This window comes from Phyllobates terribilis, unplaced genomic scaffold, assembly GCF_046119375.1.
Source record: "Phyllobates terribilis strain yellow unplaced genomic scaffold, ASM4611937v1 Scaffold_13__5_contigs__length_258822181, whole genome shotgun sequence".
In the NCBI taxonomy this organism is placed as follows: domain Eukaryota; kingdom Metazoa; phylum Chordata; class Amphibia; order Anura; family Dendrobatidae; genus Phyllobates; species Phyllobates terribilis.
The window spans coordinates 249,825,177-250,113,534 of record NW_027362773.1 but is presented as its reverse complement, the minus strand read 5'-3'; positions in this window follow the sequence as shown (position 1 = coordinate 250,113,534).

Sequence of the window (288,358 nt, the reverse complement as noted above, 5' to 3'; positions counted from 1 at the left end):
TTTTTCTGCATCTAGCTCTGAAAAAATATTTGGGCTTCTAGCAGTGTGTGGGACTGGGTCTATTAGTCCATCTATACTGACCTCCATCAGGTTGCAAATTAAAAATAATTTTTTTCTGCATCTAGCTCTGAAAAAATATTTGGGCTTCTAGCAGTGTGTGGGACTTGGTCTATTAGTCCATCTATACTGACCTCCATCAGGTTGCAAATTAAAAATAATTTTTTTCTTCATTTAGCTCTGAAAAAATATTTGGGCTTCTAGCAGTGTGTGGGACTTGTTCTATTAGTCCTTCTATACTGACCTCCAGCAGGTTGCAAATTGAATATAATTTTTTTCTGCATCTAGCTCTGAAAAAATAGTTGGGCTTCTAGCGGTGTGTGGGACTTGGTCTATTAGTCCATCTATACTGACCTCCATCAGGTTGCAAATTAAAAATAATTTTTTTCTGCATCTAGCTCTGAAAAAATATTTGGGCTTCTAGCAGTGTGTGGGACTTGGTCTATTAGTCCATCTATACTGACCTCCATCAGGTTGCAAATTAAAAATAATTTTTTTCTGCATCTAGCTCTGAAAAAATATTTGGGCTTCTAGCAGTGTGTGGGACTTGGTCTATTAGTCCATCTATACTGACCTTCATCAGGTTGCAAATTAAAAATAATTTTTTTCTTCATTTAGCTCTGAAAAAATATTTGGGCTTCTAGCAGTGTGTGGGACTTGTTCTATTAGTCCTTCTATACTGACCTCCAGCAGGTTGCAAATTGAATATAATTTTTTTCTGCATCTAGCTCTGAAAAAATAGTTGGGCTTCTAGCGGTGTGTGGGACTTGGTCTATTAGTCCATCTATACTGACCTCCATCAGGTTGCAAATTAAAAATAATTTTTTTCTGCATCTAGCTCTGAAAAAATATTTGGGCTTCTAGCAGTGTGTGGGACTTGGTCTATTAGTCCATCTATACTGACCTCCATCAGGTTGCAAATTAAAAATAATTTTTTTCTTCATTTAGCTCTGAAAAAATATTTGGGCTTCTAGCAGTGTGTGGGACTTGTTCTATTAGTCCTTCTATACTGACCTCCAGCAGGTTGCAAATTGAATATAATTTTTTTCTGCATCTAGCTCTGAAAAAATAGTTGGGCTTCTAGCGGTGTGTGGGACTTGGTCTATTAGTCCATCTATACTGACCTCCATCAGGTTGCAAATTCAAAATAATTTTTTTCTGCATCTAGCTCTGAAAAAATATTTGGGCTTCTAGCAGTGTGTGGGACTTGGTCTATTAGTCCATCTATACTGACCTCCATCAGGTTGCAAATTAAAAATAATTTTTATCTGCATCTACAGTACCTCTGAAAAAATATTTGGGCTTCTAGCAGTGTGTGGGACTATTTGTATTAGTCCATCTATACTGACCTCCATCAGGTTGCAAATTCAAAATATTTTTTTTCTGCATCTAGCTCTGAAAAAATATTTGGGCTTCTAGCAGTGTGTGGGACTTGGTCTATTAGTCCATCTATACTGACCTCCATCAGGTTGCAAATTAAAAATAATTTTTTTCTTCATTTAGCTCTGAAAAAATATTTGGGCTTCTAGCAGTGTGTGGGACTTGTTCTATTAGTCCTTCTATACTGACCTCCAGCAGGTTGCAAATTGAATATAATTTTTTTCTGCATCTAGCTCTGAAAAAATAGTTGGGCTTCTAGCGGTGTGTGGGACTTGGTCTATTAGTCCATCTATACTGACCTCTATCAGGTTGCAAATTCAAAATAATTTTTTTCTGCATCTAGCTCTGAAAAAATATTTGGGCTTCTAGCAGTGTGTGGGACTTGGTCTATTAGTCCATCTATACTGACCTCCATCAGGTTGCAAATTAAAAATAATTTTTATCTGCATCTACAGTACCTCTGAAAAAATATTTGGGCTTCTAGCAGTGTGTGGGACTATTTGTATTAGTCCATCTATACTGACCTCCATCAGGTTGCAAATTCAAAATAATTTTTTTCTGCATCTAGCTCTGAAAAAATATTTGGGCTTCTAGCAGTGTGTGGGACTTGGTCTATTAGTCCATCTATACTGACCTCCATCAGGTTGCAAATTAAAAATAATTTTTATCTGCATCTACAGTACCTCTGAAAAAATATTTGGGCTTCTAGCAGTGTGTGGGACTATTTGTATTAGTCCATCTATACTGACCTCCATCAGGTTGCAAATTCAAAATAATTTTTTTCTGCATCTAACCCAGCCAATAGTTTTGGCCTAATACCACAGTTTGGCCACTCAGCTCTGCTCGGTTCCCATCCATTGTTTTTTTGTGCAAACAACTCCAGAGTTGTGAATTAGTTAACCACCAAAATGAGTGGAAAAAGGCCTGCTGCTGGTGGAAAGGGGAATAGGCGTGTTGGGAAGGGGAAAAAAGGTTGTGTCCGTGGGGTAGGTGTTAAAGCAACAGTAACATCTGCAGAAGAAAGACCATCTTCCAGCCAAACTAAAATGTCTACTTCTTTTAGCGGACAATGTGATAAGATCCCTTTCTTACGGCCACGCCAATCGCTACAAATTCCAGATGAGGCACAAAAACAGCAGGTGCTTCAACGGATATCAAGTGCTCCTTTAAGTGGGCTCTCCTCCACATCAACTTCAACATCACAAATACTCCAGTCCTCAAAGGTGTCACCCAAATCGCACTTGCTTCCTCACAGCTCCCAAATCTCCAGCTGCCCGTCTGAGTATGAGGTAGAACAGATGGTTGAGTCTGCAGAGCTGTTTACTCATACTATAGCCTGGGAATCAGAGGTCGACTCCAGCGCTTCTGTGAATCCAGACGAGGAAATGATCTGCACTGATGCCCAGAATCTTTATGAGTGGGATCCAGGACCAGACGCAGAAGGTTCTGACCATAATGTAGACCCTCATTCCCAAACTGTAACTCCTGTTGGTGGAGACAATGAGGAAGACGATGATAAGACTCAAATACCTGATTGGAGTGACAACTTTAGTTTTTTGTCAGGGCAGGAACAGGTTGGCTCTGAGGACGACGGGTGTGATAACGCACAGGGTGATGATGATGAGGTCGGAGATCCCACTTACTGTCAACCCACAGTCAGCCAAGAGATGAGGTCAGCAGAGGAGGTGGAGGAAGATGCTAGTGACGACGAGGTCAGGTTGCGCCTTCCTGGACAGAGACGTAGTACTGGAAGCACGTCAACAACTGCATCCTCAAACACAACTCTGCCTCTCACCACAAGTCGTGGTGGCTCTTCAGGTCGCATGGGTGCTAAGCCTTGCATAGCCTGGGCATTTTTTCAGATCGATAAAGATGACCGAACTCGTGTTATCTGTAACATTTGTCAGCAAAAGCTAAGTAGAGGCCAAAAAATACATAGTTTGAGTACTTCATGCATGAACCGGCACATGGACATGAAGCATAAGTTGCAGTGGGAAGCTCAGTGTGCTACAATGCGGCCTAGCCGGCCGGGCCAATCACCGTCTGCCATATCTTGTGCATCCGCGGCCTCTTCATCCTCTGTGACTGGGGGGACAGCAGTCACACCTGTTTTGGGGCGCAGACCTGCCACCTCTTTACCCGCAACAGCCAGCGTGATTGGCAGGTCATCATTTTCTTTGGAGGTGGTAACACCAGCTGGTGTTGAGCGCTGTCCGACATCGATAGCACCACCTTTGGATCAAGGCAACCTAACATGTCCGCCTGCATCTTCCTCACAGACCGGCAGTTTGCCGGGGACACCCTTATCAACCCCGTCTAAGCACAATAGCCAGCCCTCGGTCCCTCAGATGTGGACAAGTAAAAGACCATTTCCTCCTAGCCATGAGAAAGCTAAGAGGTTGAATTTCACCATCTGCAAGCTCTTGGCTACAGAAATGCTGCCTTTCCGCCTGGTGGACACAGAGGATTTTCGAGACCTTATGTCCGTCGCAGTGCCCCAGTACCAGATGCCCAGTCGGCACTACTTCTCAAAGAAAGTATGGGCGGCACGGTGGCTCAGTGGTTAGCACTGCAGCCTTGCAGCGCTGTGGTCCTGGGTTCATATCCCACCAAGGACAACATCTGCAAGGAGTTTGTATGTTCTCCCTGTGTTTGCGTGGGTTTCCTCCGGGTTCTCCGGTTTCCTCCCACACTCCAAAGACATACTGATAGGGAATTTAGATTGTAAGCCCCGATGGGGACAGCGACGATAATGTATGTAAAGCGCTGCGGAATATGTTAGCGCTATATAAAAATAAAGATTATTATTATTATTATTATTATTATTAAAGGTGTGCCTGCGCTCCACCAGCATGTCGTACACAACATCACCGCTTCTTTGAGAAACTCTGTGTGTGACAGAGTGCATTTCACCACAGACACTTGGACGAGTAGGCATGGACAGGGGCGTTACATGTCGCTGACTGGGCACTGGGTAACTATGGTGACAGCAGGACAAGGGGCTGCTGTCCAAGTCTTGCCGTCCCCACGAGTTGTGCGTCAATCCTCTTTATGTCAAAGTTCCTCCACTGCTTCTGCCTCCTCAACCTCCTCTCGGTCTTCCACCTGCACCCAAAGCCTGTCTGGTCATGCCACAAGCTTTCTAACTGCGCAGAAGGGATCCTGCACACCTCCTTACTATGCTGGCAGTAGGGCTCAACGTCATCAGGCGGTTTTTACATTGAAATGTCTGGGAAATGTGAGTCACACAGCTGAGGAGTTGTGGTCAGCTCTGGAGAACCAATTTCATGAATGGTTGTCTCCACTGGACCTGAAATCAGGGAAGGCCGTGTGCGACAATGCTGCAAACCTGGGTGCGGCCCTTCGCCGGGGCAATGTCACACACGTGCCTTGTATGGCTCACGTGTTGAACCTGGTTGTCCAGCAATTTTTAGCCCACTATCCCAGACTAGATGGCCTTCTGCAGAGGGCACGGTCGCTGTGTGCTCACTTCCGCCGTTCGCATCCCGCAGCTCAGCGACTTACATCTCTACAGAAGTCGTTGGGCCTGCCACTTCACCGGCTAAAATGCGATGTGCCTACCCGGTGGAATTCAACTCTGCACATGTTGCAGCGACTGTGGCAGCACCGACAAGCCCTGGTGCAATACGTTCTGACGTATAGCCTGGGCCAACGAGATTCAGAGGTGGGGCAAATCACGCTGGAGGAGTGGTCTCAGATCAGGGACCTATGCACCCTTCTGCACAGTTTTGAAATGGCGACAAAGATGTTTAGTGCTGACGATGCCATTATCAGCATGACTATTCCGGTGATTTACATGCTGGAGCACATGTTAAACAGAATTCGGAGTCAGGTGGTGGCACAAGAGGAGGTGGAGGAAGTAGAGGAGGAGTTGTATGCGGAAGGGCTAACATCTGCAAGGTCCAGACGGTCGGCAGCACCAAGGCGGCAGGCATGTGAGGGTGGGGGAGATGGTTTTACCAGGGCGCATGGTAGCAGCCAAACTAGTGAGGAAGGTGCAGGAGCCCAGGAAGAAGTGGAGGACGAACTGATGGAAGACTCATCAGATGAGGGAGACCTTGATCACATTTCTGTTGTGCGAGGTTGGGAGGAGAGGACAGAGGAAGGAAGCATGATTGTTACCTCGCCACCAACACAACAGGGACTTGGTGCTCCTGGATGCGCAACACACATGAGTGCCTTCTTGCTGCACTACCTGCAACATGACCCTCGAATTGTGAGAATTAGAAATAATCCTGACTACTGGGTTGCCACACTGTTAGATCCCCGGTACAAAAGTAAATTTGCAGAAATTATTCCTGCCATAGAAAGGGATGCACGCATGCAGGAGTATCAGCAGAGACTGTTGCAGAATCTTACATGTGCTTTTCCACAAAATACCAGTGGTGCACGTAGTGAATCTCACAGTTCCAACTTGCCAACCGTGGGACCGTCAAGTGTTCAGCACTCAAACCGTAACAGAACCACAGTATTTGCTGGTAACATCAATTTTGCGGAATCATTTCACCACTTTTTTAGCCCATCCTTTGCAAGGCCACAGGAGACAAGAAGTCTGACACATAGTCAACGCCTAGAGACGATGGTACAGGAGTATCTCCAAGTAAACATTGAAGCCACGACTGTGTCACTGGACCCTTGCTCTTTTTGGGCTTCCAATCTGGATAAATGGCCGGAGCTAGCCACTTACGCCTTGGAGATCTTGTCATGCCCCGCAGCCAGCGTTCTGTCTGAACGTGTGTTCAGCGCTGCTGGTGGTGTGCTGACAGATAAGCGCACGCGGCTCTCCACTGATAATGTAGACAGACTCACGTTCATAAAGATGAACAAATCATGGATCCGAAACGACTTTTCTACCCCTGTGTCATCCTGGGGAGAGTAAAAGCTTGATGATTGGTTAAAATCACCCTACCAACCGTTTTAAGCTTTCAAATTACTAATCATGTTTATCTGTATCTTGACTGGAAAATAATTTGGGCTTTGTAGCAGTGTGCAGCACTGATCCTATTAGGCCATCTATACTAAAGCTTCACCAGATTTAAAATTAAAAATAATTTTTAGCTGCATCTAGCCCGGAAAATAATTTTGGGGCTCCGAGATGCGCAAGGCACATAAGTGCCTTCTTGCTGCACTACCTGCAGCATGACCCTCATATTGTCAGAATTCGAAGTAATCATGACTACTGGGTTGCCACACTCTTAGATCCCCCAAACTTTTCGATCAACCTTTTCATTTTAATAAAGACCAAAAAAATGGTCATTTTTGAAATTATAAGCATTAGCAGGTTGTTAGAAACTGAGATCAAACAGTTTTCAACTCAAAACTTTATTCTAGGTGATGTTACATTTTCACATAGGACCCCTTGTTCGAAAGGAGCTTCTGAACTCTCTCGTCCATTGAATTTGTCAGGTTTTGGATGGTTTCTGCTTCAATTGTTTTGCATGAGGACAGAATACCCTCCCAGAGCTGTTGCTTAGATGTGAACTGCCTCCCGCCATCATAGACACTCCTTTTAATGATGCTCCAAAGGTTCTGAATGGGGTAGAGGTCAGGGGAGCATGGGGGTCACACCATAAGTTTGTCCCCTTTTATGCCCATATCAGCCAGAGATGCAGATGTTTTATGTGCAGCATGAGATGGTGCATTATCATGCAGAAAAATGATCTTGCTGTGAAATACACGGTTCTTCTTCTTGAACCATGGCAGGAAGTGCTGTTTGAGAAAATCCACATACATTATGGAGTTCATCTTTAGCGCCTTCAGGGATCCTAAAGGGGCCGACAATCTCTCTCCCCATGATTCCAGCCCAAAACATTACTCCACCTCCTCCTTGTTGGCGCTGTAGCCGTGTTTGCGTGGGGTGTCCATCAACCAGCCATCCTCCACTCCATCCATCTGGACCATCGAGCGCTGCACAGCACTCATCCGTGAACAAAACAGTTTTGAAATCAGTCTTCATGTAATGTTTGGCCCACTGGAGCCGTTTCTGCTTGTGTGAAGTGGATAGAGGAGGTCGACAGGATGGTGCATGCACAGCTGCAAACCTCTGAAGGACCCTGCATCTTGTTGTTCGGGGGACGTTGGAGGCACAAGCAGCTTCAAAAACTTGTCTGCTGCTATGACAAGGCTTTTTTGCCGCTGCTCTTTCAACCTGACGTAATTGCCTGTAGGAAAGAGTCCTCAATTTGCCCTTATCAGCACGCACACGTGTGTACTGTGAATCAGCTACATACTTCTTGATTGCCAAGACACTTCATCCTGATCATCGCACAATGTTGATTGTAGTCATGCCTTGACCTAAACACTCCACAATTTGTTGCTTCTCAGCAGCCGACACATCCTTTTTCTTTCCCATTTTGGCAGAAAATGTAGGCTGCTTAATAATGTGAGAGAGCCTTCTTAAGTAGTCTTGCCTTTCATTGGACACACCTGCCAAACTAATTAGCACAGGTGTCTGCAATTGCTTACAGTGATATAAAGAGCCCTGACACACATCACCATCAATGAGTTTAACTGACAAACAAACAAATTCTTCCCTTATCACTCCTAAACACTTTTTGTATAATAATTTGGAACGCAGTGTACATGTGCTTTTCCACAAAACACCAGTGGTTCACGTAGTGAATCTTACAGTTCTAACTTGCCAACCGTGGTCTGTATGGAGTTGTTCAATAAAGGGCCCAAAATTAAGATAACATAGATGGGAGAGGTCTCTATGAATAGGAATTCCTAAGTATTTGATACCCTGTGAGGGCCAGGCAAAGGGAAAGTTGGACTGGATGGAATCCTATATGGATTTGGGGAGGGAGACATCGAGGGCCTCAGACTTCGCTGCATTGATTTTAAAATTTTACCATGTAACAAAGTGATCTATTTCAGCCATAACAGCATGGATGGATATATGTGATTGAGTGATATATACTAGGACATCATCAGCAAATAGAGAGCACTTGTACTCGGTGCCTCCCACCTCAATCCACCTAATATTGGAGTTATGGCGAATTGATGAGAGCAGGTGCTCCGTCACTAGGATGTATAAGAGAGGGGACAGAGGACATCACTGCCTTGTCCCATTGGTGATTGTGAAAGGTGATGAAAATGTTCTGACGCACCCCCTGGGCCTTGGGACACCCGGAGCCGGACCCTTTTTAGTGGATGCTGGTGGTTGTAGTCTTCGTGGCGGCGACCCAGTTCCGTGGCTCAGGGCGGTCAAACCAGTGGCGGAACTATTTATGTGGTTTTCATGTTTAAATGTCCGACTACGCCACCCGTGGATTGCGGTCAGAGTGAGCCGCCGCTACAGGGCAGACCACTGAGGCTGGTGTTGTGGGTGCAGCAGAGCGTAGCATAACTCCCCACGGGAGGAGTGTAGCCTCAGGGCAGTGTATGCGGAGGATGGGGGTGATGGTGCAGGGCAGCAGCAGTAACGACACGGAGTCAGTGATGCAGTTCAGGGCCTTTACTCACAGTTCTTATTATCCAGACCACGTCTGCAGGTAATGGCTGCCCACGTCGTACTGTGCTCACCAGGTGAGGGGCTCAGACAACTCCCAGATAACTTTGGAGCACTTCACAGGACCCCCTTTGTGTGTCCTTTGTCTGGCCTTTCTTACCAACACTTCTGTCCGGCTGCCTCGGGCCTCCTCTTGGTAAACTTGGCGCCAGTTTCCCTGACCCTATGTGGTGCCTTCCTAGCGGGTGTAGCGAGGGGCTGCGCCACATAAAATGTCAGAGCCTCCGGTTTCTAGCTGAGGGTCGTTTCCTGCCTCCACTAGTTCGGGGACCGGTCTCCCCCTTTGGCCTGACCCCTCCACGCAGGTGGATTCGGGCGTGCGGTGGCGACTCGCCCGTCCGCACCCCTGGGATCCCTTCATTCCTCGTTCCTGGAGCCTTCTCCGCTCCTCTTCCTTCCTTCTCCCTCTTCCAGGCCTGGGCCTCTGTTACTAGGCCCGCCTCCGGAGCAGAGCTCATGCAGAGCCCCTGCTCCCTGCCACTTCTGCTCAGACTTCTCTGCACTGAACTAAGATGGTGCCCACCTTTTATACTCCCTTCTCAATGCACCCAGGAACTGCTTCCTCCCTGCTCCTGCACTACAGGGTTCCCCTTCCTCAGTGTTCCCTCCCCCCACTCCAGCCAGGGACAGGGACTGTCGTGCCCATCTCAGGGGCATATTGGTCGCCCTGCCCCACGGCAATGTGGTGTAATGCATGCAGGTGTCGGGTCCTGATCCACACTCCATCCTTACCTGAGAGTGAGATATCACACCTCTGGGTGAGGTGCAATACGTCTGTAGCAACCGAGCCCTCAGGGTGCTACAGTTCCATTTATCTTCAGCCTAGGTGACGTATTGCGATACAGGGCCGTGATTTTGGCTCTAAAAGGGTCCCCTAGACCCCTACCCCAAGCTTTTTAAGAGAATCATATATGGCGTGCCAGGAGACTCTATGGAATGCTTTCTCAGCATCCAACGAGAGTATCTAATTACAAATTTTTAACTGCATCTAGCCCAGGAAATACTTTGTGCCTAGTAGCAGTGTCTGCTAGTGAGCGGATTATCCCGGCTGTTAAGCAAGCTGCACCACCTGTAGTTTAGACACTTAATTTTTTCAAAGGAAATGCTTCGGGACCATGGGATACTTAGTGAAGAGCATCAGGAGGCACCCCAAGGCATAGGGGCTGGGACTGGCAGTAGGATGCCTTGTGGTGGACAGCCGAGCTCGATCCTTATAAAAGCTTTTTAACTGCAGCAGCTTTAGTGGACGCTACTGGAGCTGGAATTACCGCGGCTGCTGGCATGAGACTTGCCCTCCAATAGATCCTTGTAAATGGATTTAAAGTGTATTCATTCAAATTAGAGAGACAATTTAAATTAAAAAGCTTAGAGCTGCCTCCACCACAGGGGGGCTCGCTCGACCCACCAGCGGACAGGCACCAGTATTGGGAGAGGGGGGCTGGCCGTCAGGGTTCACCGCGGCTCTGGCACAAACCCGGCGACACGGAGGTGGCACGGGCAGGAGCGGACTGGCCGTGTCGGCTTCTCACTTTTTGGATTTTAGAAGGGCATGACATGCCTATATGTGTGTCTCCCCCTCCTTTTACTCCTCCACCTCTTTTATTTTCGCATGACTATATGTACTTGTCACTTTTCCATGTGTTAGTTATGTCTTCTGAGCAGTTTGTCAGCTTTTGGACACCTTTGAAGGTGTTTTCTATGTGTTTCTATGTGTTTTTGTTTGCCTGCCATTGGTTTTAACGGTGTTCGAAGGTGTTCGACGAACAGTTCGACGAACAGTTCGGCGAACACACGGGTGTTCGACGAACCGAACCGAACTCGAACACTACGGGGGTGGCTCAACACTACTCATTTTATAGTTCTTATTGTGAATTAACCCTATTTTAATAAAACAAAGTATACAGTATAGTCACTTTATTAGGCTAGAAAAGAACAAACTTAGGCTACATTCACACTTGTGCTTTGACATTGGGTTTTCTGTTCCATTTTTAGAAACAGACCAACGAAATTAATGTAAAAAAACAGATTAATTACATAATTGATGCAAACAGAAGCCAATGAATCTCATTGATTATCACTAAGTCCTTCTGAGTTCCGTCATGTGTCTGTCTTTAGTACTTTTTTTAACACATAACGAAGCCCAGATGTTCCTCATAATTATCAATGGAGCTCCTCTGCTTTTGTTGCATCAGTTCCGCAACAGATTCATTTTTGGTCATTAACTCCGTTTGTTCCTAAAAGGAACAAGCGGAATGTCAAAATGCCAATCTGAACATGGATTTAGTTAAAGTCAAGTATACTGTAGATACTAGTGATGAGCGAGCATGCTCGTTACTCGAGATTTACGAGCATGCTCGGGTGTTTCCTGAGTATATTCAGCGCGCTCGGGTGTTATGTTTTAGTCACGCTTGTGTGCATGATTTGCTACTGTTTGACAGCTTAATACATGTGAGGAATGCCTGTTTCTTAGGCATTCCTCACATGTATTAAAGCTGTCAAACAGTCACAAATCATGAGCACTGAGTGATGAAAACATAACACCGAGCACCGCTGAAGATACTCGGCGAGCACCCGAGCATGCTCGCCAAAAGTGTTAACAGAACATACTCGCTCATTACTAGTTAACAGAACATACTTGATCATCACTAGTAGATACTAAAGTGAGTGTCTGCTTTGCTGTATAGTCTGAGACAGAGGCAGCAGAGGAGCAGGCGTTAATAAAAGCTATTTTGTAGTGCTGGATGCTTAGATAGGACAGGATGGTAACAATGTACACAAAAGTAAGGTCCTGTGTGCAACATCTCTGTCCGTTCCTGGTTTTTGGAGGAATTAACTACAATTAAATCCAGTTGTCTGTTCCCAAAAGGAACAAGCAAATTGTCAAAATGCTAGAATGAACATTTTTTGTTTTAACAGCCTTCAGCTCGATCTCGAGCCATGGAAACTTGATGGATGAACGATCTGTAGGAAGATTGATCTTGTGCAAGCCTAGATAGGTCCACCAGGGTCTTCTCCGACATTATCTTGATTGTCTCAAACCATTGGGTCGCTGGTCCTTTTCTTTGCCTTGTTCCTTCTATTCTCCTGACCATAATGTCCTTCTCCAGTGATTAGTCTTTTCATATGATGTGTCCTAATTAGGAAAGTTGTAGCTTAGTGATCTTTGCTTCGAGCAACTTGTCTGGCTTGACTTGCTCCAAAATTGATTTGTTCCAAAATTGAGTTTGAACATAGATTTAGTTAAATTGAAGAATAGATACCAAAGTGAATGTCTGCTTTGCTGTATAGTCTGAGACAGAAGCAGCAGAGGAGTAGGCTTTAATAAAAGCTTTTTTGTAGTGCTGGAGGCTTAGATAAGACAGGGCAGTAACACTACAAACACAGATAAGTCCCTGTGTACAACATTTCTGTTCGATCTTGGTTTTTGGAAAAAATGACTACAGTCCATTACTTCCTTTATGATAATGTAATAATGCATGACATTTCTTTGTTCAATTCATTTCAGCTACATAAGGCATACATACCTATACACAAAAAACAATATATTAATGGGTGCTTCTAATATGACCAATTCTAGTTTTTCAAAATGAAAAATAAGTACATGCAATAGAGATGAGCAGATCAGGCAAAAGTTAAATTTGCTATTTCTGGGAAATTCAATTTTCAGAGTAGTTATACTCCATAAATTTAATATACCTTATTATACTCTGGGGTCTCTCCAGACCCCAGAGCATAATAAATGTAAAAATTAAAAAAAAATTCCTATACCCACCTTTACCGTTCACCTCTCCTGCCCCTCTACTACTTACCGCTCCCGTCTAGTTTTCACCGAATGTTCTGAATTCTGCGGAAATGTGTGGAAGGTCATGCATCATGACATCATGACTTGCGCCGTTGCCTTCCATGCCATAGCCCGGCATGTAGCTCATCTCTAATGTGCAACATAGAAAAAAAAAAAAGAATGGAACACATCATTTATTTTCTTAGAATTAAATCTAATGAATGAAACAAAAATCAAATACTGTAAGACATAAGATATTTCCTTTAATTTAAGGAGCAGTACTTGAGGAAGTCTATTCATATTATCATGACTGGCACTCAAAACCAATACTAAGGACTTTCAGCTTGAAGACTATTTTTACATCCGGAAAAAAAATACACATGTGGAGAAGCTTAACTCCCTAAACAGGAAAGCAATTGACATTGAGATTGATTTATCACATCATTTCACCTTTAAACACCATTTAACAATTTACATGTAAAGTACCAAAAAGATGATTAACTTTACAAGTACTCTTATTCACAATTGCATTGAAAGTTTTGCTGTTTCCTGAACTTAGCGCTTCCACTCATCTCCTGCTGTATCAGTGTCTGTATATAGCTTGATCTGGAGTTTTACACCCCCACAAATGTATCCTTCAATCTAGAATCTCATATTTGAAATGATTTTTAGAAAAATACTAACAATTTTCTCCATGTGTATGCAAATTGCCTCTTCAGAGAAATAGGACTTGAACTCTATAGCGCCACCTACTGGAAGCAGCTATCCTACAAGTCACAATCAACCGTTTAACGAGTCATGCAATATGACTTAGGATAAAAGCCAAATCAGAATCTCAATTTGCATCAGGTTGGTTAGATTTTTGAAGTAGTTGATCTGAATGAGGAGTACAGACTGGAGGAGTTGGTGAATCGCAGAACAGCTCAGCTGGAAAGACTGGTTGGCACCAGATGTATGGTAAGGAAGAACTGAGAATGCTGGATCATAACAGCAGAGCTAGGTATGCTGAATGGAACCTTGGTCATGGAATGGTAGAGGTGATAAAGCTGACACCTTGGAAAAAGCATAGCTGAAAGTGCTGCTGGGTACTTTGGAATAGCAGAACTGAATATGTAGACTAGCATCTTGGAACAGAAAAGCCATGATTCAGACTGACAACTTGGGATAGCAAATCTGAGTATATGGAAAGGCACTTTGGAGCAGCAAAGTTTGTCACTTTAGGATAGATACAGCAGAACCCAGTGGTTAAGCAGACCTGGGCTTCACTTGAAATATGTTTATCAAGAGACACATTGATAGCTAAGTCCTGGAATGTGGTTATGGTGTGGACTCCAAAGTACCTGAATACTCAAAATTAAATGACCTATGTGTGTGCGCGAGGAATAACACTATTTCTGGCCATTGTATGTTTTGTGTGCTGCTTTTTCATGAGCTTCCTTCTGCATTCTCTTAATATCTCATAATTAGTGTTGAGCCACACCCGTAGTGTTCGAGTTCGGTTCGGTTCGCCGAACACCCGTGTGTTCGCCGAACTGTTCGTCGAACACCTTCGAACACCGTTAAAACCAATGGCAGGCAAACAAAAACACATAGAAACACATAGAAAACACCTTCAAAGGTGTCCAAAAGCTGACAAACTGCTCAGAAGACACAACTAACACATGGAAAAGTGACAAGTACATATAGTCATGCGAAAAGAAAAGAGGTGGAGGAGTAAAAGGAGGGGGAGACACAAATATTGGCATGTCATGCCCTTCTAAAATCCAAAAAGTGAGAAGCTGACACGTTCAGTCCGCTCCTGCCCGTGCCACCTCCGTGTCGCCGGGTTTGTGAAAGAGCCGCGGTGAACCCTGACGGCCAGCCCCCCTCTCCCAATACTGGTGCCTGTCCGCTGGTGGGTCGAGCGAGCCCCCCTGTGGTGGAGGCAGCTCTAAGCTTTTTAATTTAAATTGTCTCTCTAATTTGAATGAATACACTTTAAATCCATTTACAAGGATCTATTGGAGGGCAAGTCTCATGCCAGCAGCCGCGTAATTCCAGCTCCAGTAGCGTTCACTAAAGCTGCTGCAGTTAAAAAGCTTTTATAAGGATCGAGCTCGGCTGTCCACCGCAAGGCATCCTACTGCCAGTCCCAGCCCCTATGCCTTGGGGTGCCTCCTGATGCTCTTCACTGAGTATCCCGTGGTCCCGAAGCATTTCCTTTGAAAAAATTAAGTGTCCAAACTACAGGTGGTGTAGCTTGCTTAACAGCCGGGATAATCCGCTGACAAGCAGACACTGCTACTATGCACAAAGTATTTCCTGGGCTAGATGCAGTTAAAAATTTGTAATTAGATACTCTCGTTGGATGCTGAGAAAGCATTCCATAGAGTCTCCTGGCACGCCATATATGATTCTCTTAAAAAGCTTGGGGTAGGGGTCTAGGGGACCCTTTTATAGCCAAAATCACGGCCCTGTATCACAATACGTCACCTAGGCTGAAGATAAATGGAACTGTACCACCCTGAGGGCTCGGTTGCTACAGAGGTATTGCACCTCACCCAGAGGTGTGATATCTCACTCTCAGGTAAGGATGGAGTGTGGATCAGGACCCGACACCTGCATGCATTACACCACATTGCCGTGGGGCAGGGCGACCAATATGCCTCTGAGATGGGCACGACAGTCCCTGTCCCTGGCTGGAGTGGGGGGAGGGAACACTGAGGAAGGGGAACCCTGTAGTGCAGGAGCAGGGAGGAAGCAGTTCCTGGGTGCATTGAGAAGGGAGTATAAAAGGTGGCACCATCTTAGTTCAGTGCAGAGAAGTCTGAGCAGAAGTGGCAGGGAGCAGGGGCTCTGCATGAGCTCTGCTCCGGAGGCGGGCCTAGTAACAGAGGCCCAGGCCTGGAAGAGGGAGAAGGAAGGTAGAGGAGCGGAGAAGGCTCCAGGAACGAGGAATGAAGGGATCCCAGGGGTGCGGACGGGCGAGTCGCCACCGCACGCCCAAATCCACCTGCGTGGAGGGGTCAGGCCAAAGGGGGAGACCGGTCCCCGAAACTAGTGGAGGCAGGAAACGACCCTCAGCTAGAAACCGGAGGCTCTGACATTTTATGTGGCGCAGCCCCTCGCTACACCCGCTAGGAAGGCACCACATAGGGTCAGGGAAACTGGCGCCAAGTTTACCAAGAGGAGGCCCGAGGCAGCCGGACAGAAGGGTTGGTAAGAAAGGCCAGACAAAGGACACACAAAGGGGCTCCTGTGAAGCGCTCCAAAGTTATCTGGGAGTTGTCTGAGCCCCTCACCTGGTGAGCACAGTACGACGTGGGCAGCCGTTACCTGCAGACGTGGTCTGGATAATAAGAACTGTGAGTAAAGGCCCTGGACTGCATCACTGACTCCGTGTCGTTACTGTTGCTACCCTGCACCATCACCCCCATCCTCCGCATACACTGCCCTGAGGCTATACTCCTCCCGTGGGGAGTTATGCTACGCTCTGCTGCACCCACAACACCAGCCTCAGCGGTCTGCCCTGCAGCGGCGGTTCACTCTGACCGCAATCCACGGGTGGCGTAGTCGGACATTTAAACATCAAAACCACATAAATAGTTCCGCCACTGGTTTGACCACCCTGAGCCACGGAACCGGGTCGCCGCCACGAAGACTACAACCACCAGCATCCACCAAAAAGGGTCCGGCTCCGGGTGTCCCAAGGCCCAGGGGGTGCATCAGAACATTTTCATCACCTTTCACAATCACCAATGGGACAAGGCAGGGATGTCCTCTGTCCCCTCTCTTATACATCCTAGTGATGGAGCACCTGCTCTCATCAATTCGCCATAACCCCAATATTAGGTGGATTGAGGTAGGAGGCACCGAGTACAAGTGCTCTCTATTTGCTGATGATGTCCTAGTATATATCACTCAATCACATATATCCATCCATGCTGTTATGGCTGAAATAGATCACTTTGTTACATGGTCAAATTTTAAAATCAATGCAGCGAAGTCTGAGGCCCTCGATGTCTCCCTCCCCAAATCCATATAGGATTCCATCCAGTCCAACTTTCCCTTTGCCTGGCGCTCACAGGGTATCAAATACTTAGGAATTACTATTCATAGAGACCTCTCCCATCTATGTTATCTTAATTTTGGGCCCTTTATTGAACAACTCCATACAGACCACGGTTGGCAAGTTAGAACTGTAAGATTCACTACGTGAACCACTGGTGTTTTGTGGAAAAGCACATGTACACTGTGTTCCAAATTATTATGCAAAAAGTGTTTAGGAGTGATAAGGGAAGAATTTGTTTGTTTGTCAGTTAAACTCATTGATGGTGATTTGTGTCAGGGCTCTTTATATCACTGTAAGCAATTGCAGACACCTGTGCTAATTAGTTTGGCAGGTGTGTCCAATGAAAGGCAAGACTACTTAAGAAGGCTGTCTCACATTATTAAGCAGCCTACATTTTCTGCCAAAATGGGAAAGAAAAAGGATGTGTCGGCTGCTGAGAAGCAACAAATTGTGGAGTGTTTAGGTCAAGGCATGACTACAATCAACATTGTGCGATGATCAGGATGAAGTGTCTTGGCAATCAAGAAGTATGTAGCTGATTCACAGTACACACGTGTGCGTGCTGATAAGGGCAAATTGAGGACTCTTTCCTACAGGCAATTACGTCAGGTTAAAAGAGCAGCGGCAAAAAAGCCTTGTCATAGCAGCAGACAAGTTTTTGAAGCTGCTGGTGCCTCCAACGTCCCCCGAACAACAAGATGCAGGGTCCTTCAGAGGTTTGCATCTGTGCATACACCATCCTGTCGACCTCCTCTATCCACTTCAAACAAGCAGAAACGGCTCCAGTGGGCTAAACATTACATGAAGACTGATTTCAAAACTGTTTTGTTCACAGATGAGTGCCGTGCAGCGCTCGATGGTCCAGATGGATGGAGTGGAGGATGGCTGGTTGATGGACACCCCACGCAAACACGGCTACAGCGCCAACAAGGAGGAGGTGGAGTAATGTTTTGGGCTGGAATCATGGGGAGAGAGATTGTCGGCCCCTTTAGGATCCCTGAAGGCGCTAAAGATTAACTCCATAATGTATGTGGATTTTCTCAAACAGCACTTCCTGCCATGGTTCAAGAAGAAGAACTGTGTATTTCACAGCAAGATCATTTTTTTGCATGATAATGCACCATCTCATGCTGCACATAAAACATCTGCATCTCTGGCTGATATGGGCATAAAAGGGGACAAACTTATGGTGTGACCCCCATGCTCCCCTGACCTCTACCCCATTCAGAACCTCTGGAGCATCATCAAAAGGAGTGTCTATGATGGCGGGAGGCAGTTCACATCTAAGCAACACCTCTGGGAGGGTATTCTGTCCTCATGCAAAACAATTGAAGCAGAAACCATCCAAAACCTGACAAATTCAATGGACGAGAGAGTTCAGAAGCTCCTTTCGAACAAGGGGTCCTATGTGAAAATGTAACATCACCTAGAATAAAGTTTTGAGTTGAAAACTGTTTGATTTCAGTTTCTAATAACCTGCTAATGCTTATAATTTCAAAAATGACCATTTTTTTGGTCTTTATTAAAATGAAAAGGTTGATCGAAAAGTTTGGGGGATCTAAGAGTGTGGCAACCCAGTAGTCATGATTACTTCGAATTCTGACAATATGAGGGTCATGTTGCAGGTAGTGCAGCAAGAAGGCACTTATGTGTCTTGCGCATCTCGGAGCCCCAAAATTATTTTCCGGGCTAGATGCAGCTAAAAATTATTATTCATTTTAAATATGGTGGAGCTTAGTATAGATGGCCTAATAGGATCAGTGCTGCACACTGCTACAAAGCCCAAATTATTTTCCAGCCAAGATACAGATAAACATGATTAGTAATTTGAAAGCTTAAAACGGTTGGTAGGGTGATTTTAACCAATCATCAAGCTTTTACTCTCCCCAGGATGATACAGGGGTAGAAAAGTCGTTTCGGATCCATGATTTGTTCATCTTTATGAACGTGAGTCTGTCTACATTATCAGTGGAGAGCCGCGTGCGCTTATCTGTCAGCACACCACCAGCAGCGCTGAACACACGTTCAGACAGAACGCTGGCTGCGGGGCATGACAAGATCTCCAAGGCGTAAGTGGCTAGCTCCGGCCATTTATCCAGAATGGAAGCCCAAAAAGAGCAAGGGTCCAGTGACACAGTCATGGCTTCAATGTTTACTTGGAGATACTCCTGTACCATCGTCTCTAGGCGTTGACTATGTGTCAGACTTCTTGTCTCCTGTGGCCTTGCAAAGGATGGGCTAAAAAAGTGGTGAAATAATTCCGCAAAATTGATGTTACCAGCAGATACTGTGGTTCTGTTATGGTTTGAGTGCTGAACACTTGACGGTCCCACGGTTGGCAAGTTGGAACTGTGAGATTCACTACGTGCACCACTGGTGTTTTGTGGAAAAGCACATGAAAGATTCTGCAACAGTCTCTGCTGATACTCCTGCATGCGTGCATCCCTTTCTATGGCAGGAATAATTTCGGCAAATTTACTTTTGTACCGGGGATCTAACAGTGTGGCAACCCAGTAGTCAGGATTATTTCTAATTCTCACAATTCGAGGGTCATGTTGCAGGTAGTGCAGCAAGAAGGCACTCATGTGTGTTGCGCATCCAGGAGCACCAAGTCCCTGTTGTGTTGGTGGCGAGGTAACAATCATGCTTCCTTCCTCTGTCCTCTCCCCTCAACCTCGCACAACAGAAATGTGATCAAGGTCTCCCTCATCTGATGAGTCTTCCATCAGTTCGTCCTCCACTTCTTCCTGGGCTCCTGCACCTTCCTCACTAGTTTGGCTGCTACCATGCGCCCTGGTAAAACCATCTCCCCCACCCTCACATGCCTGCCGCCTTGGTGCTGCCGACCGTCTGGACCTTGCAGATGTTAGCCCTTCCGCATACAACTCCTCCTCCTCTACTTCCTCCACCTCCTCTTGTGCCACCACCTGACTCCGAATTCTGTTTAACATGTGCTCCAGCATATAAATCACCGGAATAGTCATGCTGATAATGGCATCGTCAGCACTAAACATCTTCGTCGCCATTTCAAAACTGTGCAGAAGGGTGCATAGGTCCCTGATCTGAGACCACTCCTCCAGCGTGATTTGCCCCACCTCTGGATCTCGTTGGCCCAGGCTATACGTCAGAACGTATTGCACCAGGGCTTGTCGGTGCTGCCACAGTCGCTGCAACATGTGCAGAGTTGAATTCCACCGGGTAGGCACATCGCATTTTAGCCGGTGAAGTGGCAGGCCCAACGACTTCTGTAGAGATGTAAGTCGCTGAGCTGCGGGATGCGAACGGCGGAAGTGAGCACACAGCGACCGTGCCCTCTGCAGAAGGCCATCTAGTCTGGGATAGTGGGCTAAAAATTGCTGGACAACCAGGTTCAACACGTGAGCCATACAAGGCACGCGTGTGACATTGCCCCGGCGAAGGGCCGCACCCAGGTTTGCAGCATTGTCGCACACGGCCTTCCCTGGTTTCAGGTCCAGTGGAGACAACCATTCATGAAATTGGTTCTCCAGAGCTGACCGCAACTCCTCAGCTGTGTGACTCACATTTCCCAGACATTTCAAAGTAAAAACCGCCTGATGACGTTGAGCCCTACTGCCAGCATAGTAAGGAGGTGTGCAGGATCCCTTCTGCGCAGTTAGAAAGCTTGTGGCATGACCAGACAGGCTTTGGGTGCAGGTGGAAGACCGAGAGGAGGTTGAGGAGGCAGAAGCAATGGAGGAACTTTGACATAAAGAGGATTGACGCACAACTCGTGGGGACGGCAAGACTTGGACAGCAGCCCCTTGTCCTGCTGTCACCATAGTTACCCAGTGCCCAGTCAGCGACATGTAACGCCCCTGTCCATGCCTACTCGTCCAAGTGTCTGTGGTGAAATGCATCCTGTCACACACAGAGTTTCTCAAAGAAGCGGTGATGTTGTGTGCGACATGCTGGTGGAGCGCAGGCACACCTTTCTTTGAGAAGTAGTGCCGACTGGGCATCTGGTACTGGGGCACTGCGACGAACATAAGGTCTCGAAAATCCTCTGTGTCCACCAGGCGGAAAGGCAGCATTTCTGTAGCCAAGAGCTTGCAGATGGTGAAATTCAACCTCTTAGCTTTCTCATGGCTAGGAGGAAATGGTCTTTTACTTGTCCACATCTGAGGGACCGAGGGCTGGCTATTGGGCTTAGACGGGGTTGATAAGGGTGTCCCCGGCAAACTGCCGGTCTGTGAGGAAGATGCAGGCGGACATGTTAGGTTGCCTTGATCCAAAGGTGGTGCTATCGATGTCGGACAGCGCTCAACACCAGCTGGTGTTACCACCTCCAAAGAAAATGATGACCTGCCAATCACGCTGGCTGTTGCGGGTAAAGAGGTGGCAAGTCTGCGCCCCAAAACAGGTGTGACTGCTGTCCCCCAGTCACAGAGGATGAAGAGGCCGCGGATGCACAAGATATGGCATACGGTGGTTGGCCCGGCCGGCTAGGCCGCATTGTAGCACACTGAGCTTCCCACTGCAACTTATGCTTCATGTCCATGTGCCGGTTCATGCATGAAGTACTCAAACTATGTATTTTTTGGCCTCTACTTAGCTTTTGCTGACAAATGTTACAGATAACACGAGTTGGGTCATCTTTATCGATCTGAAAAAATGCCCAGGCTATGCAAGGCTTAGCACCCATGCGACCTGAAGAGCCACCACGACTTGTGGTGAGAGGCAGAGTTGTGTTTGAGGATGCAGTTGTTGACGTGCTTCCAGTACTACGTCTCTGTCCAGGAAGGCGCAACCTGACCTCGTCGTCACTAGCATCTTCCTCCACCTCCTCTGCTGACCTCATCTCTTGGCTGACTGTGGGTTGACAGTAAGTGGGATCTCCAACCTCATCATCATCACCCTGTGCGTTATCACACCCGTCGTCCTCAGAGCCAACCTGTTCCTGCCCTGACAAAAAACTAAAGTTGTCGCTCCAATCAGGTATTTGAGTCTCATCATCGTCTTCCTCATTGTCTCCACCAACAGGAGTTACAGTTTGGGAATGAGGGTCTACATTATGGTCAGAACCTTCTGCGTCTGGTCCTGGATCCAACTCATAAAGATTCTGGGCATCAGTGCAGATCATTTCCTCGTCTGGATTCACAGAAGTGCTGGAGTCGACCTCTGATTCCCAGGCTATAGTATGAGTAAACAGCTCTGCAGACTCAACCATCTGTTCTACCTCATACTCAGACGGGCAGCTGGAGATTTGGGAGCTGTGAGGAAGCAAGTGCGATTGGGGTGACACCTTTGAGGACTGGAGTATTTGTGATGTTGAAGTTGATGTGGAGGAGAGCCCACTTAAAGGAGCACTTGATATCCGTTGAAGCACCTGCTGTTTTTGTGCCTCATCTGGAATTTGTAGCGATTGGCGTGGCCGTAAGAAAGGGATCTTATCACATTGTCCGCTAAAAGAAGTAGACATTTTAGTTTGGCTGGAAGATGGTCTTTCTTCTGCAGATGTTACTGTTGCTTTAACATCTACCCCATGGACACAACCTTTTTTCCCCTTCCCAACATGCCTATTCCCCTTTCCACCAGCTGCAGGCCTTTTTCCACTCATTTTGGTGGTTAACTAATTCACAACTCTGGAGTTGTTTGCACAAAAAAACAATGGATGGGAACCGAGCAGAGCTGAGTGGCCAAACTGTGGTATTAGGCCAAAACTATTGGCTGGGTTAGATGGAGAAAAAAATTATATTCGATTTGCAACCTGATGGAGGTCAGTATAGATGGACTAATAGAACAAGTCCCACACACAGCTAGAAGCCCAAATATTTTTTCAGAGGTAGATGCAGAAAAAAAATATATTCAGTTTGCAACCTGATGGAGGTCAGTATAGATGGACTAATAGAGAAAGTCCCACACACTGCTAGAAGGCGAAATATTTTTTCAGAGCTAGATGCAGACAAAAAATTATTTTGAATTTGCAACCTGATGGAGGTCAGTATAGGTGGACTAATAGAACAAGTCCCACACACTGCTAGAAGGCCAAATATTTTTTCAGAGCTAGATGCGGAAAAAAATTATATTCATTTTGCAACCTGATGGAGGTCAGTATAGATGGACTAATAGAACAAGTCCCACACACAGCTAGAAGCCCAAATATTTTTTCAGAGGTAGATGCAGAAAAAAATTATATTCAGTTTGCAACCTGATGGAGGTCTGTATAGATGGATTAATAGAACAAGTCCCACACACAGCTAGAAGCCCAATATTTTTTCAGAGGTGGATGCAGATAAAAATTATTTTTAATTTGCAACCTGATGGAGGTCAGTATAGATGGACTAATAGAGAAAGTCCCACACACTGCTAGAAGGCCAAATATTTTTTCAGAGCTAGATGCAGATAAAAATTATTTTTAATTTGCAACCTGATGGAGGTCAGTATAGATGGACTAATAGAGAAAGTCCCACACACTGCTAGAAGGCCAACTATTTTTTCAGAGCTAGATGCAGAAAAAAATTATATTCAGTTTGCAACCTGATGGAGGTCTGTATAGATGGATTAATAGAACAAGTCCCACACACAGCTAGAAGCCCAATATTTTTTCAGAGGTAGATGCAGAAAAAAAATATATTCAGTTTGCAACCTGATGGAGGTCTGTATAGATGGATTAATAGAACAAGTCCCACACACAGCTAGAAGCCCAATATTTTTTCAGAGGTAGATGCAGAAAAAAAATATATTCAGTTTGCAACCTGATGGAGGTCAGTATAGATGGATTAATAGAACAAGTCCCACACACAGCTAGAAGCCCAATATTTTTTCAGAGGTAGATGCAGAAAAAAAATATATTCAGTTTGCAACCTGATGGAGGTCAGTATAGATGGACTAATAGAGAAAGTCCCACACACTGCTAGAAGGCCAAATATTTTTTCAGAGCTAGATGCAGAAAAAAATTATATTCATTTTGCAACCTGATGGAGGTCAGTATAGATGGACTAATAGAACAAGTCCCACACACAGCTAGAAGCCCAAATATTTTTTCAGAGGTAGATGCAGATAAAAATTATTTTTAATTTGCAACCTGATGGAGGTCAGTATAGATGGCTAATAGAGAAATTCCCACACACTGCTAGAAGGCCAAATATTTTTTCAGATCTAGATGTAGATAAAAATTATTTTTAATTTGCAACCTGATGGAGGTCAGTATAGATGGACTAATAGAGAAAGTCCCACACACTGCTAGAAGGCCAAATATTTTTTCAGAGCTAGATGCAGAAAAAAATTATATTCAGTTTGCAACCTGATGGAGGTCAGTATAGATGGACTAATAGAACAAGTCCCACACACTGCTAGAAGCCCAAATATTTTTTCAGAGCTAGATGCAGAAAAAAATTATATTCAATTTGCAACCAGATGGAGGTCAGTATAGATGGACTAATAGAATGATGCTATGCCCAAAAGATTTTACTTCACTAGGTGCAGTAAAAAAATTGGTATTCTATACACAGGTGGTATATCTTGCAACACAGATAGGCTACTCCACTGACTAACACACTCTGCAATAGGCCAAAAAGGATTAGCTTTGCTAGATTCAGCCAAATGCTGTGAAAAAAACTTGCACAGCACTGGCACAGACCTGCCTGGCAAAAACTGATAGGAACTGATGTAACCTAGTCCTGAAAAGGACTGCAATTACAATTAGTCTTTACTCCCACAATCTATCTATTTAAGAGCACAGACCTGCCTGATAAAAGTCGTAGGAAATGCTGTAACCTAGTCCTTAAAAGGACTGCAATCACAACTATTCCCTACTCCCAAGCTATCTGTAGATTTGTGCGAAAATTGGCTTGAAATTAACAAGGTATAGCGCACACAGCAACAGCGGTGCTGTCTAACACGCAGCTGCAGCAGTGAGAAAATGGTGGCGACGGGGAAAATGGCTTGGTCTTATAGGGCAAGGACATGTGACATACACTGCCAATGACACATGCCCTTGCTTGTGTGAAAAACAGCAGTTCGCTCCTTGTGTGCGCTGCTGATAGGCTGACAGACTGCACCTCCCCACTGCAAATGCGGGAAAGAGAAAAAAAAATGGAGATCTTCATTATTCCTGCAGAGATCCATCCCCTGCCCCTCCCCCCACCCCGCTGTACACTCAAACTGCGTATTAACATTAATTTTCATCATTACTGAGAAAAAATCCAGTTATGATTTTGGTGCACGAACAGTTATCGAACATAACCTCGAACAGCCGAATTTTTCTCAAATCGTTCGTGTTCGCCGAACGGCTCGAACACCGCCCAAAACAGCTCGAATTTGAGATTGGCGAACAGTTCGAGTAGAACAACGCTCATTTCTACTCATAATTTGCAGTTGACACTGAGCTGATGAGAGGAGACTAGCTGCTATGATATCTCCCATACAGTGTACAGTACACAGAGAATGATTCCTAGTCTTCATTCCTTTTTTTTGCACACAGAGAGAAGCAATAGAATTGATTGAATATTATACAGCAGTACTGAGCTGTCTTGCTGTGAATCAAGCTCTGATAAGAGGAATAACACTTGTTAGAAAGCTCAGAATAATCTTTCTGTGTCTCCCTCTGTCTATTACCCCACTCCTCCTCCCCACACCATTTAGTATGAGAAGCTGTGTATACTGAAACCACAGTGAACTGGAAGTCTGTCTTGTCTGAGCAAGACAGAGTTGAGCTGTATTTCTCACAGTGAATGATAAGGTCAGAAGGCAGGGCCTAGGAGAAATGGCTGATATGTGGAGAAGGAAGAAGATTTATCACATAGTTTCTTATATATGCCTGTACTACAAACTTTATTGAAACTTTTATTGTACTTTTATTGAAAGTACAGTTCCCTATTAAGCATGAGACATCATAGGCACACACCAGGTCACCACAGTAACCTGAAAGTCACAGGAGCATACGGAACCAACTTCCAAGGAGGAGGAAGCAGCTCGGTGCTGGTGCCAGGAAAGGTGACCATTTCTGTGTAGCACATTTGTTTTGATGCTGGCCGGGTTGGCTGTAGGCAGGATTGTCAATGTAATGAACTACAGCTACCATGATACTTCTTTTTTTTCTCAGTTACTACCTAAATTACAGCTGCCTATATGTCCCTCTTCTACAAGGAGCAAAGGTCCAATTAGATGGGTCAGTTTTGGCTCATATACAGATAGGTGCTGATGGCTATATACAAGCCGATCAACTCTCATTTACCAGTTTATTCACACATGCTGAAAAAAAGTGCAGAGGGAAGAACAATAGTTAATGGACTAAAAAATTGCTCAATTAGTGATGATCGAGTATGTTTCTTTAACTCTTTCACGCTCGGGTGCTCGCCGAGTATTTTGGCATGCTCGGCATTTCTTTTGCTGTTGCAGCGCCAGCAAGTGGCATGGCTTTTAGACTGCTGTGACACATGCAGAGATTGTTTGTCGAACAGACAATCTCTGCATGTGTCACGGCTGTCTAACAGCCGTGACACTTGCAGGTGTGGCGACAGTAAAAAAAATGCCGAGCACGCCAAAATCCTCGGCGAGCACCCGAGCGTGCTCGTCGAAAGAGATAATGAAACATGCTCGATCATCACTATTAAAGATGTGATCCATTGACTAACCCCGGCACCCATACTTATACTTGGCCCTTATGATTTGTGACCTATGGGGTTGTACACTGAGCCACATATGTGCCTATTGAAGAGGTCACCACTGCGCTTAATAGCCCTTACACCCAAAGGGCTTCATTCACATATCCATGTGAAGTGTCAGTGTGCTGTCTGATTTTTCATCAGAGAACATAAACCCATTGAATATGTCCTATTCTGATCCTCAAAATCGGATTCGAATAGGAAATGCTTTGAGTTTCACGGATCTGTCATTTTAACGGATCTGTGAATGGATCCATTTAACTCAATGGGTCCTTGGGGTGTCCAATACAAATTTAGGAAGCATTCAGATATTTGACACGGATCCTTTCCATACCTGTTTGGTCAGGCTTAGCCCACACAGGTATGGAAAGGAAGTTAGGCAGATTTCAATTACATTGCCCAATTTATTGACTGGACATTGTTTTTAGGGGACTTCCAGCAATGTTATGTGGGCACTGTATGATTATATTATTTGGGTACTAATAATCATACAAACAATTAAAAATTAATAACGTGTCAACATATAGGACCGATCAACCTAGGGCCAGCCATGTCCATACTTACTTTGCATCCCTAGTATCTATTTAGCCGCTATACCAATGAATGAGACCTATTGCAAGCAATTCTCTCAACTGATTAATTACCCCTGATTCACTGTTGCAGGTCATAAGTGGTGATCTCTGAACAAATTAAAATAAATGTGATATTGTTTGGTATTCAAAAATGTTACAAATTACTATTTTGTACAAAACTACAAGACTCTACTATCTTACTTCCGAATAAAATTAATAAAACCTCCAAAGAGTTTTATAAAGAGATCTAAGACCACGAGAGAGTAAAATTAATAAAAGACAAAATATTCAGCCAACATGTTGAAATATAAAACTAGCTGAAGTTATTAAGTGTGACGCATCTTGACAGGAGCAATTAAAGTGAGATTAAAGGGAGAGATAAAGCCGGTGTTATGTGTGCTACTCAGGGCCTTTTTGTAATATAAAGATAGCATGAAAGAAGTAATCGCTTTTGCATATTGTGGTGCTAGGAAAAAAAAAACACCGCTCAGTTGAAATATGAAATATTGTCATTTTTTTTTTTAATTATGAGAACAATTCCAATTGGGATATAAGGGTTAAAAATCAAGCAGGTACTTCGAAAACTTGCTGATAAAGTACCAAGTGAGAAAGTACCAACATACTTAATGTGCACCTGTTTGTAAGCAAGTGACAGAAGTGGGCAAACGTTACAAAAGTTTTAGCCTGGTGACTTCCAGTCCAACCACACTACGGTCAAGGCTGCCAAAATCTTCAGCTGCCGAGCAACAGACCTTCAGCTTTATAAGAGAATGACGTGTCTCCTGGATACTATATAAATGTCTCATAATTGGACTGTTATGCTCGATGACTTTTGGCCGCCTGTCTGGGTGGTCTAAATTGTGCTCTTCCAACTGACCCAAGCTTTAAATACCCACACTTAGGAGAATTCAACGGCAAAAGCAACAAGTCTTCAGACAAATATTTGTAGATCCTGAAACCGTGAAAATATCATTCATCCATGATGCAGAGTCTATTGAAATAGTACTAAAATGTAGATTAGTAACATTATTCACAAAAAAAAAATATTCGGCTCACCTGATGGAAAAAAAAACCTTTGAATTCGCAAGATGTTCACGGAATCCCATGATTAAGAACCAAACATATTTCTAGGTTCCAGGATGTTTTGACTGATGTCCTGTTTTTAAACTTTTTTATCTTTTTAATGAATCAATAAAGCTCTTTTTTTACTTGGAAACTTTTGAGATTGACTGCTGGACAAGGTTGCAATTTTTTCAAATTAGTATCATAACAACGATGCAATAATGGGGTATTTCTGCCCCCTTTGGTAATAGAACATATACAATTTTGAATTAATCATATTAAACACTTGACGAGAGCCCCCGAACCTCATGTTTAGCCCGTCCAACTTGGACTTATTCAAAAATGAAAACTAAGGCTGGAAATTTGTGCTGCAGTTAGGACTAAGAGAAAACAGATTAATGTTAGATATCTAAGCTTCCTTACATCCTAACAGCACAATAATGGAGATGGAGGAGGGCCATGTTTTTCGGCAGAACATCAAAATTAATAACACGAGAGCCATTACTTTCGAGAAGCAAAACTTCCATCTAAATATATAGTCCAATCTCAAAGGTGCACAGCAATCGAATTCAGCATGATCAGACTTAAAGGTTCTGTCTACTTTTAGGAAAGTAGACCTAAAATTTTGGAATATACCTAAAATAATAAACTTAGAGTAATTATCCTTCCGTGTCCAACTATGATTCCCTGAGGCTGTTCTAGTCTCTGTGCTTTGGCCGCAGCAATGACACCATGTATACAGCCAGTATCAGACTGAAGAATATTGGGCCTATGAGGGGATTTGATTCTGAGGGCCCACCTTTCTCCCCCACTCAAGAGCCCCATAGCAGCTGCAAGGTTTGCACTATGAACTCTCCTGAAGGAGAAGCCAGGGCCCACCAGAGGGTTCTTCGATTCTCTGGTGGGCCAGTCCAACCCTGTATACAGCACATCTCACCACTCTAGCCAGTCACAGAGCTCAGTGCTCACGCGCTGAGCACAGTGGGCAATGCTGGAATCCTCCGCACATCCACCGGTCTCAGTGCTTGGTTAGAGTGGAGACGTGCACCCTTGATGTGATGTCACCGCTGCAGCCAAAACATCAAGACCGGAGCAGCGACGGGGACCCAGAGAGGTAAAGCACGTGTTGAGTTTTTAATTTTATGTATTTTACAAAATTTCTGGCCTAATTTCCTGAAAGTGGACAACCCCTTTAATTTAGTCCAAGAGGTAAACACTGGTCTAGAGGGGACTTTAGAAGAATTTGGTGGATCAGACATCTGAACAATGAAATTCCAATAGCATATTTAATCCACCTACCTAAATTAAGTCAGATGCATCTTTATTCTTTAGAGGAAACAGAATTAATAGATTCTCAACTATCCTGATTGCTTAACTCCGAACTTAATAAATCGAGACAACATGATAGATATAGTGAATGGAGATTAAATTTAGCATGAGAGGAAAATTCAGGACAGGTGTAAGGGAGATTAATATCTAATCCGGATTAGAAATTAGGGAACTTTTCGAGAGAAATTTGGCAGTAGTAAAAGCTAGAGCAAGTCAGGGAGGAATGTGATGTGCGGATCCAAAGCTTGGAATTCCCCTATAGACTTGGTTATTATTATAGCTATAAGGAAAGTAACAATTAAAGGGGCTATATAACCAAAAACCCCGATCTGCAGTCACTTGGGAGTCCAGATAAAAGAAGAGATACCAGTATATATATATTAATTAAAAGGTATATATTTTATGTCCAACAATATTAAAAAATAGGTAAAAAGACAGGGAACAACCTCAAACAGGAGTGACACATACTGTATATACATATAAGGGGAAAGGGTTTAACCCCATACTAGGCAACCGCACATAATAGTATAATAAGAGGTGTCATCGGTGTTGTATCTATACAAAATAAATCATCAGTTACATCTTCATCAGTACAGAAGATAGAAAAAAATGGAGGAAACCCCCTACCACCTAATACAAATATAACCCCAACTTAGTCTGCAGATTTCTAAATAAGGTGCAAATGCATAGTGCTATCAGTTTAGTAAATTAGGGTAAGACCAGAGACAGTGATAAGCTGTGAATCCCCAATATCAACCACCAACGCTTCTTCCTATACTATAAATTCTCTAACTGTCCCCATTATTACTAAACTGATAGCACTATGCATTTGCACTTTATTTAGAAATCTGAGGACTCAGTTGGGGTTATATTAGTATTGGGTGGTAGGGGGTTCCCTCCATTTTTTTTCTATCTTCTGTACTGATGAACGATGTAATTGATGATATGATATTTTGTATAGATACAACACCGTTGACAGCCCTTATCATACTATTACTAGCTATGGAACCCGTTCTATGCCCTGGTGGCGAGCATTTTTATTGGTATATGGTCTCCCATCTGGTATGTGCTGCCCCCTTCTTGGTATTTGTGCTGTCCCCCATCCTGTCTCCACCATCCTATCCTGGTATGCATGGCACCCCTCATCCCCAATCCATGTATGCATGGCACCCCTAATCTCCAATCCTGGTATGCATGGCACCCCTCATCCCCAATCTTGGTATGCATGGCACCCCTCATCCCAAATCCTGGTATGTGTGGCACCCCTCATCCCCAATCCTGGTATGCGTGGTACTCCTCATCCATATCCCAGTATGCGTGGTACTCCTTACCCCTATCCCGGTACGCGTGGCACCCCTCACCCCCAATCCCAGTATGTGTGGCACCCCTTACCCCCAATCCCGGTATGCGTGGCACCCCTCACCCCCAATCCCGGAATGCATGGCACCCCTCACCTCCAATCCCAGTATGCATGGCACCCCTCACCCTCAATCCCGGTATGCATGGCACCCCTCACCCCCAATCCCAGCATGCATGGCACCCCTCATCTCCAATCCCGTTATGCATGGCACCCCTCACCCTTATCCTGGTATGATTGGTAGCCCTCATCCTGGTATGCATGGTGCCCCGCATTCCTATCCTGGTATGTATGGTACCCCTATTCTGGTGTGCATGGTCCCCTCACCCCCAAATCCTGGTATGCATGGTCCCCTCACCCCCCAATCCTGATATGCATGGTCCCCTCACCCCCAATCCTGGTATATATGGTACCCCTCATCCTGGTATACATGGTCCCCTCACCCCACCCATCCTGGTATGTGTGGTACCCCTCACCCCCCAATCCTGGTATGCATGGTCCCCTCACCCCCCAATCCTGGTATGTGTGGTACCCCTCACCCCCCAATCCTGGTATGTATGGTACCCCTCACCCCCCAATCCTAGTATGCTTGGTCCCCTCACCCCCCAGTCCTGGTATGTGTGGCCCCCTTACCCCCAATCCTGGTATGTATGGTACCCCTCTCCCCCCAATACTGGTATGCATGGTCCCCTCACCCCCCAATCTTGGTATGCATGGTCCCCTCACCCCCCAATCCTGGTATGCATGGTCCCCTCACCCACCAATCCTGGTATACATGGTCCCCTCACCCCCCAATTCTGGTTTGTGTGGCCCCCTCAACCCTTTCACGCTGTACACACATACAAAAAAATAAACACTTATACTTACCTTTCTTCTGTGTGCTCCAGCACTGCTACATCCTGTTCTGCCGGAGGTCAGGGGAGGCGTGCGCTGTCCAGCGCCATTTTGCTGAAGACACACTACAAATTTGTCTTCAGTAAAATGGCGCCGGATAGCGCTATGCGCATGCACCGATCCGACGCCTCACTCCTGCCCCGGTCTCCGGCGAAGAGAGGCGCCACAGCAACGCTCCTCCCGGTCAGGTAAGTATCTAAGAATGGCGCCGGAGATCGCAGTATGCGTTCAGTGTCTACGCATACCGTGATATCCGGCGCCATACACTCCTCTTACCTGTAACGGCTGGATGCCTGCTTCTGTCTGGAGCCAGACTGCGCATCATGCATGCGCAGTCTATAAAGGCTTCAGACAGAGACACGCATCCCCAGTTATATTATAGATGTGCAGTGGCCTAGTATGGGGTTAAATCCTTTCCCCTTATCTGTATATATGTGTCCCTCCTGTTTGAGGTTGTTCCCTGTATTTTTAATTATTTTTTAATATTGTTGGAAATAAAATATATACCTTTTAATTAATCTATATACTGGTATCTCTTCTTTTATCTGGACTGCCAAGTGACTGCAGATCCGGGTTTTTGGTTATATAAGTATTTGAAGTGTCCAGTAATGGATTTCTATAGGACATATTGGTAATTAATTAAAGGGGTTATCCTGGTCAATTTTTTATTTTCCCTCTGGGATTAAGTCGTTTTTGGCATGTAGTTTCTAACTACCTGCCTATGCTGCACTGAGGCGATCTATCACAGACTCTCCAACCGGCAATTTTTCCACTTTTTGTGAAGTCACATCAGCAGAGCAATTCCTTCTCTTCTGCTCTGTCTATGGGATGTCACGGCCAACGTCATGTTGATTGACAGCCAGGTCAGCCTAATGGAGGGTCAACATGACGTCGGCATTAACTCCTAATCGACAGAGCAGAGAGGAAGAGAAGAGACTGCTCTGTCGATGTGATGCCACGAAAAGCAGGAGAAAAACTGGCAGGAGCGGTCTGTGACTGATCATCACAGGTGATCACTGCCAATAAGTGCTTAGCCCCATGGGGAAAAAAAGGTCATGGTAAACCTTTTTAACAGTCCTGATCTAGAAGTTCAGTGGAAAAGCATAAATCTCTTTAAAGTAAGGCAGAGTATGGAAAGTCTAATTCTAGCAAAGTGATTCAGACAACCTTACACCAAGAGCCTTAGACAAGAATCTACTCAAAAAAAGAGAACATGGCTAAAATTTGGACTTTTACATTTGATGTTCAAAAATCTCTTTATAAATCTTGCAGGACGTCGTTGGTACTGTTAATTTCTTGGTTGGCATTATCCACTCAATGAGTGCAATATAAAACTAATTTCCTGATTACTTTATTCAAGCTGTTTTGGAGGGTTCCTACCTGCACTGTGACATGGACCTCATTACTTCATCAGAGAGCCCTCTGGATTATAATAGAAGCTAATCAACTTTCAAGTTGTCAGGTTGATCATCTTTAGGACCTGGCAAGGTTGAGTGCCCTGAGACACTGGTTCTGTAGTGGGGGAAGTCTCCTTAAGAAAAAAAACACACTGGGAAAATCATGACCTCTTTGGCCAGAAAAGTATGATGGCTGTTACAGTGGTCTGGTGTTGCCTAAATTTCTTCAAAAACTTTGGCATCAAGGATACTTGAGGGAATTTATGGGCCTGCCTGGACCTTAATGGTATAGACAGGTCATCCACTGCCAAGAGATTGTCCTCCTGTTAAAGGTAAAAAAAAAAGTGTCACCTTGGCACTGAGCCTGTCTGCAATGAGATAGCTCTCTGGCATTTCACACACCCTGATGTTCTGCTTTGGTCCCCTAATTAAGAGACATGTTGGGAGGGGCTCAATGTCTTTTTATATAGTCAGGGGGCTTTAGTTAATTAGTGTTTAATTTCATGAATTCAAATTCCATCTGTCCTATTAGTACATGGAGCAGAAATACATACTCCTGCTCTACTCCCCTCTTATCTCCTCCTCCCACAACCGTATACAAGATTTCTCCCGTGCTTCCGCCCTACTCTGGAACTCTCTACCCCAACGTATCAGACTCTCGCCTACCGTGGAAACCTTCAAAAGGAACCTGAAGACCCACCTCTTCCGACAAGCCTACAACCTGCAGTAACCACCGCTCCACCATACCGCTGCACGACCAGCTCTACCCTCACCTACTGTATCCTCACCCATCCCTCGTAGATTGTGAGCCCTCGCGGGCAGGGTCCTCGCTCCGCCTGTACCAGTCGCTGTCACATTGTGTTCAAGATTATTGAAATTGTTCTTGTATTATACCCCCTTTTTCACATGTAAAGCGCCATGGAATAAATGGCGCTATAATAATAAATAATAATAATAATAATAATAATAATTATTGTGCTACTTGCAGGACGTAAGTCAAACAATCAAGTACAATATAACACAAAATTAGGACTAGACTATACCCATTGGATGTTTTGTTTTTGTATGATAGAGAATGGATAACTAGTACTACCCATTGAGATCAACTGTTCATACTTCCCAACTTTTTTGGATGGTCAATCAGGAACACATATGACAAAGAAGCAGGGTCGGAGCTCACCACACTTCATTGTCATATGAGTAGCTGAGAAGCTTGAGACTGGTGGGTGCTAGATCCTGCTGGTGTAAGAGTGCAAATCTCATTGGTGCAAAGAATAAAGTTAAAGGGTTATTTCCATAAAAGAAAATATTTTGCCAATGTATGGAATAAGGTATAATTTTCTGATCACTGGGGGTCTGACCACGGGGATCCGTAACCCAGTGATCCTGAGATCAGGGTGTTAGGCTCACCTGGTGAAGTGGATCTGTAGCGCCCCGAGGGTTCGGTCGCTACAGAGGTATTGCATCTCACCCAGGGGTGTGATATCTCACTTCCAGGTAAGGATGTGTAGCACCCTGAGGATTCGGCTGCTACAGGGGTATTGCACCTCAACCCAGAGGTGTGATATTCCACTCCCGGGTAAGGATGGAGTGTGGAACTGAGCTCGGTAGGCTGCATGCACTACACACATCCCATTTCCGAGGAACAGGCCGACGGTACTCCCACTTAGAAATGTGCAGGTACGACCGAGTCTGTTCCTGGCTGGAGTGGGAGGGGGGTGGTACATCCCAAGTAGTGTAGGGGCAGATAGGGGGAGCAGCCTGGGTAAAGATAGGAGCTCATTGGGTGCTGGTCACCTGAGCTCACACATAGAGGGTGTATATAAGGTGGGCACCATCAGAGATCAGGGTCAGTCAGTCAGTCTCTGCAGAGGAGTCAGTCTGTCAGAGCAGAGCAGAGGAAGAGGAGCAGAGCAGTCCCAGAGAGAGAGAGGAGAAAGAAGGAAAGACCCAGAGGGGGAAGCAGAAGAGAGGACTCTAAGACCCCAAATTCAAGCTACGGGTGAAGAGTCGGCATTAGGGTACCGGAACCCAAGCTGGTGGGGGCAAAAACACACCCCAGCCAGAGACCGGAGGCCGTGGGCAGCGTCTGCCACGGCCACCCACCACATCCACCACGAAGGCATACCACGTGGAGGGTCAGGGAACCCAAGGCCAAGGGTCACCCAACAGAAGGCCCGAGGGAGCTGGACCTGGGTGGATCACTAGTGGGGACGGCCAGAGAAAGGACAGAAGGAGAGCTCAGGGTCACGCTCCGGACTCGCTTGGGGGTTGGCTGGATCCAGGACCTGGTGGACGCAGCACGGCTCGGGAGGTCACTTGAAGCTGGAGTGACCGGAACATCAGCAGTGAGTAAATACCCTAAACTGCACAACCCGACTCTGTCTTCCTTTAACACCTATGCTGCACCACCACAACCCCCATCCTCTGCACCTGACCCCCTGAGGCTATACCCCACCCGTTGGGGGTTATACCATCACAAGCTGCACCTACACCATCAGCCTCAGCGGACCCTGCTGCAGCGGCGGCCATAGTGACCGCAACACAACGGGTGGCGTAGTCGACAATAAAGAACTTATAACATCTGTAGGACTGCCACATACAACTGAGTTTGACACCCTGGGCACGGACCGGGTCACAGCCACTCGGAAGACTACAACCCCCATCTGATCCGGCTCCGGATATTCCCACTAACGAATATGGCCCAGGGGGCGCGTCAGATGGAGTATGGCTCAGGACCCTAACACCCACATGCACTACACCACATTTCCGGGGGACAGGGCGACAATGCTCCCAGGTGTGAGCACAACTGTCCCTGGCTGGAGTGGGGGGAGGGAACATCTAGAAAGGGGGAACCTGGTAGTGTGTGGGTGGGGAGAGTATATCCCGGGTGCACTGTATAGAGGAGTATATATGGTGGGCACCATCTTAGAGAGAGGAGTAGAAAGTGGGAGAGAGCAGAGAGAGAAGGAGGTTGGGAACAGATGTTCTGCATGGGCTCTGCTCCGCAGGCAGGCCAATCTTAAGGCCTGAGCCTGGAGGGAGGAAACAGAAGGAGAAGGAAGGAAGAAGGATGGCGGAAGCTCTAAGAGAAGACTGAAGGGACCCCAGGGGTGCGAACCGGCCAGCTGCCACCGCACGCCCGCCACTACCAGAGTAGGGGGGTCAGGCCAAGAAAGGGAACCGGATCCCTCATCTAGTGGAGGAGAGCAACTACCCTCAGCTAGTAACTGGAGGCTGTGGCATTGTACATGCACGGATCCTCACTACACCAGTTAGGAAGGCACCACATAGGACCCAGGGGAATGGAACATACGTTTGCCGGCCAAGGCCCGAGGCAGCTGGACAGAAACGTGGTCACTTGTGGGGTACGACAGGCCAGAGAAAGGACACACGAAGGGGGTCCTGAAAAGTATTCCAAAGGTGCCTGGGAGTTGGCCGAGCCCCTCACCTGGTGAGCACAGCACGACGTGGGCAGCCATCATCTGCAGAAGTGGCTTGGAGTGTAAAACTGTGAGTAAAGACCCTGAACTGCACTGCATGGACTCTGAGTCCTTACTGCTGCTCCCGCGCACCATCACCCCCACCATCTGCACTCACTGCCCTGAGGCTATACTCCTCCTGTGGGGAGTTATACTACCCTCTGCTGCGCACACATCAGCCTCAGCGGTTTGCCCCGCAGCGGCGGTTCTCAGTGACCGCAATCCACGGGTGGCGTAGTCGGACATCTAAACGTTAAAACCCAAAGAAACAGATCCACCACTGGTTTGACCGCCCTGAGCCACGGGACCGGGTCGCCGCCACGGAGACTACAACCCCCAGCGTTACACAGAGACTCGGCTCCGGGTATTCCCCTACACACACGGCCCAGGGGGCGCGTCAGATCCTCTAAACCTTAGGTCCGGGTGGCACATAGACACCGATCATCAATGCAGCAAGCAGGAATACTTGTGGGGCGTGAGGACATGGCACACTCAGGAATCTCAGGGACAGCAGGAAGGGTCCAGTGGAACCTAACAGGGATGAAAGCAAGTTAAAGCACAGTATGCACAGAATGTAAAGCACACCAAACAAAGAAGTTTAGAGTCTCAATCCCAAGACACGGGTGTCTCTTAATGGGCGTTAAATAGGCCTAGGGAGATGATGTTATTGATCCACGTCAGGCGACTTGCAAAACCCGACGTGGAGCACAGAGGGCAGCGGACCCAGGGTGAGGTAGCCAAGCTCTAGATACCCAGAATAGATGTGTAACACAGGGCATTAGAAACCCGAAAACCCTGAGTACAGTGCTCAGCTAGTCCCAAAGACAATGAATGCAGCTGAGGATGCATTTAGGATGGGGCTGCAGAGTCCCATTCATAGTTGGGGGTCCAGCAGTCAGACCGCAGGTGATCAGCAAGTTACATCATATCCCATGGTTAAGGGATAACTTGATTTTTTGTAAACAACCTTTTAACATTATTCATAGCTGTGCATGGAACTTCAGGACTAGTCAGCACAACTGAGGCTAAGAATAACCCTACAGAAAATATCAATACCAGTTCTAGCATCAGATTTCCTACAGAATTTCACTATCATACCAGAGTGTAAAAAACTGCAGATAACTGTGTATAGGGAAATGAGGCTTAATGAATCACTCCCATCAAAGTTTTTATCCTCTTAATATTTGGCAGCCATCATATTATATAGCACTGTGTACTTACAATTGCTCATTTTGCCTTTCTACCCAGTAAATGCGTCTATTTTCCATTAGGTCTATGATATCACGTGTTTAAAAACTGACTAGCTGAATCCTTCTAAACTCTATGTAGAAACAGTAGAAACAGGAGGTCAATTTTCCCTGTATGACTCATAAGTCACTGCAAAAGTCCCTGGCAGGGGGGTAGGAGGAAGCAGCTGGGTCAGGAGTTGAAGAGGGGGATGATAAATGCAGGGACAAAAGTCTTCCTGTTTCTACAGAGAAAAGAGAAGAATTAGCTGAGTAGAAAGTCGAAAGGAGCAATTGTAAGTACACAATGTTATATAATATGAAGACTGCAATATAGTAAGAGGATAAAAACTTTGATGTGAGTGTTTCTTTAAGACCGAATGGATAACTTGTTGATGTGCGGTGACTTGTGATACCAGCTATGCGGATTCGTATGGTTTCCACCGTTTCTACTCAATGAGTTTTGATACCCGGCAGTTCCATATGCATTACACAAACATTTATGAGAGGCTCATGTGCAAGTGCACGCTCCCATGCTTTTTATGTGTTCCTCACGTACTCATCAGCACTTTATTTACTTTGTTAATTATTGAACATATCAATGCACAATTCCCCGGCCTCTGTACAACTTTCACTTGATCTTGGATATCAAAGCTGAGAATACAGATAAATACACTTCCATGTATATGCCCCTCTGTGAGTTATGATACCAAGATAATCATTTTGAAGGAAGAGACAATTCACAGTTTTGGGCTGCGCTAACCGAAATGATGATCCTTAATCCGACATATAAAAAATCCTTTTTTATTCCACAACACGTTTCCATGCCGGACTGGCGTCTTTCTCAAGTGTTAAAACCAGCTGACTCCTTTGTTTGCTGAGCCTTATACTGATTCGTCTTGGCTCCTTACGTTTTGGATGTGATGAAATGTGCTCTCCGCGAACCCCAAAAATTCAAATAGTAGATACTTTTTTCATGATTATTTAAAACCTTTGACTCTTGCTGTTGGTTCTGTAGAGTAGATACCAGAGATGATAGAATCTGCTAACATTCGAATTTGCCAAATTGTGGGGATTTTACAGGAAAATTGGATTTGCATCTAAGCTATTTGTTGTGAGTTGAATTTTCCTGATTATGCTGTGGGGTCTCTGCAGACACACAATGTGAAAAAAGAATTAATACCCACCTCACCGCTCACCTGTCCCAGCCCATTGTCTGGTTCCCAGCGCCTCTTCTTTTTGCCTTCGCCGGTCACGTGCATCTTTTCCAGCCTGCTTCTCTCTGGGCCAGGACTTCTGGCAATCCTTAATGGCAGCATTTAAATAGAATCTGTCAGCAGTTTTTTTTCTATGTAATCTGACAGCAGCATCATGCAGGAACCGAGACCCTAATTCCAGCAATGTATCACATAGTTCACTGGGTGCAGCAGTTGTGATAGAATGCCTGTTTTCTCTGCTGCAGATCTAGCAGTTCTCTGAATGCAGAGCCCTGTATAACCCATCCCACATCACTGATTGGCTGCTTTGTGTGGACACTGTACATTGTCAGAAAGATGCCAATCAGTGGTGGGGGTGTTGTTGTACAAGGAGGCATGAGACACCTAGTCCTCAACTGATAATCTCCTTCTGATAAAACACTGATTTTATTGAAATGGCAAGATAAAGCCCAGTAAGTGATAAATCACTGGAATTAGGGTCTCTATCCCTACATCATTCTGCTCTCAGATTACATAAAGAAAACCTGCTGACAAATTCCCTTTAATTGCAGTAATCGCATCATGTGATCATTCCAGCTCCCACAATAGCATGGTGTCACTGCCCCCTTAGTAATCCTTTTAATCGTTCAAAGAAATTCCAGAAATAATAAGACGATTCGGTCAATCAGACCTTCATCAGTCACCTGGAAGTGATTCTACTGCCTGCTGCAGCGCTAGGGAAATGTCTGTGGTGTCTACCGCAGCGCCACGTCTGAGTGGTGGACACCGCAGACATATCCCTAGCGCTGCAGCAGGCAGTAGAATCACTTCCAGGTGACTGATGAAGGTCTGATTGACTGAAGCGTCTTATTATTTCTGGAATTTCTTTGAAAGATTAAAAATTAATTTGTTTTTCTCGAAGATTACGAATGCCAAGTTTTTCTTTACTATTTATGGATTGGGGTCCTACTTGTGCAACGAAAGATACCCAGAAATGCAGTGTCTGTTCTCCGAACCTTAGTAATCCTGTGAAGCAAAGACACAATCTGGACTTCATAGGAGAGCAAGATTTTCACAACATACTGCAACAATGTCGATTCCATCTTGGTCCTCCTCTGAAGCTCAGCCATATGCTGAGCTTCATAGGAGGCAGTGATTTTCTCTATATAGTGAAATACTGTAGTATAATCAATCAAAGGCTCATTAGGTTCAAGTACCCAAAAGAAATTGAAAAATAAAAATTGAAACGCATGAACTATAGTTTTTTTATCACAGCACCTCTCCCAAAATATGCAATAAAAGCTATCAAAACATATAGTGCGTACCCCAAAATGGTATTAATAAATGTTAGCTTTTCATGCAAAAAGCAAGCCTTCTAACAGGTCCACTGCTAAAAAAAAATGCAAAAAAATTTTTACAAATCACAAACAATTCAAAATCTAAATTTTTTATTTTACTAAGTTCAGAATTTGCATTAGCTACTAAAATAATAGTAATAATAATGATAATAATAATAAATTACACATTTGGAATGACTCTAATCGTACTGACCTAAAGAATCACGCCGTCTCTGTCATTTTTGCTGCACGATGAACGTCATTAAAAAAAGCCAAAAAGTAATGTCGAAATTTCAGGGTTTTTTTTTCAAGTCTACCCCACTTGTTTTTTTTTCCCATTTTTAGCATAGTTGTCTAAAAGAATCAAAACTACATCTTATCCTGCAAAAAAAAAAAAAAAGTCACATGTTTATTATGGAGAAATAAATAATTATGGGTCTTATGGAAAAAAAAAAAGCGGCAATAAAAAGTATAAATGGCCACATCTCCAAAGGGTTACGAATTTATGAAGAAACATCAGAAATATTTGATCGAGCCAATCCATTCTAGTTCTTGAAGATGGATCCAACTGGTACATATATCAAGATAATGAGATGATGTCTTATCTTCAAAATAATCTGCCGTGATAATCATGCGAATGTTTACCTTCAGCCTGATTATATTTGATTGAGGGAGACAATTACATTGTTAAGTTGGTCCCTGCAGAGCTTTAAGTATCCTTTATAGCTCAAATGCACGAGACCAATTCATTATCTCTTCATTATACAGTCATTTATCTACAAGTGCTGCTGCATGGGACACAAATTAGCAGATTTTGGAAAACATTGTCGAACATGAATATTTGATAATTGGGCGCCATTAAGTAGATGCATGGATTTACTGAATTTTGGAGAAACTCTAAAGTGGACAGCAAATAAAACTGCAACGGCATCTTACAATTGACAAAATTGTTTTGTCAAAGATCAGTTACTAGGTATTGCTAAATTTATATTTCCATCCTAAAAACTTAACCCAAGTGCAGTTTTCTTTTTTTTTTAGAACTCTGCACTGCCCTGTATTCTTCCTGGAAATGTACAAATAATTTTACAACAGGGTGTTAGCCTTCTTTTTCTCAATAGGGTCTATTCTTAGACTACTCAGTCCAGCACCACAGCAGTTGAGACTGTGTAGAGATATACCCATTTGTCCAAGGGAATAGTCACTCCCTATAGTCAATCTAGTCATGAATAGAGATGAGCGTTGTTCTACTCGAACTGTTCGCCAATCTCAAATTCGAGCTGTTTTGGGCGGTGTTCGAGCCGTTCGGCGAACACGAACGATTTGAGAAAAATTCGGCTGTTCGAGGTTATGTTCGATAACTGTTCGTGCACCAAAATCATAACTGGATTTTTTCTCAGTAATGATGAAAATTAATGTTAATACGCAGTTTGAGTGTACAGCGGGGCGGGGGGAGGGGCAGGGGATGCATCTCTGCAGGAATAATGAAGATCTCCATTTTTTTTTCTCTTTCCCGCATTTACAGTGGGGAGGTGCAATCTGTCAGCCTATCAGCAGCGCACACACGGAGCGAAGTGCTTTTTTTCACACAAGCAAGGGCATGTGTCATTGGCAGTGTATGTCACATGTCCTTGCCCTATAAGACCCAGCCATTTTCCCCGTCGCCACCATTTTCTCACTGCTGCAGCTGCGTGTTAGACGGCACCGCTGTTGCTGTGTGCGCTATACCTTGTTAATTTCAAGCCAATTTTCGCACAAATCTACAGATAGCTTGGGAGTAGGGAATAGTTGTGATTGCAGTCCTTTTAAGGACTAGGTTACAGCATTTCCTACGACTTTTATCAGGCAGGTCTGTGCTCTTAAATAGATAGGTTGTGGGAGTAAAGACTAATTGTAATTGGAGTCCTTTTCAGGACTAGGTTACATCAGTTCCTATCAGTTTTTGCCAGGCAGGTCTGTGCCAGTGCTGTGCAAGTTTTTTTCACAGCATTTGGCTGAATCTAGCAAAGCTAATCCTTTTTGGCCTATTGCAGAGTGTGTTAGTCAGTGGAGTAGCCTATCTGTGTTGCAAGATATACCACCTGTGTATAGAATACCAATTTTTTTACTGCACCTAGTGAAGTAAAATCTTTTGGGCATAGCATCATTCTATTAGTCCACCTATACTGACCTCCATCAGGTTGCAAACTGAATATAATTTTTTTCTGCATCTAGCTCTGAAAAAATATTTGGCCTTCTAGCAGTGTGTGGGACTTTCTCTATTAGTCCATCTATACTGACCTCCATCAGGTTGCAAACTGAATATATTTTTTTCTGCATCTACCTCTGAAAAAATATTGGGTTTGTAGCTGTGTGTGGGACTTGTTCTATTAATCCATCTATACAGACCTCCATCAGGTTGCAAACTGAATATAATTTTTTTCTGCATCTACCTCTGAAAAAATATTTGGGCTTCTAGCTGTGTGTGGGACTTGTTCTATTAATCCATGTATACTGACCTCCATCAGGTTGCAAATTGAATATAATTTTTTTCTGCATCTAGCTCTGAAAAAATATTGGGCTTCTAACTGTGTGTGGGACTTGTTGTATTAGTCCATCTATACTGACCTCCATCAGGTTGCAAACTGAATATATTTTTTTCTGCATCTACCTCTGAAAAAATATTGGGCTTCTAGCTGTGTGTGGGACTTGTTCTATTAATCCATCTATACAGACATCCATCAGGTTGCAAATTGAATATAATTTTTTTCTGCATCTATCTCTGAAAAAATATTTGGGCTTCTAGCTGTGTGGGACTTGTTCTATTAGTCCATCTATACTGACCTCCATCAGGTTGCAAATTGAATATAATTTTTTTTTGCATCTAGCTCTGAAAAAATATTGGGCTTCTAGCTGTGTGTGGGACTTGTTGTATTAGTCCATCTATACTGACCTCCATCAGGTTGCAAACTGAATATATTTTTTCTGCATCTACCTCTGAAAAAATATTGGGCTTCTAGCTGTGTGTGGGACTTGTTCTATTAATCCATCTATACAGACCTCCATCAGGTTGCAAACTGAATATAATTTTTTTCTGCATCTAGCTCTGAAAAAATATTTGGCCTTCTAGCAGTGTGTGGGACTTTCTCTATTAGTCCATCTATACTGACCTCCATCACGTTGCAAATTAAAAATAATTTTTATCTGCATCTAGCTCTGAAAAAATATTTGGGCTTCTAGCTGTGTGTGGGACTTGTTCTATTACTCCATCTATACTGACCTCCATCAGGTTGCAAATTGAATATAATTTTTTTCTGCATCTAGCTCTGAAAAAATATTGGGCTTCTAGCTGTGTGTGGGACTTGTTGTATTAGTCCATCTATACTGACCTCCATCAGGTTGCAAACTGAATATATTTTTTTCTGCATCTACCTCTGAAAAAATATTGGGCTTCTAGCTGTGTGTGGGACTTGTTCTATTAATCCATCTATACAAACCTCCATCAGGTTTCAAACTGAATATAATTTTTTTCTGCATCTACCTCTGAAAAAATATTTGGGCTTCTAGCTGTGTGTGGGACTTGTTCTATTACTCCATCTATACTGACCTCCATCAGGTTGCAAATTGAATATAATTTTTTTCTGCATCTAGCTCTGAAAAAATATTGGGCTTCTAGCTGTGTGTGGGACTTGTTGTATTAGTCCATCTATACTGACCTCCATCAGGTTGCAAACTGAATATATTTTTTTCTGCATCTACCTCTGAAAAAATATTGGGCTTCTAGCTGTGTGTGGGACTTGTTCTATTAATCCATCTATACAGACCTCCATCAGGTTGCAAACTGAATATAATTTTTTTCTGCATCTAGCTCTGAAAAAATATTTGGCCTTCTAGCAGTGTGTGGGACTTTCTCTATTAGTCCATCTATACTGACTAGAGATGAGCGTTGTTCTACTCGAACTGTTCGCCAATATCAAATTCGAGCTGTTTTGGGCGGTGTTCGAGCCGGTCGGCGAACACGAACAATTTGAGAAAAATTCGGCTGTTCGAGGTTATGTTCGATAACTGTTCGTGCACCAAAATCATAACTGGATTTTTTCTCAGTAATGATGAAAATTAATGTTAATACGCAGTTTGAGTGTACAGCGGGGCGGGGGGAGGGGCAGGGGATGGATCTCTGCAGGAACAATGAAGATCTCCATTTTTTTTTCTCTTTCCCGCATTTGCAGTGGGGAGGTGCAATCTGTCAGCCTATCAGCAGCGCACACACGGAGCGAAGTGCTTTTTTTCACACAAGCAAGGGCATGTGTGATTGGCAGTGTATGTCACATGTCCTTGCCCTATAAGACCAAGCCATTTTCCCCGTCGCCACCATTTTCTCACTGCTGCAGCTGCGTGTTAGACGGCACCGCTGTTGCTGTGTGCGCTATACCTTGTTAATTTCAAGCCAATTTTCGCACAAATATACAGATAGCTTGGGAGTAGGGAATAGTTGTGATTGCAGTCCTTTTAAGGACTAGGTTACAGCATTTCCTACGACTTTTATCAAGCAGGTCTGTGCTCTTAAATAGATAGATTGTGGGAGTAAAGACTAATTGTAATTGGAGTCCTTTTCAGGACTAGGTTACATCAGTTCCTATCAGTTTTTGCCAGGCAGGTCTGTGCCAGTGCTGTGCAAGTTTTTTTCACAGCATTTGGCTGAATCTAGCAAAGCTAATCCTTTTTGGCCTATTGCAGAGTGTGTTAGTCAGTGGAGTAGCCTATCTGTGTTGCAAGATATACCACCTGTGTATAGAATACCAATTTTTTTACTGCACCTAGTGAAGTAAAATCTTTTGGGCATAGCATCATTCTATTAGTCCATCTATACTGACCTCCATCAGGTTGCAAACTGAATATAATTTTTTTCTGCATCTAGCTCTGAAAAAATATGTGGGCTTCTAGCAGTGTGTGGGACTGGGTCTATTAGTCCATCTATACTGACCTCCATCAGGTTGCAAATTAAAAATAATTTTTTTCTTCATTTATCTCTGAAAAAATATTTGGGCTTCTAGCAGCGTGTGGGACTTGTTATATTAGTCCATCTATACTGACCTCCATCAGGTTGCAAATTAAAAATAATTTTTTTCTGCATCTAGCTATGAAAAAATATTTGGGCTTCTAGCAGTGTGTGGGACTTGGTCTATTAGTCCATCTATACTGACCTCCATCAGGTTGCAAATTAAAAATAATTTTTTTCTGCATCTAGCTCTGAAAAAATATTTGGGCTTCTAGCAGTGTGTGGGACTTGGTCTATTAGTCCATCTATACTGACCTCCATTAGGTTGCAAATTGAATAAAAAAATTTTCTGCATCTAGCTCTGAAAAAATATTTGGGCTTCTAGCGGTGTGTGGGACTTGGTCTATTAGTCCATCTATACTGACCTCCATCAGGTTGCAAATTAAAAATAATTTTTTTCTGCATCTAGCTCTGAAAAAATATTTGGGCTTCTAGCAGTGTGTGGGACTTGGTCTATTAGTCCATCTATACTGACCTCCATCAGGTTGCAAATTAAAAATAATTTTTTTCTTCATTTAGCTCTGAAAAAATATTTGGGCTTCTAGCAGTGTGTGGGACTTGTTCTATTAGTCCTTCTATACTGACCTCCAGCAAGTTGCAAATTGAATATAATTTTTTTCTGCATCTAGCTCTGAAAAAATATTTGGGCTTCTAGCAGTGTGTGGGACTTGGTCTATTAGTCCATCTATACTGACCTGCATCAGGTTTCAAATTGAATAAAAAAAATTTCTGCATCTAGCTCTGAAAAAATATTTGGGCTTCTAGCTGTGTGTGGGACTTGTTCTATTAGTCCATCTATACTGACCTCCATCAGTTTGCAAATTGAATATAATTTTTTTCTGCATCTAACCCAGCCAATAGTTTTGGCATAATACCACAGTTTGGCCACTCAGCTCTGCTCGGTTCCCATCCATTGTTTTTTTGTGCAAACAACTCCAGAGTTGTGAATTAGTTAACCACCAAAATGAGCGGAAAAAGGCCTGCTGCTGGTGGAAAGGGGAATAGGCGTGTTGGGAAGGGGAAAAAAGGTTGTGTCCGTGGGGTAGGTGTTAAAGCAACAGTAACATCTGCAGAAGAAAGACCATCTTCCAGCCAAACGAAAATGTCTACTTCTTTTAGCGGACAATGTGATAAGATCCCTTTCTTACGGCCACGCCAATCGCTACAAATTCCAGATGAGGCACAAAAACAGCAGGTGCTTCAACGGATATCAAGTGCTCCTTTAAGTGGGCTCTCCTCCACATCAACTTCAACATCACAAATACTCCAGTCCTCAAAGGTGTCACCCCAAGTGCACTTGCTTCCTCACAGCTCCCAAATCTCCAGCTGCCCGTCTGAGTATGAGGTAGAACAGATGGTTGAGTCTGCAGAGCTGTTTACTCATACTATAGCCTGGGAATCAGAGGTCGACTCCAGCGCTTCTGTGAATCCAGACAAGGAAATTATCTGCACTGATGCCCAGAATCTTTATGAGTCGGATCCAGGACCAGATGCAGAAGGTTCTGACCATAATGTAGACCCTCATTCCCAAACTGTAACTCCTGTTGGTGGAGACAATGAGGAAGACGATGATGAGACTCAAATACCCGATTGGAGCGACAACTTTAGTTTTTTGTCAGGGCAGGAACAGGTTGGCTCTGAGGACGACGGGTGTGATAACGCACAGGGTGATGATGATGAGGTTGGAGATCCCACTTACTGTCAACCCTCAGTCAGCCAAGAGATGAGGTCAGCAGAGGAGGTGGAGGAAGATGCTAGTGACGACGAGGTCAGGTTGCGCCTTCCTGGACAGAGACGTAGTACTGGAAGCACGTCAACAATGGCATCCTCAAACACAACTCTGCCTCTCACCACAAGTCGTGGTGGCTCTTCAGGTCGCATGGGTGCTAAGCCTTGCATAGCCTGGGCATTTTTTCAGATCGATAAAGATGACCCAACTCGTGTTATCTGTAACATTTGTCAGCAAAAACTAAGTAGAGGCCAAAAAATACATAGTTTGAGTACTTCATGCATGAACCGGCACATGGACATGAAGCATAAGTTGCAGTGGGAAGCTCAGTGTGCTACAATGCGGCCTAGCCGGCCGGGCCAACCGCCGTCTGCCATATCTTGTGCATCCGCGGCCTCTTCATCCTCTGTGACTGGGGAGACAGCAGTCACACCTGTTTTGGGGCGCAGACCTGCCACCTCTTTACCCGCAACAGCCAGCGTGATTGGCAGGTCATCATTTTCTTTGGAGGTGGTAACACCAGCTGGTGTTGAGCGCTGTCCGACATCGATAGCACCACCTTTGGATCAAGGCAACCTAACATGTCCGCCTGCATCTTCCGCACAGACCGGCAGTTTGCCGGGGACACCCTTATCAACCCCGTCTAAGCACAATAGCCAGCCCTCGGTCCCTCAGATGTGGACAAGTAAAAGACCATTTCCTCCTAGCCATGAGAAAGCTAAGAGGTTGAATTTCACCATCTGCAAGCTCTTGGCTACAGAAATGCTGCCTTTCCGCCTGGTGGACACAGAGGATTTTCGAGACCTTATGTCCGTCGCAGTGCCCCAGTACCAGATGCCCAGTCGGCACTACTTCTCAAAGAAAGGTGTGCCTGCACTCCACCAGCATGTCGCACACAACATCACCGCTTCTTTGAGAAACTCTGTGTGTGACAGGGTGCATTTCACCACAGACACTTGGACGAGTAGGCATGGACAGGGGCGTTACATGTCGCTGACTGGGCACTGGGTAACTATGGTGACAGCAGGACAAGGGGCTGCTGTCCAAGTCTTGCCGTCCCCACGAGTTGTGCGTCAATCCTCTTTATGTCAAAGTTCCTCCACTGCTTCTGCCTCCTCAACCTCCTCTCGGTCTTCCACCTGCACCCAAAGCCTGTCTGGTCATGCCACAAGCTTTCTAACTGCGCAGAAGGGATCCTGCACACCTCCTTACTATGCTGGCAGTAGGGCTCAACGTCATCAGGCGGTTTTTACTTTGAAATGTCTGGGAAATGTGAGTCACACAGCTGAGGAGTTGTGGTCAGCTCTGGAGAACCAATTTCATGAATGGTTGTCTCCACTGGACCTGAAACCAGGGAAGGCCGTGTGCGACAATGCTGCAAACCTGGGTGCGGCCCTTCGCCGGGGCAATGTCACACACGTGCCTTGTATGGCTCACGTGTTGAACCTGGTTGTCCAGCAATTTTTAGCCCACTATCCCAGACTAGATGGCCTTATGCAGAGGGCACGGTCGCTGTGTGCTCACTTCCGCCGTTCGCATCCCGCAGCTCAGTGACTTACATCTCTACAGAAGTTGTTGGGCCTGCCACTTCACCGGCTAAAATGCGATGTGCCTACCCGGTGGAATTCAACTCTGCACATGTTGCAGCGACTGTGGCAGCATCGACAAGCCCTGGTGCAATACGTTCTGATGTATAGCCTGGGCCAACGAGATCCAGACGTGGGGCAAATCACGCTGGAGGAGTGGTCTCAGATCAGGGACCTATGCACCCTTCTGCACAGTTTTGAAATGGCGACGAAGATGTTTAGTGCTGACGATGCCATTATCAGCATGACTATTCCGGTGATTTACATGCTGGAGCACATGTTAAACAGAATTCGGAGTCAGGTGGTGGCACAAGAGGAGGTGGAGGAAGTAGAGGAGGAGGAGTTGTATGCGGAAGGGCTAACATCTGCAAGGTCCAGACGGTCGGCAGCACCAAGGCGGCAGGCATGTGAGGGTGGGGGAGATGGTTTTACCAGGGCGCATGGTAGCAGCCAAACTAGTGAGGAAGGTGCAGGAGCCCAGGAAGGAGTGGAGGACGAACTGATGGAAGACTCATCAGATGAGGGAGACCTTGATCACATTTCTGTTGTGCGAGGTTGGGGGGAGAGGACAGAGGAAGGAAGCATGATTGTTACCTCGCCACCAACACAACAGGGACTTGGTGCTCCTGGATGCGCAACACACATGAGTGCCTTCTTGCTGCACTACCTGCAACATGACCCTCGAATTGGGAGAATTAGAAATAATCCTGACTACTGGGGTGCCACACTGTTAGATCCCCGGTACAAAAGTAAATTTGCAGAAATGATTCCTGCCATAGAAAGGGATGCACGCATGCAGGAGTATCAGCAGAGACTGTTGCAGAATCTTACATGTGCTTTTCCACAAAACACCAGTGGTGCACGTAGTGAATCTCACAGTTCCAACTTGCCAACCGTAGGACCGTCAAGTGTTCAGCACTCAAACCATAACAGAACCACAGTATCTGCTGGTAACATCAATTTTGCGCAATCATTTCACCACTTTTTTAGCCCATCCTTTGCAAGGCCACAGGAGACAAGAAGTCTGACACATAGTCAACGCCTAGAGACGATGGTACAGGAGTATCTCCAAGTAAACATTGAAGCCATGACTGTGTCACTGGACCCTTGCTCTTTTTGGGCTTCCAATCTGGATAAATGGCCGGAGCTAGCCACTTATGCCTTGGAGATCTTGTCATGCCCCGCAGCCAGCATTCTGTCTGAACGTGTGTTCAGCGCTGCTGGTGGTGTGCTGACAGATAAGCGCACGCGGCTCTCCACTGATAATGCAGACAGACTCACGTTCATAAAGATGAACAAATCATGGATCCGAAACGACTTTTCTACCCCTGTGTCATCCTGGGGAGAGTAAAAGCTTGATGATTGGTTAAAATCACCCTACCAACCGTTTTAAGCTTTCAAATTACTAATCATGTTTATCTGTATCTTGGCTGGAAAATAATTTGGGCTTTGTAGCAGTGTGCAGCACTGATCCTATTAGGCCATCTATACTAAGCTCCACCAGATTTAAAATTAATAATAATTTTTAGCTGCATCTAGCCCGGAAAATAATTTTGGGGCTCCGAGATGCGCAAGACACATAAGTGCCTTCTTGCTGCACTACCTGCAACATGACCCTCATATTGTCAGAATTCAAAGTAATCATGACTACTGGGTTGCCACACTCTTAGATCCGCCAAACTTTTCGATCAACCTTTTCATTTTAATAAAGACCAAAAAAATGGTCATTTTTGAAATTATAAGCATTAGCAGGTTATTAGAAACTGAAATCAAACAGTTTTCAACTCAAAACTTTATTCTAGGTGATGTTACATTTTCACATAGGACTCCTTGTTCGAAAGGAGCTTCTGAACTCTCTCGTCCATTGAATTTGTCAGGTTTTGGATGGTTTCTGCTTCAATTGTTTTGCATGAGGACAGAATACCCTCCCAGAGCTGTTGCTTAGATGTGAACTGCCTCCCGCCATCATAGACACTCCTTTTGATGATGCTCCAGAGGTTCTGAATGGGGTAGAGGTCAGGGGAGCATGGGGGTCACACCATAAGTTTGTCCCCTTTTATGCCCATATCAGCCAGAGATGCAGATGTTTTATGTGCAGCATGAGATGGTGCATTATCATGCAAAAAAATGATCTTGCTGTGAAATACACGGTTCTTCTTCTTGAACCATGGCAGGAAGTGCTGTTTGAGAAAATCCACATACATTATGGAGTTCATCTTTAGCGCCTTCAGGGATCCTAAAGGGGCCGACAATCTCTCTCCCCATGATTCCAGCCCAAAACATTACTCCACCTCCTCCTTGTTGGCGCTGTAGCCGTGTTTGCGTGGGGTGTCCATCAACCAGCCATCCTCCACTCCATCCATCTGGACCATCGAGCGCTGCACGGCACTCATCCGTGAACAAAACAGTTTTGAAATCAGTCTTCATGTAATGTTTAGCCCACTGGAGCCATTTCTGCTTCTGTGAAGTGGATAGAGGAGGTCGACAGGATGGCGTATGCACAGCTGCAAACCTCTGAAGGACCCTGCATCTTGTTGTTCGGGGGACGTTGGAGGCACCAGCAGCTTCAAAAACTTGTCTGCTGCTATGACAAGGCTTTTTTGCCGCTGCTCTTTTAACCTGACGTAATTGCTTGTAGGAAAGAGTCCTCAATTTGCCCTTATCAGCACGCACACGTGTGTACTGTGAATCAGCTACATACTTCTTGATTGCCAAGACACTTCATCCTGATCATCGCACAATGTTGATTGTAGTCATGCCTTGACCTAAACACTCCACAATTTGTTGCTTCTCAGCAGCCGACACATCCTTTTTCTTTCCCATTTTGGCAGAAAATGTAGGCTGCTTAATAATGTGAGACAGCCTTCTTAAGTAGTCTTGCCTTTCATTGGACACACCTGCCAAACTAATTAGCACAGGTGTCTGCAATTGCTTACAGTGATATAAAGAGCCCTGACACACATCACCATCAATGAGTTTAACTGACAAACAAACAAATTCTTCCCTTATCACTCCTAAACACTTTTTGCATAATAATTTGGAACACAGTGTACATGTGCTTTTCCACAAAACACCAGTGGTTCACGTAGTGAATCTTACAGTTCTAACTTGCCAACCGTGGTCTGTATGGAGTTGTTCAATAAAGGGCCCAAAATTAAGATAATATAGATGGGAGAGGTCTCTATGAATAGGAATTCCTAAGTATTTGATACCCTGTGAGGGCCAGGCAAAGGGAAAGTTGGACTGGATGGAATCCTATATGGATTTGGGGAGGGAGACATCGAGGGCCTCAGACTTCGCTGCATTGATTTTAAAATTTGACCATGTAACAAAGTGATCTATTTCAGCCATAACAGCATGGATGGATATATGTGATTGAGTGATATATACTAGGACATCATCAGCAAATACAGAGCACTTGTACTCGGTGCCTCCTACCTCAATCCACCTAATATTGGGGTTATGGCGAATTGATGAGAGCAGGTGCTCCGTCACTAGGATGTATAAGAGAGGGGACAGAGAACATCCCTGCCTTGTCCCATTGGTGATTGTGAAAGGTGATGAAAATGTTCTGACGCGCCCCCTGGGCCTTGGGACACCCGGAGCCGGACCCTTTTTGGTGGATGCTGGTGGTTGTAGTCTCCGTGGCGGCGACCCGGTTCCGTGGCTCAGGGCGGTCAAACCAGTGGCGGAACTATTTATGTGGTTTTGATGTTTAAATGTCCGACTACGCCACCCGTGGATTGCGGTGAGAGTGAACCGCCGCTCCAGGGCAGACCGCTGAGGCTGGTGTTGTGGGTGCAGCAGAGCGTAGCATAACTCCCCACGGGAGGAGTATAGCCTCAGGGCAGTGTATGCGGAGGATGGGGGTGATGGTGCAGGGCAGCAGCAGTAACGACACGGAGTCAGTGATGCAGTCCAGGGCCTTTACTCACAGTTCTTATTATCCAGACCACGTCTGCAGGTAACGGCTGCCCACGTCGTACTGTGCTCACCAGGTGAGGGGCTCAGACAACTCCCAGATAACTTTGGAGCGCTTCACAGGACCCCCTTTGTGTGTCCTTTGTCTGGCCTTTCTTACCAACCCTTCTGTCCGGCTGCCTCGGGCCTCCTCTTGGTAAACTTGGCGCCAGTTTCCCTGACCCTATGTGGTGCCTTCCTAGCGGGTGTAGCGAGGGGCTGCGCCACATAAAATGTCACAGCCTCCGGTTTCTAGCTGAGGGTCGTTTCCTGCCTCCACTAGTTTCGGGGACCGGTCTCCCCCTTTGGCCTGACCCCTCCATGCAGGTGGATTCGGGCGTGCGGTGGCGACTCGCCCGTCCGCCGCCCCTGGGATCCCTTCATTCCTCGTTCCTGGAGCCTTCTCCGCTCCTCTTCCTTCCTTCTCCCTCTTCCAGGCCTGGGCCTCTGTTACTAGGCCCGCCTCCGGAGCAGAGCTCATGCAGAGCCCCTGCTCCCTGCCACTTCTGCTCAGACTTCTCTGCACTGAACTAAGATGGTGCCCACCTTTTATACTCCCTTCTCAATGCACCCATGAACTGCTTCCTCCCTGCTCCTGCACTACAGGGTTCCCCTTCCTCAGTGTTCCCTCCCCCCACTCCAGCCAGGGACAGGGACTGTCGTGCGCATCTCAGGGGCATATTGGTCGCCCTGCCCCACGGCAATGTGGTGTAATGCATGCAGGTGTCGGGTCCTGATCCACACTCCATCCTTACCTGAGAGTGAGATATCACACCTCTGGGTGAGGTGCAATACCTCTGTAGCAACCGAGCCCTCAGGGTAATACAGTTCCATTTATCTTCAGCCTAGGTGACGTATTGCGATACAGGGCCGTGATTTTGGCTATAAAAGGGTCCCCTAGACCCCTACCCCAAGCTTTTTAAGAGAATCATATATGGCGTGCCAGGAGACTCTATGGAATGCTTTCTCAGCATCCAACGAGAGTATCTAATTACAAATTTTTAACTGCATCTAGCCCAGGAAATACTTTGTGCCTAGTAGCAGTGTCTGCTAGTCAGCGGATTATCCCGGCTGTTAAGCAAGCTACACCACCTGTAGTTTTGACACTTAATTTTTTCAAAGGAAATGCTTCGGGACCACGGGATACTCAGTGAAGAGCATCAGGAGGCACCCCAAGGCATAGGGGCTGGGACTGGCAGTAGGATGCCTTGCGGTGGACAGCCGAGCTCGATCCTTATAAAAGCTTTTTAACTGCAGCAGCTTTAGTGGATGCTACTGGAGCTGGAATTACGCGGCTGCTGGCATGAGACTTGCCCTCCAATAGATCCTTGTAAATGGATTTAAAGTGTATTCATTCAAATTAGAGAGACAATTTAAATTAAAAAGCTTAGAGCTGCCTCCACCACAGGGGGGCTCGCTCGACCCATCAGCGGACAGGCACCAGTATTGGGAGAGGGGGGCTGGCCGTCAGGGTTCACCGCGGCTCTGGCACAAACCCGGCAACACGGAGGTGGCACGGGCAGGAGCGGACTGAACGTGTCGGCTTCTCACTTTTTGGATTTTAGAAGGGCATGACATGCCTATATCTGTGTCTCCCCCTCCTTTTACTCCTCCACCTCTTTTCTTTTCGCATGACTATATGTACTTGTCACTTTTCCATGTGTTAGTTGTGTCTTCAGAGCAGTTTGTCAGCTTTTGGACACCTTTGAAGGTGTTTTCTATGTGTTTCTATGTGTTTTTGTTTGCCTGCCATTGGTTTTAACGGTGTTCGAAGGTGTTCGACGAACAGTTCGACGAACAGTTCGGCGAACACACGGGTGTTTGACGAACCGAACCGAACTCGAACACTACGGGGGTGGCTCAACACTAGTCATGAATTTACAGGAGCGGAGACCTAGCCCAGGAGCTCAGGAGAAGCATCTCTGATAGAAATGGTTAGGGGCCCATCAAAGAAAGATACGCCTTGACATGGCTAGTGGGCACACACAAATTAGAGTACCTTCATTTATAAGTATAATCTGTATTGCAGTAATGCAGTTTAAATTTCGCATATTCAATGTATGCACATCACCGGGATCTCTTCTATAGAGTGTATGCACTTATAATCAGTGGGATCCTCTCGCTATTGCTCCTATGGAGGGGTAGCTCTTATGATCAGCGGGTACTTCTCTCTCCTGTAGAGTGTAAACTCTTGTAGCCATTGGGAACTTCTCTCTCCAGTACAGTGTAAGCTCTTATGGTCAGCGGGCACTTCTCTCTCCTGTAGACTAAACGCTCTTAAAGGGGTACTCCGGAGAGATAAAAAAAAAATTGTACCGTCCCTGCCCTCATAAATGATAAAGATGAGATGCCCAGTGCAGTTCTATTATCTTTATAACTCTTGTAATTCAGTGTGACAGCAGCTGCTCTTCACTGCCCCCCCTCCGGTCTGGGACATTATGTCATAGAGCACTGTGAAGATCCCCAATGTGACTAACAGCCAGCCTGAAAAGAGGAGGAGTGGCTACGTTCCCTGTTCTCTGCAGAGAAACAGCTATTATCAGGAGACCGACTGATAGTAACAGCATAGAGCTACACACTGATTTAACACTCCTGTCATGCCAGCCCGCTGATAATGTCTCCTTCACTGCAGTCTGAGGTGAGGGGGGTGTTGGGGGCGTGTCCTGCAATCCAGTTTCTAGTAGCAGCCAGCCCCCCAATAATGTCTCCTTCAATGCAGGGCTACTGGCAGGGAGCAGGCCATACCCCTGTCACGCCCCCTCACCTCGGACTGCAGTGAAGGAGATATTATCAGGGAGCTGGCTGCAACTAAAAGCCAGGAGCAGACCACAGCCCCCATGCTCCCTCATCTCGGACTGCAGACAAGGAGACATTATCAGGGGGCTGGCATGACAAGAGCATGAAATCAGTGTGCAGCTCCATGCTGTTACTATCAGCCAGTCTCCTGATAATAGCTGTTTCCCTGCAGATAACAGGGGGGCGTAGTAACATCCCCTCTTCTCAGGCTGGCTATTACTCACAGCGGGGAGCTTCACATTGCTGTGTGATGTAACCTCCCAGACAGGAGAGGGAGCAATGAGGAACAGCTGTTGTCACACTGAATTACAAGTGTTATAAAGGTAATAGAACTGCACTGGGCATCTCATCTTTATCGTTTATGAGGGCAAGAACAGTACAACATTTTTTTTTATCTCCCAGAGACACCTGTTAAGCTTAGTGGGGTCTTATCTCTCTCCTGTAAAGTGTAAGCTCTTAAGGCTAATGGGGTCTTCTCTCTCTCTTTTGTAGAGTCTAAGTTCTTATGATGAGTGGGGTCCTCCCTCTCTCCTGTAGAGTATAAGTTCTTAGGATCAGTGGGGTACTCTCTCTCTCTCCTGTAGAGTGTAAGTGTCAGGACTCAAACCCAGCTACTCCTGTGCACCAGGCAGAAGCTTTTCCACTTGAGCTATGCAGCTTTCTGGACAGTTTCTTGCTAATCGAGATACTAGTATCTATGTTATTCCTGAGTGGCTCCACGCTGTGTTGTTCCTAATTGGCTTAATCCTGTGATTTCCTAATTGAACACACTATATAAAGCTGACCTGGCACCTCCTTCCTTGCAAGATTATTGAGCTTCCAGCCTCTAGTCTGGCTCTCTCAACTGCTGCTGCTTCATACTATTCTGCTGTCTTCTGTGTACTGACCTCTGGCTTCTCTACTGACTATGCTACCTGCTAATCCTCCAATACTGTACTGACACTCCTGTGTACTGACCTTTGGCTTCTCTACTGACTGTGCAACCTGCTAATCCTCCAATACCATACTGACACTCCTGTGTACCGACCTCTGGCTTCCTTTGACTATGCTACCAGCCTCTGCTCCCCTAGTGGTTGCAATAGTAAAACCTCCAATCCAGTCCAGGCAGGCGGGCACGGCTGATAGTCAGGCTGGGGGGCACGGCTGATAGACAGGCTAGTGGGCACGACTGATAGACAGGCTGGCAGGTACTGGGACCTGAGGACTGAGGAGAGTATTAGCACACAAACAACAATCTTGCACAGGCACCTCCATTTTGGAGGTGGTGCTTAATATAGGAGTAGTCTTCCGGCCATTGGCTGGGAACTCTTTAGGATGGCGCGCGCGGACCCTTTAAGAAGGAGGAAGCGCGCGCCCTAAGTACAGTGCCCGGGAAGCTACGCGTGGTGTGCGCACCCCGGGCAGAAGCAGCAGGGGAGCTGGAGGACGTCAGACCGGGACCGCGGCAGTGAGGGGATTGGCATCTCTGCCCGGCAGGAGGCAGAGCCGCCAGCGCTACAGTACCCCCCCTTTACGTCCCCTCTTCTTTAGGCCCGCAAGAAATTTTTCTAGAAGACGAGGGGCATGAATGTTCTCCCTGGGCTCCCAAGACCTCTCCTCAGGACCGAACCCCTTCCAATCCACAAGAAAGAAAGTCTTTCCTCTTACCCTCTTGATGGCCAAAATGTTTTCTACCTCAAAGACGTCCTCAGTGGAGACTGGAGCTGAAGCGGTACCTGGATCGTCAGAGAAAGAATTAAGGACAACTGGTTTGAGGAGAGACACGTGGAAGGAATTGGGAATCCGTAAGGAGGCCAGGAGTTTCAGCTTGTATGCCACTGGATTTATTTGGCTCAGAATTTCGAAAGGACCGATGAACCGCGGGCCCAACTTGTAAGATGGTATCTTGAGACGGATATATTTGGAGGAAAGTTAGACCTTGTCTCCTGGACGAAATAGAGGCAGATCCAGACATCTTTTATCAGCATGCTTCTTCATCCGCTCAGAGGACTGAAGAAGCGCAGATCTAGTGTCTTCCCAAATCGCTGAAAATTCACTGACGAGAGACTCGGCAGCAGGATTGTCCAATGAAGAGGAGACGGGAAACGAAATCCGGGGTTGACGACTGAAAACCACAAAAAACGGAGACTTAGCAGAGGACTTACTCACATGATTATTATAAGAAAATTCGGCCCAAGGCAGGAGTTCCACCCAATTGCTATGGTGAGCGTTGGTAAAGTGCCGAAGAAAACTGGTAAGGATCTGATTGATACGTTCCACTTGACCATTGGACTAAGGATTATAGGCAGAGGAATGCACGTGGCTCTCCAGAAGCGAGAAGTGAACTGAACTCCTCAGTCCGAGACAATGTGGAGGGGTAAGCCGTGGAGCCAAAAGATGTGGCGGATGTAGTCCTTAGCCAGCACAGGTGCGGACGGAAGACCCGGCAGAGGGATGAAGTGAGCCATCCTGGAGAAGCGGTTGGAGACCACCCAAATGACAGTACACCCGGCCGATACAGGAAGATCCGTGATGAAATCCATTGCAATATGTTGCCACGGAGCGGAAGGCACGGGAAGAGGAAGAAGACGACCGGCTGGGAGGTGCCTAGGTATCTTGTTACGGGCGCAAGAGGAACAAGCCGCGACAAAATCCGCAATATCCTTGCGTAGGATGGGCCACCAATAATGTCAGGCAATGAGCAGAAGCGTCTTCCTCTGGCCGGCATGACCAGCCAGTTTGGACGAATGGCCCCAGAGTAAGACCCTCTTCCGATCCTGAGCCGCAACAAAGGTCTTTCCAGGAGGCAGATGAGACAGGTCAAACGGAGCCACAGTCATTATTCTGGAGGGGTTAATGATGTGTAGAGGCTCCTCCTCTTGGTTAGTAGACAGAAAAGAGCGGGATAGAGCATCGGCTTTAGTGTTCTTGTCTGCCGGGCGGTAATGGAGAGTGAAGCAGAATCGAGCAAAGAACAAAGACCATCTGGCCTGACACGGGTTTAGTCTTTCGGCGGTCTGCAAATACGCAAGGTTTTTATGGTCAGTGTAGATGACCACAGAGTGCAGAGCCCTCTCAAGCAAGTAGCGCCACTCCTCCAGCGTTAATTTGATGGCCAGCAGTTCACGATCTCCTATGGATTAATTGCGCTCGGACGAAGAGAAGAGTTTGGAGAAGAAGCGGCAGGTCACCATTTACCCGGACGAGGATTTCTGGGTGAGCACTGCTCCAGCACCGGAGGAGGAGGTATAAACCTCCAGGAAGTACTGCTTATTGCAATCAGGATGATGTAGCACTGGAGCGGGGAGAATGCTTGCTTAAGAGAGACAAAGGCATTCTCCTCCTTGGAAGTCCATTCCCTGGGATTTGCTCCTTTACGAGTGAGAGCAGAGATGGGAGCAGTCCAGGAGGAGAAATGAGGAATAAAGAGGCAGTAATAGTTAGTGAATCCCAGAAACCACTGTATAGCCTTCAACACCTCAGGTCGGGGCCTCTTTAAGACGGCAGACATCTTCTCGGGATCTATCCGCAGTCTGGTCTTAGAGATGATTTACCCCAGAAATGGTAGGGAGGTCTGCTCGAAGAGGCATTTCTCGTACTTAGCATACAGGTGATTCTTCCGCAGCCACAGTAGTACCTGACGAACATCGCTCCGGTGAGAGGGCAGATCAGGGGAAAACACCAAGATATCGTTCAGGTACACCACCACGAAGGAATACAGGAGATCTCGGAAGATGTCGTTTACTAACTCCTGGAAGACAGCTGGAGCATTACAGAGACCGAAGGGCATCACAGGGTACTCGTAGTGACCATCCCGAGTGTTAAATGCCATCTTCCACTCGTCTCCAGACCAGATTGTACGCCCCACGAAGATCTATCTTAGTGAAGATCTTCGCGCCTTTTAGGCAGTCAAACAGCTCCGAGATGAGAGGCAGGGGGAACTTATTTTTGATGGTAATCTGGTTTAGACCCCTATAGTCGACACAAGGATGAAGAGCGACGTCTTTCTTTATGACGAAGAAGAATCCGGCTCCAGCCGGAGAGGTTGATTTCTGGATAAATCCCCTGGCAAGATTCTGTTCAATGTATTCAGACATAGCACGGGTTTCGGCCAGAGACAAGGGGTAGATTCACCCGCGAGGAGGTGAAGCACCAGGCATTAGGTTGATGGGCCAATCATATGGCCTATGAGGTGATAGTGTCTCTGCCTCCTTTTTATCGAAGACATACGCATATGACCAGTAGGGTGCCGGCAGGCCAGGTAGGTTACCTGGAGTAGTCGGAGGTCGAGCAGGACGGGCCGGAACCAAACAGGACTTATGGCATTCCTGACCCCAACAGAGCTCCTCACTTAAGCTCCAATTCAGGATGGGCTCATGTCTCTGTAACCAAGGCAGGCCAAGCAAGAGGGGATGAGAGAGACCGGACAGCACATAAAAGGAGATCTTCTCCGAATGTAGCATTCCCACCAGAAGAGTTACAGGCTCAGTGACAAACAAGATGGTTTCAGAGAGAAGCTTTCCATCCACAGAGGAAACCGCTAAAGGATCAGCCAGACGTATGGTAGGAATCAGAAGACGCTCCACAATGGCCTGTTGAATGAGATTCTCTGCGGCTCCGGAATCCAGAAAGAAGAAGCGGGTCTCACCACTGGTAACTGAAATGAACAGAGTCAAGGGCGGAGAGGAAGAACTTTTGCCTAGGAAGACCTCTCCGAGCGGTCCTAGACACTGGAGTTTCCCGGTCTCACTGGACAGGAGTGGATCTGATGCTCTATACTGCCACAGTAGAAGCAACTCCCCTCGGCGCAGCGGGTCTCCTGGCGAGACTTGACCATCTTCACTTGGTCAATTTGCATAGCCTCCGGAGAAGACACCCGGGGGAATGCTGGTTGCGAGACTGGACTTTGGAAGGTAGGAGCGAGGAGCAGATGTCTTCTCTCAAGGGTCGTCTCCTTAGAAAGCTCCAGAAAGCGGATGTCAATCCTGGTAGCTAATGACACCAGGTCATCCAGGGAGGGAGGTATGTCACGACCGGCTAGCTCATCCTTCATCCGTCTGGAAATGCCCCCCCAAAAGGTGGATACCAGAGCCTCATTGTTCCAGGCAAGTTCAGACACGAGGGTTAGGAAACGCATGGCATTCTGTCCCACAGAGAGACTCCCTTGGCGGAGTCAGAGAAGAGCAGACGCAGTAGAAGATTTTCGTCCAGGCTCATCGAACACCTTCCTGAAATCCACGAGGAAGGCCTGGAGATCGGACACCAGAGGATCCCCCCTCTTTCACAGAGGGTTAAGCCACACCAACGCCTCTCCGGTGAGGTGAGACATGATGAATGCCACCTTGGCCCCGTCGGAGGTGAACTGGTGTGACACGAGTTCAAAGTGCAGCGTGCACTGATTTATGAAGCCCCGACATAGGGCAGAGTCACCACCAAAACGTGGAGGAGCAGAAAGCCAGGGTCCAAAGCCGGGTGTCACAGCACCACCGAGTTGCGGTGCCGTCGGAGCGGGTGTCGCTCTGTTAGAGGTGGACACAGTCGGGATGGACAGCGTGTCCAGGCGGGAGTTGACTGTCCGCAGGTAGGACAGGATAGTATCCTGTTGGGATCTCTGGCGAGAGACCTCTTGGTATGGGTCTGAGAGCGAAGGAGCCTGGGAGCCACCGGATTCCATGGCCTGTGCAAACTGTTACGGTGGAACTTCTGTGCTGTGAAGCAAAGATGGACCAGAGGGGCGTAACTAAGTGCCTACCCAGACTGACCCTGGCCACACGGCGGCTTAGTCGACTCCGTGAACCAAGGAGGGACCGGGAAGGTGAACCAGGTGCCACTCTGGGACCGACCTTGTGAGAGCAGGTGACTCCCACAGGACTGATGGCAGAAGCTGACAGGCACAGCAGATGAGCACAGCCGGTAGACAGACAGGTAATGCTGGTAGGCAAGCAGGCGGGCACGGCAGGTAGACAGGCTGGTGGGCACGGCTAATAGACAGGCTGGCGGGCACGGCTGATAGACAGGCAAGAGGGCACGGCTGATAGACAGGCAGGCGGGCACGGCTGATAGTCAGGCTGGGGGGCACGGCTGATAGACAGGCTGGCGGGCACTGGGACCTGAGGATTGAGGAGAGTGTTAGCACACAAACAACAATCTTGCACAGGCACCTCCATTTTGAAGGAGGTGCTTAATATAGGAGTAGTCCTCCGGCCACTGGCCGGGGACTCTTTAGGATGGTGTGCGTGGCCCCTTTAAGAGGGAGAAAGCGCGCGCCATAAGTACAGTGCCCGGGAAGCTACGCATGGTGCGAGCACCCCAGGCAGAAGCAGCAGGGGAGCTGGAGGACATCGGACCAGGGCCACGGCGGTGAGGGGATCGGTGTCTCTAGCCGGCAGGAGGCAGATGCGCCGACACTACAATCAGCGGGGTCCTTTCTCTCTCCTGTAGAGTGTAAGCTCTTATGGTCAGCAGAGTCCTTTCTCTCCAGTAGAGTGTAAGCTCTTATGGTCAGTGCGGTCCTTTCTCTCTCCTGTAGAGTGTAAGCTCTTATGGTCAGCAGCATCTTCTCCCTCTTACTCTCCTGTAAAGGGCAGGATCTTATGATCGTGGGGTCCTCTCTCCTGTAGAGTGTAAGTGCTTATTGTCAGCGGGGTCCTCTCTCTCTTGTGTAGAGTGTAAGCTCTTGTGGTCAGCAGGGTTCTCTTTCTCTACTCCCCCACTTGTATATTCCAAGCAATTAAAATCTTTCCAGTATTGAGATTTGCACAAATTCATTCATCGCTAATTAAACTGTTAGGGAAAATTTGGCGGAGCCGGCAAACTTGAATTTAAAAAGTTCCGTTCATCGCTATTTATCACCTATGCAGTGGATAGCTGATAACTTGATTTTACTGATTAACACCTTTAATTGTCTTAAATATATTTAGCGCTTTTATTACGAAGAACAGAAAGATAAAATATAACATTACAGACACATTATGATAAGATTCTTCTAGTATTTTTTGACAGATTTATTAACATTATGTTCTTTGCCTTATTATATTACATTGCGTAGTTAGGTGGTGAAATACCCTGCCCGTAACATTCATCTGGCTTCTATAGGGAATTTCACAGACCTGTTATCAGTGAACTGTCGCCAATTTGTATGACCGTATGAGCAAATCATTCAACTTCTGTCACGGGATAAGACAGAAAATGTCTCTACCCAGCCTATTGTCCACCATTCTGTCAGCAGGATAAAGAGTCGAGGCTCTTTGAGGATAATTCAGCTTCCTCTTGTTGTTGACAGAAATCACATTTACATATCCCTTCCTCGCACTGATAAAAGTGCCTGTGATTTATGGTTTGTGATAAACTGATACCTGGATTCCAGTTGATCGATGCTGTGTGATAGGAAGAACCTTCCATTTCAAGCACTAAAAGACCAAAATTGGGTTGTGATTAATGGAACTAAATGTTTGGGGTCAGACGCTCTTACAGTTTTCTGTCCCTGATTCAGCATCTAACTAGGGGGAGAGGTCACACCGGGGAGAATTAATCACAAAGTGTAAAAACCTAAGACAGTAGTACGCCATTGAAACAGCTTCTAATTTGATAGCTCGAGGCATCCGGGTTCGAAAAGCTGCTTCTCTTTTGGTAGTCCCATTAATATTTGAATCTGCTGTCAGGTGAGTGAGACAATAATCCATATTTCTTCCGTATGGGAAGAGAATATTGCATTTGAGTCTATCACATAGTGTTTTGTTACCCAACAGAGTGAAACATCTATGAAAAAGCAAATCGAAAAGCCATCAAAGAAAACTGATCTGCCCAATATTGTGTCAATCAAGTCTAAAGTCCCCAACACACATGAGAATGATATCGGCCAAACCTAGCGAGATCAACAGACTTGTAGACTAATGTGTATAGGGTCCCCGGCAGATCATTATTGGGATGATAAGGATCAAGCCTGACCAATTTTGGACTGCCGATCCTTTTGCTTTCATGGAGATAAGCCACTGGCAGAGATGTCTGACATTGGCTGTCCCATCGAGAATACAGGAGCTCTCAGCTGAATGAGTGCTCAATACAGTAGTAACTGAGATGGTAGGGGCCCCAAAGGTACTTAAAGGGGTTGCCCAGTCTTTAGCTACAAGTTTGCAATCACTGCACACTGTGAGGATTCTTTGGCACCAGGCATGAGTGGCAGTCATGTGACCATAAGTATGTGATATGCATACTCCCGGCCATTCTACGACCCTACTGTTTCCAGCCTCTCTCAATTCACTTGTATTGAATGAGGCTATGCCCATCCATCCAGTTGCAATGTGGCCGGGAGTATGCATATCGTCATCTTTGGGTAACATGACCACCACTTCCGGAGCCGGAGGATCTTCACAGTGTGCAGTGTGCGCACTGTGAAGATTCACAAGTCTACAGTCACATAAAGTGAATGCAGACTTGAAGCTTAAGACTGGAAAACATCTTTAACATGCCTTAAATTTCCAAGATGAAGTCTACACAACACACATATCATTCCTAGCTCATTAGAGATCCTCTTCCTGAAATTTACAACCATTTACACCATAAAACAGGGTGCAAGTACTGTGCTGGGGAGTCGATATGACAAAGTATTTTGGGTACACAATGATATATCAGGGGTGAGGCTAAAAATTATATTTTGATTTTGGGATCACAATGGGATGCTTATACATGGGGGCAATGCTCTGAATAGTAGGTACTGGGGGGGGGGGGGAGTATTAATTCTCAAGTTAGTAAAAATGGTCTCCTGCCATCTGCGATGTGTAATTCTGACTATGTTAGATAAAGTAACTTCTATTGTTTTTCCATATAGACATAATTGTCCAGAATTTTCAGAAAAGTCATTGGAAGCTCATTCGTTGCACCTGATTAACAGTAATAATTAGGAGAGGTGACAGCATCAGAAGAAGATCTAAAGTTTAGCTACCAACTTTCTTCAAATATCAAATCTGACAGCCGAACTAATATTCAGTCAGTGAACAGATACAGCTACAAGTGAGTAGTTACTGAACTAATAAACTGAATTATCAACCATAATTCCTTTGGTTGGCACATCAGCGAAAGTCAGTCTGAGTGTGAGGCAGTAAAAGACTTCTGTTCAGTCTATATTGATTGAGCTTGTGTCATCTGCCTACCATCTCACTCTGAGGCTATGTGCCCACGATGCAGAAATGCTGCATATTCTTTACGCTTCTCCCTGGCAGGAAAAACGCATGCGGATTTTACATGCGTTTTTCCTGCCAGGTAGAAGCGTTTGTCAAGCGTTTTTGCATGCACTTCTGCATGCGGGTTATCAAGCGCTTTTCCAAGCGATTTTAGCATCACTTGGAAAAGTACTTGACAACTTGGTCACACTATATAAATCCATGCAACCGACATGGATTTATATACTGTGACCAAGTAATAGTTAAAAAAAAAGAATAAGAATGGTGAAAAATAAAAAATAAAGATTATACTTACCTTCCGATGGCCCCCGGTCTCCTTCTCCGCTCCGTCCGGTCTCCCCGGTGTCTCGCGGTGGTGTGAAGGACCTGCGATGACGTCATTTAGTCATGTGACAGGTCACGTGACCGCCGACGTCGGCAGTCGCGTGACCTGTCACATAACTCAATGACGTCATGTCAGGTCCTCACACCACCGCGAGCTGCCCAACACACCACATGCATCGCTGAGGAGGCCGGGGGACATCGGAAGGTGAGTATAATCTTTATTTTTTATTTCAATTTTTTTTTTTTTACAGGTTCTATGGTACCCGGGTCTGGATGAGAGTCTCCTCTTCTCCAGACCCAGGTACCATTCGCACATTGAATCTCTTCATATCCGCGTGTGCACATGTAGTCATGCGGATATGAAGCAATTCAATGCAAGTCAATGGCGGCGATTACGCTGCGTGTCCACAAAATTAATGGACATGCTGTGTATTTTTCCGCAATGATAATCCGCAGCGAAAATTTCCGCAGCATGTGCACAGCACATGCAGATTATCATTGGGGATGATGGGGCGCGTATTACCAAGCATTTTTTAAGCGTTTTCGCTGCGGAAATTCCGCAGCAAAAACGCTTGAAAAACGCATAGTGGACACACAGCCTAAGGCTGTGTGCACACGTTGCATTTTTTCCGAGCAGATTTGTTACAAAAGTGGAAGTGATTCCTGATGCCAGCAAAGAGAATGAGAACCATGTTTTTGCATTGTTTTTGCTTAAAAAAAAAGCAGGGATGTTAATAAAAGGAAAAGGATGTAATGTCACCTTTTTATGAATATAGTTGAATATGTGTGTGTGTGTATATATATATATATATATGACCACCAGACAGGTCCTCGAGGGGAGATATGTATCATCGAGGTTGGTAACATCAGTGATGTAAGCCTGGAAAAGCAGGCTCCAGCACGTATAGTGCTGAGGGAGTTAATAGGGCATATGCAGGGCCTGGTTTACAAGCAGTCAAAGAGATGGGTGGGACTAGCTGCTCACATGTCTCCACCCCAGGGTGTGATACAAGGAAGTCCAGCTGTGTTATTGTGGTGGTGTGTTCAAGGCGAAAAGACCTTGCTTTTGTGGCTCAATCTGTGCTGGAGGCTGAGTGAAGGTCTGACATTTAAACGGGTGAGTCTGTGCTTTATATGGACTGGGTATTTTCCAGTTTTGATACTGTTATACCTTTTGTACCCAGAAGAGGCTGTTTTTGTTTGTTAAGCTGCATGGTTTATGGACATTTAATAAGCCACACATTTGCTTTGAACGATCAGACCCCTGTGTGTGCACCAGCATCTACCTGAGAGCTGATCCCTTACAATTGGTGCTAGAAGGGCAAGATTCCCAAGAAGCATGGGCACAAATCCCAAGGGGCATGTGTGACTGCCGTGGAGATACCTCATGTCTTGGGTAAAAACGACTGCAGGAGCCGAAACAGACAACATGGAGGAACTGATAAAGCAAATGATGCAGGCTAATCTTCAGCAGCAACAGTTATGGCAGCAGTAGCAGCAACAGCTGTAGCAGCAACACAGGTAGTAGATGGAACTTCTAGCCGGGGTGAACCTTTGCAGGGCAACTACCCGACCCCAAGTCAAGGTGATGATTTACACTTGTGGAACATGGTAAGGAGAGCCTTGCAAAAGATGACTCAAGGTGATGATGCCGAGGCGTTCCTGGTGGTTTTTGAAAGGTGGCAGAACAGGAGAAAGTGCAGTGGGTGGAGGTTCTGGCGCCATATATAACGGGAACCGCAGAAGGCCTATTATGACCTCTCTTTGCAGGATGCAAAAGAGTATGCCAATTTGAAAATGGAGATCCAGCCACGCTGATGACTGTCAGGGTACAATGGGTGCACCACTTGGCCTATCACGGTGACAAACCTCACCGGTCCCAAATGTTCATCTTATTACATCTGGTTCAAAAGTGGTTGCAACCAGAACCCTCCTCTCCAGTTCAGATAGTGGAGCGGGTCATCATGGACAGGTTCATACACTCCCTTCCGAGGCCAGTGCAGTCCTGGGTTGCCCCAGGAGATCTCCAGAACGCCAGTGACCTGGTGGGCCTGGTGGAAAGGTAACAGGCAGTCAAGCGTTCCTTGGGGAAGCTAGGGGTCTAAACATCTCCATACTCAGGTTCCAAAAGAAAAGGACACATCCTGGGTGCATCCAAGGACCCAGAAAGCATCTGAGTTGTTGGCGGACACCCTATCTAATAACATGATTTGTTGGAGGTGTATAACCCCAGGTCACGGGCCGCCCGTAGCCCCATGACTACTGAGCCGATGTACTGCAGCATTGGTCAGCGATGTTCATATTATGCATATCCTGCCTGCAGTGTTAACCCACAACCCAGTGAGGGATCGCAGGTATTTCCTGTATCAGTGAACGGAGTGCCAATGACTGGTCTGTTGGACTCAGGAAGTTTGGTAACCCTTGTGAGGGTCACACTTCTTCATCGGCTGATTCCTTTGAGGATGGTGGGCGTCCGCTTTATTCATGGAGACACTGAAGACTACCCTGTGGCCCGAGTGGTCATTGACACAAACTGACTCAGATGACAGCCAGGTCATCCTTAGAAAAAACTTAATGCAGCCCGAGTCTGACGAGTTTACCTTTTGTGTATTGGATGGCAATGAGAATGAGGCAGTATCCCCTGAGGCCAACATCCCTGAGCTAAGGGTGTCCGGGGAAAACTTTGAGACCGCTTAATTCAAGGACCTAACCCTTAAAGGAGCATTTTATAATGTAACTGTACTAAATGGGGCTACTCAAGAGCCAGAGGTCGTTACCCGATAGCCTTATTTTGCTATGACTAGGTAATTATTATATTGTGTCACTAAGCAGAGGGATAATCAAGCAGTTGTTGGTTCCAGTACCCTACAGACACAGGGTGTTAGAAATACTCATGTCATAAGTGGCCATTTGGGGTAGACAAAACCCAGAAATGGATCCTTCAGAGGTTCTTCTGGCCTTGCTGTCACCGAGAGATTGTGAATTATTATTGGTCCTGTCCCACCTGACAACTAAACTCCCTGGTCACTCCCTTCTGTAGACCCTCACTGCCACTACCCATCATTGAGATTCCGTTTGATTGCATAGAGATGGATTTAGAGGTTCCCATGATCAAGTCCGCCAGATGGACACCGGTATATCCTGGTTGTACTCAATTATGATACACAGTACCCAGAGGTGGTACCGTTAAGAATGTGCCATGGGGATGAAAGAAGCAAAGCACAGTATTTGGGCTATGCCGTAGGCAGGGACGAGATCAAACCCCAAGTGAATAAATTGGACGTAATCCAGAAGTGGCCACAACTGCTTCCAAAGAAGCAGAATGAGCAAATACCCTGCAGTAAATAAATAAATAGCAAAAGTACATGAAAATAATATACTGAAGGGTACATGGTCAACAAAATTTTAATTAAAAAAAACTCAAAAGCCATTACATCACAGTGACCTTATTCGGGATGGTCCTAACCTCTAATATTAGAGGTGGTGGGATGGTTTTTATGTTTTTTTTATCAAGATTATGTTAACCAAGTACCCTATATTATTTTCATGCACTATTGCTATTTATTTACTCTAAGGTATTTGCTTTTTTTGTTTTCATCTTACGTTTTGTCTGTTTATTGGCCAGTGTGAACATGCGCCTACAGACTGCATGCATACCAACTAATATTCCAGTTAATTTCTTTGTTTTTTGTCTCAAAGAAGCAGGTCAGAGCTTTCTGGGCATCGTCGTCTACTACTGCCAGTTAATCCCTAACTTCATCATGATAGCGGCACCTCTGACGGAACTTCTTAAGGGTATCGAAGTCAGCTATGGCTAAGTGGTTTCCAGAAGCTGAGATAGCGTTCCAGGAACTGGAGCTAGCCTTGTGTAAACAGCCAGTGTTGGTGTCTCCATACTTCTAGAGTGGACCAGCCGAAAGAATCAGAAAAAAGACCCCTAAAATATAACGTTTAATAATAAAGTTAAAAACAGATATATACTCTTATCAAAAACACATAAAAGAGTCTTTCCAGATAAATAGTCTTATGCATATATCTCACAAGAAGAAAAATCTTAATCAATTAGATAGGGATAGACAGGATATAATGTGTCCCCTGGCATTCTCCTGGTATCCCCTAAAGGAATCCCTGCCTGTCAGCGGAGGTTGGCATCCTTATTTGAAATGGTATGGCGCCTCCGCTCCACGGCTTCTGTCCCTTATATCCCTAGTGAGTCCCTATTTTAAGGTGCACAGAAAAGTAAGACTAGAAAGATTTAAAATAAGCAAAAATACACTTAATATATAATATTCAAGACAAATTTCTCATAGTTCTAGGCAAAGGGATAGAGTTATCTTACAACCATTTAAGGCTGACACACCACATCAATGTATAAAAGTATATTAAGATTGGCTTGTCATCAACCTCATCAACTGTGTGTTCCAAGACATCCCACAGAGGGATCCAATTATCTTATACCCATATAAAACTGATCTACCACACAAATGTATAAATGTTGTACTTAGCTTATCATAAGTTTCATAGCTTCATAAATCATATATCCCAAGAAATTCCGACGCGTTTCCCCCCAAGATACGGTAGCTGGGGTTCATCAGGGGATATGCCAGTATGCCATCAGTGCAGCATCGTCATATGGCCACCGAAACAGACAAGTGTGCATTCATTTTTGTGAGTCCCACTGTTTTATCAGCGTCTCACCTCATATCCGGTCTCACTACATCCTCCCCCGTGCCAAAGTGAGGCGTGGAGCGCACAGTGCGGTCTACAGCCCCAACTTCCGGTCTCGCTGTGTGGAGCACTAGATGCAGTTCACACTACCCAACTTCCAGTCACGTCGCGTCATATCCGGTATCACAGCAGGTGCTGGAACGCAAACCGCGGTCCACCAATCGGAGATGCTCATAGATGGAACGCAGGTGCGTCCCACAACATCTGCATCAAAATCCCATGTAGCGACCAAGCAGACAATTTTCTATCCCTGAGTTATTGACATCACTGCTCCTCAGAGTCACCGAGTCCTGGAAGTGGCTGGTTGCAAAGTGTAAGGAGCATCAGAAAAAGGCACCATAGTCTTTGTACGTCGGATTTGGTGGACTACGTCAGACATGAGTGGGAACTTTTTTTTTTTACTAAAGTGGTGAACGAGAGAAATTATCTTTGCTTTATATCTCTGTGTTCTCTGTATATGTTCTTTTTAGGTTTCCATTCACTGGACTACGTTGGATTCGGCGAACTACATTGGATTCAGTGGACTACGTTGGACCTGCGTGGGATTTATTTTTATTTTTAATAAAGTGGTGAACCAGGGACAGTGTCGGGGAATGTATATTTAAAATAAAGAATTTTTTGTGTGTGTGTGTTTTTTTTTTTCATTACTGGGTTAACATACCAGAGGACACCATTCAGAAGAGGTTAAAATATACTCTGTCCTCTGTTGAGTGTCAGATCACAACCAACTGCTCCTATACATCAAATCCACAAACAAATCACCCTCACAAACACTGAAGCAAACCGACCTCTTTAGATTGCCTCCATCCTTCAAATGGTCCAAGATGTCGGTCCCAAAATATACAAATGCCATCAACAGGCCAGAGATCAAGGATAAGCTCCAACGCTTTCATAATAATGTGTATGAACTTAACCAAGAAGGAGTACACCTAGCAGTAAGGGACCTTAACAACATACTCTTTGCCATGGCAGAAATGTCCGACCTGAAAAGATGCAGCAACAAAAGACAGAGTAAGCAAAATCCCAACAACTGGTTTGACAAGGAATGTAAAGCTAGGAAGGCCCTAAGAACGGCTTCATATAAAAAACACAGAAACCCAAACATCCCCACTCTGAGAGAAGCCTACCTCATCATACAACAAAATTACAAATCCATCCTCAAAAAGAAAAAGCAAAACCACATTTCCACTAAACTCCTCCAACTCCAAGATGCACTTGAAGACAACAGCTTTTGGGAACTATGAAACTACCTAGGATCCAACCGAAAAAGAAACAACCCCCACATCCAGAGCGGCAACATCTGGCTCCAGTACTTCAAGGACCTTTACAAAGACATCTCAAGTGAAGACCTGAACCCGGCACAAATAGAGCTTGTGAACAAACTGAAGTATATGGAGGAAAAATTCAAAGACTTTGAAAACCCTCTGGACACACCAATTACATTGCCAGAAATAACAGAAAGGATCACACTGATAAAAGGTAAAAAAGCCAGCGGCCTAGATGGGATCCTCCCAGAAATGTTGAAATACAGCCCGCCAGACATCCAGGCTGCGATAGTAAAACTACTGAATATTGTACTGCAGGCCCTCTACTTTCCCAAAAGCTGGAACCAAGGACTCATAACCCCGATATACAAAAATGGGGACAAGTAAGACCCAGAAAACTACCGGGGAATACTGTATGTGTCAGCAGCAACCTGGGGAAACTCTTCAACTGCGTACTGAACAAGAGGATCCTCACCTTCCTCACCCAACACAACAGGCTTTATGCCAAACCACCGCACCACCGACCACATCTACATCCTGCACAACATCATCAAGAACCACGTCCACAATACAAAGCATGGGAGGATCTATGTCTGCTTTGTGGACTTCAAGAAGGCATTCGACTCAGTGTGGCACCCAGGACTATTCCTAAAACTGCCGAGGAGTGGAATAGGAGGCAAAACATATGATGTAATCCGAAGCTCCTACACTGAGAACAGCTGCAGAATGAGGGTAAATGGAAGGAGGACAGCTTATTTCCAACAGAGCCGAGGAGTGCGACAGGGCTGCAGTCTCAGTCCAACGCTCTTCAACATTTACATCAATGAACTGGCGGTGGCTCTGGAGTCCTCCTCAGCACCAGGACTCAGCCTCCATGACACAGAGGTGAAATTTTTGCTGTATGCTGATGACCTTGTGCTGTTATCACCAACTGAGAAAGGCCTCCAGGATAATCTAAAAATCCTAGAGACCACATGGGCACTGCCAATCAACCGGAAGAAAACTAATATCATGGTGTTCCAGAAAAGAAAGCAGAAACCACCAGGCCATCCCCCCTTCATAATAGACAGCTGTCCACCCACAAATACACCTACCTGGGCCTAGAACTCAGCCAATCAGGGAGCTTTAAGCAAGCCATACAGTTGCTGTAAGACAAGGCGAGCAAAGCCTTCTATGCCATCAGAAGACGTCTGTACCATCTCAAGGCACCTGTAACAGTCTGGCTAAAAATCTTTGATATCATCATTGCCCCAATCCTTCAGTTTGGCAGTGAAGTCTGGGGTCCAGTCTCATACCCAAACTGGTCAAAGTGGGATGCTGGACCAACAGAAATATTCCACCTAGAGTTCTGCAACACCTCCTTCAAGTCCATTGGAGCACATCAAACAGCGCCTGCCAGGCAGATTCCCGCTACACCTTGTGATCCAGAAGAAAGCGCTATCATTCAAGGCTCATCTACAAAGTAGTAGTCCCAGCTCCTACCATTACACAGCCTTGCTACACCAGGAAGCAGTAGGAGAACGAAGCCCCCCAACACAAATCACCCCAAACCAGCCTGACCAAGCCACCAACCTGCATGGCCTGACAAAAGGGGATATCCGGAAGATGGTACACAAAGGCAAAGAGGAATATCTCAGCGTCTGGAGGAACGACATTACCAGATTACAGAACCTAACGATATACCAGAACCTACATAGTAAATACAAACTGGCCCCATATCTAGAGAAACTCACAAACCCCAAAGAACAACAGATCCTGAGCCGGTACAGACTAAGTGCCCACGGCCCACTCATCGAATCCGGGCGGCACTGACAAAACTACATGCGCCGAGAGCGCAGACTCTGCCAGCAGTGCCCCCAGGAAGCCGTGGAGGCCCACTTCTTGCTGAGGTGCCCCAAATACTCTACAGTGAGGGACACTCACTTCATGAGACTGTCCGCTCTCCTCCCAGACTTCACCTCCATGGAGGAGGAAGAGAAACTGCCTATACTACTGGGGGAAGAGGAAAGTTCAGCGGCCATAGCAGCGCAATATGTCAGTGCCTCCCACAGACTAGGAGGAGCCTGATATGTCATGGACCCAGATACTCCACCCTGAGTGTGTCCCTATCCCCATCCCCCCATTATTTTACCACTTGCTTTGGCAATGCTAACATGTACTTAGTCCTGCCAATAAAGCCCATTTGATTTGATTGGATTTGATTTGAATAGGGAGTTACACTGTAGCCACTTTACTGATACGTTCAAGACAAACTATAGAGATTAGAGTGTTTGAGGTGGGTAAAATTAGATTGTAAGCCTCATTGGTGACAGAGACAACCTCAGTACAACACTATGACATATGTTGGGACTATGTGATCAAGCGGAAATAAATGATTTTGTACTGAATTGGATGTTTCTTAATTCTCCATTTTTGTATAAAAAAAATCTGAATATTTCTTAAGAAAACACCTCTAAAGAACAATGATATGTAAATCAGTCATTTTTTTCCAGTGAGTAGTACTTTCATGCATTAAAATTTTGTTTTCATGCCTAATCCAGGCAGAAGTAACATATCCGACTAATCATAAATCCTAAGGATAAAACCGGCTCTTGTTCTACTTATAAAAAGAAAGAAATGATGTGTACCATTGCATCAGACACAGAGCCTTTATACTAAGAGTAAGGGGAAAGAATCAGCCGGAGTCCTTGGAGATTTCATTTATAATTCAGCAATATATTCAGAAATCATAAAGGTATCTTTAGCCCCTAATAAAACTGCAAAAGTTAATGTATGTAAAATAACTATTATGAAAAGCATTATCAATAATTGTAAGGATAATGTACATGCATAATGAATGAATGTGGCTCTGGGGTATTAGCTTACATCCTGGGCTGATTGAGTAAAGAGAACTTATGCATTTTAATGAAGGAAAAATTATCACAGAGCGAACATGCGAGCTGACGACCATCATGTTAAGATGTTAAATAGATTTATCTTACATCTAGGACACAAGGAGACTCGGGGCGGTGCGAGGCCGTCTAAAATATAATGTTTAAATGTGGACATGCCTCTGCTGGCGCCATGAAAAGATAATCTTCTAATGAATACATTAATCGCCTGTGTAATAGGTGGATGGCAGGGCACGAGCGGACCCCGCGCCACAGCACTCAGCTCTTCTATCAAATAGGGTTGGTATTTTTTAGTATTTAATATTTTATCCTTTTAATGTCACAAGAAATGGACTAGAAAATAAGGTCTAATTAAAAAAATGTTAATATTTAAAACACAGATTTAGGTCAGAAATCCATTTCCAGGTCACTCTATGTATGCAAATCTATTGTAATGGAAAAGAAAAGAGTCATGACAATTATTATTATTAATAATAACAGAATTATTATTAGTAGTAGTAGTATTTATTATTATTAGTAATTATTATTATTATATATTTTTATTTCAATTTTCTTTCAAAATATTTCCAAATAATAATAATAACATAATTATTATTATTAGTAGTAGTAGTAGTAGTATTTATTATTAGTAATTATTATTATTATTATTATTATTATATTTTTATTTCAATTTTCTTTTAAAATATTTCCAGCTAATAATAATAACAGAATTATTATTATTATTATTAGTAGTAGTAGTAGTAGTAGTAGTATTTATTATTATTAGTAATTGTTATTATTATTATTATATATTTTTATTTCCATTTTCTTTCAAATATTTCCAGCTAATAATAATAACAGAATTATTATTATTAGTAGTAGTAGTAGTATTTATTATTATTAGTAGTAATTATTATTATTATATATTTTTATTTCCACTTTCTTTCAAAATATTTCCAGATAATAACATTTTTATTATTTTTGTTATTGTATTATTAGTAGTATTTATTAATATTATATTATTTTTTTATTTCAATTTTATTTCAAAATATTTCCAGATAATACAATTTGTTATTATTATTATTGTTATTAGTAGTAGTGGTAGTAGTAATATTTATTATTACTACTATTTTTATTTCCATTTTATTTCAAAATATTTCCAGATGATAATAATAATAATAATAATTATTGTATTATTATTATTAGTAGTAGTAGTAGTAGTAATAGTTATTAATAATTATTATTATTATTATATTTTTATTTCCATTTCTTTCTAAATATTTCCAGATAATGCAATGTATTATTATTATTATTATTATTATTATTATTATATTTTTCCTTTCAATTTTCTTTCAAAATATTACCAGACAACACAATTTTATTATTATTATTATTATTATTACTATTACTGTTATTATTATCAATAATAATATATTTTTATTTCCATTTTTTTTCAAAATATTTTATAGATAATACAATTTTTCATTTTTACTAATATTTTTTCTGATATTTATTATTTAAAAAATGTTCTTCCAAACTAAAGAAACAAACCGTAAGACCTCATTTTTCACGCAAGAAAAAAAATGCACCGATTTCCATCAGTTTGCCAGATCAGATTTTCATCAGTGTTTGGACTGAGTGTCAGGTTTTAGCATCAGTTTTTCTCATACGCCGTAAAAAAATTGAGGTTTCTCAAACTTCTCTTAGCAAACAGTCAATGAAAAACGGACAGAACTAGGGTGCAACTAGAAGACAACTAGGTACAAGTTTTTCACAGACCCATAGTCTTGAATGTGTGGATGGGATCAAAATCGGAAAGAGATAGAGTCTTGTTTTGTTTTGTTTTTTATGGACACTCGGTCCGCAAAAATACCAGACATGTGAACAGCCCCATAGACCTTAATAGTTATCAGCTCTATCCCTGAAAAACACACATAGAATGAAGTACTTCAAACACGGACGTGTGAACGAAGCCAGTGCTCTGAATGTTGAGCTCTGTATAACCACCACCGATTGGTGGCTTTTTGCACAGTGTACACAGAAAGCTACCAATCAGTGGTGGGGGCGGAGTTGGACTACCCAGCATCAGGTTTACTAGTCCTCTAGTGATAATCTCCTGCTGATAAAAGTGATTTTATCAAAACTATGGCAAGCAGCCCAGTAAAGGACATATCACTGGAATCAGAGTCTTTGTACATGATTCTGCTCTCAGATTAGTTAATTAAAGGGGATTTAATGCTCTCAGATTAGGTAGCAAAAATGGTGCCAGATTACCATTAACAAGAGCACACTTGATGACACTTTATTGTGTTTCAATTCAGTACCCAAGCTTTAAAGGGAATCTGCCACCCCAAGGCAATAAAAAAACACTTATACAGGTATGAAGGGGACTTAACCCCTGTAAAATTATACATATCGTATAGATTTTGTGATTTATAGAAATATATATATTTTGTATACAAATAAGGGGGGGCTTCGGAGCACCCTTGGCATGACCAAGAGCTTAGTGTACCATTACGCCCTTTCAATTTGCATACTGAGTCATCATCATACATGCCAATTAGAAGGAGAAGGACCGGCACACTGGTCCTTTTGAAAGAATTGTGTGCTTGAGGAAGGGACTCGTGGTCCAATCTTATTGAGGCTGTGACTTCAGCACCACAAAAGAAAATGAGACTGTGAATCATACATGATATAAACATGTATCTAAGTGGATGGTTGGCAGCCCCCCTGCATTCTGCACCAGGTTCCCCCACATGGTGCCAGATTACCATTAACAAGAGCACACTTGATGACACTTTATTGTGTTTCAATTCAGTACCCAAGCTTTAAAGGGAATCTGCCACCCCAAGGCAATAAAAAAACACTTATACAGGTATGAAGGGGACTTAGCCCCTGTAAAATTATACATATCGTATAGATTTTGTGATTTATAGAAATATATATATTTTTTACACAAATAAGGGGGGCTTCGGAGCACCCTTGGCATGACCAAGAGCTTAGTGTACCATTACGCCCTTTCAATTTGCATACTGAGTCATCATCATACATGCCAATTAGAAGGAGAAGGACCGGCACACTAGTCCTTTTGAAAGAATTGTGTGCTTGAGGAAGGGACTCGTGGTCCAATCTTATTGAGGTTGTGACTTCAGCACCACAAAAGAAAATGAGACTGTGAATCATACATGATATAAACATGTATCTAAGTGGATGGTTGGCAGCCCCCCTGCATTCTGCACCAGGTGCCCCCACCATTACCACCTTATTTACACCCATGGTAAATATATGTCCCAATAGGAAATGCATGAAGAGTAAAGCACAAAACTAAGTTTATTGATATAAGTATAATATCATATATAATAAAAGTTCTCATTACCAGCCTGTTGTCCCCATCATGTGTCCTTACCAGCCTGTTGTCATCATCATGTGTCCTTACCAGCCTGTTGTCCTCATCATGTGTCCTCACCAGTCTGTTGTACTCATCATGTGTCTTTACCAGCCTGTTGTCCTCATCACGTGTCCTATATCCATCTTGAATATTCCTTCCTACAAAATTTCCAGAACTCATTCTCAGTTTCCCAGTGTCACAGGTGTAGCAAGTGTGACAGACAGTCACTCTAGATCTGGTTGTAGATGGTCACTGCGCTTGGCATTGCAGATGCCTTCTTGATCCTCTCATCTCTGTAGTGTAGTGATATTCTTCTTCCTTTAGGGCCCAGCAGCGACCTCCACCTTCTGCTGCTAATTGACACACCCTTGCTTGGTAGTTAAAAACTCTCAGTGTCTCCAGAGAGTCGCCGGTGATAGTTCTATGTTCCTCTGCCCATGCCTGAAGTACTAGTAGTTGGCTAGTTTCTTCTTGGATTTCACTTGGAGGACAGTTGGCCTTATCTCTTTGGTGTCTTCTCAAGCTAAGTGTATCCCCTTTGTTTATTTACCTTGTTGTCTTTAGTTACAGTGGGACCTGACTAGTGTTCACCCCATCCCCTCCCTACCTAGGGTATAGCTCTAGGGACATTCAGGGATTAGGTTTCCTGCTCGGCGATAGGTGCAGAACCTATATCGGGACGATAGGGTAGTCAGGATAATATTAGATCTACCTTAGGGTCTCCACTCCCCCTTTCCCTAGTTGTTGTGCTCCCTTCCCCCTCTTCCCGTTGTTGTACACTTGTTCCTTCCCTCACCTTGCATGACACCCAGTCTACAGATTTTAATTTATGCTTTTTATAATGGACGTACAATGTTATCATAAACGAAGACCTTGATCAATACAACATACATATAAAAGAGCAAACAATGGAGGAACCATTTACTTGGAAGAAGAACGTCTCCCGGTACATGACACACATTTCTTTACTTAATTCTTTCATACACCAGGTCAGTATCTTGTCAGCAAGGAACATTAATAAACAAAAAGTGGCCCAAACATTTTGATTAATAGGCTGTTGTATTAAGGTAGTTTTAGCAAAATTACTTCACCCTGAAGACACTTGTGAAGGCACGAAGATATAAGGACAAACACTCAGAACTGATTAGAGAGAAAGGGTGGATGAGACAGTTTGGATGGGGTCTAAAACAGCCGACAGTGAAGAATGGCTAAAACGCAGAAATTAATTATTGCGGAGGAACCCTTTTCCTTTTTTTTTTGCCTCTATGCTACGGGTGGACTTGTGTAAGGAAGGCCTCCCAGGTTCCTGCAATCTTTCATTGTCAGGAGACGCCAAAAGATTGATTCAATTAAGATTAGCAGCGTTAGGGACGTAGAAGCGGATTCGTTTAGATTAGAATTGTCTTACTGAGAATCTTTAAGAGCTTCTGACCCCTCCATGGTCGCCAATTTCCACGATGAGATTAGAAGGCGACATTGTGTTGCTCAACTCTGCAGGCACAATTTTTCTAAGGAATGTAATGTCCTATTCATGACAGGTTACAGGCAGAAGCCAGTTTGCTGTAATTATTTGTGTTATTCCCAAGGAATGAAGAGAGAATTTAAATATAAACTCTTCTTAACATAAATCCGAAGATATCAAGCTGCTTTCGTACAGCAACTCAGCTAGCGTCTGTGGACTGTTTTTTCCTAAAGTTTCAAAGGTCACACTAAAATTAACCTAAATACCCTGATTTAAGTTTTGTCAACTCGACTTAGTCAACCATATCCATTTTTCCTAAATTGTGTTTTTTTTATGTTTGTTATATTTTTGTGACCATTTTTTATAGTAATTTTTGCTGCTGCTCACTATGAGAAAAAAGTACTATATTTATACAAGCACAGAGCGAAATCTGCAGCAGGGTCCATGACTCAACTCTTTTCCGGCATCACGGCCCAGGTGTAGATACTATTTCTACACCCCTGATGGCGTCCACACAAGCTAAAAGACTTATATCTACAACTGAATGTTTGCATTTTTCTCTAAGTTACAGCAATGACAAAAGCTAGGAATAAATATTAAATAAAAAAAATAAAGGGAACACTCAAATAACACATCCTAGATCTGAATGGATGAAATTTTCTCATTGAATACTTTGCTCTGTACAAAGTTGAATGTGCTGAAAACAAAATCACACAAAAATCATCAATGGAAATCAAATTTATTAACTAATGGAGGCCTGGATTTGGAGTCACCCCCAAAATTAAAGTGGAAAAACACACTACAGGCTGATCCAACTTTCATGTAATGTCCTTAAAACAAGTCAAAATGAGGCTCAGAATTGTGTGTGGCCTCCACGTGCCTGTATGACCTCCCTACAACACCTGGGCATGCTCCTGATGAGGTTGCGGATGGTCTCCTGTGGGATCTCCTCCCAGACCTGGACTAAAGCATCCGCCAACTCCTGGACAGTCTGTGGTGCAACGTGACGTTGGTGGATGGAGCGAGACATGATGTCCCAGATGTGCTCAATCGGATTCAGGTCTGGGGAACGGGTGGGTCAGTCCATAGCTTCAATGCCTTCATCTTCCAGGAACTGCTGACGCACTCCAGCCACATGAAGCCTGGCATTGTCCTGCATTAGGAGGAACTCAGGGCCAACCGCACCAGAATATGGTCTCACAAGGGGTCTGAAGATCTCATCTCGGTACCTAATGGCAGTCAGGCTACCTCTGGCGAGCACATGGAGGGCTGTGCGGCCCTCCAAAGAAATGCCACCCCATACCATTACTGACCCACTGCCAAACCGGTCATGCTGAAGGATGTTGCAGGCAGCAGATCGCTCTCCACGGCGTCTCCAGACTCTGTCACGTCTGACACATGTGCTCAATGTGAACCTGCTTTCAGATGTGAAGACCACAGGGTGCCAGTGACGACTTTGCCAATCCTGGTGTTCTGTGGCAAATGCCAAGTGTCCTGCATGGTGTTTGGCTGTGAGCACAACCCCCATCTGTGGACGTCAGGCCCTCATACCACCCTCATGGAGTCGGTTTCTAACCATTTGTGCAGACACATGCACATTTGTGGCCAGCTAGGGGTCATTTTGCAGGGCTCTGGCAGTGCTCCTCCTGTTCCTCCTTGCACAAAGGCGGAGGTAGCAGTCCTGCAGCTGGGTTGTTGCCCTCCTACAGCCCCCTCCACGTCTCCTGGTGTACGGGCCTGTCTCCTGGTAGCGCCTTCCGCCTCTGGACACTACGCTGACAGACACAGCAAACCTTCTTGCCACAGCTCGCATTGATGTGCTATCCTGGTTGAGCTGCACTACCTTTACCTTTAACATGCTTGTCTATAATTTTCCTTCTAATCTCCTGAGACAACTCTTTCCTTTGCTTCCTCTGGTCCATGTTGAGTGTGGTAGACACCATGTCACCAAACATCACAGTGAGTATCTGTAGCCCTATATACAGGCCCCCTGACTGATTACAAGATTGTAGACACCTGTGATGCTAATTAGTGGACACAACTTGATTTAACATGTCCCTTTTCAGGGGTACCATGATTTCTGTCCAGGCCTATTTCATGAGTTTAATTTTTTTTTTAATTCTGTGGAAGCAGGGTTGAAAAGCAATGTCTGACTTTCATTTGTTCATTTTCATAGATATTTAATTTATTATTACTTTTGTCAGCTTCAAGTTATTTCTGTGACCATTGTGGGTTTTTCTTTCATTAAACGAGGGGTACCAACAATTTTGACCACATGTATATATGACTCGCCCCCTGGGCCGTGGGGCACTCGGAACCGGGCAATAGGGAGACGATGGCGGTAGTAGTGGCGACCCAGGCCCGTGGCTCAGGGTGGTCAGACCAGTGGCAGTCTTTTAGATGTTTTAGATAATGTCCGACTACGCCACCCGTGGATTGCGGTTATTAGGAACCGCCGCTGCAGGGCAGACTGCTGGGGCCGATGATGTATGCAGCTGGGATGGTGTGACTCCCCACGGGAAGAGTGCGGCCCCAGGGCAGTGTAGTGGATGGTGGGAGTGATGGTGGTGAGAGTCCCAGTACCGGTAGTGCCGGAGGAGCGAAAAAGCACACAGACAACGTACTGCAGTCCAGGGTCTTTACTCACGGTTAACATCCAAGTCACTTCAGCTGGCAATGACTGCCCGAGCCGTGCTGTGTCCACCAGGTGAGGGGTTCGGTCAACTCCCAGGCAGCTCAGAAGTATGGCTCAGGACCCCCTTCAATCCTTCCTCTGGCCTGCCTCACCAGTGACCCACTTTTGTCCAGCTGCCGCGGAACTGTGCGGGTAAACGTGGGCCCCGTTCCCCGCTGTCCTATATGGTGCCTTCCTAGCAGGTTTGATGAGGTGTCGCACCAATAAATGATCACGACGTCCGGTCTTTGGCTGAGGGTAGTTTCTCCTCCACCAACTTGGGATCCGGCACCCTTAATCTGCCTGACCCTTCACCCTGTATTCTCGTGGGTTCTTAAGGTCCCTTCTTCCTTCTTGTTCCTGAGCCCTTCTGTTTCTCTGTCTCTTCTTCTCCTTCTCTGTTCCTTTCTCGTGGAGCTGGGATGAGACTTAATCACAGCTCCCCTTCACCTCCTCCTCGGCATCTCACTAGGCCCTCCTGGAGTAGAGCTCCTACAGAGCCTCTACTCCCTGTCTTCTCCTCTCTGGACAGAACTTCTCTCAGAGCTAAGATGGTGCCCACCTTTTATACCTCCCTCTGACCATGAGCCCAGGTGACCAGCAACCAATGGGCTCCTTCCTACGCTCAGGAACCAACCCCTATCTGCCCCTACAGCACTGGGTATTCCACCCCCCTCCCCACTCCAGCCAGGGACATAGTCGGTCGTGCCTGCACTTCTGTCTAGTGGGAGCACCGTTGAGCTGTCCCTCGGAAATGGGGTGAGTGTGCTGTATGCAGCTAACTGAGCCCTGGTCCATACTTCATCCTTACCTAGGAGTGGAATACCACACCTCTGGCAGAGGTGCAATACCCCTGTAGCGGCCGAACCCTCGGGGCGCTACATATATATATATATATACATATATATATATATATGATATGTTGTATTATTAGCAGTATTTCATAGTATAGTAATCTTACATTAATATTGCATAGCAGCAAAATTCGTTTTTTATTATTTGATCATTTCATTTGTGGATTTTGTGATTTTCTTTATTTTTATTTATTTAACATATATTACAGTTATGTGAACATTTTAGGGTGGAATTACCTTAGCACTGTATGGAAGTGTACTTTAGACACTATGATGGTTTTGAACAATAAATAGCACGCTTGAATACTTTAAAACATACATGTCAAACTCTGGCCTATGGGCCAAATCTAGCCTGCAGGGTGGTTTTATTTGGCCCTCAACACCAGAACCACCACCCCCATGTGTGGCCATTATTCTGTATGGAGGACTATGGGGGACCATTATTCTGTATGGAGGACTATGTGGGGCCCATTATAATTTATGGAGGACTATGTGGGGCCCATTATAATTTATGGAGGACTATGTGGTGCCCATAATACTGTATGGAGGATTATGTGGGGTTATTATACTGTATGGAGCACTATGTTGGGCCCATTGTTCTGTATGGAGCACTATGTGGGGCCATTATTCTGCATGGAGGACTATGTGGGGCCCATTATACTGTATGGAGGACTATGTGGAGCCCATTATTCTGTATGGAGGACTATGTGGGGCCCATTATTCTGTATGGAGGACTATGTGGGGCCCATTATTCTGTATGGAGGACTATGTGGTGCCATTATTCTGTAAGGAGGACTATGCAGTGCCCATAATACTGTATGGAGGACTGTGTGGTGCCATAATACTGTATGGAGGACTATGTGGGGTCCATTATTCTGTATGGAGGACTATATGGGGTCCATTATTCTGTATGGAGGACAATGTGGGGCCCATTATTCTGTAATGAGGACTATGTGGAGACCATTATACTGTATGGAGGACTATGTGGGGCCCATTATTCTTTATGGAGGACTATGTGGTGCCCATTATACTGTATGGAGGACTATGTGGTGCCATTATTCTGTAAGGAGGACTATGTAGTGCCCATAATACTGTATGTAGGACTATGTGGTGCCATGATACTGTATGGAGGACTATGTGGGGTCCATTATTCTGTATGGAGGACTATGTGGGGTCCATTATTCTGTATGGAGGACAATGTGGGGCCCATTAAACTGTAAAGAGGACTATGTGGGGCCCATTATTCTGTATGGAGGACTATGTGGGGCCCATTATTCTGTATGGAGTACTATGTGGGGTCCATTATTCTGTATGGAGGACTATGTGGGGCCCATTATTCTCTATGGAGGACTATGTGGTGCCCATAATACAGTATGGAGGACTATGTGGTGAACATAATACTGCATAGAGGACTATGTGGGGCCATTATTCTGTATGGAGAACTATGTGGGGCTCATTATACTGTATGAAGGACTATGTGGGGCCCATTATACTGTATAGAGGACTATGTGGGGCCATTATTCTGTACGAAGGACTATGTGGGGTCCAGTATTCTGTATGGAGGATTATGTGGTTCCCATTATTCTGTATGGAGAACTATGTGGGGCCATTATTCTGTAAGGAGGACTATGTGGGGCCATTATACTGTGTGGAGGACTATGTGGTTCCCATAATACCGTATAGAGGACTATGTGGGACCCATAATACTGTATAGAGGACTATGTGGTGCCCATAATACTGTATAGAGGACTATGTGGGGCCCATAATACTGTATAGAGGACTATGTGGGGCCCATAATACTGTATAGAGGACTATGTGGGGCCCATAATACTATATGGAGGTTTATGTGGGCCCATAACACTGTATAGAGGACTATGTGGGCCATTATTCTGTATGGAGGACTATGTGGGACCCATTATACTGTATGGAGGTTTATGTGGGACCCATTATTCAGTATGAAGGACTATGTGGGGCTCATTATTCTGTATTGAGGACTATGTGGTTCCCATTATTTTGTATGGAGCACTATATGGGGTCATTATACTGTATGGAGGACTATGTGGGGCCTATTATTCTATATGGAGGACTATATGGGGCCTATTATTCTGTATGGAGGACTATGTGGTGCCCATTATACTATATGGAGGACTATGGGGGGGCCATTATTCTGTACGAAGGACTACATGGGGCTCATTATTCTGAACGGAGGACTATGTGGGGCCCATTATTTTGTATGGAGGACTATGTGGGGCCTATTATTCTGTATGGAGGACTATGTGGTTCCCATTATTCTGTATGGAGCACTATATGGGGCCATAATATTCTATGGAGGATTATGTGGGGCCATTATACTGTATGGAGGCATATGGGGGGACCATTATTCAGTATGGAGGACTAAATGGGACCGATTATTCTGTATGGAGGACTATATGGGGCCATTACACTCTATGTAGGATTATGTGAGGCCATTATACTGTATGGAGGCCTATGGGGGGCCATTATTCTGTATGGAGGACTATATGGGGCCATTACACTCTATGGAGGATTATGTGGGGCCATTATACAGTATAGAGGACTATGTGGTGCCCATTATTTTGTATGGAGAATTATGTGGGGCCCATTATTCTGTATGGAGAACTATGTGGGGCCCTTTATTCTGTACGTAGGACTACGTGGGGCCCATTATTCTGTATGGAGAACTATGTGGGGCCTATTAATTCTGTATGGAGGACTATGTGGGGCCATTATACTGTATGGAGGACTACGTGGGGCCTATTATTCTGTATGGAGGACTATGTAGGGCCATTATACTGTATGGAGGACTATGTGGGGCCGATTATTCTGTATAGAGGACAATGTGGTGCCCATTATTCTGTATGGAGAATTATGTGGGGCCCATTATTCTGTATGGAGAACTATGTGGGGCCCTTTATTCTGTACGTAGGACTACATGGGGCCCATTATTCTGTATGGAGGACTATGTGGGGCCTATTATTCTGTATGGAGGACTATGTGGTTCTCATTATTCTGTATGGAGCACTATATGGGGCCATAATATTCTATGGAGGATTATGTGCGGCCATTATACTGTATGGAGGACTATGGTGGGCCATTATTCAGTATGGAGGACTATATGGGGCCGATTATTCTGTATGGAGGACCATATGGGGCCATTATACACTATGGAGGATTATGTTGGGCCATTATACTGTATGGAGGACTATGTGGGGCCCATTATTCTGTAAGGAGGATTATGTGGGGCCCTTTGTTCTGTGTGGAGGACTATATTGGGCCCATTATTCTGTATGGAGGACTATGTGGGGCCCTTTATTCTGTAAGGAGGATTATGTGGGGCCCTTTGTTCTGTGTGGAGGACTATATTGGGCCCATTATTCTGTATGGAGGACTATGTGGGGCCCTTTGTTCTGTATGGAGGACTTTGTAGGACCCAATATACTGGTTGGCCCGCTACTTTGTCCAAGTTTTTCATTTTGCCCTCTATGTGCTTGTGTTTGACATCCCTATTTTAAAGCAATGTTTTTTTGGACTAATTAATAGGCTACTTTATTCAAAGGAAATTCTCTCCAGAATTTCCTTTGATTTTTGAGTATTTTGCACAGCATGTCCAGTCTCAAGCAGCCCCCATACATATTAGACTCTTGTCAGCTGAACCCACCATTATTGACAGATTCGGCTAATGGTCTAAAGCATATGGCATGTCGGCCGACTGATGGTCGGGAGAAATGTCGATCATGCATGCCTGATTTCGGATTGCCAATCGCATTGTTCTCCCAGAGAAGAGATGGCTGTTGTGTCAATTTGTGACTTTCTTATAGAGAACCCAGGAGCTAGTACTCCTATGTACGGGAGATTCGGGTAAGCTGGCTGTCGGCCAAAGCATCATTTGGCCGACACCCATCTAACGTGTATGGCCTAAACCAGGAAACGACGGGACATCTTCAGTTCTGGAAGGGTTTTTTCACAAAGCAGTTTTTGTCACCACAAGATAGGTAATAAACGTCTGCTTGCTAGAGGTCCCACTCGGGTCAATGTTCCCTATTAGTTATGGCTGCAATTCAATGGAGTGGCATAGTCGCATATACGCTCTTCATTCGTTGCATAGTTATCTGTCGAGAAAAGCTAATTACAGCACATTCAGTTGCAGGGAAAAATAGGGCTAAGGACCCCAATCTAGTGATCAGATATTTATCATCTTTTGATGGATGATAAATGACGTTTGTGAGAAAACCATTTTAAATAAGATTTTTCCCCAAAGAGTTACAGTTACGTAGGAATAGATAATAAATTCAAAAGCTTCACATTCTTGTCAAAAGATCTAAAAAGTTGAAAAATGTGTAAACCTACATGAGCTTACAAATGACTTACGACACAACCCTTTGGGGCAGTTAGGCCAGCAATATCTCTTAGGCAAGATACCGCAACCTTAAATCATCCACTACTTTGAAACTACGCTCATTCATTGCATATTAAGAATAAATGCTTTGAAAGTACATGGTTGAGCTACGTAACATATACAGAAGAGTAACATAATTTATATTGGACCTTCAGGTTAACCCTTGTGACGTTTAGTCAGTTTTCACCTTCCTCCAATGTATAACCATCCACAAAGGGAGACTACAGAATATACAGAGTATGTTGGCTAGGGTTTTCTGTGCAATGGGGATTAACTAGCATAAGCCTTTAGTAGTTATGGGTAGCCACCATCCTTGGAACCGCAGTGACCGCTTGGTAATAACAAGACTATAAAAATGGTAGAAAGTTGATCTGAGCGACAAGAGATGCAAAAATATATCCAGGACCATCTTCAACAACTCAACATAGTGCATTCTAAGTTACAGATAAACCACATAAAATTATTTATTTAGATCCCTATAAATGTGATATATTGCTAGATGTGGATCCCCTCTCACAAAGAAATATTAAAAAATACTACAGAAAAGCCTTTACATACTGTAGATATGAGTGGACCTTTTGAAATTCAAATTTGCCGGCTTCACTGAATTTTCCCGAAAGGTTTGATATGCAGCGAATACATTTTTTTCAAATGTCAATACTGGAAAGCTTGTAAATGCTCAGAAAATACATGTGTAGGAGAGGAGAAAGAGAGAATATCCTGCTGACAACAAGAGCTTACACTCTACAGAAGAGAGAGAAAGAGGATCCTGCTGACCATCAGAGCTTACACTCGACAGGAGAGAGAGAGAGGACCCCGCTGACCATAACAGCTTACACTTGACAGGAGAGAGAGAGGACCCCGCTGACCATAAGAGCTTACATTAGACAGGAGAGAGAGGACCCCGCTGACCATAAGAGCTTACACTCTACAGGAGAGAGAGAGGACCCTTCTGATCATAAGAGCTTACACTCTACAGAAGAGAGAGGACCCCACCTATAAGAGCTTACACTCTACAGGAGACGGAGCGAGGACCCCACTGACCATAAGAGCTTACACTCTACAGGAGACAGGGAGAGGACCCCACTAACCATAAGAGCTTACACTCTATAAGAGAGAGGACCCCAATGATCATAAGAGCTTACACTCTACAAGAGAGAGGATCTCACTGATCATAAGAGGTAACATACTACAAGAGAGATAAAGAGGACCGCACTGACCATAAGAGCTTACACTCCACAGGAGAGGGAGGACCCCACTGATCACAAGAGCTTACACTCTACAGGAGAAAGATACTTACCCAGTGACTCTGGAGATGGGAAACAATTCTGTCATTCAAACTGAGCTCCACTTGAAAACGCTGATCTGTGATGGCCTCAGTACTGACTACCACTATACAAGGTATGATAACCTGCTAGATGTCATAGCAGCAGGGCATTATGGGGAAGCCTGCTTGGTCACGCAAAAACATTACCCTGCTCGTGATGCTTCTGCAGTATGGGAAATGGTGAGGGGCAAGTTTTCTTTTGTGACCACTAATTGAATCTGAAAGTGTTTGTATTCACGTGAAACCACAAATTTCGGGAGATTTGGCTCAAACTCGATCTGCTCATCTTTACCTGTTCCCCAAAATGTGTTCCTAAACAAATCTGTCTATATGGATTTTCTTCACCCTGTGCTATCTTTTCCTTTTCCCTAGACACAAGTCTGAATAAAGAGCAATCAGTTTTCTGAGAACATAAGATTAGCATGTGTGACTTTAGGCTTACTTTAGCGGATTTCTGTCCATAACGAGCACCAATCGAAAGTACAGTTGGGTGCTTATCGCTGCTTTATGGTCTTTTACACGGGAGACGCAAACTGTAAGGGAAAAATGATTACTCAGTCTCCTTATGGTTTGCTAATTGTTGAGAGCACATCTGTTGTTTGCATGTCCGGCAGAGGACAATGATTTTTAGGCCACAGAAAAGAGATTGGACAATTATTAGCTCTTGCAAAGGGGCCTTAAATCTGTTTATAGTGAATTAACAATCACAAAAGAAATCAAGTTTTGGAAAAGAAGGACTAAATGAACTCAAAATGCACCTCACTCACAGTTAGGCCTTTTAAACCAGAAGGTATTCGGTAGATAAGTCAGCGGGGTCCTCTCTCTCCTGTAGAGTGTAAGCTCTTATGGTCAGCGGGGTCCTCTCTTTCTCAAGTAGAGTGTAAGCTCTTATGGTCAGTGGTATCCTCTCTCTCCTGTAGACTGTAAGCTCTTATGGCCAGTGGGATCCTCTGTCACTCTCTCTCTCACCAGTAGAGTGTAAGATCTTATGGCCAGTGGGTCCTCTCTCTCTCCTGTAGCGTGTAAGCTCTCATAGTTAGCGGGGTCCTCTCTTTTTCCTGTAAAGTGTAAGCTCTTATGGCCAATGGGGTCCTCCCTCTCCTGTAGAGTGTAAGCTCTTATGATCAGCGGGGTCCTCTCTCTCCTGTAGAGTGTAAACTCTTATGATCAGCGGGGTCCTCTCTCTACTGTAGAGTGTAAGCTCTTATGGTCAGTGGGATCCTCTCTCTCCTGTAGAGTGTAAGCTCTTATGATCAGCGTGGTCCTCTCTCTACTGTAGAGTGTAAGCTCTTATGGTCAGTGGGATCCTCTCTCTCCTGTAGAGTGTAAGCTCTTATGGTCAGCGGGGTCCTTTCTCTCTCCTGTAGAGTGTAAGCTCTTATAGTCAGCGGGGTCCTTTCTTTCTCCTATAGAGTGTAAGCTTTTATGGTCAGTGGGGTCCTCTCTCTCCTGTAGAGTTTAAGCTCTTATGGCCAGTGGGGTCCCCTCTCTCCTGTAGAGTGTAAGCTCTTGTGGTCAGTGGGTCCTCTCTCTTCTGTAGAGTGTAAGCTCTTATGGTCAGCAGGGTCCTCTCTCTCTTCTGTAGAGTGTAAGTGACGCGCCCCCTGGGCCTGTGTTGTGCAGGGGAACCCGGAACCGGGCCTGTTGTAGAATGCTGGGGGTTGTAGTCTCCGTGTGGCGGTGACCCGGTCCGTGCCCAGGGTGGTCAAACCAGTGGCAGTCTAAATGTTGTAATAAGTGTCCGACTACGCCACCCGTGGATTGCAGTCAGTGGGGACTGCCGCTGCGCTGCCGACCGCTGAGGCTGATGTTGGTTGCGCAGCTGAGTATGGGATAACTCCCCACGGGAGGAGTATTGCCTCAGGGCAGCTAATGTGAGAGATGATGGGAGTGATGGTCTGAGGGTCCCAGTGCTAATGGTGCAGGAGCGGCAAGGAATCACAGAGACGGGAGGTGCAGTTTAGGGTCTTTACTGATGGTACAAGGCAGACCCTCCCGGGAGTACTGGCTAGTATAAGGGGCCTGGTCAGTCTGCGAGCAAGCAGGAGTTCCCCTGGCCAGGTGGAGTTGTAGGCCTCCCCGTTTATCTGCACTCTTCCTGGCTACCTTGCTGTCAGCGGTTACAAGTAGCCCACGTCCCTGAGTATACCGTGTGGTGCTCACCCGTATGGCTGGTGACTTGGGGCCTTCTGTTAGCCTCCGCTCCTGGATGGCGGTGCTGGTCCCTTCTTTGTGACTGAGCCTCCGGGCTTCTATGGCCAGAGGACCTGGAATCCCCTGCCGGCTGGTTTCTGCTGCTGGGTGTATATCAGTCCCCACAGCCTCGGACTCCTGTGTCTGGTTTTAGTGCCTTCGTCCAGGACGAGCTCTGCTCAGCTCCAGCCCCTGGACCTCAGCTACTGCTCCTCCAGAGGTCCTGATCTCACTTTCCCTCTCCAGACTCTGACTCTGTCTCTGTCTGCAGCTTCACTCTGACTGCTCTAATCCCGCCCCAGACCCAGTTTATAAGGGCAGATTCCTCCCCTCCCAGGTCTGGGTGGGCCGTGTTGCATGTTTAGGGATCCTGACCAAAGAAACCTCCCACTTGCTCTCAGACATAATATCTCTATTACTGTGGCAACCAGACCCCTGGGGTGTCACATTCCCCCCTAGTAAATTTTAGTACTCCGGGACTAAACACATTTTTAAAGAAACATAAATACAAGGTGTAACAATAACAAGACAACATATTTACAAGAAGCTTTAGTCTGTAGAGTTCACGGCGTTTCCGTGACTGGGTGTCCATATCACCCAAGGTGAAGTTTATGAAAACAAAGGGGGTGTCCATGTCACCCAACAAGGCGAAGTCTTGGCACAGAATAGGGGACCTGTCCAAAGCAAACCCCTTGCGTTGTCCTTGGGCGTGGCTGCAAGGGTAGACTAACTACTTTGGGCTGCAAGGAGGCCACGCCAGACAGGTTTTCTCTTCCACGGCCGTCTTCACAAGAGGCACCAAGGTGCAACTATCTACAAAACTGTTCCGGTTATCCAGTGTCCATAACCTGTTAGTCCAAATAAATCTGCAGGGTAACTGAGAAACATAATTAGTAACAGGCAACAAACATAAACCATAAACATTTTTCAATAAACAGTCAACTTTACAGTGCACTGGTTTAGATTCTCCAGCGAGCGGGCATCTGACCTCTAGTGACTCTAGTGGACCTACGGAGCTCACTAACTGGTTCTGCACTACAGGGTGTAGGAGGTGTTATGGGCAAGCTGGGCAGCTTTCTGCGCACTCTTTGGCTCACTAGGGGCACAGCAGGCTCACTACTAGCAGAGGGTTGATCCTCCTGGACTGCTGGTGTGGACTCTTCTGCCTCTTGGGCCGGCTGCTCTTCCAGCTCTACCGGTTCCTCTGTAGGCACTTGCGGGGCTGGCTGGAGAAAGGTGAGGACGGGTACTACGACAGCGCCGTTTACTTGTGTCCAAGACCGGGGGAAGTCTCCAAGTAGGGTACTGATCATTTCTTCCCTTTCCTCTGCGGGTTGAGGGTTTTCTTGATCTTCTTCAGGGCTTTGCAGCTGCTCGGGACACTTCTTCAGGTGGTCTCTGGAGACTATGGCTGTGGTTTCTCCTCCATCCTTACTGATTACGCAGATTTTTGGGTTCTCATGGCTTGATGGCAGTACGGTGTACGGGTCCTTCTCCCACTGGTCGTCCAACTTGTGGAGCCGCCTCTTCCTCTTCAAGACCTGCCCTCCAGGTACCAGGGGAACAGCGGGAGCATACTGGTTATAAGCCTTCTCTTGCCTTTCTCTAGCTTGAGACAGACTTCGCTCGACGCTCTCCTGTACTTTCCGATACTGCTGCTGCCGTTCTGTATCCCAGTCTGCCTCTGGCGAGGTGTCCTCAGGCGTCAGGACTCCCATATCCAGGTCAATAGGCAGCTTACCAGGTCTTGCTCTCATTAGGTAAGCCGGGGTACAGTTGGTGGAACCTACAGGGATGTGGTTATACAGGTCCACCAGATCGGGCAGTTTCTCAGGCCACAGACTGCGTTCTTCCAGGGGCAATGTTTTTAGCAGATCTATCACCACCTGGTTCATCTTCTCGCAGAGTCCATTGGTTTGAGGGTGATAGGGCGTTGTTCTTATCTTCTTGCAGCCATACAGGTTGCAGAACTCCTGGAAGACCTCCGCTTCAAAGGCTGGTCCTTGGTCTGTCAACACTTGGTCCGGGTACCCGTGTGGACGGCAGAAGTGCTGCTGGAAGGCTCTAGCTGCTGTTTGAGCCGTTAAGTCCTTGACCGGGACCACCACCAGGAACCGGGAGTAATGATCTACGATTGTGAGGGCGTAGACATACCCAGATCTGCTTGGAGCCAGTTTCACATGGTCCAGGGCTACCAGTTCCAGTGGCTGTCTGGTGATGATGGGCTGCAGGGGAGTCTTCTGGCTGGCTCGGTCTTTTCTTCTCAGGTGGCACGGGCCACAGTCTCTGCATCACCTCTCGATGGCTCCTCTCATGCCTACCCAGTAGAACCGTTCACGCAACAAGAACTCCAGCTTCTTCCATCCAAAATGCCCTGCTCCGTTGTGGTATGCCTCCAGAACCATAGCCGCGTCTCGTCTTGGGACCACTACCTGCCAGGTCAACTCATGTGTTCGAGAGTTAACCATTCTCTGGCACAGCTTCTCCCTGTAGAGGAACAGCTTACTTTTCTCCTTCCACAGTTGCTTGGTCTCCTCCGGAGCATCTGGGTCAAGACGGGTATCGGCCTGGGTCAGCATTTCCTTCACCAAATGGACTGCGGGATCACTGTCTTGCGTCTCCGCCCAGTTGTAGTGGGGCAAGGGATTGAACGTCACGGAGCGCCTGTCCTTCACACGGTGGGAATACAGGGTAATCCCATGACGGTGGAACGCAGGGAGCTCAACTTCTTCCAGATCTTCTGGATCTTCCCCTACGTCCGGTAAGTTCGGCATTCTAGACAGGACATCCGCGTTGGCATTTGAGCGTCCTGCCCGGTATTTGATGGTGAATTCAAAGTTTGACAGGCGGGCCATCCATCTCTGTTCCAGGGCACCGAGCCTTGCAGTGTGCAGGTGTGTCAACGGGTTGTTATCCGTGTACACGGTGAATTTGGAGGAGGCAAGGTAATGCTTGAAACGTTCGGTCACTGCCCACACTACTGCCAGGAACTCCAGCTTGAATGAGCTATAATTTTCAGGGTTCCTCTCCGTGGGCCGTAGCTTTCGGCTGGCGTAAGCGATCACCCGTTCTTTTCCTTGCTGGATCTGGGACAGTACGGCTCCTAGCCCGATGTTGCTTGCGTCCGTGTGGAGGATAAAGGGCTGGCTGTAGTCTGGATATGCCAGGATTTCATCCCCCGTGAGGGCCATCTTCAGCTGGCAGAAGGACTCCTCTTCCAGCTTTTCCCACCTAAAGGGCGGCTTCTGGTTTTTGGCTTTCCGAGATTGACCTATTAGGAGGTCCTGCATAGGGGCTGCCATTTTGGTGAAACCGGGAATGAATCTTCGGTAGTAGCCTACCAACCCGAGGAACTGCCGCACTTCCTTTATGCTGGAGGGTCTTGGCCAGTCCTTAATTACGATGATCTTATCAGGGTCGGGAGCCACTCCGTCAGCACTCACCACGTGTCCCAGGTACTGACCTTTGGTTTCAGGAGGTGACACTTGGAGGGTTTCACCTTTAGGCCGTAGTTTGCCAGAGCTTCAAACACTTCTGCCAGGTGTTTCAGGTGGTCCTCGTAGGTCTTGGAATAGACGATGACATCGTCCAGGTATAACAGGACCGTCTCGAAGTTCCGGTGTCCCAGACAGCATTACATCAACCGTTGGAAGGTTCCTGGTGCGTTGCAGAGCCCGAACGGCATACAGTTAAATTCACTGAGACCCATCGGGGTGGTGAATGCGGTCTTCTCCCGGTCCGCCTCTGCTACAGGAACCTGCCAGTACCCGCTAGTGAGATCCAAAGTAGAGAAGAAGTTAGCAGATTTTAATGCAGCTAAGGACTCTTCTATCCTTGGTAATGGGTACGCATCTTTGTGTGTGATACGGTTGACCTTCCTGTAGTCTACACACATTCTCATGGTGTTGTCTTTCTTTTTCACTAAGACTAGTGGAGCTGCCCAGGGGCTACAGCTGTCCCTGATTACCCCAGCCTCCTTCATGTCTCTAAGCATCCCCTTGGCATGTTGGTAGTGTGCCGGGGGTACGGGTCGGTATCTCTCCTTTATGGGAGGATGGTCTCTCGTGGGGATGTGGTGTTCTACCCCCTTTACTCGCCCGAAGTCTAGCGGGTGTTTACTAAACACTCTCTCGTACTCTCGAACCACCCGATAGACTCCCTGTTTCTGATGTGAGGGAGTGGAGTCAGTACCCAAATGCAGTTGCTGACAACAGTCCTCCATTGGTTTCTTAGAGCCGTTACCTTCCTCTGGTTGAGATGGAGGCAAGGGTTCCACGGCCTGTACAGAATTCTGGTTTATGGTGAACAATTTGGCTAGCGTGGCATACCGGGGCAGGTGTACTTCTCTCTCCCCGATATTTATGATGCGAACGGGCACCCTCCCATGGCGTACATCGACCACCCCCCGTGCTGTCAAAATGGTGGGCCTACTGTCTGAGTAGACGGGTTCTACCATTGCTTGGTAGTCTCTACCTCTTAGACCAATAGCTGCCCGGCACCAAATCATCATCTCACTTTTTGGGGGCATGGCAATAGGGAACGGGTCACACATTCTCACGCTACCTATCTCACCACCAGATAGTTCCACCTGTTGCCGCTTCATCAGTGCCGGGATCTCTTTTTGGAGCACACGCTGCTGGCCGGAACTGGCGTTCTTGGCAACCTGCTGTAAAATGAGAATCACCTCTGCAAGACAATTTTCAATCACATTAGTTCCCAAGGTTATTCTAGGGTGACTCTCATGACGGTCTATGTCCACTATAATCAGTCCTTGTGCCGCCAGTTCGACTTTACCGATCTTAATGGTCACCTCTTTGAATCCCACCTGCGGCATGGGCTGACCATTGCTGGCGATGATACTCAGGTCGTCATCTGGGTAGCGGGTTATGTCCGAGTCATTCCAGTACTGTTTAAAGAGCACGTACGGGATGGTGGTCACCTGTGACCCAGTGTCTAGTAGGGCACTCATAGGAATGCCATCCAGTACCACAGGCAAGATTGGACGTCCCCCTACGTATTTATCATGCCAGTTGGATGGGCCTAATGGTCTTATGCCTGGGGGTTGGCCCTCTACCCCAGGTTGTGCCCGTTTAAATGACAGTACCTTGCCACATGTCCGGGTTGATTGCAGCGGCGGCAGATGGGTCGTCCGTCCTCGTTGTATCTGTCGCTGGGTCTTCCTCTGGCCGGTGGGGTCCTCCTCAGTCGGCGCCACGGGACGTCCTCCGGTCCGGATGCCAGCTGGATCTTTCCTGGAGAAGAGACCTGTAAAGACTGCACAGTTCTGGTTAGCGCGACAACGCTCTTAGTCAGCTCTTGGACCTGATGGTGCAGGTCTGTAGCCGGGTCACTGTTTAAAGCCTGCGCATCAGCTCCCACAGGCCCTGCAGACAAGGGCGCCGTCTCCTGGTGGTAAGTGATAGCAGGGCGCCTGTGGGTCACAGCGCCACCTGGTGCCGGTTCTCGGAGCACCCGGATGGCTCTGTCCTTGAACTGTGCAAAGTCCAGGTCAGGGTCCTGTAAGGCCATTGCCCGCAACTGGGTTCGGTGGGCATTGCAGAGTAGACCCTCAATAAATTGTTCAGTCAACAGCTTATCTTCGTTTCCCACGCTGTCAGGGTCTGCCTGCTTAATGGCTCTCAGGGCCTCTTGTAGGTTTAGAGCATAGTCTCTTATACTCTCATGTGCCCGTTGTTTGCACCCATAAAATCTTAGTTTTATTTCGGCTGAGGTGCGGGTGTCAAATGTGTCTTTCAGCCGGGTTAGTATATCTCTGACAGTCCTCTTCCTCCCAGGTGGCCAGGACTTTACCTCCCTTTGGGCTGCCCCGATTAATTGGGCCACCAGGATGCTCACTTTTTGCTCTTCTGGGAGGGGGTACACCTGGAAGAGGCTATCCAGTCTTTCTCTAAAGTCATTTAGAGTATGTGACTCCCCTGAGTACTGGGGTAGCCAGGTTGCCCCCGGGATATAGGGCATGGTGAATGGCATGACTGCTGCAGCAGTTGCGCTGGCGGTGGCTGTGGCAGTGGAGCTCCCCTCGGTATCCGGCATCCTCCTCCCCCCTAGTGGACCGTGGCCTACCTTGCGATGCTCTTCTTCCGTAGGCCGCGGCTCGGCAGTCGATCGTCGGGGTTGAGGACCTGGCGTCGCGCTCTGATGACGTCAGCGTCGCTCTTCCTCCCTTCCAGGACCTTGCGCAGCGTCAGAGCGTGGGGCGGAGCTTCGGATCTCGCGCGCTTTCGGCGTCCACGCCCCTCTTCTTCCCGTGCGGCTTCCCGAAGATGGCGTCCGAAGGCGGGAAGCAGCTGCGGATGGCGGGAAGAAGGCAGAAGACGGCGGAAAACGGTCCAAGATGGCGTCTGATGGCGGAAATCGGCTCCGGATGGCGGGAAACGACTCCTGACGGCGGGAAACTTCACCACAGGTAAGTATAAAAGTCTCTTTTTCAGGCACGCAGTACCCGGTGGTTGCGGGCACGAAATCCTGCCGGCTACGCCAAAGTTGACGCGCCCCCTGGGCCTGTGTTGTGCAGGGGAACCCGGAACCGGGCCTGTTGTAGAATGCTGGGGGTTGTAGTCTCCGTGTGGCGGTGACCCGGTCCGTGCCCAGGGTGGTCAAACCAGTGGCAGTCTAAATGTTGTAATAAGTGTCCGACTACGCCACCCGTGGATTGCGGTCAGTGGGGACCGACCGCTGAGGCTGATGTTGGTTGCGCAGCCGAGTATGGGATAACTCCCCACGGGAGGAGTATTGCCTCAGGGCAGCTAATGTGAGAGATGATGGGAGTGATGGTCTGAGGGTCCCAGTGCTAATGGTGCAGGAGCGGCAAGGAATCACAGAGACGGGAGGTGCAGTTTAGGGTCTTTACTGATGGTACAAGGCAGACCCTCCCGGGAGTACTGGCTAGTATAAGGGGCCTGGTCAGTCTGCGAGCAAGCAGGAGTTCCCCTGGCCAGGTGGAGTTGTAGGCCTCCCCGTTTATCTGCACTCTTCCTGGCTACCTTGCTGTCAGCGGTTACAAGTAGCCCACGTCCCTGAGTATACCGTGTGGTGCTCACCCGTATGGCTGGTGACTTGGGGCCTTCTGTTAGCCTCCGCTCCTGGATGGCGGTGCTGGTCCCTTCTTTGTGACTGAGCCTCCGGGCTTCTATGGCCAGAGGACCTGGAATCCCCTGCCGGCTGGTTTCTGCTGCTGGGTGTATATCAGTCCCCACAGCCTCGGACTCCTGTGTCTGGTTTTAGTGTCTTCGTCCAGGGCGAGCTCTGCTCAGCTCCAGCCCCTGGACCTCAGCTACTGCTCCTCCAGAGCTCCTGATCTCACTTTCCCTCTCCAGACTCTGACTCTGTCTCTGTCTGCAGCTTCACTCTGACTGCTCTAATCCCGCCCCAGACCCAGTTTATAAGGGCAGATTCCTCCCCTCCCAGGTCTGGGTGGGCCGTGTTGCATGTTTAGGGATCCTGACCAAAGAAACCTCCCACTTGCTCTCAGACATAATATCTCTATTACTGTGGCAACCAGACCCCTGGGGTGTCACATTAGCTCTTATGGTCAGCTGGGTCCTTTCTCCTGTAGAGTGTAAGCTCTTATGGTCAGCAGGTCCTCTCTCTTCTGTAGAGTGTAAGCTCTGATGGTCAACAGGGTCCTCGCTCTCCTGTATAGTGTAAGCTCTTATGGTCAACAGGGTCTTCTCTCTCTTTCTTCTGGGGAGTGTAAGCTCTTATGGTCAGTGGGGTCCTCTCTCTCCTGTAGAGTGTAAGCTCTTATGGTCAGTGGGATCTTCTCTCTCCTGTAGAGTGTAAGCTCTTATGGTCAGCAGGGTCCTCGCTCTCTTCTGTAGAGTGTAAGCTCTTATGGTCAGCAGGGTCCTCTTTCTCTTCTGTAGAGTGTAAGATCTTATGGTCAGCGGGGTTCTCTCTCCTGTAGAGTGTAAGCTCTTATGGTAAGCAGGGTCCTCTGTTTCCCGTAGAGTGTAAGCTCTTATGGTCAGTAAGGTCCTCTCTCTCCTGTAGAGTGTTAGCTTGTATGGTGAGCGGGGTCTTCTCTCTCCTGAAACGTGTAAGCTCTTATGGTCAGCAGGGTCCTCTCTCTCCTGTAGAGTGTAAGCTCTTATGATCAGCAGGGTCCTCTCTCTCTCCTTTAAAGTATAAGCTCTTATGATCAGCAGGGTCCTCTCTCTCCTGTAGAGTGTAAGCACTTATAGTCAGTAGGGTCCTCTCTCTTCTGTAGAGTGTAAGCTCTTATGGTCAGTGGGATCCTCTCTCTCTCCTTTATGGTCAGTGCGGTATTCTCTCTCCTGTAGAGTGTAAGCTCTTATGGACAGCCGGGTCCTCTCTCTGCTGTAGAGTGTAAGCTCTTATGATCAGCGATGTCCTCTCTCCTATAGATTGTAAGCTCTTATGGTCAGTGGGGTTCTCTTTTTCTCTCCTCTCCCCAGGTGTATTTTCTGAGCAATTACAAATTTTCCAGTATTGAAATTTGCAAAAAAATATATTTGCCACATATCAAACCCCTTGGCAAAATTCGCCGAAGCCGGCAAATCCATGTTTCAAAAGATCGGCTCATATGTAAGTACAGGACTTTTTGCAGTATTTTTTTTATCTCTTTGTGAAGAAGGGATTCACATCTAGCAATATATCACATTTATAGGGATCTACAGTTATATGAAACAGTTTGGGCACCCCTATTAATCTTAAGCTTAATGTTTTATAAAAATTGGTGTTTTTGCAACAGCTATTTCAGTTTGATATATGTAATAACTGTTGGACACAGTAATGTTTCTGCCTTGAAATGAGGTTTATTGTACTAACAGAAAATGTGCAATCTGCATTCAAACAAAATTTGACAGGTGCATAAGTATGGGCACCTCACCAGAAAAGTTACATTAATATTTAGTAGATCCTCCTTTTGCAAAAATAACAGCCTCTAGTCGCTTCCTGTAGCTTTTAATGATTTCCTGGATCCTGGATGAAGGTATTTTTGACCATTCCTCTTTACAAAACAATTCCAGTTCAGTTAAGTTTGATGGTCGCCGAGCATGGACAGCCCTCTTCAAATGATCCCACAGATGTTCAATGATATTCAGGTCTGGGGACTGGGATGGCCATTCCAGAACATTGTAATTGTTCCTCTGCATGAATGCCTGAGTAGATTTGGAGCGGTGTTTTGGATCATTGTCTTGCTGAAAGATCCATCCCCTGCGTAACTTCAACTTTGTCACTGATTCTTGAACATTATTGTCAAGAATCTGCTGATACTGAGTGGAATCCATGCGTCCCTCAACTTTAACAAGATTCCCAGTGCCGGCATTGGCCACACAGCCCCAAAGCATGATGGAACCTCCACCAAATTTTACTGTGGGTAGCAAGTGTTTTTCTTGGAATGCTGTGTTTTTTTACCGCCATGCATAATGCCTTTTTGTATGACCAAACAACTCAATCTTGGTTTCATCAGTCCACAGGACCTTCTTCCAAAAAGAAATTGGCTTCTCCAAATGTGCTTTTGCATACCTCAGCCGACTCTGTTTGTGGCGTGCTTGCAGAAACGGCTTCTTTCGCATCACTCTACAATACAGCTTCTCCTTGTGCAAAGTGCGTTGTATAGTTGACCGATGCACAGTGACACCATCTGCAGCAAGTTGATGCTGCAGCTCTCTGGAGGTGGTCTGAGGATTGTCCTTGACTGATCTCACCATTCTTCTTCTCTGCCTTTCTGATGTTTTTCTTGGCCTGCCATTTCTGGCCTTAACAAGAACTATCCCTATGTTCTTCCATTTCCTTACTATGTTCCTCACAGTGGAAACTGACAGGTTAAATCTCTGAGACAGCTTTTTGTTTCCTTCCCCTGAACAACTATGTTGAATAATCTTTGTTTTCAGATCATTTGACAGTTGTTTTGAGGAGCCCATGATGCCACTCTTCAGAGGAGATTCAAACAGGAGAACAACTTGCAAGTGGCCACTTTAAGTAGCTTTTCTCATGATTGCATACACCTGGCTATGAAGTTCAAAGCTCAATGAGGTTACAAAACCAAAAAAAGTGCTTTAGTAAGTCATTAAAAAGTAGGTAGGAGTATTTAAAACAAGAAAATGATAAGGGTGCCCATACTTATGCACCTGTCAAATTTTATTTGAATGCAGATTGCACATTTTCTGTTAGTACAATAAACCTCATTTCAAGGCAGAAACATTACTGTGTCCAACAGTTATTACATATATCAAACTGAAATAGCTGTTGCAAAAACACCAATTTTTATAAAACATTAAGCTTAAGATTAATAGGGGTGCCCAAACTTTTTCATATAACTGTAAATAAATAATTATTTTCAATTCTTTTTTGATAAACTGATGAAAATTATAGCTTCTTATGTTATATTTTGCTGACGCAACCAGCAAAAAAGCAAAAGCTATTGTTTTTTTCTCCATTAAAAGAGCAATTGAATTGGTTACTTGAAATCCCGACCTTCACAAAAGGTCCCGTAACTTCTGTCACTCACAAAACAAAAAGCTATTTATTTGTCTCTATAAGTGTACTTATATACTAAAAAGACATTCTTCACAGATCCTTGTAGCGTCCTTCATAACGTTTCAGCAGGGCCTTAATGCGTCCAGGCCCCCTGGGATGAATGATATTCAGAATAGCACTCCTTCTCATTGTTGCATTATGTCACATTACTGACGGCTCCATTGTCCCGGTGCTGAAAGCGGAGGCTTTTTACACACATCCAGTGATTTTCTCTGTACAGGGCCATCCTATTGATCCATTCACACAGCCCCTGCATCCCATAACACATTGCTATACAGCATCCTACACATTTACCACCGCTCGATTTGGTACCAAGAGCCTTACACCTGCAGCTTTAACAAACGGCGCAAAGGTTAAAAATTATTGTGAACCATTTAACGGGTGGACTCAAAGGTCACTCCATTGTGCCCAGGCTGCAGCATTATACAGATTGATAGTTTGTTACTGCTCTCTGTCCCATTCACTTGAGAAACTTTCTCCGCATGACCCTTTGGTGTCAAAACATCCTGACTGCCGGCCCTCTGTTGCCATTTCAAAAGGAGCTTAATTATTGGTCTTTGTTATTAAGTGCTCGTTGATTGGGTAATCTGGCCACATAATGTGTGATCATTAAGGGTCACAAAACTGTTATTCCAGGTTAAAAAGTGAATTGGCTCAGTAACCAGATACTTCAAGTTTTGCCTTTGAAGATTTCTTAGTTGTGTTGGTGGGGCGGTGGGAGGAGAGCTACTGAATTTCAGGAAAAATAAAAAGACATTTACCAGGTCTCATATGCTCGGTGCTTCCTTCTTTATCATTCCTAGTGGAAACATCGTAGATTTATTTACACCCACTGGACATATAGTGCAAAGACAATGGACAGATTATCAAAGGAGCTGAAAAGTCATATAACTTTTTTGATAATATAAGATTAAGAAGGTCCCGTATTTCTTTATTCAACGAGTTCAGTCTATCCAAAGCTTTCGTCATTACTTTTTTGAAACTTGATTTTATGGGATTTATGACATATAGTGCAAAGACATTAGACAGATTAGGAGGTCGAGCTGAAAAGTCATATAACTTTTTTGATAATATATTAAGAAGGTCCCGGATTTCTTTATTCAACAACTGGACGCATTTCAGTCTATCTAAAGCTTTCGTCATAACTTTTTTAAAACTTGATTTCATGGGATTTGTTACGAGTCTGGGTGGTGTAACCTCTGTGCTTCGGTGCAAGGAGGGACCAGAGTGGCGTGACTAAGTGCCTACTCGGCCCGACCAAGGTCACACGGCGGCTTAGTCGACTCCTTGAACAAGGGAGGAACCGGGCTGGTGGACCAGGTGCCACTCTGGGACCGACCTTGTGTGAGAGCAGGTGACTCCCACAGGTCAGGTGGCAGGAACTGACCAGTACAGCGGATGAGCATGGCAGGAAGGCTGACGGGTGGACCGGGTAGACAAGCAGGCTGGTTCAACAGATAGCCAGACGGGTGCTCCGGGTAGGTGAGCAGGCGGGCACAGCAGGTAACTGGCAGGTGCTCCGGGTAGACTGGCTGGCGGGCACGACAGGTAACAGGCAGGTGCTCCAGGTAGGCTGGCGGGTGGGCACGACAGGTAACAGGCAGGTGCTCCAGGTAGGCAGACTAGCGGGCACGGCAGGTTACAGACAGGTGCTCCAGGTAAGCAGGCTGGCGGGCACAACTGTAGACAGACTGGAGGACAGAACTGTTAGACAGGCTGGCGGGCTGGACTGATAGAAGACTGGCAGGCAGGACTGACAGGCAGCGGAACATGAGGGCTGGAGCAAGTGTTTAGCACACAGAACAACAACCTTGCACAGACACCTCCATTTTGGAGGAGGTGCCTTATATAGGGGAAGTCCTCCGGCCGGGGACTCTATAGGACGGCGCGCGCGGCCCCTTAAAGAGGGAGGGAGCGCGCGCCCTAAGCGCGGCGCGCACCACAGCAGCAGGGGAGCGGGAAGACGCCGGACCTGGACCGCGGCGGTGAGGGGAACGGCGTCTCTGCCCAGCAGGTGGCAAAGACACCGGTGGTACAGGATTTATGTTTTATTGTATTACAACATTTACTTATTGAATCTATTGATCCTCTGCACTCCATGTATTGTGAGCTCTAGGGCTCTTGTGTCTTTTTGGACCATGTCTTCATGTAGATTTTCTTAGCTCACAATATTTATTGTGGTCTTTTATAAACTAAGGATAATATTTAAAAGTATAAAGAAAGTTCCTTGAATACATGAAACTCATGAAATCCAACTAGAAGCAACATCTGCATGGAGTTCATATGTTCCTATTCCCTCTGATCCACTTTGGTGACTGGATGGTGACACGGTGCAACGATATGGCAGTCCAGTTTAGTTCCTGGAACGTTTGGTGCTGCTCAGTCAGGGAGCATTGCAGTTAATGCCTGGCTTTTTAGATTACTCCTTTCTTCTATTTAAACTCCTGATCCTCTGACTCCCACTGCCAGTTAAAGCTTATCTTCTCTGGTTCAGTTATGTGCTGTCAGCTCCAGGATAGCTTGTTGGTTGGTATTCCTGTTGTCTGATCGCAGTCATTTGCCTGACCATTCTTTTGCCTTCTTATTTGGCACCTTGGCTGCCCTCCTGGTTCTGACCCAGCTACCCAACCACGCCTGTCAACCTGCACTATTGGGAAGCAGCTGACTTTGGGGCCCCTGTCTGGGTCCAGATTCCTGTACAGAGTTTAAAGAGTGAAGTCCAGGGAAACCCTTGGGATTTAGTATACTGAGTGGCTTGTACTAAGTCTGTCTGTGGTAGCCATTTTTAGAGCTGTCAGGCAACCACTTACAGATTCTCGCAACACGTGAAGTCTAAGCAGGATGCTGATCACCCAGCCAATGAGTAAATGCTGATTCTTATAGTAAAAACATCTTTTGGTTTGCCCTAAAGATCCTAGTCTTGTGTAAACAAGACCTATGTTTCTGAGAACAACAGCGGCCTATGCGCACCGAACAATCTACTACGGTCTTCCTGCTATCGCATGACAAGTAGCTGACCGGCGATCAATTAGTGTCGCCATTCGTCTAGTGTAAATGGACCTTAAGTCTTTTTTCTTAGTTCTGAGGTAAGGTTAATAAAAAGAGGAACAACCTCTGGCCTGGCATCTTCTTCTTGTAAAATGCAAACAATCATTTAGTATTTCTTTAATATGTCATGAAATGTGTAAGCTCTTGAGAATGATCAGTGCTTTACAAAAATGATTTCACATGCAAGACTTAACTCCTCGGTTTTCTATAGTAGCTCAGCCAAGCATACTTAAATGCTGCGGGATAATGTGAACGTAATTAAAAAATATTCCAAAATGAAGCTGTCCTTTAATTTGGGAGCTAGATGGCACCACTAACCATCACCGAGAGCTTTACAAAACATCTCCCTAACAATTTTTCGCTTGCATCTCATTAGACTCAAGGCGAGTGGGTTGTTTATCTCGTTTACGCAGTGCCTCTGTTATCTTTGGTGTGAAATTTAGCTTGACAACAATTAATGCTTTCTAAGCAGGGCTCAGTATACAGAGGGTTTGTGTAATCTGCAGCAGGAAGCCAGGGTGGCTTCAAAGCCTTCTGTAATGCAGACAAAGATGTTATATTCTCTTGAGCCGAGCGGCAATGGAAGAGTTAAACCAGCTACCATCTTATCGAGACAGTAGCTAACAGCATATAAAATATTCATATATGGTTTGATCCGCTTAGTTTAGCACATTTCCTATAAGCTTTACAGTTTCAGACCTAATTTTACTCATGGTAGGTTAAGCTTAATGGCTAAAACCACCATCTGGGTAGAGCCTATTGTCTTGAAATATGCCACACATAAAATTGCAAAATTCATCTTGACGCCAAGTGGGGCTAAAGCTTCCAATTTTCATCAGTACTGTTTTTTTCTACTTGATGTATGATATTGTTTTTGCATTATTTTGGATAAAAAGAAAACCTAGTAGAGCAGTGGTGTCTGTATTTCATGCAAACGACACACAACTTCAAAATGAGGCCATATTAGGTCATACCTAAAACCAATCTGCCCAGATGGCCATACTCCCAATTTTCATGCCAATATTCTGCTTCCTTGCTCATTTGTAGACTACCCCACAATCATTTTAGAACTATTATATCAGATGTATTAGCATATCACCCTGTACTATCTTGGGATAACCTTTAATTGCACACTAACTACTGGTAACCTCTTTTTTAGAGCAGCACCACCAATAAAGTTGCTCGTTTAGGTCCCTGTCAAAGGTTTCTGTTTGAATACCCAAAACTATATCCAAACATGCCCATGATGGAGCAATTGACTTCAATGAGGCAAATGGAGTCCAAAATGAAAAATCTCATTTCCGGTACTGTCTGTCTTATAAGCGGACACCATAGAAGTCTATTTAATATTTTTATATGTTGGACTCTATTTGTCTCATTTCATTCAATAGATTCACAAAAAATGGTTTTAAGATGGAAGCTGCTGATGGAGTGTTGAACCCGGACAAAAATGTGGAATGAACCTGGCCTAAGGACCATAGGAAGCCCTGTTTGGAACACTCGTAGGTAATGATATACCGGCAAAGAATTGGATAGGTGGACACCTTAAGGGTTTGTTGTTGGTCGAAACCAGAAACAGAATGTCTCAAGACAGCCGTTTATATAGCAGGACAACTTTACTTGAAGATACAATACTTCTACATATGAAAGAGTCTGACTGTGGTGACTACCATCAACTTGGCTTTCTGCGAAAAACAGTTGACTGTTTTAGAGCTCTCTGTCTTCCTCCTGTACATATGCAACATTCTGGTCACTCCTTTTCTTTCGTTTCAGTTGGGCACCTGACCCAGCCACTCCATCACTCATAGGACGTAGTTTAAAGCTTAGTATGGTTAGGGAATTGCTCTAATTATGAGTCTCAATATTTGTCTTTTCCAGGAGTCTTTGTCTGTAACCGCAACACTAGCCCTAAAACTTTTCACATCAGAAAACTTCTCTTGATGCCCAACAGACGTTTGGCTCCACCAAATAACATTTACGTACCTATTCTGACTCTACTTAAAAGAACGTTGCAAGTTGGGGCAACCCCATGCCTCTGAGTTCTCATGACGGTCAACAGGGCTCTCTTCCAAAAAAAAGGGCATGAACAATAAAACCTACCTGTCTTCCCCTATTGCACCAGGGACTACCTTTTCTGACTGCCATTCCATACATAACATAGGTCAGTATAACACCAAGCTATCCCAAGTTAAAGCCACTATTCCCAACTACAACGAAAAGGAATAAATTATATAGTAATATTTCTGTTTTTGTTCATATCAACAAAATAAAATGAAACGAGATCTTGAAACAAGGACGTGATTTGACCTTATCAATATAAATCAAAGAATAGATAAAATCCCATAAAATATACACAATATTTAGTAATATGGGACATATCAGTATGCGTTTTTGGTTGCGTTTTTTTTGTATTTGTGACTATTTTTCCCCAAATTGAAGTAGCCTCTATTTATAGTGGGGGTGGGGTTTAGGGAATTTGTTGTCAGGTGACTTGTAATAATAAAACTGCAACAACAACAAAAAAGGTGATATGACATTAAAAAAATAAATAAAAACATTGAAAATTGGCAGAAAAAAAAAGTTAAAAAGCTGCCTTAAAAGTAGGTATGACGACATCCTAATAGTACTATTTCAATATGAAGAGTTGATAGACTATCGTAATAAGCGACACCTTTGCTAACGTTGGAAAATTGAGGGTAATGATGTTGAAGTAAGAAAAAAGAAAAGACTTGATGACCTTAGGTCTGAGACTACGACAGTCATGACTCTTCCGGTCATAGACAGTGCCTATGCTGTAACTAATACTTGTCTGTCCTCCTTATGAAATAATGAGATTACCAAACAGCAATGCAATATGTTATAGTAAGGTGAAAACATCTCCAGGTACAAGTAAAGGAATAAGTCTGGCATAGCCAGATTCCAGGCTCCAACGACTCCCCCTGAGGGACCCTCTATAATGAAGCATCCTGCATTGTGCTGTAATCAGCTTGCTCTACACGCTTAACTTCCTAACGAGAGCCGTGTTTATACAAGTGTATAAAACACATCTGTCCAGGCGCTGGGACCTCAGTGCTTGTGACCGATTCAGCGCCTGAAAGTTAAATTAATGGTAAAGAGTTTAATTGTGAGTAAACAATGCCACATTAATGAGCGTTAAGTACAGCAGTGGGGACTGGGAAGCGGCTGTTTGGGCACAGATGTGGTTTCTTTGGTGCATTTTTTTCCCCCGTCTTAATTATCCCATCTTGCTTTGTTTTTTTTAATAGTGGCATAGTAATCTATCAGCGGGCTCGCATTAACTCTTCCATAGCTGAACATGTGTTAAGTCACCTTCACTTGGCGGAAATACCAAATTAGCGCACTTATAATAATTTATAAGGAAAAAATATTTATATTTTTATATATTTTTTTATATTATAAATATATAAAAAGGTTATAAGGGGCAAAAGCACAATGCATAGAAAAGAGAGTTGATAGTCGATAAGAATTGGTTACTGTCCATAATGAAAATAATTATTTATTTAAAGAGGTTGTCCACTACTTTATCATTGATGACCTATCATTAGGATGTCTGATCGGTCGGGGTCTGCACTGGCACCCTCGCCGATCAGCTGTTCTCGGTGCCGGAACTGCTCAATTGCGGAGCTGCTCCGTCTTCTGATAGTGGCCGCGGTAGGGTACTACACATCCGCCTCTTATTCAAATCAATAAGAGGCGGATGTGCAGTACCCAGCCGCCAACACTGAGAACAGCTGATCAGTGGGGGTGCCAGGTGTCGGACCTCAACTGATTAGACATTGATGACCTATCCTAAGGTAGTGGACAACTTCTTTAAGCTTGAGAACCTTGTGCAGATATTTAGGCTTGTAATTTTTTATATTTTTCAGCTCAGCACTGATACTGATATCTTTATATTATGGCACAAAGTCATGTGTCACCCACCAAACAGCGCCGTCTAAGGACTCATGCACATGACCGTATTTTCCGTCCAAGTGTGATCCAATAAAACATCTGATCGTACTTGGATCAATGTTTGTCTAGGGGGCCATGCACATGTCTGATTTGTTCCTTGGACCCTGCCGGTCTGACAAAAAGAAAAAATCATTGCATGCCCGAGTTTGATCTAATATTTTTATTGCACTCAGCCGTACAAGCCAATGAGTCCATGGAAACCATCGGACTACACTCAGATGACATCTGTGTGCAGCTCAATTTCCAGAGAATGGAGAGGATCAAAAAAAATATTCTCAATCTTCTCCTCATCCGAGAGAATCGGATCACACTGTGATCACATTCTGATTGAACTCGGATCAGAGTCTGACGAGCATAATTGACCCGATCCTCTCGGTCATCTGCACCTGCCTTAAAAGTGAAAACTTCTATAAGGGAATATCTGCATCTTTTTCCATTTTTTTCAACCACTTGCTGTTCATATGAACAGGCTTTTGAGCTTCTTTTAAACACTCAGGATCTCAAAGACGCTGAGCAGTTAAAAAACGTAACATGAACATCCGTCTGGTGTTTTCCGCTAGGAAGATACTCACTACTTCTTCAGAGTTTTATTTTTGCTTAAAATAAATGATAGCGCCTTCTTCATTGTAGAATCGATTTTTTTTTTTAAAGTTTAGAAAACAACAGTAAAATTACACACAAAAGAAAAAACCTTGCAAAAGATCTCGGGAAATGACCAAAAACGCTAAATAATTATGTGTCAGATTTTCAAAACTCTACAAAAATGGAGAGTTTTCTGCTTTAAAAACAGTCATTTTTAATTGTCGCATAAAGACGTATTGTGAACAGACCCTAATATGGCATCCACTGAAGAGTGGCACAATTTTTTTTACAATTTGCATATAACTCTGACATTGAAAATCTCTATGTGAATACAGAAATATAGTATGGACCCTTAGTTTGCACAAGATAAAGGTTGTAATGAGCCTGTTTTTTTTTTTTTGTAGGTTAGAAATGAAAATCAACAAAGTAATATTTTTTAAAGAAACCTTAAGCCGTAAAGTAAAATCAATTCAATAAATTGCTAAAGTACCATATATATCAAAATAGAGTAAAAATATAAAAATAATTCAGAAAGATAAATATATCAAGATAAAACAAGAATAAAAAGCAACTAAATAAAATAATAAAACAATAAAAAATGTATTTAACTGTTCCTATGAAAGCTATGTAATAGAGGTTTCTCTAGGCTACTAAATGGCAACTCCATGTTGTCGTCCATCTTTCCCATCTCTGCTTTAAGTGCTGAATTGGTGGCTATATTGGCCGCTGTCTAACTTTTCCAAATTTGATAAATGTAAGAAACAAATAAATTAAATAGAAATTAGGTGAAAAATAACCTTTGCAATTTTTCTAAAACAATATTCAGTGAAGCTCTACTATCACTGATATGAGGACTAGATGCATTCCGATTATTGACCTGGGTGGTAAAGTCTCCCTTCAGATTGACATCTAATTTGTTTATTAAAGGGGTTCTCTAGGAATAAATAAACAACTAAAGAAAATGCTATTATGAATACATTTCTAAACACCTTTTATTAGCAAATCATACTTTTTCCCATTTGCTAGGGAGGTAACTAGAGATGAGCGTTTTTCGACTAGAACTGTTCGCCAATCTCAAATTCGAGCTGTTTTGGGCGGTGTTCGAGTTGTTCAACGAACACAAACGATTTGCAAAAAATTCGGCTGTTCAAGGTTATGTTCGATAACTGTTCTGCACCAAAAGCGTGTCCTGCATGTCTGGCGCTATTTAGAGCACCAATCATGCAGGGATTGTCTGCCACTCACTGTAATGCCACAGCCATGGTGGTTGTGGCATTACAGTGATTGCCCAAATCGATGGGAACAGTGCCAACAGTGAAACATGAAAAGCCGGCAATTCAGCAGCGGCATACACCTGTACCCGACAATTTAGAACCGAAAGAATAGAGAATCACACATAGATTAGATAGATAGAAACATGTCAGTCACATATATAAGAAGTACAGTGACAGTGTTGGTTACTGTACTTGTCATTTAGTGTAAAGGATTTATTTAAAAAAATATTAGTGTTTTCATGCACCGTCTCTTTAAAAAAGCCGGCCGGCAATTCAGCATCAGTACCCGACAATTTAGAATAGAAGGAATAGAGAATCACACATAGATTAGAAAGATAGAAACATGTCAGTCACATATATATGAAGTACAGTGACAGTGTTGATTACTGTACTTGTCATTTAGTGTTAAAATAAAGGATTTATTTAAAAAAAAATTGGCGTGGGGTTCCCCGTTATTTTAGGCTCTAGGGGAGGTTAAGCAGACAGCAGGGGCAGATGTTTGAAGCCTGGGAAGGGGGTAATACCCACGGAGCTTCCCAGGCTACTAATATCAGCCCCCAGCTGAATACCTAGTCTTTACTAGCTATTAAAAAGGGGGACCCCCCCAAAAAATGACGTGGGGTCCCCCCTATTTTAATAGCTAGCAAAGGCTAGGCAGACAGCTGGGGGCTGATATTAATAGCCCAGGAAGGGTGCCATGAATATTGGCCCCCTCCCAGGCTAGAAACACCAGCGGTCAGCCGCCCCAGAAATGGCGCATCCATAGGATGCGCCAATTCTGGCACTTAGCCTCGCTCTTCCCACTGCCCTGTAGCGGTGGCAGTGGGGTAATAGGGCTGGGGTTGATGTCAGCTTATAATGCCAGCTGACATCAAGCCCAGGTTAGTAATGGAGAGGCGTCTATAAGACACCCCCATTACTAACCCCATAGTCAAAGTTACAAAAAAACACAAACACCCAGAATAAAGTCCTTTAATTGAAATAAAGACACAATTCTTTATTGTTCTAAATTAAACTCTACTTACCATCACGCCCATTCCAGCTGAAGCCAATGTCTTCTGCAATAAAAATAAAATAATAAAGCAACATCATCCTTACCTTTCCATGGTTCCCACGACAGCTTCAGCTCTGCTACATCAAGATGACAGGCTGGACCGCAGCAGAATGCTGCCATCCAGCTTGCCTTGCCGCAGACACTGAGAAGCGCAGGCATGCTTGCGCTCCTCAGTGTCTCGCTGTGACGGCATCCAGATGAGCCGAGTTCATGTCCAATGAACTCGGCTCACCTCATGCACGTCACTGACAGCATGGGAAAATTCTCCTGCACTCAGCGCTTCAGCGTGAGAATTCTCCCACGCTGTCAGTGACGTGCATGAGGTGAGCTCATGTCCAATGAACTCAGCTCACTTCATGCACGTCACTGACAGCGTGGGAAAATTCTCCTGCACTCAGCGCTTCAGCGTGAGAATTTTCCCACGCTGTCAGTGACGTGCATGAGGTGAGCTGAGATCATTGGACATGAACTCACCTCATGCACGTCACTGACAGCGTGGGAAAATTCTCACGCTGAAGCGCTGAGTGCAGGAGAATTTTCCCACGCTGTCAGTGACGTGCATGAGGTGAGCCGAGTTCATTGGACATGAACTCGGCTCATCTGGATGCCGTCACAGCGAGACACTGAGGAGCGCAAGCATGCCTGCGCTTCTCAGTGTCTGCGGCAAGGCAAGCTGGATGGCAGCATTCTGCTGCGGTCCAGCCTGTCATCTCGATGTAGCAGAGCTGAAGCTGTCGTGGGAACCATGGAAAGGTAAGGATGATGTTGCTTTATTATTTTTCTTTTATTGCAGGAGATCGTTGGCTTCAGCTGGAATGGGCGTGATGGTAAGTATGGTTTAATTTAGAACAATAAAGAATTGTGTGTTTATTTCAAATAAAGGGCTTTATTCTGGGTGTTGTGTTTTTTTTAAATACTTTACTAGAAATTCATGGCAGTCATGTCTAATATTGGCGTGACTCCATGAATTTCGGGCTTAGGGCCAGCTGATAATGCCAAGCTGGCCCTAACCCCTTTATTACCCAGTGAGCCACCGCACTTGGGCCCTGGATGAGTTGGGTACAGCCCCAGGAGATGGCGCTTCTATGAACGCGCCATTTTCCGGGGTGGCTGCGGACTGCAATTTGCAGCGGGGGGGGGGGCAGAAAGCTTGGGCCTCCCTGCGCTGCGGATTCCAGCCCCCAGCTGCCTAGTTGTACCTCCTGGCTGGACACAAAAATAGGGCGATGCCCCACATATTTTTTTTTTTAATTATTTCATGAAATTCATGAAATAATTAAGAAAAAAAGGGCTTCCCTATATTGTTGTGTCCGGCCAGGTACAAAAAGGCAGCTGGTGGTTGGGGGCAGCCCGTTCCTGCCTGCTGTACCTGGCTGGACAGAAATATAGTGCGACGCCCCACGTCAATTTATTTTTAATTATTTCATGAATTTCCTGAAATAATTAAAAAAAATTGCCGTGGGGCTTCGCACTATATTTGTGTCCAGCCAGGTACAGCAGGCAGGAACGGGCTGCCCCAACCACCAGCTGCCTATTTGTACCTGGCCGGACACAACGATATAGGGAAGCCCTTTTTTTCTTAATTATTTCATGAATTTCATGAAATAATTAAAAAAAAAATACGTGGGGCTTCGCCCTATTTTTGTCTCCAGCCAGGTACAACTAGGCAGCTGGGGGCTGGAATCTGCAGCGCAGGGAGGCCCAAGCTTTCTGGGCCCCCCCGCTGCAAATTGCAGTCCGCTGCCACCCCGGAAAATGGCGCGTTCATAGAAGCGCCATCTTCTGGGGCTGTACCCAACTCATCCAGGGCCCTGGTGCGGTGGCTCACTGAGTAATAAAGGGGTTAGGGCCAGCTTGGTATTATCAGCTAGCCCTAAGCCCGAAATTCATGGGGTCACGCCAATATTAGACATGACCGCCATGAATTTCTAGCAAAGTATTTAAAAGATAACACAACACCCAGAATAAAGTCCTTTAATTGAAATAAACACACAATTCTTTATTGTTCTAAATTAAACCATACTTACCATCGCGCCCATTCCAGCTGAAGCCAACGATCTCCTGCAATAAAAGAAAAATAATAAAGCAACATCATCCTTACCTTTCCATGGTTCCCACGACAGCTTCAGCTCTGCTACATCGAGATGACAGGCTGGACCGCACCAGAACGCTGCCTTCCAGCCTGTCATCCCGCAGACACTGAGAAGCGCAGGCATGCTTGCGCTCCTCAGTGTCTCGCTGTGACGGCATCCAGATGAGCCGAGTTTATGTCCAATGAACTCGGCTCACCTCATGCACGTCACTGACAGCGTGGGAAAATTCTCCTGCACTCAGCGCTTCAGCGTGAGAATTCTCCCACGCTGTCAGTGATGTACATGAGGTGAGCTGAGTTCATTGGACATGAGCTCACCTCATGCACGTCACTGACAGCGTGGGAAAATTCTCACGCTGAAGCGCTGAGTGCAGGAGAATTTTCCCACGCTGTCAGTGACGTGCATGAGGTGAGCTGAGTTCATTGGACATGAACTCACCTCATGCACGTCACTGACAGTGTGGGAAAATTCTCATGCTGAAGCGCTGAGTGCAGGAGAATTTTCCCAAGCTGTCAGTGACGTGCATGAGGTGAGCTGAGTTCATTGTCGGCTCATCTGGATGCCGTCACAGCCTGACACTGAGGAGCGCAAGCAAGCCTGCGCTTCTCAGTGTCTGCGGAATGACAGGCTGGATGGCAGCGTTCTGCTGTGGTCCAGCCTGTCATCTCGATGTAGCAGAGCTGGAGCTGTCCTGGGAACCATCGAAAGGTAAGGATGAGGTTGCTTTATTATTTTTCTTTTATTGCAGGAGATCGTTGGCTTCAGCTGGAATGGGCGTGATGGTAAGTATGGTTTAATTTAGAACAATAAAGAATTGTGTCTTATTTCAATTAAAGGACTTTTTTCTGGGTGTTTCTGTGTTTTTTTTAACTTTGACTATGGAGTTAGTAATGGGGGTGTCTTATAGACGCCTCTCCATTACTAACCTGGGCTTGATGTCAGCTGGCATTATAAGCTGACATCAACCCCAGCCCTATTACCCGACTGCCACTGCTACAGGGCAGTGGGAAGAGCAAGGCTAAGTGCCAGAATTAGCGCATCCTATGGATGCGCCATTTCTGGGACGGCTGAAGGCTGGTGTTTCTAGCCTGGGAGGGGGCCAATATTCATGGCACCCTTCCTGGGCTATTAATATCAGCCCCCAGCTGTCTGCCTAGCCTTTGCTAGCTATTAAAATAGGGGGGACCCCACGTCATTTTTTGGGGGGGTCCCCCATTTTAATAGCTAGTAAAGGCTAGGTATTCAGCTGGGGGCTCATATTAGTAGCCTTGGGAGCTCCGTGGGTATTACCCCCTTCCCAGGCTTCAAACATCTGCCCCAGCCGTCTGCTTAACCTCCGCTAGAGACTAAAATTACGGGGAACCCCACGCCAATTTTTTTTTAAATAAATCCTTTATTTTAACACTAAATGACAAGTACAGTAACCAACACTGTCACTGTACTTAATATATATGTGACTGACATGTTTCTATCTATCTAATCTATGTGTGATGCTCTATTGTTTCTGTTATAAATTGTCGAGTACCGCTGCTGAATTGCCGGCCAGCTTTTTTAAAGAGACGGTGCATGAAAGCACTAATATTTTTTTTAATAAATCCTTTACACTAAATGACAAGTACAGTAACCAACACTGTCACTGTACTTCTTATATATGTGACTGACATGTTTCTATCTATCTAATCTATGTGTGATGCTCTATTCCTTCTTGTCTAAATTGTTGGGTACCGGTGTATGCCGCTGCTGAATTGCCGGCCGGCTTTTTTAAAGAGAGCATCTTCTGAGCAGTTTGTCAGCTTTTGGACACCTTTGAAGGTGTTTTCTATGTGTTTCTATGTGTTTTTGTTTGCCTGCCATTGGTTTTAACGGTGTTCGACGGTGTTCTAAGGTGTTCGACGAACAGTTCGACGAACAGTTCCTCGAACATCCCGGTGTTTGAGGAACCGAACTGAACCCGAACACTACGGGGGTGGCTCAACACTAGAGGTAACCACTATAGCACATTAAAATAGCCGCCATCTACTTACACTGACAGAAATGTGTCAGCAGGAAGCTCTTATTCCTCTATTCATATGTAGGAAGATGTGCTACCAGGAGACATTCCACTGCTTTCCATCCCTGAATGCTGAGTGACTGCTGTGACCTGAACAAAATATATATCATATACTGTTAATATATCTTTAGGGCAGAACAGCCTTTCAGCATTCAGAAAGACATGATGAGTAGAGATGAGTGTTGTTCGACTCGAACTGTTCGCCAATCTCAAATTCGAGCTGTTTTGGACGGTGTTCGAGCCGTTCGGCGAACACGAACGATTTGAAAAAAATCCGGCTGTTCGAGGTTATGTTCGATAACTGTTCGTGCACCAAAATCATAACTGCATTTTTTCACAGTAATGCTGATAATCAATGTTAATACGCAGTTTGAGTGTACAGCGGGGCGGGGGGAGGGGCAGGGGATGGATCTCTGCAGAAATAATGAAGATCTCCATTTTTTTTTCTCTTTCCCGCATTTACAGTGGGGAGGTGCAGACTGTCAGCCTATCAGCAGCGCACACACGGAGCAAACTGCTTTTTTTCACACAAGCAAGGGCATGTGTCATTGGCAGTGTATGTCACATGTCCTTGCCCTATAAGACCCAGCCATTTTCCCCGTCGCCACCATTTTCTCACTGCTGCAGCTGCGTGTTAGACGGCACCGCTGTTGCTGTGTGCGCTATACTTTCAGTGTTAATTTCAAGCCAATTTTCTCTGAAATCTACAGATAGCTTGGGAGTAGGGAATAGTTGTGATTGCAGTTCTTTTAAGGACTAGGTTACATCATTTCCTACGACTTTTATCAGGCAGGTCTGTGCTCTGAAATAGATAGGTTGGGAGTAGGGACTAATTGTAATTGCAGTCCTTTTGAGGACTATTTTACAGCATTTCCTAGGACTTTTTGCCAGGCAGGTCTGTGCCAGTGCTGTGCAAGTGTTTTTCACAGCATTTGGCTAAATCTAGCTAAGCAAATCCTTTTTGGCCTCTTGCAGTGTGTGTTAGTCAGTGGAGTAGCCTATCTGTGTTGCAAGATACACCACCTGTGTATAGAATACTATTTTTTTTACTGCACCTAGCCAAGTAAAACCTTTTGGGCATAGCATCATTCTATTAGGCCATCTATACTAAGCTCCACCAGCTTGCAAATTAGTAATAATTTTTATCTGCATCTAGCTCGGAAAATAATTTTGGGCTTGTAGCAGTGTGTGGGACTTATTCTTAGTCCATCTATACTAAGCTCCTCCAGCTTGCAAATTACAAATAACTTTTATCTGCATCTAGCTTGGAAAATAATTTTGGGCATAGTAGCAGTGTGTGGTACTCATTGTATTAGGCCATCTATACCAAGCTCCACCAGCTTTGAAATTAATAATAATTTTTAGCAGCATCTTGCCTGTAAAATAATTTTGGGCAAATTAGCAGTGTGTGGTACTCATTCTATTAGGCCATCTATACTAAGCTCCACCAGCTTTGAAATTAATAATAATTTTTACCTGCATCTTGCCTGGAAAATAATTTGGGGCATATTAGCAGTGTGTAGCACTTATTCTATTAGGCCATCTATACTAAGCTCCACCTGCTTTCAAATTACTAATAATTTTTAGCTGCATCTTGCCTGGAAAATAATTTTGGGCATAGTAGTAGTGTGTGGTACTCATTGTATTAGGCCATCTATACCAAGCTCCACCAGCTTTGAAATTAATAATAATTTTTAGCTGCATCTTGCCTGTAAAATTATTTTGGGCATAGTATCAGTGTGTGGTACTCATTGTATTAGGCCATCTATACCAAGCTCCACCAGCTTTGAAATTAATAATAATTTTTAGCAGCATCTTGCCTGTAAAATAATTTTGGGCAAATTAGCAGTGTGTGGTACTCATTCTATTAGGCCATCTATACTAAGCTCCACCAGTTTTGAAATCACTAATAATTTTTAGCTGCATCATGCCTGGAAAATAATTTTGGGAATAGTAGTAGTGTGTGGTACTCATTGTATTAGGCCATGTATACCAAGCTCCACCAGCTTTGAAATTAATTATAATTTTTAGCTGCATCTTGCCTGTAAAATAATTTTGGGCATATTAGCAGTGTGTGGTACTCATTCTATTAGGCCATCTATACTAAGCTCCACCAGCTTTCAAATTACTAATAATCTTTAGCTGCATCTTGTCTGGAAAATAATTTTGGGCATAGTAGCAGAGTGTGGTACTCATTGTATTAGGCCATCTATACCAAGCTCCACCAGCTTTGAAATTAATAATAATTTTTAGCTGCATCTTGCCTGGAAAATAATTTTGGGCATATTAGCAGTGTGTGGTACTCATTCTATTAGGCCATCTATACTAAGCTCCACCAGCTTTCAAATTACTAATAATTTTTGGCTGCATCTTGCCTGGAAAATAATTTTGGGCATAGTAGCAGTGTGTGGTACTCATTGTATTAGGCCATCTATACCAAGCTCCACCAGCTTTGAAATTAATAATAATTTTTAGCTGCATCTAGCCCGGAAAATAATTTTTCTTCCCAATAGTGGTAGCAATAGAAATATGGGTCGCGCGCCTGGCTAACAAAAATATACGCTTCATAACAAAAAACACCAGCCTAGCGCACTGCATTAATAAGATGGCATCATCGTCTCTCCCAGTGCTAGGCCTACTACGCCGGCTAGGATTCCTGTGCCTAAAGCACAATGTATGGGTCCGCGCTTGCCACGATTCTGAGGGGTCTAAAGCTGCTGCTAACGCTTTATCACAATTCAATTGGCATATTTTCACAGAGCTCCTCCCCAACACCCACCCATCGGGCAACAGTTGCCCACCCTCCCTATGGGATCTAGTGGCGAATAGTTGATGCCATCAATCAGAGCGTCAGTTGCCCCGTCGACGTGGCAAGCATACGGTAAGGCATGGGAAGAGTGGACACGACTAGTAGCAGGCAGACGGGTTGACCAATGTGAACAAGCCAGATTACAAGTCACCATAGAATTTCTCCACCAGTTAATGATGAGGGGCATATCAGGGGCGTCAGCGCAGCGGTGTCTGACCGGAGTAGCATTTCACTTCCAACTACTGAATTGGGGAGATGTGACAAAGAGATTCATCATCAGACAATCCATAAAAGGGTGGAAAAGGGGTCAGCCAAATCAGGAGTGTAGACGTCCCGTCCCGTGTCACTAAAACTGATTTCTCACATCATATCCCTAACACCATTAACATGACACTCACAATTTGAAGCAACACTACTGTCTACTGCATTTGCGATCGCCTTCTTCGGGGCGCTATGCATAAGCGAATTAGTCCCTCAATCCAAAATTACCACCAGTGGAGGCTTATTACACCAGGACGTAGTCATAGCCAATAATGCAATACATCTACACATACGCCAATCGAAAACTGTTCCAGCGGGCAGGGGCACTTGGGTACTTCTACAACCCACAAATGGTACGCTGAGTCGGGTAACAATAGTAAAAGCATATATAACCATCAGATCACAAAGTAATTTCTTCCTATCACACATTGATGGAATGCCATTATCAAGATACCAGTTCCAAGCTATATTTAATAAATGCATAACATCGGCAGGGAACCACCCCAAAGATTACGGGACACACTCATTCCGCATAGGCGCGCCCACGGAAGCAGCAAGAGCAGGACTGTCAGAAACGGAAGTTCAGAGGATAGGGAGATGGCGATCCACGTGTTTGGCAAGATACATAAGACCGGACTTGTTATCCTAATGTGGTTTGTTTCTTTTACAGGTGACGCTAAGCCAGCAGTGTGGGTGATAGGCCACTCGTATATATATTGGGCAGAAAAAAGGGTGAAAGTCCGCCCAGGCGGGAGGAAATTAGGGTTTTATAACACATATTTCAACTGGAGAGGTATTAGAGCCCTGCTATGGCCACAGGTACTAATGGAGGTAATCAAGGTAGGGAGAGAGGCAAGAGGTCCGGTCATCTTAGTTATACAGGCCAGGGGAAATGACCTAGGTCATCACAAGAGCGCATAACTAATGGAAATAATGAAACTAGACACTGAGCGCTTCAGAGAATTTTTCACAAAACTAACTATAGTATGGTCAGAGATTGCGCCGATAGCGGTATGGCAAGGTGGGCGAGACATCACGGCCATCGAACGGACAAGGCGGGTAATAAAAATTCGGATGGCAAAATTTAGAAGAGACAGAGGCGGTGTAGTAATACAACACCGACAACAGGAAGGAGATAAAGCAGGCCTCATACGGCCCGACGGTGTTCACTTAATGGATATTGGACTGGACATATTCCTGTCAGGACTCCAGGACGGAGTGGAACAAGCGTTGAGAGTGATGGATGGGGGTCAGAGTCCTGCATACGAGTATGCAGGATCCTCCGCGGCCTGGAAATAGAAAGGACATGTTGGAGAGTTACACTTGTTGGCCAACTTGCCGGTGTGGAGACCCAGGGCATGCTGCAACAAGCTGAATTATTTTAGAAATAAAATGCCTTTCTAATGGAATGAGTATAAAGAGTTAATAAAGCTGTGACCGATCCTCACCCATCCAGTTGTAAGAGTTACATTATTGTATTGTCAAGGAAAGGGGGGCGGTAGGGGGGCTGAGTGTCTGTGTTTGGTTGGAGGTCCCCACAGTCTGCCTAGACTAGATGCATTTAAAAATTCTTATTAGATACACAGGCGGTGCAGCTTGCTTCGCAGCTGGGCTACTACGCCAAAAGTATTGCCTAGGCTAGATGCAGTTAAAAATTCTACGCTGACTAGCAGACACTCAAGCTTTGGAGCAGACCTCTGAGTAAACAGCTCTTCAGACTCAACCATCTGTGTTACCCCAAGCCTTAGTGTATGTAGTTTCTTACAGTTAAAAGGGGGGGGGGGGCGACCCAACCCACCTGGAATTGACGGTGCCAACGTCACGTAAAACACAGCAAGGGGACTCTAAAAAGAGTCTCCATTTTTTCCAAAAATTGTGGCACAGACACCACTTATGTGCCATAATCTGCCCCAGAGTTGCTAAAAATGGTTGGTGAGGTGATTTTACCAAATCCTGAAGCTTTTAGTCTCCCCAGGATGACACAGGCGTAGAAAAGTCCTTCCGGATCCATGATTTGTTCATCTTTATGAACGTGAGTCTGTCTACATTCTCAGTGGACAGCCACGTGCGCTTATCTGTCAGCACACCACCAGCAGAGCTGAACACACTTTCAGAGAGAACGCTGGCTGCAGGGCATGACAAGATCTCCAAGGCATGAGTGGCGAGCTCCGGACATTTTTCCAGATTGGAATCCCAAAATGAGCAAGGGTCCAGTGACACAGTCATGGCTTCGATGTTCACTTGGAGATACTCCTGTACCATTCTCTCTAGGCGTTGACTATGTGTCAGAGTTCTTGTCTCCTGTGGCCTTGCAAAGGATGGTCTAAAAAAGTGGTGAAACGATTCCACAAAATTGCTGTTACCAGCAGATACTGTGTTACTGTTACGGTTTGAGTGATGAAGACTCGACAGTCCCACAGTTTGCAAGTTAGAACTGTGAGATTCACTACGTGCAACACTGGTGTTCTGTGGAAAAGCACATGTAAGATTCTGCAACAGCCTCTGCTGATACTCCTGCATGCGTGAATCCCTTTCTATGGCAGGAATTATTTCGGCAAATTTACTTTTGTACCGGGGATCTAAGAGTGTGGCAACCGAGTAGTCGGGATTACTTCGAATTCTGACAATCCAAGGATCATGTTGCAGGTAGTGCAGCAAGAAGGCACTCATGTGTCTTGCGCATCCAGGAGGACCAAGTCCTTGTTGTGTTGGTAGCGAGGTAAGAATCATGCTTCCTTCCTCTGCCCTCTCCCCACAACCTCACACAACAGAAATGTGATCAAGGTCTCCCTCATCTGATGAGTCTTACATACCCATCCCCCGTTCGTCCTCCACTTCTTCCTTGGCTCCTGCACCTTCCTCAACAGTTTGGCTGCTACCATGCGCCCTGGTTAATCCCTCTCCCCCACCCTCCCATGCCTGCCGCCTTGGTGCTGCTGACCGTCTGGACCTTAGAGATGTTATCCCTTCAGCATATGACTTCCCTTCCGCATACGACTCCTCCTCTACTTCCTCCACCTCCTCTTGTCCCACCACCTGACTCTGAATTCTGTTTAACGTGTGCTCCAGCATGTAAATCACCGGAACAGTCATGCTGATAATGGCATCGTCAGCACTACACATCTTCGTCGCCATTTCAAAACTGTGCAGAAGGGTGTGTGGCACCCCTGAGGGTTCAGTCGCCACAGAGGTACTGCATCTCACCCAGAGGTGTGGTATCTCACCCTCAGGTAAGGAAGGAGTATGGCTCGGGACCCTAACACCTGCATCCAACACATACCCGCAGTGGGGGTAGGGCGAGATTGCTCCTAAGGGAGAGCACAGTCCCAGGTCCCTAGCTGGCGGGAGGATCCTATGTAGTGGGTGTAGGTAGAGAAAGCAGCTTAGGGTAGCACATGACAGGGAGAGTATAAATAGGAAGCCATCTTAGAAAGAGCAAGCCAGTCAGAGGAGGAGAAGTGACAGGAGCAGAGGCTCTGAATGAGCTCTGCTACGGAGGCGGGCCTAGCCTGGGAGGCCCAGGACTGAAGGAGAGAAGAGAGGAGTGGGAGCAGGAAGGCTCCAGGAACCGAAGTGACCCAAGGGGTACGGGCCGTGCAGAAGGCCACCCGTACGCCCGCTGCTACCAGGAGGTAGAGGGGTCAGGCCAGATAAGGGGAACCGGTCCCTCAACTAGCGGAGAAACAGCAAGGCTCAACTAGAAACCGGAGGCTGCAGCATTTCATGTACTGCAGACCAAAGTCCACACCAGTCTCACTAAGAAGGTAGCCACATAGGACCCAGGGGACAGAACACATGTCGCCCGCCAAGGCCCGAGGATACCGGATAGAAGTGTCACTGGGTGTGAGGTGCAGCGAGAAGGCCAGAGAACGGACACACAGGAGGGGGTCCTGCTAAGTACTCCGGAGCTATCTGGGGGTGGACTGAGCCCCTCACTGAGTATGCACAGCACGACGGGGGAGATTGCTCTGGTACCTGTAATCTGGACTGCAACAACTGTAAGTAAAGATCTTGGGACTGCATCACACGGACTCTGTGTTCATTACTGACTCCCTGCACTACAACCACCATCATCCACCCACACTGCCCTGAAGCTACACTCTTCCTGTGGGGAGTAATAATACCATTGCTGCAAAACCACCAGCTTCAGAGGACTGTTCTGAAGTGGCGGCCCCTTTGGCCGCACTCCATAGGTGGCGTAGTTGGACATTATAAAACCCATATATACAAATTACCCTTGGATTGACCGCCCAGGGTCACGGACCGGGTCACCGCCACAGTGACTACAACCCCCAGCGTCTACCGGCCTGGCTCCGGGTACCCCACGGCCCAGGGGGCGTGTTAACTTCATAGGTCCCTGATCTGAGACCACTCTAGCAGCTTGATTTGCCCCACCTCTGGATCTCGTTCGCCCAGGCTATACGTCAGAACGTATTGCACCAGGGCTTGTCGGTGCTGCCACAGTCGCTGCAACATGTGCAGAGTTGAATTCCACCGCGTCGGCACATCGCATTTCAGCTGGTGAACTGGCAGGCCCAACGACTTCTGTAGAGATGTAAGTCGTTGAGCTGCGGGATGCGAACGGCGGAAGTGAGCACACAGCGACCGTGCCCTCTGCAGAAGGCCATCTAGTCCGGGATAGTGGGCTAAAAATTGCTGGACAACCAGGTTCAACACGTGAGCCATACAAGGCACGTGTGTGACATTGCCCCGGTGAAGGGCCGCACCCAGGTTTGCAGCATTGTCGCACACGGCCTTCCCTGGTTGCAGGTCCAGTGGAGACAACCATTCATGAAACTGGGTCTCCAGAGCTGACCACAACTCCTCAGCTGTGTGACTCACATTTCCCAGACATTTCAAAGTAAACACCGCCTGATGCCCTTGAGCCCTGCTGCCAGCATAGTAAGGAGGTGTGCAAGATTCCTTCTGTGCAGTTAGAAAGCGGGTGGCATTACCAGTCAGGCTTTGGGTGCAGGTGGAGGACCGAGAGGAGGTTGAGGAGGCAGAAGCAGTGGAGGAACTTCTAGATAAAGATTGATGTACAACTCGTGGGGACGGCAAGACTTGGACAGCAGCCCCTTGTCCTGCTGTCACCATAGTTACCCAGTGCCCAGTCAGCGACATGTAACGCCCCTGTCCTTGCCTACTCGTCCAAGTGTCTGTGGTGAAATGCACCCTGTCACACACAGAGTTTCTCAAAGAAGCGGTGATGTTGTGTAGCGCAGTCACACCTTTCTTTGAGAAGTAGTGCCGATTGGGCATCTGGTACTGGGGCACTGCAACGGACATAAGGTCTCGAAAATCCTCTGTGTCCACCAGGCGGAAAGGCTGCATTTCTGTAGCCAACAGCTTGCAGATGGTGAAATTCAACCTCAGCTTTGTCATGGCTAGGAGGAAATGGTCTTTTACTTGTCCACATCTGAGGGACCGAGGGCTGGCTGTTGTGCTTAGACGGGGTTGATAAGGGTGTCCCCGGCAAACTGCCAGTCTGTGAGGAAGATGCAGGTGGAAAAGTTAGGTTGCCTTGATCCAAAGGTGGTGCTCTCGATGTTGGAGAGCGCTCAACACCAGCTGGTGTTTCCACTTCCAAATGAAATGATGACCTACCAATCACACTGGCTGTTGCGGGTAAAGAGGTGGCAGGTCTGCGTCCAAAAACATGTGTGACTGCTGTCCCCCCAGTCACAGAGGATGAAGAGGCCGCGGATGCACAAGATGGGGCAGATGGTGGTTGGCCCAGCCCGCTAGGCAGCATTGTAGCACAGTGAGCTTCCCACTGCAACTTATGCTTCATATCCATGTGACGGTTCATGCATGAAGTACTCAAACTATGGATTTTTTGGCCTCTACTTAGCTTTTGGTGACAAATATTACAGATAACACGAATTGGGTCATCCTTATCGATCTGAAAAAATGCCCAGGCTATGCAAGGCTTAGAGCCCATGCGACCTGAAGAGCCACTACGACTTGTGGTCAGAGGCAGAGTTGTGGTTGAGGATGCAGTTGTTGACGTGATTCCAGTGCTCTGTCTCTGTCCAGGAAAGCGCAACCTAACATCGTCGTCAATAGCATCTGTGACGCCCAGCTACACTTGGTATCACAGATCCTAGAAGAGTGTATTGATGGACTCCTCCACAAGAGGCCCCCATAAACATTCACACATCTCTACCTTCCACCTCAGACCAGCAGAGGGAGCCCGTTAGGGATATAAATAGGGAAGGTGGAGCTAGGCAGTTCAGTTCCTCTGAAGAGCTCCTGCAGTAGAGAAGCCTAAGAGAGGTCAGTCTGCAGTGGAGCTCAGTCTAGTCTAGAGAACTCAGTTAATAGTTCAGCAGTGGAGCACGAGGCTCCTGCTAGCTAGATTCAGGGAGCCCAGTTAGAGCTTAAGGTGTGCCGACGCCATAAGATCGGTGAAGCGCGGCAAGCTGCCGTTAGTGTGTATAGCCTAGTGAGGGCCCGAGTAGGCCGAAGGCGAGTGGAGAGTTAGTACATAGGGGGCAGAGGAGGTTAACCAGCTCACCCCGAAGCATTTACCGGACACCGGATCCGATCTTACCGGGATCTCTATGACCCAGTAAGGCATAACCGGAATCCCTGGAGAACTACAAGTCCCAGGATCGCTAAGGTGCTGATACGTAACAGAGCCATGAGACGCTTAGGCCCCGCATACTGGGAGCGTGAACTCCAAGACAAGGCCCTACCACAAGGTCAGCCAGCGCAGGACAGAGACAAAGTTAGGCCTAGCTCCAGGCAGGTCAGAAACTTACTACGCAGAGGCAAGAAACAGGAGGCCTTACACCCGCTCATTGGGGAGGATCCTGATATGCACCCTTCACCCTACAGTGCTCCAGGATGTGCCTGAATTTCCACCAGTAAAAGGTACTGAAGTGACTACCGTGTCCGTTCACGTTCTTGCTCTGACCCAGCTGGGTCTCTCCTGTCCTGCATTCCCCCAGCATACGCTTTTCTGAGGCCTAGCTCCACCTGTGGGGAGCTATACCATCGAGCTGCCTTATCACCGGCCTCAGTGGACTGCTGCAGCGCTGGTGCTTCTCACCAGATACCACAGGTGGCGTCACGAACTCTTATAAAATTAACAATTATCCACCCTTTTAAAGAGTGACCCCAGGGTACAGGCCCGGGAGCCGACCACCGCGACATCCCCATGGCCAGGCAAAGGCCCGAGTACCGAGTCATCCCCATCCCCTGTGCTAGTCGCATCCTCCTCCACCTCCTCTGCTGACCTCATCGACTGGCTGACTGTGGGTTGACAGTAAGTGGGATCTCCAACCTCGTCATCATCACCCTGTGTGTTCTCACACCCGTCGTCCTCAGAGCCAACCTCTTCCTGCCCTGACCGAAAAGTCAAGTTGTCGCTCCAATCAGGTATTTAAGTCTCATCATCGTCTTCATCATTGTCTCCACCAACAGGAGTTACAGTTTGGGAACGAGGGTCTACATTATGCTCAGAACCTTCTTCATCTGGTCCTGGATCCGACTCATAAAGATTCTGGGCATCAGTGCAGATCATTTCCTCGTCTGGATTAACAGAAGCTCTGGAGCAGACCTCCGTTTCACAGGCTATAGTATGAGTAAACAGCTGTGCAGACTCAACCATCTGTGTTACCCCATACTCAGACGGGCAGCTGGAGACTTTGGAGCTGTGAGGAAGCAAGTGCGATTGGGGTGACACCTCTGAGGACTGGAGTATTTGTGATGTTGAAGTTGAGGTGGAGGAGAGCCCACTTGAAGAAGCACTTGATATCCGTTGAAGCACCTGCTGTTTTTGTGCCTCATCTGGAATTTGTAGCGATGGGCGTGTCCGTAAGAAAGGGATCGTATCACATTGTCCACGAAAAGAAGTAACCATCTTAGTTTGGCTGGAAGATGGTCTTTCTTCTGCAGATGTTACCCCCCCCCACCGCGGGGGGGCTCGACCCACCAGCGGACAGGCACCAGTATTGGGAGAGGGGGGCTGGCCGTCAGGGTCCACCGCGGCTCTGGCACAAACCCGGCGACACGTAGGTCGCACGGGCAGGAACGGACTGGCCGTGTCGGCTTGGCACTCCAGCGTAGTCCCTCTGCCCGCTCGCGCCCGTAACCTCAAAGGGATGCGCAAGCGGCTTTTATTCCCAGGGCTGTTCCCCGCCCAGCAGGAACGTGGGGGAGCTCAGGTCGGCCTTCCACTGTACTCCCTTACCTCCCTCGCCCACTTTCCTTCTTCTGTTCTCCATCTAACCCCTCGGCTCTGTGGTGTCCGCTTTCCCTCCAGCTCTCTCCTTCTCACAGGTGGACTACCGCGTGTATTCACACTGTGGCGAATCTTTTGGGCCCAGGCATAAGAAGTTGTCGAGGTAATGAATAATATGTGCCCCCTTAGAAACGTCCATTACAACCCATTCGAGGAAGCAACTCAAATAGTGATCAGGATCTGGACCACCCCATGGGCAAACAGCGATCTATATAGTATGCTCCTTCCCAGAAGCAGCCCAATATGAGGACACTATTCGGAGGCACAGGTAGTAAGTAACCGGAACGCCGCATCAATGTCTGTTTTGGCCATTAGGGTGACCCTTCCCAACTTCTTGATCCGCCTGATTGCCTTGTCAAAGGATGTACAGTATATACTACTGTACTTGGTTCCGCGTCGATGTTGTCGTTTACTGACCTGCCCCTTGGATATGACAAATGGTGGATTAGTCCGAATGTATTGGGTTCCGTTTTTGTCACAACTCACAACGGGGACTCCACTACGTCTTGTAAGGAAAGTGTTCTGAATGGAACCGCCATTCTACCTAAAGATATTTCTTTTTTTAATTTTCTTGTCACGACGTCTGGGTGTTGGTAGGCTGATTTTAGATTTTTACTCCAGCCTTTCTTGATTTTAGAAGGGCATGATATGCCTATATCTGTGTCTCCCCCTCCTTTTACTCCTCCACCTCTTTTCTCTTCGCATGACTATATGTACTTGTCGCTTTTCCATGTGTTAGTTGTGTCTTCTGAGCAGTTTTTCAGCTTTTGGACACCTTTGAAGTGTTTTCTATGTGTTTTCTATGTGTTTTTGATTGCCTGCCATTGGTTTTAACGGTGTTCGAAGGTGTTCGACGAACAGTTCGACGAACAGTTCGGCGAACATACGGGTGTTTGACGAACCGAACCGAACTCGAACACTACGGGGGTGGCTCAACACTAATGATGAGCAACAGTGTGTGCAGCTTCTTCTTACCTCAGTACCCCTGGTATCTCCAGTATTAGATCAGAAACACAGGGCGGACAGCAGTGTGAGCAGTTGTGCAGCCTCTTCTAACCTCAGCACCCCTGGTAACTCCAATATTAGATTAGAAATACAGGGTAGACAACAGAGTAAGCAGATTATTTTTACTTCAACCACCTAGTATCTCCAGTATTAGCTCAAATAGACAGTGTGGAGAGCAGTGTGAGCAGACTCTTCTTACCTCAGCACCCCTTGCAAATCCAGGATTAGATCAGATAGTCAGAGTAGACAGCAGTGTGAGCAGCCACTTCTTATTTTAGCACCTATTAGATCAGATTGACAGAGTAGACAGCAGTATGTGCAGTCTCTTCTTACCTCAGTACCCCTGGTATCTCCAGTATTAGATCAAATAGACAGGGTGGACAGCAATGTGAGCAGCCTCTTCTTACCTCTGCCCCGCTGATACCTCCAGCATTAGATCAAACAGACCGGGTGGACAGCAGTGTGAGAAGCCTCTTACCTCAGCACCCCTCGTATCTCTAGTATTAGATCAGATAGACAGGGTGGATAGCAGTGTGAGTGGCCTCTTCTTACCACAGCTCCCCTGGTATCACTAATATCAGATCAGATAGACAGGGTGGACAGCAGTGTGAGTGGCCTCTTCTTATCTAAGCACCCCTGGTATCTCTAGTATTAGATCAGATAGACAGGGTGGACAGCAGTGTGAGCAGACTCTTCTTACCCCAGCACCCCTGGTATATCTGTGTCACCCAGGGGGAATATAGGGGACTCAGTACCTGGGCCTTTTACCTTGTTTAGGATGTCACGGCAGTCAGCTCCTGGGCCCGTACTCTGGGTCTCTCTTTAAAAAGGGGTTTTAGTGTACAGTTTGTCTCGTGACGCCACCTGTGGTTTCCAGTAATGGTTACCGGCGCTGCTGCAGACCTCCGGGGGTGATGGGATGGCAGCTGGGATGTTCCCGCTCCCCACAGGCAGAGCGGGCCCCCGGGGCAGTGTAGGTGCAAATGGTGGTGATGCTGGGGCTTGTAGTGCAGGAGAGATGGCGCAGCAGGAGTAACTGACAGAGACAGGGGATTCACTTCAGTACCTTTACTGGTGCGGATGTCAGGTACGGTCCAGGGTACTCGGTAGGAAGGGTGCACTTCAGGACTTCTCCCCAGTGAGCGGGTATAAGGCCTCCTAGTCCATGTCTCCCTCTCTCTAAGCTCCTGGCCAGCCTGTAACTGGGCCTAGCTTCTGTATCGTGCTGTTCCTTCACCTGTCGCTTGGTAGTAGTACCTTTTTCTGGCAACCACTATCCCTGGACGCCGGGGCCTTCGTGGTTCCTAGTCCTGTCAAGGGTTTAGCTTTAGTCCTCCTGGTATGCCGGTGATCCCTACTGGGTATAAAGGACCCTGTACTCGCGGACCCGGTGTCCGGTTTGTGTCTTTGGGTGAGCCTATGATGCTCCTCTACCCCCTCAACTCCTCTCTCCTCTCCTCTTTGCCTCCGGCCACACTCGGGGCCCTCAATGCAGCAGCAGACGTGCTGCGTCTTCACTGCTCTCAGTGGCAGCACACTCTCTGAACAACTCACTCTGACTGAACTGCCTGGCTCCACCCTCCATATATATATATATATATCCCTAACGGGCTCCCTCTGGTGGTATGAGGTGGAAGGGTGGAGGTGTTTGTTTGTAACGAGGGCCTCTTGTGGACAAGTCCATCCATGCACCCTTTTGGGTCCTGTGGTACCTGTGAACAGCATGGTGCCACATTCCCCCCCTAGTACAATTCAGTACTCCTGGACTGAAGCATTTTATAACAGGTTACAACAATAACAATAATTAAGTTACAGTATGTCTCGTAACCAGGTGTACATTTCACCGAAGATGGTATAACATGAGTAATGTTATGCACACGCCCGGACTGACTGGCGTGTGCGGGTGTTGTGGTTCCACTGGACCATGGACCGGAGAGTGCCTGGAGGGGCGTGACTAAGTATCTGGCCGATCCGACCAAGGTGGCACGACGGCATACGACGCCAGTGCACCAGGGAGAAACCGGGCAGAGGGACCAGGTGCTACTCCAGGTCAAACTCCGGACACGGGGGTTGACCCACACTGGGATTACTGGAACAGGCAGGTTAGGCTGGCACAGACTGGTGGATGTAAGCAAACACGGCAGGTATGCAGATGGGTGGATACAGGCGAGTATGCAGGCAGGGAGGTACTGGCCGAAAGGACGGGCTGGAGCACAGAGAGGTTAAGACCCAGTACAGACTGGGTCACAGAACCGCAGATGCGGTAGACAACCACAGCAGAGAGGGAACGCCCGAAGCAGTGGGCAAGAACAGAGCAGGACGGGGCTGCAGGAGCAGCGAGCACAAGCAGGGCAGGACAGGACTGCCGGAGCAGCGGGCAGAAGCAGGGCAGGGCGGAAACCGCAGAAGCAGTAAGCAAGATAAGAGCAGAGCAGAAACCGCAAGAGCGGCAAGCTAAGCAGGAGCAGAGCGGACACCGCAGAGCGGTAAACAAGGCAGGAGCAGAGTAGAAACCGCAAGAGCGGCAAGCTAAGCAGGAGCAGAGCGGACACCGCAGAGCGGTAAACAAGGCAGGAGCAGAGCAGAAACCGCAAGAGCGGCAAGCTAAGCAGGAGCAGAGCGGACACCGCAGAGTGGTAAACAAGGCAAGAGCAGAGCAGAAACTGCAAGAGCGGCAAGCTAAGCAGGAGCAGAGCGGACACCGCAGAGCGGTAAACAAGGCAGGAGCAGAGCAGAAACCGCAAGAGCGGCAAGCTAAGCAGGAGCAGAGCGGACACCGCAGAGCGGTAAACAAGGCAGGAGCAGAGCAGAAACCGCAAGAGCGGCAAGCTAAGCAGGAGCAGAGCGGACACCGCAGAGCGGTAAACAAGGCAAGGGGATAGGACTCTGTTCACAAAGAACAGACGGAGAAGGAAAGGCAGAACCAGAAGCACGCACAGTACTTACATAGAAGGAGCGAGCGTACACTAAATTCACAACAGAGGTACAGAGACGACGAGAAGGAATTTAGGAGCGGGTTCAGACTCTGCAGAAAGACGCAGAAAACAGACATAGAGGGAAAAGGGAGACAAGGTTAAAGTAGAAACGAGGCACAGACAACAGGGAACAGAGGAACGGGAACAGAGACAGCAAGGCAGGAACACAAACAGGACTCTGTTCAGACGGGAACAGATACCGCAAGGCAGGAACACAAACAGGACTCTGTTCAGACGGGAACAGATACCGCAAGGCAGGGACACAAACAGGACTCTGTTCAGACGGGAACAGATACCGCAAGGCACAGACAGGCAGATCTAGGAATACGGCCCCTAGAAGGCGAAAGAACAGGCAAGAAGCGTGTTCACAAGAACAGACCACAGTTCAGACACAGAACTGGAAAACAGGCAGGAAAACAGGATAGGACCTGGCATGTCAGAGACAAAAAAAGCCAACTGACAAGAAACAATGCTCAGGCACCATCTTGAGGAAGAAGGTGGTATAAATACCCAAAGATGGACAGCAATAGGCTGAAGGTGCAACAGGGGCGTGTCCGCAGCAGGTACAAGAAACAGGAAGTTCAGCGGGCATCGCCCTATGCAGCCAAAGTGGAGCAGAGCAGAGCACAAGGAAAGAAGCCAGACCAGGAAGCTGGGCGGGAGATGAAGTTTGCGATCTTGCATGTTGAGAGATGGAACACCATGCAAGAACGCCGCCAGGTATGCTACAGTACCCCCCCCCCCCTTACGCCCCCTCTTCTTCAGGCCTGCAAGGATCTTCCGCAGGGAATTTGGGGGCCAATCCCTCTCTTCAAGGAGATTACTTCTATTGTCCACAGGAGGAGACAAAACTGGTCTCATAATCTGGATGGCTAGGATGCGACTTCCCATCCAGCCATCTTCAGCAACAGATGAAACGGGTGAAGTACCAGAAACAGCACACAAAAAAGTCTCTACATTTATTTTTAGGCAGCACCCCAAAAAGTTCAGGAGACAACTGGAGGTCCTCTGCCGGGTTGGAGGGGTGCAGAGACTCGGGGGTAGCCTCTGCTTCGGGGTACATCTTGTCAAGCTCACAGGATGAAATGGGCAAAGTATCAGGTACAAGGTGTAGAGAAGACACTGCCTCTTTGTTATGTGGTGGTACCCTGGAGGATTCAGGAAACAACTGGGGGTCCTCCGCCAGGTTGGAGGGATACCGAGACTCGAGGGTAACCTCTGCTTCGGAGTACACAAGGTCAGACTCACTGGAAGAAGCGGGCGAGGTATCAGGTACCGAGTAAAGGAGAGTCTCTGTCCATTCGCTATCAGGTAGCACCCCGGAGGGTTCAGGAGACGACTGGAGGTCCTCCGCCTGGTCGGAGGGGTGTAGAAACTCGGGGGTAACCTCTGCTTCGGAGTACACTAGGTCGGACTCACTGGAAGAAGCGGGCGAGGTATCTGGTACCGAGTAAAGGAGAGTCTCAGTCCATTCGCTATCAGGTAGCACCCCGAAGGGTTCAGGAGACGACTGGAGGTCCTCCACCTGGTCGGAGGGGTGTAGAGACTCGGGGGTAACCTCTGCTTCGGAGTACACTAGGTCGGACTCACTGGAAGAAGCGGGCGAGGTATCAGGTACAGAGAATAGGAGAGTCTCTGTCCTTTCACTACCAGGTAGCACCCCGATGGGTTCTGGAGACAACTGGAGGTCCTCCGCCTGGTCAGAGGGGTGTAGAGACTCGGGAGTAACTACCACTTTGAGGCACCCATTGTCAGGCCCACAGGACTGAGCGGACGAAGTATCGGGTACCGGGTGTAGGGAAGTCTCTCTCCAATTGTCATCGAGTGGTATCCCGGAGGATTCAGGAGGCAACAAGGGGTCCTCCGCCAGGTAGTAGAGGTGTACAGACTCGGAGGTAAACACAGCTTCGGAGCATCCTTGGACATGCACACTGGTTAAAGTGGGTGTAGAATCTGATGCCAGGTGCAGGAAGCTCTCCTGTGTGGACTCTGGATGGGTAACAGTCTCTTCTGGCTGGAGAACTGGTGCACCACCCACGCACATCACCCGCTGGGGCTTCTCCGGGATACAGGAAGATGAAGCTTCAGTAGGGACTTCAAGGTTGGGGTCAGGAGGTCTCAGGGAGGACAGACCCTGGCGTGACGGCTTGCCTCTGCGTCTAGCACGTCTGGACTGCCTCTTGAGGTTGGGAGCAGTATTCCGGAGAGTGTAGTCATCCTGAGTGGATTCAGGGCAAGCAACAGTCTTTTCGGGCAGGAGAACTTGTGCGCTACCTATGCACATTACCCGTCGGGGCTGCTCCGGGATACAGGGAAGTGAAGCTTCAGCAGGGGCTTCAGGGTTAGGATCATCGAAAGCCAAAAGGAAGGCCACCAGGAAGGCCTGTAGGTCAAGAACGATAGGATCCTGTGCTTCCCATAGGGGGTTGATCCATTCCAAGGCATCACCCGCTAGGTTGGACATTATAAATCCCACCTTAACCCGATCAGAAGAATAAGCATTAGCATAGAACCAGAACTGCAGCAAGCATTGCCACACAAACGCACGGCATTGTTTTGGATCCCCGTAGTACCGTGGTGGATCCGCGGGAGCAGGTGCAGATTCAGCAGGGACTCCAGAGTTGGGGTCATCGAAGACCATTAGGAAGGCCACCAGGAAGGCCTGCAGGTCAAGGACGATAGGATCCCAAGCTTCCCATAGGGGGGTGACCCACTTCAAGGCATCCCCCGCTAGGTAGTCAATTATAAATGCCACTTTAGACCAATCAGAAGGAAAAGAAAGAGGGTAGAACTTGAAGTGCAGCATGCATTGCTCCACAAATGCACGACTTTGTTTTGGATCCCCATAGTACTGGGGCGGATCCGCAGGAACGGGTGCAGAAAGCTCCATCTGGACGGGTGCGAAATTAGCCTGGAACTCAGCTAGAGAAAAAAAAAAAAATGTATTTATTTATTTTTAATGCACGTATTAGCTGGAAAACGTCTCAGAGAGCGAAGGCCGTGGGGCTCAACGGGAACCATGGCCTGAGCATGCTGTTATGCACACGCCCGGACTGACTGGCGTGTGCGGGTGTTGTGGTTCCACTGGACCATGGACCGGAGAGTGCCTGGAGGGGCATGACTAAGTATCTGGCCGATCCGACCAAGGTGGCACGATGGCATATGACGCCAGTGCACCAGGGAGAAACCGGGCAGAGGGACCAGGTGCTACTCCAGGTCAAACTCCGGACACGGGGGTTGACCCACACTGGGATTACTGGAACAGGCAGGTTAGGCTGGCACAGACTGGTGGATGTAAGCAAACACGGCAGGTATGCAGATGGGTGGATACAGGCGAGTATGCAGGCAGGGAGGTACTGGCCGAAAGGACGGGCTGGAGCACAGAGAGGTTAAGACCCAGTACAGACTGGGTCACAGAACCGCAGATGCGGTAGACAACCACAGCAGAGAGGGAACGCCCGAAGCGGTGGGCAAGAACAGAGCAGGACGGGGCTGCAGGAGCAGCGAGCACAAGCAGGGCAGGACAGGACTGCCGGAGCAGCGGGCAGAAGCAGGGCAGGACGGAAACCGCAGAAGCAGTAAGCAAGATAAGAGCAGAGCAGAAACCGCAAGAGCGGCAAGCTAAGCAGGAGCAGAGCGGACACCGCAGAGCGGTAAACAAGGCAGGAGCAGAGTAGAAACCGCAAGAGCGGCAAGCTAAGCAGGAGCAGAGTGGACACCGCAGAGCGGTAAACAAGGCAGGAGCAGAGCAGAAACCGCAAGAGCGGCAAGCCAAGCAGGAGCAGAGCGGACACCGCAGAGCGGTAAACAAGGCAGGAGCAGAGCAGAAACCGCAAGAGCGGCAAGCTAAGCAGGAGCAGAGCAGACACCGCAGAGCGGTAAACAAGGCAGGAGCAGAGCAGAAACCGCAAGAGCGGCAAGCTAAGCAGGAGCAGAGCGGACACCGCAGAGCGGTAAACAAGGCAGGAGCAGAGCAGAAACCGCAAGAGCGGCAAGCTAAGCAGGAGCAGAGCAGACACCGCAGAGCGGTAAACAAGGCAGGAGCAGAGCAGAAACCGCAAGAGCGGCAAGCTAAGCAGGAGCAGAGCGGACACCGCAGAGCGGTAAACAAGGCAGGAGCAGAGCAGAAACCGCAAGAGCGGCAAGCTAAGCAGGAGCAGAGCGGACACCGCAGAGCGGTAAACAAGGGAAGGGGATAGGACTCTGTTCACAAAGAACAGACGGAGAAGGAAAGGCAGAACCAGAAGCACGCACAGTACTTACATAGAAGGAGCGAGCGTACGCTAAATTCACAACAGAGGTACAGAGACGACGAGAAGGAATTTAGGAGCGGGTTCAGACTCTGCAGAAAGACGCAGAAAACAGACATAGAGGGAAAAGGGAGACAAGGTTAAAGTAGAAACGAGGCACAGACAACAGGGAACAGAGGAACGGGAACAGAGACAGCAAGGCAGGAACACAAACAGGACTCTGTTCAGACGGGAACAGATACCGCAAGGCAGGAACACAAACAGGACTCTGTTCAGATGGGAACAGATACCGCAAGGCAGGGACACAAACAGGACTCTGTTCAGACGGGAACAGATACCGCAAGGCACAGACAGGCAGATCTAGGAATACGGCCCCTAGAAGGCGAAAGAACAGGCAAGAAGCATGTTCACAAGAACAGACCACAGTTCAGACACAGAACTGGAAAACAGGCAGGAAAACAGGATAGGACCTGGCATGTCAGAGACAAAAAAAAGCCAACTGACAAGAAACAATGCTCAGGCACCATCTTGAGGAAGAAGGTGGTATAAATACCCAAAGATGGACAGCAATAGGCTGAATGTGCAACAGGGGCGTGTCCGCAGCAGGTACAAGAAACAGGAAGTTCAGCGGGCGTCGCCCTATGCAGCCAAAGTGGAGCAGAGCAGAGCACAAGGAAAGAAGCCAGACCAGGAAGCTGGGCGGGAGATGAAGTTTGCGATCTTGCATGATGAGAGATGGAACACCATGCAAGAACGCCGCCAGGTATGCTACAAGTAACATGAGGGACCCGCCTGAAAACCCTCAACGTAGGCCCTGGGCGTGGCTACAGGGCATAAGTGATCCAGGTGTTGGACCACGTCTTCGGCCACGCCAAACGGGTTTTTGTTCAGTGGTCAAATAAGGGGGCACTTTTGATGAGTGCAACTATTTACAAGGACAGTTTTTGGCTGCTCACAGTCCTCAGCCTACAAGTCTTTGTACCCTGACGGGTAACTACAGGCACACATTAATTTCAGTTTACACAATAAACAATAGGCAATACCCAACTGGGTAACTATTTATACTTTAGGCATTTTGTATTTAATCCTTAAATCTGGCAGGGATTTGGCCTTGTGTGCTGCGTGTGGACCTTCGTAGCACTGGGGTGATACTGGTGTCTGTGCATGCACTCTCTGCTAACCTATCAGGTGTACGTGCTGGTAGATTATAAAACTGCCTCAATCTCTCTCTGGGACTGGCAAGTGCACTGATTACTGGGCCTTCAGGCTCTGCTTCAACGGGTGATCTTCATCTGACTGGGGACTCTTCCTGTTCCTGAGCAGGTTCCTCTAGGGCGCTCACAGGTTCTTCATGTGGTTGATAGAAGTGTATTACTGGTATAATCACTGCTCCATCAAGTTGAGGCCAGTCCGCAGGGAAATCTCTTAGAACTGTGTGAAGCACATCTTCCTTGGGTTCTTCCGGTGCTATAAGAGGTACTTCTTCCTCCGTTGTCTTCAGTAGACCTGGGCACACTTTCAAGTGGTCTCTTGAGACTGTTGCGGTTGTCTTACCTCCATCCTTACTCATCAGGCAGGTTTTACTGTTGTCAAATCTGGAGTTTAGCACAGTGTAGGGCTTTCTTTCCACTGGTCATCGAGCTTGTGACCTCTTCTTTTCCGCTTTAGCACTATCTCTCCTGGTGCCAAGGGTTCTGCTGGTGTATATTTGTTATACTGCTCTTCCTGTCTTTCCCTTACCTTGTTTAGACTGTCTTCGACACAAGCCTGTACCTTCCTGTACTGCTCTTGCCGACTTGTGTCCCAATCTTCAGTGGACGTATCTGCAGCAGGTTCTACCACTCCGAGCTCCAGGTCCATGGGCAATTTTCCAGGTCTTGCTCTTATGAGGTACGCTGGAGTACAATTAGTAGAACTCACGGGTATGTGGTTAAACAGTTCCACTAGGTCAGGTAGCTTTTCTGGCCACTGGTTCCTTTCTTCCAAAGGTAGGGTTTTCAACAGGTCTATAACGATGTTGTTCATTTTCTCCCACATACCGTTGGTTTGCAGATGATATGGCGTAGTCCGGATCTTCTTGCATCCATACAGGTGGCAGAATTCCTTGAATAGCTCAGCTTCGAAAGCAGGGCCTTGATCTGTGAGCACCTTTTCCGGATATCCATGGGGTCTGCAGAAGTAGGCTTGGAACGTTCTTGCTGCAGTTTGTGCTGTCAGGTCCTTGACAGGGGCTACCACCAGGAACCGGGAATAGTGATCCCCCATGGTCAGGGCATAGGAGTAGCCTGATCTGCTGGGTGACAATTTGACGTGATCCAGAGCGACAATCTTCAGGGGTTGGGTTGTTTTGATGGACTGCAAGGGTGCTTTCAGGCTGCCGTAGTCTTTCCTTCTGAGGCTACAGGGTCCACAATTCCAGCACCACCTTTCTATGGAACTGCACATTACAACCCAATAGAACCGGTCCTTCAGCAGGGTTTCCAGTTTCTTCCAGCCAAAGTGACCTGCTTGGTTGTGGTAGGCCTCTAACACCATCTGGATATCTGTCCTTGGTACAACAATCTGCCACACCATTTCATGGGTCTTGGGGTTGACATACCTTCAGCACAGCTTCTCTCTGTAGATGAACAGCCGGCTTCTCTCATTCCACAGGTTTTTGGCTTGTGGGGGAGCATCCTTCTCCAGGTGAGAACATTCTTGGGTTATCAGTCTTTTGATGAGGCTGACAACTGGGTCACTGTCCTGGGTCTCCTTCCAGCTGTGATGAGGTAGAGGGTTTGGGGTCCTACCATGACATCTTCTGGAGGCGTGTTGCTCGTGGACCACTCCGCTTCTGTGGAAGGCAGGTAATTGAACTTCTTCTAGGTCATCCACTTCATCCTCGGTGTCTGATTGGTGGGACATCCTTGACAGGGCATCGGCATTGGTGTTCTTGTGACCTGTCAGGTACTTGATTGCGAACTGACAATTCGACAGTCTGGCCGCCTAACGCTGTTCCATGGCTCCCAACCTGGCTGTCTCCAGGTGTGTCAAGGGATTATTGTCGGTAAAGGCTGTGAATTTAGTTGAGGCTAGATAATGCTTGAATCTTTCGGTGATAGCCCAGACCAAGGCCAGGAACTCCAGCTTGAAGGAACTGTAATTCTCCGGGTTCCTCTCAGCAGGGCGAAGCTTCCTACTGGCATACGCAATTACCTTTTCTCTGCCATTTTGCTTCTGGGACAACACAGCTCCCAGTCCTTCGTTGCTGGCGTCGGTGCACAACAAGAAAGGCTGGCTGTAGTCAGGGTAAGCCAGGATTTCTTCACCATTGATGCAAAGGACTCAGTCTGCTCTTTGCCTTACTGGAATGGGGGACTTTTTCCTCTTTTGGACTGTCCTACCAGGAGATCTTATAGAGGTGCTACCTTTTTGGTATAGTCCTTTATGAACCTCCTGTAGTACCTGACCAGTCCCAGGAATTGCTGTACTTCTTTGATGTTTTTCGGTTCCGTCCCACTTCTGGGTGGCAGTGACCTTTTCCGGGTCTGGTGCTACTCCCTCTGAACTGACTACGTGTCCCAGGTACTGAACCTCCTGTTTGAGCAGGTGGCACTTGGAAGGTTTTAGTTTCATCCCATACTGGGACAATGCTGCAAATACCTCCGCCAGGTGCTTCAGATGGTCTTCATACGTCCTCGAGTACACGATAACGTCATCCAGGTACAGCAGCACTGTCTCAAAGTTCTGGTGTCCCAAGCAACACTCCCTCAACCTCTGGAACGTTCCGGGGGCGTTGCAGAGCCCAAATGGCATACTGTTAAATTCGCACAGTCCCATCGGGGTGGTGAAGGCTGTCTTCTCCCATTCTTCCTCAGCAACAGAGACTTGCCAGTACCCGCTAGTGAGATCCAATGTAGAGAAGTAATTGGCAGATTTTAGTGCAGCCAGGAATTCCTCTATACGGGGCAAAGGGTATGTATCTTTATGTGTTTTTCGATTAATTTGTCTATAATCTACACACATCCTCATGCTACCGTCCTTTTTCCTGACCAGCACCAGGGGAGCTGCCCAGGGGCTACAGCTATCCCTTATTACCTCTGCCTTTTTCATGTCATGCAACATTTCCTTGTCTTTTTGGTAATGTGCTGGTGGTATGGGTGTGTAACGCTCTTTAATGGGTGGATGGTTACCAGTGGGTATGTGGTGTTGTACCCCTTTAACCCTTCCAAAATCAAGTGGGTGTTTGCTAAACACTTGTTCATATTCCTGAACCACTCTGTAGACACCGTGTTTTGATGGACAGGAGTGGCGTCAGTTCCAACATGGAGCTGTTGACACCAATCCTCCAGCTGAGCTTCGGAGTCATTGTCCTCCACTGTATTTGGTGGGGTCAAGGATTCCACTGTGTGTATGGCATCAATATTCACAGTATACAGTCTGGCAACAGTGGCGTATCTTGGCAATTTGATTTCCTCCTCCCCACAATTTAAGAGACGTACAGGTACCCTCCCATTGCGTACATCAACTACCCCTCTAGCAGTTAGGAGTGTAGGTCTGTGCTCTGAGCTAATGGGCTCCACTACTGCCTGGTAGTTCTGTCCCTTGAGACCTATTGCTGCCCTACACCAAATCAGCATTTCACTCATGGGGGGAATCACAATGGGTATCGGGTCTGTTACCCGTACATTACCAATCTCACCACCTGTTAGTTTTACCTGTTGCTGGTACATGAGGGCTCAAATTTATTTCTGGAGCACCTTCCTCTGCCCTGGTTTGGCAGTGTCAGCCATCTGTTGGAGTAAGAACAACACTTCTCCCAAACAGTTACCAACCACATTTGTACCAAGTATCATATACAAGTCTGTATCACCAGTGTTAGACTCCACTACAATCAGCCCTTGGTCCTTTAGTTCCGCTCTCCCCACCTTCACTGTCACATCCTTAACCCCTACTAGGTTAAGAGGAAGGCCATTGGATGCATACACAGAGAGATTTGGGGCTGGCGGATGGAGTTCATCTAATGACCAGTACCTTTTGTAGAAGATGTCAGGTATGATGGGCAGGAAAAGGCCTTCCTCCTACAAACCGGTGGTACCAGCTTGATGGGCCTGGTTGATCTATTCCTGGGTGTAGGCCCTTGGCCCCAGGGTTTGCCCGTTTAAAGGACAGTTCCGCGTGGTGTGGCCTGCCTTGTGGCAATGGTAGCAGATGAAGTCTCCTGGAGGGCGACGTTAGTCGTTGGTCCTCCCACGGGGTGGAGTTGTCCTCCTACGGGGTGGCGTTGTCCTCCTTCTTTTCCTCATCCATGGGACATCCTCAGGACTGTCGGCGAGTAGGATCCTTCCTTCCGGCTCAGGCTCCGTCTGTAGCTGCAGGGTGCTCAGGACAGTGGCCAGGCTTTTACTTAGCTGACGCATTTCAGAGTGCAGGCTGTCCAGCTCGATAGGTGGCACTGTTTGCATTTTTGTTTCAGCCGTTAATGAAGGAGCAGTGGGTGCTGCGGGCACTGGGGTGGCCCTGCCCTGGTAACGCTGGATAGCAGTATCTGATGGTTCCAGGGGCTGAAGACCCTTAATAGCCATGTCCTTCAGGGCGTCAAAGGTGGCATTTGGATGATCTAAGGCCCACCACCGTACAGTTCTGCTCTCCTCCTGGGACCTCAAACCCCAGATGAACTGTTCTGTCAGCATTTTGTCCTCACCATGTATGCTGGCTGGACTAACCTGTTTCAGGGCCCGCAGGGCTTCCTGTAAGCGCCAGACATAGTCCCGGATACTGTCCTCAGGTTTCTGGGTACAGTGGTAGAACTTCATCCGGAGATTTGTCTCAGTGCGGTTTTCAAACACAGTTTGCAGTCTCTTAAAGATAATCGATACTGATTCCTGGTCTGCGGCTGGCCAGGTTTCAACTTCCCGCTCTGCGGCACCAGTCAATTGTCCCAGCACAACAGCGGCTCTCTGCTTACCAGTCATTGAGTTCATATCCAGTACACCGCATATCTTCCTTTTGAATCCAGACAGGGTGTCTGGTTTGCCGTCATACTGGGGAAGCCATTTTGCTCCAGGGATATACGGCAGGGCCATGGGTATCAATGAAGTCACGACCCCTGCTGGTGGGGCGGCCGCTCCGGCCTGAGCAGTGCCGGGCGCAAGTTGAGTATCAGGACCGTTAACCGGTGCTCTGGCGTTTTGCTGGTCGTCAGCCATGGTTGCGCCCCCCTAGTAAACCGTAGCCTACCTACCTCCTGTTTCTTTTTCGGGTAGGCCGCAGCTCCACAGACGACGGTCTCCTTCCAGGACCTGACGCTTCCTGGTGCTGCATCAGAGCGCGAGTCAGGGCTTGAGCTTCACGCACTTCTATCAGTCACGCCTCTCCGATTCCCGCGGTTACGCTCCTCTTCTTCCCGCGCGGTGACGCGGTAATGGCGGCGATGTTCACCACAGTAAAAACACAGTTCAATTACGGCACACTGTGCCCGGTGGCAACGGGCACGAAATCCTGTTCGTGACTCCAGGAAAGAGAGTTGTGTCACCCAGGGGGAATATAGGGGACTCGGTACCCGGGCCTTTTACCTTGTTTAGGAGGTCACGGCAGTCGGCTCCCGGGCCCGTACTCTGGGTCTCTCTTTAAAAAGGGTTTTAGTGTACAGTTTGTCTCGTGACGCCACCTGTGGTTTCGGGTAATGGTTACCGGCGCTGCTGCAGACCTCCAGGGGTGATGGGATGGCAGCTGGGATGTTCCTGCTCCCCACAGGCAGAGCGGGCCCCCGGGGCAGAGTAGGTGCAAATGGTGGTGATGCTGGGGCTTGTAGTGCAGGAGAGATGGCGCAGCAGGAGTAACTGACAGAGACAGGGGATTCACTTCAGTACCTTTACTGGTGCGGATATCAGGTACGGTCCAGGGTACTCGGTAGGAAGGGTGAACTTCAGGATTTCTCCCCAGTGAGGGGGTATAAGGCCTCCTGGTCCGTGTCTCCCTCTCTCTAAGCTCCTGGCCAGCCTGCAACTGGGCCTAGCTTCTGTGTCGTGCTGTTCCTTCACCTGTCGCTTGGTAGTAGGACCTTTTTCTGGCAACCACTATCCCTGGACGCCGGGGCCTTCGTGGTTCCTAGTCCTGTCAAGGGTTTAGCTTCAGGTCGACCAGGGACTTGTAGTCCTCCTGGTATGCCGGTGATCCCTACTGGGTATAAAGGACCCTGTAGGCGGGGACCCGGTGTCCGGTTCGTGTCTTTGGGTGAGCCTATGATGCTCCTCTGCCCCCTCAACTCCTCTCTCCTCTCCTCTTTGCCTTCGGCCACACTCGGGGCCCTCAATACAGCAGCAGACGTGGTGCGTCTTCACTGCTCTCAGTGGCAGCACACTTTCTGAACAACTCACTCTGACTGAACGGCCTGGCTCCACCCTCCATATATATATATCCCTAACGGGCTCCCTCTGGTGGTATGAGGTGGAAGGGTGGAGGTGTTTGTGACGCGCCCCCTGGGCCATATTCTTTAGGGGGAATATCCGGAGCCGGATCAGATGGGAGTTGTAGTCTTCCGAGTGGCTGTGACCCGGTCCGTGCCCAGGGTGTCAAACTCAGTTGTATGTGGCAGTCCTACAGATGTTATTAAGTTCTTTATTGTCGACTACGCCACCCGTTGTATTGCGGTCACTATGGCCGCCGCTGCAGCAGGGTCCGCTGAGGCTGATGGTGTAGGTGCAGCTTTTGATGGTGTAACCCCCAACGGGTGGGGTATAGCCTCAGGGGGTCAGGTGCAGAGGATGGGGGTTGTGGTGGTGCAGCATAGATGTTAAAGGAAGACAGAGTCGGGTTGTGCAGTTTAGGGTATTTACTCACTGCTGATGTTCCGGTCACTCCAGCTTCAAGTGACCACCCGAGCCGTGCTGCGTCCACCAGGTCCTGGATCCAGCCAACCCCCAAGCGAGTCCGGAGCGTGACCCTGAGCTCTCCTTCTGTCCTTTCTCTGGCCTTCCCCACTAGTGATCCACCCAGGTCCAGCTCCCTCGGGCCTTCTGTTGGGAGACCCTTGGCCTTGGGTTCCCTGACCCTCCACGTGGTGTGCCTTCGGGGTGGATGTGGTGGGTGGCCGTGGCAGACGCTGCCCACGGCCTCCGGTCTCTGGCTAGGGTGTGTTTTTGCCCCCACCAGCTTGGGTTCCGGTACCCTGATGCCAACTCTTCACCCGCTGATGGACTTTAGGTTCTCAGAGTTCCTTTTCTGTTTCCCCCTCTGGGTCTTTCTGGCTTTCTCCTCTCTCTCTCTCTCTGGGACTGCTCTGCTCCTCTTCCTACTCTGACTTCTCTGCAAAGACTCACAGACTGACTGACTGTGGCTGACTGACTGACCCTGATCTTAGATGGTGCCCACCTTATATACTCCCTCTATGTGTGAGCTCAGGTGACCAGCACCCAATGAGCTCCTATCTTTACCCAGGCTGCTCCCCCTATCTGCCCCTACACTACTTGGGATGTTCCACCCCCCTCCCACTCCAGCCAGGAACAGACTCGGTCGTACCTGCACATTTGTAAGTGGGAGTACCGTTGGTCTGTTCCTCGGAAATGGGATGTGTGTAGTGCATGCAGCCTACCGAGCTCAGATCCACACTCCATCCTTACCCGGGAGTGGAATATCACACCTCTGGGTTGAGGTGCAATACCCCTGTAGCAGCCGAATCCTCAGGGTGCTACATTCCCCCCTGGTAAATCACAGCACGTCCTCGGGCTGTAAGAACAAAACACCAAAAACATACAAATTTTTGCATAAACATATAAAACATCATATATATATATATTAATAAAACTTTTCATATAAAACTTTCTCGTCGCCTCTGGCTCCTCCTCCGGTCACCGTGCAACTTGTGACCGGGTAAAGTGCGACAGTCTCTCTAGACAAATGGTTTTCCTATAAAACCGGTAGGGGGCGCTTTAGGACGCGCAACTATATACAAGGGATTATGGCCGCTCTCAGTCCTCGGCCAGGTATTGGGGAGGAATGACCGTTCTCAGTCCCCGGTCAGTGGGATTTAGGGAATTACGGGTAACAGTTCACACATGCTGGTCCCAACGGGGACTACATTAGCAACAGTAACAGTTTCAGTTTCAGTTTCAGTTTCAGTTCATGGTGCCCCGACGGGCAACTATATACAGCTTCTGCTTCGCTGTACTTAGCGACGGCGTCCTCCTGCTCTTTCTTTATGGTTACCTCTAACTCTAGTTTCAGACCCGTCCGGGTCCTCTTGTTCTTCCTCCTCACACCGCAGCTCTTCCTCCGTCAGGCGATGCACATGGAGGGCGTAGGGTCCTTTGGCACACTTGTGCCGGGTGAAGGTGACCTCGTCCCCGATGTAAAGGTCACGACCTCTGTGTCCCTCCGGTAGGTGGGACTCAACGTCTCTTCTGGTCACGAAGACGTCGCCTAGGGTGCGGTGGTCTCGGATGAAGCCCCACCCATGCTGCATGTTAAACTTTATCACAGTCCCGGTGGTGCGGGGACTATGCGCTGCACGGGAGTCTCTCCTGGCCCGGCTCTTCTGCTCCGCGCTCCTTATTTGAGCTTGCTGTTCCCGGACCCGCCTCTCTCTCCGCTCCCTCTCAAAGTCCTCGAGCTGTTGGCGGCAGCACTCAGCACGCTCCGCTGCAGCTGCCCGAGTCTCTTGAGTGAACCCCATGAGATCTTCTCCGGTGGGGTCCCACTCGAACTGCGCTTCTGCTAGCGGGGGCGAGATCCTCTTTACGGGCTTTGGAGCCGGGATCAGGGGTTCATCCAGGGGTCTCTCTTTCCGGAGTCGGGGATGGTGGAACTCCGGTGGCCATATAAATGGCTGCCCATCCGGGCACGTATGCTGGGCGTACAGGTCCTCTCCCAGATGCGGCACTCTTGGTCTTATGGGCGCGGTGGTGTTAGCGCCCGGGTTGCCCGGGCCTTGCGGCCAGGCCTGGGGTATCTGGAAGGTAAAGGGCACCGTAAGGACGGCGGCGCCCTGGGCTACTTGGCCCTGCGACCAGGCCGGGGGCTCCGCGGAGGTAGGGGGCGCTGTTGGTATTGCGGCGCCCGGGGGTACTAGGCCTTGCGACCAGGCTGGTGGTACTTCCTGCTTGGTCACGCTCGGGGTCGAGGCGTGTGACGTCACAGGGGTCGCGGCTCCCGTTTGAGGCCTAGTCTGCGGCGGTGACGTTGCAGCGACGGGCACGGCAGGATAGACTTCGGGCTCTGCGACGGGGAGCTGGGGCAGGTACGCGGTTTCCCGGTTTGGGGTATAGATGTCCCCTTTACCTGCCTCCACTCGTTCGGCTCCCTTCTCGGCGCCGTCTCCGGCCTTCATTCCTCCTGCGCCATCCTCAGAGGCGGTCTGTCTCCTCGTCTTGGGTGGCGTGCTCCGCTGACAGGTCTCGGTCTGCTGGGCCATCTCACGGCTCCACTCCGCCAACGTCTCTCGCTGCACCCGGGCCATCCTCCTTGCGAGGCCCTCCAGAGCGGTCTGTGCACACTCCCGGTCTCGGGGGAGCTGTGCTAGGACCTCCACTAGTCCTAGTGGGGTCGTTGTTTCCAGCAGGCTCCTGACCAGCGGGTCGGTGCTGCTCTGCTCTCCTACAGTTGCTTCCAGCAGGCTCCTGGCCAGCGGGCCGGTGCTGCTCTGCTCTCTCGCCATCTCCGGGTAAGCTCCTTCGATACTCTTCTCCAGGCTTCTTGCCTCCGGGTGCGCTCGCTCTAGACTCCTCCAAGCGACACCCATCTTTGTTCTCTCCTTTCGTCTCCTCCCACCTCGAGGGCGGTCCCGGGGCCACTTGGTGACTGTCAGCTCCAGGGGCTGTTCTTTCACGCTGACAGACACCTCTAGCATCACAGTCTCTGTTGGTGGGGGCGGTTTCCACTTTTGGCGCCATTTTCGGTCCTGGCCCACGATGGGAGGTGGCCTCTCACCACCCTCTGGCACGCCCATAATGGCGTCCGCTCTTCCAAGGCGGTAAACCTTTGGAAATGGCGGGAATCGCTTCCCAGTGGCGGGAAACTCTGCAGATGGCGGGAAAACGCTGTTAATGGCGGACAACCGGCGGGAATCGACTGGTGATGGGGTCCGATGGCGGGGACCCTCCGGAACCGGCAGGAGACTTCTTTTTGAGGTAAACTCGTTCTTTTCTTCAGGCACGCAGTACCCGGGTGTTGCGGGCACGTTATCCTGCCGACTACGCCAAAGTTGACGTGCCCCCTGGGCCATATTCTTTAGGGGGAATATCCGGAGCCGGATCAGATGGGAGTTGTAGTCTTCCGAGTGGCTGTGACCCGGTCCGTGCCCAGGGTGTCAAACTCAGTTGTATGTGGCAGTCCTACAGATGTTATTAAGTTCTTTATTGTCGACTACGCCACCCGTTGTATTGCGGTCACTATGGCCGCCGCTGCAGCAGGGTCCGCTGAGGCTGATGGTGTAGGTGCAGCTTTTGATGGTGTAACCCCCAACGGGTGGGGTATAGCCTCAGGGGGTCAGGTGCAGAGGATGGGGGTTGTGGTGGTGCAGCATAGATGTTAAAGGAAGACAGAGTCGGGTTGTGCAGTTTAGGGTATTTACTCACTGCTGATGTTCCGGTCACTCCAGCTTCAAGTGACCACCCGAGCCGTGCTGCGTCCACTAGGTCCTGGATCCAGCCAACCCCCAAGCGAGTCCGGAGCGTGACCCTGAGCTCTCCTTCTGTCCTTTCTCTGGCCTTCCCCACTAGTGATCCACCCAGGTCCAGCTCCCTCGGGCCTTCTGTTGGGAGACCCTTGGCCTTGGGTTCCCTGACCCTCCACGTGGTGTGCCTTCGGGGTGGATGTGGTGGGTGGCCATGGCAGACGCTGCCCACGGCCTCCGGTCTCTGGCTAGGGTGTGTTTTTGCCCCCACCAGCTTGGGTTCCGGTACCCTGATGCCAACTCTTCACCCGCTGATGGACTTTGGGTTCTCAGAGTTCCTTTTCTGTTTCCCCCTCTGGGTCTTTCTGGCTTTCTCCTCTCTCTCTCTCTCTGGGACTGCTCTGCTCCTCTTCCTCCTCTGACTTCTCTGCAAAGACTCACAGACTGACTGACTGTGGCTGACTGACTGACCCTGATCTTAGATGGTGCCCACCTTATATACTCCCTCTATGTGTGAGCTCAGGTGACCAGCACCCAATGAGCTCCTATCTTTACCCAGGCTGCTCCCCCTATCTGCCCCTACACTACTTGGGATGTTCCACCCCCCTCCCACTCCAGCCAGGAACAGACTCGGTCGTACCTGCACATTTCTAAGTGGGAGTACCGTTGGTCTGTTCCTCGGAAATGGGATGTGTGTAGTGCATGCAGCCTACCGAGCTCAGATCCACACTCCATCCTTACCCGGGAGTGGAATATCACACCTCTGGGTTGAGGTGCAATACCCCTGTAGCAGCCGAATCCTCAGGGTGCTACATTTGTTTGTAACGAGGGCCTCTTGTGGAGAAGTCCATGCATGCACCCTTTTGGGTCCTGTGGTACCTGTGAACAGCAGGGTGCCACATATTTAGTATTAGGTCAGATAGTTAGAGTGGACAGCAGTGTGATCAGCCACTTCTTACTTTAGCACCTATTAGATCAGATTGACAGGGTGGACAGCAGAATGAGCAGACTCTTCTTACCTCAGCACCCCTGGTATCTCTAGTATCAGATCAGATAGACAGGGTGGACAGCAGTGTGAGCAGCCTCTTCTTACCACAGCACCCCTGGTATCACTAGTATCAGATCAGATAGACAGGGTGGACAGCAGTGTGAGTGGCCTCTTCTTACCTCAGCACCCCTGGTATCTCTAGTATCAGATCAGATAGACAGGGTGGACAGCGGTGGGAGCTGCCTCTTCTTGCATTATCATCCCTGGTATCTCCATTATTAGATCAGAATATCCACTAAGAGCATATCTTCATACAAATAAAGAGGGAGGGGAGCTTCCGACAAAACCATGCTCATAAGCTCCTGTCTTAATAACATTTTAGTACAGGTTTCTATCAGTGCAAGAAGGTGATGGCCATTTTAATAGATCTTGCTAATAGTAAGAGAATATAAAAGGGATGTCCAGGATTAGAAAAATGGGTTTCCCCCCCCCTTTTTTTTTCAAGAAACACTGCCACTCTCGCCGATGGGGTGTAAAAGGTATTGCAACTTATTCGCATTCAATTGAATGGGAGTGAGCTATATAACCAGATACGTACAGCTTATGGGCAAGAGTGGAATTGTCTGGATTTTAGCCTTTTATTTTTCTATAGGAGGAGTTTTGGTAGAGTTTGCAGTACCATGTGGCATCATGTACTAGGTTACTCTATGGCTGCACATGTTATATGAAAAGAAAACGCAAACACACAGACATTTGACTCGTATGTATGAATATAGTCTTAGTTGCATTTGATATTAATATGCAGTTGTGGCGCCCCTGAGGGTTCAGTCGCCACAGAGGTACTGCACCCCAACCAGAGGTGTGGTATCTCCTTCTCTCAGGTAAGGAGGGAGTGCTGCCCGGAACCCCAACACCTGCATCCAACACTACACTGCTCCAGGCCAGCTGGAAGGGCAAGACGCAATGTATGTTCCTGCTGAGCCCTGACCCTGGCTGGAGTGGGGGGGAACCCAAAGGTAGGGGGAACCAGTAGTGGGTGTGGGTGGAGGAAATAGTTAGGGGGAGCACTTTGGTAGGAGATATAAATAGGGAAGCCATCTTAGGGTGGTAGTGTGGCGCCCCTGAGGGTTCAGTCGCCACAGGGGTACTGCACCTCAGATAGAGGTGTGGTATCTCCTCTCTCAGGTAAGGATGGAGCATTTCTCAGGACCCTACTTTACCACTCAACACTACACCTCTCCTGTCCTGTAGGGGGCCTAAATGCACCAGGGTACTGCCCCAGCCCGGGATAGAGGAGATGGGGGGGAACCAAAGATAAAGGGGAACCATGTAGTGGGTGAGGGTGGAGGACACACTTTTAGGAAACACTCATTAATTCATATTTAACCAACGGCCATCTTTAGTTCAAGGTCTTTGATTGTGATCTTCATCAGTGATAGTGGACTCCGTCTCTGATTGTGGTCACCCACCAGAGTTCATCTATAGGCCTCATCCGACTGAAGATACACAGTCCTCGTTCTCTGGCCTTGAGACGAGGAGCGGGTCTGAGTTAACCACTGTCTCTAGCCGGTCCAGGTCCTGACCTAAGAAGGTATGGAGGGGAGCGGAGGGGATAGACTCTACAGGCAAAAGGATCCCAGGGGATGCGGACGGAGCGGCTTACACCACCTGTATACCTCACTCTGGCCTAGTCAGAGGGATTCCTGCTGCAAGAGGGGTGACCGGCACCCGATATCTGACTTTTCTACTTCACGTCTCAGTCAGAAAAGTCCGGAGGCTTAGTGGATCCCAGGAGGGGTACGGACAGAGCGGCATACGCCACCTGTATCTCTCTACCTGTGTTTATCCAGTGGGACCCGGCCTTACACCTAGTTCTAACCACGCATACAATCAGGAGAAGACTTAGTGGGAGAACTTACCAAGGAGAGGAACACACACCAGAGGGGTCTCGACAGGTGCTCCTGATCTACCTGGGAAGTGCTGAACCCCCTTCCTGGTGGCCGCAGCACGCCACGAGAAGCAGAGAGAAGTTTTGTGGCTAAAGTTCATCTAACGTTAGTAAAAACCCTGGATGACTTCACACCCCGCTTCAGCCTGTTATTTCCCACGCAGCACTGCACCCACCATCACCAAACACTGCCCTGAGGCCTGCTCCGCCTGTGGGGAGCCATCTCATCCTAGCTGCCCATATCACCGGCCTCAGTGGACTGAGGCAGCGCTGGTGGCCCTCACCAGACACCACAGGTGGCGTAGTCAAAATACCCCTCATCCTAAAAGAAGCCCATTATTTTTATGTGACAGCCCTGGGCACGGAACGGGTCTAGGCCACGACTGCATCCCCCTCAACATCAGCAAGAGGCCCGGCTCCGAGTAACCCCATTTCCCAGGGAGGGCTAGTGCGTCACAGTAGAACAGTAGTGAGAGGACAGTTCAGAAGAACAGTCTGGGAGCAGAGTCTCAGTAGGAGCTCTGCTCCACAACTAGGGCCCAGTGCTAGAGGCCCAGGAGGGGAGCAGGGAGTAGGCTCCGTTCTGTTGAGAGGATCCTAGGGGGTACGGTAAATTGCAGGATGGCACCCGTACACCCCGAATCTGCCAGAAGACAGAGGGATCATAGGCCGCAAGAAGGGGACCGGCCCCTGGCCCAGTCGTGTACTTTAAGTCTTGGCTGGAAAAACCAGAGGCTCCTGGCTTATAGAGTCAGTTGACGGAGCCTCATTCTAATCCCCGTGAGGGTCAAGCAGGTCTGTGAACTCCGACGGACCGAAGGGACTTCAGAGCACCCGAGCAGGATTCAGAGTGGGGAAGCGCAGGGCAGGAGGGAGAAAGACCCAGAGTGAAGACGGCCTAGCTAGGAACACGAGAAAGTGGGGTTCTGTCAGGTACTCCTAAACTGCCTGAGGAGGAACTGAGCCCCTGCCTGGTGAACGCAGCGTGACGTGGGAGGCTAGCACCCGTACAGTGCATCAGTGGAACTGTCGTAATAACTGTGAGTAAAAACTCGGATGACTGCACCGCACCGCCTCCGTCCATTCTTTAATCTGCGCCATTGCTCCCTCTCTGCACTACAACGCCCAGCGCAACCACCATTTTCCTACACTGCCCTGGAGCTCGCTCTACCTGTGGAGAGCCACACCACCCCTGCTGCCGTAACACCAGCTCCAGAGGACTGCTCCGCAGCGGCGGCTCCCTTTGGCCGCAATCCACAGGTGGCGTCACGAACAATCGGGTCACGGACCGGGCCAGCCACCATGATATCCCCCAACCGGCATACGCTGATGCCCGGCTGCCGAGTACCCCACGGCCCTGGGGGCGCGTCACAGTGACTATATTCTTCCTGATGCTACCATAATATTCACATGTAAAATCAGAAGTTCTAGCTTATACCTATATTGTATTCAGTACTGGCTCATTTCAGCATTTTTCCAAGGAAGCTACCACTTTTTTTAAGTAGGCCCATATAACCTTTCTGACACCTCTCTCCTCGTTGCTTCCTTCTGTAGTATCAGTTAGGATACACCTTATGAGTAAATTACATGTCTGTCATTTTATTGTAAACTTGAAGAATTATCAAGGACGTTACATTGAGTGATGCAATTGAAAGCTTCTATGATGTGAAGGAGACATGTCACCAGAATCAGTAAACGATATATAGTTTATACATCATATATCATTTATGCATTTAAAGACATATGTGTTTATGAGTGTGAGCGTGTGTGTACAGTATGCGTATACCTGCACATTGCAAAGAATATGGCAAGAAACACTCAGCTAAGTAAGGAGAAAAAAACAGTCCATTGTTATTTTAAGATATGAAGGTCAGTCATTCTCGAAAATTACTAGAACCTTGAAGGCCATGATAACCATTAATCGTCATGATGGAATTGGCTTTCATGAGGATCGCCCTAGTAAAGAAAAACCAATAAATACCTCTGCTGCAGAGGATAAGTTCATCAGAAAGCACAAACTGACAGCATGTCAGATAACAGCATTCATAAATTATGCACGGACATTAAATAGCAGATTATTATTTATTATTATAGCGCCATTTAATCCATGGCGCTTTACATGTGAAAAAGGGGTATACATACAAAAACAATGAAAATAATCTTGAACAAAACGTGACGGCGACTGGTACAGGAGGAGCTAGGACCCTGCCCACAAGGGCTCACAGTCTACAAGGGATGGGTGAGGATACAGTAGGTGGGGGTAGAGCTAGTTGTGCAGCGGTATGGTGGAGTGATGGTTACTGCAGGTTGTAAGCTTGTCGGAAGAGGTGGGTCTTCAGGTTCCTTTTGAAGGTTTCCACGGTAGGTGTTCCTAAGTAGGGGGGATGCAAGGGAGAAATTTTGTATGCGATTGTGGGAAGAGGAGATAAGAGGAAGTAGAGCAGGAGATCTTGTGAGGATCGGAGCTTGCGTGCCGGTATGTATCGGGAGACTAGGTCACAGATGTATGGAGGAGACAGGTTGTGGATGGCTTTGTATGCCGTGGTTAGGGTTTTGAACTGGAGTCTCTGGGCAATGGGGAGCCAGTGAAGGAATTGACAGAGGGGAGAAGTTGGGGAATAGCGGGGGGACAGGTTGATTAGTCAGGCAGTAGAGTTTAGGATAGATTGGAGGGGTGTGAAAGTGTTGGAAGGGAGGCCACAGAGCAGGAGGTTGCAGCAGTCGAGGCGGGAGATGATGAGGACGTGCACTAGTGTTTTTGCAGATTCGTGTGTTGAGGAATGTGCGGTTCCTGGAGATATTTTTGAGTTGGAGTCGGCAGGAAGTGGAAACAGCTTGGATATGTGGTTTGAAGGAGAGATCAGAGTCCAGGGTTACCCCAAGGCAGCGAGCTTGCGGGATTGGGGAGAGTGAATAGCCATTGACGTTGATAGATAGGTCAGGTGGGGGGGATGAATGAGATGGTGGAAAGATGATGAATTCTGTTTTATTCATGTTAAGTTTTAGAAATCTAGCAGAGAAGAAGGATGCAATAGCGGACACACATTGTGGGATTTTGGTTAGTAGGGATGAGATATCGGGTCCAGAGAGGTAGATCTGTGTGTTATCAGCATAGAGTTGATACTGAAAGCCGTGAGACTCTATGAGCTGTCCCAGGCAAAGGTGTAGATGGAGAAGAGCAGGGGTCCTAGAAATTAACCTTGGGGGACACCGACAGATAGGGGACGAGATGAGGAAGTGGTGTGTGAGTGGGAGACACTGAATGTCCTGTCTGTTAGGTATGAAGGGATCCAAGATAGGGCCAAGTCTGTGATGCCGAGAGATGAGAGAGTCTGAAGTAAGAGGTAATGGTCCACTGTGTCGAAGGCAGATGATAGGTCTAGGAGGAGGGCAGAGTAGTGTAACTTGGATTTGGCAGTTAGTAGGTCGTTGGTGACTTTATTCAGGACAGTTTCAGCAGAATGGTGCAGTCGGAAGCCAGGTTGGAGGCAGTCAAAGAGAGAGCAGGAGGAGAGGTGGGAGGACAGTTCAAAGTGGACATGTTGTTCCAGTACAGTCATGGCCAAAAGTATTGAGAATGAGACAAATAGTAATTTTTCCAAAGTTTACTGCTTAATTTTTTGTAATGGCAATTTGCATATACTCCTGAATGTCAAAGAGTGATCAGCTTAACAGCAATTACTGTACTTGCAAAGTCAATATTTGCCCAGAAAATTAACTTTAACCCCCAAAACACATTTCAACATCATTGCAGTCCTGCCTTAAAAGGAGCAGCTATCATCGTTTTAGTGATTGATCCATTAACACAGGTGTGGGTATTTATGAGGACAGGACTGGTGATCAATCAGTCATGATTAAGTAAGAATGACATCACTGGACACTTTAAAAGGAGGCTGGTTCTTGGTATCATTGTTTCTCTTCAGTTAACCATGGTTATCTCTAAAGAAACACGTGCAGCCATCATTGCAGTGCACAAAAATGGCCTAACAGGGAAGAGTATCGCAGCTACAAAGATTGCACCTCAGTCAACAATCTATCGCATCATCAAGAACTTCAAGGAGAGAGCTACCATTGTTGTCAAAAAGGCTCCAGGGTGCCCAAGAAAGACCAGCAAGCGCCAGGACTGTATATTAAAACTGTTTCAGCTGTGGGATCGGACTACCAGCAGTGCCGAGCTTACTCAGGAATGGCAGCAGGCTGGTGTGAGTGCTTCTGCACGCACTGTGAGGCGGAGACTCTTTGAGCAAGGGCTGGTTTCAAGGAGGGCAGCAAAGAAGCCACTTCTCTCCAGAAAAAACATCAGGGACCGACTGATATTCTGCAAAAGGTACAGGGAGTGGACTGCTGAGGACTGGGGCAAAGTCATTTTCTCTGATGAATCCCCTTTTCGATTGTTTGGGACATCTGGAAAACAGCTTATTCGGAGAAGAAGAGGTGAGCGCTACCACCAGTCTTGTCTCATGCCAACTGTAAAGCATCCTGAAACCATTCATGTGTGGGGTTGCTTCTCAGCCAAGGGAATCGCCTCACTCACAGTCTTGCCTAAAAACACAGCCATGAATAAAGAATGGTACCAGAATGTCCTCCAAGAGCAACTTCTCCCAACCGTCCAAGAGCAGTTTGGCGCCCAACAATGCCTTTTCCAGCATGATGGAGCACCTTGCCATAAAGCAAGGGTGATAACTAAATGGCTCACGGAACAAAACATAGAGATTTTGCGTCCATGGCCTGGAAACTCCCCAGATCTTAATCCCATTGAGAACTTGTGGTCAATCATCAAGAGACGGGTGGACAAACAAAAACCAACAAATTCTGGCAAAATGCAAGCATTGATTATGCAAGAATGGACTGCTATCAGTCTGTATTTGGTCCAAAAGTTGATTGACAGCATGCCAGAGAGAATTACAGAGGTCTTGAAGAAGAAGGGGCAACACTGCAAATATTGACTTGCTGCATTAACTCATTCTAACTGTCAATATAACCTATTGGTACTCATAATATGATTGCAATTATATTTCTGTATGTGATATAAACATCAGACAAACACTAATAAAAACCAGAGGCCAGCAGATCATGTGAAAATATAATTTTGGTGTCATTCTCAAAACTTTTGGCCATGACTGTAGTTTTGAGGCATAGGGGGGAAGTGATATGGGGCGGTAGCTTGTCAGAGAGGATGGGTCAAGGGAGGGCTTTTTGAGGATGGGTGTGATCGAGGCATGTTGAAGCATGAAGGGAAGACACCAGTTGTTAGTGAGAGGTTGAAAAGGTGGGTTAAGGTTGGGATGAAGATAGTGTTAAGGTTCGGGATGAGGTGGGACGGGATTGGGTCAAGTTCACAGGTGGTGAGGTGTGGTTTGGAGAGTAAAGAGGAAAGTTGATCGTCCGTAATGGTGGAGAAGCTAGTTTTGGAGGAGGAGGATTGAGTAAGTATGAGGAGGGGCTGGGAGACTTTAGACAAATGCTTTGCCTGATGGTGTCAATCTTCTGCTTGAAGAATAAGGCAAAGTCTTCAGCTGAAATGAGAGGAGAGAAAGGAGGCACGGGGGCGGAGGAGAGAATTTAAGGTGTTGAATAGCTGTTTAGGGTTGTGAGACAGAGAGGATATGAGAGATGAGAAGTATGTTTGTTTTTCTGCAGTGAGTGTGGACTTGAAGGTAGTGAGGGACTGTTTGAATGTGATGAAGTGGTCATTGGAGTGGGACCCTTTCCATCTATGCTCAGCAACCCTGGAGGCCCGTCGCAGTTCTTTGGTTAGGCTGGTGTGCCAGGGTTGCCTGTTGATTGTGCGAGCTTTGGTATGTGTGAGGGGGGCGACCGAATTGAGAGCTGCAGCTGTTGTGGTGTTATATAAAGCGGCAGCAGCATCTGCGTCATTTAAGAAACTGATGTCTGTAAGAGGAAGGAGGGATTCAGAGAGTGAGTGTGGGTCAAGGTGTTTGAGGTTTCTGCAAGAGTATGCAAGTTTGTGGAGTGGGGATTGTTGCCCTGAGAGGAAAGGGTAGAGAATGTAAGTAGGTTGTGGTCAGAAAGAGGGAGGGGTGAGTTAGAGAGGTTAGTCAGGGTACAGAGGTGGGGTGAAAATGAGGTCCAGAGTGTGGCCATCTTTGTGAGTGGCTGCGGAAGACCATTGAGTAAAGCCGAAGGAGGAAGTGAGGGATAGAAGCTTAGAGGCAGCTGAGAGGGAAGTGTCGATGGGGATGTTGAAGTCGCCCATGATGATAGTGGGGATGTCAGTTGAAAAGAAATGAAGTAGCCAGGTGGTGAAATGGTCTAAGAAGGTGGTGGCTGGTCATCACAACATCAACTGTCCAGAAGAGACTGCAAGAAGCAGAACTTTATGGCTGAATTGCTGTAAAGAGACCACTACTAAGGATTGCAAACAAGAAAAAAAATGTGTGTGGACCAAGCAACACAAGGACTTGACATTAGATCAGTGGAAATATGTCCTGTGTTCCGATGAGTCAAAGCTTTAGATTTTTGGTACCAACCACCATGTCTTTGTGAGATGCAGAAAAGATGAGCAGATGTTTTCTACATGTATGGTGTAAAGCACAGAGGGAGAGTGTTGTGTGTGTGGATGCTTTGCCATTGACATTATTGTTCATTTATTCCAAAATCAAGGCACACTTACCCAGCATGTCTTACCCATAATAGCATTCTGAAATTACATGCCATCCCATCTGGTTTGCACTTATTGTGTCCATTATTGCTTTGTAACAGGACAGTGACTCAAAACAGATCTCCATGCTATGTAAAGGATATGTGACCAATAAGGAGAAGGATGGAGTACTGAATAGAATAACATGGAATTCACAATCACTGGCTGAAACCCAATTGACATGTTAGTGAGAGTTGGATACAGAGAGGAGGCAAAGCAGCCGACAAGTGCTTCAATACTGTTGGAAGCCATTCCATGTGACACCTGATGAAGCAGGTTGAGAGAATGACAAGGGGTGCAAAGCTGTCATTGGAGTAAAAGGGGGAGGATACTTTAAGGAATTTAAGCTTAGACACAACTTTTGGTTTGTTTCAAACTTTTTTTCTGTACTCCTTGTTTCCATATGTGTTAATTTGTGGTTTTGCTGCCTTCAGACTGAAACTGCAATGTGCACATTCCAATAAAAACAAGGAAAACAATTGCATGAACAAGTGTGTCCAAACTTTTGCTGTAATTTTCCATTACACTTTTTATATTACTTTCTCAGGATATTCAAGATCTCTGCTTGAAGTTATTGAAAAGGAGCCTCCATTGTTTACTTACAGAATTTATGCGTTTTTTTGTATTTGTTAGCACCAGAAAATAACTTTGACACCTTAGGTTACAAAAAGAAGAAAAAGTGTTGTGGCACTTGAATATCAAATTTGTAGTTCAAGAGCATCTGTTGGTGACACACATAGATCCTACCAGACAGTAAATGAGAGTTGTAGCCTTCTCAGGTCAGGTCTATATAAATCATTAGCCAATGGATAGATGTCTCCACCTGCGTGTCATGTGGACGTTGCACTGTACATTCCTTAGAAGCTGTGGCCCACAGGGTGAGCTGAGATGGATTGAGTCTGCAGGGGGGCTGTTCACTACAAAACTAAAGAACTTGTGAAGTTCTGGGAATTAGTATTTTAATAACGAGTGGACTAACTAGAAAGGAGGAAGCTCCGTTCAGAGTTAATTATAGTGACAAATTGCTTTTAGGAACTTTAGCCAGCCTTACTTCAAGACGGCTAGGAGGGTTCTGAGGTATAGAGGCATATACTAATGAAATGTGCACTTTTCTGGATAAGCAAATATATATATATATATATATATATATATATATATATATATTTGAAATTGCAACATCAAGAAGACAAACTTGTTGAATTCTGGAAATCACCGGATCGATGGACATGTTAAAGGGAACTTGTCCCCAGTTTTTCCCATATACAGTAGGGCCAACACCTTTGCTCCCTTACATACAGCATTCTAGAATGCAGTATATATGTCTGCCCCCAATGCGTTTTGCATAACACAAAAAAGACCTTTTATTATACTCACCTATGCTCTGGTCCGGTCTGATGGTCGTCTCTGGTCTTGATCCACCGCCTCCTCTCTTCTTGCAAGCGCCATGCCCCTTTTGATTGGTGTGGATGACGCGTCCTGCGTCGTCCACACATGCACCAGCACTCTTTGCACTTTCCCCGCGCTTGCACATTACAGTACTTTGCGCTACCCTCGGCAGGTCAGAGAAGTACGCCTGCGCAGAAGTGCAATGAAGGACACTATGTGAATGATGCAGGACGCGTTATCCAAATGAAGCAAGAAGAGGAACGGCAATCGCAAGAAGGGAGAAGGCGTCAAATCAAGACCAGCAAGACCCATCGGATTGGACCAGCATAGGTGAGTATAATAAAGGTCTTTTTTTGTGTTCTGTAGAGCATATTGGGGACATGTATACAGCAATCTAGAATGCGCTATGTAAGGGCGTAAAGGTGCTGGCCATATTGTATATGGTAAAAACTGTTGACAAATATCTATCGATCTTGTGATTTCCAGAATTCCACAAGTTTGTCTTCTTGATTTTGCAATTTCAATGGCCGTACAAGGTGTGGCCCTACTTTATATAGGAAAAACCTGGGGACAGGTTCCCTTAAAGATAAAGAAATGCAGAAAAAATGGAGAAAAGAAAATCTTGGTTTCTTCAGTATTAAGTATGAGTGTCACGCACTTTGACACCATGGCTGCCATCAATGAGGTTATTAATGGTTGTTTGAGGAATGTTCTGACACTCTGAAGACGCTTGGTCAGATCAATAAGATCCTTTGCTGGCTGCTCCATTTGCAATTGTCAATCAATGATGTCCCAGAGGTGATCAATAAGGAGTCAAGTCTGGAGATGCTGCAGGCCAAGGTTGCACATTTAGGCCGCCTAAGCTGGTCACGGTAGCATGAGCAACAGGCAACCTGGCATTATCGTGTTGAAAGATGGCTCCTTGGACTCTATGGAGAAATGGCCACATCACTAGTTAATCAAGCACATCAATGAAACACAGACTTGTTAGGGTACCAGGAATGAAGATGTGAAGGGTCCAGCTATTACACATTATGCCATCTCAATGTGGACCAACGTGATGTTCCCTCGTGAAAACCTCTTCATGACCAGTCAGGAGAAATGGCTATGAGCTGAACAATACAACCCTTTTAATGTCATATCAAAGGGTTATTCACATCTTCTTAATTTATGGAATAGCCACAAGATGAATGTGAATGTCCATCCTATACTTCTCTAGTGATGGGACCCATATCAATCATACATTTACGGCGTAATTACCTTTCAAGGTATAGGACATCATAAAAGAGTTGACTACTGGGAACTCAAACCCACATGTGCCAAGGTATGAAAAACCAGGTATCACATGCTAATCCAAATATTCGATTACATTGAATTTTATTGCCATGTCACATTTATTTAAAAAAATCTTCGTGATAAGCCTAATACAAAAAATAGGCCCAAAAATAAAAGTAATTTTTCTTGAAAGTTTCTCTAAAGAACAAATGTTTTCCATCCCATTTCTCTTGGAAGAAGTTCCTACTTTTTTGGATGTAAAAATATATTAAAAAAAAAGAAATATAAAGAGAAAATATTGCTCGGGAAAAATACGTTTTGAAATTTCTCTTCTTGACTGCGCTGTTGCTGTCTAACAGTCGAAAGGTGCGAATTACTTACTCACTTAGTAGCTAAACAGTACATAGATAGGATATATCTGTAAGAGGGGGAGATGCTGCGCATCTTAAGTATTAGAAATGACAATATTCTTGTGCAATCTAAATCTTCAAAGAAGAAACTAGAAATTGACTTTTCTTACTGTACGACACGTCAAGGGTTTTAACGTGAAATTCTGTTGATATGGCCGGCAGCTGCATGCTACTAATGACTATAACAGAGTTTAACAACGCAGGGGTCCGCAATCGCACACTCCACACACAGCACTCCTCCTGCTGCAAGCTCTGGGGGATATTCTTGCAGTTCATTTGCTTGGCCACCTATCTGAGCTTGGCAAATAAAGGATTATTCAGTGTCAAATTATCTTTCAATTGAAGCTAGAAGACACAATCTAGCATTTGGTTTAAAATATATATATATATATTTATTTTACATTTTCTCTATTGCGCATAATTTTTTACGTAGTACCGGTTGTTGAAATTACACATGAATTCTAACTATGCACAATGTCAGTATCATGACGAGTGCAAACACAAAAACTGATCTCTGTTAAGGCTTGTTCACATACATGAGCACATTTTACGTACTGATTCACCTCATTATTTTAATCAATCACAGAATTTTATCCTAGCGGAATGACCAGATTTCTCAGAAGGGAATGTAATGACCACTTAGTTCAAAAGGGTCTATATTATTTCTTAATATATCTATGTTATTGAAAAATTATATTGCAGGAACAAATATACTGTATTATGCATAGTTCAGGATCCAAGGGGGCGGGCATTACACAGGAAGTCAAGGAGCACCAATGAGAGAATCCCCACCTTATGCCCCACCCTTGCACTACTAATAACACAGTATATCAGTTTTGTCTACAGCATTCCTTGAACGTTCTGATTTTATCCTGATTTGCTGTGACAGGTGTATCAGGTTTGACAGACAGTTGTTCTGGATCTGGGTGTTGAAGGCCACTGCGCTTGGCTTTGCAGATACATTCTTGATCCTTTCATCTCTGTAGTGTAGTGGTATCCTTCTCTCGCTAGGACCCACCAGTGATCTCCACCTTCTGCTGCTAATTGACACACCCTTGCTTGATATTTAAAAACCCTCAGTGTCTCCAGAGAGTCGCCGTTGATAGAACTATTTCCTCTGCTCGGGCCTCGAGTGCTAGCAGTCTACTAGTTTCTTCTTGGAGTTTCTTTGTGGATTGTTGTCGTCTTCTCTCTGGCGTCTTTTCAAAGCTACATGTATCCCCTTGTCTGTTTGCTTTGTTTCTCTTTAGTTGCAGTGGGGGCTGACTAGTGCTCACAGCTTCCCCTCCCTACCTAGGGCATAGCTCTAGGGTCAGTTAGGGATTAGATATCCTGCTCAGCAATAGGTGCAGAACCTATTTAGGGACAGTAGGTGAGTCAGGGTGTTGTAAGATCTGTCTAGGTGTCTCCATTCTCCCTTTCCCTAGTTGTTGGGCTTTCCCCCTTTTCCCATTCTCGTACACTTGGTCCTTTCCTTACCTAGCATGACATTTGCTTAGAGTCTGCTCACACGTTGTGTATTTGGTGTAGATGTAATGAACCTCATCTACACATTGCTGAAAATTTCCTAAGCAGAAATTGACACATGTAGATTTGGCTGAAGAAACTCTGAACAAAAATCCGCACCAAAAGTACAAATTGTGCAAATACCCTCAGGGTACATCCACATGGACATAAATTGTCTGGAAAATTCTGCTGCAAAATCCGCATGAGTTTTTACTGCAGATTTTGCCATGGATTGCACCCTTTACATCCCATACTTGGGGAAAATTTTCAGCGTAAGTTGACATGATATTGATATAGAATCCGGACAGCAGATCCCTTTCTGTGGGGTTTCTGGGCAGAATTTTTTGGCAGTGCGTGGCTGAAATTTGTTAACTTCTCATTCCCTTTGCAGCTACTCTGCCAGTGCGTATGTTACAATGGTGCATTACACTAGCCGATTAAAGTGAAAAAGTGTTTCTCGGAGTGGTCGATTCCAAATAAATCAGCCATTGTAAACCATCGATTCCCAATAAATCAGCCATTGTAAGCTAATCACCCAACTAATGAGCAAAATGCACTTTTGTCTGGTGAAATGATTTTAAAGCTTACTTACAAATTATTATTCTCGGCAGCATGTCATCCTGTGTAAACAGAACCTGTTCTGTCGAGAACAATGACAATCTATGCACACAGAACAACCTAATACTGATCATTCTGTGTGCATCAGAAGTTGTCATGGGTGTGTCAGAGGTGACAGACAGTCGCCCTGCAGTTGGTTGCAGGAGATCTCTACGTTTGGCATTACAGATATCTTCTTAGAGGCTGCCTGTCTCTAGGACCCAGCGGCTACCTCCCTCTGGCTAATTAGCTCCCTGGCCTGGGTGTATAAATACCTGGAGTGTCTGAGAGGGAGGTGCCAGCGATATTCATTACTACTTGTGAGGTTTTAGCAAGAGCAGTACTTCGTTCTCTCTGGAGCTTGAGGCCGTGTGCATATTTGTTTGGAGCCGTCTAAAGCTAAGCAATCCCCCCCTGTTTGTCTACCCTTGTTGTCTAAAGAGTTTAGTGGAGATCGACAAGTGCTCATCTCCTTCCTTCCCTAGCCTTAGCCATATGCCAGGGAAAGTCAGGGCAAGGCATGCGTGCGGTGAATGGTAAAGAGCCAATATAGGGACAGTAGTTGAGACAAGGTGACACCAGACCAGAATAGGAGGTCTCCACTCTCCCCTTTCCCTAGTGTCTGGGCTCCCTTTCCCTCTGCCCTCTGTGTTGCACTAAGTCTTTCCCACAACTTGCGTGACACCTGTCTAAACAGGCTATCAAATGACTACTGATCGGCAAAAAAAAACTGATTGCCAGTCATTTAAGCCCACACATCTAAATGTACCTTACTGCATTTATGTTTTTGGAGATTTTTTGGGTTTCGATGGTTAGTGACTTTTATTTCAAAACATATAATGCTCTACACTATCATGTCTGATACTTTACAAAATAAAAAAATACCCATTTTGGCAGAGCTACCCAAAACTACTAAAAGTCACACAATTTTTAAACAACTTTGCTTGTACAAAAATTTGGTGACTTTTCAAAGTGTTTTACGCCAGTTTTCTGACAAACACTTTAATATAGAGTGGAACTATTTACACATCCTTTTTTTTTAACAGATCCGTGTGTCTCCAACCCAATGCACATCCTATTCTCATCCATGTCTTTGTGGATGAGAATCAAGTCAATGGCAAACTGTTACAAACATGGGAAATGGAGACCATTAGTTTTCCATCCATTTTTAGTAAATCCATTGCGAAGTGACAAGATGAAAAATAAAAGATGGATGCCATATAGAAGCAAAATAGTCGCTTTTGCTGATGAAAAAGAAAAAAAACTTTGGCCCCAATTAATTACTGCCTTTGTGCCTATTTTCTGCAGTAAAAATAAAAAATAGTTCTATGGCTAGAGTCAACCAATCATATTTTCTCTCATCCATGAAAATCTGGTAATCACATGCTGATCACACTCTGATCAGAGTTTGCGCAGAGTATCAGCATAGTGAGAACTGATTTTCTCGGATGAGGAAAAGATGGAAAAAAAACATTTCTCCATCTTCTCCATTGTGTCAGTCCATGAAAATCGCACTGTGCTCCTATGTCATCCGAGTGCGATTCGATGTTTTCCACTGACTCATTGACTTGCATAGCCGAGTGCGATCAAATTATCGGATCAAACTCAGGCATCCTATGATATATCCTGGAAAAGACTCTGTTTGAATAAATTGGACATGTGCATGGCCCCATAGAATAACATTGGTCCTAGTGCAATCCGATATTTTGTTGGATCGCACTTTGATCAAAAATACGGTTGTCTGCACAAGCCCTTATAGCGACTTTTTATTTTGTTCCTCATTAATTATTTAATTGGTTCTTTTTTTTTAAGTTACCTTTTCTTGGTTTCATCTGTTGTTGTTTTTTTCTTCGACAATATGGACGTGGTTTTACTCATCCAGACGTCTAATTTGTCATTTTCAACTTTTCGAAATGTTGCTCAATATTAGCAATCCGTCTCCTTTTATTTTTGCACAGTCAACCAACAACGTGCAACATTTTTAAAGGATCGCGCGACTTCTTGCTTTAAAAAGGGGCAAAAAAAGGCCAAAGAATAAGAAAAGCATCCTTAAATGTAAAGTGCTGCGGAATATGTTGGCGCTATAGAAATACAAAATTATTATTATCTTTGAGCATTTCAGGCAAAAATTCATCAGCCCACGTTGCATCATTTTGAAGAATGTGGTGCAAAATACGACAACAAGGCAAAAAAAGAAAAGGAAAGTGCAAATAATGAATCGGAGCCTTGGTAGGAATATCCTTTAATAAATGTATCTCAGACTTGTAATAAAACAAACTTGTATCGGTAGTACACATATAACGACCCTTTTACACTTGAACTATAGTTATATATACAAATTTTTACAAAGGTGTACGGTAATCACCAAGTAAAGAAAGGAGTAACAAGAGAAATATTAAAATAAATATTTTATTTGAGACATGTATATAAAAAAATGAAAAAATAAAAGGGAAAGGTACAAATTAGTGTTGAGCGAACATGCTCGACACTGCTCGGTACTCGCCCGAGCATCATGCTACTCGGGATGTTCGGCGAGCACCGAGCATTTCCGGGTTACTCGGGCGGGAGCTCGGGTCTCCGCCCTGCATGTTTGGCGCTCTTTACAGAGCCAATGAACATGCAGGGATTGCCAGCCAGTCACTGTAATTCCGCAGCCATGTTGTTTGTGGGCATTACAGTGATTGGCTGGCCGCACAGCGTCACCTCAAGTATTTAAAACCGGGCGCCGCCATCTTGGACACAGTCGCTCCGGATCAGACAGTGTAGGGACAGCGCTGCTGATTTAGGGAGAGATATATCCTGCAAAATAGTTAGTGTAGGGTCTGTAAAGGCTGCCAGATCAAACAAACAGTCCTTCTCAGGACTAATATCCATCCCAGGTATATCAGGAAGGCAGGCAGGCAGGCTGTATAGGAGACGCAGTGGTTATACCAGAAAACGCTGCATTACAGTCCTGTGTGCTGCTCCTGTTGCTGAAATTGCTGGACTTAGCTCCAGGTCCCGGGGGCCAGGAAAAATCCTTTTTTTTTTATCTAAATCCTCTTTTTTTTTTCCTCCTTCACAATGTACAAATACCCATCTTATTAACCTTTTGGTGTCCCCCCTTCCCTCCCAAAAAAAAAAAGTGTGCCTCTGATTTTTCAGACACAAATATATCTGTTGAAAATAGTCTGGTGTAGGCCAGAGAAATAGAAGTGTGGTTTTGCAGTTCTATGGGCCATTTGTATCTAAAAAAAAAACAGTTTGAGTGTGTCGCTCACTGTTCAGCCGCAAATATATATATATTTTAAAAAGCCTGGTATACACCAGTAAATTATTACTGTGGTTTTGATGTTCCACGGTAAAACATCTCTATTATCCTGTTTTTGGCATTTTTTGCTGTATAAAAATAATAATAGTGTCTCCCTGATTTTTCAGACACAAATATATCTGTTGAAAATAGTCTGGTGTAGGCCAGAGAGACAGAAGTGTGCTTCTGCTGTTCCACGGTAAAAAATCTCTATTATCCTGCTTTTTGCATTTTTTGCTGTAAAAAAAAAAAATAGTGTCTCCCTGATTTTTCAGACACAAATATATCTGTTGAAAATAGTCTGGTGTAGGCCCGAGAAATACAAGTGTGGTTTTGCAGTTCCACGGTACAAACCTCTGTATTATCCACTTTTGGGCCATTTGTATCTAAAAAAAACAGTTTGAGTGTGTCGCTCACTGTTCAGCCGCAAATATATATATATTTTAAAAAGCCTGGTATACACCAGTAAATTATTACTGTGGTTTTGATGTTCCACGGTAAAACATCTCTATTATCCTGTTTTTGGCATTTTTTGCTGCATAAAAATAATAATAGTGTCTCCCTGATTTTTCAGACACAAATATATCTGTTGAAAATAGTCTGGTGTAGGCCAGAGAGACAGAAGTGTGCTTTTGCTGTTCCACGGTAAAAATTCTCTATTATCCTGCTTTTTGCATTTTTTGCTGTAAAAAAAAAAAATAATAGTGTCTCCCTGATTTTTCAGACACAAATATATCTGTTGAAAATAGTCTGGTGTAGGCCCGAGAAATACAAGTGTGGTTTTGCAGTTCCACGGTACAAACCTCTGTATTATCCACTTTTCGGCCATTTGTATCTAAAAAAAACAGTTTGAGTGTGTCGCTCACTGTTCAGCCGCAAATATATATATATTTTAAAAAGCCTGGTATACACCAGTAAATTATTACTGTGGTTTTGATGTTCCACGGTAAAACATCTCTATTATCCTGTTTTTGGCATTTTTTGCTGTATAAAAATAATAATAGTGTCTCCCTGATTTTTCAGACACAAATATATCTGTTGAAAATAGTCTGGTGTAGGCCAGAGAGACAGAAGTGTGCTTTTGCTGTTCCACGGTAAAAAATCTCTATTATCCTGCTTTTTGCATTTTTAGCTGTAAAAAAAAAAAAATAGTGTCTCCCTGATTTTTCAGACACAAATATATCTGTTGAAAATAGTCTGGTGTAGGCCCGAGAAATACAAATGTGGTTTTGCAGTTCCACGGTACAAACCTCTGTATTATCCACTTTTGGGCCATTTGTATCTAAAAAAAACAGTTTGAGTGTGTCGCTCACTGTTCAGCCGCAAATATCTCTATTTAAAAAAGTGTGGTATACCCCAGTAAACAATAACTGTGGTTTCCCTCTTCCATGGTTCTAATTGACTCTATATTACCCTTTTTCCATTGATAGTTCAAGTGTAAGCTATTTTACTTCATTTACAATGGGCAAGGCGCGTGGCAAGGGACGTGGAAGTGGAAGTTCTGGTGATGGTTCGTGCAGAGGACGGGGCCGTGGTCAAGGTGAAAATGTGCCACAACCAACAGCCACATCTTCTCGCTCCCACTTCTTGACCGAATTACTAGGGAAGCACAGAACAACACCAGTATTGAGAACTGATCAGTGTGAACAGGTTATTAATTGGATAGCAGACAATGCTTCCAGTTACCTGGGCACCACCACCTCCGGTCTGTCTTCCACACGGTCAACTCTTAGTAGCCGTGAGTCTCGACCGCATACTCCTCCTCACCCTGATGCTACTTCCTCCCACCATGCCGAGTGTCGTCAGACAGCAAGTGATCCCACACTTGGACACTCTGAAGAGCTGTTCACTGGTCCATTTCCATATTTGGGCCCCTCGCCTGATACGCTTGAAGTGGTGGAAGAGGAGATCCCATGTTGCGATGCCCAAATATTTGAACAGCCATGGCCACAGGAAGTCGACGTTGGCAATCTGTCACAAGAGGTGGACGATGACGAGACACAATTGCCAGGAAGTGAGGAGGAGGATCGTGGTGCGCAAGTGGAAGAGGAGGAGGTGGTGGATGATCTAGTAACTGACCCAACGTGGAAGGAGGACATGCAGAGTGAGGCCAGCAGCACACAGGGGGAGGGAGGCAGAGTACCCCAACAGGCAGGAAGAAGCAGTGTGGTGGCCGCAGACAGAAGGCAGGCAACCGTTCCCCGTAACACCAACACGAGGGACGTTGCCAGTACAAGCGGTAGGTCTTCCAGAGTCTGGAATTTTTTTAAAGACTCTGCTGATAACCCCAAAAAGGCCATATGTTCCACCTGCCATGCCAGCATCAGCAGGGGTGACAAAACTACCAGCCTGACCACCACCAGCATGATCAGGCACATGGCAGCAAAGCACCCGACTTTGTGGGGTGAAACCCAGGGTCCACGACCAGTGTCAGCGGGTGTCACCACTGCTTCTTCCACTGTTGTGCGTGCAATAGAACCCCCTGTTGTGTGTGCAAGGCAATCCCCTGTCAATACAGCATGTAAAGATGCCCCCTCCTCTCAGTCTTCACTTGTTATGGCAGTTTCCCAAGAAACAGCATCAATGTCCACGTCCACGTCCCACCGCAGCGTTCAATTGTCCATATCCCAGACCTTTGAACGAAAGCGGAAATTCGCAGCTAACGCCCCACAGGCCACAGTCCTAAATTTGCACATTTCACGACTGATTGCATTGGAAATGCTGCCTTTTAGGCTGGTGGAGATGGAATCCTTCCGCAATCTTATGGCGGTGGCCGTCCCTCGGTACTCGGTCCCCAGCCGACACTATTTTGCCCGGTGTGCCATCCCCACACTACACAAGCACGTGTCCCAAAGCATCTGCCGTGCCCTCAACAACGCAGTTACTGGGAGAGTCCACCTGACAACGGACACGTGGACAAGTGCTTGTGGCCAGGGACGGTACATCTCTCTGACGGCACACTGGGTAAAAATAGTGGAAGCCGGGACCCAGTCGGACCTTGGGACGGAACACATCCTCCCCACACCGAGGATTGCGGGCCCTATGTCAGTCAGAGTTGCCCCCACAGTGTACAGCTCCTGCGCATCCTCCTCCTCCTCCTCATGTTCAGCCTCCATCTCAGATATCACCACATCAGTTACAAGCTGGAAGCATTGCAGTACTGCCTCCGCCAAGCGGCAACAGGCTGTTCTGAAACTCATAAGCTTAGGTGATAAACCTCACACTGCTCGTGAGTTGTGGACAGCTGTGAAAGAGCAGGCAGATCTGTGGCTGAGACCGCTGAACCTACATCCCGGCATGGTCGTGTGTGACAATGGCCGTAACCTGGTGGCGGCTCTGAGGCGAGGTGAGATCACACACGTACCATGCCTGGCTCATGTGCTTAACCTCGTGGTTCAGCGGTTTCTTAAATCGTACCCCGAGTTGCCAGATCTGCTCGTGAAAGTACGCCGCCTGTCAGCTCATTTTCGCAAGTCGGCTACAGCTTCCGCCGCCCTTGCTGTGTTGCAGCAGCGTTTTCAGCTTCCGGCACACCGACTGGTGTGTGATGTCCCCACACGTTGGAACTCTACCCTCCACATGTTGCAAAGGATTTATGAGCAGAAGAGAGCAGTTGTGGAGTACCAGCTGCAACAAGGCCGTCGATATTCAGGTCAGACTCCATACATAAGACCTCAGGAGTGGACCTGGATGTCTGACATATGTACCATCCTGACAAACTTTGAGGAGGCCACCAAGATGGTGAGTGGCGATGGCGCCATCATTAGTGTCAGCATCCCACTTGTCTGTCTGTCTTTTGCAACGCTCTCTGCAGAGAATTAAAGAGGAGGCATTGCAGCCAGAGTATGATGAGATGGATCAAGAAGCCGTAGTGGGCGATTACACACAGCCCAGCCTCATCTCATCCCAACGTGCATTGGGGGACAATGAGGGAGAGGAGGAGGAGGAGGAGGAAGAACAGGAGCTGCTATCATGCGTTGTAGACGGTAGTACCTGTACAAGTGTCATACCGTCGGTTCAGCGTGGGTGGCCTGAGGACAGGGGGGAGGTGGAAGAGGAGGAGGAGGAGAGCATGGTCAGTCGTCATCTTGGTGAGGACACGGAAATCTTGCCCGTTACCAGTCTGGCAGGCATGGCTGACTTTATGTTACGCTGCCTTAACCGTGACCCTCGCGTTGTCAAAATGTTGGGTGACAGTCATTACTGGTTGGTGACACTTGTAGACCCCCGCTACAAGGAGAACTTTCACTCTCTTATTCCTGAGGTGGAGAGGTCTACAAAAATGGGGCAATACCAGAAGGCCCTTGCTGCAGAACTCTTAAAAAAATTCCCATCTGAACACGCTAGCGGCAGAGGTCACAGTTCGTTGCCCAACCAAGGCATACAGGCGAGAGAGATGCAACTCCAATCCAGGATAGGCAGGGGAACACTGTCAACATTCTGGGACAGTTTTCTGACACCGGCCCAGCTTAAAGGCCCTGAGGCGCGGGGTACTCTCACAAGGAGTGGAAAGTTTCAAAAGATGGTGAGGGAGTACCTTGCCGATCGTACCAGCGTCCTCCGTGATTCCTCTGTGCCTTTTAATTATTGGGTATCCAAGCTGGACACTTGGAATGAACTCGCTCTGTACGCCTTGGAAGTCCTGGCCTGCCCTGCCGCTAGCGTGTTATCGGAGCGTGATTTTAGTGCCGCTGGGGGAATTATAACTGATAAGCGCACTCGCTTGTCAACTGACAATGCTGACAAGCTGACCCTTATCAAAATGAACAAGGGCTGGATTGGGCCAGACTTCTCATCACCACCAAATGACAGCAGAGTAACATAAAGTCAAATCCACTGTGTTATTTCAGGAGGTGTATTCACATGCACCGCTTCACACCCATACATGGGTATACGCTTCCTCGTTTCGGCTGTTTAATCTTCTTCTCCTTATCCTCTGCCTCCACCACCACTATACCACCAGGGTGCCAGCATTGCAAGTTCCTCCGTCCTAATTTTTGGCAGCTTTTGCTGGGAAAGCATAAGCAAATACCATGGGACACCCACTCCCCAATAATGAGGACTTATGTTTGTAATATGCTGTACTGCATGGCTCTTGTAAGGGGCATTTCAAGTTGCTCCGTCCTAATTTTTGGCAGCTTTTGCTGGGAAAGCATAAGCAAATACCATGGGACACCCACTCCCCAATAATGGGACTTATGTTTGTAATATGCTGTACTGCATGGCTCTTGTAAGGGGCATTGCAAGTTGCTCCGTCCTAATTTTTGGCAGCTTTTGCTTGCAAGGCATAAGCAAATACTATGGGACACCCACTCCCCAATAATGGGACTTATGTTTGTAATATGCTGTACTGCATGGCTCTTGTAAGGGGCATTGCAAATTGCTCCGTCCTAATTTTTGGCAGCTTTTGCTGGGAAAGCATAAGCAAATACTATGGGAGACCCACTCCCCAATAATGGGACTTATGTTTGTAATATGCTGTACTGCATGGCTCTTGTAAGGGGCATTGCAAGTTGCTCCGTCCTAATTTTTGGCAGCTTTTGCTGGGAAAGCATAAGCAAATACCATGGGACACCCACTCCCCAATAATGGGACTTATGTTTGTAATATGCTGTACTGCATGGCTCTTGTAAGGGGCATTGCAAGTTGCTCCGTCCTAATTTTTGGCAGCTTTTGCTTGCAAGGCATAAGCAAATACTATGGGACACCCACTCCCCAATAATGGGACTTATGTTTGTAATATGCTGTACTGCATGGCTCTTGTAAGGGGCATTGCAAGTTGCTCCGTCCTAATTTTTGGCAGCTTTTGCTTGCAAGGCATAAGCAAATACTATGGGACACCCACTCCCCAATAATGGGACTTATGTTTGTAATATGCTGTACTGCATGTGACGCGCCCCCTGGGCCGTGTGTACACATGTGTGGGATACCCGGTGCCAGGTCTCTGGGGTCTGTAGTCTCCGTGGCGGTGACCCGGTCCCGTGGCATAGGCTGGTCAAACCAGTGACAGTCTTTCTTAGGTTTTGAGGTTAATTGTCCGACTGCGCCACCCGTGGATTGCGGTCAGGGAGTACCACCGCTGCGAGGCAGACCGCTGAGGCTGGTGTTGTGTGCGCAGCATAGAATGGGATAACTCCCCTCGGGAGGAGTATAGCCTCAGGGCAGTGAGTGTGGATGATGGGGGTGATGGTGCACGAGCGCAGCAGGAACGACTCAGAGTCTTTGCAGTGCAGTTCAGGGCCTTTACTGATGATTATAAGGTAGACCCTTCCGGGAGTACTGGCTAGCATAAGAGGCCTGGTCAGTCTGTGAGCAAGCAGGAGTTCCCCTGGCCAGGTGGAGTTGTAGGCCTCCCCGTCTGTCTGCACTCTTCCTGGCTACCTTGCTGTAAGCGGGTAGAAGTAGCCCACGTCCCTGAGTGTACCGTGTAGTGCTCACCCGTATGGCTGGTGACTTGGGGCCTTCTGTTAGCCTCCGCTCCACGACGGCGGTGCTGGTCGCTTGCTTGTGACTGAGCCTCCGGGCTTCTATGGCCTGAGGACCTGAAATCCCCTGCCGGCTTGTTTCTGCTGCTGGATATATAAGTCCTCACAGCTTCGGACTCCTGTGTCCGGTTCCTATTGTCTTCTGCCAGGGCGAGCTCTGCTCAGCTTCCAGCCCCTGGTCTTTAGCTCCTAGCTCCTACAGAGCTCCTTGCTGTTACTTTCCCTTGCTCTCACTCTGACTCTGACTGTTCTCTGACTCACTCAACCCCGCCCCAGATCCAGTTTATAAGGGCAGAATTCTCCCCTCCCAGGACTGGGGCAGGAGGATGTTGCATGTTTAAGGGATCCTGACCAGGAAACCTCCCACTTGCTCTCCGACGTAATATCTCTATTACTGTGGTGACCAGACCCCTGGGGTGCCACACATGGCTCTTGTAAGGGGCATTGCAGTTCCTCATAATTTTTGGAAAGCCTTACATTCACTGCTTAGGCCAACAGTGCACGGGATACCCAGTTGCTATAAATCGAAAAAAAAGGTTTAGTTAACGCCCTCTGACCTCCATGTCATTTCCAAGGGGCATTGGAGTGGCTCGAAATTTTTGGTAGGCATTGCACTCACTGTATGCCCTATAACTGTGTACCCGAACCGCTCCTTTTGTTACAGAAACATATCCTACAAGACATATCTGGTTGACTGGCCTGATATTGATGTGAATGGTCCCTGTTCCTCCTGCTCTTTCTCCTTTGCCACCACCTCATCCATCATTTATCACCTGAAGCTTTGTTTTAACGGGAGTCATAGAACTGGGATAGTAGCAGGAAAACATCCAGCAATCCTCGGAGGAGGTAGGATATGCGCCAAAACGCGGACCACCTCAGGCCTAGCCGCTACTACATACATGCGCTTGCATTCCAAGAAAACAAAGCAGATGCTAACTTCTATCATCATCATCATGCTCCTCACCTAGGCACTCTCAACTCACCTGATGGAGAAGCCAGGGCCCACCGGAGGAGTCTGGTTCTCTGGTGGGCTCGTCCAATGCTGCCCTAAAGCAGGCCAGGCTAAGAAAAGTGTGGGGGAAGGTGACAGGAGAAATCAGGGCGGCTGGGGACCGAGTATGGACACCTGGCCGCCACCTGGCGGCTGGGGACCGAGCGTGGACACCCGGCCGCCGGGCGGCTGGGGACAGAGTATGGATACCTTGCTGCCGAAGCGGCCATGAGGTAGTGGCCAGCTTCGGCCTCCTCCAAACTAAAAGGCCCCATTTCAAGTGAAAGCTAGCAGTATGGTATTGCAGCCTGCGGGTGGGTGGGTGGTTGGCTGCATATTTTCGCTTGCATTGCAAGGAATGAGGGAGGTACAATTGAACACTGCCCTGGGACAAGGACTTGCACGGGGATGGTTGCAAGTCTGCATCTTCTGATGCGGCAAGGATCACTTCTGATGGGCACACTTTTAGACAGTGACCTGGGGGTCAGAGATGCTTCCAGGGGTCTTCCCCATGCTGATCCCTTGTCTTTTCAGCACTGTATGCATGTGTCACACAGCACATGGCCAGATAAGGTTGTAAAATGTTAAAATGACATTTCCCGGTGAACGCATTTGTCACGGTTGAAAGCAATACAAAAGTGCAAAAACGCATGAAAAATGCTACTTGTGAACATAGCCCAAGGTGTGGAGGAGTATTTTTGTTTTTGGTTATTTATTTTACCTTATACACAAGTTTTTACCCTGGAAAGGAAATTCCTTAACATATTTCACAGGAAAACCGTTTCAGTTTCGTTTTTGAACGTTTTATTGTGAGCCCGCAAAAGTGGCTTAATACCTCTGACCACGTTGTTGACAACAGTGACCTGGGGGTCAGAAATGCTTCCAGGGGCGATCCCCATGCTGCCCCCATGTCTTTTGAGCACTGTCACTATCGTTTTGGGCACTTTTTAGGCTTTCTACAGACTGCCGGGGGTGCTGCCGCAAAAATGCTCGGGTCTCTCAAAGACTAACATTGGGCTCATTGCTCGGGTCGAGCACCCGAGTATCACGGTAAGCTCGGCCCATGCTTCGAGCACCCGAGCATTTTATTGATCGCTCAACACTATCAGTCGTCATCTTGGTGAGGACACGGAAGTCTTGCCCGTTACCAGTCTGGCACCCATGGCTGACTTTATGTTACGCTGCCTTAACCGTGACCCTCGCATTGTCAAAATGTTGGGTGACAGTCATTACTGGTTGATGACACTTTTAGACCCCCTCTACAAGGAGAACTTTCACTCTCTTATTCCTGAGTTGGAGAGGTCTACAAAAATGGGGCAGTACCAGAAGGCCCTTGCTGCAGAACTATTAAAAAAATTCCCATCTGAACACGGTAGCGGCAGAGGTCACAGTTCGCTGCCCAACTAAGGCATACAGGTGAGAGAGACGCAACTCCAATCCAGCAGAGGCAGGGGAACACTGTCAATGTTCTAGGACAGTTTTCTGAGACCTGCCCAGCTTACAGGCCCTGAGGCGCAGGGTACTCTCACAAGGAGTGGAAATTTTCAAAAGATGGTGAGGGAGTACCAGCGTCCTCCGTGATTCCTCTGTGCCTTTTAATTATTGGGTATCCAAGCTGGACACTTAGAATGAACTCACTCTGTATGCCTTGGAGGTCCTGGCCTGCCCTGCCGCTAGCGTGTTATCGGATCGTGTTTTTAGTGCCGCTGAGGGAATTATAACTGATAAGCGCACTCGCCTGTCAACTGACAATGCTGACAAGCTGACCCTTATCAAAATGAACAAGGGCTCGATTGGGCCAGACTTCTCATCACCACCAAATGACAGCAGAGTAACATAAAGTCAAATCCACTGTGTTATTTCGGGAGGTGTATTCCCATGCATCGCTTCACACCCACACATGGGTATACGCTTCCTCATTTCGGCTGTTTTTTGCTCTTCTCCTTATCCTCAGCCTCCACGACCACTATACCACCAGGGTGACCGTGGTCCATGTTGCCAGCATTGCAAGTTCCTCTGTCCTAATTTTTGGCAGCTTTTGCTTGGAAGGCATAGGCAAAGACTATGGGAGACCCACTCCCCAATAATGGGAATAATGTTTTTAATATGCTGTACTGCATGGCTCTTGTAAGGGACATTGCAAGTTCCCCCTTCCTAATTTTTGGCAGCTTTTGCTTGGAAGGCATAGGCAAAGACTGTGGGAGACCCACTCCCCAATAATGGGAATCATGTTTTTAATATGCTGTACTGCATGGCTCTTGTAAGGGGCATTAAAATCATCTTGTTAAGCTACTGTGACCTCCACGTCTCTTCCAAGGGTCGTTAATATTGTCTTTTTATTCCACTGCGACCTCCACCACTCTTCCAAGGGGCATTAAAACCGTCTTGTTAAGCTACTGTGACCTCCACGTCTCATCCACAGGGCTTTGATAGTCTTTTTATTTCACTGTAACCTCCACCACTCTTCCAAGGGGCATTGATATTGTCTTTTTATTCCACTGCGACGTCCACCACTCTTCCAAGGGGCATTAAAACCGTCTTGTTAAGCTACTGTGACCTCCACGTCTCTTCCACGGGGCATTGATATTGTCTTTTTATTCCACTGTAACCTCCACCACTCTTCCAAGGGGCATTAAAACTGTCTTGTTAAACCACTCTGAACTCCACGTCTCTTCCAAGGGGCATTAAAACCATCTTGTTAAGCTACTGTGACCTCCACATCTCTTCTAAGGGACATTAAAACCATCTTGTTAAACCACTCTGAACTCCACAGCTCTTCCAAGGGGCATTGACATGTTGTTTTTAATTACCTCTAACCTCCACGACTCTTGCAATGGGCATTGCATTTCCTCCTAATTTTTGTCAGCTTTTGCTTTTCAATGCATAGGCGAACACTAAGGGAGACCCACTCCCCAATAATGGGTAGAAGGTTTTTAATACGCTGTAATCCACGTCTGTTTCAACGGGCATTGCAGTGCCTAATAATTTTTGGAAAGCCTTCCATTCCCTGCTTAGGCCAACAGTGTACAGGAGACCCAGTTGCTATAAATGGAAAAAACGGTTAACTTAAGGCCCTCTGACCTCCATGTCACTTCCAAGGGGCATTGGAGTGCCTCGAAATTTTTGGTAGGCATTGCATTCACTGTATGCCTTATAACTGTGTAGCTGAACCGCTCCTTTTGGTACAGAAACATATCCTACAAGACATGTGTGGTTGGCTGGCCTGATATTGATGTGAATGGTCCCTGTTCCTCCTGCTCTTTCTCCTTTGCCACCACCTCATCCATCATTCATCACCTGAAGCTTTGTTTTAACGGGAGTCATAGAACTGGGATAGTAGCAGGAAAACATCCAGCAATCCTCGAAGGAGGTAGAATATGCACCAAAACGCTGACCACCTCAGGCCTAGCTGCTACTACATACATGCGCTTGCATTCCAAGGAACAAAAAGCTAAGGAGGTGGATGGCCTCATGATCATGAATAATTTACTCGTTGTGTAGGAGGCCGACCACTGCTGCTGTCTACCTTCTGAACTTTGTGTTGAAGCCTGATTGACCCAGGACCTGCAATCCTCTATGTCTGGAGGATGTGTTGCATCCCAGTGTCCAACTGTGTCCCGGCTTCCACAATATTAACCCAGTGTGAAGGCGTCAGTGAGATGGACCATTCCTGGCCACATTCACTTGTCCACGTGTTTGTGGTTAGGCTGTCCTTCCCACTAAATGCACTGGGGAGGGCACAGGTAATGTTTTGGTATGCGCGCTTGTGTATAAGGCGCACCGGGACAAATAGGGGCGGCTGGGGACCGTTTATGGACACCCGGCAACCCCCACGCGGCTGGGGACTGTGTGTGGGCACCCAGCCGCGGGGCGGCTGGGGACTGAGTATGGACACCCGGCCGCCCCTGGCTGCTGGGGACCAAGCGTGGACACCCGGCCGCCGGGCTGCTGGGGACTGAGTATGAATACCAGGCTACCGACGCAGCCATGACATGGTGGCCAGATTCCACCTCCACATGCCTAAAAGGCCCAATTTCAAGTGCAAGCAAGCTAGCAGTATGGTATTGCAGCCTGGGGGTGGGTGGGTGGCAGGCTGCATACTTGCGCTTGTATTGCAAGTTATGGGGGAGGTACAATTGAACACTGCCCTGGGACAAGGACTTGCACGGGGATAGTTGCAAGTCTGCATCTTCTGATGCGGCAAGGATCACTTCTGATGGGCACACTTTTAGGCAGTGACCTGGGTGTCAGAGATGCTTCCAGGGGTCTTACCCATGCTGTTCCCATGTCTTTTTAGCACTGTATGCATGTGTCACACAGCACATGGCCAGATAAGGTTGTAAAATGTTAAAATGACATTTCCCGGTGAATGCATTTGTCACGGTTGAAAGCAATACAAACGTGCAAAAACGCATAAAAAATGCTACTTGTGAACATAGCCCAAGGTGTGGAGGAGTATTTTTGTTTTTGGTTATTTATTTTACCTTATACACAAGTCTTTACCCTGGAAAGGATGTTCCTTAACCCCTTTCCGACCTGGTCAGTAATAGTACGCACCAGGTCGGGAAGGCCGGTTCAGCGGGGGCTCCGGCGGTGAGCCCGCACTGAAGCGAGCACATGTCAGCTGATTATTGGAATCGCAATCCACCCGCGGCTGTTAACATGTTAAATCTCTGACAGTGGCATTTAACTCGCACTTCCGGGAGTCCTAAGCCCCGCCCATCAGTGACCCCGTCACGTGATCGCGGGTCACCAATGGGTGGGCATGACAACTCAGGGTCTGCAGCAGACGCCTGTGGTTGTCATGTCTCAATTGCTATGAGCGCCACCTAGTGGTCAGCGCGCATACAAGCGATCTACTCTAAATATCCTCCCTAGTACTGAATGGCTCCTATTGTGTCTTCCTTTGATTGGTACCTTTCCCTTTTATTTTTTCATTTTTTTATATACAGTACAGACCAAAAGTTTGGACACACCTTCTCATTTAAAGATTTTTCTGTATTTTCTTGACTATGAAAATTGTACATTCACACTGAAGGCATCAAAACTATGAATTAACACATGTGGAATTATAAACTTAACAAAAAAGTGTGAAACTACTGAAAATATGTCATATTCTAGGTTCTTCAAAGTAGCCACCTTTTGCTTTGATGACTGCTTTGCACACTCTTGGCATTTTCTTGATGAGCTTCAAGAGGTAGTCACCGGAAATGGTTTTCACTTCACAGATGTGCCCTGTCAGGTTTAATAAGTGGGATTTCTTGCTTTATCAATGGGGTTGGGACCATCAGTTGTGTTGTGCAGAAGTCTGGTGGATACACAGCTGATAGTCCTACTGAATAGACTGTTAGAATTTGTATTATGGCAAGAAAAAAGCATCTAAGTAAAGAAAAACGAGTGGCCATTATTACTTTAAGAAATGAAGGTCAGTCAGTCCGAAAAATTGGGAAAACTTTGAAAGTGTCCCCAAGTGCAATTGCAAAAACCATCAAGCGCTACAAAGAAACTGGCTCACATGAGGACCGCCCCAGGAAAGGAAGACCAAGAGTCACCTCTGCTTCTGAGGATAAGTTCATCCGAGTCACCAGCCTCAGAAATCACAGGTTAACAGCAGCTCAGATTAGAGACCAGGTCAATGCCACACAGAGTTCTAGCAGCAGACACATCTCTTCAACAACTGTTAAGAGGAGACTTTGTGCAGCAGGCCTTCATTGTAAAATAGCTGCTAGGAAACCACTGCTAAGGACAGGCAGCAAGCAGAAGAGACTTGTTTGGGCTAAAGAACACAAGGAATGGACATTAGACCAGTGGAAATCTGTGCTTTGGTCTGATGAGTCCAAATTTGAGATCTTTGGTTCCAACCACCGTGTCTTTGTGCGACGCAGAAAAGGTGAATGGATGGACTCTACATGCCTGGTTCCCACCGTGAAGCATAGAGGAGGAGGTGTGATGGTGTAGGGGTGCTTTGCTGGTGACAATGTTGGGGATTTATTCAAAATTGAAGGCATACTGAACCAGCATGGCTACCACAGCATCTTGCAGCGGCATGCTATTCCATCCGGTTTGCGTTTAGTTGGACCATCATTTATTTTTCAACAGGACAATGACCCCAAACACATCTCCAGGCTGTGTAAGGGCTATTTGACCAAGAAGGAGAGTGATGGGGTGCTACGCCAGATGATCTGGCCTACACAGTCACCAGACCTGAACCCAATCGTCGAGATTGTTTGGGGTGAGCTGGACAGCAGAGTGAAGGCAAAAGGGCCAACAAGTGCTAAGCATCTCTGGGAACTCCTTCAAGATTGTTGGAAGACCATTTCCCGTGACTACCTCTTGAAGCTCATCAAGAGAATACCAAGAGTGTGCAAAGCAGTCATCAAAGCAAAAGGTGGCTACTTTGAAGAACCTAGAATATAAGACATATTTTCGGTTGTTTCACACTTTTTTGTTAAGTATATAATTCCACATGTGTTAATTCATAGTTTTGATGCCTTCAGTGTGAATGTTCAATTTCCATAGGCAAGAAAATACAGAAAAATCTTTAAATGAGAAGGTGTGTCCAAATTTTTGGTCTGTACTGTACATGTCTCAAATAAAATATTTATTTTAATATTTCTCTTGTTACTCCTTTCTTTACTTGGTGATTACCGTACACCTTTGAAAAAATTTGTATATATAAGTGATATTGGGAGTGCTCTCATTTCTTTATATACCTGGACTATCTATGTGAAACTTTAACTATAGTGCAGAAGTATATTTTTGTACTATATATTTTCACATGCATAGCACCATGGAATCAAGGGGGCATTTAAAAGTAAATAACAATAATAATAACATTATAACATTAGTCTTCTGAAGACCACAGCTGAACAGAAGAGAAGAAGACTTGGTCAAAAAAGTTAACAAAAAAAAAAAAGAAAAAAAGCAGTGCGGTAATTAAAATTCCTCAAGTCTAAACCCTGACAATGGTTAGCATTGGTTAAAAGCTCCCAGCATGTTTAGACCCCAAAGAAAACAACAAAAGGTGTTAATAGCTTTTACTCTGAAGCACCACGCTGATACATTACCCATTATACTTATCCACACACAGGGAAATGACAAACAGGTTTGATCAATTAGATTTTAATGCAAAGTGGAACTGGGAAAGAAAGGCAGGCGGCTCAGAAGACCTTTTAGTTGCTAATGTGTCTGAAAAAAAAGCACTTAATTGAGGTCGTAATAATATTAGCAGTTATCATCATCAATAATTTGGCTTTATTTATTGCTACATGGGAAAGCCTGTCAGGACGCGATGGTATGGTCTTTGTTCTCCGTGTTAACATGAAGTTAGCTGATGGATGAATGGGGAATATTTCAGCAGCTGCTACAGACAATCACATAGGATTGAAAATAATGTTCATTTGTTTCCCTTAACCTATTGTACGCAGATCTCCCATGCCCGTCCTGCAAAGATAAATTGGATGTAGCCGAGAATAGAGATTTTAACCTCCCATCATGTGAATATTATATAGTAATCAATAGGAAGAATATTACATGTGGTGGTCTCGGAAAAATTCGGCACAATGAATTTGTAGAGATCAGAACAAATTTACACAATGCATTAATTCGTCCAAGTGACAATGTTAAAAGATGATAAAACATTGTGTATGGTGTCTTTCTGATCCAAGACTTAGAATAACTGACTTGACTTGACGGCTTTGTGGCTGTAACAAAAAAAAAAATTGTGGATAAAAAATCTTTCAAAAGAAAAAAATTTCAATGCAACTGTCAGGGTGCAAATTACCTCTTAAGAAAGGAAGAGGACTAAAACTGTAGTGAGAGGCCTCTCATACAGCCAAATCAGATTTCATGCTTTGCACTGAGGAGGGGCAACGCTCCGAAACATGGGTCTGCAAATTGAGATTCTGATTTGGCTTTTATTCTGTCATATAGAAAAGCTTGTTAAATGGTTGATATTGACTTTTTTAGCAACTTGAAATAGGTGGCACTACAGTTGTAGTCCTCTTCTTCTCTGAAGAAGCAATTGGCATAATTAATTTTCCGAAGGAGCATTGCATGGCCTATAAGTCTCCTTAAACTGGCATGTCAGTCTACATAAGTAGAATTTTTACCCCTTAACCCTCAGGTCAGGGTGGACACATGGACGCTGGGCGTCGGTATAGCAGGCTGTCACAAAAATTGGTGACATGTATGTTTTTAATCAAAGTCACCAAACTTGCCAAGTCAAGTATGTGTTAATGTATGTATTAATAGTGAGCAGCTTCAAAGCCTAAGCTACCAGAAGAATGGTCAGGTCACTTCTTTTTACCACTTTGGAAGACTGTAATAATTTAAAGAAGTTAAGAAAGACTGAACACATTAGCAGCAATTTGTTTTTACATTGGTATACAAATGTTTATTGTGTTTTAGAATGCTTTTTCAGGAAGCTTCATGCAGAAAAAGGCATCATGTGCCCATACCCTTACAATTTTTTTTGTATAGAAATCCATTTCCGTTATTCCTTTAAGGGATTTTCCAAAGATAGGATAGTGGATAATTTAGCATCCATTTACCCATGCTGACTGGCGGCAGTAAACAACCTTTGATAATTAAAAGCTACAGTATTTGTTTTCTGATTGGCGGTCATTTAATTACTTGTTTAAATAGGCAGACCTTGCTTATATAATAGATCGTTCAGTGCTCATAGGCTATCTTTATTCTCGGCAACGCAGGTCCTGTTAACCCAGGACTATGTGCTACTAAGAACAAAGATCTTTTGTGCAAGTCAAAAGATCATTTCACCCGACAAACTAGTATTTTCCTCATTCATCGGGTGATCGGCGGCCTGCTTAGACTGCAAGATTATCAAAAACGAGTGCTCCTAGAAATGCTTGTTCACAATAATCATGCAGTGCAAGTGGACCTTAACTGATCACTGGAGATTCAGCCATTGGGACCGCCAACAATCCTATGTGAATAGAGTGGAAGGCAAGCATGAATACCTCTGCAGCTATTATTATCTATGAGTGTGTTAGAGATACCCTCGTACAGCGGTGGAATTTTTCTAGAACTTCCATAGACAACAATAGGGGCGGAGGTGTACATGTTCAATCTCTGCTTCTTTCAGATGAGGCTCTGCCCATTCTAGGGATTGCTGGGGGTCCCATAATTCAGACCCTCAGCAATTAGTACTCTTCTATGAAGAGGGGATAGATTACTATCTTGGTAAAACCTCTGTAGGTATACACTCTCTCTGGCAGAATCATAGAATCATAGAATCATAGAATCATAGAATGGTAGAGTTGGAAGGGACCTCCTGGGTCATCTGGTCCAACCCCCTGCTCAAAGCATGATTCACTAAATCATCTCAGACAGATGTCTGTCCAGCCTCTGTTTGAAGACGTCCATTGAAGGGGAACTCACCACCTCTCGTGGCAGCCTGTTCCACTCATTAATCACCCTAACTGTCAAAAAGTTTTTTCTAATATCTAATCTGTGTCTCCTCCCATTTAGTTTCATCCCATTGCTTCTAGTCTTTCCTTGTGCAAATGAGAATAAAGATGATCCTTCTACAATGTGACAGCCCTTGACATATTTGTAGACAGCTATTAAGTCTCCTCTCAGTCTTCTTTTTTGCAAGCTAAACATTCCCAAATCCTGCAACCGTTCCTCATAGGACATGGTTTGCAGACCAGTCACCATTCTGGTCGCTCTTCTCTGAACTTGCTCCAGTTTGTCTATGTCTTTTTTAAAATGTGGTGCCCAAAACTGTACACAGTATTCCAGATGAGGTCTGACCAAAGAGGAGTAAAGACCGATAATGACTTCACGTGATCTAGACTGTATGCTTCTGTTAATACATCCCAGAATTGTATTTGCCTTTTTTGCTGCTGCATCACACTGTTGACTCATGTTCAGTCTATGAAGTTTGGGTAAACACAGGCAGCTAGTTCTTATATCAAAACAGGAAGGTTTAGTAAAGTCCATAAACTTCCCAAAGTAATGAAAACAAAACACAGCCTTTTCTTGACAAAACAGTAAGCAAAAGAAAACTGTCCATATACAGCAGAACCCGTGTTCACCCATTTAGTTTAACGTCCACTTTTAGTCAGCCTCTAGCAGAGACTAGCCAGCACATAACAGATCTTTTCTTCTTACACACACAGACATAAGGAGCAGTTCAGCTGCCCTTTTAAACCAGCTGCACCTACAGGATTTTAAGATGGAACGACTAGTCCCACTCAACTCCTCTAGATGTTCTTAAAACCCGGACCTAAAATCTGGGACCATTAAAAAAAAACCCTCTCAGCACTGTCTATGCTGGAGCTTCCTCTCCATGCTTCACATCACTGAGGCTAGACACCTCAGTGACACATAAACGCCATTCAAGACCTGTCCAGCTGCTTTTTTGCACCATTTAAGGGGAATCTGTCAGTAGGATCAACCTTCCTAAGTCACATCTGTATGGTCATGTAGGTCATAGAAAGTTGAATAAAATAATACTTTGATATCTGTGTTCTGATGTCTTATTCCAGAGAAATTCGCATTTTTCTTAATATGTAAATGAGGATATGGTTTATCCTTTCACTAACTTCAACAGTTGTAGAAAGATACAGTGGGTATGGAAAGTATTCAGACCCCTTTAAATTTTTCACTCTTTGTTTCATTGCAGCCATTTGGTAAATTATTACACTCTGCACCCCATCTTGACTGAAAAAAAACAGAAATGTAGAAATTTTTGCAAATTTATTAAAAAAGAAAACCTGAAATATCACCTGGTCATAAGTATTCAGACCCTTTGCTCAGTATTGAGTAGAAGCCCCCTTTTGAGATAGTACAGCCATGAGTCTTCTTGGGAATGATGCAACAAGTTTTTCACACCTGGATTTGGGGATCCTCTGCCATTCTTCCGTGCAGAGCCTCTCCAGTTCCGTCAGGTTGGATGGTGAATGTTGGTGGACAGTCATTTTCAAGTCTCTCCAGAGATGCTCAATTGTGTTTAGGTCAGGGCTCTGGCTGGGCCAGTCAAGAATGGTCACAGAGTTGTTCTGAAGCCACTCCTTTGTTATTTTAGCTGTGTGATTAGGGTCATTGTCTTGTTGGAAGGAGAACCTTTGGCTAAGTCTGAGGTCCAGAGCACTCTGGAAGAGGTTTTCATCCAGGATATCTCTGTGCTTGGCCGAATTCATGTTTCCTTCAATTGCAACAAATTGTCCGGCCCCTGCAGCTGAAAAACACCCCCACAGCATGATGCTAACACCACCATGTTTCACTGTTGGGATTGTATTGGGCAGGTGATGAGCAGTGCCTGGTTTTCTCCACAAATACTGATTAGAATTATCACCAAAAAGTTCTATCTTCATCTCATCAGACCAGAGAATCTTATTTCTCATAGTCTTGGAGTACTTCATGTGTTTTTTAGCAAACTCTATACGGGCTTTCATATGTCTTGCACTGAGGAGAGGCTTCTGTCGGGCCACTCTGCCATAAAGGCCCGACTGGTGGAGGGCTGCAATGATAGTTGACTTTGTAGAACTTTCTCTCATCTCCCTTCTGCATCTCTGGAGCTCAGCCACAACGATCTTGGGGTTCTTCTTTACCTCTCTTCCCAAGGCTCTTCTCCCACGATTTATCAGTTTGGCTGGATGGCCAGGTCTAGGAAGACTTCTGGTGGTCCCAAACCACTTCCGTTTAAGGATTATGGAGGCCACTGTGCTCTTAGGAACCTTGAGTAATGCAGAAATTCTTTTGTAACCTTGGCCAGACCTGTGCCTTGCCACAATTCTGTCTCTGAGCTCCCTGGGCCGTTCCTTTGAGCTCATGATTCTCATTTGGTCTGACATGCACTGTGAGCTGTGAGGTCTTATAGAGATAGGTGTGTGCCTTTCCAAATCAAGTCCTATCAGTTTAATTAAACACAGCTGGACTCCAATGAAGGAGTAGAACCATGTCAAGGAGGATCAAAGGAAATGAACAGCATGTGACTTAAATATGAGTGTCTGAGCAAATACTTATGACCATGTGATATTTCAGTTTTTCTTTTTTAATAAATTTGCAAAAATTTCTACATTTCTGTTTATTTTCAGTCAAGATGAGGTGCAGAGTGTACTTTAATGAGAAAAAAAATGAACTTTTTAGAATTTACAAAATGGCTGCAATGAAACAAAGAGTGGGGGTCTGAATACTTTCCGTATCCACTGTAGATAGTGTATGGAGATACAGCTGTTAGCTGAATGATCATTCCTTTGAAAATGATCTCATGTTTATGGGGGCCTTAAGTCTATGTAAACCCTTTAATTATATAACTGACTTCAGCTTTGCAACTATTTTTTAAGTCCCTATTGCATCTATAATGAAGGATTAGGCAAATGAGTACAACTTCTATTCAGGCCTCTGTTTCTCTACAGACTACAAACAAATCATGTATAGTTAGATCTACTTAACATTTTAGTATCATATCTTTTGAAGGTTGCAACAATTAGGAAAGTTACTGCAATATCAGACTACACAGGGTTTCTTTGTAGTCTGTTACCATGGAAACACATAAGTCTACTTTGAAACTGTAGACGTAATATCATATTTTGAATCAACACTAATTGCAACATTTCTTCATTCTTATGTGTGTCATGTACGTCAGAGGCCATAGACTCAAAAAGGCTATCTCGGGCAGACTTGGCACAAGTCACTCCATCGTGCAGATTCCAGAGGAACCCCAAACTTCACTCTTTAAGATCTGGTTTCACAACAGGGTCAAGTGAATTGCTTCCACAGAAGGGCTTCCATCGGGAAGAGCGAACCAGACACAGGAAGGGTCGCCAAGCAGGTTCAGAGCCAAGATGTTAGTCAGGAACAGAATCGTAAGGCAAGAGGATAGTCAAAATTCACACCGAGGTCAGAAAATAGGAGGAATCAGGAAACCACCACAAGCAAGGTCAAGAGCATAAGTCCGGTAGCAAAACTTAATTGACAGTGGATGTCAGACACCCAGGGGTATAAATAGCAGGCAGCCCTGTCCAAGACTCCAATGGGGCCCCCAATTATTGCAAGTCTTTAATAGTATTGGTCTTTTTATATTGACCAAATGGACTTTTTGGGCCCTATAGGTTGCAGGGCTCGGGAGCGAGTGCAACTTCTGCACCTACAGTATTGTAGTTATGCCCCTGCAGTTTGGGACATGACAGGTTCCCTTTAAAGTGATGGATCCAAACACATGTAATTTTGGTCACAGATTTTCTCTTATAGTTCCATTCATGTATAAAAAAAATATCCCAGTCTAACCTTTTCTTGCTGAGATTTTTACTGTACTTCCAAGCCAACGAGGAAGGTGTAATCAAACACATAATAAATTACATCAGATATGTCCTCGTAGATAAGGTGAAATACACTTTTGAAGACCGGTAAGAATTTTCATGAGTCATTATTGTATGAAAACCATGTTTCACATTCCAATAATCCTACTTGACTCATGCAGTCATTATCACTGTGTAAATAAAAACTACGTCCTCGGAATTTAGTCTCTCTCCTTCCTGTCAAATAAATATTATCTGTGGCTCGCCGTAATGATGGACATGTTAGTTGTTCACAGCAGGGATAAGACCGCCAGGGACCATCTACTTGAAATACAGTTCAGGGGAATCTTAATTTTCTTATCGGCGTTCTACATATCCTAATAGGGTTTAAATGTTAAAACAGAGCTGGATAAACACATTCCCCCTTTCACTGGATTGAGTCTCTTATCCGGTTCCCTACTCTGAAACAGCTTGAGACGCTCAGATGTGACCAAGATTACTGTCACGTGTGAGATATAATGTTGTTTTAAGAAGGTACAGGTGGACCTCAGTGTAGATTGAGAGCTCTATGTGAGTCCAGGTGCAGACAGTCTTACCCATATATATCATTGACCAAAAATATACAATTTCACCAACCTAAACTTATGCTTTTACCAGATCTTGCTTCATTGTGCTCAATCTACTTAAGAAGTCTCAGTATCCTGAAGCATAAGGGTATGACAAGTTCTCCTGGTGCCGAAAGTATGAGTTTCAGAGTATCTAAAGTTCAGTCCAATAATTCCCTTTCCCCCTTCATGAGCATTATTTATTACATCTATTTCTTCTTGTCTTGAAAATATTGACTTAAGATATTCTCAGATCGGTGAAGGTCTGACTCCCAGTAGCCCCACTGGTCAGCTGATTAAAGGGAATCTGTTTTTTCTTATGTAATCTGAGAGCAGCATAATGTAGGGGCCGAGTCACTGATTCCAGCGATGTGTCACTTGCTGGTCTGCATGCTGCCATTTTCATACAATCACTGTTTTCTCTGCTTTATATCTAGCAGTGCTCAGAATACTGAGCCCTGTATAACCCCGCCCACACCACTGATTAGCAGCTTTCTGTGTACAATCCAATCAGCCAATCAGTAATGGGGACGTGGTTACACAGAGCAAGTTGACTAGAAGGCACAGGACAATCAAGGCCCTTAACCCCTTCACTTCCAGGTGATTTTTCCATCTTTTTTGTTTTCGTTTTTTCATCCCCTTCTTCCAAGAGCCAGAACTTTTTTATTTTTCCATCCCCATAGCCGTATAAGAGCTTATTTTTTTTATGGGACGAGTTTTACTTTTGAATGACACCATTCATTTTATCATGGGATGCATTGGAAAGTGGGGAAAAAATCCAGCTGCACTGACATTGCACAATTGTTTTTTGCTTTTTTTTATTTACCATGTTTACTATATGGTAAAACTGACCTGGCAAACTGGCAATCTGAGTCTCCAGGTCAGTATGAGTATGCAGATACCTAACATGTATAATTTTTATTTATTTAGATAATGAAAAAAATTTGGAAATTTGTAAAAAATTTAAAAAAATGTAGCTTGTTTCGTCATTTTCCGAGACCCGCTTTCAATTTTCGGAATATAGTGCCCTGTGACAGCTTATTTTTTGCACCCCGAGCTGTCATTTCTACCATTTTGGGATAGATACAATGTTTGGATTGCCCGTTATTGCATTTTATTGCAATGTTGCAGCGGCCACAAAGACGTAAATCTGGCGTTTTGATTTTTTTTCTCGTTGCGCCGTTTCCCGATTGAATTAATTTACTTAATATTTTGATATGTCGGACTTTTAGGAACACAGTGAAAAAAATAAGTATATATTCTTTTAATTGTTTTATTTTTGAACTTTTGTGGTTTTCTTTATTTTTTTTATATTTTAAAAAACCTTTTTTTTTTAATTTTTACTTGATATAATAGTTCCCTTAGGGGACTTAAAGCTGCAATCATCTGATTACTTGTGCTATACTTAGCAGTGCATCAGCAATCACGGTCTCCTATGAGCGCCACATCTACAGGTGGCAAACGATCGTAGTTGTCCAAAAGATCATTTGGACATGTCTGATATTTTCGCACGGCTATCGTGCATGGCATTATGTGTATGTGCTGAGCCTTTCTAAAACTTTATTTCATTTACTCCATTTCATGGAATTATCGAACATTTTTGTTCGCTATTCATTGGAAATTGGACATGATTTTTCATCGTTTGATTATCATCTCATTTAGCTTTAGCTGGCCATAAACATGAACATGATCATTTGTCATTCTTACCAATCTTCATTTGCACAACAGTACCAGACCAAGATCTACGTTGCTCGGCCGTGTTCACATGTAAAGTAAATGCTGCGTCTTTTCTCCTGCTTTTTTTTTTGCTCAGAAATTCTGCTGTGTGTAACTCTCCAAGCAAATCGGATGTGATTTAATGAAAACTGCGCCCACAGTGTCTAAAGACGCTGTTGAATGTGTAGTTTTGTTGTGTTTTTTCTCTTGAGGCTTCTATGTGGAGCCTGAAAAAAAAACTCAGTAGCTTTTTTAAGTGCAGGATCAAAACTTTTCTGTACTATAAAAACCACATTAAAAACACTGTTCCAAAAACTCACCAAATAAGGGGGAAAACGCATGAAATGCAATAACCAGGGAAGTTGGTCATTGTGTAGTTTTGTGCGGACACCTGCAGAAAACAGGTGGAATACAAAAAACACAGTATTCACAACAAGTGTGAACTCTGCCTTACAGACACAAACAAGTAAAGCTTTCGGAAAAATGAGAAAGTTATTGCTGCTACAACTTTGAGTGAACGAAAAAAAAGTAATCCATGGGTCCCAACTAGTGATGAGCGCAAGTGTTTGTAACTCGAGTATGCCTAGAGTGCTCGGGTATGTACAGAGTAACGCGGGTGCTCGAGTGACATGTTTGAGTCCCCAAAGCCGCATGTTACGCTGCTGTTAGACAACCACAAAACATGCGGGGATAGCCCGGGTAAGAGGTTCGCAGACCTCCCGTCTAGCCATCATCTAGCAATGACCTGGATATTGGAACGGAGTCCCGTGTATCAATCCAATCGTCTCTAGTCCCAACCGTTTGGGATACAGTGGACAGTCCTAGATTTAGGTCTATGTTCTGCAGTCACGGACGACTGCTGAATGTCCCTCACTGCCACCGCTCCCTTTGATATCTCCTCCACCAGGGTTGAAAGCAAAATGGTGAATGGGTGTGGCTTGGGGCATGGTCAAAACTGCCAGCATTAAAAGCTCATTGTGGGCACACAGCCTTAACGCAAAGTACCTCCATATTGATATTAGCTGTGAAAAATTGAGTTTTTTTAGATGTTCTGAATCATGTCAGTGTGTCCATTGGGAGTCAAGGAACCATAACGTAGCTTCAAGTTCATGGGCCCCAATGCAAAAACTCCAACGGAGCCCCAATTATTGCAAGGCTATAATATCATTGGTCTTTTTATACAGACCAAAGGGACTTTTTGGGCCTCGTAGGCTTAAGGGCCCGGGTGCGATTGCAAAATCCTATTGTAGTTTCACACCTGCAAGGAGCCTCTGGCCACAAGAAGGTTCTAGGTCCCTGACTCCACCTCATACACCTTTACATTGTTGCATAAAAATGGTGGAAATTCACAGAATTTTTTAGTAACAATTATTTCAGCAAAAAAAAAAGGTGCAGTCAGACGACCATATTGATGGGACCGAGATCAGACCTGGCTGCGGCTCACCCTACCCAAGCTTGACAGATGCATAGAAATATATCAAGCAGTCACGCTCGTGATGGGAGAGCCATGGCTGTCCAATCTCGGTCCCATTTATATGGCCGTCTGACTGCGCTCTAAGGGACAGCCATTGACATGTAACGTTCTCCTCCTACAGGGAGAGATGCAGGGGGGTGTATGGAGCAATATCAGCAATATTTTCCATATACAATAATGTCTTTATTATTCATACATGTTTAAAATAATGGGGCAGATTTATGACATCTGTTTTAAAGAAAACCTCTCTCTGTTGCTAATAGCAACCAATCACTGCACAGCTTTCATTTTTCTAGAGCACAAATGAAAACGAAAGGAGCTCTGTGATTGGTTGCTATTTTATTAAATATGTAGTTTTATAAGCAGCTTCTTTACAGCAAAGAGAGCAGAAAAAAGCAGCAAACAAGCAAGGTGTGAACATAGCCATACTGTAATATTCAAGTATAACCGTTTAACAGGATGGTTCAATGTGAAATATGACTATGAGCTGGACGCTCAACGACCGCAATATAAAGTCAGTGTAAGCCAGACTTACGTAACTCATGACACAGATTAGCCATAAATGAGAAGAGTGGAGAACTATCAATAATACAGACTGCACTCTCCAGTACTTGATGTTTCCAATAATCACAAATTTTCTGGCATAAGGCTGATGGGAATCCTCCCACTTGTCCTGTGACAAGGACTTTATTATACTAACTTATGAAGACTCTACAAAAAGTTGTTCACATTGGCAGCTGGCAACCCATTATAGTCAATGGGGCTTTTCACATATTAGTGTTTTTTTTGTGGACTAGGGCATGGATTCATCAATTTTTTTCACCAGATTATTACACTTTCAAAAGTCACTAAACTTTTTACAAAACTCCAAGTTGCGCAAAAATGTTGTGACTTTTGGCATTTTCACACCAGATCTGCCAAAGTGGCTAAGGCATGGGCAGAACGGGGTGTTTGCGAAGTTCTTCTAAAGCTACCGCCACTACGTAACTTACGCCAGAACTGTACTCCAATCCATGACCAAAGTAACATTTTTGTCAAGAAGCACAAATACAGGCACCTCTTAATGAATTAGGCACGTCTCCAACACACCTGTGTGGAAGGAATCAGGCACCGAGTGTCCAAAAACTTATCTGTGGCATCCATGTCAGTGTCCACACTCACTGTTTTGGCTTTCATCATGAGGTCACGTTGCGTTTTTGATATATTAAATGCGGAGTGACTAGGCTAGGGACTTGTAATACCATTCTGGCAAGGAGCTCAAGTGTCAAGTTTTGTCCTGGACTCCTGAAATTAACTCTGGGCAGGACTTCAGTGGCTTGTAATGTAGCGCCCCTGAGGGTTCAGTCGCCACAGAGGTACTGCACCTCACCCAGAGGTGTGATGCCTCCCTTCTCTCAGGTAAGGTGGGAGTGCTGCATGGAACCCCAAACACCTGCATCCAACACTACACTGCTCCAGGCCGGCTGGAGGGGCAACATGCAGAGCGCAGCTGCTGAGCCCTGACCCTGGCTGGAGTGGGGGGAACCCAAAGGTAGGGAGAACCAGTAGTGGGTGTGGGTGGAGGAAGTAGTTAGAGGAAGCACTTTTGATAGGAGTATAAATAGGGAAGCCATCTTAGGGTGGCAGGTCAGTTCTAGGGAGGAACAGTCCAGGAGCAGAGTCTCATTAGGAGATCTGCTCCCCAAGTAGGGCCAGGTCAGAAGGCCCCGGAGGGGAGCAGGGAGTAGGCTACGTTCTACAGAAAGGATCCCAGGGGGTACGGCGCGTGCAAGATGGCATCCGTACGCCCCGCATCTGTCAGAAGACAGAGGGATCGCTGCGGCATTCTAATCCCCAGGAGGGTCAAGTAGGTCCCGGATCCGACGTATAGGAAGGACTTCAGAGCACCCGAGTGGGATTGAGAGTGGGCAGCGCAGAGCAGGAGGGAGAAGGACCAGAGTAAGGAAGGTCAAAATAGGAACACGAGAAAGTGGGGTTCTGCCAGGTATCCCCAAGTTGCCTGAGGAAGGATTGAACCTCTGCGCGGGAGGCCTTTACTTGTACAGTGCACCTGTGAAGTGTCTAAAGAACTGTGAGTAAAATCTTGGATGACTGCACTGTACTGCCTCTGTCCATTCCTTCATCAGCGCCATTGTTCCCCCTGCACTACAACGCCCAACGCGACCCACTCTCTTCCACTACACTGCCCTGAGGCCTGCTCCACCTGAGGGGAGCCGTCCCATCACAAGCTGCCCCAACATCTGCCTCAGAGGACTGTTGCAGCGCTGGTGATCCTCACCAGGTACCACAGGTGGCGTCACGAACTTTCCCAAATTCCCTATATATCCATATTCCCCCTTTTGAGTGACCGCCCTGGGCCACGGACCGGGCCAGCCACCGTGATATCCCCCGGCAACCAGAGGCCCGGCTGCCGAGTACCCCACGGCCCTGGGGGGCGTGTCAGTAAGATCCTGCACCATTGTTTCCTTTGCTAGTTATGCCCTTGCTAGCCTGGTTCACATTAGTATCCTCTTCTGTGCTGCTTCCAAATCTCCTGTTATTGACCTTGGACTGTTTTTTTTTTCAATACCCATCTACCTGATATTTTTGCTTTTCTTGCTGACATCCTGATTTGGTGCGACTATTTGACCATTTTATGGTCAGCCAGCTCACCTTGCAAGCTATCACGTAATAGTAGACCATATTCAGCATTGTGAAACCTCCCAGGCCCGAGCCACTGTTGCACCGATGGCTTCACCAGAACCCAAGATGAATTTTCCTGATCATTTTTCCACTGACCACAAAAATGTCTTCATCTTTTAAGGAGAATTGTAAACTGTACTTCAGGCTTTGCCCACAATCATCAAATTTGAGGGCCAGCGTGTGGGGCTCATATCTTTACTTCAAGGTGATCTCCTTCAGACCTGCACTTTTTCCCTAATCCCTGACACCTCTCCCTACCATCCCCAACTCTCCTCAGTCAACTTGTTTTTTTGAGGCTCTTCGGCTCCTTTCTGGGCCATAAATTTACAGTGGAATGACCAGGCCCTTCGCTATCAGTTTTGTATTGGACTTTTCTGATCAAGTCAAGGACATGTTGGTACAGCTCCCTTCTCCTGACTCCCCTGACCTATGTCCCTGGCTATTCGTCTAGATGAGTAATTTGGAGGAGAAGCCAGTTCACCTGTTGGATTGCATTGTCCATCTACCATTTCACCCTCTCCTTCATGGATGTGTCATTTTAAGAAATTTTTCAATAAATGAACTGTTTTTAATTGGAGCTGGATAAAAAACGTATTGTCCTTTTGAAAATTCATCTTGATAGTTGTGTGAACGAAATGCTGATTCTGTAACCTCCGGCTAAAGACTTGTGTACCTACAACACTTACTGAGAAGCACATACAGATTGGGGTGACTAAGTCCCATCAACTACAAAGAGTCAAGCAACCAGAGCTGGATCAATACCGCTACTGTGGAGAGTCTGGTCATCAGATAAGTGCCTGCTCATGACAACTGCTGCCAGAAAGACCCCAGTGCCTAGGTGGGTGCGGGAATGCCCACTTAGGCACAAAGGTATTTCCCTACAATTCTGCAAAATTATTGCTACCTGTTAGTTTATATCATCTAAAAATATCTGTGTAACTTAAGACATTTGATTGCAGTTCCCATGCTGAACCTCTCATATATATATCACTAAGGGCTTATTCACACGCTCATATTTGTTCAGTATTTTGCATCAGTTTTTCTATGCCAAAATCAGGAGTAGAACTTACAGAGAAAAACTATAATTGAAAGATTGACATCTGTTCTGTGTTTTGGAGACACTCCAGTTTTGGGATACAAATACTGATGTGTGAATAAAGCCAAAGGAGGTGTATCTGCTGATTGGTTCCTTACGTTTTCAATTTGTCGTTATTTTTGTCATGGTCTTCGGCATGCTTTGGTTATGTAAACCCAACCCAGTTATTTATTCGACTAGAGATGAATGGACCCTAACTTAAAAGTTTGGGGTTCGTACCGGACTGTTACTGTCCGGTGCTCAACGCGAAACATTGACTTTTCCTGGAAGTCCATTGCAATGTTCAAAGTTCCAGGGAAGTCTGGGAGGAGAGAGAATATCTTCCAGCTCAAAATGGGTCACCATTTTTTTCAATGGGGTTCAAGTTCTGGTACACAAACCAAACTTTGGAATAAAGTTCAGGTTTGGTACCAGAACCTGAACTTCCACGCGTCCGCTCATCCCTAACTGGCACCAAGGTAATATTGTACGCTGGAGCCCTTAGTGTCAGAACAAATGTATGCCTTTATCTGCAAATCTATCAAAAACTTTACCCAGTGATTTACCTGTAATAATTGGAAACGTTGATATTTTTTTCTGTGTCCGAATCTTTGAAAACTACTGCAACACAGAGATTGATTGTCCCATCGATCTGATACCAAACTCCAGTCTCTTCAAGGATAAAACATATAATCTTACTGGTTCAGAACGTGAGGGCATGAAAGATTATATAGCAGACAGTCTGCAAAAAAGGATTCCCATCACCATTAGCTGCTGTTTTTTCTAGTGACAAAATATATATATATAGTGATCTAAGACCATGTATTGACTGTCGGCAACTTAAGATTACTGTAAAGAATCAGTATCCTCTGACACTCATCCCTGATCTCTACAACCAGTTGTTGGGAGCCCATTCGTTCACCAAACTTGATCTCAGGGATGCGTATAATTTTATCCATACAAGGGGGTTATTGAAAGACATCATTCAACAATACTGAGGGTCAATGTGAGTATCTTGTCACGCCTTTTGGGATAATTAATGCTCCAGCAATTTTTCTACATTTTGTTAATGAAGTATTCAGAGATACAGTATGTGGTTGTCTATGAAGATGACGTCTTGCTTTACGTGGATTTAATGTACTCCAAAGACTTAGACGAGACTTCCCAGCTTTGATCACTGCTGTTTAATTTTTTTTTTCAAATGTTGCTGTCCATCCCTGAAAGTGGCATCTAAATAGCTTCCATCGATCTCCTACAATCACATCAATGAGTTGTCAAGGCAGTCAGGAACCTGCAGAAGACCTCCATGGCTGCATAGTTGTCCTCCTGTGAAGTCCAACTTCAGTCTGTGGCTGACATTCAATGGAAAATGTCGCTTTAATTATATATAATAGAAGCGTTCAAACAATTGCAGGTTCCAGTCTCTTGAGGCTACATTCCCGTGATGACCTTTTGGTTAGTTTTTTATGATGCAGATTTTCGGGACCTATGAAGAAAATTGGGTTACTTGCGTTTTTCATTGCATTTTTTTATGTGTTTTTTTGTATCATGGTTTTTGACTCTGCAATTGTTTTTTTGTTGGTATGTCATTTTTCACTTCAATTCACTTCCTGGAATTTGGCTTTGGCAAAACTTTATTGATATGGTCATGTGCATCTAATGTCAGACAATGGGGAAAATCTGTACATAAAACTGAGAGTACACCCAAGAGAAATTGACATGTTGCGGATTTGAAACTTGCACCGCAGGTCAGTTTACGCTGAGTAAAAAACACAGTGGGCATCAGATTTCTATAAATCCAATCCATTGTCCTGGAACTGTAAGACGTTGCGTTTTTCCCACAGCAAAAATACACATCGTCAACACCACGAAAAAAAGGAATAACAATTAAGCAAAACGTCCTGTCATCAAAAAATCTTCCATAAAATTGAATAAATAAAACAACCAGCTTGCTGAACCAAAAGCAAACAGGCCCTCACAAAGCTCCTTTGATGGGAAAAAAAAGACAAAATGCTACAGAATTCAGAAAAAAGCAACACAATCAAGTGTTTGTGTGTATGTGTATATATACTTTATTTTTTAGTTTATTATATTTCTTTTATTTTTTAAGCAATGAGGAGAGAAAAATAAAAGAATATTTTACTTATATAATATATATATATATTTAAAATAAAATAATAAAAATAAATACAAATTTAAATAAAATGAATGATATATATATATATATATTATTTAAAATTGTATTTACTTTTATTACTTTATATGCTTTTATTATTTTAATTTTATATAACTATAATGTTTTTTTTCTCCTCATTGCTTAACAAATTAAAATAATATATATATATTGTTTTAGTTTAATTTTTATTTACTTTTATTACTTTATTTACTTTTATTTATTTTAATTATATATATATATATATATATATATATATATACATATATATTATATATATATACTGTACATATATACATATAAATATACTGTGGATATATATATATATATATATATATATATATATATATATATATACTAGATGGTGGCCCGATTCTAACGCATCGGGTATTCTAGAATAGGTATGCGGCCGACCGGGCGCAATCAGCAGAACGTTGTTTAAATTTGGCGCCAAAATCGCTGATTGGTCGCGGCCGACAACCGCGACTAATCAGCAAAACGGTGTTTAAATTTGGCGGGAATATCGGTGATTGGTCACGGGTGGCGGCCGCGACCAATCAGCGAACTGTGTTAGTGAGGACCGGAGAGCTTGTTTAAATTTGGCGATAAAATCGACCAATCAGCAGAGCGTTGTTTAAATTTGCCGGCTCCTTCTGCTGCGAGAAGCCGGGAGATGAGCGGCTGCTCGCAGCAGAAGCATCCCGACCGGCGGCGCCGCTCCCCGGTCCTCCGTTCACACTTGCTGTCGGGAGATCAGCGGGTCAAGCCGCTGATCTTCCGACGTTAGCCGCATGAAGGTCAGCTGCGCCGGTCGGGGTAGTTGTGCTGCTAGCGCCACTCATCTCCCCGCTGCATCGCCGCTGACCTCCGTCCGCCAGATGAGCCGCTAACGGCCACCATCTTTTTTCAGAAATCCCGCGGCGCTGATTGGCCGCTGCCGGACCAATGAGCGACGTGGGAATTCCAGGACAGACAGACAGACAGATAGACAGACAGACAGACAGACGGGATAAGACAATTATATAGTAGATACCATTCAAAAGTTTGGGGTCATTCAGAAATTTGATTATTTTTTAAAGAAAAGCACATTTTTTTTCAATTAAGCTAACATTAAATGAATCAGAAATACACTCTATACATTGGTAATGTGGTAAATGACTATTCTAGCTGCAAACGTCTTGTTTTTATTGCAATATCTACATAGGTGTATAGAGGCCCATTTCCAACAACCACCACTCCAGTGTGTTAATGGTACATTGTGTTTGCTAACTGTGTAAGAAGCTAATGGATGTTTAGAAAACCCTAGAAAACCATTGCACAAGTATGTTAGCCCAGCTGAAAACGGTTTGGCTGATTTGAGAAGCTATAAAATTCACCTTCCTTTGAGCTAGTTGAGAATCTGGAGCATTACATTTGTTTGTTCTATGAAACTCTCAAAATGGCCAGAAAAAGAGAACTTTCATGTGAAACTCGACAGTCTATTCTTGTTCTTAGAAATGAAGGCTATTCCATGCGAGAAGTTGCTAAGAAACTGAAGATTTCCTACAACGGTGTGTACTACTCCCTTCAGAGGAGAGCACAAACAGGCTCTAACCAGAGTAGAAAGAGGAGTGGAAGACCCAGCTGCACAACTGAGCAACAAGACAAGTACATTAGAGTCTCTAGTTTGAGAAATCGACGCCTCACAGCTCCTCAAACTGGCAGCTTCATTAAATAGTACACGCAAAACGCCAGTGTCAACGTCTACAGTGAAGAGGTGACTCCGGGATGCTGGCCTTCAGGGCAAAGTGGCAAAGAAAAAGCCATATCTGAGACTGGCTAATAAAAGGAAAAGATTAATATGGGCAAAAGAACACAGACATTGGACAGAGGAAGATAGGAAAAAAGTTTTCTGGACAGACGAATCAAAGTTTGAGGTGTTTGGATCACACAGAAGAACATTTGAACAACTGAAAAAATGCTGGAAGAGTGTCTATGCCATCTGTCAAGCATGGTGGAGGTAATGTGATGGTCTGGGGTTTCTTTGGTGCTGGTAAAGTGGGAGATTTGTACAAGGTAAATGGGATTTTCAATAAGGAAGGCTATCACTCCATTTTGCAACGCCATGCCATACCCTGTGGATAGCGCTTGATTGGAGCCAATTTCATCCTACAACAGGACAATGACCCAAAGCACACCTCCAAATTATGCATGTGTAGCACCCTGAGGATTCGGCTGCTACAGGGGTATTGCACCTCAACCCAGAGGTGTGGTATTCCACTCCCGGGTAAGGATGGAGTGTGGAACTGAGCTAGTAGGCTGCATGCACTACACACATCCCATTTCCGGGGGACAGACCGACGGTACTCCCACTTAATAAATGTGCAGGTACGACCGAGTCTGTCCTTGGCTGGAGTGGGAGGGGGGTGGAACATCCCAGTAGTGTAGGGGCAGATAGGGGGAGCAGCCTGGGTAAAGCTAGGAGCTCATTGGGTGCTGGTCACCTGAGCTCACACATAGAGGGAGTATATAAGGTGGGCACCATCTGAGATCAGGGTCAGTCAGTCAGTTGTCAGTCAGCCAGTCAGACAGTCTGTCTGAGAGCCTGAGAAGCAGAGCAGAGGAGAAGGAAGAGGGACCCAGAGGCGCAGGAAGAGGGGACCCCAAGAGCCCATAAGAGAGCTAATAGGGTGAAGGGTCGGCAACAGGGTACCGGATCCCAAGCTGGTGGAGGCTACAGCACTAATCCTCAGCCAGAGACCGGAGGTCGTGGGCAGGATCTGCCACGACCACCCACTAAATCCACCCGGAAGGCAGACCAAGAATAGGGTCAGGGAACCCAGAGACAAGGGTTTACCAACAAGAGGCCCGAGGGAGCCGGACTTAGGTGGATCCCTGGTGGGAACGGCCAGAAGAAGGGAGAGTCAGAAAGGAGCTCAGGACCACACTCCGGAGTTGCCTGGGAGTTGACCGAGTCCAGGACCTGGTGGACGCAGCACGGCTCGGGTGGTCACTGCTGTACACAGTGACCCGAGCAACACCAGTAAGTAAAACCCTGGAACTGCATTTTATGCCTCTGAGTCTCTTTGCTGCACCTTCACAACCACCATCCTCCACGGCTGACCCCCTGAGGCTATACCCCTCCCGTTGGGGGTTATACTACCCAAAGCTGCACACACACCACCAGCCTCAGCGGACCCTGCTGCAGCGGCGGCCGTAGTGACCGCAAATCAACGGGTGGCGTAGTCGACATAAAAGAACATCTAGTAACATCTATAAGGACTGCCACACACTGAGTTTGACACCCTGGGCACGGACCGGGTCACAGCCACTCGGAGACTACAACCCCCATCTGATCCGGCTCCGGGTATCCCTAACAGCACTGGCCCAGGGGGCGCGTCACATGAACTATTTAGGGAAGAAGCAGGCAGCTGGTATTCTATCTGTAATGGAGTGGCCAGCGCAGTCACCAGATCTCAACCCCATTGAGCTGTTGTGGGAGCAGCTTGACCGTATGGTACGCAAAAAGTGCCCATCAAGCCAGTCCAATTTGTGGGGGGGCTTCAGGAAGCATGGGGTGAAATTTCTCAAGATTACCTCAGCAAATTAACAGCTAGAATGACAAAGGTCTGCATTGCTGTAATTGCTGCAAAAGGGAGCATTCTTTGATGAAAGCAAAGTTTGAAGGTGAAAATTATTCTTTCTAATAAAAATCATTATTTCTAACCTTGTCAATGTCTGGACTATATTTTCTAATCATTTTGGAACTCATTTGATAAATAAAAGTATGAGTTTTCATGGAAAACACAAAATTGTCTGGGTGACCCCAAACTTTTGAACGGTAGTGTATCTTTTATTTTTTTTCTCCTCATCACTTAAAAAACATAAAAGAATTATAATAAAATAAAAAAATAATATTAAGTATTCACAGTTTGGTATCACCATAATGATGCTGGCCAGTAGAATCATACTACCAGGTCATTTTTACAACACAATGATTGCAGTAATAACAAAACACAAAAAACAATTGGGAGGTGTGGGAGGGTTCCCAATCTCACCGCAATTGGACTTGAAATTTTTTTCTGGTTTTGAATGGTAAAGTATCATTTAAAAAATAAAACTTGTCCTGGAATTAAAACGAGCCCTCATATGGCTCTCAAAGGAAAAATAGAGTTATGGTTCTTAGAAGAAGGGAAGAAAAAAATGGGAGTGCAAATTTTAAAAAAAAAATCATCAAGTCAGGAAGGAATGAAGACTGCTTGTCTTAGTAATTTGTCCCAGTATGTTTCATCTATACAACCTCTTAATTTAAACCACAGGCAAAACACGAGTGGTTTTGACTACGTGCCCATGTGAGTACGCCCGTAAAGAACAGGTAAAACTACTGTCAGTAAATGCTAATCAAGTAAGGTCATCATATTTCATTATTTGGAATAATTATATGATAACACCTTGACTTGAAGGTTTTGACTTGTTGACTTGTTGAGATCGATCAGAGCCAGGTCAGGGCACATAGAGTCCCTAAGGTTCTGTATTGCTGATACCTAGGTACTCCATGTGTTCCTGTATGATGCCTCCAGTAGAGAACAAGCTGCTGTTGTTGTTTTTTTCTGTGTACCTTTCCATAAAATTAATGTTACACCATCACCATTCAAAATGGCAAGTTCATCATGGTGAGTCAGAGGCAGGTTCATCAAAAAGGAGCTCCTGCTTTGGTGGGCTTAGACAGTCTATGCATGATATAGTCATTGAAAGAAAATTAATTGCTTCACCTGGAGATATGAGGCTCGACTTGCAGACATAAAGTGGTCGCCAAATGGGCTGGGCTTTTCCTGCAGCCCGGTGGACAGACGTTGAGCATGTCCATCTCCACTCCATTCAAGATGGGGCTCTACAGAGACCAGTTCCTTGGATTCAGAGCCCCATACATGATATCCCAGCAATTCCAAAGTTATTCTCTATCCCTTTGATGGAGGATAACTTTAAAAGTTTGGGAATAACCCTAAAAAAATATTTAGATTTGAGAGTCCTCAGTGGTTGATACCTTTTAATGGCTAAGTAACTGAAAAGATGGTAACAAATTGCAAGCTTTCGAGACTACACAGGTTTGTTCATCAGGCTAGTATAACACAAAATCTGAAGAGTCACATACCTTTTAAGTTATATATATATATATATATATATATATATGTATTTTTCTTCAATTTTTTTGTACATCGCACCAAAAGATAATCTAAATGCAGCCAACGTGACATATCTATACTAAAGATGTTAGTTGGGCTATACCGTTAACGACAGATGATAGAATATACCAGATGACATAAATAAAGCTGGGAAACCCATTAATCGCCTGTGAAGGTACATGAAAAATGACATGTCAGTGTGTGAAACTGATAGCCTACAGCAACTGCAGTACCTATTGGGATGCCAGCCTGTCAATCATCACTGTTTTTTTTATAAAAAAGACATAAACCCGCTGTAAGGAGCCGTTGTCAGATAATGACTAGCTATATTTTTGAACAATTAGGGGACATCTGTAAATTATAACCCTGGTTCTGCCTTTGTGAGAAAGTCTAGCTTTTTTTATTATTAAGTACCAGGGAAATATAGCTTTGAGCATAGACGGGGAGACTGTCCCATATAAAGCTCCTGGCAGTTTTACAATTGTCTGCGTGCAGAACTTAGGTAATAGAGCAGTGAACACAGAACAAGGATTATCAAAGGGAAGCAGGCGCCTGAAAAATTAGATCAATGTGGTGCAGTCGTTTTGTATTATTATTGATGCAAACAAAAGCCTCAGATACATATCTATGTGCTCAAATCTGCTGCTCCCTGTGGGCTCCGAGCACACACACATCCCTCAGTGGTGCCCCTAATCCTGGATAACTTATAATAGAATCCATACCTGGGACATGCTAGGAGAGGGCACCATGCTGAGACTCTGAGAGCACTCGGCAGCTGCTGGCAGGATATCTTGAGATCACTAAGTGTACATCCAAATTGGATACAGACTGTGACCATAACACCCACAAGCCCACTGCTGGAAGCAACCCATTGAAAACCCAACCGTGACATCCCCACGTCCATGTTTAAATCATCCATTCCTGCAACAATATTTAACCTTTTGAAAACTGGCAGTGGCATAAAAATGTTCATGTGCATATGCTTTTAATATGGACACTGGACTGGATGGTAATAGGCAGTAGTCTACGGCTGTACTATATGGTATTGAAAAGGGCCAAGAGGCTCCCAGACTTTGCTGGGTTCATCCATGATCTGAAAATCATGATATGGTGTCAGAAATTTGGTTAGCTATAGCTGATTGTTTAGACTGGGACAACACGGTGACTTTGGTCACGCAAAGTCTCAAATTAGAACAAGGCGTGAAATCAGAACATATACCTAGGGATGGCCTATTCACTTCACTAATGCATCTCGTGTAGGCCAGGCTTCAATATTAAGGCCCCCATACACGTTAGACTAATGTCTGCTGAACTTGCAGAGTCGACAGTCTATGCTTGGGGGCGCCGGCCGACGAATGATTTGGAGAGATGTCAATCGCGCATGTCCAATTTAGCACTGCTGATTGCGTTGTTCTTCCAGAGATTAGCCACTGGCTAATGTGTCAATGGAGGACTTTCTCATTGAGCACAAAGGAACGCTCAATCGGCTAAGTGGGAGAGTTGGCTGAGATGGCTTTCGGCTGAACCATAGTTTGGCCAACAGTCATCTAATGAGTATGGCCAGCTTTACAGTTGGTGCAAATTTATTCACAGGACCCAGTCTAGCAGACTGGTCAATAATCTCTGGATGATGAATGAGATCCCTCAGAGCTGCCTGCAACCTCTCGGCATCTGTAGTGCTTCTTCGATTAGCCGGCCTGGTACCACACCACCTTGATGCCGTTGCACTAGTCTGGTTTATTAAAAGAAGAACAATGGATGCTAGGTGGTAGGAAGCATCTCTCAGGGCTCCAGTCCAGTGACCAAAGTTTACTGATCTCTCTAAATATAATTGTTGGGCTCTACTGATTCAGTGAGGGTGCTAAATAAGAGTGGAAGTTCACCCAAATGTAGAAGAAAATACCATGTCTTTCAAAGAGATGCAATCACCAAAATATTGGTCTTTTTATATGACGCGCCCCCTGGGCCAGTGCTGTTAGGGATACCCGGAGCCGGATCAGATGGGGGTTGTAGTCTCCGAGTGGCTGTGACCCGGTCCGTGCCCAGGGTGTCAAGCTCAGTGTGTGGCAGTCCTTATGATGTTACTAGATGTTCTTTTGTGTCGACTACGCCACCCGTTGAATTGCGGTCAATACGGCCGCCGCTGCAGCAGGGTCCGCTGAGGCTGGTGATGTATGTGCAGCTCAGGTAGTATAACCCCCAACGGGAGGGGTATAGCCTCAGGGGGTCAGTTGCAGAGGATGGGGGTTGTGGTGGTGCAGCGGGGATGGAAATGAGACTCAGAGTCGGGCTGTGCAGTTCAGGGTTTGTTTACTTACTGCAGATGTTCTGGTCACTCCGGCCTTAAGTGACCACCCGAGCCGTGCTGCGTCCACCAGGTCCTGGACTCGGCCAACCCCCAGGTGATTCTGGAGCGTGGTCCTGAGCTCCCTTTCTGTCCTGTCCTCTTCTCTGGCCTTCCCCACCAGGGATCCACCTATGTCCGGCTCCCTCGGGCCTCTTGGTGGTAAACCCTTGTCTCTGGGTTCCCTGACCCTATTCTTGGTCTGCCTTCTGGGTGGATTTAGTGGGTGATCGTGGCAGATCGATCCTGCCCACGACCTCCGGTTCCTGGCTAAGGTGTGCTGTAGCCTCTGCCAGCTTGGGATCCGGTACCCTGTTGCCAACTCTTCACCCTCTGGTCTAATTTGGGCTCTTGGAGTTCCTTCTTTCTCCCCCTCTGGGTCTTTCTTTCTCCTCTCTCTCTCTCTCTTGGCCTTGGAGCTGCTCTTCTCCTCTGCTCTCTTCCTCTGCTTTGCTCTGACAAAAGACTGACAGACTGACCAGCCTTCTACAAAAGACTCCTCTGCAAAGACTGACGTCTCACTGACTGACCCTGATCTAAGATGGTTCCCACCATATATACTCCCTCTATGTGTGAGCTCAGGTGACCAGCACCCAATGAGCTCCTAGCTTTACCCAGGCTGCTCCCCCTATCTGCCCCTACACTACTGGGATGTTCCACCCCCCTCCCACTCCAGCCAGGAACAGACACTGTCGTACCTGCACATAAACTGGTGGGAGTACCGTCGGTCTGTTCCCCGGAAATGGGATGTGTGTAGTGCATGCAGCTAACTGAGCTCAGTTCCACACTCCATCCTTACCCGGGAGTGGAATATCACACCTCTGGGTTGAGGTGCAATACCCTTGTAGCAGCCGAATCCTCAGGGTGCTACATATACATATTGGAGCTTTATGCTGGCACTTAAAGTTAAATTTGATTTTCTGATTACATCTCTTGGAGTGCCGGGGTTATTTTCTGATAGATTACTGACTTAACTGCTGGATCGAGTACTGTGAATTGATTCGCACTAGCTCTACTCAATATCCATATATTTAATAAGCTTGGTTTAATCAGCAGATGACAGTGTCGGCGCAGCAGGGCTTCACAACCTTCCTCTATGGCCGCTGGTCTTTGCTGTACTCCACGTCAGGTTTTACAAGTGGCCCAGCATGTCTCCATGACATCATCTGCTTAGGCCTATTTAAGGACCACTGAGACACACTTGTGTCTTGGTATTTAGACTCCTAGTCCTGTTTTCTGTTTGTTTACTGTGCTCCTGGTCTGCATCTACTTAGTGACCCTGCATACTTGCTGCTTTCGTTTCTTTGGACATTCCTGCATCCTCTCTTCACTTGTCCTCCTGTGATCTCCAATGTTCCAAGTTCTCGCTCCACAGGTGCCTCCCTGCCTGCTTCACCAATGTCCAGGGTCCGTGTGCCAGACCCACGGCTTGGTGAATCCACCTCATTAGTTAAGCTTAACAGTCTTCATTTCTTAGTATGGAACTCAAATTAAAGTATGAAAATCGTTGAGTCCATTTGTTTTATTCATGCATTTCCATTGGCTCATCTTACCATTATAAGATCCTGTTGGAAGTCTGGCAGCTGCTTATAAAGTACTAGATGGTGGCCTGATTCTAACGCATCGGGTATTCTAGCATATGTCTCTCGACCCTCCTTTATAATGCCCCATGCAGGAAGTCACATCCCCCGTATATAATACCCCATGCAGGATGTCACTTGTTCCCCCATATAATACCCCATGTAGGATGTCACCTCTCCCCCCATATAATGGCCCATGCAGGATGTCACCTCTCCTCCCATATAATGCCCCATGCAAGCTGTCACATCCCGCCTATATCATACCCCATGCACGCTGTCACCTCTCCCCCATATAATGCCCCATGTAGGATGTCACCTCTCCCCCCATATAATGGCCCATGCAGGATGTCACCTCTCCCCCCATATAATGGCCCATGCAGGATGTCACCTCTCCCCCCATATAATGCCCCATATAGGCTGTCACATCCCCCCTATATAATACCCCATGCAGGATGTCCCATCCCCCCATAGTGCCCCACGCAGGTTCCCTATGGCCCCATACAAAAAAAAAAAAAATCCAATACTCACCTCACTGCTTCTCTGGACTCGAGCGCAGCTGGCATCTTCACGCTGTGCGCTGTGACCGGTCAGGAGAGAGCGCGGTGTAAAGACGTCACCGCGCACTCTGACCTGAGACGTCACAGAGCATCAGCGGAAGACACAGGAGCTGCTGCGCAGGCACAGGGAGGGGTAAGTATGACGCCGGGTGCCGGGGTCCTTATCGAGTGGGGGCTGGGACGGGAGGAGAGGAGAGAGGAGGGGAGAGGAGGGGAGGGGAGAGGAGGGGAGGGGAGGGGAGAGGAGGGGAGGGGAGGGGTAAGTATGACGCCGGGTGCCGGGGTCCTGATGGAGGGGAGAGGAGAGGAGGGGAGAGGAGGGGAAAGGAGGGGAGGGGCGTCACACTTGTCCTCGGGAGATAAGCGGCCGTAGCCACTGATCTCCCGACGATAGCCGCATGTGAGTCAGCGGCGCCTGCGGTCGGGGGACTTATGCTGCAAGCAGCCGGCTGCATCTCCCGGCTGCATCGCCGCTGACCTCCGTGCCGCACATGAGCCGCTAATGGCCTCCATGTTTTTCTGAAATGCCGCGTCGCTGATTGGCCGCGGCCGGACAAACGACGCACAGATTGAGTTCTTAAGGTCACAGTGTGGCCTGTGACCGGGTGTCCATATCACCAATACAACGGGGAGCCTTAACCAGGTGGGGGTCTGTCCTACCCCAAGTCCTTCACAGTCTTAGTTCATTCCTTGGTCAGGCTCCGAACGCAGTCCATACAAGGTCCCGGTTATAAAAAGTCCATAACCTGTGAGTCCTTACGGTAGCTGCAAGAAACTGAAACACAGAATTACCAAACATGCATGTAACTTGGCAAACATTTCAACATTTGGCAACAGGGTCATTTACAATTTTAGTACACTCTATATTCTCCAGCGAGCGGGTATCTGTCCCTTTGTGCTCCTGGTTGACCTACGTAGCCCACTGTCTGGTGGTGGACTGACCTGGCTTTCCCCACTAGCGTTAGGGGTACAGCTACCAGCTCGGTGTACAGGTAGGGCAGGCAGCTGTCTGCGGGTCCTTTGGCTTACCGCAGGCATGGCAGGCTCACTGTCAGCAGAGGGTTGACTCTCCTGGGCTGCTGGTACAGGCTCTTCTGCCTCTGGAACCGCTTTCTCCTCTTCACCTTCCGGCTCTGGTGTTGGTTGTTGCTGTGCCGGTTGCAGGAAATGCAGGACAGGTACCACTATGGCATCATTTATGCGAGTCCAGGACTGAGGGAACTCTCCAAGAACGGTGCTGATCATTTCTTCCTTGTCCTCTGCGGGTTCAAGGTCACTCTGATCCTCTTCTGCACTACGGAGTTGCTCGGGGCATCTTTTGAGGTGGTCCCTGGAGACGGTACTAGTGGTTTCTCCTCCGTCCTTGGTGATCACGCACACCTTCGGGTTGTCGTGATCAGACTGCAGTATGGTGTAGGGTTCCCTTTCCCACTGGTCGTCCAACTTATGTAGCCTTCTTTTTCGCTTTAGGACTTGCTCACCAGGTTCTAGGGGACCAGCAGGGGCATGTTGCTTGAAGAGTCTTTCTTGCCTTTCTCTCACCTGGGCCAGGCTCCTCTCCACACTCTCCTGTACCTTCTTGTACTGCAGTTGCCTTTCCGTATCCCAGTCCGCATCCGGGGAGGTGTCCTCAGGTGTTAGGACTCCCATCTCCAGGTCTACGGGCTGCTTACCTGGTCTGGCTCGCATCAGGTAAGCCGGGGTGCAGTTGGTAGCATTCACCGGGATATGATTGTATAAATCTATCAGGTCCGGCAGTTTTTCTGGCCACAGGCTGCGTTCCTCCAGGGGCAACGTCTTCAGGAGATCAATGACTATATTGTTCATCTTCTCACACATCTCGTTGGTTTGTGGGTGGTAAGGCGTTGTCCGAATCGTCTTACAGCCATAGAGGTTGCAGAACTCTTGGAAGATTTCAGCCTCGAATGCTGGGCCCTGGTCTGTCAGGACCTGTTCCGGATACCCGTGTGGACGACAGAAGTATTGCTGGAAGGCTCTGGCCGCTGTTTGGGCTGTCAAGTCTTTTACCGGGACCACCACGAGAAAACGGGAATAGTGGTCCACGATTGTCAGGGCGTAGATGTACCCTGACCGGCTTGGAGCCAACTTGACGTGGTCTAGAGCTACCAGCTCAAGAGGCTGCGTGGTGACGATGGGCCTCAAGGGTGTCTTCTGGCTGGTGCGGTCCTTCCTCCTCAGGTGACAAGGGCCACAGTCTCTGCACCACTTTTCTACAGCTCCTCTCATGCCGACCCAAAAGAACCTTCCTCTTAGCAGGAACTCCAGTTTCTTCCAACCGAAGTGTCCCGCTCTGTCATGGTAAGCCCCCAAGACCATAGCTGCATCTCGCTTTGGGACCACGACTTGCCAGGTCAGCTTGTGCGTCCGGTGGTTGACAATCCTTCTGCACAACTTGCCTTCGTAGAGGAACAGCTTGCTCTTCTCTTTCCATAGCTGCTTGGCTTCCTCTGGGGCATCTGGATCTAAGCGGGCATCTTCCCGGGTCAGCAGATCTTTCACCAGGCGGATTGCAGGGTCACTATCTTGGGTCTCGGCCCAGCTGTGGTGAGGTAGGGGATTGATCATCACGGTTGTTAGATCCTCCTCCTTCACGCGGTGGGAGTATTGAGCGGCTCCATACCGGTGAAACGCGGGGAGTTCTACCTCCTCCAGCTCTTCTGGGTCTTCATCACCTTCAGGTAAGTGAGGCATCCTTGATAGGGCGTCAGCGTTGGCATTGGTTTTGCCGGCCCGGTACTTGATCACGAAGTCATAGTTGGAGAGACGGGCCATCCACCGCTGTTCTAGGGCACACAGTCTTGCATTGTCCAGGTGTGTCAACAGGTTGTTGTCCATGTACACGGTGAACTTTGCGGAGGCCAGGTAATGCTTGAAGCGTTCCGTCAGGTCCCACACCACCGCCAAGAATTCTAGCTTGAAGGAGCTGTAATTCTCCGGGTTCCTCTCGGTGGGCCTCAGCTTCCGACTGGCGTATGCGATCACCCGTTCTCTGCCCTGTTGGTTTTGGGACAGTACGGCTCCCAGTCCCACATTACTGGCGTCTGTGTGGAGAATGAAAGGCTGGCCGTAATCAGGGTAGGCCAGGATCTCATCCCCCGTGAGGGCCATCTTTAGCTGGCGGAAGGACTCCTCTTCCGGTTTATCCCACTTGAAGGGTGGCTTTTGACTTCGGGACTTAGACTGTCCGATCAGGAGGTCCTGCATAGGAGCTGCCATCTTAGTGAACCCGGGGATGAACCTTCGGTAGTAGCCTACCAACCCGAGAAACTGTCTCACCTCTTTGATGTTCGAGGGGCTTGGCCAGCTCTTGATTGCCGTGACCTTGTCAGGGTCGGGGGCCACTCCTTCCGCGCTTACCACGTGCCCTAGGTACTGGACCTTTGGTTTCAGCAGGTGACACTTCGATGGTTTTTCCTTCAGGCCATAGCCTGCCAGGGCTTCGAACACCTCGGCCAGGTGCTTTAGGTGGTCCTCGTAGGTCTTCGAATAGACGATCATATCGTCCAGGTAAAGGATGACCGTCTCAAAGTTTCGGTGCCCTAGACAGCATTCCATCAGCCTCTGGAAGGTCCCTGGTGCGTTGCAGAGCCCGAAGGGCATACAGTTGAACTCATTCAGTCCCATCGGGGTGGTGAAGGCGGTCTTCTCCTTGTCAGCCTCTGCCACAGGAACCTGCCAGTACCCGCTAGTAAGGTCCAAAGTAGAAAAGAAGTTAGCTGATTTTAGTGCGGCTAAAGACTCTTCTATTCTAGGCAGCGGATATGCATCTTTGTGGGTGATACGGTTGATTTGTCTATAGTCCACGCACATTCTCATGGTGCCGTCTTTCTTTTTGCCAAGAACCAAGGGGGCTGCCCAGGGGCTACAGCTGTCTCTAATGACCCCAGCTTCTTTCATCTCTCTTAGCATGCCCTTTGCGTTCTGATAATGTGCAGGGGGTACAGGTCTGTGTCTTTCTTTTATCGGTGGGTGGCTCCCGGTGGGGATGTGGTGTTCTATCCCCTTTACTCTGCCGAAGTCTAGCGGGTGCTTACTAAAGACTCTCTCGTACTCCTGTACCACCCGGTAGACTCCTTGTTTTTGGTGCAGGGGAGTGGAGTCAGCACCCACATGGAGTTTCTGGCACCAGTCCTCCTTTTGCTTCTGGGAGCCATTACCCTCCGCCTGTGGAGATGGAGGCAAGGGTTCCACGGCCCTGATAGCTTTGTGTTCGACAACAAACAGTTTGGCGAGTGTAGCGTACCTGGGTAAGTGTACTTCCCTCTCCCCAATGTTGAGGATGCGGACGGGCACCCTCCCATGACGGACATCAACCACCCCCCGGGCTGTCAAAATGGTGGGCCTGCTGTCTGAGTACACGGGTTCTACCATGGCTTGGTAGTCTCTACCTCTCAACCCGATTGCAGTCCGACACCAGATCATCATTTCACTTTTGGGAGGCATGGAAATGGGGAATAGGTCACTCAGTCTTACGCTACCGATCTCACCACCAGACAGTTCTACCTGCTGCCGTCTCATCAGGGCTTTTATCTCCTTGTTGAGGACTCTCTGTTGGCGGGAACTAGCATTCACCGCCACCTGTTGTAGAATTACAATTACCTCTGAAAGACAATTTTCAATCACGTTAATACCCACAGTTATTTTAGGGTGACTTTCACGATGGTCAATGTCCACAATAATCACTCCCTGTGCCGGTAGTTCAACTTTACCAATTTTAATGGTCATCTCCTTGAACCCCATCTGCGGCACGGGTAAGCCATTACTGGCGATGATGCTCAAGTTACTGTCTGGATACCGTGTGATATCAGCATCAGTCCAATACTGCTTAAAAAGTACATAAGGGATAGTGGTTACTTGCGACCCAGTATCCAGCAAGGCGCTCATGGGGATACCGTCCAGCACCACGGGTAAAACCGGGCGCCCCCCAACGTACTTATCATGCCAATTATAAGGGCCTGGTGATCTTATGCCTGGGGGTCGGCCCTCTGCCCCAGGTTGGACCCGTTTAAATTACAGTACCTGGAAATGTGTCCGGGCTGGTGGCATCGACGGCAAATGGGCTGTCCATCCTCTGCGTAGCGGTCTGTGGGCCTCCCTCGGAACGACGGGATCCTCCTCTGTCGACGCCACGGGACATCCTCCGGACTTGAAGCCAGCTCGATGGGTCTTGACGGGTCCACTTGCAATGCCTGAACGGTCCTGGTCAACGCCGCGACGCTCCTGGTCAGCTCCTGGACTTGGTGGTGCAGGTCTTTCGACGGGGCTTGGTTCAGGGCCTGTGCATCAGCCCCCACGGGGTCCATAGAGGAGGGCGCCGCCTCCTGGTGGTAGGTGAGAGCAGGGCGCCGGGGGTTTATAGCGCCACTGGTTGCAGATTCATGGAGCACCCTTATGGCCCTGTCCTTAAATTGGGCAAAGGTCAGATCAGGGTTCTGAAAGAACATGAGGCGCAGCTGGGCCCTGTGGGCGCTGGACAGCAGTCCTTCTATGAATTGTTCTGTTAGTAACTTATCCGTTTCCTGCACGCTGCCAGGGTCAGTTTGTTGGATGGCCCTTAGGGCTTCCTGCAGATTCAGGGCATAGTCTCTGATGCTGTCCTGTGCCCGCTGCTTACATCCATAGAACCTCATTTTAATTTCAGCGGAGGTACGTGTGTCAAAGGTACCCCGCAGCCGGGCCAGAATACCCTTCACAGTCCTTTTCTCCTCAGTGGGCGATGATTTTACCTCCCTTTGGGCTGCGCCAGTTAACTGCCCTGTTAGTATGCTGACCTTCTGTTCCTCTGTCAGGGGGTAGACTTGGAACAAACTGTACAGCCTTTCCTTAAAGTCAGTTAGGGCATGGGGCTCCCCTGAGTACTTGGGCAGCCAGGCCGCTCCAGGGATGTAGGGCAGGGAAAAGGGCATCACCGCTGCTGCAGCTGCGTTGGTGGTAGTGGGCGCCTCTGTGTCCGACATCTTCCTCCCCCCTAGTTAAGCGTGGCCTACCTTCCGACGATCCTCTTCTGTAGGCCGCGGCTCCGCTGCTGCTGCTCTGGACGAGGACCTTGCGTCGCGTCCTGATGACGTCAGCGTCGCTCTCTCTCCCTTCCAGGACCTTGCGCAGCGTCGGTGCGTGGGGCGGAGCTTCGGGTCTCGCGCGCTTTGGACGTCCACGCCAGTCTTCTTCCCGCGCGGGGTCCTGAAGATGGCGTCTGATGGCGGGAAAACGGCAGAAGATGGCGGGAACCGATGGAAGATGGCGGGAGACGGCTCCGGACGGCGGGAAACCTCTTTTCAGGTAAGTGCAAAGTCTCTTTCAGGCACGCAATACCCGTTTGTGGCGGGTTGGTTGCAATCCTGCCGACTACGCCAAAGCTGACTCGCCCCCTGGGCCGTGGGGCACTCGGATCCGGGTAATAGGGAAACGGTGGGGGTAGTAGTGGCAACCCGGTTCCGTGGCTCAGGGTGGTCAGGCCAGTGGTAGTCCGTTATGTGCTGATGATTATGTCCGACTACGCCACCCGTGGATTGCGGTTATTAGGAACCGCCGCTGCATGCAGACCGATGGGGCTGATGAGGTGTGCAGCTAGGGTAGTGTGACTCCCCACGGGAAGAGTGCGGCCCCAGGGCAGTATAATGGATGTTGGGAGTGATGGTAGTGAGAGTCCCAGTGCTGATAGTGCTGGAGGAGCAAGGAGCACGCAGACAACAGGTTGCAGTCCAGGGTCTTTACTAGAACAGGTAAATTGACCCACAAACAGTCCCAGCTAGGAGGGGACCTGGATGTCTGAGAGCAACGGGGAAATTAGCCCTGGTCAGAGTGAGGGTGTAGGCCTACCGTGCTTTCTGTGCTCCTTCTGGCTATCTCCTCGTTATAGGGTAACAGCCCACGTTTCCGAGCTTTCCGTGTATTCTCGCCTGTATGACCTGCGACGTGGGTTCCTTTCTGCTCCCAGCCTTGTACGACTTTGCTGGTCCCTTCCATTGTGGCAGGGCCTCCAGGCTTCTTAGGCCAAGGAATATACAGTCCCCTGCGAACTGGTTATCTGCTGGGGGATGTGGAATCCTTCCAGCCTCAGACACCAAAGTCTGGTAAATTAAGTCCGTGATCTGCCAAGACAGGCTCTCTTCGCCTCTTGTCTCTGGCTTGTGGCTCTCCTCCTGCCACACTTCCTCTTAGGTGCAATACAACTTTCTGTCCCTGCTCTGCTCTGGGACAAGTCTCAGTCCTGAGACAGGCCATCAAGTTCTCCCTAACCCTGCCCCCAGCACCAGCTTTTATAGGGGCAGCCTGCTCCCCCTACTGGCCTGAGACAGGAGGTACTGCATGCTAATGTTCCCCTGACTAGAGAACCTCCCCCTTGCTCTCAGACACAGCTTTAATACATTTTGTGGCATCCAGGCCAGGGTGACACATTCCCCCCTAGTGAAATTTAGTACTCCGGGACTAAACAATACACAAAGACAATATGCATAACTATAAAACATTAATAGACGAACGACACACAGATTGAGTTCTTAAGGTCACAGTGTGGCCTGTGACCGGGTGTCCATATCACCAATACAACGGGGAGCCTTAACCAGGTGGGGGTCTGTCCTACCCCAAGTCCTTCACAGTCTTAGTTCATTCCTTGGTCAGGCTCCGAACGCAGTCCATACAAGGTCCCGGTTATAAAAAGTCCATAACCTGTGAGTCCTTACGGTAGCTGCAAGAAACTGAAACAGAGAATTACCAAACATGCATGTAACTTGGCAAACATTTCAATATTTGGCAACAGGGTCATTTACAATTTTAGTACACTCTATATTCTCCAGCGAGCGGGTATCTGTCCCTTTGTGCTCCTGGTTGACCTACGTAGCCCACTGTCTGGTGGTGGACTGACCTGGCTTTCCCCACTAGCGTTAGGGGTACAGCTACCAGCTCGGTGTACAGGTAGGGCAGGCAGCTGTCTGCGGGTCCTTTGGCTTACCGCAGGCATGGCAGGCTCACTGTCAGCAAAGGGTTGACTCTCCTGGGCTGCTGGTACAGGCTCTTCTGCCTCTGGAACCGCTTTCTCCTCTTCACCTTCCGGCTCTGGTGTTGGTTGTTGCTGTGCCGGTTGCAGGAAATGCAGGACAGGTACCACTATGGCATCATTTATGCGAGTCCAGGACTGAGGGAACTCTCCGAGAACGGTGCTGATCATTTCTTCCTTGTCCTTTGCGGGTTCAAGGTCACTCTGATCCTCTTCTGCACTACGGAGTTGCTCGGGGCATCTTTTGAGGTGGTCCCTGGAGACGGTACTAGTGGTTTCTCCTCCATCCTTGGTGATCACGCACACCTTCAGGTTGTCGTGATCAGACTGCAGTACGGTGTAGGGTTCCCTTTCCCACTGGTCGTCCAACTTATGTAGCCTTCTTTTTCGCTTTAGGACTTGCTCACCAGGTTCTAAGGGACCAGCAGGGGCGTGTTAGTTGAAGAGTCTTTCTTGCCTTTCTCTCACCTGGCCAGGCTCCTCTCCACACTCTCCTGTACCTTCTTGTACTGCAGTTGCCTTTCCGTATCCCAGTCCGCATCCAGGGAGGTGTCCTCAGGTGTTAGGACTCCCATCTCCAGGTCTACGGGCAGCTTACCTATTCTGGCTCGCATCAGGTAAGCCGGGGTGCAGTTGGTAGCATTCACCGGGATATGATTGTATAAGTCTATCAGGTCCGGCAGTTTTTCTGGCCACAGGCTGCGTTCCTCCAGGGGCAACGTCTTCAGGAGATCAATGACTATATTGTTCATCTTCTCACACATCCCGTTGGTTTGTGGGTGGTAAGGCGTTGTCCGAATCTTCTTACAGCCATAGAGGTTGCAGAACTCTTGGAAGATTTCAGCCTCGAACGTTGGGCCCTGGTCTGTCAGGACCTGTTCCGGATACCCGTGTGGACGACAGAAGTATTGCTGGAAGGCTCTGGCCGCTGTTTGGGCTGTCAAGTCTTTTACCGGGACCACCACGAGAAAACGGGAATAGTGGTCCACGATTGTCAGGGCGTAGTTGTACCCTGACCGGCTTGGAGCCAACTTGACATGGTCTAGAGCTACCAGCTCAAGAGGCTGCGTGGTGACGATGGGCCTCAAGGGTGTTTTCTGGCTGGTGCGGTCCTTCCTCCTCAGGTGACAAGGGCCACAGTCTCTGCACCACTTTTCTACAGCTCCTCTCATGCCGACCCAAAAGAACCTTCCTCTTGGCAGGAACTCCAGTTTCTTCCAACCGAAGTGTCCCGCTCTGTCATGGTAAGCCCCCAAGACCATAGCTGCATCTCGCCTTGGAACCACGACTTGCCAGGTCAGCTCGTGCGTCCGGTGGTTGACAATCCTTCTGCACAACTTGCCTTCGTAGAGGAACAGCTTGCTCTTCTCTTTCCATAGCTGCTTGGCTTCCTCTGGGGCATCTGGATCTAAGCGGGCATCTTCCCGGGTCAGCAGATCTTTCACCAGGCGGATTGCAGGGTCACTATCTTGGGTCTCGGCCCAGCTGTGGTGAGGTAGGGGATTGATCATCACGGTTGTTAGATCCTCCTCCTTCACGCGGTGGGAGTATTGAGCGGCTCCATACCGGTGAAACGCGGGGAGTTCTACCTCCTCCAGCTCTTCTGGGTCTTCGTCACCTTCAGGTAAGTGAGGCATCCTTGATAGGGCGTCAGCATTGGCATTGGTTTTGCCGGCCCGGTACTTGATCACGAAGTCATAGTTGGAGAGACGGGCCATCCACCGCTGTTCTAGGGCACCCAGTCTTGCATTGTCCAGGTGTGTCAACGGGTTGTTGTCCGTGTACACGGTGAACTTTGCGGAGGCCAGGTAATGCTTGAAGCGTTCCGTCACGGCCCACACCACCGCCAAGAATTCTAGCTTGAAGGAGCTGTAATTCTCCGGGTTCCTCTTGCTGGGCCTCAGCTTCCGACTGGCGTATGCGATCACCCGTTCTCTGCCCTGTTGGTTTTGGGACAGTACGGCTCCCAGTCCCACATTACTGGCGTCTGTGTGGAGAATGAAAGGCTGGCCGTAATCAAGGTAGGCCAGGATCTCATCCCCCGTGAGGGCCATCTTTAGCTGGCGGAAGGACTCCTCTTCCGGTTTATCCCACTTGAAGGGTGGCTTTTGACTTCGGGACTTAGACTGTCCGATCAGGAGGTCCTGCATAGGAGCTGCCATCTTAGTGAACCCGGGGATGAACCTTCGGTAGTAGCCTACCAACCCGAGAAACTGTCTCACCTCTTTGATGTTCGAGGGGCTTGGCCAGCTCTTGATTGCCGTGACCTTGTCAGGGTTGGGGGCCACTCCTTCCGCGCTTACCACATGCCCTAGGTACTGGACCTTTGGTTTCAACAGGTGACACTTCGATGGTTTTACCTTCAGGCCATAGCCTGCCAGGGCTTCGAACACCTCGGCCAGGTGCTTTAGGTGGTCCTCGTAGGTCTTCGAATAGACGATCACGTCGTCCAGGTAAAGGAGGACCGTCTCGAAGTTTCGGTGCCCTAGACAGCATTCCATCAGCCTCTGGAAGGTCCCTGGTGCGTTGCAGAGCCCGAAGGGCATACAGTTGAACTCATTCAGTCCCATCGGGGTGGTGAAGGCGGTCTTCTCCTTGTCAGCCTCTGCCACAGGAACCTGCCAGTACCCGCTAGTAAGGTCCAAAGTAGAAAAGAAGTTAGCTGATTTTAGTGCGGCTAAAGACTCTTCTATTCTAGGCAGCGGATATGCGTCTTTGTGGGTGATACGGTTGATTTGTCTATAGTCCACGCACATTCTCATGGTGCCGTCTTTCTTTTTGACCAGAACCAAGGGGCTGCCCAGGGGCTACAGCTGTCTCTAATGACCCCAGCTTCTTTCATCTCTCTTAGCATGCCCTTTGCGTTCTGATAATGTGCAGGGGGTACAGGTCTGTGTCTTTCTTTTATCGGTGGGTGGCTCCCGGTGGGGATGTGGTGTTCTATCCCCTTTACTCTGCCGAAGTCTAGCGGGTGCTTACTAAAGACTCTCTCGTACTCCTGTACCACCCGGTAGACTCCTCGCTTTTGGTTCAGGGGAGTGGAGTCAGCACCCACATGGAGTTTCTGGCACCAGTCCTCCTTTTGTTTCTGGGAGCCATTACCCTCCACCTGTGGAGATGGAGGCAAGGGTTCCACGGCCCTGATAGCTTTGTGTTCGACAACAGTTTGGCGAGTGTAGCGTACCTGGGTAAGTGTACTTCCCTCTCCCCAATGTTGAGGATGCGGACGGGCACCCTCCCATGACGGACATTAACCACCCCCCGGGCAGTCAAAATGGTGGGCCTGCTGTCTGAGTACACGGGTTCTACCATGGCTTGGTAGTCTCTACCTCTCAACCCAATTGCAGTCCGACACCAGATCATCATTTCACTTTTGGGAGGCATGGAAATGGGGAATGGGTCACTCAGTCTTACGCTACCGATCTCACCACCAGACAGTTCAACCTGCTGCCGTCTCATCAGGGCTTTTATCTCCTTGTTGAGGACTCTCTGTTGGCGGGAACTAGCATTCCCCGCCACCTGTTGTAGAATTACAATTACCTCTGAAAGACAATTTTCAATCACGTTAGTACCCACAGTTATTTTAGGGTGACTTTCACGACGGTCAATGTCCACAATAATCACTCCCTGTGCCGGTAGTTCAACTTTACCAATTTTAATGGTCATCTCCTTGAACCCCATCTGCGGCACGGGTAAGCCATTACTGGCGATGATGCTCAAGTTACTGTCTGGATACCATGTGATATCAGCATCAGTCCAATACTGCTTAAAAAGTACATAAGGGATAGTGGTTACTTGCGACCCAGTATCCAGCAAGGCGCTCATGGGGATACCGTCCAGCACCACGGGTAAAATCGGGCGCCCCCCAACATACTTATCACGCCAATTATAAGGGCCTGGTGATCTTATGCCTGGGGGTCGGCCCTCTGCCCCAGGTTGGACCCGTTTAAATTACAGTACCTGGAAATGTGTCCGGGATGGTGGCATCGACGGCAAATGGGCTGTCCATCCTCTGCGTAGCGGTCTGTGGGCCTCCCTCGGAACGACGGGATCCTCCTCTGTCGACGCCACGGGACATCCTCCGGACTTGAAGCCAGCTCGATGGGTCTTGACGGGTCCACTTGCAATGCCTGGACGGTCCTGGTCAACGCCGCGACGCTCCTGGTCAGCTCCTGTACTTGGTGGTGCAGGTCTTTCGACGGGGCTTGGTTCAGGGCCTGTGCATCAGCCCCCACGGGGTCCATAGAGGAGGGCGCCGCCTCCTGGTGGTAGGTGAGAGCAGGGCGCCGGGGGTTTATAGCGCCACTGGTTGCAGATTCACGGAGCACCTTTATGGCCCTGTCCTTAAATTGGGCAAAGGTCAGATCAGGGTTCTGAAAGAACATGAGGCGCAGCTGGGCCCTGTGGGCGCTGGACAGCAGTCCTTCTATGAATTGTTCTGTTAGTAACTTATCCGTTTCCTGCACGCTGCCAGGGTCAGTTTGTTGGATGGCCCTTAGGGCTTCCTGCAGATTCAGGGCATAGTCTCTGATGCTGTCCTGTGCCCGCTGCTTACATCCATAGAACCTCATTTTAATTTCAGCGGAGGTACGTGTGTCAAAGGTACCCCGCAGCCGGGCCAGAATACCCTTCACAGTGCTTTTCTCCTCAGTGGGCCATGATTTTACCTCCCTTTGGGCTGCGCCAGTTAACTGCCCTGTTAGTATGCTGACCTTCTGTTCCTCTGTCAGGGGGTAGACTTGGAACAAACTGTACAGCCTTTCCTTAAAGTCAGTTAGGGCATGGGGCTCCCCTGAGTACTTAGGCAGCCAGGCCGCTCCAGGGATGTAGGGCAGGGAAAAGGGCATCACCGCTGCTGCAGCTGCGTTGGTGGTAGTGGGCGCCTCTGTGTCCGACATCTTCCTCCCCCCCTAGTTAAGCGTGGCCTACCTTCTGACGATCCTCTTCTGTAGGCCGCGGCTCCGCTGCTGCTGCTCTGGACGAGGACCTTGCGTCGCGTCCTGATGACGTCAGCGTCGCTCTCTCTCCCTTCCAGGACCTTGTGTTGCGCAGCGTCGGTGCGTGGGGCGGAGCTTCGGGTCTCGCGCGCTTTGGACATCCACGCCCCTCTTCTTCCCGCGCGGCGTCCTGAAGATGGCGTCTGATGGCGGGAAAACGGCTGAAGATGGCGGGAACCGATGGAAGATGGCGGGAGACGGCTCCGGACGGCGGGAAACCTCTTTTCAGGTAAGTGCAAAGTCTCTTTCAGGCACGCAATACCCGTTTGTGGCGGGTTGGTTGCAATTCTGCCGACTACGCCAAAGTGGTTACACTACTATGTGACAGAGCATTTTAGTTACGCTACTATGGGGCACAGAACTTATTGGTTATGACTCGCCCCCTGGGCCGTGGGGCACTCGGATCCGGGCAATAGGGAAACGGTGGGGGTAGTGGTGGCAACCCGGTTCCGTGGCTCAGGGTGGTCAGGCCAGTGGTAGTCCGTTATGTGCTGATGATTATGTCCGACTACGCCACCCGTGGATTGCGGTTATTAGGAACCGCCGCTGCATGCAGACCGCTGGGGCTGATGAGGTGTGCAGCTAGGATAGTGTGACTCCCCATGGGAAGAGTGCGGCCCCAGGGCAGTATAATGGATGTTGGGAGTGATGGTAGTGAGAGTCCCAGTGCTGATAGTGCTGGAGGAGCAAGGAGCACGCAGACAACAGGTTGCAGTCCAGGGTCTTTACTAGAACAGGTAAATTGACCCACAAACAGTCCCAGCTAGGAGGGGACCTGGATGTCTGAGAGCAACGGGGAAATTGGCCCTGGTCAGAGTGAGGGTGTAGGCCTACCGTGCTTTCTGCGCTCCTTCTGGCTATCTCCTCGTTATAGGGTAACAGCCCACGTTTCCGAGCTTTCCGTGTATTCTCGCCTGTATGACCTGCGACGTGGGTTCCTTTCTGCTCCCAGCCTTGTACGGCTTTGCTGGTCCCTTCCATTGTGGCAGGGCCTCCAGGCTTCTTAGGCCAAGGAATATACAGTCCCCTGCGAACTGGTTATCTGCTGGGGGATGTGGAATCCTTCCAGCCTCAGACACCAAAGTCTGGTAAATTAAGTCCGTGATCTGCCAAGACAGGCTCTCTTCGCCTCTTGTCTCTGGCTTGTGGCTCTCCTCCTGCCACACTTCCTCTTAGGTGCAATACAACTTTCTGTCCCTGCTCTGCTCTGGGACAAGTCTCAGTCCTGAGACAGGCCATCAAGTTCTCCCTAACCCTGCCCCCAGCACCAGCTTTTATAGGGGCAGCCTGCTCCCCCTACTGGCCTGAGACAGGAGGTACTGCATGCTAATGTTCCCCTGACTAGAGAACCTCCCCCTTGCTCTCAGACACAGCTTTAATACATTTTGTGGCATCCAGGCCAGGGTGACACATACGCGCTGGCCCTCTAAGAGGGCTGGAACGCGCGCGCACGCGTGCCCTAAGGACATGGCTGGAAACACTGCTGGAAGCAGGCAGAGCACAGGGGAGGGAAGCACTGGCTGTAGCGCGGGTGAGTGAAGTGACACACCGGAGACCCTGCCTGTCAGAGCAGGTCTCCAGTGTGGTGCTAACAGATGCTACCTTAATTAATCCCATTCTACTGAAAACCCATCCATCCATGAATCTTATTCTGATGTCTCTTGTATCATTACAAGTAGGGATGAGCAAACCCAAACTGTAAAGGTCGGTGTCCGTCTCGGACATCCAGTGTCCAGTACCAAACCTTGAACACGGACTTCTTACTGTATGTCTGGTTTACTGTTCAGGTTCGGCAGACTAATAAAGCTTGTTGAAAGGCTTTTCCGGTGTGGGTGACGCGCCCCCTGGGCCATGGGGTGCCCGGTGCCAGGCCGGTAGATGCTGGGGGATGTCACAGTGGCGGTGACCCGGTCCGTGACCCAGGGCGGTCAATAAAAAGGGGTTATTGATAGGGGATTTATAGTGATTGTATAAAGTTCGTGACGCCACCTGTGGTATGCGGCTAAGGGAGCCGCTGCTGCAGAGCAGATCCTCTGGAGCTGATGTAAATGCAGCAGGGATGGTGTGGCTCTCCAGAGGTAGAGCTTAGCTCCAGGGCAGTGTAGATGTTATGGGTTATGCTGGGCGTTGTAGTGCAGGGGTTGATGGCGCACCAATAATCAGTCCACAACTTAATGGCGGTTTCCTGTTATCTTTACTGGTGGTGACTAGACAAGCCGGGACTAGGGTACTGGCTAGAAGCGGAAGTCCGGGCAGCCTGGAAGCAAGTAAAGAATCCTCATTGCTAGGTGAAGTTGGAGGCCTTCCCTTTCCACTAAACTCTTTGGCCCTGCTGCTTGTAGCTGTGCGGTGGCCCTCGTACCTGAGTGCAACGTTTCTGTGCTCACCCTTATGGCAGGCAGCTCGGACCTTGCTGGTGCGTCGCTCCCACGTGGCGGTGCTGGGCCCTCTGTGCTGCTGAGCCTCCAGGCGTCTGATGGGGCCAGGAGACCTGCAGTCTCCTGCCCTCCGGTTTATGCTGCTGGGCCTTCAGTGCCCCACAGTCTTGGACTCCCGTGTCCGGTTCTTCTGTGCTGGTTCTTCTGGGGTGAGCTGCCGCACAGCTCCAGTCCCCAGCTCCTCTCTCTTCGACGTCCTGACTTCAACTCCTCACACTAAGACTAACTAACCCCGCCCCCAGATCCCAGTTGCCAAGGGGAGGGTCTCCCCTTGCTGGTCTGGAGCCAGGAAAGTGTTGCATGCTTAGCAAAACCTGATTAGGGGACCCCTGCTTGCTTCCAGGCATGGTATCACCTCTTATGAGGGAGGCAATGCCACTGTGGCAACCGGACCCCTGGGGTGCCACCTGGGCACTTCCGGCATGGCTGTGAGTGGCCAGCGCACCATGTTAGAAAAAAATAATAATTAAAAAAAAAAGACGTGAGGTCCCTCCTAGTTTTGATAACAAGCAAACAAAGCTCAGAGTTTAGAGAACAAAGCTCCATAAACTGGAGCAGCAGTCACTGCCTGGTCTCGTGCTGCACTCCAGGAAGAGCCGAGGCTAAGCTCCAGAATTGGCGCATCTAATGGATGTGCCATTTCTGGAGCAGCTGAGAGCTGGTCTTATTAAGTAGGAAAGGGGCCAATATCCTTGGCCCTTCCCAGACTATTAATATCAGCCCCCAGCTGTCTGCTTTCCCATGGCTGGTTATTAAAAATAGGGGGGACTCCACATCAATTTTTTTCTTTTATTTATTAGTATTTTTCATTTATTTATACTATTTTTTGCACTTCTTTCTCAATAAATAGACTGCTCAGATATCTGGATGAATTAAATATTCATTTGAAAATCTTTACTGATATAAATTCTGTAATCTGCTGAGAATAAGAAAACATATTCTTCAATGGAAACTAAAAAACTAAAATCGACAACCAATTGGGGGCTGGATTCCAAATCGTCATAAAAATCAAATTAAATCACAGGCGGTCTTAATGGCACACTCATGCCTGTATGCACTGGCAACTGGGCATGCTCCAAAGGATGGTGACCTGGGGGATCTCATCCCATACCTTGATCAGGGCATTGGTTAGCTCCTCAACAGTGTGTGAACCTGCTCTAACCTGTGAAGAGAACAAGGCACCAATGGTGGACTTGCAATCCTGATGTTCTTTGATGAATGCCAATTGCGCAGCACAGGGCTGGTCTGAGCACAAGAACCACTACAGGACGTCAAGCCCTCATGTCACCCTCATGGAGTCAATTTGTGACAGTTTGGTCATAAACATGCAAACTAGTAGACGCTAGATGTCATTTTGTAGGGCTCTGTCAGTGCTCTTCATATTCCTTTTTGCACAAAGGAGCAGAATCCGGCCCTGCTGCTAAATTAATGCCCTTCTACAGTCCTGTCCTTCTTTCCTAGTATAATGGTTCGTGTACTGATATTTGCTTTATGTTCTTAAAGGGGTATTCTCATGTTATTAATTTGCTTTAGTTAGCATGAAAATAGGCAAGTTGGCAATTGACATGCTTTTTCTATTTGCTATAGATCGCTGGCCGTGATAGCTTTTATCTTACATTGTGTACAGCTTGTTTCCAAAGAGACCGACCACCAAAGCCTAGCTGAGTGTGTGTAGTAGCTACATTCCAGGCTGAGGAGTTAACTCCTAACATTGCAGTCACTTCTTTCTAGGCCATTAAGTTTTATACAGTGATCTACTTACCTCCCTTCCTTTCCCTCATGGCTCCTGACAAGCTGCTTTTGTCAGTCCTGCATAATCACAATCTTCGGCCCCAGCATTGGCATTTTCCAGAACAGTTCTCCTGATAACAGCTCTCACTTTCCTGAGCTCTGTGCTTGTTCAAATGACCTGTTAACTCTACATGCAAATATAGTGATAACAGTGTAGACTTCCGAACAATGACAGCAGCAGAAGGAAACAGACCAGAACTGTCACTCAAGGAAGATTGACTGCCGCTAGAAACCAGGAAGTAAGAACTGGAAGCTGCTCAAGCAATAACTTGAGAATACCTTTTAAGGTTTCATTCCATTCAGAAGAACATTTTTCATGTATGTGTTCTATCTGTGTGTGACATGCAGAAGTAGTGCTGTTGCTTCAAAATCATCCAGCAACTATTAGAAGTAACACAAGCACAGGAGACAGGAAGTGTTGTGCTCCAGAAGCATCCAGCAACTAGCGGGGTTAACACAGTCAAAGGAGACAGGGAGTGTTTAGCAGAGCCCCATAGGGATTGTGGGGAAGTTGTTTACTGTTCTGGCTGGAGCCGAAGAGAAAGGTGGTGTGACATCTGTTTCTCACAAAAGGCAAGGGAACAGAATTCAGGTCAGGATCGAAGCTAAACACAGGTCAGATAGACTCCCTGAGCTAACAGTGTGGAGTATTATCAGACAGAAAGATAAGGACTGGAAGAAGTCGTGTCACAGGGATCTTCTCCCTCATCAAAACCCCCCTCCATCTCCATGCAGGATAAAGAATGCTGTGCACTATTGTGTCCTTGTGAATGAAAAACCTGGGGTTGTGTATGCATAGAAGTGTGCTGAAAAGAGATCTAATCTGTGCTGAATTATGCTACTGAATAGACTGATATTACTGTGCTTGCTTTAATAGACTGTACTGTGGTAAAGCCTGTTGCTTCAAACAGTTAAATGGTACTGGCCGTACTTGATTAAACTCCACTGTTCAACAGTTTATGAAGACTCTTGTCAGATGTGTCTAGTCAGCAATTGAATCTATCGTGTACCTGAGAGAAGCTGCAGGCTATGGCCGCCCTGAGTAACTCTTCCCCCAGGGTTCCAATGAATTCATGAAACCCATCGCGCCCTATCTGAACCTAGCGGCGTGTGTGTAACATGTGTAACATGTGGTTTTCACCAATAGATTATAATGGATACGTGTTCTATGTGGCTGTTTACATGTCTGTGTATTTTCAGCGTCATGGATGAAAATTACCCTTTGTAACATCTATTTTTCTATACGTGAAAAATTAATCACTAATGAAACACTTATGGTAAAAACTAATGAAACTCTGATCCAAAACATTGACAATATTACCTTTTTTTTTTTTTTTTTTGCGTACGTGAAAAATCACTGATGTGTGAATGAGGTCTACGACTGTGCTGGGATCCTTAATATAAAGCTTTCATGCGGGTTTATGCTCACACAGTACATGTACATTTCTAAACCTTTCCTGTAACCTGAATTTTATTACTGACGATCCTTAGCAAGAAACAGAATACCAGCGAAAGATATCACAAAAAGTCATGTCAAAAGGTATATATTCTTTCTTAGAAGGGAGCATGGAGGTTTGCTGCTAAAACAGCATTTTATGCCAAGTTCACGTTCAACATATGTCAGTGTATTATAGTGCACCTATCCATCACTCTGGACCTTTTGTGAATGTACCAAATCTGACAAGTACAACAATTTTCTGAGACAAGGCTCTCTAATCCTATTACTCATTCATCAGCCTGTGGATGATAGGGGGAAACCAGATCGAACTCGGCCAAAAAGAGCAGCCAGGAGCTTTCTCCAGCACTGCGATGCTCAGCTTAGCCGGGGCACAATAGGTGTGTAATTTAAGTTTTTTGTTGAGCTCAAATCCAATCACATACTTGAGTGGAGGATCATAGTCAAACACACGCGAAGGGAATGAGATAATTCCTGCCTCGCACAACCACACAAACCAGCCTTTGATTTGATCAACCTTCCACTCAGAGCTCCTTTCTATCTCCGTTCCTCTCTCGTATTGAAATTTTTCTTTAACAGTCTCAGGGACGCATCTCTGGGGTAGCGTGAAATGAGGTGACTCTGTTGTGTGTTCATTATTTTTTCTGTAATCCCGATGAGACATTTCCAAGAATTTAGATTTGAGATCTATTTTTTTTTCCTGAGCAGTTGGTTAAAAATAAGGAATTTTTTAAAGGGCATTGAAATGATCAAAACATTTTTGAACACATTCAGGTCAATTCTGGACATTGCAATATCATAATTTTGGTCACTTATTAAATTTCATATTTGACGTAATGTGGACCCAAAAGTCAAAAATTGAGATATGAGTTTCTCTAATGAAAGTGAAGGATCATAAAATGTTATTGCTTATAACTGTCTTTTCATTCAACTTTTCAGAATAATCTGAGTAGCTCTATTTCTGGCCATTATATGACTTGTACCCTGAATTTTTCACAAATTTTGCTCTCTTAATTTTCAGTTCTCTGAGCTATCAGGTGGAGACCAGCTATTATGAATCTCCCATACTAATCACACACAGATACGAGGGATTCCAGCTCTCGTTCTTTTTTAGGAAATGTTCAGAAGCAGCATAAAGACAACATAGAGTATCAGTGAGCACTGTAGCTGTGAATCCAGCTTTGTGATAAGAAAAATCACTCATTAACTGCAGCACAATCTGTCTCGGCTTGTTTCCTCATTCTGCTTCTTATTCCTCCTCTTTCTCCCCTCTCCAAAGGCTTTAATAGCTTGCTGAAACTTGACACCTCACTGTGCATACTTACTTTTTTATTTTACCTTATTTTTTTACTGTAAAGGAAAGAGTAGACTGCTGCACTTTACTACTTAGTGGGACACCCTAAAAAACTTATACATAACTTTGTGTTCTATGGAACACATGCCACTATGAAATTTGGCTAAAACTTTGGGAAGACTTTTCTGTCATATACACCAAACATAATGAAAAAACTCAGTGAAGGGAGCCTTAAGGTGGTTATATAACTTCATTATCTGTTGGATGTCAGTTAGTCCTCCCTACCTCCTTATGCACAATCCCTTTTTTAACTTAGCGGAGAAACTGTCATTAGAGATGAACAAATCCTTTGAAATTTGAATTTGTCAGTTTAGAAAATAAAAAAATGTAAAAAAATGAGATTGGCAAGCACTTCAATTCCCCAGAGAATAAGTATATCAAACTCTAAGGTCTCCTAGAACTATATCCAAATCATTTCCAACTCTTTAACATCAACACATCCTAGACATATCAAAGAGGCTTCTACATATAAGACTATGGATAGAACGGATGGTAACTATTTTTCACTGCCGTGCTGTCAAATATTATCTGGAATGTTTTATGGCTTGTGAGCTAAAATGACCTCCCACAATCCAGAATCAACCCAAAAGGGGTGCTGCATTCCCTACCTCTGCTTTTATACAGGCTATAATAATCTTTACTGACTGGCTGTGATTTAATGGCTACAAGGTATTATGGAGAAGCTCATCCAGCAGTGCTCATCTCTTGTGAGCCTTTTCTGGCTGATGCAGTATTCCACATTGTATAAAATGGTGGCAGGTATTTTTAACATTTCACACAAATCAATTCACATTTTTTTTTAATTAGCTGGGTATAGCAAATTTATTCTTGCTTATATGTCATCATATTCCACAGTGCTTAACAGACTGTATCACTACTGTCCCCATTGGGGCTCACAGTCTAAATTCCTTATCTACGTCTTTGGGATGTGGGAGGTAACCGGAGAACCTGGAGGAAACCCAAGCAAACACTGGGAGAACATATAAACTCCCCGCAGATGATGTCCTTGTTTAGTAGAATTTGAACCTAGGACCTTAACTCTACATAACAGCACTAACCACTGACCCAAGTGCACCTTTTGGTGTTTATTCTTGTTTGCCTTATTGCAATTTACATAGCTCAACACAACTAATATAACAAGTGTTTTTTCCAAATTCACCACCAAATGCCACCTTTACTGACTATTGTAGTCCCAGAATTATTCACCCCTTAAGAGTCTTTAGTATTTAGATGGTCCCTTTTGGCTGTTATGACCTCCAAACATGATCCATAGGCAGACACTGACTTCTAGCAGCGTTCCTGAGGAATCGTAGCCCATTTCTCATAGTCAATGGCCCCCAGTTCACTAATATCTGGAGTTTGCATGTTGAAGCTGTCAGCTTCAAATCCCACCAAATATTTTTTTATTTGGTTCAAATCTGGTGACTGTGATGGCCACTGCAGAATCTTCCAGGACTTCTGAAACCAAACCTTCGTGATCTTTTGAGGTTTGTTTTTGATTATTGTCCTGTTGGATATTGCAATGACGACCAACATTCGGCTTTTCACAAAAGACGTTTTCTCCTGAAACTTCAATGAATCCATCTTGCCCTCCACATGCTCTAAGTTTCTAAAAGTGCAGAGCATCACAGAGCCACCGCCATACTTCACTGCAGGGAGGGTGTTCTTTTCGGCTTATACTTTATTCGTCATCACCAGACTAATCACTGATCCACAGTCTCAAAATGTTTGTTTTGCTTCATCTCTTAAAGCCACAGAAATGTTTGGGTTTTGTATTTACATGGCTTTGAGCATATTGGAGCAGACTTTTCTTGTGCTTTTGCGTCAAAAGAGGTGCATGTCTTTAAGTTCAGGCATGGAAACCTTCGGCATTTTTTATGCAGGGTTTCATGTAGGGTTCATGGACGTCTGTGAAATTCGGTCAGAGCACAGACTGCAATGCATGGACTCCTGATTTGAACTCAACAGCATCATATATGCCCATAATGCTGTCAAGCTTGGGAAGAAAGACCAGTGGACAGTCCGTGCTTGGATGGATTTTCGCAGACAGTCAGTACTTGCATTGAGTCTCGCAGACAGTCCATGCTTGCATTGAGTTTGACAGACAGTCCGTGCTTGCATTGAGTTTGGCAGACAGTCCGTGCTTGCATTGAGTTTGGCAGACAGTCCGTGCTTGTATTGAGTTTGGCAGACAGTCCGTGCTTGCATTGAGTTTGACAGACAGTCCGTGCTTGCATTGAGTTTGGCAGACAGTCCGTGCTTGCATTGAGTTTGGCAGACAGTCCGTGCTTGTATTGAGTTTGGCAGACAGTCCGTGCTTGCATTGAGTTTTGTAGACAGTCCGTGCTTGCATTGAGTTTGGCAGACAGTCTGTGCTTGCATTGAGTTTGGCAGACAGTCCGTGCTTACATTGAGTTTGGCAGACAGTCCGTGCTTGCATTGAGTTTGCCAGACAGTCCGTGCTTGCATTGAGTTTGGCAGACAGACCGTGCTTGCATTGAGTTTCACACACAGTCTGTGCTTGGATCGAGTTTCGCACACAGTCCGTGCTTGGATCGAGATTCGCACACAGTCCGTGCTTGGATTGAGTTTCGCACACAGTCTGTTCTTGGATTGAGTTTCGCACACAGCCCATGCTTGGATCGAGTTTCGCAGACAGTCCGTGCCTGGAACGAGTTTTGCAGACAGTCCGTGCTTGGATCGAGTTTTGCAGACAGTCCGTTTTTGGATTGAGTTTCGCACACAGTCCGTCCTTGGATCGAGTTTCGCAGACATTCCGTGCCTGGAACGAGTTTCGTAGACAGTCTGTGCTTGGATCGAGTTTCGCACACAGTCCGTGCTTGGATCGAGTTTCACAGACAGTCCATGCTTTGATCGAGTTTCGCAGACAGTCCGTGCTTGGATCGAGTTTCGCAGACAGTCCATGCTTGGATCGAGTTTCGCAGACAGTCCGTGCTTGGATTGAGTTTCGCAGACAGTCCGCACTTGGATCGAGTTTCGCAGACAGTGCTGTGCCCGGTAAAATCTTCCTCTTTCTGCCATATTCAGGTCGTGTAGCCAGTGCTCCTTCTTAACATTTGCCTTTGTCTCTTTTAGATCCCTTCCCCTATTGGTACAAGAATATGATCTCTCAACTTTTCTGACCACTCTCATCACTTATTTTATTCACCTATTTATAACATGAAAAAGTCAACAAACCCCTCATCAGTCCAGGTAATTGTGTTTTATCTCAATCACATCTGATAAAATTAATAAAACCCTCCATTATCACATGAGACAACACCTGATTCACAAATGTGCGCTCTAAATGGGGATTTCTATTCAGGGGGTTGAATAATTCTGAGACTGTAGTAGTCAGTAAAAGTGACATTTTGTATTGAATTTTGAGAAACCGCTTGTTACAATTCATATAGCTCAGCATAAGAAATATATTTCTTTACTTTATTGTAGTAAGTTTGTAAATTTTGCTAATGCAGGAATAATTTATTATTATTTTATAACAGGTTGTCTTAAATTTTATGCATTTATAAATGGATATTTTGTATAAATATGAAAAGATTATTCACATTTCCCAGATGAGTCAATGTCAGAGTGACACACAGTGACATGTGAATATGTAAGAATTCAGTATAATGTATGTATAAATGTTGGCAAAAGTACAAGGCGAAACCTGAAGTTCAGCTTTAGTAAACAGTGTGGAGTTCACAATGACTGTAAAGTCTAGGCGTAGACAACGAGGACGGGTGTTTAGGTTATGGTAGCCACTTCTTAATTTATCATTTATATTTCTAATGGCTATTATTATAAAAAAAAAAATATTGACTGACTGGTCAATAGAATCTTTGATCTCGGCTTTCTCCGATGTTTTGAAAGACAAGTCCGGTCTGTAGTGTACACACTGTCCAAGTCAAATATCAGGATTGAAGGGTCACCCCATTTCCAGGACCTCTATACTTCCATACAAAGGCAAGAGTCTTCTATGTCTGGAATGTCTGCTCCCCGTGAAGCTCGCGCATCATTTTCAAGTGCTGCCGGATAAAAATAAATACACAGAACCAGCGTACAGAGCTCGGCTAGTTTGTAGGAGTCTTAAAGAGGACATGTCAGCTCCAATTAGTATTTAATAAATATTTGTTTCCTTCCATTCAAAACCAATGCTAGAGCATCTGTTCTTCCATTGTGGTGTTTTTTGTTAGTCTTCCTGGAAATGCTAGAGTTCGCTCACATGAGCGTATACATCAATGTTTTATTGAATAACACTTAGACCAATGTTATTCTATGGGACTGTGCCAAATCAGCATGAGAAAGAAATCAGAAATCAATGTCAGAGTGCAGTCCGATTTCCGTGGACTCACAATGGAGAAGATGGAGAAATCTTGTTCTCCATCTTCTCAACGGTTGCACGATTCTCTCATGCTAGAGAATCAGCTCACACTATGCTGACACCTGGAGCAGAGTTTGTCATTAACATAATCGATCAGGTTCTCTCGAATGAGAGAATATACGCTTCTGTGACCCTGGCCTTAAATCAGTTCACAACTGGATGTTACTATTTCATTTGTAATTGGGGTGTAGAACAATCAGTGCTAACAGTGCCAGACTTTGTGAGAAACCACTTTTGATAAGCGGAAACGGTTTACCCAATGTATTAATACATTTCCAAGAAAAATAATGGAGGAGTACCACCAGAAATGTAATCAAAATGATCTTTTCAGCAATTATTAATATTTACTATTATAGTCATACAGTTATACAGCTACTTAAAAATGTAAAACTTTTATTGGAAGAAGTTAAAAATGGATTCCATATCACAAAGGTGGATTGGCACCACCTTTTTTCAGCATTCCATATCAAGAGAGCTGACAGGTCATCAAGTAGGGACATGTTTAAAGGGGTTGCCTACTTAAATATGCTTATTGCAAGATATACAAGTTACTAGTATACTTATAGTTATAAAAAGTTCCATGATATGAATATATATTTAAGACCCAGGTCCCGACATTTCAAGTTGAGCTTAACACACTCTATCACTAGTGTTGAGCCACCCCCGTAGTGTTCGAGTTCGGTTCGGTTCGTCGAACACCCGTGTGTTCGCCGAACTGTTCGTCGAACTGTTCGTCGAACACCTTCGAACACCGTTAAAACCAATGGCAGGCAAACAAAAACACATAGAAACACATAGAAAACACCTTCAAAGGTGTCCAAAAGCTGACAAACTGCTCAGAAGACACAACTAACACATGGAAAAGTGACAAGTACATATAGTCATGCGAAAAGAAAAGAGGTGGAGGAGTAAAAGGAGGGGGAGACACAAATATAGGCATGTCATGCCCTTCTAAAATCCAAAAAGTGAGAAGCCGACACGTTCAGTCCGCTCCTGCCCGTGCCACCTCCGTGTCGCCGGGTTTGTGCCAGAGCCGCGGTGAACCCTGACGGCCAGCCCCCTCTCCCAATACTGGTGCCTGTCCGCTGGTGGGTCGAGCGAGCCCCCCTGTGGTGGAGGCAGCTCTAAGCTTTTTAATTTAAATTGTCTCTCTAATTTGAATGAATACACTTTAAATCCATTTACAAGGATCTATTGGAGGGCAAGTCTCATGCCAGCAGCCGCGTAATTCCAGCTCCAGTAGCGTCCACTAAAGCTGCTGCAGTTAAAAAGCTTTTATAAGGATCGAGCTCGGCTGTCCACCGCAAGGCATCCTACTGCCAGTCCCAGCCCCTATGCCTTGGGGTGCCTCCTGATGCTCTTCACTGAGTATCCCGTGGTCCCGAAGCATTTCCTTTGAAAAAATGAAGTGTCCAAACTACAGGTGGTGTAGCTTGCTTAACAGCCGGGACAATCCGCTGACTAGCAGACACTGCTACTAGGCACAAAGTATTTCCTGGGCTAGATGCAGTTAAAAATTTGCAATTAGATACTCTCGTTGGATGCTGAGAAAGCATTCCATACAGTCTCCTGGCACGCCATATATGATTCTCTTAAAAAGCTTGGGGTAGGGGTCTAGGGGACCCTTTTATAGCCAAAATCACGGCCCTGTATCACAATACATCACCTAGGCTGAAGATAAATGGAACTGTAGCACCCTGAGGGCTCGGTTGCTACAGAGGTATTGCACCTCACCCAGAGGTGTGATATCTCACTCTCAGGTAAGGATGGAGTGTGGATCAGGACCCGACACCTGCATGCATTACACCACATTGCCGTGGGGCAGGGCGACCAATATGCCTCTGAGATGGGCACGACAGTCCCTGTCCCTGGCTGGAGTGGAGGGAGGGAACACTGAGGAAGGGGAACCCTGTAGTGCAGGAGCAGGGAGGAAGCAGTTCCTGGGTGCATTGAGAAGGGAGTATAAAAGGTGGGCACCATCTTAGTTCAGTGCAGAGAAGTCTGAGCAGAAGTGGCAGGGAGCAGGGGCTCTGCAAGGGCTCTGCTCCGGAGGCGGGCCTAGTAACAGAGGCCCAGGCCTGGAAGAGGGAGAAGGAAGGAAGAGGAGCGGAGAAGGCTCCAGGAACGAGGAATGAAGGGATCCCAGGGGTGCGGACGGGCGAGTCGCCACCGCACGCCCGAATCCACCTGCGTGGAGGGGTCAGGCCAAAGGGGGAGACCGGTCCCCGAAACTAGTGGAGGCAGGAAACGACCCTCAGCTAGAAACCGGAGGCTCTGACATTTTATGTGGCGCAGCCCCTCGCTACACCCGCTAGGAAGGCACCACATAGGGTCAGGGAAACTGGCGCCAAGTTTACCAAGAGGAGGCCCGAGGCAGCCGGACAGAAGGGTTGGTAAGAAAGGCCAGACAAAGGACACACAAAGGGGGTCCTGTGAAGCGCTCCAAAGTTATCTGGGAGTTGTCTGAGCCCCTCACCTGGTGAGCACAGTACGACGTGGGCAGCTGTTACCTGCAGACGTGGTCTGGATAATAAGAACTGTGAGTAAAGGCCCTGGACTGCATCACTGACTCCGTGTCGTTACTGCTGCTGCCCTGCACCATCACCCCCATCCTCCGCATACACTGCCCTGAGGCTAAACTCCTCCCGTGGGAAGTTATGCTACGCTCTGCTGCACCCACAACACCAGCCTCAGCGGTCTGCCCTGCAGCGGCGGTTCACTCTGACCGCAATCCACGGGTGGCGTAGTCGGACATTTAAACATCAAAACCACATAAACAGTTCCGCCACTGGTTTGACCACCCTGAGCCACGGAACAGGGTCGCCGCCACGAAGACTACAACCACCAGCATCCACCAAAAAGGGTCCGGCTCCGGGTGTCCCAAGGCCCAGGGGGTGCATCAGAACATTTTCATCACCTTTCACAATCACCAATGGGACAAGGCAGGGATGTCCTCTGTCCCCTCTCTTATACATCCTAGTGATGGAGCACCTGCTCTCATCAATTCGCCATAACCCCAATATTAGGTGGATTGAGGTGGGAGGCACCGAGTACAAGTGCTCTCTATTTGCTGATGATGTCCTAGTATATATCACTCAATCACATATATCCATCCATGCTGTTATGGCTGAAATAGATCACTTTGTTACATGGTCAAATTTTAAAATCAATGCAGCGAAGTCTGAGGCCCTCGATGTCTCCCTCCCCAAATCCATATAGGATTCCATCCAGTCCAACTTTCCCTTTGCCTGGCCCTCACAGGGTATCAAATACTTAGGAATTCCTATTCATAGAGACCTCTCCCATCTATGTTATCTTAATTTTGGGCCCTTTATTGAACAACTCCATACAGACCACGGTTGGCAAGTTAGAACTGTAAGATTCACTAGGTGAACCACTGGTGTTTTGTGGAAAAGCACATGTACACTGTGTTCCAAATTATTATGCAAAAAGTGTTTAGGAGTGATAAGGGAATAATTTGTTTGTTAGTCAGTTAAACTCATTGATGGTGATGTGTGTCAGGGCTCTTTATATCACTGTAAGCAATTGCAGACACCTGTGCTAATTAGTTTGGCAGGTGTGTCCAATGAAAGGCAAGACTACTTAAGAAGGCTGTCTCACATTATTAAGCAGCCTACATTTTCTGCCAAAATGGGAAAGAAAAAGGATGTGTCGGCTGCTGAGAAGCAACAAATTGTGGAGTGTTTAGGTCAAGGCATGACTACAATCAACATTGTGCGATGATCAGGATGAAGTGTCTTGGCAATCAAGAAGTATGTAGCTGATTCACAGTACACACGTGTGCGTGCTGATAAGGGCAAATTGAGGACTCTTTCCTACAGGCAATTACGTCAGGTTAAAAGAGCAGCGGCAAAAAAGCCTTGTCATAGCAGCAGACAAGTTTTTGAAGCTGCTGGTGCCTCCAACGTCCCCCGAACAACAAGATGCAGGGTCCTTCAGAGGTTTGCAGCTGTGCATACGCCATCCTGTCGACCTCCTCTATCCACTTCACACAAGCAGAAACGGCTCCAGTGGGCTAAACATTACATGAAGACTGATTTCAAAACTGTTTTGTTCACGGATGAGTGCCATGCAGCGCTCGATGGTCCAGATGGATGGAGTGGAGGATGGCTGGTTGATGGACACCCCACGCAAACACGGCTACAGCGCCAACAAGGAGGAGGTGGAGTAATGTTTTGGGCTGGAATCATGGGGAGAGAGATTGTCGGTCCCTTTAGGATCCCTGAAGGCGCTAAAGATGAACTCCATAATGTATGTGGATTTTCTCAAACAGCACTTCCTGCCATGGTTCAAGAAGAAGAACCGTGTATTTCACAGCAAGATCATTTTTTTGCATGATAATGCACCATCTCATGCTGCACATAAAACATCTGCATCTCTGGCTGATATGGGCATAAAAGGGGACAAACTTATGGTGTGACCCCCATGCTCCCCTGACCTCTACCCCATTCAGAACCTCTGGAGCATCATCAAAAGGAGTGTCTATGATGGCGGGAGGCAGTTCACATCTAAGCAACAGCTCTGGGAGGGTATTCTGTCCTCATGCAAAACAATTGAAGCAGAAACCATCCAAAACCTGACAAATTCAATGGACGAGAGAGTTCAGAAGCTCCTTTCGAACAAGGGGTCCTATGTGAAAATGTAACATCACCTAGAATAAAGTTTTGAGTTGAAAACTGTTTGATTTCAGTTTCTAATAACCTGCTAATGCTTATAATTTCAAAAATGACCATTTTTTTGGTCTTTATTAAAATGAAAAGGTTGATCCAAAAGTTTGGGGGATCTAAGAGTGTGGCAACCCAGTAGTCATGATTACTTCGAATTCTGACAATATGAGGGTCATGTTGCAGGTAGTGCAGCAAGAAGGCACTTATGTGTCTTGCGCATCTCGGAGCCCCAAAATTATTTTCCGGGCTAGATGCAGCTAAAAATTATTATTAATTTTAAATCTGGTGGAGCTTAGTATAGATGGCCTAATAGGATCAGTGCTGCACACTGCTACAAAGCCCAAATTATTTTCCAGCCAAGATACAGATAAACATGATTAGTAATTTTAAATCTGGTGGAGCTTATTATAGATGGCCTAATAGAATCAGTGCTGCACACTGCTACAAAGCCCAAATTATTTTCCAGCCAAGATACAGATAAACATGATTAGTAATTTGAAAGCTTAAAACGGTTGGTAGGGTGATTTTAACCAATCATCAAGCTTTTACTCTCCCCAGGATGACACAGGGGTAGAAAAGTCGTTTCGGATCCATGGTTTGTTCATCTTTATGAACGTGAGTCTGTCTACATTATCAGTGGAGAGCCGCGTGCGCTTATCTGTCAGCACACCACCAGCAGCGCTGAACACACGTTCAGACAGAACGCTGGCTGCGGGGCATGACAAGATCTCCAAGGCGTAAGTGGCTAGCTCCGGCCATTTATCCAGATTGGAAGCCCAAAAAGAGCAAGGGTCCAGTGACACAGTCATGGCTTCAATGTTTACTTGGAGATACTCCTGTACCATCGTCTCTAGGCGTTGACTATGTGTCAGACTTCTTGTCTCCTGTGGCCTTGCAAAGGATGGGCTAAAAAAGTGGTGAAATGATTCCGCAAAATTGATGTTACCAGCAGATACTGTGGTTCTGTTACGGTTTGAGTGCTGAACACTTGACGGTCCCACGGTTGGCAAGTTGGAACTGTGAGATTCACTACGTGCACCACTGGTGTTTTGTGGAAAAGCACATGTAAGATTCTGCAACAGTCTCTGCTGATACTCCTGCATGCGTGCATCCCTTTCTATGGCAGGAAAAATTTCGGCAAATTTACTTTTGTACCGGGGATCTAACAGTGTGGCAACCCAGTAGTCAGGATTTTTTCTAATTCTCACAATTCGAGGGTCATGTTGCAGGTAGTGCAGCAAGAAGGCACTCATGTGTGTTGCGCATCCAGGAGCACCAAGTCCCTGTTGAGTTGGTGGCGAGGTAACAATCATGCTTCCTTCCTCTGTCCTCTCCCTCCAACCTCGCACAACGGAAATGTGATCAAGGTCTCCCTCATCTGATGAGTCTTCCATCAGTTCGTCCTCCACTTCTTCCTGGGCTCCTGCACCTTCCTCACTAGTTTGGCTGCTACCATGCACCCTGGTAAAACCATCTCCCCCACCCTCACATGCCTGCTGCCTTGGTGCTGCCGACCGTCTGGACCTTGCAGATGTTAGCCCTTCCGCATACAACTCCTCCTCCTCTACTTCCTCCACCTCCTCTTGTGCCACCACCTGACTCCGAACTCTGTTTAACATGTGCTCCAGCATGTAAATCACCGGAATAGTCATGCTGATAATGGCATCGTCAGCACTAAACATCTTCGTCGCCATTTCAAAACTGTGCAGAAGGGTGCATAGGTCCCTGATCTGAGACCACTCCTCCAGCGTGATTTGCCCCACCTCTGGATCTCGTTGGCCCAGGCTATACGTCAGAACGTATTGCACCAGGGCTTGTCGGTGCTGCCACAGTCGCTGCAACATGTGTAGAGTTGAATTCCACCGGGTAGGCACATCGCATTTTAGCCGGTGAAGTGGCAGGCCCAACGACTTCTGTAGAGATGTAAGTCGCTCAGCTGCGGGATGCGAATGGCGGAAGTGAGCACACAGCGACCGTGCCCTCTGCAGAAGGACATCTAGTCTGGGATAGTGGGCTAAAAATTGCTGGACAACCAGGTTCAACACGTGAGCCATACAAGGCACGTGTGTGACATTGCCCCGGCGAAGGGCCGCACCCAGGTTTGCAGCATTGTCGCACACGGCCTTCCCTGGTTTCAGGTCCAGTGGAGACAACCATTCATGAAATTGGTTCTCCAGAGCTGACCACAACTCCTCAGCTGTGTGACTCACATTTCCCAGACATTTCAAAGTAAAAACCGCCTGATGATGTTGAGCCCTACTGCCAGCATAATAAGGAGGTGTGCAGGATCCCTTCTGCGCAGTTAGAAAGCTTGTGGCATGACCAGACAGGCTTTGGGTGCAGGTGGAAGACCGAAAGGAGGTTGAGGAGGCAGAAGCAGTGGAGGAACTTTGACATAAAGAGGATTGACGCACAACTCGTGGTGACGGCAAGACTTGGACAGCAGCCCCTTGTCCTGCTGTCACCATAGTTACCCAGTGCCCAGTCAGCGACATGTAACGCCCCTGTCCATGCCTACTCGTCCAAGTGTCTGTGGTGAAATGCACCCTGTCACACACAGAGTTTCTCAAAGAAGCGGTGATGTTGTGTGCGACATGCTGGTGGAGCGCAGGCACACCTTTCTTTGAGAAGTAGTGCCGACTGGGCATCTGGTACTGGGGCACTGCGACGGACATAAGGTCTCGAAAATCCTCTGTGTCCACCAGGCGGAAAGGCAGCATTTCTGTAGCCAAGAGCTTGCAGATGGTGAAATTCAACCTCTTAGCTTTCTCATGGCTAGGAAGAAATGGTCTTTTACTTGTCCACATCTGATGGACCGAGGGCTGGCTATTGTGCTTAGACGGGGTTGATAAGGGTGTCCCCGGCAAACTGCCGGTCTGTGAGGAAGATGCAGGCGGACATGTTAGGTTGCCTTGATCCAAAGGTGGTGCTATCGATGTCGGACAGCGCTCAACACCAGCTGGTGTTACCACCTCCAAAGAAAATGATGACCTGCCAATCACGCTAGCTGTTGCGGGTAAAGAGGTGGCAGGTCTGCGCCCCAAAACAGGTATGACTGCTGTCCCCCCAGTCACAGAGGATGAAGAGGCCGCGGATGCACAAGATATGGCAGACGGTGGTTGGCCCGGCCGGCTAGGCCGCATTGTAGCACACTGAGCTTCCCACTGCAACTTATGCTTCATGTCCATGTGCCGGTTCATGCATGAAGTACTCAAACTATGTATTTTTTGGCCTCTACTTAGCTTTTGCTGACAAATGTTACAGATAACACGAGTTGGGTCATCTTTATCGATCTGAAAAAATGCCCAGGCTATGCAAGGCTTAGCACCCATGCGACCTGAAGAGCCACCACGACTTGTGGTGAGAGGCAGAGTTGTGTTTGAGGATGCAGTTGTTGACGTGCTTCCAGTACTACGTCTCTGTCCAGGAAGGCGCAACCTGACCTCGTCGTCACTAGCATCTTCCTCCACCTCCTCTGCTGACCTCATCTCTTGGCTGACTGTGGGTTGACAGTAAGTGGGATCTCCAACCTCATCATCATCACCCTGTGCATTATCACACCCGTCGTCCTCAGAGCCAACCTGTTCTTGCCCTGACAAAAAACTAAAGTTGTCGCTCCAATCAGGTATTTGAGTCTCATCATCGTCTTCCTCATTGTCTCCACCAACAGGAGTTACAGTTTGGGAATGAGGGTCTACATTATGGTCAGAACCTTCTGTGTCTGGTCCTGGATCCGACTCATAAAGATTCTGGGCATCAGTGCAGATCATTTCCTCGACTGGATTCACAGAAGCGCTGGAGTCGACCTCTGATTCCCAGGCTATAGTATGAGTAAACAGCTCTGCAGACTCAACCATCTGTTCTACCTCATACTCAGACGGGCAGCTGGAGATTTGGGAGCTGTGAGGAAGCAAGTGCGATTGGGGTGACACCTTTGAGGACTGGAGTATTTGTGATGTTGAAGTTGATGTGGAGGAGAGCCCACTTAAAGGAGCACTTGATATCCGTTGAAGCACCTGCTGTTTTTGTGCCTCATCTGGAATTTGTAGCGATTGGCGTGGCCGTAAGAAAGGGATCTTATCACATTGTCCGCTAAAAGAAGTAGACATTTTAGTTTGGCTGGAAGATGGTCTTTCTTCTGCAGATGTTACTGTTGCTTTAACACCTACCCCACGGACACAACCTTTTTTCCCCTTCCCAACACGCCTATTCCCCTTTCCACCAGCAGCAGGCCTTTTTCCACTCATTTTGGTGGTTAACTAATTCACAACTCTGGAGTTGTTTGCACAAAAAAACAATGGATGGGAACCGAGCAGAGCTGAGTGGCCAAACTGTGGTATTAGGCCAAAACTATTGGCTGGGTTAGATGGAGAAAAAAATTATATTCGATTTGCAACCTGATGGAGGTCAGTATAGATGGACTAATAGAACAAGTCCCACACACAGCTAGAAGCCCAAATATTTTTTCAGAGGTAGATGCAGAAAAAAAATATATTCAGTTTGCAACCTGATGGAGGTCAGTATAGATGGACTAATAGAGAAAGTCCCACACACTGCTAGAAGGCCAAATATTTTTTCAGAGCTAGATGCAGACAAAAAATTATTTTGAATTTGCAACCTGATGGAGGTCAGTATAGGTGGACTAATAGAACAAGTCCCACACACTGCTAGAAGGCCAAATATTTTTTCAGAGCTAGATGCAGAAAAAAATTATATTCAGTTTGCAGCCTGATGGAGGTCAGTATAGATGGACTAATAAAACAAGTCCCACACACAGCTAGAAGCCCAAATATTTTTTCAGAGGTAGATGCAGAAAAAAATTATATTCAGTTTGCAACCTGATGGAGGTCTGTATAGATGGATTAATAGAACAAGTCCCACACACAGCTAGAAGCCCAATATTTTTTCAGAGGTAGATGCAGAAAAAAATTATTTTTAATTTGCAACCTGATGGAGGTCAGTATAGATGGACTAATAGAGAAAGTCCCACACACTGCTAGAAGGCCAAATATTTTTTCAGAGATAGATGCAGAAAAAAATTATATTCAGTTTGCAACCTGATGGAGGTCAGTATAGATGGACTAATAGAAAAAGTCCCACACACAGCTAGAAGCCCAAATATTTTTTCTGAGGTAGATGCAGATAAAAATTATTTTTAATTTGCAACCTGATGGAGGTCAGTATAGATGGACTAATAGAGAAAGTCCCACACACTACTAGAAGGCCAAATATTTTTTCAGAGCTAGATGCAGAAAAAAATTATATTCAGTTTGCAACCTGATGGAGGTCAGTATAGATGGACTAATAGAACAAGTCCCACACACAGCTAGAAGCCCAAATATTTTTTCAGAGGTAGATGCAGATAAAAATTATTTTTAATTTGCAACCTGATGGAGGTCAGTATAGATGGACTAATAGAGAAAGGCCCACACACTACTAGAAGGCCAAATATTTTTTCAGAGGTAGATGCAGATAAAAATTATTTTCAATTTGCAACCTGATGGAGGTCAGTATAGATGGACTAATAGAACAAGTCCCACACACAGCTAGAAGCCCAAATATTTTTTCAGAGGTAGATGCAGAAAAAAATTATATTCAGTTTGCAACCTGATGGAGGTCTGTATAGATGGATTAATAGAACAAGTCCCACACACAGCTAGAAGCCCAATATTTTTTCAGAGGTAGATGCAGAAAAAAAATTATTTTTAATTTGCAACCTGATGGAGGTCAGTATAGATGGACTAATAGAGAAAGTCCCACACACTGCTAGAAGGCCAAATATTTTTTCAGAGATAGATGTAGAAAAAAATTATATTCAGTTTGCAACCTGATGAAGGTCAGTATAGATGGACTAATAGAAAAAGTCCCACACACAGCTAGAAGCCCAAATATTTTTTCAGAGGTAGATGTAGATAAAAAATATTTTTAATTTGCAACCTGATGGAGGTCAGTATAGATGGACTAATAGAGAAAGTCCCACACACTGCTAGAAGGCCAAATATTTTTTCAGAGCTAGATGCAGATAAAAATTATTTTTAATTTGCAACCTGATGGAGGTCAGTATAGATGGACTAATAGAGAAAGTCCCACACACTACTAGAAGGCCAAATATTTTTTCAGAGCTAGATGCAGAAAAAAATTAAATTCAGTTTGCAACCTGATGGAGGTCAGTATAGATGGACTAATAGAACAAGTCCCACACACAGCTAGAAGCCCAAATATTTTTTCAGAGGTAGATGCAGATAAAAATTATTTTCAATTTTCAACCTGATGGAGGTCAGTATAGATTGACTAATAGAGAAAGTCCCACACACTGCTAGAAGGCCAAATATTTTTTCAGAGCTAGATGCAGATAAAAATTATTTTTAATTTGCAACCTGATGGAGGTCAGTATAGATTGACTAATAGAGAAAGTCCCACACACTGCTAGAAGGCCAAATATTTTTTCAGAGCTAGATGCAGAAAAAAATTATATTCAGTTTGCAACCTGATGGACGTCAGTATAGATGGACTAATAGAACAAGTCACACACACTGCTAGAAGCCCAAATATTTTTTCAGAGGTAGATGAAGAAAAAAATTATATTCAATTTGCAACCTGATGGAGGTCAGTATAGATGGACTAATAGAATGATGCTATGCCCAAAAGATTTTACTTCACTAGGTGCAGTAAAAAAATTGGTATTCTATACACAGGTGGTATATCTTGCAACACAGATAGGCTACTCCACTGACTAACACACTTTGCAATAGGCCAAAAAGGATTAGCTTTGCTAGATTCAGCCAAATGCTGTGAAAAAAACTTGCACAGCACTGGCACAGACCTGCCTGGCAAAAACTGATAGGAACTGATGTAACCTAGTCCTGAAAAGGACTCCAATTACAATTAGTCTTTACTCCCACAATCTATCTATTTAAGAGCACAGACCTGCCTGATAAAAGTCGTAGGAAATGCTGTAACCTAGTCCTTAAAAGGACTGCAATCACAACTATTCCCTACTCCCAAGCTATCTGTAGATTTGTGCGAAAATTGGCTTGAAATTAACAAGGTATAGCGCACACAGCAACAGCGGTGCCGTCTAACACGCAGCTGCAGCAGTGAGAAAATGGTGGCGACGGGGAAAATGGCTTGGTCTTATAGGGCAAGGACATGTGACATACAATGCCAATGACACATGCCCTTGCTTGTGTGAAAAACAGCAGTTCGCTCCGTGTGTGCGCTGCTGATAGGCTGACAGACTGCACCTCCCCACTGCAAATGCGGGAAAGAGAAAAAAAAATGGAGATCTTCATTATTCCTGCAGAGATCCATCCCCTGCCCCTCCCCCCACCCCGCTGTACACTCAAACTGCGTATTAACATTAATTTTCATCATTACTGAGAAAAAATCCAGTTATGATTTTGGTGCACGAACAGTTATCGAACAAAACCTCGAACAGCCGAATTTTTCTCAAATCGTTCGTGTTCGCCGAACGGCTCGAACACCACCCAAAACAGCTCGAATTTGAGATTGGCGAACAGTTCGAGTAGAACAACGCTCATCTCTATCTATCACCATGTCATCAGTCTTGAGAGTAAAGGGGGTTGGCTGACTGCCCAGTTTACTGGCTAAGCCAGCCCCCTTTTCCGTCTTTGCATTAGTTGAGACGGAGAAGGGGGCTAGCTGACTGCTCATTTCTATAGGTAAGCCAGCCTCTTCTGTCTGTCATCAATTGTGACAGAGAAGGGGGCTAACGGACTGCTTGTTTTATTGACTAAGCCAGCCCCTTCTGTCTATGCATCAATTGTGACAGAGAAGGGGGCTGGCTGACTGCTTGTGTTAATAACTAAGCCAGCCCCCTTCTCTATTATAACAGAAGGGGGCTGGCTTATCTGTTAAAATATATAGGTAGCCTGCCTCCTCCAAAAACAGTTCTAATCACATGGTCCCGTGTCGAGCACAGACCGGGAGTGAAGCAGCCAACACCTGGGGCAGGAGCGGATAATCAAAGCTAAGGGCAGGACACATTTCGATGACTGAAGTATTAAGTAATAAGTTGTATGACTTGTTGAATTAGGCAAATTTGAGGTTATTTTTAACTAGACAACCCCTTTAATAGTCTTTGTAGTTTGTCTTTCTTTATTTTGCTATTAGCTGTAGACGAAGAGACGTCAAGGAGCAGAGGAAAGAAGAGAGCTGGCTGTAGCAAAGAACACGCTGGGGACTCTGTAAGCCGGTCTGACATGTACGTACAGGATGGAACAATTCTGTCCTAATGTGCCCTTATAGTACAAGAAAAGTACATTCCAGGAGATATGACAAATGCATACATTACTAGGGGATGTAGAGTCTCAATTATTAAATGATCCTGGTCACTTTCTAATCTTAGCAAGACATTACATGTGTGTACACTTGAGAAAAGGGGGAAGGTGCTGCAAAGCCATTGGCAAATTCCTGGAGAGCCAAGATGAAGTTTTGACTGAAGATGATATGGTTATTATGAGATTATAGACGGATTTGAGAAAGGTGAAAGTCACAATAATGCTTCATCCCAGTAATCCAAGAAGATGCTAAAACTTGTCAGCAATTTACTCTCTACACAATGCAGAAAAATGAGAACGGCACCGGATAGAAAGGCATATTTACTTAGGGTTTCAGCTGCAACAAAGCTGATTTTGCTTTATTTTTTTATTTTTTTTTGTAGCTGATATTTTGGATGTTCGGTTCTTGTGACATCTCTTCCCTTTTTTTGACAAATGAAATTAATGTTAAAAAAATGATCCATTGCATAAATGATACAAATGGACCCTGTTGATCATTATGGGGTCAGTCTGGGATCGGTTATGTGTCATTTTATTTTTTTAGAATGGAAAGAAATATTCTGTGCTTTTTTTTCTTTCGTTCCAAAAGCGGAACCCAGACCGTCCCATTATATTAATCAAAGAGGTCCCTAGGTCAACTGTAATGAAGGCCCTTCTACGAGGAATTTGATCATATATACCTATTGACAAGCCTATGCCTCACCCATCCATTTCTAAGCTGCACCCCATTCATATCTCTTCCACACCCCATTAAAGGGTAATTCTCATAATGATAAATGGTTAAAATTGCAAATTGCTTGTAAAAACAGTAACTACTTGTTAAACTCCTCAAAAACAGGAGGATTTGGATTTTAGCGTACTGCTCCTTGTCTAGGTTAATGGCCACCTCTGCAATCTATCGTTGATGGTCGGTCTCTTAAGTAAGAATTGAAGTACTTACAAGTAAAGATCAGCGAACCAAAATGTTCATACCAGACATTTACGAACATGAACACCGAACACGGATTTTCCCTGGAAGTCCATTGAAGTGTTCTGAGTTCTGGGGTAGGTCCGATGCAGAGAATTTTTTTCTTTCCAGTTTCGTTTCTGGTGGAAGTTCGGGTACTGTTTGGCACCCTAACTGAACTTTCACAATAATTCAGGTCAGGTACCAGAAGCCGAACTTCCACCGGTCCGCTCATCCCTACTAGTTGTTTCTAATAGAACTTGCAAGTACTGCTCTGAAGGAGAGTGCCACCTCCAGGAAGCCATGAGGCAGGGGAACAGAGCGTTCTTGAAGTTCAATGTTGAAAAAAAAACTTTTACTGTGAAGCATCCGAGAGTCACTACACAAAAAAATCTTTCTAGTAGCGCTACTTTCTGGAACTTCCTGGAGGTCTGACAACTCTTCCAAGACTGTAGGCCTCTTGGACATTCCATCAGAAAGTGATAGCGTATATTAGTGACATGCAATACTTTCTATGGTAATGAAGTACAGAATTTATAGACTGACACGATCAAAAGTTGCATCTCCTAGGGATTCCAAATTCAGAGGGTCAGTGACTATTTCATTTCGTACATCCAGGGAGCAGTATGCATACCATGCCATGGACCAGCTTTAGAGGAGACCAAAGTGGACAGTCACTAACCTTTTATTTTCTCAAGCTCTTTCCATAAAGTGATTGAACAGCTTTTACTGATATATGTATTTTATCTTTTTTTATTTTCAGAGCTCCAGCGCTCCATCTGCTAACTGAATTTTCAATGGCACACAATAATGAGAGGAATAAGTAGGGTAGGACTGTTCCATAAATGCATACACTGCAGGGGTAAGCAAAAAAAAAGACTTGTAGGACTCTGGTTCAGCGACCATGACGGTAGCCACAAGACCAGATTACTGCAAATCCCCTGGCATCCTAGGCTCTTCTTTTTGTTAGTAGACCTGATGATGCCATGCTAAGCCTACTTATCAGAAGAAGCATCGGAGATGTTGGCAGGTATGAGAAGGTTCTTAGGTTTTGGGCCTGGCATTAACAGATTGTCAGAGTCCTTCAGGTCATTTTGTTCAACTCTTACTGAATGTCTTTGAACAAGCATAAAGTGGTCCTCTTACCATGACATCCATGACGCATTATATGACTTTTGGATGCCATGGCTTGGGTCCCTCTATGTGGCAGAACATAGAGCCGCTCTGGCAGACTCAGAGCTTTCTACACATACCATGGTCATTGCCTTATCACTTCAGAAAAAATACGTGGCTTCTCTCAATACAACAGATTCCTGGAGGTGAAGAAGTCAGATCTGCAACAACCAAACGATGACTACAGCAGCTTCTTTTCTGCTTAACTTGACAAGTGTCACAATACAGTAACAAATTGCTGCAAAAAATAATCATTGCTGGTAAGTGTTCACATGAGACTCATCCTCTGTAGGAAAAAACATTGTAGTAGACTTACCCCTTTGCAATACTAAAGGGGAGATGTGTTGCAAATCTGTAAAGTCTACAGTGTTAGGCTAACCTGGTGAGGTGGATCCTCCAAGCCTAAGGGCTCACAGGCCACGGAGGTCCTGAGGCACATGGGAAATGGGTAGCAGAGGTACTGGAGAGCGTAGGTAGATAGGAGACTGGGAAGCGGGTAGCAGAGATACTGGAGACTGTAGGTAGATAGGAGACTGGGAAGTGGGTAGCAGAGGTCCTGGACACCGCAGGTGGACAGGAAACCAGGAACAGGTAGTGGAAACCGCAGGTGGACTGGGAACAGGTAGCGGAAGTCCTAGAGACCGTAGGCAGACAGGACTCCGGAGCAACTAAAAAGTCTTAATACCAAGACACAGGTGTGTGTTTTGGTAGGCCTTATGTAAGCCCAGGCAGATGATCACATGGCATCACGCAGGGCTATCCGGAAAGTTGAATCCTGTATTGAGCAGAGAGTTGGACCAGATGACCCTGGAGGTCCCTTCCAACTCTACCTTTCTAAAGCCCGACATGAAGCACAACAGAGTTCAGCGGACTGGGGTGAGGGAACAAAGCTAAGATCCGGGACAGGTGTGTAAGACACAGCGTACATTGACAAGATGCAGATTTTAATTATATCGACCCATGATGACGTCTCCAAAAAGACCACATGCTTTCCATACTCATAACCCAAGATCAATTTATATCTTCTAGCACATTCTTATATAATACTCACTCTGTGTTCGCTGTTCCTATCACTATGTGTAATTAATGTAAACCACAGACTCCAATCTCAATTTAGCGGTGGCATAAAATGTTACGGAATAAACAGTCTGCGGCAAATAACTTAATTGGCTTCACATTCCCCTCCTATGGGCCAAAGACAATCTTTGAGCTCGAAAGCATCTCCGACCAATGTTAACTCATCGCTCCTCATGAATATATGGAACCATTCCATGATATCGTCACTAAGTAGATGCATCTAGGTTTACATATGCTGCGAATATAATTAAAAGTTCAGCACTGGCAGCAACTCTACGACTTAATTATATAGAAGGAGATTTAATGATGACATTATACGGCAGGTTGAGCGATTTCGGCATGTCTCCACAATGTACAAAGCTAATTAAAAACAGAATTGTGTGGGTACAAGTGTAAGTAGGAAAGATTACTGATAACCGAGATACATTATAGGGAGGCTGAACAAATTGCTCGGGAAGGTAGGACTCCGCTTGACGGTAAGGACGCTCCACCCTTTATTATACAACGAATGTTGCAATATGGATGTGTCCTTATATTTCTTCTGTTGCACATGTTGTAACGAGTGTTAATTAAACGGGTGGACCTCTTCTGTGCCATCGGGATGGAAGCAGAAGACACTAAACAGCTTGTACTGATGTATAGGAAGGTGTGTCTTATTATACCGTCTTACCATATAATGATCATTTATGTGCATCAGTAAGAAGCGGTATTTCATTCTTCAGTTTCGTTGACGATTGACAAGTGTAATAATGTTTTGCACAATGATAACAGCTGCAGAAACAACAAGTGCACGGAGTGTTTTGCTTGGCTTGTGTCAATAATTGTTTGGATGGAGATTGTGGAGCAGCAGGAGGAGGAAAGGATTCACATTTCTCATTTCAAATCCACTCATCATGTTCGCTTGATTATTAATACTATTCCCCCATGTCCTTTTATTTTAGGGAACAGATCTATCAACACCGGACGGACTAAAATAGAATCGTTTGCATCAGTTCTCTGAATACAGACAAGAAGAAAGAAGTGGCTTTCTCCATTCTTATTTATTCAAAAAAATGCATCAGTATGCTTTTTGGGAAAATTTCTTAGCTCTGATAGAAGTTTATGGGGAAAGCAAAACAATTTGCAGAACACTGGTGCAGCAGCCACATTAAAGGGAATTTATCAGCAGGATTTCCTATGTAATCGGAGAGCAGAACGGTAAAGGGGCAGAGACCCTGATTTCAGTGATGTATCTGATGCGCCCCCTGGGCCATGGGGTACCCGGTGCCGGGCCGGTAGTTGCTGGGGAATGTCACAGTGGCGGTGACCCGGTCCGTGACCCAGGGCGGTCAATAAAAGGGGTTCTGTATAGGGGATTTATAATGTTTATAGAGTTTGTGACGCCACCTGTGGAATGCGGCTAAAGGGAGACAAGGAAGTGCAGTCCCAGGGTCTTTACTGGTGCTGATTAGACAGGCCGGGACTAGGATACTGGTTAGAAGTGGAAGTCCGGGCAGCCTGGAAGCAAGTAAAGAATCCTCCTTGCCAGGTGAAGTTGGAAGCCTTCCCTTTCTGCTAAACTCTTTTGCCCTGCTACTTGTAGCTGTGCAGTGGCCCTCGTCCCTGAGTGCAACGTTTCTGTGCTCACCCGTATGGCAGGCAGCTCAGGCCTTGCTAATGCGTCGCTCCTACGTGGCGGTGCTGGACCCTGCGGTGTTGCTGAGCCTCCCGGCATCTGATGGGGCCAGGAGACCTGCAATCTCCTGCCCTCCGGTTTCTGCGGCTGGGCCTTCAGTGCCCCACAGCCTCGGACTCCCGTGTCCGGTTTTTCTGTGCTGATGCTCCTGGGGTGAGCTGCCGCGCAGCTCCAGTCCCCAGCTCCTCTCTCCTCGACGTCCTCTCTTCAACTCCTGACACTAAGACTAACTAACCCCACCCCCAGATCCCAGTTGCCAAGGGGAGTGGCTCCCCTTGCTGGTCTGGAGACAGGAAAGTGTTGCATGTTTAGTATACCTGACTAGGGGATCCCTGCTTGCTTCCAGGCATGACATCACCTCTGGTGAGGGAGGCAATGCCACTGTGGCAACCGGACCCCTGGGGTGCCACATCCCCCCCTAGTTAACTTCAGCAATCCCGGACTGAGGATATCTTTCAAAATTAACAAATAACAATTACAGTTCACATTAGAAGATTATGAATATAACATTTCTTGAACTTTACTGGTTATCAAAACATTATAAACACTGTTAATAACATTCTTCTTTAGTCAGGTGCAATTTTGAGCAACATGAGGGACACGTCCGAAAACCCTCAACGTAGGCCCTGGGCGTGGCTGCAGGGCATAGATGATCCAGGTGTTGGACCACGTCTTCGGCCACGTCAAACGGGTTTTTATTCTGAGGTCATTTGTTGTAACCACAAAACCAATAGGGGGCACTCTAATAAGTACAACTATTTGCAATGGAAAGTTCTTTGGTTATTCACCGTCCATAACCTACAAGTCTTCATACCCTTACTGGGTAACTAAATGCACACATGACCAACTTTTGCAATTCACTTTGAAAGCACAACTTTTCTGCTTTACCCTTATGGGTAACTATATACAGCATACATTTTAGTTCTCTTATACTTTAATTCTTTACATTTTAGTTTCTCCAACGGGCAGGGAGCTGACCTTTTGTACTCCTGGTCGATCTACGTAGTGCATTGGTAGTCACTGCCCTACCCTGGTCCCTTGTGTCTACCCCTGGTGTGGTGGGTTCAGTGTCTGAGGTAACACTGGTAGGCTGGGTAATTTCCTACAAATTCTTTGGCTCACCATGGGTACGACAGGCTCACTGCTAGCAGAGGGTAGATTCTCCTGGTCTGCTGATGATGAAACCTCTGTCTCTGGGGCCGACTGGTCTTCCAGCTGTTCTGGGACTTCTACAGCTTTCTGTGAGGCCGCTTGGAGAAAGATAAGGACCGGTACTAAAATTGCATTGTTCACCTGCGTCCAAAACCGGGGAAATTCTCCGAGTACTGTTTGGACCACTTCCTCCACTACTTCTGTGGGCTGAGAGTTGTCTTGATCTTCTTCTGTGTGTTTCAACTGTTCAGGACAGATCTTCAAGTGGTCTCTTGAGACTGCCGCTGAAGTTTCCCCTCCATCTTTGCTGATGAGGCACACTTTGGTGTTATTGTAGTTCGATGGTAGGACGGTGTATGGCTCAACCTCCCACTGGTCATCTAATTTATGGAGTCTTCTCTTTCTCTTAAGTACCTGCTCTCCAGGAATGGCAGGTGTGTGCTGATTGTAAGTCTTCTCTTGCTTCTGTCTTGCTTGGGACAAACTTCTTTCAACACACTCTTGCACTTTGCGGTATTGTTGCTGCCGCTCGGTATCCCAATCCACATCTGGTGATGTCGTCTCTGGTGTTAAGACTCCCATGTCTAAGTCAATGGGTAGCTTACCAGGTCTTGCTCTCATCAGGTAAGCGGGTGTACAGTTGATGGAGTTCACTGGGATGTGGTTATACAGGTCCACCAAATCTGGTAACTTCTCTGGCCACAGGCTTCGTTCTTCAAGGGGCAATGTCTTCAACAGGTCTATTACCACCTGGTTCATCTTCTCACACAACCCATTGGTCTGGGGATGATACAGCATTGTCCTTATTTTCTTGCAGCCGTACAAGTTACAGAATTCCTGGAACACCTCTGCTTCAAAGGCTAGACCTTGGTCAGTAAGCACTTGTTCAGGGTAACCATGCGGGCGACAAAAGTGCTGTTGGAACACTTTGGCTGCCGTCTGAACCGTCTGGTCTTTTACTGGCACTACTACCAGGAACCGGGAGTAGTGGTTTACTGTGGTTAGAGCGTAGACATAGCCTGACCTGCTTGGGGCTAGCTTCACGTGGTCCAAGGTTACCAGTTCTAGTGGCAGTTTGGTGATGATGGGCTGCAGGGGAGCCCTCTGGCTGTCACGGTCTTTTTGTCTCAGGTTGCATGAACCACATTCTCGACACCATCTCTCGATCGCTTTCCTCATGCCAGCCCAGTAGAATCGCTCACGCAGCAGGACTTCCAACTTCTTCCACCCGAAGTGTCCTGCTCCATCGTGGTACGCTTCTAAGAACATTGACGCATCCCGCCTCGGGACTACCACCTGCCAAACCAGTTCATGTGTCCGGGAGTTGATGCTTCTTCGACACAGCTTTCCCTTGTAGATGAACAGTTTGCCCTTCTCCTTCCACAACTGTTGGGTTTCCTGTGGAGCATCTGGATCAGGGTGCGAGTCCGCTTGTGTCAGCAACTCCTTGACTAGGCGGACAGCTGGGTCACTATTCTGCGCTTCAGCCCATCCATGGTGGGGCAATGGGTTGAACGTGGCCTCTCTGTTGGTGGAGCGCTTGTCCCTTACACAGTGGGAGCACTGGGTCACCCCATGACGATGGAAAGCGGGTATCTCTATCTCTTCCAGCTCTTCCTAGTCTTCTCCCCCATCTGGCAAGTTGGGCATCCTGGACAGCACATCAGCATTTGCATTTTTATGCCCCACCCGATACTTGATGGTGAACTCGTAGTTAGACAGTCGGGCCATCCATCGTTGCTCTAGGGCACCAAGCTTCACAGTCTCCAGGTGCATCAGAGGGCTATTGTCTGTGAAGACTGTAAATTTGGAGGAGGCGAGATAGTGCTTGAAGCGCTCTGTTACAGCCCAGACTATGGAGAGAAACTCCAACTTGAAGGAACTGTAGTTGTCGGGGTTCCTTTCTGTAGGACGGAGCTTCCTGCTGGCGTAGGCAATCACTCTCTCTCTGCCTTGCTGTACCTGGGACAGCAGCGCTCCCAATCCCACGTTGCTGGCATCTGTATGAAGTACAAAGGGTTGGCCATAGTCGGGGTAGGCCAGGACTTTGTCTCCGGTCAGAGCCTTCTTCAGTCGGGTGAAAGATTCGTCTTCTGGTTTACCCCATTTGAACGGAGCTTTCGGGTTCTTGGCCTTCTATGACTGGCCTACCAGGAGATCCTGCATGGGTGCAGCTATCTTGGTGAAACCCTTGATAAATCTTCTGTAGTAGCCTACCAGCCCGAGGAACTGCCTCACTTCCTTGATAGTGGAGGGTCTTGGCCAGTCCTTGATCACGGTGACTTTTTCAGGGTCTGGCGCTACACCTTCGGCGCTTACCATATGACCTAGGTACTGCACCTTGGGCTTCAACAGGTGGCATTTAGACGGCTTTACCTTCAGGCCAAAACCGGATAGGGCTTCGAACACCTCGGCCAGGTGCTCCAGGTGGTCTTCAAATGTCTTTGAGTAGACAATTATGTCGTCCAGGTACAGCAGGACAGTTTCGAAGTTCTTGTGTCCTAGGCAGCACTCCATTAACAGCTGGAAGGTTCCTGGGGCGTTGCAGAGCCCGAATGGTACGCAGTTGAACTCGCTGAGGCCCATTGGTGTTGTAAACGCGGTCTTTTCTTTGTCCGCCTCTGCCACAGGAACCTGCCAATACCCACTGGTGAGATCCAAAGTGGAGAAATAATTAGCAGATCTTAATGCAGCTAGTGACTCCTCAATCCTGGGTAATGGGAAGGCATCCTCATCTGTAATGCGGTTAATCTGCCTGTAGTCAACACACATCCTCATTGTACCATCCTTCTTTCTCACGAGAACTAATGGAGCTGCCCAGGGGCTACAACTATCTCTGATCACCCCAGCCTCCTTCATCTCCCGTAACATCCCTTTGGCACATTGATAGTGAGCTGGGGGTACGGGCCGGTACCTCTCTTTAATGGGCGGATGATCTCCTGTGGGGATATGATGTTGAACCCCTTTTACCTGCCCAAAATCTAGTGGGTGTTTGCTGAAGACCCGCTCATACTCTCGGACCACCCGGTATACTCCATGCTTTTGGTGCAACGGGGTGGAATCAGTGCCCACTTGTAGCTTCTGACACCAATCCTCCATCTGCCCCTTGGAGCCATTATCCTCCGCCGGTTTGGATGGAGGCAAGGGTTCCACTGTCTTTATTGAGTTGTTACTGACAGTGAATAACTTAGCAAGGGTAGCATACCGGGGTAAATGGACCTCTTTCTCCCCACAATTCAGGATGCGGATCGGCACTCTCCCCTTGCGGACATCGACTACCCCCCTGGCTGTCAAGATGGTGGGCCTACTGTCAGAGTATACAGGTTCTACCAGGGCCTGATAATCTTGACCCCTGAGACCAGTTGCTGCCCGACACCATATTAACATTTCGCTCCTAGGGGGCATTGCAATGGGGAATGGATCACTCATCCTGACACTGCCAATTTCTCCTCCAGACAGTTCTACCTGTTGTCTTTTCATCAGGGCTCTGATTTCTTTCTGCAGAACTCGCTGCTGACTGGAACTGGCAGTCTCTGCGACCTGTTGTAACAAAGCAATAATTTTTCCAAGACAATTTTCTATCACATTAGTGCCTAAGGTTATCATGGGATGACTTTCTCGGCGATCAATATCAACAATAATCATTCCTTGTGATAGCAATTCTACTTTGCCAACTTTTATGGTCACCTCTTTATACCCCACCTGAAACAAGGGCTGACCATTGTTGGCATAGATGTTAAGATGTTCATCTGGACTGTGGGTAATGTCTGAGTCAGTCCAGTATTGTTTATAAAAGATATATGGCATCATGGTCACCTGGGACCCAGTGTCCAGCAGTGCGTTCATTGGGATGCCATCAAGCACGACAGGTAGGACCGGTCATCCTCCCACGTACTTGTATCGCCAGCTTTGTGGGCCTGGTCGTCTTACTCCTGGGGGTTGGCCCTCTGCCCCAGGTGTTGCTCATTTAAATTGCAGAATGTTGCGTAGTGTCCCGCCTTTTGACAGCGGCGGCAGATGGGTTGTCCGTCCTGGTCGTAGCAATCGCTATTCCTCCCTCTGATTGGTGGAATTCTTCTCTGTCGTCGCCACGGGACGTCATCTGGACTAGAAGCCAGCTGGATCTTTTCCTTTGGAGACACTTGCATGGCCTGCACGGTTTTGGTTAACGCAGCCACACTTTTGGTCAGCTCCTGGACCTGAAAGCGCAAGTCTGCAGACGGGTCATTGTCCAGAGTCTGCGCGTCAGCCCCCACAGGTTCTGGGGAAAAGGATGCCACCTCCTGGTGGTAGGTGATATCTGGGCGCCGGTGGGATGCAGCGCCTCCTGGTGTTTATTCCCGCAGCACGCGGATGGCTCTGTCTTTAAATTGCGCAAAGATCAGGGTTTTGCAGAGCCATAAAGCGCAGCTGTGTCCTGTGAGCGCTGGACAGGAGCCCCTCAATAAACTGCTCAGTCAGCAATCTGTCCCCATCATGCACACTGTCAGGGTCTACCTGTTTGATGGCCCGCAGAGCCTCCTGCAGGTTTAGAGCATAGTCCCGTACACTGTCCTGTACTCTTTGTTTGCACCCGTAAAACTTCATTTTAATTTCTGCTGCAGTGCGGGTGTCAAAGGTATCCTTCAATCGGGCCAGTATTTCTTTTACAGTGCCTTAGTCTCTGCCTGGCCAGGACTTCACTTCTCTCTGGGCTGCACCGATTAGCTGGCCTATGAGGATGCTGACTTTTTGCTCCTCAGACAGGGGATACACTTTAAACAAACTGCGCAATCTTTCCTCAAAGTCATTCAGGGTGTGCGACTCCTCGGGCAGCTCGGGCCTTGGTGGCGTGTCGCTCCCTCGTGGCGCTGCTGGACCCTGCAGTGCTGCTGAGCCTCCGGGCGTCTGATGGGGCCAGGAGACCTGCAATCTCCTGCCCTCCGGTTTCTGCGGCTGGGCCTTCAGTGCCCCACAGCCTCGGACTCCGGTGTCCGCTTCTTCTGTGCTGATGCTCCTGGGGTGAGCTGCCGCGCAGCTCCAGTCCCCAGCTCCTCTCTCCTCGACGTCCTCTCTTCAACTCCTGACACTAAAACTAGCTAACCTCGCCCCCAGATCCCAGTTGCCAAGGGGAGTGGCTCCCCTTGCTGGTCTGGAGACAGGAAAGTGTTGCATGTTTAGTATACCTAACTAGGGGATCCCTGCTTACTTCCAGGCATGGCATCACCTCTGGTGAGGGAGGCAATGCCACTGTGGCAACTGGACCCCTGGGGTGCCACATATCACTTATTAGGCTTTTTCAATAAGCTCAGTATTTTATTAGCAGAAGATTATCACTGCAGGACTAGGTGTCTCGTGCCAACTGGTCCAGCCACGCCCCCTCCACCGATTTAGCAACTTTCTGCCTATCAGTGGTGTGGGCAGAGCTCTGCTAGACCTGCAGCAGAAAAACTGTGATTCTAAGTGATACATCACTGGAATCAGGGTCTCTGCTCCTACATCATGCAGCTGTCAGATAGTATGGCAAAAACCTCCCTAAAATACTCCATAGTGGCTGGACCAGAACCCTTAGAACTTTCCATTTTATGCCGGCATCATGGGCGCCTTTTCCGAATAATAGGCCCCCACGAGTTCATAGAATCATAGAATGTTGGAAGGGACCTCCAGGGTCATAGTGTCCAACCCCCTGCTCAATGCAGGATTCACTAAACCATCTCAGACAGATGTCTGTCCAGCCTCTGTTTGAAGACGTCCAGTGAAGGAGAATTCATCACCTCTCGTGGCCGCCTGTTCCACTTATTGATCACCATCACTGTCAAAAAGTTTTCTCTAATATCTAATCTGTATCTTCTCCCTTTCCGTTTCATTCCATTACTACTCATGTTTCCATGTGCGAATGAGAAAATGATGATCCCTCTACACTGTGACATCCCTTCAGATATTTGTAGGCAGCTATTAAGTCTCCTGACTGTCATGACTGTCATGATGTGCAATGTCATTATGTCACAGGGCCTACAAATCAGAAGATGCACCCAGTATGCCAGGCGGTAGTTGGGAGTTCAGTGTTCTGATCTGGCTGCCATAGAGTATCAACATGGCTGCTTGACCAAGGTCCTGCCCATCATTTTGCTGAGCTCAAGCTGCCACCTTTCTCAAAGAACACAACAGGACCCAGTTCTGAAGACAAATGCAGTCCCAGCAGATGGGACAACCCCTTTAAAGGATCTGGGGTATTTAATGTTAAAATTGTAAAAAAACAGGACAAGAAGGGAAATTGTGTAAAACAATGAAATATACATTACCTACTTGAAACCTCCGCTTTAGTGCTCATCGATCACTAGCCTCAGATGTATACTGCTGAAGCCAGTGATTGGCTCCAGCAGTCAAATAGGTAATCAAGGATGTCATCACAGCAGTGCCAGTCTTAGTTTACTGTAATCATTCAACTACCTATGTGACTGCTGCAGCCATATCCTTGCCAGCGCGAAAGCTAAGCCATTGGCAAACATGTCTGGCAGTGGCTTGCCCTACTCTACCAATTAAAAATGCATGCATGCTCAGCCAAAGGATGCTCAGCCAAAGGATGCTCAGCCAAAGGGGTGTGCATATCTTTTTCTCTGTCTTTCTCTCTATCTTTTTTTTCTTTTTTTTTCTCCGTCTTTTTTCTCCTTCTGTCTTTTTTTTCTCCCTCTGTCCTTTTTCCTCCCTCTTTTTTCTCCTTCTGTCTTTTTTTTCTCTGTCTTTTTTTCTCCTTCTTTTTTCTCCCTCTGTATTTTTTCTCCCCCTGACTTTTTTTTCTCCGTCTTTTTTCTCCCTCTGTCCTTTTTTTCTCCGTCTTTTTTCTCCCTCTGTCCTTTTTTTCTCCGTCTTTTTTCTTCCTCTGTCTTTTTTTTCTTCCTCTCTTTTTTCTCCCTCTGTCTTTTTTTCTCCCTCTGTCTTTTATTTTCACCGCCTTTTTTTTTCTCCGTCTTTTTTTCTCTCTGTGTCTTTTTTTTCTCCCTCTCTTTTTTTTTCTCCCTCTCTTTTTTTCCCTGTGTCTTTTTGTCTCCCTCTGTCTTTTTCTTTCTCTCTGTCTTTCCCCCCCCCGTCTTTTTTTTTTCCCCTTTTTTTATCTCCTTCTTTCTTTTTTTCTCTCTCTTACACACACATATATATATATATATATATATATATATATATATATATTTATTTATTTATTTGAGTGTCAGGAGGAATAGCTCTGAGCTACATGAGCATTTAGGAGTTGGTTACTAAAGGTGTCCATACACTTAAGGTATCAGCTGGAGCTAGCAATGTTTACCAGTGGAGAAGATTGGGGACAATAGAAGTATCTGTTGTATAAATCCATGGGAGTTACTATAATACGCTTAAACGTTAAGTCATACAAATATATACATTGTTGTTAAGATTAAAAACTCTTCATAGAAGATAATTAGACGATCCGCCACAGAGGTACAAGCTAGGGAACTCTTGCTTCCTTTTTTAATTGAAGATGGTGTCCGGATCCTTATTATTCTCTCAGGAATTTCTGAAGCTCCTCCTTATATCTGATTTGAAAATTTTGAATTTAGTTATATGGAACGGTTGAAGAAATGTCTTCTTGAAATATTGCAAATGACAGGACCATTGCAGAAGGCCCTGCTGTGATTGCTACTGTGCAAATGTAGTCAATGGTTATGAACGCAAAAAAAAAGCTCAATGTTTATTTACACTTATTAATATTACTACTTTTATTTCAGAAATCGGCAAATAGTCCCATCTAAAAATATAGAAAATGAGAAAGAATAATGGGACAGTGATGGGACTGTATTCACTGAAGACATATTTTACCTGTGAATTTAGAAATTTGAGAATGAATGATCAGTCCAGGGGGAAAAAAACTGATTTCTCTGATAAGATACATTACAAAGTTTCTTATTTTCATGTGTACTATTGCTTTATGAAAAAAATTGCTATTTTAGATACGATACCAAATGTATAAAATGTGTAAAAGTTTTAAAGACGTTGAATTTTCTAGTGTTTGGGTGGGCAGGAAATGTCTCACAAAGTGGTTAGTAAAAATTAGAAACTAGGGACTGTTTTGTTTTTTTCTCCCAGAAACTGCACTATTTTTGTCCATAAGCTGCAACTGGTATTGCAAGCCTAACCATACTTAGAGATTGTTCACTACTTTTACATTCATGGCCTATCTTTAAGATAGGTCATTAATGTCTGATCGGTCGGGGTCCGGCACCCAGCACCTCCGTCGATCAGTTGTTATCGGTGTCGGCCACCAGCTGGAAATACTTACTTGAGGAGCTGGCTGTCTACTTGTAGTGGCTACCGCAGGGTACATCCACTTCCTATTGATTTGAAAAGGAGGCGGATGTGCAGTACCCAACGTCAACCACTACAATTAGACGACCAGCTCCGCAAGTGAGTAATTCCAGCCGTCGACCATCGACATTGATAACAGCATAGAGTCTAGATCACGTAAAGTAATTATCCCCCTCTATTCCTCCTTTGTCAGACCTCATCTGGAATACTGTGTCCAGTTCTGGGCACTAAATTTAAAAAAAAGACATCGAAAAATTGGAGTAAGTTCAGAGAAGAGCTATCAGGATGGTGAAAGGACTGTAAACTATGTCCTACGAGGAAGGGTTAAAGGATCTGGGAATGTTTAGCTTGAAAAATGATGGCTAAAAGGAGACTTAATAGCTGTCTACAAATACTGTATCTGAAGGGATGTCACAGTGTAGAGGGATCAGCTTTATTTTCATTTGCACATGGAAACACACCAAGAAATTGAATGAAACTGAATGGGAGAAAAACTTTTTGATAATGAGGGCGATCAATGAGTGGAACAGGTAGCCACAAGAAGTGGTGAGTTCTCCTTCAATGGAAGTCTTCAAACAGAGGCTGGACAGACATCTGTCTGAGATGGTTTAGTGAATTTCCATAAAACACTACCTATAACAATGCATAGTGCCTACTCTAAAATATGTGATTATGTGGCTGTTTTTCATGTTTTGGGCTAAGACCTTATTTTTTAATTGTGGGCAATGTGAATGCATTATCTTATTTAAAATATAAAATAAACATTTTAGGCATCTGTATGGTTCAAACTTTGTGCTGACAAATTGAGAAAAATAATATTGTTAGATACTGCTCACCCCACACGTGCATGTGTTGACCCAGCCTACTAATGAGTGCCGGTGCAAAGTTGGTGAGGCTCCAGATGTACTTGATAAAGTCCAATGATAATTTGAAATACAGTAATCTTTTTGTAAATCCATTAAAATCTAGACTGCAGAGAAGATTTTTTTGAAGCGTTTTAGGTCGATTTGACTTTAAATTGATTAGGAGTTGGATCGACTCAAAATGCGTCAAAAAACTATTCTGTACCTTCTATATTTTAATGGATTTACATTAAAGCTTATAGGTTTTTCAACCACGGTGTGCTGGACTTCAAAGTAGCATTGGACTTTAATAAATTGAGAAAAAAGGCCCTTTTCCATTTCAGGTGACACAACGCCAGTGCACAAAGCGAGGTCTGTAAAGACATGGTTTGAAAGGTTTGGAGTGAATCAGCTCGAGTGACTGCTCAATGCCCCAACCTCAACCCCATCCAACACCACCTGACCTGAATTCCGATCCAGACTTTTGCATTTCACATCAGCCCCTAACCTCACAAATGCTATTTTGGCTAAATGGACACAAATTGCTGTAGAAATACACAAAATCTTTTTGCTATATGTTGCGGAAAACTAACACTGCACATCACCCTGAAAACACCATCCCCACTGTCAAACATGGTGGTGACAGCATCATGCTGTGGGGAGGCTTTTCTTCAGCAAGGACAAGGAAGCTGATGAGAGTTGCTGGGAAGATGGATGGAGCTAAATTCTGGGCAATGCTGGAGATAACCTGTCAAGGCCTGCAAAAAACTTCAGTCTGGAGCGTAGGTTCACCTTCCAGCAGGACATTGACCCTAAACATACTGCCACAGCTACATTGGATGGTTCAGATTAAAGCATATTCATGTGTGTGACTGGCACAGTCACAGTCCAGACCTAAATCCTATTGAGAATTTGTGAGAAGAATTGAAAATTGCTGTTCAGAGGCCTCCATCCAATCCCACTGAGAGAGAGCTATTTTGCAAAGAATGGTCAAAAATTTCATGAAAAAATGTGTAAAAGTTCTCGGGTTTTTCAAGGCACTAAGGGTCCTATCATTGTGACCCCCACTATTCATGAGAAGTGAGGTGCATTGTCACTGTTTGAATGGAGCAGGGGTCACGCATGGAAACAAGTTTTGATTCTTGGCAAAGCTTTAGAATACAAATATATAGTCATTCCCATCCTCGGTGGCACTAAATATAGTCGATCATAATCTGATTAAAAAAAAAAATCTGCTAAATAAACAACCAACAAGTACAAAGAGCAGCCAGTAATACCACACATAAAATCTCAGTAAAGTTTAATTTCTTAAAAACTATTTGTTGAAGAAGAAGGCAAACCTCAAAGCCTTGGCCCCAGTCCAAACTCTATTACTGGCGTTTTAAGAATGCTATCGAACTCCACAATGAGGTCATTTTAGAGGGTGTGTCTGGCTAAGTCAAATTCTCGATCATTACCGAGCTATGTTTTTCTCTCTTACACTATAATCAGTGCAGCTGGGATAATTACAAAAGACTATTCAATTAGTACTGATTATTATAATGGATTTCACTGTTTCCACCAATGACACCATGAATTATGCAAACAATTTGTATGGTAAATATTAGCTCAGATCATGATGTTGTAATTTGTGGGAGAACTGCTGGTGTTGTTATACCGCCACATCACGAATCCAGTTTGGATAGGATAATAAATCTGTAACACCTATACAATATGTGAGGAAAAGATGTTCTTAGAGGGATCACTCCCTTTATAACCACAAGCAATCCTATTAGATAACAGGGATATTGTAAGGACAAAAATTAGTTTCTTCAGACCATTGTTATAGGGCAACCAGTGGTGTAACTTGAAGCTCTAGGGCCCCAATGCAAAATCTCCAACAAGCCCCCCCACATATCTCACGTCTTTAATGGTATAAGTCTTCTCTTCTTTTGGGCCCCATTACGCTTCAAGGCCCAACACCCATTAGTTATAAGATAAGATAAGATAAGATATACTTTATTTATCCCGGAGGAAATTGCGGTATCACAGCAGCAGAACACAGATCTCGAACATGACACATATGATAACATAACATTTGGAATGCTTTAGACATTGCTTTTCAGACATTTGTTAAACACCCCCATAGCTGTTGGAACAAACGATCTCCTGTATTTTTCCTTTTTACACCTTAGTTGTATTAGGCGATTGCTTATGCCCTTGTTGACAGCTCGTAAAGAGAGAGATGGACATATAATATATAATTATACATGCATCTGTATCATCCTACTTGCTTCCGTATTTTCATTTTTTTCTCAACTGAAGCAGAGTGTCTGAACTCTTCTTATCCATTGACTCGTTAATGGATTCGTAAAAAACGGATAAAATTGTATAGAATTCTTAACTACAAAGTCTTTCTTAAAGAGGTTGTCCACTACTTTTACATTGATGACCTATCCTTAGGATGACCTTAGGATAGGTCATCAGTGTCTGATTGGCCGGGATCCGGCACCCGGCACCTCCACCGATCAGCTATTATCAGTGTCGGCGGCCGATGGTCGGAAGTGCTTACTTGCGGAGCTGCTCCGTCTACTTGTAGCGGCCGCCGCAGGGTACTACACATCCACCTCCTATTCAAATCAATAGGAGGTGGATGTGCAGTACCCTGTGGCAGCCACTATCATAAGGTGGCCAGCTCCGCAAGTGAGTACTTGCGGTCAGCGCCGCTGACACCAATAACAGCTGATCGGCAGGGGTGCCGGGTGCCAGACCCCAGCCGATCATATATTGATGACCTATCTTAAGGATCGGTCATCAATGTAAAAGTAATGGACAACCTCTTTAAGTATTTTATATAGATCCCTGTTGACTGTAATTTCCAAGTCTGATCTGAAAAACGAATAAGAATTGGACAGGCTGTGAGTCTCACGGACCGTAGACATGGATCCATTTTTAAACTGATGTATGTATGGATCAATAAAACTCTGAGTTCATGTGCTGTCTAAAAGAAAAACTAGGATGTGTTACACGGTTGTGCGAATGTAGCCTTATACACATGCCAAACTATTTAAAAGTTTGTTTAATTAATTAAATGATTGCTTGTATTCTGTTGAAGGATTTGCAAGGGAACATGAGTTCCTCGCTACTGCATTTTTTTGTTTTATGTGTATGCTCCTGTTCATTAATTCCAATGATAAATGTTGCTTTTTACAAGCAATGTGTCACAGCCTCTAATGAGCCTCGGCTTGTCTGCCACATTTGAGCCATAGGTAGACATCTGTTGTAGTTGTAGTTCATTGTCTTCACCAAGAGCTGACACAGACAGAAGAGGGCTCCTGTGCAAGAACAATATATGGGCCCTTTGCAGTTTAATAACTTCTCATAATTCACAATTCCACCTTCTTTGCAGGTAGAGATGGGCCCCCTTACCCTTAGACCTCTTTAAGGCTGCACAGGTTGCACCAATGGAATGTCCACCCTTGGTCGAAAGTAACTTGCCCCATCATCCAGCTCCTGGAACACATGCCCCAGCTGCAGACTTTCGGCACATTCCAGTAGGAAACTTGAATTTCTGCTCCAGATGTGACAGCAGATCTGTAAGTGGATTTGCCCCAATGTCTTTCCCATTATAGCAACACCATCTGGGAGTAGGTAAATCCCAGAGCCAAAGAAGTGAACTCAATGGAATCATAAAATATAAATCTTTATTAAATTTAGTTTCTTAATACAAAAGTTAAAAAGGTGCTTCACAAAAATTGGGACCCAGAAACAAAACCTGGTAGTGGTGATATTAGAACTAGGGGTAATAAAATAAATCTGATAGTGTCAACCTCCCCAGAATGAAGCAAGGTGAAACGCGCGTCGAGGTGGAGGGAGACAGCACCTGGATCTATCGTCGTTTTTACTAACTTCTTTCTCAGGTAAAACTTTATACTTATTACTATTGTTTGTATTTTGCCATGGTGCAATATCTTATGTAGACTAGGAATAACTGGCAGGCTTGGACTGATCCCCCGGTGGGCCCTCAAAACCTATATAAACAGTGTTTGGCACAGTACACATATGGGCTCACCATTCATTTGCCAAGCTACCCAGTCTATTAGCATGTAGAGGGAGAGACAAAATAGAGGAGGGAGGATAAGGGAGCCATCACATACAGGGGTTGATTTCCAATGGGGTGAAAAATAATATGCCACTGGGAGGTGCCGGGTGATGAGCCATAGCTGTAGTAGAAGGAAAGAGGGAGGGAATCACAGTTTGGCACAGCAACCAGGTAAAAATCAAAAGTTTATTGAGCCAGTTTAAAAACAGAGAAATTAAAACCACCTAACGCGTTTCTTCTACTACGGAAGAGACAAAATAGTGAACAAGGGTCAGATAATTTTGCATGTAACTGAACAGTGAGTCACGAGAATAAATGTCATTGGTGGGCCTATGGCACTCCAGTCCGACATTGATCACTGGGTTCAAACAGTGGTAATGCATGGTCATCTATTATACAGTTGACATTATCAGATTTATTCTATTACCCTTGTCCCGATTTTTTTTTTTTACTTTTATGTTAAGAAATTCATTTAATAAAAATTTATATTTTATGATTCTTTTGAGTTCACTTCTTTGGCTCTGAAAATTTACCCACTCTCAGATGGTGTTGAGAAAATTTTGAGTACAGCCGTTATAGGCTTTATTTTTGTGCACTGTTATATACTAATGCTCATGTTTCCCATGCAGAATCCGAACAAACAAGAGCATGTTCCATAGCAGTCATTATTACTTGTGGATTTTTATCTGCGCAGGTAAATGGGGTAAGAAATGCCCAACTACTTGGACTTGACGTGGAATGTCAGCAGATTTTATGAGAATTTACATACAGAATCCACATCTTCATTCTATACAGTTAAACATGTTCTAACCATGTGGATTAATGCTATAAAGTTGAACTACTTACAATTATTGCTTGATCTGATTACTGCCAACTCTATGTCTGCGGTAGCCTAAATACCGAATACACTCAATATTACCATTGTTTTCTCACTTATTATAAAACATTGTGCATAGCAGACATCAAAAGTCAGGTTTTTCATACACCATTAAGTTTATGTAATGATGTTGAGATATATTGAAAAGAACGATAAGATGGAAAGTGAACATTTGCAGGAAAATTCCGACAAGAATAATGGGTGACCGCAAAAAATTAATCAAAAGGAAAATGATTAAAATATAAAATCTATTCTCAGAAAACAAAATAACACATCACTAAGAGATGACATTATTTTATCATCTTGGGGGTTTGACTTCTGGGACCCCCACAAATCCTGAATTACAGTTATATCCCCTTGTCTCTTCTTAGTTTCAAAGCTGTGCTCCCAGTCACCCACCTTTTTGTTCTTCATAAATAATCTTCATCTTGTTATCCACAATGACATATACTTGATGTTCTAAGTCAGTGTTTAGTATTTGCAAAACCAAAAACCCATTGGAAGGTAGGTAAAAAAGTCTCCCAATATGTTGACCACCCACCACAGTTTGTCTTCTTTCACCCATCCAAGCACCTGGCTAGGAGAGGAAAAAGTCATAACTATATTAAAAGTACAGCTTTGGTAGTTTGTAACTGCCGGAATAATGAATAGTCCCTAGCCAAGCGAAGGACCACCCATAATATGAGGATACTTGTATATCAAGGTCAAACATAAAAGCTAAAAGCCAGATAATCTATTTTACACCGGTTGCTGATGCCCACTGGGGCACCAAGAAGCCCTACTGCTTTAGCCATGATATTTAGCTATAGAGTTAGGGCCGAAAACTGAAGTTTGAAAGGGTTAAATATAAAATACATCTACAACATAAATACATTTTTCTGCAAGCTCTCAATGCATCATTCAGAAGCCAATCGACCTCGCTGTCAGGACAGTTTACAACTCTTAAATGGATCGTATAAAGAAATGATCAGTCACCTAACAACTATGTGATCAAAATCTTTTGTCCTATGAGTTGTACAAGACAAAGTAGAAATTCGAGTTCAGCGTTACTCCACCCTTTTCTTAGGGATGAAATGACTTCAGATTCATAGACATCAGTTTAACAGGCATTAAAATCTGTAACAACATTTACAAAACCACAACATTACTCAGAAGTAATCAACACCCTCTTATCTCCTGCTTAGGTAACCAAAACAATTTGTAGATTTTGTTTTCCTTCTTGGTCTAGAAGAATGCATTGAGTATTGTGTTCTTTACATGTATAGATAGTCTAATTTATTCAGTAAACATGCCCTTCACTCAAAACTGTCTGCTCAGTCATACACATGTAAATCATAAAAAAATATTCCACTGATTTCCACACCACTGCCTTCTGATACTCACATGTCCCCCGATGCTCACTTACCTTCTCCCTTACGGACCAAATGCAGCTCAACCAATCACTGGCCGAGACAGGTCACCTACAGCCTTTGATTGGCTAAGCAGGCATTTCCTGTTTGTCAAGAAACAGGAAGTAAAAACCAGTGGGAGACCCAGAGAGCTTAGAAGAACCCATGGATAATGGGAGCAGCGGGAAAACTTTGAGCTTTGAAGCTCAGTCTTATTTCCTTATTTTTTTATTATACCACTTACAGCCTCTCTAAAGCAAAAGAAAATGATCAACCAGAAAATGCTTTAAGTCGAGTCAAAATTTTTAGGTATAAAAAAACATCTCCTTGAAGTGTAAAAAACAACCCTATGGTTTTCTTTACTGCTGACCCCTTTTTTGGAAATTGTGTTAGAAGATGGACTTGTGATAAGCACCACAATGAATAAGGTTTCTTGGTTACTTGGCAGATGGATTGCCTATGGTTTTTGTATGACAAATCCACTTAATTTGTTGCAATATGGTGCTTCAATAAAGAACTGTATTCCCCCACTGATTCTAAAGGCCCCGGTACACATGAGATAAAATTCAATCAAATCCAATGTGTAATGGCGTAACTTAAACTCGTGCACCCCAGTGCAACATCTTTAACATGACAACCAATTAGTACACTTCTTTAATAAAATTGGTCTTCTGAAATGGGCCAAATGAACCTTTAGGGCCCCCCTAGGCTCCAGGGCCTGAGTGCAACTTGAAACCCTACACTGACTATAGTTATAGCCTTGATCTTATGCATGTTCAGCTCACGGGAGAATAAATTAGGCCCTGTTCCAGTGGCGTAACTAAAGTCCGATGGGCCCCGGTGCAACATTTTATCTTGAGGAAAATGTGTAAATACAGCAAAGGGTCCAATAAAATATTCTTCTTTAATTTAAAGTCCATTATAATCCACAAATATTAATAAGACGTGTTTCTGACTGATGTCCTTATTCATTGCATGCTTGGTGGAACCGTGCAATAGGGATCCATTTATCCATGGGTGAGCTGATTTTCATTGCCATGCTGTCATGCATGGTGTGGGAAAGACAAAGTGCAACACGAAGGGATGAGGGGAAGGTAGCCCAAATGCTAGGGAAAGGGGGAGTGGAGACCCCTAGGCAGATTTATTATCACCCTACCATATCCTACCGTCTCTATATAGGTTCCGCACCTATCTCCGAATAGGAAAACTAATCCCTGTATATCCCTAGAGCTAGGCCCTAGAAAGGGAGGGGGGGTGAGCACTGGTCAGTCCCACTATAAACTAAAAACAACAAGGGAGACAAACAAAGGGGGAAAACTTGAGCAGACACCAGAGAGAGAACACCAAACGTCCTCCAAGGGCACCAGAGAGGAAGCTAGCCAACTGCTATAGCTCCCAGCCTGAAGCAAACTGAGAGTTTATAAACACCCAGACCAGGGTGTGTCAATCTGAGCAGGAGAGAGGTTGCCGCTGGGTCCAAAAGTAAGAAGGTGTCTGCAATGCCAAACACAGTGACCTTCTGCAGACAGATTCAGAGCAACTGTCTGTTTCACCTGACACACCCGTGACACATGCGCTGCCCATGACTGGCATAACAATGTCAGCTGCCAGCCTCTGATTGCCCAGGACTCTGCGCCGCAATACATTTCAGCTGAATGTGCGTCATGCTTTTTGGCAAAACTGGCTAGGACTGGTGAGTGAGTTTGTTTTTTTAAGTAAAAAAAAAGTTAAGTTGCTAAATTTTTTGCTCAACTTTGAGTTGCTCAAAAATGTTGTGCCATTTGAAGCTTTTTTTCTCCAGAAAACTAGGGAAACACCATCATGAATCAGGCCCCGTGTATATGAAAAAAGCTCCTGATGTACACAATAAACATGTCTATAGAACTCCATTAGTGTGATGGATGACAGAAGAGTGTCCTTTAGATTCCATCTGGCAGGCATACATGAGTATGCAATAGCATAGTAGGCTGCACAATTCTATCCCATGGGGTATAGTAAAAAAAAACATATACCCTTCAATATACATTTTTTTCCAATAAGGTAGACAATTAATGTCAAATGCCCCCATAAGACATCTGTTAAAAATGCATATTTTTTAATAGCTTTTTAGGACCTTTTCGGTAAGAGGATGCCATTACAGCTGATAGTTGACGGATGCCTAAAAGTGACCCTTGTTGTCAGTGATAGGTGAGATCTCAGCACTTCTCTCCCTCTTCACCCAAATCAAAATATCTCACGTCACTATGATCGAGCTACAGTAAATACATTATAATTTTTTGTATCGGCCAATTTACCACCATAAGATTTGGTTTTCAAGATTAATACATCATTGTGAATTTCCTTGGCACATACAATGCGCTTGCTCTATTAAACATCATAAACAGTGCCCACAAGAGTGGGATAACATCAATATGACAGCCTATAAACTATAAAATTAGTGTAATGGGCCCATCTATTCCATTTAAATAGAAGTTTACCCATTTCATTTGATATGATAGAAAAGGTCTGTTGTTAAAATCATGGCCGGCGATAACAGATCATAAATGTTGAGTTAAAGATGCACCAGTTAGACACTTTGTAAGCCCCTGGGAGCTATATTTTAATGGGAGAAGCAGCTTGAAGGAGACAGATTTATGGAGGAGCAGCAATTTCAGATGAGTTGTAGCCATAGGTGTGAAAAGATAAGGAATTTAGAGAAATGAGAGCTGGGGAAGAAAATGAAGAAATGTATTAAATTTTAGCTACAGATACTCGTAGACCAAAACTTCTCCTTTATATTATTCATACTATCAACAACTGAAGGAAACAAAGGCTACTGTTTATCCGACACTGACCCCCAACCCCTATGAAAACACGCATAGACAAGCCATAATTATAAAACTACCTCCATAATATTGTAGTGATCCCCCTTGTTCCACAAGATCTATGACGGTGTCCTGTTGCATCTAGAGATGAGCAGATCTTTTAAAATTTGAATTTTCTAGCTTCAACAAATTTTCCTAAAAATTCGACTTGTGATGAATAAATTTTCCACAATTCACAATAACAAACAGTCTCAAATTGCCCGGAAAATATGTGTATAACACTGAGTTCTCCTAGGAGTGTATTGAACCCCTTTTAAGCCCTGTAATTCCAACACTGCTTTAGGCCATGTGCCCACGTAGCGTTTTTGCGGCGTTTTTATGGCCGCAAAAACGTTTGTAAAACCACCTGCCATGCAAAGCAATGTGAATTCAGATGTGCTGTGCACATGATGCGCTAATTAGCGCGCCGAATTCGCATTGCGTTGAAAAACGCAGCATGACCACTTCTACCACGATTACGCTGCAAATTCGCGGCCATTGAGGAACATTGAAGCGCAGCAAACCCGCAGGTATATGTGGATTTGCTGCGTTTCAATTAAATTGAAATTTTTTTATTTTAAACTTTTTAATTATTTTTTTTTTACTATAGATGTTGCATTTAAAGCATCAGTTGTTCACACATTATAAATCCATGCCGGTTGCATGGATTTATATTGTGTGACCTACTTGTCAAGCACTTTTCCAAGTGATGCTCAAAATCGCTTGGAAAAGTGCTTGAAAAAACGCATGCGAAAACGCTGAAAAAACAATTCTCTCTGGCAGAAAAAACGCATGTAAAGCTGCATGCATTTTTTTCTGCCAGAGAGAGGCAAAAACGCTCTGCATCAAATCTGCTACTTTGGCACATAGCCTTATTAATGTCCAAGTGACCTCAACCTATGTGTGTGTGTAAATAGATGGTAAGTCATGGCGGCGGTGGAGTTTTCTCTTTTGGAGGTTAAAAATATATTAATATGGCTTGCCCACCTTATCATGCAGGAAGTACACTTTCTGTGACACACAAGCCTTGGTAAAAGGATTTTGTTTTAGTAGCAAAAATAGCACTGAGGGGTTTAATACTGCCCTCCTTGTTTGCAATGTGTAAGGAATTTAAAAAAAGATAGGTTGTTATTAAGGTGCTGTTACTGTAGTATATCTCAAAGCAATTCACGGTCACACTGAGTGACTATTGCAAAAGCACTTGCCCATATATCACTTGAATTTTTGGATTATTATTCACAGACTGACATTGTCACTCCCATTTTCACTTTGCTTCAGCACTGCAATAGTACTCTATGTAGCGCCGCCGTCACTGCAAGCAGGAGGCGCACGTGCGTGTGTTCCAGTCCTCTAAAAGGGACAGTGCACGCCATCCTAAAGTGTCCCCAGTCAATGGCTGGGAGACACTTATTATTTAAGGTACCTCCATCTGAGGGGAGGTGCCTGTGCAGCGTTGTTCGTATGTTCCTAAAATACACTTGCTAGTTCTCAAGTCCCAGTGCTTGTATCAAGTAATCAAGTATACCTGCCTGCCCGTCAGCCATGTCAGCCTGCCTGCCCGTCAGCTTTGTCTGCCTGCCTGTCATCTGTGCCAGCCTGCTCATCCATCTGCCGTGGCACTCTGCCTGTCAGCCATGCTAGCCTGCACGTCCATCTGCCATACCACCCTGCCTGTCAGTAGTGCCAGCCCGCTTGCCCATCTGCCGTGCCAGCCTGCCTTTCTACCTGCTGTGCCCACCAGCATCAGCCTGCCAGTGTCGTGCCAGTCTACCATGTCCGGCCACTTTTGCCTCCTGTCCCTTGGGGGTCAGCTGCTATCTACCCAAGATCAGTCCGCGAGTAGCACCTGGTTCCGCCTTCCTTATCTCTCCTTGGTTCGTGGTGTCGTCAGCCGCCATGCAACTGAGGTCGGACTTGGTCAGGTACCTAGTTACGCCCCTCAGGGCTCTCCTCGGATCACTGCACAGTTGTTCCGCCACCCGGTCCGTAACACCCTACGATCAGATTAGGCCTTTTTCTATCCCTATGTGGAATGAAATGTACACTCTAACCTCTGATCCCTACACTGTAAAAGCATAACCTGGTGGCGTTCCTTGGCTATCACTCATCTTTTATACTGGCTGTGATAGTCCCCCTGATTGTAGACTGTGTGATGTCATAGCTGCAGGGCTTTATGGAGAAGCCCGCGCATTATGAGATTAGCGCATTCTGAGTCTTCAGCAGCAAGTGAAATGGAGCTGGGCATTTATTTTTTTTTTGCTAATTCTTGCGTTGTCTTGGTGGGGTGTACTTGTTTAGAAAGGTTATACATAATGATATAAAATCCACATGATTGTCAGCTCTCAAGGTTTCCCAGCAGAATGTTGCCCAAAGCATCACACTGCCTCCTTTTTCCAAAACTGTATCCTTTTCTCAGCTCTTCCCAGGTAAGTAATGCAAATGTACCTAATCATCCATGTGATGTAAAAGAAAATGTAATCCATCAGACCAGTTCACCTCTTTCCTTTGCTCCGTGGTCCAGTTCTAGAGCTTACAAGCCCATTATACATGTTTTCAGAGCCCAGAGCCAACATTTAAATTTATAGCAATTCTTTTACATCTTAAAGGACTGTTCTTAAATTGCTTTAGTTGGACAGCTGTTATGACTGCCAAAGCACATTCACATTGGTAACATACTAACCAGAAAGACAAATACCTGAACCTGACAGATCCGTGTTCTGACTAGGAAAAAAACCCTTCTCTTACCCTGGTCTGTCTCTGCTTGACAGCGGAGGTTGGCATCCTACGATGACGTAATGGTGCCCCCCTGGATGGCAGCTTACCCTGAATTTCCTTAGCAGCTCCTAAGACATTAGAGTAGCAGTTCCCTAAGGAATAAAGGAATCACACTCAAAACTACTGCAACAAACACAAACTACAGCAAAGTGAATGAATCAAACAAGGTCACAAGCAGGAAACACCAGTAGGGGAAGGGATTTAAAGCTGCACTGGAAAGGTGATAGGACAGACAAACAGAGTACAAGAAAAACAACTGTTGCCCAAAACCAACAGAAACAAAGATAACAGAACTAAAACATCCATAGAAAAGGTGCATCTGTTGTGGCTCAACGTGAAGAGACGCCAATCATAGAATACAGAATCATGACAACAGCATGAAAATAGGCAAGTTTGCAATTGACTTGCTTTTCTATCTGCTGTCTTTCTCCTTCAATTAAGGCTTTTATCTTTAATAGTGTACAGCTCATTTCCATGGAGCTTGACCTCCAAATGCTTTATCTCTATGTGTAAATACAATGGGAACAGTGTAAACTCAGAACAAACCACTAATAGTAGAAATATAAAGCTCATCATATGTTCTGATATTACCACAGTTCTATTCACCAGAGCGGTCATTTAAGGAGGAAAGCCGCCATGCTAGAAACCAGGAAGTAAGGAAAGTGTAGGCAGACTGCAGAGCTGTGGGCTGCTTGAGATACAATTTGAGAATACCTCTTTTAAGTAGTTCTTATGGGGAGTCTACATTCATCAATGAGCCATGAATGCCATCGGTAAACCGCGCGCCTACCGGCGCGCGCATTTTTAAGCTTTTATCGCTGTTTTCAGAATATTAACAGTAAGAACATGGAAGAGCCCAGGAGCCATTTGGTGAGCTGCATATCCTGCTACATGTTCACAGACTTGCCAGTGGAAAAGCCAAACTTCACATGCCAGAAATGCAAGCTTGTGTCCCTGTTGGAGGAAAAGTTGCGAAATCTAGAAGAGAGGTTGACTACCTTGAAAATCATTAAGGAAGGTGAAGAGTTCTTAGACAGAGCAGAATTATCTCTTCATGATTCAGAAAGAGAAGAAATTCGAACTGCACCTGAGGAAACAGAGGAATGGAAGCATGTGACCCACAGAAGCAGGAGGATCGAGAGGCAGTCAGCACCCATACTGCTCAGGAACCAGTACCAGGCTCTCTCGCAGGAGAACCATGAAGAAATACAGCAAGATAAGACTTTGCCAGCAATGAATAACCTTGTAAGCCCTCAGAATCCTCCTGGATGGAGAAAGAAGAATGTTGTGAAGAAAAAACGGAGAGTGGTGGTCATGGGGGATTCCCTGTTAAGAGGAACAGAGGCCGCTATCTGCAGACCAGACATAACCTCAAGAGAAATGTGCTGTCTTCCAGGAGCAAAAATTAAAGATGTGTCTGACAGGATATCAAGACTCTTCAGACCTACAGATCACTACCCATTCCTGCTAATACATGTGGGGACAAATGACACCGCAAGAAAGGACCTGGAAACCATCTGCAGTGACTTTGAAGACTTAGGCAAGAAAGTGAAAGAATTGGGAGCGCAGGTGGTCTTCTCATCCATCCTCCCAGTGGATGGCCATGGAACAATGAGGTGGAATAAGATTCTACAGGTGAACAACTGGCTACGTCGATGGTGCCGTCAACAAGGATTTGGATTTCTGGATCACGGAATGAATTACCTATACGATGGACTACTTGCTAGAGATGGGGTGCACCTTACGAAGACTGGAAAACATGTATTTGGAAGTCGCCTTGCTACACTCATCAGGAGAGCTTTAAACTAGAACAATGTGGGAAGGGAAGCAAAAGGCCAGAAAAAGCTATACAGCTGACAAATACTATTGAGATCTCTGCTACTGGAAGTGGAAAGGAAGAACAAAGACAAAACAATTTAAATAATAAAAATATGGGAGGAAGAGAAACCAATCACAAACTAAAATGTTTTTATACAAATGCACAAAGCATGGGCAACAAACAAGGAGAATTGGAACTACTAATGCAGGAAAAGGAATATGATGTCATTGGAATCACTGAAACTTGGTGGGACGATACACATGATTGGAATAAAAGGCTAAAAGGATACAACTTATTTGCAAGAAACAGACTTGATAAACGAGGAGGAGGTGTCGCATTGTATGTTAGAAAAGAGTATATCTGCACAGAGATTGAAGCTTCAGAGACTGGGAGTTCTGTGGAAACTGTTTGGGTAAGAATACAAGGAGAGAACAACGGAAAGGACACCATTGTAGGCATTTACTACAGGCCACCTGGGCAAGCTGAAGATATGGATGAACTCTTTATGCATCAAATGACCAAGTTCTCCAAAAAATATGACGTAGTGGTCATGGGAGATTTCAACTATCCAGACATTTGTTGGGAATCTCTCTCAAGTAAAACTAACAGGTCAAGCAAATTCTTATCCTCTCTTGCTGACAACTTTATCTTCCAAAAAGTAGGGGAGAAAACAAGGGGATCTGCTACTTTGGATCTAATCCTTATAAACAGGGAGGAAATGGTTGAGGAGGTAAAGGTGGCTGGGACCCTAGGAGGCAGCGATCATGCTATTATAGAATTTTGGATAACTAGAGGAGGAAGACATGTTAAGACTCAAACTTCAAGATTAGATTTTAGAAAGGCAGATTTTAAGAGACTCAGAAAGAGAATAGGAGGGATCCAATGGCTGGATGTCCTTAAGGACAAAAATGTCCAGGAAGGATGGGAAATTTTTAAAAATGAGATTCTCAAAGCACAATCGTTAACAATCCCGAAAAGTAGGAAGAATGGGAAGCATTTAAGGAAACCAGGATGGATGAACACAGAACTTAAACACATGCTAAAAAGAAAGAAAGAAATGTTTATTAAATGGAAAGAGGGAGGCATATCTAAAGAAGATTATAATGCAGTCTGCAGATCCTGCAGGGCACGTATCAGGTTAGCTAAAGCTGACAATGAACTAAGGCTTGCAAGAGATGTCAAAAGCAATAAAAAAGGATTTGGGGGGTATGTCAAAAGTAAAAGAAAAGTCAAAGATGCTATAGGATTTTTACAGGATGAAAATGGAGAAATGGTAAGAGAGGATGTTGAGAAGGCCGAACTTTTTAATTCCTATTTTGCATCTGTTTTCTCTCAGAAAGAAAATGTAACATCAACTGATCTTCACTGTCCTTTTAAAGGAATAGAAGAATCCAAGTTATCTGTAAACAGAAAGATTGTGAGGAAATATTTAGCTAACATAAATGAGTTCAAGTCTCCAGGTCCAGATGAATTACACCCCAGAGTACTGAAGGAGATCGTAGAAGAAATTTTAGAACCACTCTCCATAATCTTTGAAAATTCTTGGAGAACAGGAGAAGTCCCAGAAGACTGGAGAAGAGCAAATGTTGTTCCTATCTTCAAAAAGGGGAAGAAGGTGGACCCAGGGAACTATAGGCCGGTGAGTCTGACTTCTATACCAGGAAAGATCTTTGAACAAATTATTAAACAACATGTATGTAAGTACATGGATAAGAATGAAGTGATTAACCAGAGTCAGCATGGGTTTGTAACTAACAAGTCATGTCAGACTAACTTAATTTCCTTCTATGACAGAATCACTGACTGGGTGGATCAGGGAAATGCTGTAGATATAGTATATCTTGACTTCAGCAAAGCATTTGACAAAGTATCTCACACCATCCTTATTGAAAAAATGACCAAGTATGCAATGGACCAGGCAACTGTTAGGTGGATTCATAACTGGCTTAGTGATCGGACTCAAAGGGTGGTTGTAAATGGCTTCACATCCAGCTGGATGAATGTCTCAAGTGGGGTACCACAGGGCTCCGTCCTGGGACCTGTATTGTTCAACATCTTTATCAATGATTTAGATGAAGGAATTGAGGGTAAACTGATTAAATTTGCTGATGACACAAAGCTAGGAGGGATAGCTAATACTAGAGAAGAGAGAGAGAGGATTCAAAAAGACCTAAATAAACTGGAGCAGTGGGCAGCAACCAACAGAATGGTTTTTAACAGGGAAAAATGCAAAGTACTACATCTGGGCAATAAAAATGAAAAAAGCATATACAGAATGGGTGGAATAGAGCTAAGCAACAGTACATGTGAAAAAGACTTAGGTATACTAATAGATCATAGACTGAACATGAGTCAACAGTGTGATGCAGCAGCAAAAAAGGCAAATACAATTCTGGGATGTATTAACAGAAGCATACAGTCTAGATCACGTGAAGTCATTATCGGTCTTTACTCCTCTTTGGTCAGACCTCATCTGGAATACTGTGTACAGTTTTGGGCACCACATTTTAAAAAAGACATAGACAAACTGGAGCAAGTTCAGAGAAGAGCGACCAGAATGGTGACTGGTCTGCAAACCATGTCCTATGAGGAACGGTTGCAGGATTTGGGAATGTTTAGCTTGCAAAAAAGAAGACTGAGAGGAGACTTAATAGCTGTCTACAAATATCTCAACGGCTGTCACATTGTAGAAGGATCATCTTTATTCTCATTTGCACAAGGAAAGACTAGAAGCAATGGGATGAAACTAAATGGGAGGAGACACAGATTAGATATTAGAAAAAACTTTTTGACAGTTAGGGTGATTAATGAGTGGAACAGGCTGCCACGAAAGGTGGTGATTTCCCCTTCAATGGACGTCTTCAAACAGAGGCTGGACAGACATCTGTCTGAGATGATTTAGTGAATCCTGCTTTGAGCAGGGGGTTGGACCAGATGACCCAGGAGGTCCCCTCCAACTCTACCATTCTATGATTCTATGATTCTATGATTCTATGTTGCCAGTTCACCAGTTGTCCTTCTTTGGACCACTGACCAAGGCATTCTAGAAACACCCCATAAGGCCTGAGATTTATTATTTTTTTTATATTTTCTGACATAATTTTTCCCTTGTCAAAGTCATATAAATCCTCATGCTTGCCTTTACACTAATTTCAAAAAGTGACTGTACACTTGCAGCCTAATACACCACAGGTGTCCTGAGTTCAAATCTCGCCAATGAAAATCTTTACAAGGAGTCTGCATGTTCTCCCCATATTTGTGAGGTTCCTTCAGGTAGTCCAGTTAGTCCAGTTTCCTCCTGCACCCCAAAGACCTTAAGGGAATGTAGATTTGGAGTCCCAATGGGGACAGTGATGACAACATCTGGAAAGTGCTGTGGAAGATGATGGTGCTATAGAAGCAAGCATAATATCAACATTCCTGCTCATAGGCCATTTAGATGGTTTTTACATCCACATAAGCTATCTGTCATGGGTGTATTGGAGGTGACAGACAGTCGCCCTGCAGTTGGTTGCAGAAGATATCTACGTTTAGCATTACAGACATCTTCTTAGATGAGAGGCTGTCTTTAGGACCCAGCTGCTACCTCCCCCTGGCTATTTAGCTCTCTGGCTTAGGTGTATAAATACCTGGTGTGTCTGAGAGGGAGGTGCCAGCGATATTCATTTCTACTTGTGAGGCTTAGCAAGAGCAGTACTTTGTCCTCTCTGGAGCTTGATGCCGTGTGCACATTTGAGTCGTCTAAAGCTAAGCAATTTCCTCCTGTTTGTCTACCCTTGTTGTCTAAAGAGTTTAGTGGAGATTGACTAGTGCTCATCTCCTCCCATCCATAGCCTTAGCCATACGTCAGGGAAGGACAGGGTGAGGCACGCTTGAGGCGACTGCTGAGGAGGCAATATAGGGATGATAGTTGAGACAGGGTGACGCTAGACCAGACTAGGAGGTCTCCACTTCCCTCATTTTCCCTAGTGTCTGGGCTCCCTTTCCCTCTTCTCTCTATGTTGTACTAAGTCTTTCCCACACCTGGCGTGACACTATCGTCAGTCAGTAGCACATTCCCTCGGGATGTGCAGAAGGTTATATACAAGCTATATGGGGACAAAACATAGTTAATGATGATCATTGGTCTCCATACAATAAATTTCACTCATGTAAAATGACCTTAAACAAGAGCTGATTGACTGGTTATATCACTGATCAATGTTCACGTGCAGACATACAGTGCAGACCAAAAGTTTGGACACACCTTCTCATTTAAAGATAGAGAGGTAGTCTCCGGAAATGGTCTTCCAACAATCTTGAAGGAGTTCCCAGAGATGCTTAGCACTTGTTGGCCCTTTTGCCTTCACTCTGCGGACCAGCTCACCCCAAACCATCTCGATTGGGTTCAGGTCTGGTGACTGTGGAGGCTAGGTCATCTGGCGTAGCACCCCATCACTCTCCTTCTTGGTCAAATAGCCCTTACGCAGCCTGGAGGTGTGTTTGGGGTCATTGTCCTGCTGAAAAATAAATGATGGTCCAACTAAACGCAAACCGGATGGAATAGCATGCCACTGAAAGATGCTGTGGTAGCCATGCTGGTTCAGTATGCCTTCAATTTTGAATAAATCCCCAACAGTGTCACCAGCAAAGCACCCCCACACCATCACACCTCCTCCTCCATGCTTCACGGTGGGAACCAGGCATGTAGAGTCCATCTGTTCACCTTTTCTGCGTCGCACAAAGACACGGTGGTCGGAAACAAAGATCTCAAATTTGGACTCATCAGACCAAAGCACAGATTTCCACTGGTCTAATGTCCATTCCTTTTGTTCTTTAGCCCAAAAAAGTCTCTTCTGCTTGTTGCCTGTCCTTAGCAGTGGTTTCCTAGCAGCTATTTTACCATGAAGACCTGCTGCACAAAGTCTCCTCTTAACAGTTGTTGAAGAGATGTGTCTGCTGCTAGAACTCTGTGTGGCATTGACCTGGTCTCTAATCTGAGCTGCTGTTAACCTGTGATTTCTGAGGCTGGTGACTCGGATAAACCTATCATCAGAAGCAGAGGTGACTCTTGGTCTTCCTTTCCTGGGGTGGTCCTCATGTGAGCCAGTTTCTTTGTAACGCTTGATGGCTTTTGCAACTGCACTTGGGGACACTTTCAAAGTTTGCCCAATTTTTCGGACTGACTGACCTTCATTTCTTAAAGTAATGATGGCCACTCATTTTTCTTTACTTAGCTGCTTTTTTCTTGCCATAATACAAATTCTAACAGTCTATTCAGTAGAAGCTCATCAAGAGAATGCAAAGAGTGTGCAAAGCAGTCATCAAAGCAAAAGGTGGCTACTTTGAAGAACCTAGAATATAAGACATATTTTCAGTTGTTTCACACTTTTTTGTTAAGTATATAATTCCACATGTGTTAATTCATAGTTTTGATGCCTTCAGTGTGAATGTACAATTCTCATAGTCATGAAAATGCAGAAAAATCTTTAAATGAGAAGGTGTGTCCAAACTTTTGGTCTGTACTGTATGCCACCTTAAAACTTTGCCGAATTCTGAGAAAGTATAAAATAACTGCGCTATGTATGTGTATGGATTTGCATACAAGTAAAGTACTCAGCTACTGATTTAAATTTACAAGAACAAATAGTTTGTATGATTTATGTATGTACAAGAGAACAATGCCCCACCTTTCTGAAATTACAAGGAGTACTTTGGAAAATGGGTCAGGAATGTAAAGGAAGCAGCTTTAAAGGGATGTAAACCTTGTCAAACATTGCTGCAATACATCGAAATTAAAAACTTTATGATCATTCCGCAGCTTCTAGGCAGACTTGTGTCTCCATGGTAACAGACAACAAATTCTGCGTAGTCAGACCCTGCTGGCATACTCTTTTTTCCCCATATGTCCTGTAATTCTTGCTTCCACTCCGTAGGTTAGAAAGAATAAGGGGACAGGTAAAACAAGAATGACTGTAATACTAGACTACAGAGTTTGTCGTCTATTACCAGGAAAACATAAAGCTCCGCATAGGAGCTGTAGACAAATAAATTAGAGTATTTTTAAATCAGACTATTTAGAAAGTTAAAAATGGTTGCACAGATGGCTGTGCCTTTAAATCACAAGACTAGTACAGCAGATATATATATATAGTATACACACATGCATTACTAGAGTCCGATAGGTCCCGGTGCAAGATTTGGACTTGGGACCTCACCTGCATGTTCGTCAGATTTATGTGCCTTTGTAGCGTTCCAGATCCTGTGAAGACATACATGTTCGTCCCCCCATGTAACAATGTCCTGTAATAATGTCCCCAATCTTGGCGCTTTTTGTAATAATGTCAATCATCCTGTGCCCATTTCCTGTAATAATATCACCCATCCTTGGCCCCTTTCTGGTATAATGTCTCCCTTTCCCTGGTATAATGTCCTTCACCATGGGCCCCTTCCTGGTATGATGTCTCCCTTTCCTTGCATAAGGTCCCTCATCCTGGTATAATGCTCCCCTAAGCTGGGCCCCTTCAAGTAATATATGTCCCCCATCCTAGTATAATGCTCCCCCATCCTGAGCCCCTTCCAGTAATATATGTCCCCCGTCCCCCATCCTGGGCCCCTTCAAGTAATATATGTCCCCCCATCCTAGTATAATGTCCCCCATTCTGGGCCCCTTCAAGCAATATATATCCCTCATCCTAGTTTAATGTCCCCCATCCTGGGCTTCTTCCAGTAATAATGTCCCTGTTCTACTGCTCTTTTTTAACAAATCTATAAAAAAAATGATTCTACTCACCTTCCCCCTCCCACTATATGCAGTGTCCTTTTCTATATCCGGCAAATAAGCCAGCAGCTGACTTCAGAGTGCCAGTGACTTGTATGCCGATGTCAACTGCCGACTTCTGATTGGCCGGCAGCGTGTATTGCAGTGCAGGGACCCAGCGGGTCTCTGCACCGCAATACATTTCAGCTGAATGTGCTTCCTCGGATTCAGATCCAGCTGAAATAGCACAGACCCGGTCACCTTTGTATATGTGTGGGTGTATATATATTTTTGTCTCATTTTAACATCTTTACGCACCATGGAAAAAGTATAACCTTCTAATACCATCTGAGCTATTTTGTTAGTTTGCTTCGGGTCTACAGTTTCAACCCAAGATCTTTGGTTGTAGTGACAGCCTACAGTCTTGCGATGAGGCGTGTGACCTGCATGAAGAATTACAGGCAAATGCAATCTGAAAACGAGAAATTAATTTACACCCTAGGTAATTGGGGCTGTTGCTTTAAGAGGTAGGGATGGGAAGCGGAACATAGGCCAATTTCACTTTAAATCAAAGAATACATTCTGAGGAGCAGATATGTGGCCATGATTTCAGCGGAGACACTAATGGGTATTTAATGCGCCCATCAATGTTTGTAAGTTTCTGGCATAAGGAACACACACAATAGCCTCGAATCCCTCTTTAACACTTATTTGAGATGACAGGAAAAATGAAACAGTTTGTGCTTTCAATGGAAAAGCAATCATTGCTACATTATATTTCTGCTTGCCCTATCATGCTAATGCATGGTAAAAATGTCACCAGATGTATTTAAGGACCTGATCGAGCTCTAAGGCTTCATTCCTTTTACTTGGCTGATTAGTTAAGGGAGGAGAGAGAAAAAAAATCTTCAATTTGTATGTAAATGCAGCACGGTTTGCTATCAGCTGTACACCTGCACCTGTAAAAAATAATAAACTGGAGTTTAATGCTGTAATTATAAGCATTTATGGGAGTTTTAAAGAGGCTCTGACCAGTGAGATGAGATATTTGCGTAGGGATATTACTGATGCCCAGACAAGAAGGGGATAGGCGCCTGCTGCAGATTAAACCACTCTATCCTGCTCACTTTCTATGGAAATGTTTGCTGAAACTTATACGTTTGTAAGTGCGAGCACTACTCATTCTAAATAGATAATTCACACTGTACAGATAAGGGGGCATGTAGATGAGCGGCTGCCCCTCTGAAGTGGGAATTACCGTGATATCATTGATGCAGAAAATACACAGTGAGATGGTTTTCGAGGTTTTCTGATAGCTAAAGTAGGTAGAACAACGTTAAGGCGTTTGTCAATTGTTGGCCAAAAACAAGTGCAGGTTTGGAACCATACGGATGACACCCAGAAGATGGGAACAGATGTCTGAGTTCTCCCACCTACCTTGTGCCCTTTAAAACAATGCTGTCTTTTCAGGTATTGGGTCAACCAGAGCTTGTGTGCAATGTCTACATTTGTTTTCAAAAGGGGCATTCGACATACTTAACAATGTTGAGTGTGGATCATGCCAGAAACTATGCCCCCTTCCTGGCAGGCCATGGTTCGTCCAATCCCCGTTTTCATCCTCTTGAATGTGCCTCCAAACCCAGGAGCTCTTCTTCTCAGCAATGAAAATGTTTGGAAAGCATAGCTCTCCGGTAGGATTTTGGGTGGCTTTTGCTTCGTCTGGGAGATTGGGAAGTCTCTACTTTTCTAGAAAGTCTCTCTGACATTGCCAATTATGGCATATGGAGGCTATGAATATAACATATACTACATAATATACATATAGAATTAGAAGACTGTCAATCATGGTGGACTGGGAGCGGAGCTGCCCAACAGACACTTCTCCCCAATCTGGCACACTAGCCATGACAGTGTTAATACAATAGGACAAATTTACTGAGGCTACTATGCCAGAATTGTGGGTTTCAGTGCCTAATTGAACAGGAACAAATGCAGTCTGCTTCAATTTATTATTTCTGTTTGAAGCTTTTTCTGTTTTTGCTAGACACTCACCTGTCCTGGCTCTAGCACCCGGTGCATCGTACACTTCCTGCTTCGGCCGACTTCCTCTGCTCTTCTGCATATGACTTTACCATGTTAGCTTTGTGCTCTCTTGTGATGTAATTTGTTTGGCCTTTGGTCAGGTGGTGAGGTGCCGCTTGAGTATTCAGGTAGTTGGTTTCTATAGCTCACGGCTTTTAGCTCTGTATTGGACACTGTGACAAACTGAGCTCTACTATCACTAAGCCAACTGTGCCGTACCACTGCTAGCTCTATATTTAATCCTATGACGAGCTCAGCACTCACGGAGTCAAAATTGCAACATAATCAAAAGCAGAGCTAGAAGCAGTATGGTAAACGCTGTTCATCTATCACTGATTCAATTCTGATGTGATCCTATGACAAACTTTGCTCTGCTATCTCTGATTCTATTCCTAAAGGTACCGTCACACTTATCGTTGCTGCATCGCTGTGTGGTCACTGGTGAGATGTCAAACAGTCAGATCTTCCCAACGAGGCAGCAACGATACGGCGACCTGTAGCAACCTGTATAATGATGCAACGTAAATGCACGCCTATGTGTCTCAGTTCTGAGTCGCTAACAAGGTCGTTGGAAAGGTGTCAAACACACCAATGCATGCTACCCAGCGGGACCTCAACGATCAAAAAATGGTCCAGGCCATTTCGACACGACCAGCTATCTCACAGCAGGGGCCTAGTCGCTGCTATGTGTCAAACGTAGAGAGATCGCTGCTGAGGTCGCTGTTGCGTCACAAAACTTGTGACTCAGCAGCGATCTCGCTAGCGATCTCGCTTAGTGTGACGGGGGCTTAAGTTCTGCTGTCAGCGCTACATTTACTACGTCACTGAGTTAAATCTGCTTCTCCGCTTTTCCAGAAACTTCCTTGGAACTGCCTTTTGTAATACACCTCTGCTCCACAGCTCATTGCCGAGTCACCTTTCCTTATGCATTACAACTTGGCCTGTACTGTTGCATTTTTCTCAGCTCTGCTTCATCAGATCCTGTGATTCCGGTTTGCCCATCCAGCTGCTGTTCTGCCACCGCGGCTTCCATTGTTCCCTCTGGATCTCTCTATTGCATTCATCTAAAGTAAGTGACCCTTGAGCTGGAAAAAGGTAGAGAAAACTATCAAATGTCTTCAAGTAAGGTGGCCCAAATCTTTACACAGCATGCACCACTGTGATCAAACTGTGGCTTCTCCTGACAGCCTTGTCTAGGATAAATCACACTAGCCATGGGCGGTTTGATGGTTTCTAACACATCAACCAGCCATCCTCCACTCCATCCATCTGGACTATCGAGATCATTTCATGCATGATAATGCCCCGTCTCATGCTGCACATAACACATCTGCATCTCTGGCTGCTATGGGCATAAAAGGGGACAAACTTATGGTGTGGCACCCATGCTCCCCTGACCTCAACCCCATTGAGAACCTCTGGAGCATCATCAAAAGGAGTGTCTATGATGGCGGGAGGCAGTTCACATCTAAGCAACAGCTCTGGGAGGGTATTCTGTCCTCATGCAAAACAATTAAAGCAGAAACCATCCAAAACCTGACAAATTCAATGGACGAGAGAGTTCAGAAGCTCCTTTCGAGCAAGGGGTCCTATGTGCAAATGTAACATCACCTAGAATAAAGTTTTGAGTTGAAAACTGTTTGATTTCAGTTTGTAATAACCTACTAATGATTATAATTTCAAAAATGACAATTTTTTTGTTCTTTATTAAAATGAAAAGGTTGAAAAAGTGGCTGTGCATAATAATATGGAACATGCATTTTGAGTGCAGTTTGAGTTTTTTATTTTTTTAAAAATATGCTGTTATCATAGGCAGTTTGTACAAAAACCTTTCAATTGTATTCTAATAGTTATTTGCCTGGAAAATTACAATGACTGCAATTCATATAGATAATTTGGGAAAATCTGAGAAAATATTATTTGCATAATAATTTGGAACACAGTGTATTTAATATCAAAGACTGACCGGCACTTCCAAACAGAAAACAGGTGTGAACAGGTGCTTACTAAGACAGCCACCTCCATATGTAACTAATAAATTAAAGCTGCACTCTGTAACACTATACAGTAGTATACAAACATGGAATATATTAAATTGCAATTACATTCCTGCTCTAGAAAAAAGTTAAAATTAAGATACTTGGCGCATAAATTGGCCAATTCTTGTGGGCCCAACAGCCATCAACAAGGTGACCTTCACTTCCAAACAGAAGTTTCCAGCAAAGAAGGTCGCCTTGTCGATGGATGGACCCTAACTCTATTGACCCTAACCAGATCTCAAATGAACTGAGGAAGTGGCCTATATTTTCTGCATTATAGATAGGGGGGGGGGGGTGTTGGTGCCCCTGGGACAGGCACCCTTATTTGCCCATCTTTTCCAGACTGTTTTTACTTAGAATCAAATTAAATGCCACTATTGAGCAGATGAAGAATCTTCTTCTACCATCACATTTTCAGTATCAGTCTGTATAATATTCCCATAAAGGTACTATAGTAATGCATGATTGTATCCAGTAGCTCATCTGCCATAAACAACCTTAAAAAATGAACATGGGGCAGCACAGCTTGACAAAATGTTTCCAACAATGGTTTAATTGTACAAAAAAAAATTCAACTTTTAAAATATTCCAAATAAACTGAGTCTGCGTTTCACCTGTCGGCTTCTTCCTGAGTCAAGCTGCAATACTCGTAAGCCTATATGTATAATACAGTCTAATACTGTACAAACTAACCTTTTCAAATAATCACTATACTATCAGGCCTCTTCACAAAAAGATTATTTTATTTTTCTCTGAAAATAGTCTGCATATGAAAACATGCCATTAACGTCTCCACCCCCCTTCTACACTTAGTTCCCTGGATTCCTGTCATTTGCTGAGAAATAACCAATGAATGAGTCTGAGTCTATCTACTGATTCACACATACTCTCATACTCCAAGGCCCCAATTCATGAAGGTGTTTTTGCCACTTTTCTGATGTATCTTCAAATGTCACAAAAATTTTGTGCAACTCTGAAGTTGTGAAAATTTTTTCACACTTTTGGTGTTTTCGCGACAGTCCTGCCCAGCTCCACCAAAGTGGGAGTTAAAATGAAGATACTTGGCGCATAAATTGGCCAATTCTTGTGTGCCCAACAGTCACAGACAAGGCGACCTTCACTTCCTAACAGAAGTTTCCAGCAAAAAAGGTCACCTTGTTGATGGCTGCTGGGCGCACAAGAATTGGCCAATTTATGCGCCAAATATCTTCATTTTAATTTTTTTCTAGAGCAATAATGCAATTCCAATTTCATATAGTCCATGGTTGCATACTATAGCTTTAGGGTGCAGCTTTAATTTGTTTGTACATGTACATGGCATGAGCATTAGAGAATAATATATGGATGTACTTAGTTACTGATACGATACCTTGTAACAAATGTATGAAATCTTTTCTAATATTTGCCAATGATGTCACAAATTCTGTAAAAAAAAATGACAAATACTTAATTTGCAGTGATCAAGTCAAACAATCTTAATCTTACAAGTACAGACCCGGCGCAGAGACAATCGTAAAGGTTCTCCATGGATCCAATTCAATAAAACCGAGAAATAAATCTTCACACTTTTAAGATTTTTTTGTTTTGTCTAAATCATATCTATTCTAGAGCCAGGAATAATAATGATATTCTTTTTAGCATTGTTCAAAATAGTTTTCCATGAAACCGTCTGATGAGTGCCACACTCGGGGTCAGGGACAGTGAATTCATTTCTGCTGTCACCGTGCCATCGTCATCCATCATCATTAATTATCTTCAACATCCTTTTTCCTACCTCTTCTCCATATCATTAATAATTGCTTTCCAACCACTCTGGTCTTAAGTCAATTCCATTAGCCATAAACAGTACATAGTAGAATAATCAGATTTTTAATGGTTAGGAGTTTTGAATTGTTTGTTTTTTGTATGACCAATGATTTTCTTTCTTATTGTTGAAACCCAAAACAATGGGGCATAATGTTTTTTTGAATTGGTAAAACCTGAAGGGATTTTTTTAAAACAATGCCACTCTTGTTCATAGGCTGTTACTGGTATTGCAATTGATTACCATTTAAAGCACCATTTCAGCGTGTTTTTTTTCAGCGCTGAAGTGGCGCTTTAAATGTAAGCCCCGTTTTTATGCTCAACTTTGCGGTTTCATCTTTTATCAGCCGGAGGGTCACTTTCCACCGGAGACCAACGGGAGCGAAGCTGGTAAACTATTAAGGCGGTGGCACTTGAGTGTGAGACAGGAGGCAGGTGAATTACATTTAAAGCACCACTCCAGCGGTGCAATAAAAAAAAAAACGCTGGAGTGGTGCTTTAAGTGAATGCATCAAACACAGCCTTTGAACGAGAGAGACGGTAAGAAAATTTGTTTGGGGTACATACACATGAGACAAAAATTCAGTGGAAAACTAAATTCTGATGCGGATTTTGCTGTAAATCTGCATTAAAACCTGCAACATGTTGGTCCTGGATTTTGTTGCATATTTGTTGTGGATTTCAACTTTTTTTGCATTACAGAAGAGTGAAATATGCTATCAAAATCTGCAGCAAAAATTTTACATCCTGTGGATATAAAATACACATCACGGATCAATTTTTGATAGTAAGGGTATAAGCCATTCACCAGATTCAAGGTGACCTCATTGGATGAACCCTAACTCTACTGACCCTAACCAGATCTCAAATGAACTGAGGATTCCCAGGAAAGTCACGTTTTTCTTAATACGTAAATGTGCTGTTAAGATCTATGGGCCGGACATAGATCTCCCTGAGAATCTCTCGCCAGAGCTTATTGTAAATGAAAGAAGGCTTTACCAGTGTGAGACATGTAATAACTGACAGTTTTTCCTCTGGAGCTACATGTCTCACACTGGTAATTTCAGATTCTGATCCCTGCCATGTGACCCCATCAGCCCGCTTCCTTTCCTACATGAGATCACATGTCGTACATTATACATGTTGTCTATCTGCTTTGTTACTCCCACAATGAGTGTCACCATTACTGACTTAACAATAGCACACGTGGTTTTAGTTCCTGCATGCACAATTGTGAAGCAGTAAGCCGTTTTTATAAAGTTTCAAAATAAAATAAGTCAAAGAAAAGTTTTTTCAGAAAAAGTTGAATAATCTTTCATATGGCCAATGATTGTGCTAAAATTATCGGTATATTATGAATTGAAAAAAAAATGTGGACATCTGTAAATGGGATATATGATTGCACCATTTCATCTACTGGAACATTTTTCAATCGGTACATGATTCAATTGTTATCTGTGGACTTTATATCATCTTTTATTAGCTACATAATAGCTTGATTGGAAAATGTAAACTACAAAATAAATGAATAATTGTTTCAAGCGCACATGCGTGAGCACAAACACCCTGTCACTTAATAGAGAACTGTGCCACAGGTGGTGCTCTTCAGAAACAATTATGGAGAATCATTTCAGAGTAAGATTATCATTTTTTAATCGCTTTTGAAAATGTGTTGTGTTGTTTTCTTTTCCATTTTTTTTATTTTGGCTCAGTTTTATTCTGGCATTGTTTTCTATGTTGTTGTGCTAGATTTGACCTTTTGCATTATAATAAATGCCAGAAAACACTTAATATACCTGCGCTTTTACTAGCTTTGGTTCCCAACTTGTGTGTCTTTAGTTTTGGCAAAACTAGACCCCCTGGAATGGCATGCCAGTTGAAATTTGGACTTGCAATAACTGCAACACCATAGCTGGAATGGAAACTGCTAAACTATGTATGAGTAACAATGAATTATATAAGTGTAGCTGCCAGGATGTTAATTAGGGCCCCTACACACATTGGGGGTGTGCACAATGCACTTTGGAGTGGAAACTGAGCTGAAACTTCAGGTTTTGGAGAGTTTGTGCTCAAAAGGTCTCATTCAGACATTAGTTTTTCATGTACGAGTTCTATCTGAATTTTTCTGATTGCGTCCGTATTACAGGGCTGCTCTCATGTCCATCCCTTTTCCGCACAAAATGACAGAGCCATGTCCGATTTTGATCCAAGTCACAGATCGCCAACACAAGTCTATGGGTCCATGTCCCAGGAGCCGTTTTCCAACAAGACAATATCAGGCTGTATGTTGCTCGTGCTACTGTGAGCAACCTGCATGGCCTAAAAATGCTACCATGGCCTGCAGCTTCTCCAAACTTGTCTCCCATCAATCACATCTGGAACGTCATTGGTCGGTGGTAGCACAGGAGCTGCCAACAGCGGATCTTGATGATTTGCCCAAGTGCATTCAGTGCTGAAAAACGTTCCTCAGACAACCATTAAGAACCTCACTGGTAGCAGACAAGTGCGGGAATTTCATACTGAATAAAGTGAGATGTTTTGAAAATTTAGTTTCCATTTGTTTCATTATTTGAAGATCATTAACATGTCTGCCCATCCTGTGATTTCTATCATTCTAAGACTTTTCTTCTTGGAGTTAAAAATTCTAATTTTGAGTTTATTTTAAAGTAGATAAAGAAGTCAACAATCCCGTTAATGCAGCAGTAAAAATATTTCTCATTAATAAACTAATAAACTATAGAGCTGATACATTTTACCAAAATAATTTCCTATTGAATCAAGCCGAAATCTTAAAATCACAGTAATTAAACTGAATTTAGAGTTGGTATAACTTTGTATTATGTAATGAATAAGCAATCTTTCCATATATTTCACTTCAAGGCAAAACATGAATTATCAGTCCTATACATATATATATATATATACATCTGAAGACAAAAAGCCCATATGGAGTTTGTTACATTTTTAAATCTCATATATTCACGATCCAGTCTTCCTTAGAAGAAATCTTACATGTGATCTCGCATTGACATATAATCATGGCGCATATCATGAGCAGATTAAAGACCAGATGCCTAGTATGCACCATAGTGAAATATTCAGAATTCCTCTCAACAAGTCATAAATAAACCATACGTTTTGTAAAAAGACAGGATCCAAGAAATTGACAGATTTGCATGCAACCGGCTAACTTTCAGGGTTGTTGTGTTTATTCTACTAATTTAGCTTGTCAGTGGGCTAACTGACAACATACACCCAGCAGCATAATGCCGTCTATGTACAAGTGGAAACCTTGGCGAAAATTAACCCTTGCAACAAAAGAGTAGGCTCAGCGCATGCAAAGCAAGAGCGCTGTCCAATTCTTTATAAATGCCGGAGTAGAGTTGTAGAGAGGAGCTGGTAAATAACACATGTCTTATTAGTTTGCTCTCGGTGGCGCATCGAAATGTCATGTTTTCCTTACTAAGTATTGATTTGTTTCATAAACCACAAGAAATAAAATAAAATGAGTGAAGGGTTGGAATTAATAAGAACAATATTGGAATATTCCTGTTAAATGGTTTCAGTTTATGGTGCGAGTGACGTGCATTGGTCAAGACTAATTAGTAGTAGCCAATGGTAAAATCTCCATTTGTCGTCTTTTTTTTTGTAAAGTGAAATTTAATTTGTACAAAGAATAAAAATAAAGACAAAAAAGGAAATGGAAATTTGTAAGTTTGTGTTTGTTCAATTTTGAAAATTGATCTCTAATTAGAGATGAGCGATTTTTTTAAAAAAACAGTTTTAGTTCGATTTATCCGACTTGACCAAAAAATTTAATTTCTGCCATCTTGTTTTGATTAGAATAAGACTTTGTTTTTCTTTTAGAATCTATAAGACTTCAAAGCATAACAAATGGCCAAAAAAAATTCTGAGTTTGTTATGTCTGAGTTGGTGAAAAATGTAATTCTAATTTGTCACAAATTCAAAGTGCCCAAATATCACATTTCTTAATGCTCTCCAGACTTCAAAGCATAATAAATGGCCTTTTGTTTTTGCATCTTCTGGCCTCTCTTGTCTTTGGGTCATTTGGTGCTCACTATGCCTCACCTGGTGATATCCTTGAGGTCTACTTGAGGCATAGACAGTAGTCAGAGCCGGTAGACCGAAAGGTCATGGAGGCCTTCTAAAGATCCCGATGACCCAATGCCAGCAGATCTGAAGTGAAGACCAGAAGAAAGCTGCGGCAGTAAAACAGGTGAGTAATGGTGCTTATTATATTTAACCCCTTCACAGCCCTCAAAAAAATCATACAAATTTAAAAATGACACATTTGAATTTGCCAGAAGCATTATGGATTGATTCACTCATCTATATCTCTAAGTCTTTATTCACACTGGAAATATGAGCCTCATTATGAGAGAGACGCATTTTCCATAGCATGCTTTAGCCTTCAGACACCAGAAAAATCAAAACCTATGTCCACCATTGAAATGCAATTTAGAGAAGTTATTCACTACGTTTACATCTGTGGCCTATCCTTAAGATAGGTCATCAATGTCTGATCGGCCGGGGTCCAATACCCCCGCCGATCAGCTGTTATTGGCAGCGGCCGCCGGCCGGAAATATTCACTTGCCGAGCTGGCCAACACCGATAACAGCTGATCGGCAGTGGGTGCTGGGTGTTAGACCTCAGCCAATCAGTCATTGATGGCCTATCCAAAGGATAGGCCATCAATGTAAAAGTAGTGGATAATCTCTTTAATGATTGCCCCAATGTAGCTAAAAAAAATAAGCATTAAAAATATAGTGATCAATCAAAGAGTGTTCCCTCTCTTTATCTCACAAGCTCACAGTTTCTGGTAGGGCATAACTGTTGGCCAGAAGTGCTACTATCTAGAAAATCCTATATTATACTTGTATAGGCAGGTGTTGAATACTACCCTCCTCCTACAGCAGTAAAGTAAATGTTCACTTAAAGGGATCATTTTATGGAGTCAACCGCATTAGTAAGTTAACGTCAATCCTGCAATCAGCTGATCATCACAGGTTTGGCTTCTTCAACACCAATGATCTGCTGTTATAACTGGAGAAGGTTGCGTCTAACCACTCAAATGAATGGTTGAATTAAATATAAGAACACGTTAGATCCATCAAAGTGAGGGCAGCTCGTGCTGTCCACTACTTGTCGTCAAGTGTAATTCATTTCAAGTAGCAGAGCTACCAATTCAGACTATAGGAAATTGAGGCTGCTCTTTGTCTGAAAGGAGAGACAAACTACTACAGACATAGAAGAGAGGTAGGCGTTCTGTTGGGCCTGGTAAAGTACTGGACAATGGAACGTGAGGGGAGTGAAAGCTCCAGTACCTAAAGTGCTGGCCGAATGTTATTATAGAA